The sequence below is a fragment of the Pseudopodoces humilis genome, chromosome 6, assembly GCF_049639895.1.
Source record: "Pseudopodoces humilis isolate 2021_Gansu_Grassland_sample_001 chromosome 6, ASM4963989v1, whole genome shotgun sequence".
In the NCBI taxonomy this organism is placed as follows: Eukaryota; Metazoa; Chordata; class Aves; order Passeriformes; family Paridae; genus Pseudopodoces; species Pseudopodoces humilis.
Window position 1 is genome coordinate 9,276,407 of NC_142205.1, and position 288,358 is coordinate 9,564,764.

At 39.1% G+C, this 288,358-nt stretch overlaps 5 protein-coding genes and 1 long non-coding RNA gene across 16 annotated transcripts in view; 5 read left to right on the forward strand and 1 right to left on the reverse strand.

Annotated features, from left to right (window-relative positions):
- Window positions 1-20,079, forward strand: part of HTT (huntingtin) — a 79,839-nt gene extending 59,760 nt beyond the window's left edge. For all 3 annotated transcript variants that reach the window (XM_088057012.1, XM_005517876.3, XM_088057013.1), the window contains 19 exons: window positions 126-271; window positions 729-906; window positions 1,198-1,293; window positions 1,709-1,896; window positions 2,544-2,670; window positions 3,526-3,626; window positions 5,464-5,618; window positions 5,961-6,100; window positions 6,265-6,347; window positions 6,622-6,752; window positions 6,936-7,065; window positions 7,831-7,986; window positions 10,385-10,575; window positions 11,015-11,129; window positions 11,368-11,581; window positions 11,725-11,830; window positions 13,175-13,337; window positions 13,974-14,134; window positions 15,092-20,079. In XM_088057012.1, the coding sequence (XP_087913138.1) occupies window positions 126-271; window positions 729-906; window positions 1,198-1,293; window positions 1,709-1,896; window positions 2,544-2,670; window positions 3,526-3,626; window positions 5,464-5,618; window positions 5,961-6,100; window positions 6,265-6,347; window positions 6,622-6,752; window positions 6,936-7,065; window positions 7,831-7,986; window positions 10,385-10,575; window positions 11,015-11,129; window positions 11,368-11,581; window positions 11,725-11,830; window positions 13,175-13,337; window positions 13,974-14,134; window positions 15,092-15,305 (2,795 nt within the window). In that variant the 3' untranslated portion in view covers window positions 15,306-20,079. The remainder of the gene's footprint in view (window positions 1-125; window positions 272-728; window positions 907-1,197; window positions 1,294-1,708; window positions 1,897-2,543; window positions 2,671-3,525; window positions 3,627-5,463; window positions 5,619-5,960; window positions 6,101-6,264; window positions 6,348-6,621; window positions 6,753-6,935; window positions 7,066-7,830; window positions 7,987-10,384; window positions 10,576-11,014; window positions 11,130-11,367; window positions 11,582-11,724; window positions 11,831-13,174; window positions 13,338-13,973; window positions 14,135-15,091) is intronic.
- Window positions 20,080-41,734: 21,655 nt separating this feature from the next.
- Window positions 41,735-76,541, forward strand: MSANTD1 (Myb/SANT DNA binding domain containing 1). 3 transcript variants are annotated; one of them, XM_088056703.1, is made up of 6 exons: window positions 52,849-53,003; window positions 54,457-54,578; window positions 55,940-56,032; window positions 56,452-56,716; window positions 66,580-66,864; window positions 75,734-76,541. In XM_088056703.1, the coding sequence occupies exons 4-6, from the start codon at window positions 56,463-56,465 to the stop codon at window positions 75,972-75,974; spliced, it is 780 nt and encodes a 259-aa protein (XP_087912829.1). In that variant the 5' UTR covers window positions 52,849-53,003; window positions 54,457-54,578; window positions 55,940-56,032; window positions 56,452-56,462; the 3' UTR covers window positions 75,975-76,541. The 3 variants fall into 3 exon arrangements, with proteins under 3 accessions (XP_087912828.1, XP_014115957.1, XP_087912829.1); XM_088056702.1 differs by lacking the exons at window positions 52,849-53,003; window positions 54,457-54,578; window positions 55,940-56,032 and adding exons at window positions 41,735-41,866; window positions 42,601-42,797; XM_014260482.2 differs by lacking the exons at window positions 52,849-53,003; window positions 54,457-54,578; window positions 55,940-56,032 and adding exons at window positions 41,735-41,866; window positions 42,705-42,797.
- On the reverse strand, window positions 73,918-77,726 carry LOC148184104 (uncharacterized). Its single transcript, XR_015772708.1, has 4 exons — window positions 77,689-77,726; window positions 77,357-77,444; window positions 76,777-77,075; window positions 73,918-74,043 (listed from the first exon to the last, which is right to left on the reverse strand). It is a non-coding gene; the product is annotated as an uncharacterized LOC148184104 (long non-coding RNA).
- Window positions 77,727-91,181: 13,455 nt separating this feature from the next.
- On the forward strand, window positions 91,182-176,055 carry RGS12 (regulator of G protein signaling 12). 5 transcript variants are annotated; one of them, XM_005517874.3, is made up of 18 exons: window positions 91,182-91,317; window positions 96,901-98,845; window positions 113,045-113,164; window positions 132,982-133,003; window positions 141,194-141,363; window positions 144,460-144,552; window positions 145,685-145,828; window positions 149,270-149,449; window positions 150,663-150,816; window positions 152,057-152,133; window positions 153,840-154,040; window positions 154,845-154,918; window positions 157,098-157,224; window positions 158,152-158,248; window positions 159,713-159,777; window positions 160,299-160,452; window positions 163,056-163,673; window positions 175,440-176,055. In XM_005517874.3, the coding sequence occupies exons 2-18, from the start codon at window positions 96,989-96,991 to the stop codon at window positions 175,799-175,801; spliced, it is 4,515 nt and encodes a 1,504-aa protein (XP_005517931.2). In that variant the 5' UTR covers window positions 91,182-91,317; window positions 96,901-96,988; the 3' UTR covers window positions 175,802-176,055. The 5 variants fall into 5 exon arrangements, with proteins under 5 accessions (XP_005517931.2, XP_087912493.1, XP_014118611.2 ...); XM_088056367.1 differs by having other exon boundaries at window positions 163,056-163,634; XM_014263136.2 differs by lacking the exons at window positions 91,182-91,317; window positions 96,901-98,845; window positions 113,045-113,164 and adding an exon at window positions 122,300-122,398.
- A 15,177-nt stretch (window positions 176,056-191,232) lies between these two features.
- Window positions 191,233-231,937, forward strand: HGFAC (HGF activator). Its single transcript, XM_005518055.3, has 14 exons — window positions 191,233-191,398; window positions 192,872-192,926; window positions 194,749-194,845; window positions 199,895-199,968; window positions 204,615-204,728; window positions 205,376-205,507; window positions 206,893-207,003; window positions 218,435-218,609; window positions 220,950-221,035; window positions 221,488-221,728; window positions 224,215-224,354; window positions 226,471-226,611; window positions 227,585-227,733; window positions 230,222-231,937. The coding sequence occupies exons 1-14, from the start codon at window positions 191,333-191,335 to the stop codon at window positions 230,390-230,392; spliced, it is 1,752 nt and encodes a 583-aa protein (XP_005518112.2). The 5' UTR covers window positions 191,233-191,332; the 3' UTR covers window positions 230,393-231,937.
- Window positions 231,938-234,079: 2,142 nt separating this feature from the next.
- DOK7 (docking protein 7) overlaps window positions 234,080-288,358 on the forward strand; it is a 58,758-nt gene continuing 4,479 nt past the window's right edge. The window contains exons 1-10 of one of the 3 annotated variants that reach the window (XM_005517873.3): window positions 234,080-234,194; window positions 234,321-234,366; window positions 236,482-236,712; window positions 240,558-240,758; window positions 247,175-247,294; window positions 254,828-254,935; window positions 256,249-257,123; window positions 275,966-276,008; window positions 284,853-284,918; window positions 285,988-286,059. In XM_005517873.3, the coding sequence (XP_005517930.1) occupies window positions 234,141-234,194; window positions 234,321-234,366; window positions 236,482-236,712; window positions 240,558-240,758; window positions 247,175-247,294; window positions 254,828-254,935; window positions 256,249-257,123; window positions 275,966-276,008; window positions 284,853-284,918; window positions 285,988-286,059 (1,816 nt within the window). In that variant the 5' untranslated portion in view covers window positions 234,080-234,140. Of the gene's footprint in view, window positions 234,367-236,481; window positions 236,713-239,755; window positions 239,791-240,557; window positions 240,759-247,174; window positions 247,295-254,827; window positions 254,936-256,248; window positions 257,124-275,965; window positions 276,009-284,852; window positions 284,919-285,987; window positions 286,060-288,358 lie in introns of those variants that run through there. The other 2 variants (XM_014263146.2, XM_088056859.1) reach the window with 2 other exon arrangements.

Sequence of the window (288,358 nt, forward strand, 5' to 3'; positions counted from 1 at the left end):
AACTTTCTATAAAAAAAAATATCAAGGTACCTGGCATAAAAGTGCTTATGAAATAGTTCTGAAAAACATTTAATTGAATGGAAAAAAATTCAAACTGCTAGATTTCATCCAGTCTTATTTTATAGGAGATGAGGTGATGTATCAGTCTGTGATGACACTTTGTCGTGCACTGGCTCAATATTTGTTGTTACTCTCAAAACTACCAGCTGGTCTCCGTGTTCCTCCTGACAAAGAGGATGATATCCTGAAATTCGTAGTGATGTCAGTAGAGGTAAGAAACTACACCATAATTAAAGATGTCATGAAATGTTGGGGGAGGGAACAGCCCTATCTTCATCTGATCACCACTAAGTAATTTTTGATTGGGGCAATTCTTTTGTCTTAACTGTAGAAATTTCTTCAGGTTTTTTTTGTGTTTGACCTGTGCTTGTAAATCAGATCTGGGTTGTGGGACAAGGACAGCTTTATACAAGGAGAGGTTGATTGACTGATGGAATGATGCTGGCATTTGGGAGAACAGGTCCTGTGCTGATTTTTGGGACCCTTAATAAAAAGTATATAAATGTCGTAATTTTCTTGTACTTAAAATAAATAGTGTTCTCTCAGGCAAAAGCCAGTACTGTTTGCTGCTAAACTTTACATTTTGCTGAGATACAAAGTCACCCTTGGTTAGAAGTTGTTCTGTTGTAAGAATTTGCTATTAATGGGAAACTTCTCTTTTCGTACAGGCACTGTCATGGCGTTTAGTGCATGACCAGGTTCCATTAAGTGTAGATCTTCAGGCTGCTCTGGACTGTTGCTGTCTCACACTACAGCAGCCTAGTCTCTGGAGTTTGTTGTCTTCTGCAACTCATGTGACATATGCTTGCTCCTTAATTAACTGCATTAGATTTATCATAGAAGCAGGTGAGTGCAGTTTGATCAGCAAGGAGAAAAATTTTGTTAATAGATTGCCAGTCATCACTGATCAAATGCTGCATGTCTGGAATATCTCATTTGAGTCTTTATTAATTATTTGTTTGACAAATTTAGTTTATACTACTTTAATTTTCCATTTAAAATTTAGTGTGTACTTTTGAACTTGGCAAGTGCCTCTGGTATGTCAAACATTTGACTACTATGTGGTGTTGATTAAAAAATTTTATATGAAATAGGTAATAAATAGCTGTATCATTCAAGTATTTTTCTGCAATTCAGTTGCTGTGGAACCTGGTAATCAACTTCTGAGTCCTGAAAGAAAGAAGAATACTTCAAAACCTTTAAGTGAGGGAGAAATAGATTCAAATGTACAGAGTAAGTAAACAGTAAATTTTGGTTCTGCCTTAAACTTTCACTGAAGAAATGTTTTTCCATTACTATTATTTTTAACAATGAAAGTTTATCTGAGACCTTATTTGTATTTGGTAAATGTCTATTAAAGTAGGTTGCCATATTTTTGACAGGTATAGTTGTTTTGTCTTGAAAATTACATGTTAATGCAAATTTTTCTCTTGGGAGATTCTGTTAGCTGTGCAGCATGCTACAGACAGAGCTTTATAAAGTGTGGGATTTTAAATTTTTAAAATTTCATTATATGTGTCCTTATTCTGGTTTTGTCCTTTTTAATGAACATACTATTTTGTTAAGAATTTTTTGTATTTCTGTCTTATTAAATTATTTGTCTTTTGAGTGGATTCATAAAGCTGAATTTCTTTCTCTCCCAACAAAGAAACAAAACACATTATTGCAGCATGTGAAATGATAGCTGAGATGGTGGAATGCTTACAGACTGTCTTGTCGCTGGGGCACAAAAGAAACAGCAGCATCCCTGCATTTCTCACTCCTGTCCTCAAGAACATCATCATCAGTTTAGCAAGGCTGCCTCTAGTGAATAGCTACACCAGAGTACCTCCTTTGGTATGTTTATTATGCTTTGCTTTCAGGACTTTAAAAGTTATTCAATAACTTTGAAAACCAAACATGATGAAACATGAAACATGATGAAGTTCTACAACAGTAGGATTTCAGCTTTAACCTGGTTTGATCAATCAGGTTTTTTTTGAACACTGAGTAACAACATGTGCAAGGCCATTCCTCTGTTTCTCAGTGTTGTGTTTTTGAGGGGATGTCAAAACATAACAATTTCTTTAGCTGAAACTTTTTTGCCCCCTCTCTTATGTATCAGTGTGCTTTTTCAGACATCGATAGCATGTGAACTGTCTTCCTTGAATTCCACTTCAGCATAATTTCTGCATGGTCTCTAAAATGAAATATGTGACAGGAACTTACTTGCTTCTGTATCTAAACTTGGACCATAAAACTGGATAATTAATTTACAGTGGGGAGTATGGAAAAGTAGATGTAAAAGATCCTGAAATATAAAACAGGGTGTACATTGTATGTAAGTTTTGTTAGATGTTCCATCTTCCTTTGGGTGTTTTTCTGTTTGGAGAACTACTTTTTTTTACTGATGTCTTGTTGCCTTTTAATGCCTGTATATTTAGAGCTGTAATATAAATACTGTATCTGGTTTGGATAATTAAACTTTCATTATATTTCTTTAGGTCTGGAAATTAGGCTGGTCACCAAAGCCTTTAGGTGACTTTGGCACAGTTTTTCCTGAAATTCCAGTAGAATTTCTTCAAGAAAAGGAAATTTTTAAGGAGTTCATCTATCGCATTAATACACTTGGTATGTGCAAATGTAAATGAATACATTTGGTTCTTATTGGGCATTTAACTGTGTTCTGAAACTACTGAATAACTGTATCTGAAACTGTTTGCTCACTTTTGTTGCTTATGTGGAAGACATAATATTTCAGAGCAGGTTAGTAATTTTGCTGCAGTAATTCTTACATTTTGTTCAATGAAGAGAATAAATTATAGAAATAAAGCCAAAAGTTATTCCAGCTCAGGGAGATTTCAGTGTGTTCTTGCAGAATGACCACTTGTTTTCTGGAGCATACGCTTGACAGCATGTTTGAGAATATTTTGCTTCCCTCACACTTTTTTCTATTAATGCATGGTATGCAGTCCTGTGATAAGATACCTTGGTAGCCTACCTTCAGCTCAGACATCAGATGTTTGGGCTGGTCTAGAAGATCTTGAAAGAATCCTTCCAACCCAAACCATTTTATGGGTGTCTTAGCACAATGTTTCCAGTTCTCTCAACCTTCTTGGAGCTGAAGGAAAGGAGCTGTGGTGTTGTTCTCTGCCATTCCATCCACCTAGTAGATCACAGAATCACAGAATGAGCTGAATTAGGGACCCACAAGGATGATTGAGTCCCTGCTCCTGACCCTGCACAGCACCATCCCCAAGAGTCACACCATGGGGCTGAGGGTACTGTCCAAACACTTGGTAAAGTCTGTCAGGCTTGGTACTGTGACCACTTCCCTGGTGAGCCTGTTTCATTGCAAAAAATGCCAAAATGAATGGGAAGTGGTACAAAACTAAATCTGTGAAAACAATGTACCTGTTTTTAAATGTTGTTCCTTGTTTAAATGTGTATTGAGACATAAATGGCTATCTCTGAGTGTTTCTGTAGGATGGATCAGCCGTACCCAGTTTGAAGAGACTTGGGCTACTCTGCTTGGTGTGCTCGTAACTCAACCCATTGTAATGGACCAAGAGGAAAACCAGCAAGAGGTAATGTCATTCATTGTATTTTTTAAATGAAATTTTACTTAAACCAAGAAAAGTGGTTTATTACAGTTTATTAATAAAACTGTAAAGCAGAAAATAAGTGACTAACACTAAGGGATTTTTTCTATTTCCTTTTTCTCATAACATGGTGAGTTCAGACACATCCATCTTCTGGCTTAGAGCCTCTGCAAGCATGCAAATAGGGAGGAAAAAAATTATTTAAGCTGTTTCAACTCTTTATTAGTACATCACTCAATACAGGTTGTGTTTGTTTTTTTTTGGTAAGATTTTTGACTAGAAATTAATTGACCTGAAGATGCATGTTCATGTGTCTTGCTCCTACTTGTAGACTGTATATTGGATATCTGGGCTTCTAGCTCAGATAAATGTTCAAAATTCAGTGGAGAGCATTTGGGGATCAGAGTTGAAGAAATTTATAGCACAATTTGTGTCCAATTTATATACCAAAATATATGTATTTATATATCAATTCCTGTAACAAATATTTCTGTCCAAGAGCAGCAACAAAACTGGGGCTGAGGGGGCTGGGGGTGTTTCGTCTCAGGAAGAAGAGGTTCAGGGGGATCCTCATCACTCTCCACCACTACCTGAAAGGAGGGTGTAGCCAGGTGGGGATTGGTCTTGTCTGCCACCTCTCAAGTGAACTCCTTAAGTTGCACCAGGGGAGGTTCAGATTGGATATTAGGAAAATAATTTTCACTGAAAGAGGGGTTAGGCATTGGAATAAGTTTCCCAGGGAAGTGGTGGAGTCACTTTTTGAAAGTGTTCAGCAGGGGTCTGGATGTGGCACTTAGGGACGTGGTCTAGGGGTGATTATGATGGTGCCGGATTAATGGTTGTACTGGATGGTCTCTGAAGGTCTCTTCCAACCTGGATGGTTCTGTGAAAAGTCAAGATGAGAATGAACTTGGCTGTCATGAAAGAGATTTTCCCTCTTCAGCTGTGTTAAACTGCTAGCAAACTTACTTTACTAGGTTCTAGTTCTTTGACCTGAAAGATTATTTTCCTGGCTGGTCCTGATGGTAGGTGCAGGGCCTAAAGCAGTTTGAAGAATTCAGAGGACAAAGTGTGGACCCTGAGTAGCAGACAGAGGGGTTTGCTTCCCTTGCTTCCTAGGTGTCAGACTGCAAAAAGGAACAGGGAATCATCATCCCTCTTCCCTGGGTTAGCATTTTCTATTAGTTATACAGGCTTGGATGTCTTGACTTAACTGTTTTCTGCATAATGGCCATGTTGGGTCAGACTTAGGGCAATCTAGCTATTGGTTGTTCCTTATTTGTCATGTAGAGAGTATTTGTGGAACAAGAATAACATTGCTCCCATGCTTTCCAAGGCACACCAGTATGTTCAAAATTGCAAATATTTTAAGTGCTGTTGTAAATTTCAGTATGTTAATATTTTCTGCAATAATTTTTTTTTTTGAAAGTTCAACATTGGTTACCATCTTATATCTTCTAAAAAGGATCAGATGCTTTTGTGGTCTGATGCTTTGTTTCAACAAGTAACTAATGCATAGCTGCAAAGAAAGAAGCTAAACATTTTTTTAAAAGTTCCAAAATGGACATCTTGAGGTTTTAATGCTGTTGGGACATGAGAGGATACATGCAGAGTGACTGATGAGAAGGAAGGGTGTGTTGCTGCTGCAGTCAATGCTTTGTGTGCATTGTTTATGTCACATAGATTTCTGGATGGGAAGAAGAGTAGGTGTCAGGCTTATTAATGATAATTTAGTGAAACCTGACAAACTGATATTCAGAGCTTTTGGGATTTTTGATTTTTTATTTTTAACAATTCAAATTACAGTGAGTTCATTTTACAGGAAGATACAGAGAGGACCCAAATCAATGTCCTTGCAGTGCAAGCCATAACCTCCCTGGTGCTGAGTGCAATGACCATACCCGTTGCAGGCAATCCAGCAGTTAGCTGTTTGGAGCAGCAGCCCCGTAACAAAGCTTTAAAAGCTCTGGACACAAGGTATTTGTTTTCACTTGTTTTCAAATTAAATGAAAACTTGTGGTTAAATGACAGTTACTTAGTCTAGTTATAGCAAAAATATGTGTAGAAGAATATATATATGGATCTGTTTACACAGAAGTTGCATGGACTTAGCATTGTGAACCTGCTGACTTAAAAGGTTATGTGAAAAAGATAATACCTTAAAATCTAGTAAACAGTAGTACAGAACGTATTTTTCAACATTTTCATTTCCCTAATACTGAAAATGAGCATAGACACATAACATTACAGAGTAAGCCAGACTTGCACAGAACTGTTAAAGGAAAAATCTGCTAAAATTGATTTCTCTTGGGTTTTTAGGTTTGGGAGGAAGCTAAGTGTTATCAGGGGGATTGTTGAACAGGAAATCCAGGCAATGGTGTCTAAGAGAGATAATATTGCTACTCATCACTTATACCAAGCCTGGGACCCTGTTCCATCACTTTCTCCTGCAACTACAGGTAAGTATTTGTGGGAGAGAAGGGGAGACTGAATTTCTTTTGCATTTAAAAAGTGGAAAAGGTACTCTCAGAAAAATTTTAAATCCAGTTTGCAGGAAATGAAGTCATTTTCATGTGTGCTTTGTTATGCACTTTTTAAAAATTCATCTTGTGTTTTGTTACAGGTGCTCTTATCAGCCATGAGAAACTCTTACTGCAGATCAATACTGAACGAGAAATAGGAGATATGGATTATAAATTGGGACAGGTTTGTTAAAAGCTCAACTTTAAATTTTATTTTTTTTACATTTCTTCCAGTTCTGAAAAATTAGTTAAGAAGCATTGCTTGACATCAAATAGAAACTGAAACTCTGAGTGATGCAGGGTAGATAATAACTGGATGTCTCTTCAACCAGAAGACTGTGTGTTCCTGTCATTTAAATGGAAAATATATTTGGTTTCTAAGATTTTCCTAGGCTGACTACTGGGGTGTTAAGTTCACTTCTTTACTACTTGTTTTTCTCTTTTGTGTGTGTTGCAAGGTCTCTATACATTCCATATGGTTAGGAAATAATATCACTCCCTTGAGAGAAGAAGAGTGGGGTGAGGATGAAGAAGATGAGAATGATGTACCCGCTCCTTCCTCACCACCAACCTCTCCTATCAACACTAGGTATCTTGGTTTTTTTCTCTTCTCTCTTTTGAGTGATAGATAAGGTTTTATTTCTTCATATTGAGTTCAAGAAGCTGGGTTTATAAATTGGATGCTGGTAAATAACTGTATTATTTCAAATCAAGCATTTTAGCAGGGCTTAAGAAAATTGCTATTTTAACACTTGTTTAATGTTCCTTGCAGGAAACACCGGGCTGGTGTAGATATCCATTCTTGTTCTCAGTTCTTGCTTGAACTGTACAGTCAGTGGATATTGCCATCCAACCCCAGCAAGAGAACACCAGTTATTTTGATCAGTGAAGTGGTGCGATCAGTAAGTCTGAATTATTATTCAGTATATGTTACCAAGTGTTCAGAGCTAAGCAGCATTTATAAAGCATCTTTTAATGCATGGAAGACACAGAATTTTCTTGGCAGTGTTACTCCGTGGTCAGAACAGAAACACAACTTGAGTAACTACAGCATTATACTGATTTAAGCTATGTAAGCAACTGGATAGCTATTCTGCTGCTGTATTATAAACACTTTATTGTTATTTAATGACAGTTGATATTTTACTACTGCTTGGTGAAGCAAGATTTGTTTATCCTATCCCTTTGTAAAAAATGAAGATGGAACAACAGTGTATTTGAGAATTAATTTGCTTATTAAGTGTAGAAGCAAAACTGAAGAACACAGGTGTGGAATGTATCTTGACAGCCATTTTTCACTAGCATTCTTATGACTTAAAATGAAACTGTCCTTGCAAGAGAAGTATGTGCTCTGTGTTTTGGGATGGTTTAGTACATTGTAAATAGCAATGTTTGTTCATGTCCCAGAGTTACTTACTATAGTGGCTTTGATTCTGTAAAACTTTCGGTAGAAAGGACCTCTTGGAGGTCATTATTATCTGAGATGAATGGTGGAATTAATTTTGGACAACAATAGTTAATAGTTATTTCAGACCCTTGAGTAAATGTTTACACATTTAATAGATCAACTGAGGAATCTTTTGCTCACAATTATTATAGAAGGGAGAGTCAATTTTTGGCTGTCTGCTAATGTGATTTTTTTATATTCAATTCTAATTTCCATACAGCTTTTGGCAGTGTCAGACTTATTTACAGAAAGGAATCAGTTTGAGATGATGTACACAACACTGACAGAGTTGCGAAAGGTGCATCCATCAGAAGATGAGATTCTTGTACAGTATTTGATACCAGCTACTTGTAAAGCTGCTGCTGTTCTTGGAATGGTAAGAAATTCTCAGAAAGTTCATTGCAAATTCATGAGTGTTTAGGCTAACTCAGCTTCTGCTGCAAAACCTGGTGTACTTGGTAAGGATGGTTTGTCTCTAAGAATATCCTTTAGCTGATCTGCATGGCTCTAAGAACTAACAGGATATGTATTCACATTTTGCAAACATTATCTCCAATTGCCATGTATTTAAACAGAAAGTGTTTGGTTTGATTTTTTTTTTGAGGTTTGAGAATAATTTAATATGCTTTTTGGTTTGTCTTATTCTGTTCAGTGTTGCCTTTGCCCTAGACTCCTCATTTGTTACATTTCAGGCCAAAAATGAGGACTTGTGGAACAGCTTTTGCTAGATTTGTATTACTGGTGAACGGCTGTAATCTCATGGGAGTCTGGGACAGTGCATGTGATGAATATATAGCCCCAGATAGTCTGGTATCCCTTTTCTTTCCCTCACTCTTCCCTCCACTGCATCATTCTGTCTCGAAATGTGTAGACCAGAAGTACTTTCCAGTGAACATTTCAGAGTAGAATTATTTAAGGAAAAAAAAATAAATTACAAATCATTTTGGAAGGAGTTAGCACTTCTAGGAACTCTCAGACTAGCATAAAGCTATATGGGTAATAGCAGTAAAAGAAATTCTGAAAGGCTTTTAGGGTGGGGCTTTCAGCAGCAGCAACTGTGTAAGGGAAGGCTGGGAAGATGATGGCAAACGTACAGAAACAGTTTTAGAGATCAGCTTCTTCTGACTAGGCTGTCATTTCCCACTCAGTGAGCTAATTACACCTTCTCACAAGCAAACAGCTGAATATAACAGCTTGGTTGACACTTAAAAAACAAGAAGTTGATTCCATCAAGAGTTGCTTGTTGTTCTATGCTCAGTTATATAGAAAATCTGCTTAGAAAGAGCAACTAGAGAGCAGACACTATCTCAAACTGGCCTGTGTCTTAGATACTTTGTGAGTAAAGCAACAAGGTAAAGCAAGTAATTACTACTAATTACTTAGATAGTAAGGAAAAGACTTTCCAAAATTAAAATTTGGAATAGATTTTGCATATTCAAGTAAGTTGTGGTGCTTGACAACAGGGAGTGGAGTATCTGATACTAGTTTGACTTGTGAATACTGAACATAAAATTGTGGAATCATTTAGGTTGGAAAAAACCCTTAAGATCATTGAGTCCAACTGTTGACCTAACTAAACCATTTCCCTAAGGATGGAGGGAGCCTAAGGAGGTTCAGGGAGGACCTTATGACTCTCCACAACTTTTTGAAAGTTAGTGGCAAAGCAAGGGTCAGTCTTTTCTCTCAGGTGACAGGACAAGAGGAAATGGCTTCAGGTTGTGCCATAGGAGATTTGGGATGGCTATTAGGAAGAATTTCTTCACTGAAAGGGTAGTTAAGCATTGGAACAGGCTGCCCAGGGAAGTGGTAGAATCCCTGGAGATGGTCAAGAAATGACTGGACATGGCACTCAGTGCTGTGGTTTAATTGATGGCGGTGCTTTGGACTCTGTGATCTTGGAGGTCTTTGTCAACCTTGATGGTTCTGTGAAGTACAAGATGACAGCCACTACCCTGGTCCTGCTGGACCCACTACTGCTGACCCAGGCCAGGAGCCATTGGCCTTCTTGGCCACCTGGGCACACCTGGCTCGTGTTCAGCCACTCTCAACCAGCACCCCCAGGTCCTTTTCCACCGGGCCCTTTCCAGCCACTGCCCCAGCCTGTAGTGCTGCAGGGGTTGTTGTGACCTGGGGGCAGGACCTGGCACTTGGCCTTGCTGAACCTCAGCCCCCTGGGCCCACTGATCCAGCCTGTCCAGATCCCTCTGCAGAGTCTTCCTCACCTCCAGGAGATCAACATTCCTGCCCAGCTGAGAGTACACTTGATTCCCTCATCCAGATCACAGGATTGGAGGAGGGAAAGATGTTTAGGTCTGAGTACCAGTGGTCTCAGAGAACAAATAAATGGAATGATGTGCTATGAGTTGAGTAGATAGATAGTGGATGGCAGAGTATAGTTGTCTTGTGCCAGTCTGTTTCAGAGGGAATCATCCTATGTACTTAGCTGGAAAGCCAGAAATTTCAATCATTCAAGTCCTGTATTAATAGCACGTACTATTTACTGAACTAATCCTTATTTCGTTTGGGTTTTTTTTTATTTTAAATTGTGATAACTTGATACAAATAAAACAAAGCAGCATTAGTTTCCTAGTTAATCTACAGCTCATGTCTTGTCTGTATTGGTCTTGTGATATTTATTCAGTCATTTAAACCAGGCTCTGGTTCGCTCACTATTTTCTGCTCTTCAGTTTGCTCCAAGTATTTCCAAATGACAGGACTTTCCAGTATTTAAACCAGTGTTGACTTCTAATGAATACTCTTGTTGGATATATTAGGATAAAGCTGTGGCTGAACCAGTAAGTCGGCTGCTGGAATCAACCCTAAGAAGCACCCATATGCCAAGTCGGATTGGAGCTCTGCATGGAATTCTTTATATCCTTGAGTGTGACTTGCTTGACGAGACAGCAAAGCAACTCATTCCAATTATCAGCGAGTATCTGCTCTCCAATTTGAGAGGAGTAGCACAGTAAGACTCTTCTCCCTTTCCCCTGGCTCCAAACTGTTGCATATTTATGTGTGAACAAAAGGGCTCTCTGTTGTTGGCGGTTGCCAGTACATTTTAGAGCAGGCTGTTGTATCAAGCAGGTTTTGGCATTTTCATTGAAAATATCATCCAATTTTAGGTTTAATTTACGGAGCGAAATGATATTTGAGGGTGAGAAAACTGTTTGATAGTACAGGCTTTTGTGTCTTTGGTAAATTGTGTTACTTAAATCTAATTTTTCTGTCATTTTCATGATAATCAACGTTCTCTTATGGCATCTCAGCAATACTTTCTGTGATTTTAAAAAGGTCTTACATTTCATGTTCAAAAATACTTTGTATTTCTAGAAATCGTTTATAGTGTCTCTGTTTGTGACCTAAACAACTTTGGTGTGACCACTATTGTTTTTGCTCATTTGCAGTTGTGTGAATATCCATAACCAAGAGCACATTTTGGTAATGTGTGCAGCTGCTTTCTATTTGATCGAGAATTACCCACTTGATGTAGGGCCTGAATTCTCTGCAGGAATTATACAGGTGTGTATGTTGTGATGCCTCTAGTTAGTTGTGTAACCTGAGATTGCCACATAGCTGTCTTACATATATGTCCATATGTATGGACGCCTCATACACCCAACACTCATACATAAACCCAAAAGCATACATATACATGTGTTAATACCTGATACTGTTCCATACTATTGTGGTATGGTGCTAGAAGATGACCTTAAGTACACCTCAAAACTAAGTAGTTGGCTTTTTTGCTTTATTTCAGATGTGTGGAGTCATGGTATCTGGAAATGATGAATCAACACCATCCATTATTTATCACTGTGTCCTGAGAGGGTTGGAACGACTCCTCCTTTCAGAGCAGCTTTCCAGGCTGGACAGTGAGTCGCTGGTTAAACTGAGTGTTGACAGGGTGAATGTGCAGAGCCCCCACAGAGCCATGGCAGCCCTGGGATTAATGCTGACTTGCATGTACACAGGTATTCACTTTTTTATGCTTCTGATGTGCTGGGAGACTGGCTTACTAACAGTGCTAATTTTCTTAATTTACTTTTGTTACTGAGAGTAGAAGTAGTGTATTTTAACGTCCACAGTGAACTTGTAACAAATTATTTTGCTTTAGGAAAGGAAAAAATCAGCCCCAGCCGTATCCCAGATGCAAATCCCGGTGCTCCTGACAGTGAATCTGTGATTGTCGCTATGGAACGAGTATCTGTCCTTTTTGATAGGTAAGAGGACAAAACGTGTAAATGGTGCTCTGGGAGGGAAATGATTTTTGTATCTGTGTGGTCACTTCCCTATTTGATGGTTCTTACAGTTATTAATTAACGATGTTTCTCTACTTACTATTGCTTAAAAGTTACACTCCTGGTATACACAGTAACACTGATGAAATTGCTGAAGGCAGCACAAATGTGCAGGAATGTAAATGAAAACCAGACATGTCCTAACTGATACTGTGTGTTGCACAAACCATAATACTTCATAAATGTATTTCCAGCTCCCTTCAGGTCAAACTCTTAAGTGCTTTTCGGGATGTCTCCTACATAATCAAGGATATAACTACAGTTTACAGGAAATAATCTTTCAAACCACCCTAAGAGTTTAAAAGTTTTCCCCCCTTCCCCCCTCACAAGAGTTGTTCTTTCTGAGGCTGTTAAGTAATTGCAGTGGAAGGATACAGTAAAACTTCTGTATTCACATGGAACTCATTAACGGTAACATTTCAAAACCACTGTTTTGATCTGACAATCTCAAGCTGTCTTATGTGAGTATAGCTTGTTAGATTTTGTGTACTAGTTTGTGGATAATGGTTTACATTTTTTAAAGTGTTCAGTGGTTTTTCCATAAAACTGGAGGAGGATTTCACTTCTGCACTTGGTGAGAACAGAACTAGAGCAGTACTTGAGTGTTTTTGAATGTATCACTTCGAAGAGCTAGCAAAACAAATGTGACTGCTACAAGCAAAAAATAACTTTCGCAGGGAAGAATCACATGATTGTAACTTGATCTTGACACATCAACAGATGCAGCTTTTCTTAGAAAGACTTTCCAATTGGTGTTATTTAAACAAAATTGTCTGTAGGTTGGAGTATCTTTCCCCACTTTACACAGCAACACAACTTGCTTTTCATGTTTGATATGTTGGTCATTCTGATCTTAAATAAAAAATGCCAAAATGTTATGAATGAAAACTAGTGTTCTGCTTATAAATGCAGATAACTAGAAGGAGTGATGTCCCTGTCCTTTTTTGTTCTTGTTTAGATTTTTGAGCATTCCAGTTGGTAAGTCTCATCTCTGATGCAATTCCAGACCTTCAAAAAATGTGACTATTTAAAAAAGTAAAAAGGAGTGTGTGGGGTAAGGACACACCTGTAACAGCTTCTGACAGCTTTGGGTCTATCTCTTTGGGTAGTCTGTTATTAAGATTACATGAAGATTTAGATTAATCGGAGACCTTGCCTACTCAGAGATGAAAGTAAAATGTTCTTTCCATTGCCAGTTAAATTGGAAAAGAACAATATATGTATTGGAATTCAATCATAAAATATTTATTTTTTTATTATTTTCAGGATCAGGAAGGGATTTCCTTTTGAAGCTCGAGTAGTGGCTCGGATTCTTCCACAGTTCCTTGATGATTTCTTCCCCCCGCAAGATGTAATGAACAAAGTCATTGGGGAATTTCTGTCCAATCAGCAGCCATACCCACAATTCATGGCAACAGTAGTTTATAAGGTAGTATTGATACATTTCTTTTTCTTAAATGTTTCAGAAAATTTCTAAATAATTGACAGCTCAGCCAAAGGACCATATACGACTTTTATTAGATCTAACAAACCATTTATGGCAATTGAGCTGTCCTGCTGTGAGCTCTGGCTTCCAGGCATCATCAAGGGCTAGAATTGCCATGTCACCTGGAGGCCAAAGCTCACAGCAGGACAGTTCAGTCACTGCTAATGAGAAAATAAAGAGAAAATTAATGGTTGTGATCCTGGTGCTCAAATTCTAGATCTGAGTGAGCCAACATCTTGTGAACCCAACAGGCAAACCCCTGTGGCCTCAGCTGGACTTCTGGGCTTTTGGCTCTCAGCACCTACTGGACTTGGCATCACTGGAGAGTGCATGTGCACAGCACATGTGATTTATGAAAAACAGAGACACCACACAAGTTATATATTTCTATGTGATTACTTCAGTTTGGCACATTTGTCATGAGTCCAGTTGAATAATTCATTAGACTCAGAGATGTCTTCAGGAATCCAGTTTGTGGCCCTCAGAGCTTTGTAGCCAGAGAGAACCTTTACAAGAGAAACTGAACATTTTCCCATATCTATCCACCATGTCTTTATTCTTGTGTACAATATTTTGCAGGTGTTCCAGACACTGCATAGCACTGGACAATCCTCAATGGTCCGTGACTGGGTGATGCTCTCTCTCTCTAATTTCACACAAAGAACACCCGTGGCAATGGCAATGTGGAGTCTTTCCTGTTTTTTTGTCAGTGCTTCCACCAGTCAATGGATTTCAGCAATGTATCCTAAAAAGATTGAATGTGTGCCATTTCTGGGTAATTATAGTATAAAGCCTTGAAGGATTAGAGTACAAGTGTAAGACACAAAAAAGTCAGTTTTACTGCAGATAGTAATGGTGTATATTGCTTCGTGCTCTTGGTACCTCGAGTTTGTGGGGAAAAAAGAGAACATCTAAACAGATTATGAGAACAAAGTTATCTCAAACTACTGCTTTAAGATCAGTTCCTTTTGACTATACAAGATGATTGGGAAAGTCCTTACTTTGAAGACTTCTTAAAAGCTTCACCAAGATAGTATTGCTGTGACCTTTAAAAGCTTTGCTCTGTATTCCTTCTGCAAGATAAAATATATTGAAAAAAATGAAAGAAGCCAACAAACTCAAAATCAAGAGAATTATCCTCTGCATGCATGATATATTTTGCAGCTATCCTCCTGGCTGTGCACTGTAGTAATAGTGATCTTTGGCAATGGAATGGCATCAGCCAAATAAATTGGAACAGACAAAAGATGTGTGTATATATATATATATATATATGTTGTATTAGTGCTGGGTTTATTTAAAAAACAAATAAACAAACCCCTGAAACAAACAGAAAAATAACTGCATTTTGTGACCAGACAAAAAAGTGGCCATTTGTTATGTTTGAAACATCCTAATGACTCTTAATCGCAGCAGTGCTCTTTGGCTCCCAGCCGTTGTGATTGCATTGTTTGCTCTGATGGATAAAGAAAACTACTGCTAGCTTGGAATTAATTTCTGAGGATAAGAAATTGTGTGATGTTAATGAAGAAATAGGATTTTTTTTAGTAGCAGTTAATTGCCAGATGACAGTATTTTGCACTTGAATGTCATTGGTGAACTTAAGAATAAGCTGTTTTAATGGAGAGCAGTGTTTAAACTGCTAAACCATAAGAGGAGCAACATCTGTCATTTCATGACCTTAACTTCTATTTCAGTCTTCCACATATTATCAGCAGAATGGGAAAATCAGAGCAAGTGGACGTTAACATCTTCTGTTTGGTTGCCATAGACTTCTACCGACACCAGATAGATGAAGAATTGGATCGGAGAGCCTTCCAGTCGGTGTTTGAGGTGGTAGCATCTCCAGGAACCCCATACCATCGCCTACTGGCTTGTTTGCAAAATGTCCACAAGGTCACAGCATGTTGAACATCCTGATGTGTAGTGGAACTGCATGACTAGTGTTGGAATATGAATTATGAGGAATGTGAGATCAAGAAAATAACTGGGGTTGCATTTGTGATAAAAACGGACCTGTCAGTTTTCCTTCCAGCATGCATGGACAAGTGCTCTGCAGCACTGGAAGTCACCTGAGAAGTATAGTTGCTGTTGACACCAAGCACCTCTAAGTGGAATGAAGTATGTCAGTGTTTTTCAAGCAGTGTTGGAGACTAATGTGAGCCACACATCCTTGCTGTAAAATAAGAGCTATTATACATACAGGGTAGCTGGGTCCTTTCTTCTACTGTGGTGCAGCCAGTAAGACACTGACAGACTGTTATTGCAACCTGCAGTCGTTAGCCAACTTCATAGTTTTATGTACCTGTATATACTGTTGTCTAGTACAGAATAGAATTTGTTTCCTAATGTCTCTTCTGAACAAGGAAAAGAGAAAATGGCTGTTATGATTTACACTTCCAGCATGTAATTTCTCTCTCTGGACTTTCTGATATCCAGTGGTGTATGTGTTGGTGATACCAGAGATATAGTGCACATACGTAACCACACGTTTTTCTTTTTTCTTCTCAGGATTTCAAATTTGAGTACAGTATATCAGTGAAAGAAATTTTAACTTAAATATTTCTATATTATGTACAGTATGTAAAATTGTAAGATGTGTGATGCATGAGCTGTGCTGTAATTGGAGATGAACAAAAGCCATGCTACTGAATGTCTTGACATCTGTATTGTCCTCCTTTTTTTTTTACCTTGTGCTTGAATTCATGTTCCTTTTGGAAATCCATCTTAATGTACAGATTACATCTTGTTTTGCATCTCACTTTTTCTTAAAGTGCTTTAAAACTGGAATATGTTGATTAAGTTGTCTTGAGAAACTGTACTAAGGAGGCATTCTTGTGATCCACTTTACTGTAGCTTCTTTTGAATTTCTTATTTTGAAACATAATGGTAAAAAAGAGGACTAGTCACTCTAGATCAAACTTTAAATACTTGAGATCTTATTTGCTGCACAGCATTTTAAGAGACAAAATGGTGCAAGCTCCCCAGTAGTCAACAACCATTTGACCTTTCCTAACTGAGACCATGGAGTCATCTGGACCACTCTCATGTAAACAAATATATGGTGGCAGTAAAGAATCAGAAGGCTGCTGTGGTCTACTTTGGGACTGGCTAAAGTGTTAGATTACACAACCTCTTTTATTACCTGTTGTATTCATAATGCTTTAGACACAAACACAAATATTCTTGAATTTCAGGACACTTCACAGGGCCAGATTTAGCTTTTACTCACCACCCAGGGAATGCCATTGATTCCTAAGCTTTACATGAGGAAATCTAGCACAGCATTTGTCTTTAGTTGTATTTAAGTCTTTCATTATAGAGAAGTGATACCTTGGTTCTCAGTCAGATCCTACATTTAACCTCTCTTCATTTTCTTATCACACCTTTTGGTGACACTTGGAAAAATGAGATAGTGTTGTCAGGAGGAGCATGTACTGTATGTATTTCTGTATATAATGTATATGTTGAAATTATACACATGTGACAACATTTAATGTATACAGATGTGTATATTTGTATTTATTAAATCCATGTATTTAAACTAATTCCAATCTAGACCAAAAATTGTTGCTTCTGCCCGTAAATTGATTACCAAGGAATTGTCCGCTGGTGTTGCTTCCTTTTAGAAACTGGTAGAGGAAATTGATAGTATGGGCAGTAGAAACAACTGTAGATGTTGCTGTATTTAGCTCTCTACAGGTCTTATTATCTAGAGCAATTATTTCTATCCTTAGTTGGGTTACTCTTCCTTGGGCCACAGCACTGTGGTGATTTTTAAAAGAAACTGAACAGGATTTCAGAAAAAGGTTTAATAAAATAGATACTGTTTGAAAGCTTTTGAGTTATATTGGAAATTATCTTAATTCTGATAAAAGTCTAGTTCCAGACAGTGAGATATAATGCCCTATATTTGCATTAAGGGGTAGTATAGATCACTCTTCCCTTTTGTAATCACCAGTAATCGTTTTGTACTGTAAACCCACACACCAGTCAGTTTTTGTATGATATATAGTTTAAGTGAAGATATTTTTGTAAGCTATTTTCCAGAATTTAAAATAGATTTTAATATATTTTTTAAACATCAGGTTAGTCAAATTTTCACCATATAACAGTATATGTTGTGTTATGAAACTGTTAAATTCTTCATAATTTTAAGCTCCTCATGATTAAGAGACCAGCTGGTTACTTTACCTTGGGATCATAGGAGCTGGACCCTTTATGAAACTTTACAGACCAGCTTGGTACTTGCTATAGAATCTTTCAAGCCAGTGAAGAAATACATTGAATTAAGCAGTCAGCACAGCTGGGTGAAAAGCATTAGATGTGACAGATTCCCATTCCTCAAATGCCTCTTGCCAGCCTTAGAGCATGTGGGAAATGGAAAACATTTGCATTACCTGTTTCAAGACAGGCTTTAGAGCTGATGCACTCAGTTCTAACCTCACACAGATTCACTGGTAGTAATAACTTCATCTGTTTTAACCTCTCTTGGAGATTTGTTGTAGTATGTATACCTCCTCTAATGTGTCCTAAGTGTCTAAAGAAGGGCACCTCCTCTTGGGAAGTTCTCTGTGACTTGAAGGAGTTGTAGCTTAAGCGTCTTCCTAATGTGGGAGCACACTGCAGCAGCGCTTCAGTTCAGACATTTCACTGCAGCACACTTTCCTGTCTTCTTCCTACACATTCTTTCCACACCCTCATTTTGGAATGAAATCATACTCAAAATCACTCCTGTCTGCTTTTGGTGACACAAGCCACCGAGGTGTGCCATTGGGGCAGTAACAGCAGAATAATGGCCATTAAGGGATTCTGATGTTGGATTTAAAGGAAATAAAAAGACTGCTTGTCCTTTGAGATTGCCTTTATGCAAGATTTTATTTCACAGAGTGTTTTTAATTTGCTGTAAACAGAAAGCTTAATTCTGAAAATCAGGCTGTTCATTTTTTCATTGAGATCTGGGTAGAAATGTATTTGGTCATAAGACATAAATTTGGTGTCTTGGCTAAACAAAGCAGACAGCACCTTTAATGTGCTTTTCAGTGAAAGTGGCTTCTTTGCAGCCTTGTAAGATGAGAGGTATGGCGTGACTGGGAGCATACTTGAGACAGATGAATGTTTAAAACTTCAGTTACAATTCAGTTGTCAAAGAAATTACATTTCTGAATCTATAACGTGGCCCTCCCCCAAGAATACTGTATGCCAGCCAACTTGTTACAAATAGCTTTTGGACCAGCTACCCACTGGACCATTAAATAAAGTTTGCTTTGTGTTTCATTTCAGCATGCCCCCTCCCTTGCACTGAGTGCAAGAGTGAGAAGTTGCAAACGACAACTTATTGTAAACCAATTCTTACTTGTGGGATTCAAAGCATTTTCTTTACTATTTATGTTGTTTTCCAGTTGCAAGTGAATGTGAGTTTATTTAAATCTCTCTATATACAAAGCGTATACTCAGATGTCATTTCTTGCGTAAAGCATCTAGTAAATGATTGTGTGTTACTTTTGCTTTGGTAGGAATGCCTTCTTAGCACCAAGACATTGCTTGTGAACCACCAGCAGCATTCCAAAAGCACTGAGTAATGAGTGAACAAATTTAGGTCAAATGAAGGGGGAAACAAGTGGAACCCTTGGGGTTAAAAGTAGTTTGTTGATATTTAGTAGATATGCCTTAAGAGCATTCTGTCTTGCCATTCTCCTTTTTCAATGGCTGTTAACTGTATAGCAGATAAGGAGGTTGTGTCAAAAACACTGCAAAGACAGTTCTTCAAGAGCAGCAGACCTGGTTTGTCTTAAGATTTTGTGGAGCTGTCAGAGCTGAGCATTTATGCTTCCATAATAAAATAAATTTTGGAGTATAATGAGCAATAAATAATAGCAATAAGCAGTTTAATTAAATTCAGTCATTCAGGATCTTACCCGGTGGTTGAAAGGGATGGGAGAAGACGGGGAACTAATTGAGTACATTCATTGTGTAAATCAGACTTTTTCCATGTACAATCCCAACTAAACTTTTTACTAAAGGTAGAAATCAACTGAGTGACAATGGTAGGTGCTTTGCTCTTTTAAAACAGTTTTGGTTATAAGGACACAATTGATGAAAGTTACAAGAGGGCAAAATACTTGGCTAGTTTTTAAGTAGTTTAAGTATTTTAAAGTGAAAACAAGCTGCTGTAAAAACTAGAGTAAGCAATGTAGCAAAATTTTGGGGAAATTAATTATGTTAATTTAACCTAATATAGAGATTATGGGTGAACTCTGTGCATGCTACCTAATTATCCATTTAAAAATCTTGAGAATCCCACAGTCATACCCAGGAGAGCTTCTACTGTATATCAAGTTTTTAGCTGCATTCGGGTAACTGGATATAAATGCTGCAGAGCATTTGTGAAGCATGTGCTGCTTTTGTCATGTGCATTTTGTGTTAGCTTATCATTCCCATCAGTCCGTGGACACACACCATCAAGTTGGATAAACTTGACAAGGATAAGACAACGCACCCTGTGGTGGGGTGTAGTCTGAGGGCTATGATGAGCAAAAGCTTGGAGCTCCAACGTGAAAAGCAATTGTACTCAAGGGAAAAGGATAGCATATAATTTTAGATGTATGTTTAAGTTTAAAAAAAAATGCTGAAAATACTGCACATTGAAACTAAAAGAGAAAATAAAATGCAACTATTACTGTAAGTGATTTTTCTCTGGTTATTTAAAAAAAAAGGGCTCGATGCATTCTTATTAGTTTTTCCCCAGTATTTCTTCTTTTCAGCAGCTGTCAAATACTGAGTATTATTAAGACATGCAAGAATACTTGAACTCTCTGCAAATGTAGCTACGCTGCACAATCACTGTGCTGTTTGCAATTAACCAAGAACTATCACAACTGAGCTTTTAATTGTATCTAATAGTCATGCTTGCCAAAACTTCTCTGGGATTCTAGATGAGATCAGAAAAGGCAAAATTTAAGTGTACAGCTGTATTTGTGAATGAGAGTGTATTTATCCACAGCAGTCCTGGGGAGGGATAATGTTACAGAGGAGAAGAAATGGTTTAACTTGCCGAAGCTTGGTTTCCCAGCTGTTGGGCTTGCATCTTAAAAGAAATTTCTGGGTGGTCCTGCTGCTGAACACTGGAGGATCTCTTGCAGTACTCAACGGCTCAGAGACATCTTGTTTTGATTAACTTCGCAGCACTTGGCTGTTCCCTGGAAACTCTGGCATAAAGTTTGAAGTAGTAGCTTAATGTAGAAAGCACGTGCTGGTTTTGTCCTTAGTCAAAGTAACTTCTTTTCCATCTTGTTTTTCCTTGTCGGAGTTGGTGGCGACTGATCCGCCCCTGTGTCACCTTTTAGTGTAGCCGTGGAGCTGAGGGACAGAACCATGCTGTGGTAAGTGCCTTTGTCTGCAGAGCTGGAGACTTGTTTTGAGTAATAAAGTCTTCATCTTTTTGTCACTCAGAGAAGAAAAAATTAATTTCTGGAAATACTACCCCTAAAGATGAATTGCCAGGCACAGGAAAATGAAGCATTGCACTTAGTAGGCTAGAACTTTTTAATTTACTACAATTTTTTTGCTTTCCCCACTCCTGTCCTGTATAGGTATTGTGATTTTTTTCCTACTTTTTAGGCAGTGCAGCTGTAAAGAGTATTGCAGCCATCGTTTGGGAATTGGCAGGGCTCCACCCCAGTTACAAGACAAAAAGCTTTGATTGCCTGTAGAATTAAACATAATTATACCATAAGTTTGCATAACTGTTTGAAGAGATGAAAAGACTTGTAACCTGTAGGTTTGTTAAAAAGTTGGAAGTAGGAACATGAAAAAGTTCATACAGTTTATATAGAATGTTATCTTCGGAGTGAGCCAAACCTTCTGCTTTTCTATTGCAGCCGTATTCCGCCTTAATTTTGTTTCTGATCTTTCCCATGGTGTACACATCCAAGTATGGCAGAGCAGTCCCTTACCCCAGGTGCTGTTTTCATATCCTTCAAGCTGCAAATATCATGGGTAGATTTTGATCAAGTGCAACCTGACTGTTTTACCTCATTATTTACATTTTGGACTTCTTTCAGCCAGGCTGCAGTGTTTGAGCTCCAAGCAAATTGCGTCCCTGAGGGCTGGGTTTGACCATGCATCAGATGCCCACAGAGTTATGAGCCAGATTAAGTCAGACCATTTAAATACAAGATTTTTGCTAATCTAGCTCATCTTGAATTACATGCACTGTAAAACTTCAAGTCAGTGTTGAAATAACAACTTTGAATTAGAATCTTAGTCTTTTCTACCCCTTTCTTCCCCTGAGGAAGAGGCACTGTGTTTTCATCCCTGTCTTGCTGTTAAATGGCTCTAGGATTCAAGCATCTGTCTTGTCCAATGGAAAGAGAAGTGTAAAGCTTGCTAACTTAACTTTTCTTGGTGTGTCTTGTTAATGTTGACATTTCAAATACCATCTTTGGCATTTGATTTAACATCTATGAAAATAACACAATTGTTTAACTTTTATTTCAGGCAAGTTTGGACAGATACTCTTAATTACACTTTGTTCATAGTAATTTTTCTTTGCTTTCTTAACTACTTCAAACTACCACTGTTTTAAAAGAACAGTGAATGCTGCAGATCTGGGAGGTATTTTTAAGTGCTTTTGAGGCTTCTGATCCTTCCATCTCTTGGTAATGTGGCTTAAGCTCATTCCTTCTCCTCCTGTCTTCTTTCCTCTGCCTTGGCTGCCAGAGTAAATATTTCACCTGTTGAATGCTTTAAAATAAAAGTTGTAGGTCATCAATAGATTGGTTCGTGACTGAGTAACAGAGGATAAGACTGATCCAAAGTACCTGGAGTTTATGAAGTTAATCTTTAGAAGGGGACAAAATAAACCTGCAACTTTTTTGCTAACTGATGTAGCAATTGAAGAATATTGTACAGATGTTTATCTTCATCAGTACCAAAATCAAATGCTTTCACAAATGATGTTTCAATCTGTACTTTTGCTGCTTTACTGCTTTTGTGATTGTCTTGGGAATGGTTCTATCTGTGCTCACTGAAGCAGCATATTTATATATGGCAGTTATTTAACTGTGAGCTTGTGGATAATACCTATTCCCATTGCAGTGTGATCTGATAATATTAAAAAGTGAGAAATGTGATCTGGCAGCTGGGAAACTTGCAGGCAGCACTAACAGTAATAGTGAAAGGACCTGCTGCATCAGAAAACATTAACTGGGACCAAGTCACGTTATCAGTGGTAAACTGAGGCCTGTATTATGCTGACAGGTTAATTTTCCAACTCTCCCACTAGCCTACTGTGGGGTTTGAGAGTATCCCTGGGAAAGATACAGCAAACTTGATCTGATTTGACTTGTCTCAGATGACAGGATTAAGCAAATCTATGTTTCTTAGGTCCAAAAAATCCAAGCTGCCTATTATACCTTTGAAAATAATGATGAATCCAGGGGTGAGGATGGAATGTTGTGAGAAGCCGTGGTGAGTTATTGTGTTACACTTGAAAAGATTGCTGCACCGTATGTACTGGTGAAAGTATGAGGTGCACGGTTTGTTGCAGTGAGACTTAGAGTGCCCAAAGTTCTTTTTTGTTTTTGCTGATGGGTTAAATATCCTCAAAGTGGTTATTAATTATTAACTTAGTGAGGTCTGGCTCTCCTTTGTCTGTGCTGCTTTTGTTCTCAGTTTGACTGCATTAACTCTAGATGAAATATAAATGCCAGTCCCAAACTAACAATGATTAAACTGTATTATTCTGTGTAGCTTAATTATATGAAAAAAAAATCAGGACAAGAGATCAAATTTATTATTTCATGTGTACTCAGTCATGTTTTATTGGCTATAAAATCTCATGTAGACAGGATGACTTTAGAAACCAAGTAGCATAAACAAGAATTTAGCCCTAAATTACGTATTTAGAAGAGATTTTCAAAGCCTGTCATGAGATGGGCATTCATTCAAAAGAAAATAATTAAAAGTTGACATTTTAGCAGGGCCCAAAAAGGGGTAGTGATGAGGGTTGTCTGACATATGTTTTTTCCCTTGTGCTTTTCTGCTCTAAAGCTCCAGGATGTGAAGCAGGAAGGAAGGATAGGATTTGTGCAGCAGCCTAGTGTGTGCTATATGTGAGTAAAGGACCTTTTGTCTGCTGAGGGTCAGTTATGGACAGGGAAAAGTATCCATGTTTGTTAAAAAAAAAAATAAAATTCACAACCACAAGCAGTTGGATGATTCATTGCTGCCTGTTGCAGGTCATTACATTTTCTCTGTGTAAATATATATGCGTGCAGTTATATGCTATATCATCACCTGGATATATCATATATAATACATCACCATCCAGGCAGTTTGTGGACCTTGAAGAGGTTTTGGAGACCAATCAGCTGTGGTGCACCCAAGGACAGAGAAGCATTTATGACACTTCTAAGGACATTGCAGGACAGAGCCAGGATGATTCCTCCTGGGAAAGGGAGGCTTCCTCACATGTAATGTGATGTGATGTGATCACATGTAATGTGATGGCAAGATACAGCCCAGGGACCAAGAAATGGCAGGAAACAGCATCTTCTCATTCTTCACCTTCAATGGCTTTGTCCACTTTGCCATATTACACCTGAAAATGTTGAATGTTCCTGTTACTAAAGGTGTGAGGGCATTTTTTAGGTTGCTCCCAGCTTTTTTGTTTAGTCTTCTCTTGCACTATGGGTATTTTAGAGCAGCAAGGAAAAGAAACCTATTTTCAGTAAGCTGTGATGGTAAGTTGAAGGAAGGTTGCAGAACTTCAAACTGCTTCTTACTAGTGTTCTTCATCCTTAGACTTAGACCTTGAGTGTTCCTTTATATTTGATCATGAAAAGAATAAATACTTTATTTTTTCTTTGAACTACAGTTTTCCCTGTAAATTACTATTCCAGAGTCAGCCAGAACTGTCTTTCTTCTTTTTATACAGGTGCCTTTCATCCACTTGAGGAAAGCAAATGTGCTTTTTTTTCCCTCTCCTGAAAAGCAAAAATACTAAAAGTTTTTCTCCTTTTTCTAGTTACAGTTGCATCTCCTCATGTTGCTACATTTTTCTCTAGAGAGAGTCTGATGTTTTGAATTTTCACAGGTAATATTCTTGCCTTATTTGGTTTCTTGATCACATTCCAGAAAGTTTCTTCTTTGAAAAGTAGTAACTTTTGTGTTACACGGTTTTGATGTACCAACATTGATTGCAACATTAAGGCTTATCAGACACTAGTTCCCCAGATCCTCCTCCTGGAGGACACAAGTGATGCTTGTTTCCAGTCCTCAGGAGCCTCCCCTGATGGCCACAGGCTTTGACATCAGCCAGATTCCTCATCCCCATGGATGCATCCCACATCATCCTGTGGACTTGTGTTTGTCCATCTCATGTAAATGTTCCCAATTTCAGTCTCTTCCACTGAGGGTGAGCCTTCGTGACTCCAGGCCTTCCCATGAGTGGAACTGGGATTCCTGGAATCCTCCACCTAATTTGGTGCTACTGAACATGAGCTTTGGTTTTCATTTTCCTTTCAAAAACATGCTTTTATTATGCTTTTAGTACTTGAGAAGAATGCTGAATCCAGACTTTTCTCCCAGCAACCCAGCAGAGTGCAGGCCCAGCCCCTGGTGCAGCCGTGGGCGCCCTGTCCTGATGCTCCCCACGGTGCCCCGCAGCCCCACGCACCTCCCATCCCGCGGCAGGTCTGCTCCACGCTGGGGCTGTGCCAGCTGCCTTTGAGGCGTGGGGAGGGAGAGCCTGTCGGGGACTAGTGGTGACAGATTAAACCTGAATTCACAGCCAGGTGCTGAAGTGGCCTCTTCCCGAGGTAAAGGCTTTTGTAGCTTTTCCAGTTAACTTTGAGCACTCCTGCCTCTCCCGCTCGCTCGGTTTAGCTTTGGCTTTCTTCTCCTTATCTGTCACTAGAGAGTAATTGCCCCTTTCATAAGGACCTTGCTTTAACCTTGAACAGCAGTTCCCCTGGCACCTGATGTGCATTATGAACTATATATACTGATGAAAGAGTGAGGTACAGTCCTAATGCCTTCCTTGATGTTTTCTTTTTAAATCTGTTTCAAGGAGCCCTTTCAGATGGGACATGAAAGCTCTCCCATTATTATAAAACTCCTTATGAAATAGTTTTGTTTTGAAAAAAGACATATTTAGAATAGTTGGGTAAAAACATAGTCTTATCAGGCTGAAGCTGCAATATCCAAGCTGTTTCCAGTTGCTCTTATCTGTCCTTTCATCTGGTTCTGAACATGAAATGGGCATTTCATTATTAAATGCATACAGAGCCTTTCATTCTGGGGGATACTCCTGCACACACTTCAATGGGGATTTTTGCAGTATGTGGTAACTTACAAGCAAAAGGTAGATGTTTTTATGACAATACTCTGACAGGGAGTGCTGCAGCAGGATTCTATACTGGAGAGGGAGAACTGTCAGGAAATGCTTGAGGAGACTCACCAAATCACAGTATGAGTGAGGTTGGAAGGGACTGCAGTGGGGCATCTGGTCCAACGCTGCTGAAGCAGGGTCAGCCCAGAGCACATGGTACAGGATTGTGTCCAGACGGTTCTTGAGTATCTCCAGTGAGGGAAACTCCACACTGTGTAGTCTGTTCCAGTGCTCAAAACTGTAAAGCTGTTCTTCCTCATGCTCAGGTGGGACTTCCCATGCATCATTTTCTGCCAATTGCCTCTTGTGCAATTGCTTGGCACCACTGAGCAGATTCTGATCCATCTTCTTGACATCTTCCCTGCAGACACTGCAGGGAATTGATGAGGTCCCCTCTCAGTTTGAGGCTGAGCAGGCTCAGCTCCCTCAGCCTTTCCTCAGAAGAGACTCTCCAGACCTTTAATAATCTTTGTCACACTCTGCTGGACCCACTCCAGGAGCTCTGTGTCTCTCTTGTCCTGAGGAGCCCAGAACTGGACAAACACTGCAGATGTGCCTCACCAGGGCTGAGCAGAGGGGCAGGATCACCTCCCTGACCTGCTGGCACTGCTCCTCCTAACACACCCCATGACTCCATTGACCTTCCCAGCCACAAGGACACACTGCTGGCCCATGGACACCTTGTGTCCACCAGGACCCCCAGGTCCTTCTCTGCAGAGCTGCCTTCCAGCAGGTCAGCCCCCAGCCTGTGCTGGGCCATGGGCTTGTTCCTCCCCAAGGTGCAGGACCCTGCATTTGCCCTTGCTGAATTTCAGAAGGCTCCTCTCTGCCCATCTCTCCAGCCTGCTGAGGTCCTTCTGAAGGGCTGCACGGCTCCCTGGGGCACTGCCCACTCTCCTAGATCTGTGTTGGCAGGGAACTTGCAGAGGAGGCATCTGTTCCTTCATCCAAGTCACTGATAAACAAGTTAACACAGGGCCCAGTACAGTACCCTGGGGGACACTACTGGGGATAAGTCTCCAATGGGACCCTGTGCCAGTGATCATGACCCTCTGGGATCTGGCACTCAGCCAGCTCTCAATCCACCCCACTGCCCACTCACCCAGCCCACAACTCCTGAGCTGGCCTACCAGGATGTCGTGAGACATGGTGTTGAAAGCCCTGCTGAAGTCAAGGTAGAGAAAATCCATTGCTTTCCCCTCAGCCATCCAGGTCGTTGTTCCTTTGTAGAAGGCAGTCAGGTGGTCAAGCTCAATTTACCTTTAGTGAATCTATGCTGGCTGCTGATCACCACCTTGTCTTCCATGTGGATATATGGCCTACAATCACAGGAATAAAACTCGGTTGTTGTTCTGGAGCAGGTACCTTTTTGTGCTTGTATCCAATGGCAGACGTGAGCTGGCTGTGGCAGCTGTTGTATCTATCTGTGGATAAAATCAGAAATTCAGAATTGCTTTGTGAGTAGAAGGCATGGTGAAGGCTCCTAGGCTTTCTGCCACAGCTGGACTTTTAGGAAAAGAAATGGGTGCAGAAACTGAGCTTTATTCGGCTTACAAGAGGAAAGCTGCAGAACTGCCAGACATGCAGAAAAAGGAAAAGCAAGAAAAAGAGTAGATGTGTTGTTAAGGGTGATGAGAAATGCACATTCTCTAGCAAGATTAGGATGGGAACAGGAGTAGATTTGCCAAGCTAAGGGAAAATCCTATTTTTGAAAAATTAAGGGAAAAAAATCCTTTAATGAGTTTTGATGGGAAAATCGACAAGTATTAACAAGAATCAGGAAAAGTAGCAGTTAAATGGCCAAGCTATGGAAGATGTTCATAAATCTTCAAGATGAACTCAGCAGTGATTAAGGGGAATAAAAGCTTGAGAAAAAATGCTGGAGAGTACTTGAACTTGTTTTTAGCTCACTAATGTCTGTGAACCTTGCTGATGGTGTTGGTACAAGTATAAACTGGGCAGATGTGAGCCCAGTGGTCACTGCCCTTCCTATAGAGTCAAGGCCAGGATGAGAAGTCCCAGTGAGGAGCAGGATGTGTTAGTTCTGCCCCAGCATTGCACTGATGCAGTTGTTTGATGGGGCATGGGTACAGTAAACTTTCTTCTGCCCAGGATATAACACATGGATTCTCCTGTCCATCTCCCACAGCCTGCACGACGTATGTAGAACTTCTGGGAAGGAAGGGAGTGTGCAAGCAAAGAAAATTGATGGGGTAGCTCAGAGACATAATGGGAAAGCACTTTGAGTAGTGCTCCTGTGTGCAAAGACAGAACACAAAGACATGAAGAAGAGGAAGTAAAATGCAATGAATAAAGTTAAAGAGAAATGCATTGAGACACAAGTGGTGGCTTGGAGAATCAGATTGTACAGATAGGAGTAGTGCAAAGCAACAGAAATTACTAGAGAAGCACAGAGCAGTGCCATGTGCTCAGGGAAAGCAGCACTGCTGCCATCACCACAGGGGGCAGGGGTGCAGAGATGGACATGTGGGGTCCAGGGACTTCCTCTGCCTGGTGTGAGAGAAGGGAAACTTGCAGGAAGCCAAGTGAAAATCGAATGACAGTGTGATTCTTGTGTGGTAAGAACAGAATAAGTGGCATACAGGGTGTTTTGGAATTCCAGCATACTGGGATTACAGGTCATAACAAAAATACAGCAGTGCTTAACACACATGAAAGTAGAAACCTACCTATATCAAACTGTGGCCAAATTGTTTTAGTAATACATAGCCTGATAAAACAGATACTAATAATTCATAGAACAATGAAAGCAGCATCCTTTCTGCAAATGTAGTGAATACTACTTTCTTTAGGCTGAAAGTTTCTTAAGGCTGAAAGTTCCTTTAGTCACCTCCCACGTGATGCAATAGCTGTACTTGATTAGCAAAAAGTAAATGTGGAGGGAAGGAAGCAGCACAGGAAAACAGATACAGCCCCTGCCTTCTGAGGGCACAGAGGTGAAGGCAGCAGCAGAGAATGGGGTTTTATGCAAGTTCTCCAGGGAACGGCAAGGCTTTCCCATGAAAAGCCTTCTTGACCTGAGGCCAAAGACTTTAACAAAGAAGAGACTTCTGCTCCTGATACTACCTTTTTTTCTTCTCTTTTCTTCCCTCAAGAAAAAGAGGGCTGGTGAGTGATCTAAGATTAAAGGTGCAGTGTTGCAATTTTGGGGCATTATGTCAGTTGTGAGAGATCAGACTGAGAAGTAGGAAAAAAAATTCAATTCAGAGGCATTACTAGAAACCCCGTTATTAGAAAACCCAGACATAATCTTTGATAAACCCACGAATATTTGCCAAGCAAAAGAAATTCCCCAGTGCATATGAAAGCTTAAGAGACAGCAGGCAGTGCTCTGAGCATGATAAAAAATTAAAACCATTACAAGAGAGAGACCTGGGGTAGTATGTCCTGCAGAGCTAAAACGCTGATCCCCAGGGAGCTGCAATGAGAGCCAAGCAGCAGCCCAGTTCTGGGGGAGAAAAAGGTAAAATCTGCCACAGACTGTGTAGTTTTGCTGCAGGTGTACAGCGTGGGCCAGGAGAGGAAGGCTGGCAGGGAGGGCTCCTTGGCAGGGGGAGCTGATGCTGCTGCAGCAGGAGATCATCAGCCTGAAAGGAAAATTGGGCTCTTGTGGAGTTGGATGCTGTGTGCAAGCCAGTCTGAAGTTAGCAATACTGAAAGGGATTCACAGTCAGGAGACAGTAAACAAAGATGAAATTCAGGGTTAGAGCTGTACATTTATCCCTGCAGATGGAACATGGCAACAAGCACACACAACAAATGGGGAAAGTTACAGTTTGCTTGCTAGGTTAAAAGACTGTGTGTCATCCTCCTGAATCCATTTGTGGGGGAAGATTATTGCTGTATTCAGGAAGTCTGAAGAGCAAGGAGATTGCTTAGCAAAGTGACATAAAGTATCCAGGGGACTCAGTTTTTAGCTCTGATTCTGAGAAAAGGATCAATCTTAGCTAAACTGACCTTTTAATGGTCAATTTACAGGTACATACTTTTTACTGTCAGCTCTGGTACTGGCATTGCTGCCCAGCACTCCTTGGAGATACACACCCTGTGGATGATGCTGTGTCCAATACCAGTGTCCCAACCTTCCACTCCAGGCACTGGGATAGTCACAAAGGGAAGACAGATGCAAACAAGTCTATGGCCAAATCCAAGTTCTGCCCAGCTGTTCCTACAGCTCTACCTGCTTGCTGTCAGAAATATAAGCCTCAGAAACACCCAAAGCCTTGCCCTGATTTGCTTCCAAGCTGGGCTGCAGCTCTGGGAAGGCTTCTTTCACAGTCTTTCTTACAGGGAAAATCTACCAGAAGCCCTAAGTGATGAGGGGTGGAGAGGACAGCAGCTGCCTTTCATTGTGGTGCTGTGCTGGCTGGATCGTGTCCAGGCAGTTTGTTAGCACTGCCTACAGGTACCACTATCCCTACCACTAGCAAATCTTCTCTGAAGATTAAGTAACTCATTAATATGAGTTACTTAAATCTCTTCTGCTTTTTTATTTAGCCTGGTTTGAGTTGCCAAGCAACTTATTACACTTTGCACTAAACCCAGAGCAGCTGTACAAGTGACCCCCAGCCCATGCATCCAGCTCTGGGATGGCAGGCACCAGCCACTGGTGAGTTTGGATTTTGAAATGGTTTGTGAAACCCCCCATCATGTCCTGGTCACCAGTGGACTGCTCCTGCTGAGCCCAGCTGTGTGGCTGTGGCTGGGATTATCTCCAGTGAGCTCTGCATGGTCAAGCCCAGAGCTACATCACTCTGGTGTGGGGGGAATTTTGCCTCTAGCTTCAGTCAGCATTTCCAAGTCCTGTTAAACCTGAATAACCACAATCCAGGACTCTTGTTTCAAATAAATTGAGGGAAAATGAGGGTTCCCAAAGCTTTAGTGAAGTAAATTTGTCTCCTCAGCATACTGCTTATGCACCAGGATTTTTTTTTCCTTTAAGAAAGAAATAGATGTATGGATTGCAGTTGACAATGTTAGTGTCTACTCTTAATTTTTATACTTTCACACACTTACCACTGCAGATACTAAAAGCTTGTGTGAAGGGTGCATTTACAGCTATTTGCTCCCAAGACTCTCACAGGGAGGTTTCAGTACGCAGAATTCCCAACCCTCCAGTATACCAACAGCCAGTGACTGGCAGGTCACATCTGCATAAAAGTCACATTTGTTTTAAGTTAAACTTTGAAATCTTTAGTTAAACTAAAGTTAAACTTTGAAATCTATTTAATTACACTGGTGTAAAATCATTTGTGGATGCTTCTCTGTGCTTTAATTGAAATCTGATTTGCAGTGTTTTTTCTTTAGGAAAGCTGAATCTGTTTAAGAGTATCCACATGGGTTTGCAATTGGTTTCAATAAATAGAATTAAAACCAGGTTTTGCTTAAATTGCTGCAAGTTTTAATGCAAACAGGGCCTCTGCAAAACTGAAAATCCCCCAATTATTCTGGAGCATTTCTCTTCCCTGTGAAACTGAACGTTTTCCATTAGTTTTCATGAGCGCAGTGTGGAGGTTCTCCAGTATCCAACCTTTTCCTGAAACAAGCAGCCTACTTTGAGTTTAGCAGCCTCTCCCCTGCCCCTGACTGGCTCTTGAGCTTCCAATCAGGCACAGAGGAAACATTTAAACACGCAGCCCCCTTGCTTAGCCTTCCGGGCTCTGCTCAGAGCAGGAATCAGCCATGCAACTCAGCCCAGGTAAGGCCACACTTCACCATCCCCATCGCAGCCATGTTACATTTAACAGGTTTTTCCCCTCTAAGTACCCTGATTTACTCTTTGCCCCCTCACTGCACAAAGAGAGGGGGAGAGTAAACCCCTCCCGTGCCCCAGGAAGGCAAAGGAATGGTGAGAGCAACTTGCACACAGCTGCAGCTTCACCTGGTACAGCTCCCAGCAGCAGCTTTCCTGGATGAGAGCTGAGGGCTGGGGTGGGAGAGGCTGGGGATGGGATATGAAAGCTGCCAGCTGCTGTTGAGCCAGCCCAGGTCCTTATCCCACCTCTGCACAAGGTTGGTGAGGATACTTTGGGCATGTGGCAGCTCCCCCGCTCACCCCGGGGTGCAGCTGGGTGCTTTTTCACCAGCACTGTGTAATGCAGGGCTGCCACCCACGGGTGAACAGATCCTTTGAAAATCCACGGGAGTGTGCACCTCCTAAAAACCTCCTCTCTTCCATTTCCACATGCTGTTAAATTGCCCTGATGCCTTAAGTGTAATCCTCTGGCTGTTCCCTGTGCCCGTGAATTACTCAACATGGCATGCTGGATCCTTAGCTGCAGGACAGTTTTTCCAGTTGTTTGTTTTGAAAGCTCTTAAGAGCAATATGCTATCAGCTGAGGTTTCTAATTAACTCTGAATAGCTAGTCTGCTGCCACTCAAGTATAATTCTCATTAGCATCTCAGCTAACAAGCTTCAGTGTTTGCCCTCCTAATTAGCTTCTAGTTAGAAGTCTTTCCCTATCCTAAGATGTGCTGTTGTTAATTGCAGCTCCAATTGCTTTTACAGCAGAGTCCTGAGAGATTGCTAAAACTCTGGTTTATATATTCTGGTAGAGATCAGTGTCTGGGATACTCACAGCTACAGGTCCTATATTCTCCTCTAGGTGTGTGTCTTTACCACAAGTTATGCAAAGAGAGGGGGGGACAGAGCCACCGCTTTTAAAATGAATGAGGAAGTATTTTGTCTTTCAAACAGCTGGTAGAACTCGAAATGAGTCTGCTTAAAGCCAAGTACAACTTTCACAGCTAATGCTGCATAAATGGCTTTCCAGGGTATTTTTCATACAATGGCTGCTTTTCTGTGCCGTGGGTTTCTGAGGGTTCCCGAGTGCCCCATTGCTGCTGTTCTCCAAAGCCGGTGTCTTTGCCTGTTGCCCGCACACAGAACTTGTCAGCTTGGCTGTTCCTTCTGGGCTGCTGGCTCAGGATGGTATTTCTGTGGAATGCTCAGTGTAATGTATGTCTGCGAGCTGCATTAACCCCTTAGTCCCCAGGGCTTGGGAGCACGGGGGTGTCAGTGGGCTCAGAGCCCCCGGGGGGACTGGGCTGAGGGGTCCCACTGGAGCAGGCAGAGGAGAAAGGTGTGCTGAGTTTCACTGAGCACCTGAAGCTGTCCTTGTTCCGTGGAGGTAAATCGGTTCTGTGCCTTTTCAAGTCACACATTTTCTTCTCAAAGAGAGGGAAAATATTGCTCAGCTTGTGAAGACTTACAATGGGCTGTTCACTCCAGACATGCCCAGGGCCCTCCTAAACTGAAGCCCATTTTTTGCTGGTTTAACACATCCCCTGCATCCTGCTGCTCGGTGTAGGATAAGAAGAGGCCTGTGCTGAAACCAAATACTGAATTTTATCATGGGGTGCCTGGATCCTTCTACATTGGTAACTCTTTCCTTCTCTTTTTTGAGATTGAGGGGAAAGATTTTGATGTTACCAAGACGAAGTTAAGAAGGTTAAGGTGAGTCTTTATTTGTCTTGACAGAATGACTGTAATCCTGTGAAGCTTTCTCATGCTTCAGGAGGTTCTAGAGGACCCTTGCACGCAAGCTGAGTCCCCCTGAAGCAACATGCAGGTGTAAGGATGTGCCCCATCAGCTCAATTATAGTATCCAATTATGTTCTAGAAAGAGAGAAATTCTGGTAATGAATATGCTTATGGTTCATAACTCATTAAAATTTTAATTTAAGTATGGACTACCCACACTAATAGCAATAGATTTAATTAGTCATAGGTCTTTCAAATCTGCTTTAGAAAAACATGTAAGAGCTTCAGATGGACCTGAGGTAGCTGGGCAAGTTGAAAGGGTGAGAGTGTATTTACACAATGTTGCATGTCTGGTGCCGGTCATATCGAGTCTAATATTTTGGTGCCAAATGATTCGTTATAATTTTTTTAGCTGTAAAAAGAAAATCAGAATTTAAAACACAGTCCTTGATGAGAATCTGACTTTCTTGATTTGACTTCCTATATCCAATTAATGTGTTTGAAAGTGGGAGTAATGATGGTGAACAAATCTCACTGTTTGAATCTATTTTAGTTATGTATCAAAGAGGCATATTTAAATGAGCTGCTTAACCTCTGTTATCTGCAAAACTGGATTCCGAATCACAAATATGTCATTTACTGTGCTGTACTTTAGTTACAGATGGCACCATACATTGAACCACATGATATGATAAAACTTTTTTTAGAAGCTTTAAAGTAAAATTTGAGTTTGCATTTAGGGAAAGAAAAGAAATATTTCCAAAGAGGGATCTGTAGAGTAAGTAATAAATACAGATTATGACAAGGGATTGATCAAAGGTAGCCAAAAGAAAAATTCAGAACAAAGGGTTATTTTGGTAAAGCAGAGAAAGGCATGAAGCACTTAAGTGAAAATTTATAGATATACAATCAATGTCCAGCTACGGAGGGGCTTTACTTTCAGGGGAAAAAAACTCCAAACCAATCAAAAGAACCCTTTCAGATCAAAATTGTGCAGATGCTACCACCATGTTAGTGTGAGCTGTCAGACATGAATTTGTATGTCCTGCATATTTTATCCATTTGCGATAATAAAGTAATTCCTTCTTCTAATGTCCACTTTGTGAGGAATTTGATGCTCTTAATTTCTGGGGGAAAAACCACCAAAGACCACCAGAGTCTGGGCTGCAACAGCTACTGCTCCTGCAAACTGCTGAACAGATAAAGCCAAGAGTGGAGGGCATCTCATGATCTCTATCCTCTTTTATATGGTCTGCCCTATTTTTGTTATCAAACCAGTTTATGCGATGCTGGCTTATTGCCAGATTTGTCACATAAAGTGTTTTTCTTGATGTGATTATAAGCTAAATTGGTGTCATGATCTTTTTTTCTTAAGGCAAGCAATAAATTAAATTGTGGGATAGAAAAAAGGTGACAAAGTCCCATTTATGCTGACAGCATAGAAAGAATAATGTTGAAACCACTCATAAACACGCTGATTGAGAATTCCTTCTACCTTGACTCCATTTGGTTCAGAAAATGTTCGTGAAGTTTTTTGAGTCTGGAAATGGAAAGGATCTTACAACCCCAATAGTTCTTTTTTCTAGCAGGGCTGTGATCCAGGCTGTTTCTTGCAGCAGAACAGCCTTTCTGCACAGATTGTTAGAGAGGGCATCCCCTTAATTATTTATACTACACATACCAGGTGTGCTGATTATGAAATTTCCCTTGAGGCTCCAGAAGGAAGTGAAATCCTAGTAAATGCATGAGATAGTGGAACAATGCTAGAATCTCCTGGATGAAAATCAGTCATCCATGTCAGTGATCCTCCTTACCGTGGTTTTTAGGAAGCATTACAAAAGCTAATCTTCTTAGGATAGTCATCCAAGCTATCCTGGAGGTGTGAAAAAACTGCCCTTCCAGGGAACTACAGCTCTCTTGTGGGTAACAAAGGAAAAAGAGGCTAGAGGAATACATTTCTTGTCTCAGGGAGGCATGGAGGTGGCAGTGTTGATGTTGACTGTGTTTGTAATTGGTATCATTGCACAATGATGACTGAAACATGGTCATGAAACTGTCTGGAAAAATCTGCATTGAAATTCTGGCTGAGAAAATATGAGGACTCTGTTTTGGAAATATGGGCTGCCCTTGCCTTGCCGAGTGGAGCAATTTAATTTGGAGGGGAGACTGGTATTTGTTTGAGACGCTTTTTATCCAGAGAGATCAGTGAAGTCCAAGGGAAGAATGGGATTTTCTGCAGAGGTAAATGGAGAAATACCAAAGATACTGAACTGAGAAAAGGAGAAAGACCTTGATGTGAGAGACAACAGGGAAAGCAACGCAGGGATGTGAAACAACATAAAATTGTTCTATGATTCTGTGATTTAATGTAATGGGGAAAAGACAATGCTGATTTTAACCCAGAGCAACGTGCAATGACCATGACAAACTCAGTTTTCTTGTCTCTGTGCCAACAATACAATTTTTAAAAGGTGGAATAGGTAAATATATGAATGATTATATGAATTTTGCTGTTCAAAGGAGCAGCTAAAAGGGTAAGATACTTGCAGAGAACAGGCAGCTGGTGAGAAGACTTTATAACATGAGCTCAAAGAAGCGTGTATCCTCTTCTATCAAAAGGTTTGAGGAGGACTCTGAAAAGCTGGTGTTGTTCAGTAGAAGAGCAGAATGATGTTAGGAGTGCAAGGACATCTTTCAGAAAGTGGAGGTTGTGTTTGAACAGAGAAAATAGAAAGGAGCATACAGGCAAGTTAAATAAGGCAAGTTAAACAAGGCAGGCAAATCAGTTTTAAGGAGCAACTTACAAAACTCATAGAAACAATGAGAAAACCCCTTCAAACACATGAAGGGTAGGGAGCCTGTCCATCAGCAGGCTTGATAGGCAATTGCAGTGCAATAGGAGCACTCAAAGTACAGAGGGCTGTTACAGCAAGGCTAAATAAATCTTTGCTTTGCTGTTCATTATAAAACATCTCATGGAGCTCTTTTTTCTGGAGAATTTTGGTATCTGAAAGCATCTGAAAGTGTGTTTTAAACTGAAGTGTCAGCAGAACAGGTTTAGAACAATTGGATAAATGCGTAATACTATTGATAAAAATAGGTGGTAGCCATGGTAGCCACCCAAGAGTCCCAAATGTGGAGTTTCTAAATTAATGGTTTCCTTTGTTATGAACCAAATAACACATGTGGCAAGTAAAGGTGGCAAATGCAACTGATGTTTAAAGGGCTGGGTACACTTGTAAATCAAGCTTGCCTTGGTCAAATTTATGGAAAATAAAATGAAGGCTTGTAAATATGATATTGGCTCAATGTAAAAATGAACTTTGTAGAAGGAAGCTGTCACATATCTGTGTACTTTGAAGCCCCGTAGCCCTTGTGCAGAGGTGATTCAGCCCATAAGGCATAGCTGGACTTCCAAGGTCCCTTATCAATAGTCATCAAATCCCCTAAACAGTCAAGAAATAAAAGGGGAATGTGTTCCTGTAGTTTTGAACTGGTAACGGTTCTAATTAGATAAAAGTAAAATAGAGGGTGGGATTGAGTCATCCTTTTTCAAATTGCAGGACAACACCAGGTGGCAAGAATCTCTGTTGGTTTCTCTATTGTTAAATTATTTACTAATGCTCTAGGAAAAAAAGGAGAATTGACAAACTCAGTAAGAAATTTTCAAGGTAGGTTAAAATTAATGTGAATACTCTCCATTTTCTCACCTAATCTAGACATCTGAAACGTAATGCAGAAAGGGAAAAGAACCGTACATGGGCATCCACAGAGATGTCACCATTCAGGAAAATATCTTGTTGTCATTGCGAGTAGCTCCTGGAAGGTATCAGCTCTATCCTTAGGAGTGATCAGGATGATAAATAGGATGTAAAACATGTTAAAGAAGACCTAAAATAAAACAAAAAAAAGGTTTGTGTGTAAATCCACAATATGCCCAAGTGTTGCACAGTGTAATAATTGTGTCTTGAATACAGGAGAAGGAGAAATAGGACATATGAAAGCTGCAAGGATGGTCATAGGCACAGAAGGGTTTCTCTGCCAAGAGATTTAAACACAGGTTGGAAAGGACCCCTGAGATCACCATGTCCAGACTCTACTCCTGCTGGCACCACAGCACACAGCTTTTTCATGTGTTTCATGTGTTTCTCAAATGCTGCCAGAGAACTGTCTGGTCCCTGAATGCATAAAGCTTGTTCAGCTCTGCCTACATGTCAGTAGACAGCTGTCCTACTCTTGTTACACCACCTATTGTGCATTCCCCCCTTGTTCAGCAGTGTCACTCATCCTGAAAACTGAGCTAGATTCTAAAACATTTTTTTTTGGGTTGCATCTGAATTATCTATCATACCCACTGAAAAGCTGACCAATTTTCCCTTCCCTGTCTCTTTTATATTTGTGAAAATCCTTTTTCATATTTATTTTGACATCAGGGAGGGGAAATTTTTTGAGTTTTGGCATCTGTGGGACATATGGGGAGAGGTAAGCATGTAAAGTGTCTGATGTCTCTGCTGTTTCCCATAGTCCTCATTAAAGGAAGGAAGGAAGGTACACAGGAATTTTTTGCTCATACTGTTCAGAGAGATGGTTGAGATAATCATTGGGAGAGAAGAGTTCATGGTTGTTTCTGCTGCAGAATAATTGGGCTGACAAAATCCCCCATACAGCCATAGTTAAAGGAATTCTTCCCTTTTGTTATATCAGTTTTCCTTACTTTATCTGAGAAATAATTCCATACCATTGAACCCCCTTTTTTCCCCATACTAAAAATCGCGTCTGTGCAATAATGACTCAGTCATAACAAAAGCAGTACCTCACTGTAGCCAGATACAATTTTAATTGAGGATGTCTGTTTTAAGTGGGCCAAAATTTATTCTATAGTCCATGTAAGAAAAAAATCCTTCATTTTCATTGCTTGATACATGTTATTTTCTTGCTGTTAAAGTTATTGAAACATCACAAATCAGTGGGAGATGCCATCAGTGATCCACATAACCATTTTACATCAATATTTCAATATTACAATATAATATATTACAATACATCCTAGAGACTGTTCTCTGGGAGTCAGGGGAACTGGGAAGGCTCTGGGCACTTTCTGACTGAGACTAGGACTGTCAGAAGAGAAAAGCTGAGGTGCTGCCCTGGTCTATGCAAAAGACATTTGCAAGTCTGATGCTGCTTCTTGTTTGAAGCACACAGGTTTATCTTGGTTAGTGCCCAGAAAAGGCATCCATTTGGATCAAATCAAATAATATTTAGAATTTGATGCATTTGTTTGAGAGGTCAGACCAGTCTCCTGATGAGCCACCCTTCTGTCAAGGGACATAGCTTAAATCTGAGTAGAAACTGTCTTTTTTTAGCATTCATTGGGAGTTTCTGTTTCTTAGGGCTACAGAGTGCTGTACCAGCAATCTCATGTGGAGCATCTTTGGTGACTGACCTAGACAGAGTGTGAACTAGAGGGGATATTTTTTCAGATTTTGGCTGTATTTTGCAACCACAGAAGGGACAGTGTGGTTGAAGCTCTGCAGTGAATGTCCATCTCGCTGGGATATCCGCCTGGCAGCTGGGCTGAGGGGTTTGAAGGTGGTGTAGGCTGGCATGAAGGATGGGCTGGTGAGTGCTGTGTGGGACTGTTGGATTCTCCTCATGTGATCTTTGCTTCCTTCCATGTTTTGGGAGAGTGGTGGAGGTTGGTCTGAGAAAACAAACGCTGCCAAATTGTGGGGAGTTAAATCAATGCTGAGCTCCAGTGCCAAGCAGGGAAATTCTCAACCGAGATGTGAAAGAGGAGGAAGGACACAACGAGAGCTTCCTTGGCTCTGAGTAAGGGGTGGAGGTGGTACCAGCCTTGAGTTTGGGTGGCAGCCCATGCTGGGGGAGGGACACAGTGGGCACAAAGGCTTTCCTCACAGCGGGTTCAGAGGAAAGTGATGGTGTGTGCAGCAGGGTTTTCTGCAGTCTGGATTCTCTTTCTTTGTGGTGCAGAACACACACTGACAGAAAATACAGCAACTGCTGTGGATATCAGGCAAGCTCTGATCTGCACCTTGGGGTGCTGTGGGGAAAAAAAGTCCTGAGCTCAGATATCCCCTGTGGGGTGTGGATCCATCCTGTGAAATGCACATGGGAAATCCCTCTCAACAGGCAGAGGGTACAGCTCATTCAAACTGAGCATATTTAGAGAGAGTTCTAGTTACAAAAGCACAACCTAACCCTGACTTAGGGCAAATAAAACTGCATTCTGTATTGGCATGTGGTATAATTAATTTTTGGATATTTGATTAAATAACGTGATAGTGCAAAGAGAATTGGCTGGCATTGCTCTCCAAAAGACAAAAGCAATATTAAACTTTGTAATGCTCCCACACCACTGCAAATGCTGAAAAAACAACTGCAGCAAGCCACTGGGGACACAACAGTGTGTTATTCTGTAGCCATCAGGTGCTTGGCTGGACGGACCATAAGCTATGTCTGTGTCCTTATGTTCAGACTTGGCAAAATGCAGAGTTCACTCTTCTTTTTCCTTAGCATGATTAAAGAAACAAAACAACAACACTTTAAAAAAGGAACTTAATCTCTGTGCAGCTGTGTACTTTTTCCTAACACAAGTCTCCCCAACACTTTGTGATGCTCTAGATGCAGGATATCAAATTCCAGCAGCAGGTGTGTTCAGAGCTGTGGGGGTCCAGTGAGGAGGTTGTGTTCCTTGGCAGAGATTTTTTAATTATCACCTTGCTAAGGTGAGTGGGAAATTCTGTCTAAAAATCATCAGGGTGGAATGACAGAGAATTTTACCTCTAGCTTTCTTAATCTGTGGGAGGAAGTTTAGGGCACTTGCTGTTCTTTTTTAATGCTGCTGGATAAACTAATGACTGTGTCACCGAGGTAAGTCTGAAACCTAAATCAAAGTTTTGTGTCAGATTTTATTTCTGAATGGGCCTGAAACAAATTCCAGAGATCTTGTACACATCTACTTACAAAAATATCTTCCTAAATATCTAAAATGAATTGCAAATATTTCCATTTACTCAGCCTATTCATCTATCCCTATTTAGAGGGACACCTCCTCTGTTTTATCAAAAAGTGCTACTTTTCTACCTCATACCTCCTATTTTTAGGGTTAGTCTGTTTCTGTGAGATTATTTTTTTTTTTTCTCAAAATACTTATTTGCAACTTCCAAATAGTGCTGCCTGCCCTTCTCTTCTTTCAAATACAGATCTAAAGAATTGGAAGAAACAACAAATTTGAAGAAAATCAGGCTCACAGTATTTAAAAACGCACATGTGGACTTGCTCTTTTAATTAAAGCCTTTTTCCTAACAATGAAATGTAGAGCTAGCTGATACTTTATTATGTTGGGTTGTGATAAAAACACACTGGCTAATAGCTACTCTGAGCTGTTAGCCAATGTGTTTTTAACAGCTACTCTAAAAATTTCTTTAAGAAATGCCTTTAGTTAAACTTTTGCAGCTAAGCTCTGAGGATGAAGAAGGAGCAAGAAGCTAACTAGGCACAAAATTGTTGGGAAAACTTAGAAACTTTCTATAGTGTATTGTATTGCAGAGCGTTTTATGATATGCTTAGCCAAGGAGCCCAGACTCTTTTTAACCTCAGCTTAAACAAACGTTTAAAAATTCAAGGTAAAAGCACTTTGGTGGTGATAAGAGAGATTTTAGTTTGATATTTTAACACTAAAGTAAGGTTGGCACTTCAAGTGGTGGGAACAGATGTTGTTTGCAGGATCTGATTCCCTCCACAGTCCTTCTCTTGGTGTCTGCTCAGACTCCTGGAGACCCTTTTTCCACCTGTGTCCCCATGCCAGCTCTCACGCTGCATCCCATGAGCAGCTCCCACACTCTGCAAGCTCCAAACCTGGCCAGGTGAGTCAAACCTGCCCCTGCTGCTCAGGTCTGAGCTCACAGCCTTGTACTTGCTGCTTAAGATACAAATGATTGGTGTGGTGGTTTTCATATAATAACTTAATTGTTTTAATACTCATCTCAGAAGTGGTCGAACTTGGGTTTGGGTCCTCCTTCTCCCAAGGGATATTCAAATCCACCTGTCCCTTCCCAGGCTGTAGGCAACCTCTCAGCCCTTCCTATTGAAGTTGTGCCACGGTGCAGGGAAGGATTCGCAGACCCGGAGAGGAGAAGCAAGTGAGGGCCTGACTGCTGCCTACCTAAAGGGAGGTGGGGAGCAGGTATCTGGCAGCGTTCCCAAGGCTGCTTACTATAAAATTTGCATTAAAACATCTCTGGATAAAAATCAAAACCAGCCCTGGAGGCAGAGTCCAAACCCAGTGCCTCTATCCATGGGGAGAGGTTGCAATCACCTTGCCCTGGCAGCTGGTGCTGTTTTGCTGCTACCCCAGCCACACCCTCTTCCCCCAGCCACATCTTTAAATGGAACTGGGAGTTACTGCTCCTCACACCGACACCAGAGCCAGCTGAGGAGGGCTGGCCGTACCCACGACTCCCCAGACCCGAGGGGGCTTCACGGGCATCAGTGCTGAGAGGTTCAGCTTGGCCACAATGTTTGGATTTCAGCACGGAGGAAGGAAAACTTGAGGTACCCAAATACCTTCTTTTGGTGAAAAAGTTGGTTCCTGTGGACTGTTAGGTTGGAGGAGGGGAGAAGTCATGGCTCATTTAGGTCTGCATTTTAGACTTGGAATTTCCTGTTGTGATACTCTTCAGGTCCCTTTGTGGCTTTGAGGGCCTTGCCTGACGTGAATTGAGGGTGTTTCATTGTGAGATGTGGCCGAAGGACATGCAAGGTTAACTTTAGCTCTGGAGTGTCCAATTCTCTTTTGAAAATTACTTTTCACAGTCTAAATTTCACAGTCATTTAGAAGCTTTAGAAATTTCCCCCTTTGCTTGTCTCTGCCTTCTCCTTGTGTAAAATAGAGATTACAGTGCCTTCAGGACCCACCATATGTTAAAGAAAGATTTGTGATCCTCTGAAGGACAGCAGGCTGAGCATTGAGTGTTAACTTGCTAATGGAAAAGTTGGGCAGATGAGAAAAGTTGGGAAAAATGAAACCTGCTGGTGCCCTGGGTGAAACTTGAATGACTTTTAAAGAGACATCTTTGGTTGGCAGTGGTGAGATGTGCAGATGAGAGTGTCTGTCATATCCTTTAGACTTCAAGTGAGCAGCTTCCAGCACACAGGAAAGAGTTTGTTGAAGGCTCGTGGGCTGATTCAGGTTAATTATGATGGGAATGGGGAAGGCCTTTGTTGGTGCAGTTTGAAAGGCTAGAGTTTGAAAACTAAACCAAACCCACCTCATGAGACCTTTTCAGGATACCCCTGGAAGAACATGGGTGATGCTTCTGGGCTGGTATGAGCTGTCTCCTCACTCACCTCCCCACGTGGTGCCTTGTCCTGCCAAACTCTCTCTCACCAGATGTGAAGTTCTGCTCTGGGTCAGTGATCTGCTGTGAGGAGTCCTGTGTTGACTTGAAGGCTCATGGAGGATCTTCTGTTCCGAGGACAGCAGGTACCGAAGCTTCTCTTTTGCACCATAAAGTTCTTAAAGTTGCAAAACTGTAAAAAAGTGTGGGTTTGTGTGTTGAGCCTGTGCTTTCCTCCTGCCCCTCTGAAAAGCTGGGGAAGGGAATGGTTCAGGGCTGGAACTTCTGAGTGTGTAGAAGTGCTGCGTTGTCTCCTCAGCCAGAGGAGGTCAAGCTGGGCACTGTTTCAGTCCCTTCACAGGCTGGAACCTCCTGGGCAGAGGAGCCCCTGATGTCACATCTGCTCTCTGTGATCACTGACCTGAGTTTTCACAGGGTTTAACTGGTCAGTGCTTTGTCCTTGAACCTTTTGATTCCTTCTGATGCACTGGCTCTGGGGGTGCTCTGTGGATGGTCCATTTCACAGATTTTAGCCAATACGCTGGAGAGGTGTATTTTAAAATGTGCTTTTTTCTTCATAGTTTTCAGAGTCCACCAACTTTTTGTGCCTCATGGGGGGACAAGTGTTCTTGCAGCTCCATATTGGACTTAATATTTCCCCAATCTTTTACCTGCAGAATTCCCTGATGAGAATACTGCTTTAAAGACAGGCAAAGTAATTTCATTTTTCGGTGATCCTTATGTAACACTACAGAACACAGAAAAACAACTTGTGGAGTCCAAGCATGGTTTTGATTTTTAGCAGTCTTGGTTTTGTCCTGAGATGGTGCAGTCTGTAAGGAAATGCAATGCATTTCTGAGTTTTTGGAGGGCAAATACGATGCTCTTCCACTTTGTGATGTTTAATGTGGCTGTAGAGACCTTTCCCTGGGCCTGGTCTTGCTTCAGCTGTTCTTCCTTCTCCTATTCCAAGACTTACACTGGAATAGTTACTGTTAGAAAGCAACCAGGTAAAACAATGTGAATGTGTGTGTATATATATATATAAGTATAAAGACTGTGTGTATTTATATGTGTGCATATAAATAAATAGCGACACAGATGCTGGCTCTGTCAAGTTCAAATGAAAACAAATTCACAAGATTTGCTTACAGTTTTACTGTGGTTTCATACTGAATTGAGCAATTGGGAATGAAAGAGGGTTGATTTTTTTACCATTTCTGAGTGCACTGCAATCATATTATGCTAATAATCTAAACCAAAGCTGATCTTGCTTTCTTGTATTGTAGGACATTGAAAGTATTGAGAGGCATCTAAATTATCTTAAAAGTGAGAGTGGTTCCAGAAACTTTGACTGATTCCAGAAACTCACACTGGCTGTAGTATTTTAAATGCTTAGATGGGAACTTGTATGTGATGCCTGCCTTAAGGAGTTCTCACTTGTAAGATAAAAACAACATAGGGAGGCAGAGTAGAATATAGCACAAAAATGTTTCTAAAACATTTACAGTGATGAGATGTATAAAATACTCTCAAAATAATCCTTATAGTTGTGGTAACCAATATTCAGGGCTCTCTTCTGCTTTTACAGTAGAAGAGGCTTGAAAATGTGTATTTTTTTCAAAGCAAACACTAGTAAGTGTAAGTGTGATCCTGCTTTTGGGACCATGAATTTTATTACTGAGTGAAGCGTCTGGTTCTGCCATTCCAGGGGGTGTTTTCAGTTGCTTCAAAACAAAAAAAAAGCTTTTTGGACCTTTCTTTCAGCTTTCATATCTGGATAAATGACTCCTTTAACCCTGCAAGGCACTGCAGAAAAAGTACATTAATTTTTTTCATCTGGGGGTCTGCCATGCCCCAGTGGCTGTGGCTTTTACCCTGAGGCTGGAGGAAGCCTGGATGTCAATTGTTGTTATCTGATAGCTGTGTACAATACCCAGAGAGGCTCTGGGTGGATCAGAGGTCAGGAATGAAGCTACAGATCAGTCGATGGAAGAATTTGGCTATTGTGGAAGCAGGTTAAAGCAGGGATCAACACAAGCTACAGTGGCCTGGTAATTGGTGGCTGCTTGTGGTATTCTCCAGATTTCAGGCAGAGAAGATCAGAGAATTCTGCAGGAATATTTTGTGTAACATCAAACAGCTCTTGTCAGACTTGCTCCTTTGTTTTCAGGAAGGCAGAATGTTATTTTGGAAAACACTTATCGCCATTTTGTTAAGCTGGTTTTTACAGCCAGAAGAAATGGATGAAGGTTGGTCTTGTCTCATTTATAGAGAATGTCTGAAGCCCTTGTTTCTCACATGTGTGTTGGATTGTCCAGTCACTCCAGCTTGTGTTCAGTGGTCCTGCCAGATCAGCACTTCACTTAAGTTCTCCTTAATGGATACGCAAAAAGTGATAAAACACTCCAGAAGAGGCCTCAAGGAATGATTAGTTTAATCTTCAATTAGTTCCTGCTGAGACTTGATGAGAAATCATTTGACAGAGTAGGCATGAGCTTTAATATAATCTGCCTGTCCAGTTACCATGAAGTGCAGTGTGCAGAGAGGAAAGAAGCTGCAAATGGAGAAAACCATGACACAAGCGTTGAATGTTTTAGACTGCTGCCTGTGATGCATTTTTGGTCTGCTTGAGTGGCTTCAGCCACTGGGATATTACTACCAGGCATTAAAGTCAGTGTGGGGAATATTTTCATCTGTATGGCTGGTGAGATGCTGACAAGAGGCAGATGTCTTTTTTTCTGCCCGTGCTTGGCAAGGTTTGTGGATCAGGCTGTTGAGCTCTTTTAAAACCACAGCAAAAGAGGAGCTAAATCCAGTCCAAGTAGTTTTTACAATAAGGGGAGTGAGGTGGGGGGAGAAGAAGGCTGACTTTTTAAGTCCTTTGGAGTTGGCCAATTGCCTCTAATAGGAGTTGCACAAGAGTGCCTCCCCTGAGAAACACTGTGTCCTGTTTGCACAGAGAATGGAAAACACTGGCCACTAAAAGAGAATGAGACACTGTGCTGTGAACTGGTTTGATTTGCTGTAAATTGTTTAGTCTTGTTTCTCTGCAATCAGATGGTGGTTCCTTGTTTCTTTGTTTAGGTCCCTTGTCCTACAGTCATGAAATCTGTGTTTTGTAACAAAAGAATCCAAACTTTCTGAGCACTTGAAGACTTGCTAAGAACATGGGGATCCTTCTGGCTATACAGAAATCTGTCAGCTGAATGATCAGGGATGAAATAAAATTAGAATTCCCTGGTGCTATTCACATCTGCCATGGACTCCCTTCAGACAACTTGTCTGTACTTGCATCTTCACGGTGAGTGTCTCCCGCGTCTGTGTGTTTTTAGGTTCTATGCACTTCAGGTCTGCACTTCCCCCTCAAACATCCCAGTTAGGTTTTCTTATTTAAGCTCTATATACCTGGTCCCCTATGAAGCTCAGCTGCAAATAGGTTCAGCTCTTCAGTACCAAAAATCTGTTCAGTTTTGTTACTCTTCAGAAAAATCTTTGCTGACTTACTGGAGGCAGCTTTTCTGCCAAAAAGAAGTAATTTGAGTGCTTGCTAATCTGCTACAGGTGAACTCAGGCCAGTTAATCCATAATTTAAATTAATCTTTTTGATTGCACTTGCATGATTGACTCAGCTGAGAAATGGATGATGGCAGATACACTCCTTTTGGTGTAGTCTTAGCTTTGCTTGCATCCAGATGTGCATCAGGGGAAGTTCAGATTGGACATTAGAAAAGGGATTCTTCACTGAGATGGTGGTCAGTCACTGAACAGGCTCCCAGAAAAGTGGTCATGGCACTAAGCCTGACTGAGTTCATAGAGTGTCTGGATGATGCTCTTGGCTATATGGCTCAATTTTTGCTAGTCCTCTGAATAGCAGGGAGTTGAAAATCCTGATGGGCCCTTCCCCAGTCGAGACAGTCTATAATTCTGTGAATAGCCACACTGCAGTGGGTATTTCTAGCCAAGCAAATGATGCTGTTTTCCCTGCACAGACCTATACTTGGGGCACATCCTCTGGGCTACAACACTGAATGCCACCTTGAAAGAAAAGCACCCAACAAGATTTTAAAACCACTGGTGGTACTGGACAGCTGGTCTTGAACCTGGAGAAGTTTGCATCCAAATGTAGTTTGTGGGTGTGCATTAGTTCAGGAGAATTTACCAAAGGAGGCAGATGGGCTCCTATGCCAGCTGGGAAATGTGTCCCTTGGGCTGATGGGTTTGCACTGCAGCCAAGAGAGGATGCAAGGACACACTCCTTGGTTTAGATTTAGTCAGAACAGTGGAAGATAATGCCTGGATCAGAGGGGCATGCTAAGGCTGGAATATAAACTGAACCCTGGTGGGTGGAAAGTGATTGGAGCAGAGGAGTGTGTGATAAATAGCATAGAGCCAATGTGAGGGGAAAACAGCTGGAGGAAGCCAGGAGTCAATGAGGAACATAACAGCACTTGCAGTCCAGGCTTACAGTGAAGGCAGCAAGGGGAGATGTTGGGTCCTGAGACAGAAGGCTGGCTGGAGGGGCACACTTGGATGTGAGAGGGGTAGATGACCCCTCCTGGCTGTCCCTGGGATGACCAGGGAACAAGACTATCTTTTAACCAAGAAGGATTGATGCTTTATGTTTTAGCTTTCATATTTTCCAGATTCTGTACTGTATTAGAATGGAACTCTGAACTTCATATAAAGTGTTAGCAAGTTCTCCTCACAGTTTATTTAGACAAAACAATCCTTTTCCAGCCCGAGAACCAAGGACACCATTGCAACTTCAGGCACAAAAAGTATAAACAACAGTGAATTGAGGAGAGCAGTCTGGGAGGATGGGACTTCATAACCTGAAGCTATAACTGGACAATTAACCCCTGTATGTAAATGGACCAAAACTTTTATAAAAGTGTGGAAGCGTGTGACCCATGGTCCATCTTGGGTGTAGCCTCGGCCAGGCTCTTGTACTGCCCAAGGTATATCCTTTGAGGGCTTTTTTAATAAATGCCCAATTTATTCCTTTAACACTGTCTAGCCTCTGTTCTAGGTAGACTCTCCAGGCATCAGGATCACAGGACCCCAAATACTGCAAAACTCTGTGTTAAAAGAGGCAAAGTTACACATGCATATTGCAATAAACCTTCCTACACTGAGATGGGTCCTGCCTATCCTCCTGTCTATCACAAGATCTGAGAGTTGATGCTTAAGTTCCCAATCCTGTGTTTGTCTGGAGATGCTGCCCAGTGTCGTAGTAGCTGAATTTGTGGATCATCTGCACAGTGGCAGAAGTCATCCTTTTGAGGCAAGGATTTGCAAACACAGACCACATAGGACTTCACGGGCCCCATCAGTACCTCTCAGGGGAACTTCACTCCCCTGAAACAGTTTGAGCATTGAGAATAAAGTGTAGTTCACCTGGGACATGGATATACTTCCAATGTAAGGACATGGATGCTGTGGGATGGGTGATGTTGTCAGCCCATCCCAGAAATGGTATATGCCTGTTTTTATGGTCTCAACTTCCACTAGCAGCCACTGAAGTAGATATGCTTATTTTCTGTCACAGCATGAGGGTGCTGGTGAATTTGGTTTTACTCACCTTTATGGCAGCTCTCAGATGAGGCAGGCTTTTAAGAATACTTTTAAGAGTACTGTCTGAACTTCATAGGTTGCAACACTTTTCTTGAATTCCCATTCCTGAGGCTGCCTTGCAGTAATACCCAAAACACCATTTACATTTTAGTATTTAAATCTTCTATGAACTGATATGAAAATCTCCATCGCCCTAAATATTTTATCTGAAATATTTTTTTTTAAATCTTTAAGTTTTCCTCTGAGGGGCTCCAGAGCTGACTGAACCCTTGTTATAGGGGAAAGGGCTGCAACTGGGGGTAGCCTTGGGTCCCTAAGCAGAGACGCAAGATAGGCAGGAGCTTTTCTGCCTTTCTCCATTTGGCAGACATCTTTGGATTTTAATGCATTTTATTTTGAAGACGTGTGGGTGATTAATGTGCAGAACAGCAGGAGCTAATCCCATGACTGTCCCCCCAGCCGGTGCGAGGTGCTGGCCTGCAGGGTGCCCTGGGCAGGGATGACAAGGGGCTGCTCCGGCCTTCCCACGTCCTCTGCCAGCCTTGGCGGGGAGGCAGGGGCAGGCGGTGCGGGGATGCAAACAGCTGTGCGGTGGATGCAGCAGGCTGCCAAGCCAGTAGCAGGCTGTGAGCAGCGAGGCCGGGCTTCTGGCAGCGAATTGCCAGCAACTTGCGCTGCAGTTCCTCTGAGGCTGCTGGAAAAGGGCCCACACCGCTGTTCCCTGTGGAGGAGCAGAGGGCTGGAAGGCGCTCGGCCAGCTCAGCTCGGGTGCCGGCTCCCGCAGCGCGGCACAGAGCCCCGGCAGCAGCCCCGCTCCGGGGCTGCCCCTCGCTCGGGATCCGCATGGATAACCCCTCTGGCCATGTTCTGAACGCCACCGCCTCTCCCTCTGCAGTCAGCGAGGGGTGACACAGCAGCGTTCGCTCTGCCGGGGCACAGGCGATGCGCACAGCGGTGCCCGAGCAGAGCCGCTCATGTGTCCTGCCGTGACACGGCTTCTCCCTCCTGCCCTGCTGAGTCACGGCACCGGCACACGGGGATTATTGCTCTTCTTTTGCCATACATCTCAAATCCAAACTGGATTAATTCACGGTTTATGTCTAAAGCGAAGCGTTTAGGACAGGTTCTCGGGGGAATTTGCTTCTGGAAGAGCAATGTTTGCACAGCGTTGTAGGAGCAGTTTTTGATGAATCAGACATTTTTCAGCATGTAACTTGCTCAAATGTGCTAAAAACCGAACAGGGCAGGGGGACTTATTGACTAACCCCTGTAAGTAAGCAGGGCCAAAATAATTTCTTTCAAGTGGGATTTGGGAAACCATTCAATGGGAACTGAGTGATTTTCATTGTAATATGATTTATTGCTTTCTTGCCAGAAAAAGGAGTATGTCTGATACTACATACTGCAGAGTTGTTCCATATGCTAAGGACCTTCAAATTATTTCTTAAGAGTAAGGAAATCCAGGAAATTCTCTGTTTGTTATAAACTGGGAGTATGACACATGTAGAATTGATGTGCTTTGCTTTAAATATTATATAACTAAATTTTTAATAATATGGCCTGTCTTTTCCTGTATGCTTGAAAATTTAGGAACATGTGTGACTCAAAGTCCATCTAGTTTGGCATCCTGCCTGCATAATATTGTAAGTGCCAGACGTTTGGGCAGTGATTACTTGTACCTTCTGGACATAAGGGAATTTTTTTTCCCTTTCCAATATGCTAAACTAAGGTCTGCAGCACAAGTGTCTGTGATTCTGCTAAACTTAAAATAATAAAGTAATTAAAAAAATATCTCAGTATTGTAATTTTTAATCTAATTACTATGAACATATCAATCTGTACCTGGTTTCTCCAAACTGTGAGTTCTCTGGGTTCCTTGCAGTCCATGAGCTCCTTCTTCTAAAGCCCCATGTAATTCCAGTTCTCCCCCTTGCCTGCTAATGCTTCCTGATCTGACCACAAAAACTGCTGAAGCCTCATTTCCCAGCTTGTCTGCATTCACCTCGCTGTCTCTTGCCATCCTCTCTCCAACTGAATGTCGGTGCAAAGCTGGCTTCCATGGTTACTACTAAAATAGGCAAAGGAGATATTTTTGGTCAGAATCTGCCAGTTCAGCAAGATCAAAATGCTTTTGGGAAATGTTCTGAATACAGTGAAATTTAAGCAGGACGCTTCTTGCAAAATAAAATAAAAAACATCTCCAGCTTCCTCTGGCTCACCTGCACCTTCCCAGAATACAGGGCTCCTCCTGGTCTGTCCAGTACCCTGCTCCACCATCAGGGAGACCTGTCACTCAGACAGCCCTGTGGCAGGGTGTTTGTGTGGAAACATTCATTTTTCTTGTCTTTGTTCTAAGTGTTTTGTCATACCAAAATCTTCTCTGCCCCATGTCAGCCAGGATGCCTTCCCTTCAGCCAGCCTCCTCCACAGCACTCATTTCTGTTGTCAGAATTCTGGGCAGGTGTTATATATTTTAGATGTACATAAAAGCTAACCATCCATGCAATGGCCTTTGCTCAGTGATGTGTTGCTGTCACTTGTCCCTTCTGGTCTCTCCTGTATATATCTCGAGACACCTACTGTTTTTCCTCAGCCTGAATAATTTTTTTTTGTTCTGTATTTGTAAAAGACCCTTCTGCAGTTTTGATAGCATTGGGCTTCCTTTGCAAATGCTGCTGTGATGTTAAAATTCCCTCACAGGCAGTAGGGTGGCATGAGCTGTGTCTGTGTGCAGCTCCACAACACTGACTTGATGCTCTGTGCTCACAGCCCTGTGGTTTCCTGTCGCTTCTGAGCCTTTACAAACCCCCATGACCCCATCACCCAAGGAGATTGGCAGTCTGAACAGTGCAAAGACCTCACTGGAGTTCCTAAGCCAGGCACCACTGCCTGCAAGGTGCTTCCCTACCTCTGCATGAGCTCCTTCTTTCCAGAACTCTTCTGAGCACAGCAGCTTCATTGTTGGTTTAATGGAGGAGAAAAAAGGGCATCTTCTCCTCCTGATCATCTGTCCCAGCCTATCTTCTCTGGCCAAGTTGTTCGGAAGTACTAGAAGAATATTTCCTCTCCCACAGAGTATTTCACAGAGTATTTCTTGTCTCACAGAGGATGAGGATGATAGTATCACCTGAGGACCATGAGTTGGAAGGGATCTACAAAGATCCACCCCAGTACATGGATGTCCTTCCTGTCTGCCAGGGCACTGCTGACTCATATTCAACCTTCCATTGACCAGGACACCCAAGTCCTTTTTCACAGTTGCTGCTCTCCAGTGTCTTGTTCCCCAGCCTGTCTGTACTGGCATTGCATTTAATCATCTTTGCAAATTGCAGTAGGCAGCAGTCAGAGATACTAAACGCATAATTCTCTATAAGACTTTAGCAAGTGGGCCTTCTAGCCCAGTGGATAGGAAAGTGTGGGGCAGGAGTATCCCCTCACAATCCAAACTCCAAATGATTTTAGACAAACACATACATGGCACTGCACCCTTTTAAGCAGAGTTATCAAGGTGTGTCTGCACTGAAATTCCCAGAGAATGAACACATGCTCTGCAGTCACTATCCAGTTCCAAGATTTGTTATTACCCACATGTATAAGCTCCTGGTGGGCTGGACCAGAGGATTGCAAGGAGCAGTGACCAGCCTGTGCTTTGGAAAATCTCACTTTTAACAGCTTGCCCCAAACACAAAGAGTCAAAGCAGTGTTGTTTGGTGTTTGGTTTTGTTTGTTTGTTTTTGTTTTTTGTTTTGTGTAATCAAGACATTACAAAATAGTTTACTGAGGTTCCCATGTGTTGTAGGGTTGGACCTGTGTCTTTGAGGGGTGATGCTCCTTCAGCAGGAAACCCTTCCTCCTGGTGTCACTGTTCCAAGTTGCTGCCTAAAAGGGTGTTTGCTGCCAATTCAAGATTCTCCTGAACCAAAGCTAATGTTCTTCCATTTCTAAGCATCCTTGTAGGCAGGGACCTGTGTGTCAGCATCCCTGTAGACAGCTCCCATGGGGATTTCAGACACAGAAGTATATTTAGCAGAAGTTGGAGAAATCTCTTGTATCCAAGTGGAATAAATTCTGATTTGCCCAGAAGTTTCTGCCTGACTTCTACCACAGTCCCCATCAGCAGGATTGGACATGCTCTTCTGTAATCACAATGTAAGGGCTCAGTTTGTGGGCTGGGCTCTGGTGCTTGAGTGACTGGAGCCGTTATTCCCCTGCAGGCACAGGGGAAAACACCATCTCCTAAAACCTGGCTAAAGGAAGTTTTATTTGGCATGCATGAGCCCACCCTTGCAAAGCTGAAGGCTATACACACAGTCAGTTAGCACAGATCACCTGAGGTTTAGTCAACAGATATGTAAGGATTAATGGAGTTACCTAAACTCTCTGAGAGAAGTATTTAGAGGGGAACTTCATTAGATCCACAGCTGCAAATTATAAACCCTTCTACCCTGTTTGAGGTTTGTTATCTTTAGAGATCACCATGAAAAGTGGAACAGCTGTGAGAGCTATTATTCAAGCTGATATATAATGATTGCAAAAAAGGTAGGGTGTTTAGACAAATGATACGAAGAACAGATTTGCAAGAGGATCATTAAATTCATGTTCCTCTGAGGTGGTGTGCATTGAGAGGAAAGGCACAAGTGAGATACTCAAGAACAGTGAAGTGTTCACAAGAGTATCTTCTGAACTTGTCACAGCAGTGCCCATAAGAGGAAGGACTGGGCTGAGCAGGAGAGTGGAGAACAACTTTCCCCTACAGATTGAAGTCACATACAAAGGTGTACCCATTATCTCTGCTATGTATATCACTGGTTTGTGAGACTTAATACCCTTATTGTATTGAGGAGAACAGTTGCAGTTTCAGCTGCTTGCATGGTCTGGAGGGAGCTGGTGCTGGAGGACTGTGCCATCAGTGTCAGAGGAGTGTGCAGGAGGGGTATCAGTGCCTTCAGGCAGGCAGAGCTGCAGCTTGTCATGTCAGCAGTTATTCTGGGCTCGGTGACCCGCCAGTCTTTGAGGTAGATGACAAATCTTGACTGGCCTCTAACTTGGGAAGGGCAAGAAGCAGCTGAATGCTAATAGAGCTTCTCCTCCCGGTGCCCCCATCCTGGGCAGGGACTGCTCTTGCTGACACAGAGCTGCTCTTCCCCTAAAAGGTTTGCTGGTCCTGTCCTAGCTGTTCATCCCAACTCAGGGACCAGGACAAGGGCTTAGTGATGCCTAGGAACTGCACAGGTCTGCTGAACATCAGCAGAGAGGCACAGCTTGGTGAGGTGTATTTTCCCTCCCCTGGCTTTGGCAAAGAGTGCAGGAATTATTTGGGGATAAAAAAACTTCTCTTGCTTTCAGACCCACGTAGGAAAACAGTCACTTCATCAAGCACTTGGCACATGTGCTTTGGTGAGGCATGTGGGGTCTCCATAATTATTATCAACGACTTTTTCAGAGGAGGGGGTAGGACCTGAGTCCTTGAAACTTAGATTCCCTTCAGGTGCTGAAGGAGGGGAATAAGAGAGGTATTATTAGAAAGCATTTCTTTTATATAACAGATGTTAAATAGCACTATACCACTATATCAGTCTGTCAAGTACACTAATAGGAAACAGCATATAGAAAAGTTGATATGTGAATTTCACAGGGAAACAACTGCCCCCCTCCTGCAGGATCCCGGGGTCTGGGGGCCAGCGTGGAGCACAAGGAGCAGCTGCACATATGCCAGGCACATGTGGATGGAGAGGGGAAGGAATAGTTGTGGACTAGGACAGGAAAAACTTGGTGCAGCTGGAAAGGTTTTCACCCACACTGTCCTGGTTGTTGTACTTGAAACCGGATTAAAAATATCCTTAAAGCAGAGACCACACATATCTTTGGGTTTTGACAAGTTGTGTGTATCATGCTATGGGTTTCAGTGGTGTTAATTGGCATTTTCACTATGTAGGTGCTTTAAAGTCTGAGGGAGAAAAACAAACCTCTAATGGATGATTAAAGGTTGAAAAGCAAGCCTGGCTTTATAGTAGCACATGTTAGTTCCAAGTTAGACCCAAGGCCATGGTATTTTCCTCTTGGACTCTGCGTTGCTTCCTAAAACTTGTCCTGGTGATCCCCAGCTGGCTGTGACCACAGGCAGCTGAGGTTGGTACGGTTTCATTAAAAGAGCTGCCTGAAGCCCAAGGTTAGGTGATGGGAATTTCAAAACAAAACAATAAATTAATAAAATGAATGTGTCATCAGCTGATCCTCTTCTGACCACCATCTGTCCCCTGATCATGTGACGTCTCCCAGCTGGCCACCCAAGAGACAAACCATGCAAGATCATCACCACAACATATGCTGCTATTTACACATTTTTAAAGGTAATAGTTGCTAGGCTGTCATATTAGTAGTTAAAAGCAGTTATTTGGAAGCTAGGGGATTTTTTCTTTATTTCTCTCCTTTTTATTTTTTTCCCTTAGGAAGGCAGTGACTCAGCACTCAGCAGGTATATTTCTGGCAGAGATGTTCAGGGTTGGATCAGTGGAAGTTCCTATGTAAAGTAGATGTAATTCTATCCCCCCCCCCCCCATACCCCCACCTTATTCTATGGTATGCTGTTGTGCCTTTTGTAATATACAGTAGAATAAATAAAATAGAAAGAAGGCAATGGTCCCACAAATGTCACTAGTGTACCTTTTAGGAACATTATGTGCTCTCTTTGCCATCTCCAGGATGCAAACCAAGCCGTGCATTTTTAAACTATTGTTAAGATCAAGGATGTGGTTATGAGAAGACTTACAATTTATAGGATACTTAAGCATTAAGGATTGAGGCACAGAACATTTCCTGGGGATTAACGACTGACTGGGTGAGCCTCAGGCCATTAACCCCTGCCTGTCATTAATCTTCAGGAAATGCCCTGCAGTGGGGTCGTTATTGCTGAAACAGAAAAATAATAATAAGAAAGGTCTGTGTATTATTTATTTATATTTTACATAACACGGTTCTATTGGGACTGTAGGAAATGAACATCTTTCTGTTTAGCTGGTCGTACTGCTGGAATTAATGCAGTTCCTGCATCTCACTCTTTTGTGGAAGATTATTGTCAGATTGCAGGAGTGTAAGTGGGGCAGGATTTGGCCCACCGCTTGTATTGCAGTGTTTAATACAATGAATAAGCCCTGCTTCTCTGATATAACTGCTGGCACAATTTAGCCCTATATAAAAACAAGCTCAAAATGCTTGTTTTACAGCAAAGCAATTTATTCACAGTTCTAAGCATCTCACAGCCTTTTTTTAACTCGTTGAATAATCCTTTTAGGTTGCCCATAAAGCAGGTGAAATGCTTCTGCTGCAGTCCTAAGGCAGAACACAGGCTGCATAAATAGCATCTAAATTACTAGGAATACAAAATACACATACAGTAATACATACCTACAAAGGCAAATTCATACTGACAGGACTGCAGTGTGTGCTTATCAGCAGCAAAACATCTCGGGGAAAAAAAAAAGTGTCTTTATATTGAAATTTTGTATATATTTCTCTCTATATAAACACTTAAATACTATTTTTTGCATGTTCTAAAGCCCAGATGCAGGATCCTTTTTAATGAGCCTGCCTGCTTAAACATTTATTAGCTTAGAGATGTATAGTTTTCATAAAGCTGGCTGATTCTTTTTGCAGAATATCTTTGCAAAAAAAAAAGCTTTTTTTTTTTTTTTTTTTGTGTACATGGCCTCAGTCCTTGCAACCTCCTAGAGAGTCTGTCAAGGCACAACTTAAAAGCTCGTTCAGGCGACCATGACCCCCTGCTAGCAGATTGTCTGCCTAAAAGGTAAGGGAAAGCTAAAAAAGAAGTAGAAACTTAAAAGTAGCTTCTCAAAGGCTGCATAGATCTTTTTTTTGTTAAACCTAAAGTGTTTAAAAGCTTTAATATTGATGGCCTGTCAACTTTGTCCTGATTCTTTGGCTTTCAGTTAAAAGGTTTTTGTTGTTGTAGCTTATGCAGTTGCTCTGTTGCTATGGAAACGTGACATCAAAATGACGTTTCTCTGTTTAAAAGCTTTTAACTAAATTCCTGCCTGTCAGATGTAGGCCCCATTTTGTGCACTCAAGCTTCAAGCTGTTGCAAAAAGGTTTCATATGTTCTGTTGTCATTCAAATTCTTTATCCACATATGCATGTCTTGCACTACAAAAAACCTAAACTAAAAACTCAATCTATATTAAGTGTCCTCTTTTAAAACCCTTTTAGGTCAGTCAGCAATGGCTGCAGCAGAAATTCCCAGTTACATTGTCTCTTCTCAGACTGAGAAACACAGGAGGGCCAGAAACTGGACTGATGCAGAAATGAGAGGTTTAATGCTGGTTTGGGAAGAATTTTTTGATGAGCTGAAACAAACTAAAAGGAATGCCAAAGTTTATGAGAAAATGGCTAACAAACTCTTTGAAATGACTGGAGAAATTCGCCACGGAGAGGAAATAAAGATAAAAATTACAAATATGACATTCCAGTACAGGTAAGCTTCAGTTAATTCTTTTTATTTTAAGAGATTTTAGCAGGGACGGCGCAGTGATTTTTGCCTTTCAGAAAGAAGTCTCCTAGAGGAAATCTGTCGATAAAAGATTAAAGATTGTTCATATCGCTTTTAAAATTCTCTCTTGCCAATGCTGTTACGTCATTGTTAATTTGTCCCCCCCATTTCATGTCAAACTCTGGGACAACTTTGTTTCTTTAAAATTAGCTGGCATTGTTATGATGCAGAGGGATGGAAATGTATTTAATGGGGAAAAGAGATTTATTTTTTTTTTTTTTCTCTTTGCTGAGGGGACTGATTGTGTTAGCTTGGCAGCCAATTCCTTGCAGCGAAACTCCTGCAGTTTCAAGTGGCCACTGAGGATCGGAATTGCAAGGCAAAGTTAAAAAAAAAAAAAAAAAAAGAAACTAGAACAGAATAATGTTTGGGGGGGGCTGATGCTCCTCGATTTTGGTCTCATGAGTTGAAGGGTTACACTTCACGGGGCCAAGAATAATTGAATGTCTTATTACTGAGTGACACACATTGCTATAATTATAAGCAGCAGCAGTGAAAGAACTATTATATCTGCAGAGAGAATCAATGTGCACCGTCAATACTGCTCCAAAGGAGTCGGGGGGAGGGCGGAGGTGTCTATGAGGGGATGATAAAGAACAGGCAAGCAGTCAGGAGGGGAAGTTGGCTTCAGAAAATGTGAGGCATTTGTGGATTTGTTGTTTGCAGGGATTTGTTGTTTGCAGGGAGAAAAATAATTAGAAATTAACAGAAATATTTTCTTTCTTTTTTTTTTTTTTTTTTTTAATTCTTATCTCTGTGAAGCACAAAATGCCTCATACTGGAAATTCTGAGTGGTGATTTGAGCTAGGTGCTTGTAATGCAAGAAAATCAAATATGTGACTCTTTTATTTAATCTCTCCTCAAAGCTCATATTAATAATAAAAAAGGTTATTACAGCAGGCAACCATGTTAAAACTGCTCGCTTTTCTGTAAGGCACCCTTATTGTATTTAATGCAGAGACTGCTCATCAAATAGAAAACTAGGGAAAATCCTGTAAACCCCTTAACTTTGAATGTCCTTCTACATTTCTATGATCCACAAGCATAATGTTTAGCATCATTTGCCATAATATTAAACCTGATGTTTTGTGGCAAATGCTAACGTCTCCAAAATGTTTTACCAACCCTGCTGTAATCCCTACAGTTTTCTTCACCCAGACTGGAGATGAAAAAGCTGAAAGTAAGATAAAATTTTGTCCAGCATCACCCAGCAATTCACACTCGGATGCAGATTTAGGAGTCGGGAGTTGCTGGCTACCAGGCTTTTGCTTAGTCTGCTAAATCTGCAGTCCTCCCTGCTGGGAATTGCATCTCACGGCACTGAGATTTTACAGGTGTCTGTAGCAGCAACACTGCACGATAGTTAAGTGCCGTAATTGCCAAGTGGAATAGGTTATTTCTGTCAGCCTTTGTTCTAAATTTACAGTGTTGTCATCAATCAGAGAGTCTCATTTTTTTTTTCTAATTAATGTTTTTACTTTAAAGTTGCACTGGGGGGAGGGAAGAAATAAAATCACTTGCATACACGCACTGTGTGTGTGTGAGAGAAACCGCACTTTTAAGAAATATCCTTCTATTTCTGTGAACTTCTAAGATTGCTTCTGTTGCATGTTGTCAATCTGCTTTTCTATTTTGCAGTGCATGGCAGCTCCCTGCTTATTGATTGAGATGCTAATTTAGGAGAGTTAAAAACTGCCTTGTGCTGTCACAGAGCTGTTTCATTTTGTGCTCTGGAATATAAAATGCATCTTCTTATTGTTTGCTCACACGCCTGTGTGCTTTGCTGTCAAGGTAAGGTGGTATGGAGAACAGGGACAAGCAGAAGCTGTTACTCACAATTTCTAGTTTTCTGGGTACTTTTTGGTGGTGTGTGAGGATAGGGAAGGTTGTGGTGAAACTGTAAATGACATGAGTGGCCACCGACTGCTGGCTTTGCTGTGAGGCAGCCGAGTTTTCACCTACATTTGGGTGCCTGCAGGACACTTGAGGAAGATGCTTTACATCAGTGTATTTCTGAGCATCATTGCTGCACTGTGGCACAAACTGGAGAAGAAGATCCTGAGAGTGGGAAAATGCTCTATTTTGGGACAATACTTTGTAATGACTACGCTGGGTTAATGTAACTCTAACACTAGAGTGTGACATGGGAGAACAAAGCACCAGTACCAGGACTGGGGGTGGGGGGTGTTCTGCACCTAGGAGCTTATTTCTTCCCCCACTTCAGGATCCTGTACTTCTTTAGGCAACTCTGAACAGTGCTGCAGAGGTACAGTGGCCTCTACTCTTCCTTTAACAGTCAGAAATAAACTGCATTAAAATAATTACTCAGATCATATTATTTAGCTATGTGTTACAATTTCCTAAAGGAACATAAAGCCCCTGTCCTACAAATTACTACACATATGTATATGGATGAATACATATATGTGTATTTTTTTCCATAAAAAGGAAAAGCAATACTTGACTATTTCTACTTGTCTTTTTAACCAAGTTCAGTTTTAAAAGTGCTGTCACTCCTGTGTCTTATCCCGGGACATCTGTTGAAACAGATATTGATGATCTGAAACATATAAGGTTCTGAAATACAAAGCAGTGAACATGTTTATAATGGTGCTCTCCAGTTTGAGGATCCCATGGCATCCTAAGAGGCAGTTCAGTAAATATTATTTTCTTTATTCTGCTTAGTGCAAGCCATTCATTATGAGCAGGAGGTGCCCAAGTCAGACAAACGTATATCAAGTAGGGAAGGAGTGTTTCTTGGCCAATAATTATCACAGTTGTTGCAGCAAGAGCAGCCTATATGGGTGTGTACAGTGGCAGGGGGCTCAAAAGGGGCTCCCACCCCAGGTATTCACCCTGGTTCTGGGTGTGTTTGGATCCCATGCTGGATCTTGTGCTGCCAGGTAAAGTTACTTCAGGTGTAGCTCAGTGTGCATGAGCATCTCTCACATAAGCAGTTTTAGGGTGATCATATTCCATTCCTCCATATCTGAGATGAAAATATTATTCAGGTGTTAAAATGCCAAAAAGAAATCTATTTTATCTCATTATTTCCTCCTCCTTGAATTCTTGTGTTTATTTCTGCCTGCCCTATATTTCAACAAGGTGACAAGAGAATGAGAAGATGTTCAGAGAACAGTTAGGCTGGGATGTAGAAAGCTTTCTTTATTAAGAGAGGTGGAAAAGTTTGTGAATGCTAAAGGAGTTTTAGAGGGGCATAAAAATATGCACTGTTTTTCAGACTGTAAAGCAGATTTTTTTTTCATTATACAAGAAGTTATTCATAAGAATTGCAAGGCAGAAATCGTAAAACTAGTTAAAGTCATATAAAACTAGTCATATAAAACTAGTTAAAGTCATATGGCACTGCATAATAAGCATGTGGAACTCATTGCCACTGAAAATCATTGACACCAAGAGAGCAGCAGGTTGTTTTAGTATTATTACTATTTTTACTAAAGATTAGATTTATTAAATAAAAAAACAGATGTTGTTTGTCTTCCAATTAGGTAGAGTTATGAAAAACAGCAGGTTTCAGGATATTACTGTCCATTGATGGAAAAATAACCATGTGTTTTTATGGGTGAATGTGCTCTCAAAAGCTGTCTGTCAAAATAATTCCTGAAGTATTCAGCACTGACCTTTGTCAGGAGAGAGTGAGATGATGGACTGATCTGGCAGTGGTTCCTGTGTTCCTCTGCACTACTACTGTAGTCTGAGTGCATTTGGAGGAAACTAATCAGGGAAAAATAAACCATGACCTGAAGTAATTCTTACTGGAGTCTCAGTATATTAAGGGACCATTTCATCCACCTTGGAAATTGACTGGGTGGAAAATTCTGCACAGCACCAAAGGTAGAAGGAAAATTCTTTCTTGCAGGTGTATTTAAGTAAAGTTCTGCTTTTAGGGATTGCTGTAAAATCTGAAATATCTGCAGTGGATAGATCAGCCACCAGGTTTTTAATGTTCCACTTCAAAGATACCTGTGTGGTGAGCTGCATGAACCTCCCCATTTATCCATCCTGGAAGAAGGAAGAGCTGAGTCAAGCTTCCTGGAATTCAAAGTCAAGCTTTCAGATGTGCTGGTCATCAAAAGTTTTCCTGAGATTAGGGTGCCAGCTATTGAGGTTTAGCATCCCTTAGAGTATGTGCCCAGTTCTCTGTGTTGTGCAGCCTACTGGGGCTATTAGCTCATGTGATCCTGTAATTATTCCTTAAAAGAAAGCACTGTCCTGTCACTGCTAATGTGCTGATCCCACTGTGCCACAGTGCTCTGTGACTGTTATAATATTGCCACTGACACAATACACAGTGACTTATAAAAAGGAAGCAGGGTTTGCACAGATTGCACAGTGGTCCACAGTTTTGACTGATTCCTTCTGATGTTTAAAAATAAGAACTGTGTGAATGCAAATTTATTATTTTCAAAAACATCACCCTCCGCAAAGCCTAGAAAACAGGATGCAGCTGTTGCTCTTTGATTTGAATTGCAGTCAATTAATGTTAATGATTGGTAAATTTGAATCAGTCTTATGATTTGAATGAAAGAGTAGTCTAATTTTTTATTTTCATGTGTACATGATAGCAATTAAACATTTTTGCTTGTGTAACCCATTGCTATACTCTATGACATTATGCAACTGGGAAATTTGACCTCTGTTACAGCAAATGATAAAATATGAGTGCAGCCAAATTACTGCAAAAAGTTGAATTTGAATATTTTACTATCTTTCCCTTTAATTTCAATAATTTATGGCAGATGCACAACTTAGTATTGTACTTTCATCATCCTTCTTTTCCTCACCGTTGATTGGTTCATAAATAGTTGCTATTTATTATTTATTTTGAAATATTTTCCTAGAAACCCCAGGAGATGGATCTTGTATCCATTCCTTAAGGCAAGTGGTAATATCAAATGCTGCAATAATAATAAAAAAGCAATACTGCTTTAAGCAAAGTCTAAAAAAAATGAAGCAAGTTATAGATTGCTTGCTTTTTGCTGACTAAATAATGATGATTTAAAAAAACCAAACCTCTTTAGAACATAATACTGTGATAGTTTTCTTTTAGAAGGTGAATTAATAGGCACAGTGAATAAAGTCTGAAAAAAGGTCAGTGGCAGAACAAATGACTCAACAGTTGTCTCAGTCTATTCAGTGGAGCATTTTGGCAGTGGGATCTCAAAGTCCATTAATTTATTCACGTCTCTGGAATAAGACAAGCAATCACCTTTCAAATTAACTGGGTTGGCATGCTTTGGGTAGTTGACCACCGGAAATCTGACTTTGATCCCTGAGTTTTTGGAGAGAGTTCTCGGTTGCCTCTGTTCCCAGCTGGATTTTAATAGAGCCTCATGAAACAGCAACAGGTCTAGATAAACTCAGTGAGAATTTACTTTGCAAGCTTTGCTGACTTTCTTGCTTACCTCTGTTTCTTACCTCATGTTTCCTGCCTGGCTTGCTCACTCAGGCAGTGATGTGCCCAGTTTCAAAGTGTTAATGTTTGGCTCATCTTGCTCTCTCATTTCTGGACTATTGCACTCCAGGCTTCATATGGTCCTGTTTCTTTTAACATCCTCATGTTTCATTAAAACAAACAAAGCCCCAACTCTGTCTCTTGAAAGCAACTAAGATTGCTGCGATGAATTACACTAATGACTGAGGGCAGTAAATTAATCTCTGCTTTAGACTCCAGTTTTTCCAAGGCTGCATGCACCTCAATGCAGGCAGAAGCTCTCAGCTGTGTCACTAGGTTTTCTGGACTCCTGGCAGGTGTGGAAAAAATATTTAAAAGTCAGTAAATCCTGGAACTTGATATTGGAACAAAGCTAGCTATTTGGTTTGTTTTTACCAGAAAGACAAACCATCAACACTATTGCACTGAATGGTCTCCCTATTTACCTCCACCTGCAGCATTTCTACTTCTCTTCCAAAGGACTGACACTCCCTTTCTCCTTCTCATCTCTTCCCCTGTTTCATCTTTTTTTCTGTGTTTGAGCCAGACTCCATACACGTAGATGTTTGCTGCTGGTGCTGCTTTTAAGCTAACACACTTCTCTTGTCCACATCCTGGTAGTGATCCCTTTTATTTAGCTCAGAGCTATGGTAAGCAGTCAGAAGTAGAACTAGTATCCATTCGATACATTGAGAGCCAGAGAAAAACCTGCATTTATATAACTGCAACTCTACAGCTCTGTGAGCAGACAATAAACACCAGCTCTTCCTTCCAAATTGTCATAGTTCTGTAGAAAAAGGGGATCTGAGTACACAGCTGAGCTCAAACAACAACAAAAAGGCACCAACTTACTCAGGCAAAACATCTGCTCCTGGAAACTCTCCATTGAATCACAGAATGGTTCAGGTTGGAATGGACCTTTAAAGACCATCTCTTTCCAACCCCCTCCCATGGGCAGGGACACCTTCACTAAACCAGATTGCTCAAAGCCCCATCCAAACTGGTCTTGGACACTGCCAGGATGCAGCATCCATCCCGGGGCAATTGGTTTCAGTGGCTCACCACTCTTATTAAAAATTTCTTCCTTATATCTAGTCTGAATCTACAATAAGGTCTTCCCAGAGCCTTCTTTTCTCCAGGCTGAACAATCCTGACTGTCTCAGCCTGTCCCTGTGGCAGAGCTGCTCCAGCCCTCTGAGTGTTTTTGAAGCCCTTGAGGTGGGGTCTCAGGAGAGCAGAGGGGCAGAATCCCCTCCCTCAAGCTGCTGGCCATGCTGCTTTTGCTGCAGCCCAGAATAATGGTTGGCTTTGTGGGCTACAAGCACACTGACAGCTCATGTCCAGCCTCTCATTGCCCAGCACCTCCAATTCCTGCCCTGTAGGACTGCCCTCAATCTCCCATCCCCCAGACTCTAGTTATACCTCTGATGCCCCAAGAATCACCGCAGGGGTGGGTGATTTAATGAAAGGAGATGCAAGTAATGAGGTTGAGGATACTTGGTATCTTTACTTCAGCCTTCACTGCCCAGCTGTCTCAGGCGGGTGTGCCTGCTTCAGGGTTATCAGAAATACCAGCAGTAGAAAAGGTCTGAGTCAGGAGTCATCTCTGTAAGTTTGTGAAGACTGAGGGAGGTCTCTAGGGACTGGAAGAAGGCTGTTAGATATTCAGAAAGGCAGGAACAGGAATTAAGAGTTCTTCCCTTCAACTCTCAGAAGATCATTGAGCAAGAAGTTTTGGAAGCAATTTCCAGTCACATAAAGGAAAAAGTGGTGACTGGGAATAGCCAGAATGGATTTACCAGCACTGAATCACATCTGACTGACCTGTTTGCTTTATTTTTTAAAAACTAGATCTATGGATGAGGGCGGAGCAAAATATTGTCTAGCTTGACAGTACAAACCCTTTTGACACAGTCTCCAAGAACATCCTTGTATCCAAGCTGGGATGTTTCACTGCAGATGGAAGGACTAAGAGCTGGCTAGAAAACTGTCTGGATCTCTGGGCACAGAGTGGTTGTTAATGGTTTGTATTCTGCCTAGAGGCTCATTCCCAGTGGAGGACTGCAGGTGTTTATTGGGACATGCCCTGTTGAATATCAACAATCCAAAGGCGAAGGTGGAGTGCATGTTCACTATTTTGCAGATGATACCAAGCTGGGGGCTGCAGTCTGCACCTACGAGGGCAGGACTGCCACTCAGAGGGACCTAGACAGGTTTGAGAAGTGGGCTGACAGGGTCCCCATCAACTTCGACAAGGACAAATGCAAAATCCTCCTTGTGGGATGGTCAAATGCCAGAACAGGCAGGCGACAGCCTGGTTGGGCAGCAACTCTGCTGATGGGGACTCGGGGCTCCTGGCAGATATTAGGCTGAACACAAGCCTGTTCCAGAGCAGTCAGCAATCAGCTCTAAGTTTGTCCTGCCTTTTTTGACACAAAGGCTCAAATCATGACCCATGAAACATCTGAATGCAGCTGCTGGGCTGGGCAGTGACTGATGAGATGTGGTCACCCCTGGTTTTTGCTCTCTCACCCATGGGGATGACTGACCACCGTGAATGCATTGCATAATTGAAGTTCAGTTTTAAACCCCATAGCTTGAACACATTGAGGGTTTCAACACAGGCAAACAAATGTGGCATGTAGTCTTGCTACTAGCTTATTGTGGCATAATTGATACATTTTTCATGCAAATAGCCTCAACAATTGAACTAAAAATAATCAATATTAATTGATGGTTGTTGTCAGGACTGTGTTTAGCTATTTTCTGTCTGTGTTGGATGGATATGCATGTATTTGTAGACTGTGTTCGATATTCTCTGACTATGAAATCACAGCAGTAGGTTGTGAAATATGTATGAAATTAAAATTTTGAATGCATAGAGGGCATAGAAGTATGGATGGCTGTGAGGCTTTGCTTTGCAGGACTATGATGTGCATTTCTAAATAGCTGGAAAAGCTCATCAGACCTTGCAAGGACAAGGAAAAAAGAATCCTTAAATGGCTTTAAAATCTAAGCAAATCTTACTGCCGTCCTTTCTCACTAGTGGATTTCCCCTTACTCTAGGCTGACAGAGCTTTAAAAGGAAGAACTTCAAGTTCTCACTTTTAAGTTTGGCACAATTTTTTTCATGTTTACATGTTATTTAATTCTACCACTTGCAGGACTGGTGTGGGCAGGATGGATTCTGAGAAGGAAAAACCTGAAAGGCGTCAAGAAAAAGAGGGTGGGCCAGGTGTCCAGGAATAGTTTTCATCCTTTTTTTTTTTTTTTCCCTGCAAATGCAAACCTCTAGCTGTGAGAATCAGATTTAGTTCAGCTTTTTGTTAATTTGAATTAAATCTGGTTTATGAAAATGGGGCATTTGTCATTGGTCTTGCCTTTCCTGTTGTGTTCCCTTCCTGCATTTTGATTTAGAGTAACAAGATCCAAACTGGGAGAGGAAAATGAATAGCAAATTTGGGTTCCTGGAATTTCTTTGAGATATATACTACATCTATATACCTAAGTTTTACATTTCTCAGTAAAAGAAAATAAATAACACTGTGTAACTACTGGGATAGCAGTGAACTTGTCTGAGGATTGAATAATAAATTTCATAATAAGATAAGCGTGAAGGACAAGGTGATGGTGGATAGTCCACTGTAATGTAATGTTTTTGTTCATGTTGTTTCTAATGCATTATTAAATGTTTTAGGTTTGGGGTTTTCTTCCTTTTTTTTTTTTTTTTTTGTATATTAATGAAACTGTACTTTTGCCTACCCCAATCTTTGTTCTGTAACAGATGAACAGACGTCTGTATCTCATGGTTGTTACAAGGATATTTGCCAAGGCATTTCAGGGCTTTTAGGCAATATTAGAAAAAGGATATGCATTATATTTATAGCCACTTGTATTCATTATAGAAAATAAATATTAATTCTTCAAAGCATGGAAGCACAGGGCTGCCCTCAGTTTAGTAAAGGCTGTGGTGTGTTGCCTAGTCCAGTTGTCAGGGACTGCTGTCCCGTTGGTTAGTTGGATATTCTTTAAAGGGAAGAAAATTATTCAACCATGAACACAGTCCTGTTTCCATTAGAAGTTGTAATGTTCTCTATTTGTATTGAATTTCATTTGGGTTTTACATGCAACCTTTTATAATAGGTCAAACCTAGGAAAAGAACCTGAAAGACTTCACTGGAAGTTAAAGAAGGAAAGTGTCTAATTTCAATCTCATTAAAAGCATTCAGTTTGACTCCTAAATGTGACCAGAACAAATGTTTTGAAATAGATCTGTATGAAGAGTACTCTTTGTAGGAAAACAAGCTTTAATGTTGTGTGCCTTTTCTTACAGGAAATTAAAATGCATGACTGACAGTGAAACTGTGGCACCTGACTGGCCTTACTACAAAACCATTGATAGGATCTTATCCAAAGTGACAGACCACAGCGATGTGAAAATGCATGAAAGTCAGCAGCCAGGTCCTTCTACATCACAGACAGAGGCCTCGCTGTCTCCATCAGCTAAGTCTACACCTCTGTTTTTGCCATATAACCAGTTTACATATGAAGGAAGGGAAGAATGCTTTGAAGATGAACATTCAGAGAGCTCATCAAGCTTGCTTTCTTACAAGCTGAGGTAGCATCTATTTTCCCCTCTTTTTAGTATTTTGCAGAATGAACCAAATTTGCTGTGTAAAAGGAACACCCTCACACATTTTCCTCTAACAGCTCTTGTATTTTTTCTGTAAATCACAAATGAGATCTGTTCCCCAATCTCAGCCACTTTGCTGAATTAGGGCATTTTCTTTATTCCTTTATGAAAGACTGGAAGGAGTAGGAGAACTGGGCAAAAAGTTGTATATTATTGCCAAAACTCAGCATGCATGTCACGGCTCACATCAGGGAGAGTGTTCATAAAAGGAGTACAGGCATGTTCAAGAGAGTCCTGCGGTGCAATCAGAGATATAACATACTGCTTAGATGATTTTTGGCTTGCTCTAGTTTTGCTTTTGATATGAGTATGAAATTTTTCTGGCTTCAGTTATTATTAAAATGGTGAAAAGATGCAAAATAATTATTTCTGTGGACACAGAAAAGCTGCTTATGCAGTTTGAAAGTACATTGAAACATTTTAAATACAATTGAGAATGTAATTTTTTTCAAAGTAAATGCTAGTTTGAAATGCAAACATGATTCCTTCTTTTTTTTAATTTTATTATTTTTTTTTTGTGATATGATTGGAGCTCCCTGGAATGCAGCATTTTAACAAAAGGCAGGGTTGTACTCTTGATACAAATTTTAGACTTTACTGGTCTCATTTTTCATCCAGAGTGGTGTGAAATAAGAGTTGATTACAGTTTTCTGGCAGTAAAAACGTTGATCCTAGAGATCCTTATCATAGGTCTGCGAGGCTTTAACTGTAACAGTAAAATTACCTGTCAGTCATGCAACTATAAAGATGTTGTGCTGGAAGAAGAACCAACTGAGCAAGTTTGAATTATTGTTTCTAGACCTATTCTTGGATGAATAAAACTAAGGTAAATTCATTCAATCATTCAAGCAAATAGTCCTTGAATAGCTGATTATTTTTAAAAACTTTTTATTTTTTTGGCAATGAATATTTCTTAGAGTGCATAACTTTTGAACTATAGCAACCTTTTTGTTCACAAGCAAAAAATTTTTTTTATCCTAGTTCATTGTAAGTGGTTGATATTCCTGATACACAAACTCACTTGACTTTAGAGTTTGCAAACTCCACAATCACATTTCAGATGCAATAACTTTATTCCCAATGGGATTTACAATAACATTATTTAATATTTAATTAGAAGGTCACATTTCCACAAACATTGTGGAGCTTATTCACTTGATTACTTGATAACATCAGGCTTTTTTAAAATGCTGGATGTTAAGTTTTTCAGCTTAGGGCTAACTCCAGGACGACATGGATTTTGTTCCATAAGAGAGGAAGGTCACCACACCAGGTTTCACTACAGAACATAGACAGCCCTCACAGAGATCAAGTTAATCAATCCCAAACCCACATCTGTTGTGCCCACAGTTTGCAGGTGGACCTCCACTCTCATGTAGATGCTTTCATTTACAGCTAAAATGGACTTAAATCACTCACTAAATTATAAGCTCTGGAAAATTTAGGTTATGATGCATTTTAGCCAGCTTCAGGTTCACTGGCTTGTTTATTTTTTTAAACTCTATCCATGGCAACAACTTAACCTGTTCTAGTAAAAAGTATTTTAACATTTTTAACATTAAGTAATTTAAATTTAGAAACTGCAACTCATTTAAATCTAGCCTCTAGTGGCACAGGCTGGCTTTCACCTGGCTGCAAGTCTGGGGCAGGTAATGCCACTCACCCCTTGCAGTGCTGCTCTTGCCTGCTTGGAGTGGCTGTTCTGGATGGCTCAGGAAGGTCTGGGGGCTGGAGGGAATGGCAGGGCAGCTCTCAAGATGGTAGGACCTCCATAACTTAGGAATTCAGCCATGCTCTTGCAGTCTCCACTATAAAAGAATTTTGTGCAATGGAATATTGTGAATATCATTTAACAGCAAGATAGTTACACAGGCACAAGTTAAAATACAGTTCTCCCGTTTTAAAAAAATGGAGAAGTTGAGCAGCAGATACCACATGAGAGATCAGTGTAGTATTACAGGTGAGCATTGTGATTGGATTAAAAATAAGAAACCACTTGTAATAATGGGACATGTATCTGGAAGGAGAAAAAGTGTTATTCCAATAGTCATAGGGGGTTTGAAAAGCTTGTCCAGCTTTGACCTGTTTAATTTAGGCTGATGAATGAGAGCAGAGTAGGGAACCCTTTCTTGGCCAGAAGAAAATACAGTGCTTGCTAATGATACCACATGGGTTAAAATCACTTAGAGCTGCCATGGTAAGACCAGGAAGTCAATTCTTTTAGAGTTACTAATGGAAAATTATGAACTGAAGGAAGCAGTTTTCAGCTTAAGCAATTAGTGTGTCATCCTGTATTTGAAAAACACTTTGAAATAGCCAAAAAGAGACAATAGAATTAGCATAAAAAATTTGGGTTCATCTTGGCTATTTAATCAATGTCCTTGCCTCTGAACACTAGACAATTGATCCAACAGATTCAAAAAAGGAACTAAAGACAATTCTGGGAGTTGAAATCAAAAGAATGCTTTAGGTCCTCAAGTTCCCTATTTTTAGGTCCTCAGGTTCCCTATTTTTCTACTTTATGGCTATGCAAAACAATTACTTTGAAACACATTTTGAAAAATACACACTCATACCTATATGTAAAATACAGATGTGTTTTGCAGCTGTATATTTTTCAGCTTACATTATGGAATTTTTTCATCAGTAATAAAAATCCTAATGTTATGGCAACCATTGATAGGGAAAAAATACTTTCAAACAGTAGATCTTTCTAAATAACTTAAACTTCTGAAAACTTTCCTGTTATTCCTTTAAACTCTCCAACGCAGCTTTAGAGTGTCAGCTTTGTGTTTTCTCAGTATCTTTGAACATAGCAAGAGGTTACTTGTCTATATAAATTATAGCTTAAGAAAAATTCAGTTGAATGTTTAGCTTTCATGACTGCGAAAAATGTCAAGTTTTATACTTCAGTCAGTACATACATATTGTCAGGCTAAAAATAGTTGAAACTGGTTTTCTTTGCATTCTGTTTGAAAAACTTTGAGGTTGGGACCTTCTTATAAAACCCAAATTTTGCTTGTTAGTGATAATACAATTAATGTGAGATAAAATTAATTTTAATTTTTGTTTCAAGTGTGTAGATGAGGAAAACATTTGGAATCCCTTTAAAGGGGCACCTGCTATTTGCTTAGTATTGTTCTAACACTGCTCTAAGACTGTAATACAGTACAAAACGTCTGACAATAATAGAATTATTCTATTATGGTCATAAAATATAATGCAATGTGGTGGAGTCTTGTTCTGCAGCTTAAATTTTTGAAATCCAAATTCCTGACACCACTATAAATGACTTTTTATCTAATTAAAACCAGTGTTTTTTCACCCTGGGGATTAATTTATGGTCTTTGTTTTCGCAGTAAAATAATGACAACATAATTATACAGGCTGTGAATGTAGTTCAGACTTCATATCTTCTGCCATTTCTATTGTCCTGAAAATGGGGGTGAAAGAGTTACTTTCATAGACTAAAAGACCATAATAAAACCACTGTGTTATCTAGTCTGACTTCTTGTTAGATACCATTTGAATTTGGTCATTCTGATGTGAAGCCTAGAAATATTATCCTTCCCTCAGCAGGGCATTTCTGCACTCAGGAGCCCTCTGTCTCTGCTGTCCTCCACTTCTTTGTTTCTATTATTTGTTTGACTCTGGGAAATATTAAATGTCTGGTCTAGACCTGATAAATTCAGAAGATGGAGAATTCACTCTTCCCTTCTCTCTAGTGATAAGCAAACCATTGTTTAAACCAGTCCCTTGTTTCTAATGTGAATTTAGTGAATGAAACTTTCAGCTGCTACTTCTACTTACTTTTGTTTTCAGTATATTGGAGAACCTTTCAGTATTTTTTGCTTTCTGGCAAGATGGTTGTGTGCCATGATCATATTGTCTTTAGTATTTTTTAATTTTTAAATGTAGATTAATGAATTTGGTACAGAAGGTTTACACTAGACGAAAAAGTAAGAATTTGCAACATGAATTAGCCATGATATGGATTAAAAGAAGTGCATTAAAACTTGTTGATGATGCTAATTTGGGAAACATCTTTGGCAAAGACTTTACTATTTCTAAAATTATGCTGCAGCTATTTAAATCTGAATGGGCATCATCTACAAAGAAGTTTGAGCTTTAGGCTATGTGCATTATGTAGTACATCTTAACTCATTATGCAGACTTGTTATCCTAGCAAGGTGCTTTGCCCAGCCTCCCAGCCATTTTTGTGGTTCTTTTCTGTGCTTCAAGATTGAGTCTCATTAATTCCTGAATGCATTTGAATGATTGAATGAGCCTAGTTTATCAGAAGATCCAGGTTGCCTCATCCTCAGTCCTTATGCTCTGAAGATCTTTATATAATCTCTAATATTAATATTGTTTATGTCCAAATAATTGTTAATTTTTTAAAAAAAGACATGGATTATGGAGGTCTGCTCGGATTTGTATGTAGCTAAAAAAACCCAAACCAGTGAGAAACAGCTTTTGGATGTTAAAAGCCATAAATTCCAAGAACTAATGGTGCTGGAGATCTGCTTGCCATGAAGTAATCAGAAATGAGGAAGTGTTGTTAGGGTTTTGTGAAGATAATACATTTTCATAAACAGAGAATTCTTTGTATTCAACTCCTGCTTCATTAATTATTCACACATGTCCCCGAAACAAGCCGTATTGGATGAGTGTAAGCAATCAATCAAGGAACTTTTAATTGAACACTGAATTAAATTGTTATTAGGTAGGCAGACAGCAAATACATTTGAGACTTGCCTAATACGTTGCCTGATTGTATCTGGAGGTTTTGCTTTGTTCCCCCTCATGCCCATTACACACAGTCATTTCTGCTCAGTCTCCTAGGTGAGATGGAATAATTTCTTTCACTTGGTTTGCTTCCTTGGAACCCTGTCTGTCTGTTTTAGAGCATAGCAGGGAAATAGCTTCGTGAGGTTCTGTTTAGAATACGGTCCCAATGCCAGAGCTCTTCCACACTTCATTCATGTGGTCAGAGGAATACCTGTGCCAATCTCTTGCAGGGACTCTGCTGTAGGCACTGGAAGCCCAGCAGAAATGTACTGGCAGATTGTGCAGAGGTCCTTACTTCCCTAGACCCCTTTTTCCTGAGATTTTCCTCAAAATGTACCTTCAGACACTAAACTTGGCAAAGAGGGAGGTGCTTCTTCAGCAGCTTTTTGGATGCTGTCAGGATCTGCTGCACCCCAGCTGTCACAGAGGCGTTGGCTGCAGAGAAATGCAACATGGAGAATGGGCAACAGGAACTGATTGCAATTGTCAGTCATTGCTTATTTTTGTGCCTATACATTGGCAAAGTAGACATGCTCCTAGCTGGAACTGTTTGAGGATACTGATGCTGCTTGGGTTACTTGGTGCTGAACACATATTCCTATCTCTGCTTTCCTCTTGAATTTGTTATAAAAAACTATTGACAGAGAGGAGTCTCTGACATGCTGCCCAGGACATCCAGAACCTCTCAATGAAGATTGCTCGGTATGTGAGGAAACACTTCAGTATTCAAATAACTCATTACTTGGGGCATCACTGGACATTTTACATTGTTTCATGTTGCAAGTGCTCTTTGCTCTTAAATTAGATTCTTTAGAGCCTTCTTTTGTAGGGCCCTTCTCAAGAGCTCCCTTTTGGCAGCTACTCTGCAAGAGGAGAGGTTTGTAAGTGCCAATTCCTTTCTGTGAACTTGTGAGTGACCACAGAACCCTTTCACTATCAGTCAGTGGAGAGAAAAAGAGAATGGTACCATCACCAGAGCTAGGACTTTCTGAACATTTTTGAAATAACTATTTCTTTTCAATGAAGGCTAATTACCAAGTTGTGTTTGTTATTGTAAACAAATGTAGAAAGTACTTGGGAGACCTTGAAGAATCCTTGTGTCATTGCTTTTGGGGGCACTTCTCTGTGCTGAAACACAGTTCTGAGCTAGTACTCTTCAGTAAGTACATTTTTAGTTATTAGCACAGTGCAGATACTGCTGGCACAGTAAAAATTTGCTGCTCTTTTCTCTCTGGAGCTGTGCAAGGCACTTACTGTCTTAGATCTACGGTTTCATGACTTACAGCTCTTTGATGGATTTAACTGAAAAACAGGTAAAATCCTTTACAGACTCTAGGCAAACACTTCAAAGATTCTTTTCTCTTAAAAATAAGGCTTATTTTTTAGATCTTTCAGTCTAGATCACTCCATCTTGGTTTTTTATGGGTTTTTGTTGTTGTTGTCTCAGTTGAAATTAAAACCCAAATGGTGGCTACTGTTAGCAAGAAAGACACACAATATTCAGTGCATCTCAGTACCATTGACAAGCCTCAGATTTTCTCTCTTATTCCTTATTAAGGACCATTCTCATCAGTGATTACCTTGGCAACACACAAGCCCTCTTGTGGAGTGAATTTGTACTGGTTGCAAGAAAAGAGGTCTTACCACAGCTACTTTCTAAAACTGTATAGGGAAGAGAATAGAGATTAATCAAGCTTCCATCATTTATATCCTCTGTGAAGACAAGTTTAAATTCAAAAGGTGACTTTGGCTAAAATAATATTACCACTTCAGAAAGTTTCTTGCTCTGCCTACCAGAAAGCACACATTCTTTGTGAATGTGACTACGGTGATGGGAGCCTTGGAATAACAGATGAAATGTTGTCTTACATTGCTGTAGATATTTTCCATGTGCTTGACCTCTTTGAGAACTGCATATGAAGTAATTCTGGCCCTTAGAGTTAAGGGAGACAAACAGAATTTAGTGTTAGCCAAGAACCATTCTTAGAAGATTGTGAGAGTGTGATAATTCCAGTGATCAGGAGTAAGCTTGACCCACAGTTTAAGCAGATTCACAGTTTGAGCAGAGCAGCATGTATTTATTTTATTCACATTTATTTGGTGCCACAAATCTGCTATACAGAACCTGCAAAGTTGAGTTTATTGTATACCTTCCAAAGTGTATAGTCTCTCACCCTTTTTGGGTCACTGCACTCTTAAATGTCAAGGGGCTTGTGTCTTTTTCATATATTTGCATTAAGCCTTTCAGGTGCTAAGGATTGTTTATCTCTCCTGCTGACAGATCTGAATGTCACAGTCGCTGCTGCACAAAGCCTGTCAAGTAGGATAAGAACATGAATCAAATTATGATACAAATCTGCCACAGCTGAGTGACCTCACCCCCACTACCTTTCTGCACATCAATAAAAACACATTCCTCAAGAGTTTAAGTTATCCTTATTCAAGGATGTCTTAAAATCTGCAGCATGTTGACATGGCATACTAGTCACAGCTGTACTATCTCATTATTGCATTTCACCTAGAAAGGATACTGCTTTTGGCAGAACACAACTTAGATTGCTGTTTGTGTCAAGGGACTTCAAGACACATCATCAGATATCTTTGATGCTGGGGACTCCAGTCTGGAGTTACAAAAAGTGTAAATGAAGACATGGTCTCTCACGTTAAGTTAGGAAAGGAGTTATCCAGCTCTAACTGCAGGTTCCTCAGATGTGTAGTACACTTACACATATGCCTTCTACTTGCCTTTCTTCCTCTTCACATTTTAGCATGATTCCTTCTTAGGCTGCAGGTTAAAGAGACACAGATCTCTGTGTGTGGTCTCACTTCTATGCCACATGGGCTGGTTTTGCCTGTGTTGCTCTGTCACCCCAAGCTAGAACAGCCATGTGACCTTTACACGTTCAGAGCACTGTCTTTATTACCATGTTTATCTCTCTTCCAAAACAGAAATTCAGCATGGTAAAACATAGAGGAAACTCTTAAAATATTCCCCAAATTCCAAAGGGCAGCTCTGCATATTTCAGATGAGGTTGTGCATTGCCTTTCTCTGGACATGCTCCAGCCCCTCAATGTTTTTCTTATCATGAGGGGCCCAAGAATGGACACCGGATTGGAGGTGAGGCTTAGCTAGTGCTGTGTGCAGGGTTCCTTGGTCCTGCTGGCCACATTATTGCTGGCCCAGGCCAGGTGCCATTGGCCTTCTTGGCCACCTGGGCCACACCTGGCTCATGCTCAGCCACTGTCAACCAGAACCCCCAGGTACTTTTCTGTTTTTTCAGGCTTTTATGTCATTTATAATGTTTTGTGATGGAATATAAAAAAAAGAGTGGTCAGTGACACTGTTGTGTCTTGGTAGAAGGGCAAATTCTGAGACTCGTATTCTGGAATGGGACCAGCCTTACTGATGCAATGCTTTAAAAAACAAGCTGTAAAATACCACCACATGTAGCCATGCAGCACTTTCTCTAGAATGGGATGGTTATTGCAACTTTAAAATTAGAGTTTCGATAGCCAGATAAGCCAAATGTCTCTCCCAGTACAGTGTATAAATTTGATGTGTAAGGCATGTCAAGATTTAAGAAAAAAAAAAAAAAAAAAGCCTGGTATTCTGCAGGGAAAATTCTTATTAAAACAATGAGATGTAAAACTAACTTCCTTCCTTCCTTCCTTCCTTCCTTCCTTCCTTCCTTCCTTCCTTCCTTCCTTCCTTCCTTCCTTCCTTCCTTCCTTCCTTCCTTCCTTCCTTCCTTCCTCCCTCCCTCCCTCCCTCCCTCCCTCCCTCCCTCCCTTCCTCCCTTCCTCCCTCCTTTTCTCTGTAACACTATGCAATAATACATTAAATACTTATGTTTTGGCACAAACTTGAGAGGGAATTTATTGGAGAATACAGGGGTTTAAAAATATGTCTAGGATGTAGCTTGGCCAAGAATATGTTATCGAATTTTGGGTTCTTTCTTTTTATAAATATGAGTTTAATTTCTAACAAATATTCACATTTCAGAGCTGAAGAAAGACCAGTTAAGAAAAGAAAAATGCAAAACTGCAGTTTCCAAAAGAAGAAGCTAAAATTAATGGAAGCCATGTTGGAAGAACAAAAGAAGTTGAGTAGAGCTATGGAAGAAACCTGTAGAGAAGTGCGCAGGATCCTGGACCAGCAGAACATCATTCAAGTTCAAAGCTTACAGTTACAGGAGAGAATGATGAATCTACTGGAGAAAATGATCTCCAAGTCTAATGTGTAGTTTCCTTTGTGAATGCCTCTGAGATTACTCTTGCTATTATAAACATTTATTGCACACCATATGTGTGTCTGTTGCCCTATTCCCACGTTTTCCATGGAAATTAAAACCCTAGTGTAATCCTAGTTCAGCAAAGAAAACATAATGCAGGGCGAGAGCTATCCAGTATGATAAAATTAGTGCAATATATACCTAAGCTGAATTATTTTTATACAGAAAGGTTAAGGGATAAATAGCTCGGGGAACTGAAGTACTATTTATGCCTAAGTCAGGTATTGTTTTGCAAACAGTGGTGTTGTATATTGCTTCACATCAAGGACTGCAGCATAATCTGTTTTAGGAGAATGAAATAATGCATTTCTAAACATGGTTATTGCACCTTGACTTTGCTGATGATTTAACCCTGTTTTGAAACATATGCCTGATTGTATAAGTGACCTATGGTTCTTGTGAAGAGCTAGTTGGGACCATGAGATACATAATTTTAAAGTCCATGCCTGATATGAATAGTACTCTAAAGTATGAGGGTAAAAATAGTCTATTAAAATACATTTTTTGATATAAAAAGAAATCCCCCAAACCACCTTACTATATACTCAATACTAAAATGTATAGAAAATACTTGAAGTTGCTTTTGATATTAAACGTTTGATTTTTTTCATTATTAACCGGAATCTTGACTTAACAAACAACCAGCAATGAAAACTTTTGTTTATTCTCTATCACAAAAGAAAAGTATTGTACCGTGTGTATATACATATATATAATGTCTATCAAATGAAATAAAGAAAAAGTAGAAACTTACTCCTTATTGCTGGGCAGATAGTATGCTTTGGGACAGCAAAGGATACTGGGAATGATAACCACAGTGAGAGGTTCACAGCTACTGATTGCAGGGTAAAGATGCGCTGTGCTGATGCCCAGATGGATAGGGATGCACCACACGAGGGAGCCGCAGGCACGGAGCATTGTATCCAGGGAACGGAGATGGAGCACCAGCTGGCGTTTGGCTCCTCCATGAAAGGTGACATTGAGGTAATCTTCCACTTAAATTCGATAATTGGCCGGCAGAATTTCCTATATGCCTTTTCCTTTTGTGCTCTCCTTAAAAAAACATATTTCTGCCTGTTTACTGTATAGGCAAGAGCAAAGGTTGGATTCCAGTATAGAAACTAAAGAATTAGTACACGGAACTCAGGCCATTTTTCATTCTCGCTATTGAATAATGTCCCCTCTTATAACTTTGTCTTTGAAGGTGTTTGCATTCTCCTATATAATTTAAAGTGTTGTTGCCTATGTACAGGTGAGCTAAAATATTTTGAATTCCTGACACAACAAATTAATCTCTAATTATGCTTGCTGAACAGGATAAAGGTTATACTCACCAAGCAAATTAATATGTGGAAATATTTCTTAGAGGATCCTCCAGGTATGAAGATTAAGAATTATTAAGTAGCTAAATGTAGCCCATTCCTATAGAGTTTAATTAATGATAACAGGATAAGGCAAAGATAGTAGAAGACTGAACTTGGAGAAAATGGTGGTTGCTGAAATTTAAACAAAGTAACTGTCCCTCACCCCACCTTTACTACAGTGATTGCATGATTGGAAAAATGCCAAGTTTCTTTTCTGATTCTCCCAAGAGTTTTACACAGTTCAAATGTAGATCTATCACAAATTCAGGTAGGCTACATGTTCAGTGCTTCCTGACACTAACCTGTTTACAGCAAGATATAAAGAAATTCTCTCCTGACACCACAGGAATGAATAGCATTTACTGTTACTATCTACTTGAATAATATAGCAACTGAATCCAATTAATGAGCAATAACAATGGCAGCACAGCTGAACCTTGTACTGTAGAGTAGGTAGCCCCCCTCCTTCCATGTCATTACAGCTCCAGATCTGTAGGAACATAAGAATGGAGAAAATCTTATTCCTTGCCTGCTACCACAAGGAACCATGTCATATAATCCCTTTTGTAAATGTGTGGACCTGTATCATAAAATGAGTTAGGTGTGTTGTCTCCAAATTTATATTAAGAGCTGCATTACAGACAGATAAATGCAGTTGATTAGATTGCTTCTAGGATTATTCCTGATTAATTTATACCAATTTCTTCTTGTATCAACACTGATTTTGCTGCTTTATTTAGCATTTACTCTTGAGAGCCAGAGGTCATGCCCCATGCAACCCTTTTTCTGATGGGTAATACTCTTTTATAAGGTAGGATTTTGATGACTGTTTTTGTTTTTTTTGTTCTTTTCAGTTCATCCATTCTAAAGGTGAGTGACCAGAATGATACACATCATTCCAGATGAGACTCCAAACATTCTCTTACATAACTGCTTTAAAGGAAATGGTGTTTTCTGGTAGTTGTGACTTTTCTTTTCTATGTAATATCACTTTTAGTAGTTACATTTAGAAGTTCAATTTTAAATAATCATCTCTTTAACAACAGGCTTTATTCTTATCCATGCAGATTACTTGTGTTCTAGCCCTGTTTTTGGCTAGAGAGTGAACACAGCAAAGCTGTAGACAAATACTACAAGTTTCATGTATGAGAGAGCTTTTCTAATGGTTTTTGGCAACAAACTGAAAATTCCCCACAGTTTATTTTTGCTGCTGTTTCTTTTGTTCCTGTAAAGACTGAACGCTTGCTTGAAAAAATAGGTTGAGTGTTTTTTTTTTTGGGGATTTCTTTTTTTGTTTAAGGTATTCACAGTCTTTTAATCTGTATGGGGCAGTTAGCTGCAAGTACAGATATTTGAGTATTTGTGATATTCAGACAAATTATAACTTGAAAGGCCTGACTAGAATTAAAATTCTTAGTAGAATTCCTGGTTTTGCAAAACAGATACTACTTCTGTGTCTGTATGAGTAGGGAGCTGAGTATAATAAGTATTCAAGGGGAGCACATGAGGCGTTACCCAAGTTTATCATTTTAACTATGACATTAAAGGAACTCCCTCATGGCTTCTAGAAGTGTGATCAACAAAGAAGCTGTAGCATAGGAAAAAAAAATTCTTATTTTCAGGGCAGTAACGGGGTCAACTCCATTTGATATCACTTCCACCAAATGAAGTGCTTGTATTACATATACACACGCAGATGGTGCAAATGGAAAAATTAAATAGTGGAGGAAATACACTGCCTGGAGGCAGGTGACTTTGTAATTGATGTAACTTTGTAAATCATGTGACACTAAAGGAAAAAGAACCTGAGGAGGCAGATGAGGAAATGACACTGAGAAATATGCAAGCCATTGAAAAACAGATTTTGATGGAGGATGGGGAAAAAATATGTTGGACAAAGGGGCAATGTAAATGCCTCCAAAAAAAAACCAAACCAGTAATGACAGGAATGAGGGAACACAACATTTTAGAAAGTGGGAATGAAAGAAAAAACATAAAACTGAAGGGGAAAACTTTGAGTGTGAAAAAACTAACGCTAGTAAAATTCTGTATATTTTGAGTAGAGAGCCCCTACAGATTACTTAAACAAGTTACAAACAGTATAGAGCAAGGAGTGACAGTTTTTCCCACCTGAGAAAAATAAGGCTCTGAACAAACATTTGGAATCAAGGATATTTTTCACAGAGGAGAGAGGTTATGAAATTTGTAGGAGGATCCTGTTATAATTAAGCAGCATTTTCTCATGCTGGTATTAAGAATTTGCTGGGTAAAAATGTTTCTAAAAGTTTTTTTCTTTTTACTCCTTGACTTCAAATTGGAGAAGCATTTTAAGACTTCAGCTTATTTCAGGCCCTGACAAGTTTAACAGTTATCCACCAGACCAGGAGATATATTTATGGATGGGGAATGATATTATTTTATCATATTCTCCATAAACTGCTCTCTTGAAAATAACAAAGCCAGAACAAAAACATATACACAGGATTTTATTTTTTTTCCCCCCAGACTTAGCCTACCCAATTCTGTGTAGGCAAATACTTTACAACTCTGTAGACTTACCCTAAGTTGACAGCCTGGTTCTGTGAACAGTTTCCTGTTCCAAAGTCAATGGGACAACCCAAATGAATAAATATATTGAAATCTTTATGTATATGTTTGCAAGATCAGTTCCTATGCTGATAATGTAATATGAAAGACAAATTTAAAAAAGAAATTTAGGAACATTTGGTGGTGTTATGTCAGCAAGTAAATACTAACCATCTGGTCTCTAGATTGCTAATCTATTTCCCCTGATTTTATGGTAGCAAGCTTCCTGTGTCTGCAAGCTTGAGACTGCATCATTAAACTTTTGTGTTGATCTTTTTTAGTGTTTTAACAGAAACACTTGAAATACTTTGCCATTTTGGGTGTGAAATTTTCTTCCTGTGCATATTTTTTTCTGGCTGGAAATTTTTCATTCTGTTACAACTTATTTTAAGGTGTTTATTGAACCACATTTCTAATAAGGATGAATAATTTCAGGTATGCTCTATAAAAAGCAGACCAGTCATCCACAGTGAATGGCATCCAGTTATATAGGGCTGACTAATTACTACCTGTAATTAGGTTATAAGATCTCAGTTTGATCTGACTACCACATAGTACCAGGTTGAAGGGACTCTGGTCCAGCCTTTCTTGGCTTTCTTTGCTGCAGCAGCAGCACCCTGGTCACTCATACCGAGCTTGCTGTCTACCAGGACCCTCGGGTCCCTTGCCACAGAGCTGGTCCCCAGCCAGCCAGATCCCCACCTGTGCTGCACTCCTGGATTGTATTTTCTCAGGTGCAAATTCTTGTCCTTGTGGAACTTCATAAAGTTCTTGGCAGCCCACTTCTTCCAGCCTATCCAGGTCTTCCTCCAGGGCGGCTCCCCCTCACAAATTGCCCACTTTCCCCCCCCAGCTTGGTATTTTCAGCAAACTTCATCAGGATACACTTGATCTCATCCTCCAGATCACTTATGAAGGTACTAAACAGATGTGGGCCCAGTATTGCTCCCTGGGGGACCCCACTTGTCACAGGCTGCCAGTATGAAAAGGAGTTATTTACCCCATCCTCTGGCTGTATCTGGGTAGCCAGTTCCCCATCCACTGCATGGACCACTTGTCTAGATCCTAATGCATCCATTACTTTAGGAGGAGTCTCTGGGAAAACATATAGAAAAGCCTTGGAGACAATGTCTGTTGCTCACCCCACATCAGCTGAGCAGGTCATTGTGTTGTCAGAAGGTGATCAGGTTTGTCAAGAATGACTTGCCTTTGGTGAATCCCTACTGGCTTTTCCCAATCATGTGCTTCATTTGACTTGTGATAGCCCCCAGGAGAATTTGTTCCCCAACTTTCCCAGGGAGTGGAGTAAAACTGACATGCCTGTAATTTCCTGGATCCTCCTTTAAGCCCTTGTAGATGGGGTGATATTAGCCTTCCTCCAGTCTTCTGGGACATCCCGTGGTACCCAACTTCTCCAAGATAATGGAGAGCATCCTTTTAATTACATCAGCCAGATATCTTAAAACCCTTGATGTGTAACATCAGGACCCATCAATTTGTAGGGGTCAGGCTCCTGTGATAGTTCACAGACAAGCTATTCTTTCACTGACAGTGTCTGTCAGTGTTTGTATAAACCTGGATTTTTGTTTCCATGATGTATGTCCCAAGGTGAAGACAGAGGTGAAGAATGTGCTGGGACTCTCTGCCTTTTCAGCATTATGGGTGACCAATTCACCTCTGCTGCTTAACAGTGGGCCAGTATTTCCTTCTGTTTGTTTTTTATATACCCAAAGAACCGTTTCTTGTGTTTTTTGACCTCTCTGACCAATTTCAATTTGAGCTGAGCTTTTGCTTTTGTAACTGCATCTGCCCACTCTGGCAATGCCCTTGTAGTTCTCCATGGGTTTTCCTTCTCTGGTATGGCTTGTTTGGTTTTGAGCAGACTCAAAAGCTCACATTTAAGCCAAGGGAATCTCTTATTCCACCTACTTTCCTTACTCTTAAAGAACATGAACCGGTTTTGTGCTTCCAGGAGAGTGTCCTAAAAAACTGACACCACTCAAAAGTTCCTTCACCCTCCATGGAAGCCTCACAGGGAATCTACCTTGGAGCAAGCTAAAACACTTAACTGTATGTTGTTACCTTAGGGGTAAGTTCTGGATTGCTCTGCATTGCGAGGAAAAAGATGAATTGGTGCATACCATTAAAGGCATAAAATTTCTAACAGACTGAAATGTTGAGAAGCACTTATCACAGCTTGAGGAAGGCTTGTTTCACTGAGGGAAGGTATAGGAATATCAATTTTCTATGAACTGCAAAGTAAATATATTTAGAAAATTAATTAAAACTACTTAAAAAACTCTCCATGATCCTCATTCTTCTCCCTAGAGGTTTAACTATAATTTATCTTTAATTCAATATAATCAGATCAAATGCAATCTCTTTTATGAATGCATAAAACCTTGCCCATGTGAACTTATGTTAACTATAAAGCCTATGCTTTCTTTAAACTAGCATGAATAAGGTTTTATATTTTTTCCTTTTCATTTAACTTGGAACTTTACTAAATGAAGATTAAATACCCCAGTGTTAAATCTTTAACAAAACTAACTGTCCACATAGGATTTAAATCTGCAGCTCATTTATTTAAAGATTTAAGCATATTTAGAGCTAGTTCACATTGGTTAACATTCAGTAAAAAAAGAGACTGAATTTCACCACAGTTGAAATGGCATAATACAGATTATACCAGAGATGATGCACTTGTTTTGTCTCTCCTTGCTGCCAAGAAGTACTTGTGATTTGGTTTGTGCATTCTCATGAGAATAATCCATGGCCTTATTTTAGGAAGCTGGTTAAAAAAGGCATACTGTACATTGAAGAACTTTATTTTTAAGCAGGCTTTCCTTCTGTAAGATTATCTGTATGTGTTCATTTGTGTGATGAACTCAATGCAACATCCCACATGCATTGTGGTTTGCTTGCAGAAGGGTACCAGCATCTTCAGCTGACAGCCCTGTGCTGAGATGCCAGGAACCAGCTACAGTTGTGCCTCTGAATCTCCTAGCTGGAGACACAGCAAAGTCTTGTGATCTTCTCTTGCCCACTCCAAATGAAAAAGAAGTACTTTTGATGTGTAAGGTATTTGGTTTAAATCCACTATTAAGAAAAATACATCTTATGAAAAAGATGAAATTAGGATGTTATGCTAGGCAATAACTTGGAGGATGCCAGTTATCAAGGAAAGAATGTGAAAATGCTTTTGGAAGACCAGCCATAATCACCAGGACTTCAGCAGGAATGCCTGGGTCACCTGGTTCATGCAAGTCACAACAGATGTTGTAGCCTTAAAAAAATGAAAGAGGAAATAGGCCACCACAGGCTGAAATAAATAATCCATCAACATTCAACTTTTACCACGGGACTGAAATCGTAATAGGAGGCAAGACCTTAACCTAGTTCTGAGAGGAACTTAAGACACAATGGTAAAGGTACTGAGAAGAACTCCACACATGTGATCAAGGCCAAAATGTCTCTTGACAAATCAACTTTCATTTCAGAAGGTAATTTAGAATAACTGAAAGACTATTCTTAGATGAAACCAAAGTTTTGGTGGACCACAAAAAAGTTTATCCTCTTCTGTGTATCTCAGTGCATTTTATATGAGTTTTAATTACTGAAGTTATACTAATAATCATGATGTTTTTTACCTGGGATGCACAAATATCTTCTAATTTATTTTAAAAAGCCATTTAGAATCTAGTGATGATGTGGGGGAAGATTAAGTCAGTCTGAGCTAAAGTAGATTTGAGAGCCAGGGCAGAATCCTATCATTCTGTGTTATTAAGAAAGGGTGCTGTTTGTACCAAAACCATCATTGCCAAGGTGGACCTAAATGTCACTGCAGTTATGCCATGCCTTGTCAGCCGAACTTCAGACAAGATAACCACAAGCAGAGCTGTGTGTCTGGCAGGTATCGTAAAGACAGACTGAACTTGGTCCAACAAGACTTTCTGTCCTTTCCAAAGTTCTGAGGTAAAAAGCTTGGATGAGAAAATGGAAAAATGCCTGGACTTGACTGCCACATACTGACTGGAGCAAGGTAAAATGTGTTCTCTGATTCCTGGGTTAACTGCTGAGAGTAGAAGATCCCTCCTCCTCACTTTAATGCTGCATAGTTTGTCCTGGAGCCGGGGTCTTTTATCAGAGGAATTACGTTAAATAGTAATGTGCAAAGTTGATTTCTCTATTACTCATGTCACCTCTTCAGTGCCTCAGGCTCTTATTTTCACTGTTTCTTTTCATGTAATCATATGAGGGGCATTTTTAGACTGGCATTTGTACCTCTTCACTTAGCAGATGTGCTTAGTGATAACTCAGCCAGCAGTGTACTCATGTGTCACCCTTGTACGGCGCATGAACCTGTGAGTCACACTGGAAATGGCTTCAAAGAGGAAAAATGAAGGAGACAGGAGCAGACCACTGGAGCATATCATGCATGATCCTAATTTAGCTTGCTGTTTAGATGCAAGGATAGAGCTTGCTTGCTCTCTTATCATTGCAGAATAAGACAATAATGACTTATTTGGCATGGTACTCAGAGCCACAAGGAGTAACTCCCTGAGATATCCGTTTTCCTTACAGCCCCAAAAATACATACTACTTCTTCAGAACATGTAAATTCAGCTGCTGGATGATACACATTTTTAAACCCAATGGAACTGAAGGCACTCTGCTTAAATGAGTCCAATGGGACAAGAGATATAGCTTCAATGGAGCCACAAAGCCACAGCAGGTTAATTAGTCAGGCAATTTTGAATTAGAAAATTAAAGCTTCAAGGCTTAAAGATAAAATAAACAAACAAGACCAACAATCTCTTTAAAGAAAAAAAAAAAAAAGAAAGAAGTACACTAGAAAGTTTTTTCATTTTGGTATACGTGTTTTAACAATACTAGAAGCTGTCCATGACACAATATGAAACAAAAAATTTACACTCATTTAGGGTCAGCAAGGTATTTATCAGGAACTGAGGAATTTTAGGTCTAAACTCTTTGCCCACAAGAAATAGTGTGTAGAAGTTTCTGTGCTTTCACTGATAACAAGTAAGGCCAAACTCAATTCTTGGGTTTCCAGTTCTTGACAGGGGTGTATTAATTATGCTTGTGTCCTTGAAGTAGATGTTTTAGTTCTATATATTAGGGTTCATCAGCGCTGAATGTTTAACATGACATGAGCTTTAACAACATGTAGCCATAGTTAAGGAAAGAAAAATTTACATCAGTGAGCACTAATTTGTGTTTTCAGTTTTTGACTGCAGCAAAATATTTCATGTGAACTCTGTTAGTGAATTTGGGAAAATGAATACAGCACATTCTTATCTTAGGCTGCAATGCAAGATGTAACCAAAAGTAGGTACTCTGTTACTATCTGTTGAAACCGGGGGGGGGGGGGGGGGGGGGGGCAGTGTTCTTTATCTCTTCCATGATCCATCCTCCCTCCAGGGGAATATTTTCTGTTAATGGGCCATTGAGTCTCACTGCATGACTGATAAAATTACATCATCCCATTGTGAGATGCTCCACCCAGGGGGAGGAGCCAAGCATTCCTACCTGGATATAATTTGAGACTTGGAACACCACAGGCAGCCTTTCTCCACTGGATCCCAGAGGAGAGACCAGACCCTTCTACACCACCACTGGACCTTCAGAGGAAAACTACACCCTTCTACAGGATCACTGCTTCAACAGAACCACATCTGTCCAGGAGGACTGCAGCCACCATTTAATTGGACTGCTACCAACACCCTGAACAACAGGGTGTCAGGTTGTATTCTGACTCTGTCAGTGGATTTTTTTGTACTACTGCATTTTTATTTTAATTTTCCTAATAAAGAACTGCTATTACTATTCCCATATCTTTGCCTGAGAGCCCCTTGATTTCAAAATCATAATTTGGGGAGGGGTGTGTGTGTGTGTGTGTGTGTGTGTGTGTGTGTGTGTGTGTGTGTGTGTGTGTGTGTGTGTTTACATTGTTTCCATTTCAAGGAGGCCTCCTGCCTTCCTCAGCCGACACCTATCTTTTCAAACCAAGACAATCCTATTGTAGGGGAAGTAATTTGCTTAGGATATTAAACTATTATATTTATATTGTAGTGCTTTCCTAAGGCACATTCAGGACCATGGCCTGGTTGTGCCAGTTTTCACACACAAAAATTGTTCCAGTTTACTATTTGAACCTTCAATTTTGCAAGTGGCACCATTCACATTTAAGAAGAAAACACAAAGGTTCACAAAAGAACCTTTTCACACAAAATCTATTTGAATATATTTTAATGTTTAATTAAATATCATAGTAGGTAAGGACACAATTACAAAGCCAAGTAGATGCAAAGGGATCAATCCTTTTAACCCTAAGTAGGATTTGAGAGGAAATGTCCTCCGTTGGCCAGTCAAGATTTAACAGGATCAGTATTCATCCCCATTTATTTCTACTACTTCACAGCTCCTTGTAAGAGTTTTTGTACATCAGCATGCATGGATAGAAAACACCATCATCCAAACCAAAATGCATTTATACACAAATATTTTCTTCTATTTCCCACTGCCAAGAGTGTCTCACACCAGATAGAAAACTATGTTTGAAACAAAGGGAAAAGTATTTCTAAATATTAGATGAACTAGTACACCAAGGTGGATCCTGATGGCTGTGTGTTCATGCAGTCCTCAATGTACAAAACATGATCTTGCTGACCCTTTGAACTGGCTGGTTACCAGAAGGAGGACAAGCTTTTGGAATTAAAAAATAAGTTCTATAATAATGATTTTGCTCCCAACTATGCATTAACTGGCCAACAGGAGCTAACTACAATGTATATGATACATAGTCTGCTGTTCAGAATAAAATCAACCTAGGAAAGTTGGAATCATGTTTGTAAACTTAACAAGCATTTGATGCTGACAATCATGAACAATTTTATTACTTTAAACAGGTTGAAAACATTAAATGATAAAAGTGATATTTATGTGAGGATTTTTCTGTATGTCTAAAAACCTTTTTGGAACAACCAATACTTCCATTCCTTTAACTAAGGTAATTAAAACCACAGACTTTGTGTCAGATGCTGGACTATGTTTATTTTCTGACTTCTCAGCTGGTACTTGTGGCAGCGATAATCACACTCCATTACAGGATGCATTGTAAACCTCTCCAGATGAAGCCTGACAAGCTGTTTTGTGACAGCCACCCTTGGTGTGATTGAGATGTCTGTATGCCCAACATTAAGCTACTTAGCCTTATAAGCCACAGCTTTTCCAGCCCCAAAGCCACAAATCCCTATCACTTTGTTTCACACCCTTTCTTCCTTTATTGTCTCCAACAGTGGTGAAAACAGCAAGTTACAGCTGAGACCTTGTGTGGATTTTTGAGGGACCATTAATCACCTTGCTCCAGATTATAACATGAAGTCTTAATCACCATTTCCAAAAGTACTGAAGCAAAGCACTAAATTTATTCTGGATGAGTTGGATTTTTCTGACTGTAAGAGTGAGCAAACCTGTTGGCATGGAAGCCTTCAGTTCTCACTTCTTCCTTCCTGAGTATGACTTAAATAGGAAATTCTGCTGTAGTACAAAACAGACTTCTGTGAAGTCAGACTAATTACATGCTCCTGGGCTATTACAAAAGTGCAAGCAATTCTGTTGGCTACCACAAATACAAAAGGTTCAGATTATTTGGAAGGGGCAATCTGACATTGTCATGGAGTAATTAGTTTATAGTTAGCAGATGCTGATGGCACTTTTCAACATTCCTCCTCTTCAAAGCAAAATAAAACATAATTTCTGTGTATTAACTCCATAAAGAAACAGTGGAACACCTACAGTTACCTCTGTGGGATACTTATAATTCCACTTTACTTGTCACTTTCCAAGAGATTTTCTTCATTTACAGCTGTTTACAAGGTCAGACTGAAACACATTGATAATTTTTCCATTCTATAGGCAAGGAGGTTGTGCAAATCAGTCCTAGATCTGTTGGGTAATGTCATGGAGTTACTTTAAGAAAGTTTAAGTTGCTGGGAACTGCCTGGAGTCTTTTCTCCTGACCAATTATCGGTCATTGCTGAGAACTGACAGCAGTTTAGGCCATTGAAAAGTGGGATCAACTTGTGAACCCTACCTTAAAGTGTAAAACCAGAGCTCTCTTGGTTCTCTTTGTTTCCTGGCTGGGAAGGGCGGCAGAGCTCCAGGCCTCCCGTTCCCTGCCCAGGCCATGCGGCCGGGCGGGGACTGGGCTGGGCCCAGCGTCTCCCGGCCGGGAGATGCGGGCCCTGTGGAGGGGGTTTTCTCCGGGCTCCGGCCGGGCCGGGCCGAGCCGATCTCTGGCTCGGCTGCAGGTTTTTTGCTGTGGCTGGATTCACTGGAGACTGCTGAGTGAAGAAAGAGAGGCTCTAGACCTGCAGCGGGCTGGGCGCGGCGACTACACTCTCCAGAGCAGCCATGAGGAACTTTCCATCGCAGACGGCTCCAGCTCCTGCACCGGCCGAGGCCACAGAACTACCTACAACAGCTTGGGCAAGATTTTAACTCTTTCATTACCCAGATGAGACTTGCGGATTAATCTTTTTATCCAGACAGAGAAAAAGAGAGTGATCAACATGAAAAGAGACTTTATAAACTACCAGTGACAGGAAAGAAAAGAAAAGGTAGAGAATTAAGAAGATGCTTTAATTAAGCTGAAATATCTTTCTGTTAAAACTGTGGAAATGGACAATAAGGTCTTGACAACACTCCTTTAATTCATTACAGTAAATAGGGAGGAATAGAGTGTTCAAAGTGTAAATTTTGAGTAAAAAAGTAGAGTAATTATGGTACAGTGAAGTGCTGGAAGATTTGAAGCCTTGAGAGGCAATGAGAAAACTGTTTTCTAGTGAAGCTCACAGAAACAGATGAAGAAGACTTTTTGCCTTTGAATAACTTATCCTTAAAAATCCCATCCCTAGACTCATGGCCCATATACACTTGAGAGTGATGTGAAAATGGGAGGAGTGGGCTCTAATAACAGCAGCTCTGGGCAGCTAACATTAGAGCAATGGAAAACTATAACAAAAATAGTTTTTCTTGTGAGAAACTCCATAAATTAACAGGAAGGAACTTCTGTTTCTCTATAAAGACTGGTGAAAAGACTGTAGCAAGAATTGGGACTGTTTTAATCATCAAAGTTCCAAAGTTTTTGTCTCTTTTGTCATGTGAACAAGGGAATAGTGGGTAGACAGGGGATGAAAAGGTTTTTCTGGAAGTTTATTCTGGTGTTCTTATTGTAGTTTGTCAATAAACTTTCTTTTTTTTTTTCCTTTTAAGTTTTATGCCTGTTTTGCTCTTGTTCTAATCCATATCTCACAGCAAGAAATAAGTAATTTTCTTAGTTATTGGTTTAAAACCACGACAGGTAACATGACAACAGAAGTAGCAGCAAAATATATAAAGTCTTGACAACCTCGTGTGGAAGCTGGAAATAATTGGGCTATTAAGGGATGGCAACCCCAACCAACCACTTTGATTTGTGGAACACAATTCTTTGCCTGTGACATCTTCCCAGTCAAAAGGATAAAGAATTACAGCTTCTTTGGGCAAACTTAAATCACTGGCCTATTTTTTAAAATTACTGTACCTAACTGGAAAGAATTAACTGTGAGGTTTAAAATCAACCACTCAATTTTCTTCCTTACATTTTGAATTTTTAGCCTCCCTAAGGACTTAATAATTACTTTTATGAGAAACAGTACGTCTGAAGAAATTCAGAAGTCTACTACACTGATCTGTGATGGTGTCTTCTGTGAGGATGAGAAAAAGACATAATGCTTATTTTATTTGGTTATTTTTAGTTTTCAGAAGGTTTTCCCATAAAATTGGATAAGAGAGGTAACAAAACTGGGATTTAGGTGAATCGGAAATGTCTCAGATCAGTAGAAATCTCCTTGGGATGGACTGACAAAGAAAAAAAACCAGCAGAATGAGAAGGCCAGAGTAGAGGAGCAGGATCCCTTTTTTCCAAAGAGCTTTTTCCTTTGCTCTGTGTTTTTGTTTTTCCTGAAGACTCTGGTATCCTATAAGCATTTCAGCTCAGGAAGGAATTATTAAGAAACAACTTCCAAAACTGGATAAGAATTAGACAAATTACTGAAGTTAAACCATTAAGCCACAGTAGTACAATTTAGACATTATCTTACAGACATAACAGCAACAATGAGTTGTGGGATGGATATCCTGCTCTGGAGACTGGGAAAAAAACCCAGCAAAACCCTAGAAAAAGGTAAGAGTTCTCCTTTAACTTGTGCCTGGTAGGTTCAATGTCAGGTTTCCTGCACACAGAGAAATAAAATTTAGTACCCCTCATACAAAGGATTTCTACAAATACATGTTAACAAAGATGACATTCTTCTGCTAAGACCACAAAATCCTTTCAGGTTCTGTAGGAAAGTCAAAGAGATTTAGTTAATTCTTCCCTTTTTCTAACTCTTATATTCCTTATACATTTCTTAACTGGTGTTAACATTTCCACCCCTCTTCCTATTTAAAATAAGGGCTATTAATGTTGCCCTTTTGAAGTCAAAAGGTGTCCCCGGTGTATTTTGAGCACTTGCTGCCTGTGCCTCGTTCCATCCGGGCGGCAAAATTCCCCTTTCGCACACACGCTTTGCCCTTTAGGTGCTTAATTATTACCAAGTGGCTCACCTGCCTCCTCAGCCTCCCCGGATAAAAGGCAGTGCCACGCTGCTCCCTCCCACCTGTCCCTTTACCTTGCGCGGGCTGTCTCATTTTATTCCCGGGCTTCAAAGGCGCGGCACACCTGTCTGAGGGAGCTCTGAGCGCCTCCCTGCCCCACTTGCGCTCCGAGCCGCGGCCCGTCAGTCCCTGCCCTCGCACCGTCCGGGGGTCCGGGCTGCGCTCTGGGGCCGTGCCCGAGGCGTGAGGCCGAGACCGAACCTGGTCCCGCTCCCGGCCCGGTCCGGTCCCGCCCGGGGCCGCAGCCAGCCCTGTTCGAACGGCCGCCGCTAGCTCCGCGCCTGCGCGCTGCGCACCCCTCCGGAGCCCAGGGCGAGGCGAGGCGGCTTGGGGAGAACAGCGAACTACGTGCCCCGTCATACTCCGCGCGGCCAGATCCCCACGGCCGGAGCGAGCTGGCCGCTCGCAGAGCACGCCGGGAGTTGTAGTCCTCATGCGCGGGGTATTGTCTCTCCCCTTTCTCTGTCCGGGAACCCGACCGCCACCCCGCCGGGCGAGCGCGGTGGCTGACAGCGCCGGGCAGCCAGTGGCCGCAGCGCCGTGCGGCCGAGCCCGGCGCCGTCTCCCCGGTGACCGGGGCAGCCGCTGCCTCGGCGGAGTAGCCGGAGTCCCGGGGGACAGAGGTGAGTGGGTCCGAGCGGGGCAGCGCCCACCGCAGCCCGCCCGGCTCTCCCATCCCCCTCGCCGCCGAGCGCCCGGCCCGAGACCCCGCTGGGATGCGGCGGGAGGAGCGGGGACGGCAGATGGACGGCGGGAGGGGGGCGAGGGGGGAGGGGAGCGTGGCGGCGGGGGCCGAGGGGAGGGAGGGGACAGACAGGAGCTCCTGGCCGCCCCTGTGCGCGCCCCTCGGGCTGCGGCGCTGCCCGCGACCCCCGGCGCGCAGCGCGGAGGGGGCGGCGGGTCCGCCCGCGGGGGGGGTCGCGGGAGCTCCGCGCCCTCCCGTCTTTTACCGCTTGATTTTTCAAATCGTCCCTGCGGGCTCAGGTGCCGCTTCTCCCCTCCCCGCAGCTCCACCCCCCGGGAAGCGGCTGCCCCGGGAGCCGGGCAGTTAATGGGTAACCCCGCGGGGCGCTGCTCCAGCCGCGGACCCGCCGCCCGCCCCTCCTCTCCGCCATCCCCGCGGGATGTCCCCGCACCCGCCGAGGGCAGCACCGGGAGCCTCCCCCAGAGCGGGGCTGTAGAGCGGGTGTGCAGAGCTGCAGCCGTGCCCCTCCCGCTGCGCCGCAGAGCGCCCCGAGCCCTCCCGCCTGTCCCTGAGCCCGTCCCGCTTGGCTGTCGCTGCTGCCGCCCCTCTGCAAGGCGTCCCAACAGATCTGGAACGAGTTTGCAAGAAAAGAAGGGGGGAAAAATGCATAACTGCCAACAAAACCTTTCCACCTTCTTAAATACAGCAAATAAATTAGTCTGAATTGTAGGCGCATGACTGTCTGTACAATAGCTTTAGAAAACTTTGTCTTTAGTCGCATGCGTCTTGTCAGACAAAACAGCAAATATCCTGTTTGTGTTCCTTACACTTCGTACGCTGTCTTCAGTGGGAGAAGAATTATTACTAACAGCTACTTTTTAGCCTGCTGTTACTAATTACAGTCAGTATTTTTGAATGATCATACTAGGTAGACCTGAAGGAAACATAATGGTCTGTCTTGCCAATTGTGAAATGCTGATGAGATTTTTTTTTTTTTTTGTTAAAACATTGTCATGCCCAAGTTCTCAAACAACTGGTAGTTGTCTTCTACAGGTTGTGCTGTTACATTTCTTGTGTAACTTGTCTATAAACATGTACCACATTTGAATAGTTAGTGGAATTCAAATCTTATAGCTTCATTTGAGCTTTGTAGGGACTTGGCATCAGTTCTGCCTCAACAACTGGCATCCCAGCAGAGTCTTTTGCATTACTTCAAGACCTGTGTGAGGGTTGAGGGAACAGTCTCCTCTGTGCACTTCCACTTTGCATACTTTATTCTCTTACAGTCCCACTATTGAAAAACAAAATGAAGCCAGACAGTGTCTCTGCACATAAACATGAATCCTGTGCTGCTGAGTACCAGCTCATTTCCAGGGGCTTTTTGGGAGGTAGTGGTGGTCAGTCGTGTACTCCTGACCTTCACGGGCTCCCTCGCTGCCCTCTGTAAATGTGAAGTTACAATTTAACACAGACTGTAGCGGGAGTGTACCTCCTGTTTCTGTTCTTTTTGTTGCTATGAGATAACAAGAGCAGAAGCAGGAAACAAGCTACCTCTCTCCCCTGAAAGTAAGCAAATGCATGTTGTTTTCTTTGGAGCAGAGGGTTTGAAAATGACATGAAAAGCTAGCATGGATATGTAAAAGAATTTCATACAGAAATGCAGTGTTTGTGGGACACAGTGCAACTCAACTGTAACTGGTATTTTTGATGGTTTATACCCCACAAATAATTGATTCAAATTGTAGACCAGAATGTATGCTGGCAGAAAACTTGTATGTTTTGTTTTGTTTTGAAGTTCTGTGTCAAAGCTGATGTGTATGGACAAATTATGTTATTTCACATATTTAGACATGTATACATATTGGTGTTTTCGCCTGAAATGTTCTGTGAAATATTTTGTAGTTATAAAGCTACAAAGCTTTATATCAGTGCAAGTGAATTGGCATTTTTGTTTCACTGGATATGCTGCACATTTTGTAATTTATTACAGGAAAAGGATATTCAGACATGATTACTCTGGAACTGTGGAAGTTTGTGACACTTCTGTTCCCTATCTTCTCAGCTCCAGGTTTCAAATCTACAAAGAAATTAGGGGAAAAGTTAGCAATTAGGTAACTTGATAATTTAGTTTTGAACTAGTCTGTTAACAGTTTGACAATCAACTAATACCTGCTTATGAGAAAGACTATTTTAATAATTTTTCTATTTGGCTACCATGCCATTACTGCTGTAAAACATATTTGGCTGCTGAGGGTTCTTGCAGAAGAGATACACTTGTCCTTTGTCTTGAGGTTTCCTAGATAATAAATAATAAATAATAAATAAATTTAATGATCTGTTTTTTGTCCTGGGTATAATTAGCATAAAAATTACACAGTAATATTCAGGTACTGAGGGAGGGAAGAAGTGATCTAGTGAAGTAATACAGTTTTTCTTTGGTTGTTTTTTTTTGTTTGTTTTGGGTTTTTTAGTGTATAGACACATTAATAGCAAAAACTCTTTAATGTTGAATTAGGTCCTAACTTTGCATCTACAAAATTTCACAAATATATTAATAGCTGAAGGTCTTCACACCTCTGGAACATCATTATTAGAGAGAAGTAACATTTTAGTAGCTTGCTGTTTTGTTTTTATATTGTCTGGTTTTTGAATGACATTTCATTATCAGTGGTTATCATTACAGTAAATGCTTGATGTGTAAGGGTCATGGGTTAGGAAGGCAAGTAGGTAAATTGACCTGTGAACAGACTTAAAAGGAAAACCACTCTTAGCAAATGCAGAATTGTGAGGTAAGACAGCATTGGGGTTTATCTCTTCCCAAGAGCAGCCTAACTGCATTTTCGTTGTGTGTTTTTTTTATAGTGGCATTTGGATATTGTTTTATAAATTAGAGAACTATCTGTGAAAAATCTGTTTTTTCTTATCATCTGCTTCAACATTACAATATTGAATCTTAAGTTTTTTAGTAATATCTGCTCTTTATTTTTAAAAGGAGATTATATATAATCTCATACTCTCTTAATTGTTTCCTCTTGCAAGCTAGTAGCACAATTTTAGGAGGGAGATGCTATTGGGCTTTATGGTGACCAGGTTAACAGCACAGATTCAGAGGATACCCAGGGATCACATTAGGCTATTCTCCAGACAACTGAGAACAGAGATATTCACTATAAGGCAAATTAGAACATGTATATATTCATGCTCCTAGATAGAAGCTTTTTATTTACTGTTGGGAATTTGTTGGTTCTATTTTTTTTTTTGAGAACTATATCTTGAAATATTTAATGATTATTCTCAAAAAGTACTAGACCTAATTAAGAGATAGCTGAATGCACAGTGACCTCTTGGTTCCCAAGTTTAGCCCTGTCAGGAAAGGGTCAAACTGCATTTAAAATATGAGACTGGATGCAAGTTGATGAGGCTTTCTTATAGCAGCGTAAGAGTTAAGTTTGGTTAAATGTTTGCAAAGCACTTCTTATGTTATGATTTCCATTTAAAGGTTAAGTGGGAAGTTTCATTACTTCTTAAAGCCAAGGTGTTTTGGTTTTTTTGTCTCAAATTATAGGAAAAGTATTGTTAATGAAGCTGGATAATTGCTATATTAAAACAATTTGCCAAAACCATACTACACTGAATAGTCACAGCTGCACCATGGAGACATAAAAAACCTGATGTCCCTTTGTTAAAAAAAACCAAACAACTAAACCCCCCAAAAGTAAAGCCAACTGGATGTCTTCTGGTATCTTGAAATCTGTCCGATTTTGGGTTTGGAATGGTCCTGTGGGGATTACAGCCTTCAGCTGAGTATTTAGCAGAAACTTTGAGAAACAGCAGTGTTTTCTTAAATTTGGTAATCAAGGAGCTTGTATGTAGATAAGTAGTTAAGACTATCATTCTAAATTGTATTTTAGTTTTGGTTTGATTTTTAATTGGTAAAACTTTTCAGGTAATTGCCTTGTTTGTTCTAACCCAGGGAGGAATATTGTGAAATTAGTGTGCTGTGGATTTTATCACATTCTGAGTGTGGGTTCTTTTGTTCTTTCTGTAGCTGAGAGCAATGTCAGTAGGATTTCTTGGTCATTTTTTGTCCATGCAAGTAGTGGGTGGGACACCATTATTTTAGCACTTTAGATACAATAAAAACATGTGTTGTCTCCGTGTGTATGTGTATTTATATCTTGATGTGAATGTATTTATCTAAAATGTTGCCTGCATTTTGCCCACATATGCAAGATACTCACTTTCAAGTACTTTATACTCTTTGAGTATGTTACAATGTGACTGAGTTAAGAATAAGCCTGCGGCCCAACTCAGAGCAATTATTGTCAGTTTAGTTCTCTCTTGCTCAAATAGAGTTCATTGCAATTTTGTGTAGCTCTAGTCCCATGGTTATTTCTGTCAGTCATGCTCCAGACCTGTGGAAGTGAGGGTTCATATTGTTTAACTTTTGAAACTATCTCCTTGCTGCACAAGTTGTAATTTCTTTTTTTCTTTTTTCTTTTTTGTGTTAGTCATTTGCATGCATTTTAACCTGCTTAGTGTAGGAAACCTCTGTAAAACAATGGAATTTGCCCAAGACATCCAGACTTCAGTGCTGACACCAAAATTTAGTGAAATATTCTACTTCTTGCTGTTCATACAAAGCTGCTATATGTTAATTGTAAAGTCATGACAAGATTAATTCTGGCAGCATGTGTCTTTTTCACTCCTTTTTGGGTTTTTTATGCTTTTTTTGAGTGTTTAAGCTAAACTAAAACACATGGATATTGGAATGATGTCTGAAATGCATTTTTACAGTGTTTGCTATCTGACAAATTGTTTTGAGTAGATTAATTGATGGGTTTAACAGTAAATGTGATCTTGGATCCCTCTGGTCTGATACATGACTGAATGTCCACTTGTCATTGCACATGTGAGTGAAATGTATGTAAGGAAGTTGAAGTCTGAGATACTTTAAGCTGCCTTTACAGTCAGTGGAGAGATACAGGCAACTCTAGGGGTAGTTAATGTCTTTTATGTGATACATGTGGTGCCTGTTTCTGTACAATAAGTATAAAGGGGGTGAGGTATAGCTGAGTAGATGAGCATGAGTGCTCATTTTTGTTTTGCTGGGAAAGGATGTATGAGCTTAAATAAAGATTTTCTCTATGCTGTAAAACACAGTGATGGTTAAGCCAGAAAGGCAACTGAATAGTAGGCAATGTGGGGAAGCTGGGGAAGACATGCTTAGTATAAAAAACACTGACTGTACATCAAAAGACTTGGATCCTGTTCTTTGCCATTCTGTCATGTTGTCCTTTTGGACAGCCACTTTATTTGCATTTGCAACTCCTTTCTCATCACTAAAATTAACACTCTGGTACCTGTTCTTTTCAAACTGTTTTGAGTGTTTCCTTAATTCTCTGGCAACAGTTTTTGGTAGAGTTCACTAGCAACTTTTTCTCAACAGTAAAGGGAATACTGGGTGCTAAACCACCTGAAATATGATGAGAATTAAGATGTCCTTTCTTTCTTTCTTTAGATCTTCATCAGATGGAATGATACTCTTGAAACATGACAAAAAAGTGGATTAAATAAAAGTTTTCCTATTTTAGGAAAAAAACTCCAAAATGTACAGAGCAGGAGAAACAGTCAAACGTCGACTCAACATGCATGCTCCTCCACGGATAAGAAGCGTGGAAGTTGCTCGAGGAAGAGCAGGATATGGGTTTACCCTTTCTGGACAAGCTCCTTGTGTTCTTAGTTGTGTGATGAAAGGAAGCCCTGCAGATTATGTTGGACTTAAAGCGGGAGATCAGATATTTGCGGTTAATGAAATCAATGTGAAAAAAGCCTCTCATGAAGATGTGGTGAAACTTATAGGGAAATGTTCTGGAGTCCTGCACATGGTTATTGCTGAAGGGATTAGTCATATGGATTCATGTTCAAGCGATGAAGAAGTTGGTTTTTATGATGGGAAGGGGTGGCTGAAACCCAAACCTGACTCTAAAGCTCTGGGTATAAACAGAGCAGAGAAAGTTGTTGAAGAAATGCAGTCTGGTGGCATTTTTAACATGATCTTTGAGAATCCTGCTCTTTGTGCTGGTAACTCAGATAATTCTGCACCAAAGCAAAGATCATTTTCAGTTTCTGCTGCTATGAAATTTGAAACTGCCAATGAAAGTGTAAGCAATCCAAACATACTGTCAAAGGAAGATATAGCCAAAGTTCTGAATGATGATTCAGTTTTTAGAATTGGACTGGAGAGTGCAGAAGACTTTGGATTAGATGCAAGCATTTTGAATGTTGCCATGATTGTAGGTTACTTAGGCTCCATTGAACTTCCTTCAACAACTGCAAATTTGGAAACTGAGAGTTTGCAGGCCATTCGTGGGTGCATGAGACGTCTGCGGGCAGAGCAAAAAATCCATTCCCTGGTGATGATGAAGATAATGCATGACTGTATTCAGCTCTGCAGTGACAAATCGGGTCTTGTGGCAGAATATCCTGCAGAGAAACTGGCATTCAGTGCTGTTTGCCCAGATGACAGAAGATTCTTTGGACTAGTTACAATGCAGACAAATGATGATGCAAGCTTGGCTCAGGAAGATGAAGGGGTACTGAGGACATCTTGCCATGTTTTTATGGTGGATCCTGAATTATTTCATCATAAAATTCACCAGGGTATAGCAAGACGTTTTGGACTGGAATGTACAGCGGATCCAGATACAAATGGCTGTCTGGAGTTTCCAACATCATCTCTACCTGTCCTGCAGTTTATTTCTGTCCTGTACAGGGATATGGGGGAATTGATTGAGGGAATGCGTGCGAGGGCTTTCCTTGATGGTGATGCAGATGCTCATCAGAATAACAGTACGAGCAGTAACAGCGATAGTGGAATTGGAAATTTCAATCAAGAAGAAAAGAATAATAGAGTTCTGGTGGTTGATTTAGGGACCAATCCAAGTAAACACATTCCCAGCAGCATATGGGAAAATCCAGTAGGAAGGGGACAAAATCAGCCTGCTTCCCATTGGAATGGCTTCTGTCATGAACAAGAGGGAAACATCCCTTTAGAAGTAATTCAGAATGATAAATCCCAAAACGTAAGCAAACACTTGAGCCCTTCTGCTCGTATTGAAGTTCCACTGGTTTCCTCCCGAAATTCAGTACCTCCATCAAAGAAAAACGCTGCAGGCATGGGCAATCAGAGGTGGCTGCCTGTGCACGTTTTACAGGAGTGGCAGCATGGAAATGCCAGTGACCAGGAGTCGTACACCGACTCCACGGATGGCTGGTCGAGTGTCAACTGTGGGACCCTTCCCCCACCAATGAGTAAGATTCCAGCGGACAGATACAGAGTCGATGGCAGCTTTGGTCAGCCTCAGCTAAAATCTCACAAAAGTGAATGGTCCAAGAAGATGTTCTGCATTCAGAACAAATTTGGACCTCCACACAGTATCAGGAAATCTAAAGAAGATAAGAAGGTAAGAATATGTTGGTGTTGGTTCTTAACAGTATCAAAAAACCCCACACCCAAACCCATCTGCCTATAGTACTTTTACACAGTAGTATTTGCATATTAAAATTTAAATGTGTACTATAATAATCTAATATATAATTAATAATATATAATAATACAATTAATGTGTATTATAATTATATATTATAAAATTTCAGATGAAGAAAATAATATGTTTCTCTCTCGTCTGCAGAGGCATTGCATATTCCTCTTTAATTGAGTTCAGCTCCGGAGTTGTACTTCTGCTGGAAGTGTTGTCTGTTACAGCTTTCTCACTTTTCTTCTTGTCTCTTCATTGTTTCCAAATGTTTCAGTGGCACAGAAATGAAAAGGAGGCATGGTATTTTAGCAACTTCAGTTTCTTCTGACCTTCAGCTGCAAAAGAATGGAAACAGTCTGCATCTTTAGTCTGGTTCCTTTTTGTAGAAGGCTGACTTGCAAATTTTGTTATTTTAGTGGCCTCTATTTTTATAGAGACGTAGTCTAATTATTAGTCAAAAACATGGATTATGCACTTTTAACTGAATAAGACTGTTTTATTACAAAACTTCAGCAAAACTCTCAATACAACTAGCATTAAAAACTGACATGAAAACCTGGTAGTGGTAGGTCACAAATCTAACATGTTGCCAGCAAGCCTGTAATTCAAATTTTATTCCAAACTACTGTTTCCTCTTGTTTTGTGTACTATTAGACAAAGTGAGGAGACCTAAAAAAACAAAAAAAGGTGTGGGAAGAGTATTCAGCATGATTACATACCCTTTGTGGCACACATATTTTGCTGTTGAAGGGACTAATCTCAGAGGAGTCTGTTGTTGATAACTGGAATTCTAGAAAGTGGAGGCCATCGTTCTGATACTGAAAGGATCAGGAGCAGTTTTGTATCTCAAATGTTTGCTGACTCCAGGGAAAGACAGACTCTTGTACTCCAAATTAGCCTTTGGGAAGTTTTGTTATTCCATGCTTCTATTAGTGTTCACCTTAACAATACACTAGTGTATAACTATTATATATACTGGCTTTTGTTTTTTTTTAAAAAATTCAGCACAAAAATCATACAAAAGGCTGTATGTGAAAGTTTTATTTATTACTTATATGATTGCTTCAGATGCCCATCACGCTCTCAAAATCTGTTTTGAAAAAATGTGTTTTTTTCTCAGCTGATTAAAAATGTGCAACCACTGATCAAGCAGACGACAGTAGAGGTTCTTTAGTTGTTTCACACTGTTAGAAACAAAACCTTTTTGGGGATTAGGTTGCAGAACTTCAGAACATTTTGGTTTTGCTATGGAAAGAGAAATTATTTTTATTGCTTTTCTTGCACTGCAAAGCAAGCAACTTTTGTGTAGGTTCTATTGTATGTTTTTTGTGCTGGAAATAAAAAGAAATAAACTAGTATATATAATAGTTATACACTATTGTATTGTTAAGTGTATTGTTACACTAGTGTATTGTTAAGGTGAACATTGCTACAGGCAACAATGTTTTCCAGATCCACAATAAAATTAAATTTCAAGTGTTCTTAAATACAAGGTAATTCACACTTTCAAAAGCCAAACAGAAACACTAAATTTGTAAACATTGACCACCCAAACCACTTCAGACTCAATTCTGTCTGCTGCCCTGAAGTCTGTGTGCTTCATGATCTCTTTGCTGATGGACCAAGGAAAAGGCCTCTTTATGTGCAGCACCTGGTGCAGGTGCATGGTGGATATTGGTCCCAAGTGCTGCACTGGATGCTGCTGAATTTCCTTCAGGGTCTCTGCAATAAGTTGGTGTTTGCAGTGTTATCCTTGATAGTAATATGGATTGGATATTTTTCAGAAACACTTATTCCATGGAAGTCAAGATTATACTAATTAAAATCTCATAGAAAATTTTACACTTTGAGATGAAAGATGCTCTATATGTGGGTAAAGAGTAATAATATTTCACCTACTGCATCACTCAATCAGCATAAACTAACACTAAGTACCTCAGTCTTCCATTTTAAATCTATCTGATAATAAAATAGGCATTCTGTTCTTTGATTAATAACAAATTTGTTTGCAAGACACATTTAAAATGTTCCTACATGGCTTTAGTATTTCATCTCTTCATTAAGACTACATATTCTTTTGCATTTTAATTTAATTTTTCAGTATTATTGAAGGCTGTTGAAACTGATGAGAAAAGCTCATAAAGATTATTTGGAGTAATTCACAGAGATGAAGTTGTACAATGTTATCATCTTAAATCTTTCATGAAAATAATCAGGGGATCTCCTTACTAATGATACCTCTGTACTTCAGATACTGCAGAAACAGGGAAAATCTGTATTTGCATCTTAGAGCCCTAGTTCATTTTCATAAAAATGGAATTTAGATTTTCTTTTTACTTTGTCTGAAGGGATGAGGTAAAACTGCCCATTCCAAACCATTATTCAGGTGGGTTAGCTCTTGTGTTCTAGAAAATTACATGTTCTCAGCTTCCTGTGACCTTTTTAAGTGGTAAGGACTTATTTTACACAGCTTGCTTAGACTCATTCCAGTCACAGAATGAAGTGTATAAAGTGTGCACATAGGATTACATTCATATTTTTACAACCTGGTGGCAACAAGAACAAGAACTTCTTGTTTTCTTTAAAATATTATAGTTATGTAATTATGAATTATCCCCAAATTACTAAACACATACTTTCACGATTGCTGTATATTTATTTTTTTTTTTCTAAAACCTTTTAAAAAGGTTTCTGTGCATGGCAAGAGGAGAACTAAATCAGGGAGATTTTGGTTCTAGTCTACCTCTTTTGGCAGAGACTTGCTAGAAGATATTTTTACAACCTGGTGGCTGAGTCCAAGTCTTCATTTGGCAGAACAGTACTTAAATTGCATTTAATGGTCTTTTACGTCAATACTGAAGGTAAAGCATCCTATGAGTGGGAATGTAGAAGCCACTAGAGGGAGAAAAGCTTACCAAAGCTCAAGATTCTTGTGATGGATTCTGTACTTCCATATTAAACACTGTCATCCTTGGAATTTTCCTTACACATGAGTTCCTGGATGCAATTCTGCACTAGTAGAGCTGCTGTGCAGATAAACAGTGATGATCACAGCATGCAATTCCAAAAAATATGCTGTACTGTACAATGCTAGTAGGGGGTAAGATGGGCATAAACTACTTCCAGATTTTATAGCTGCACTTATAAAACGTTTGTGAATTGTACAGCACGCAAGAGCAGATGTGAGAAAGTGTTGGTGAACATCTCTATTTAAAATTGCACTTTCAGAAGTGAGCCTGGGAAGTGTTTCTTGTGAATAGGAATAGATGTGGCATTTCAGACCTCAGGTTGCGAGCAAACAAATGCATTTTTTGAGCTTTGTTTTCCCTTTAGTGATGATATTTTCAGCTCACAGACTAGAACTGTGATTAATTTTGTGATAATTGGCAAACCCTCTTTTAAAATATTAATTTTCTTTGTACTGCTATAAAGCATTTTAAAATTCAATACAAGTGTGAATCATATAAAATAGTTAAAAATGCCTAATTTTGTTGTTAATGAGGTTTCTTGTTTTCTTTAAAATGTTATAATTATGTAATTATGAATTATCCCCAAATTACTAAGGACATACTTTCATGAATGCTGTATATATATATATATTTTTTTTTCTAAAACCTTTTAAAAGGTTTCTGTGCATTTCAAGAGGAGAACTAAATCAGGGAGATTTTGGTTCTAGTCTACCTCTTTTGACTGAGACTTGCTAGAAGATATCTCTGTCCCTGTGCACCTCTCATATTGTTCCCTGTACTGAACTTCACATTTCTGGTGTTTCTTAAAGTGTCACATCAACAGATTTCTATTGAAGAAATGAACCTAATGAGAATTTTTTTGGTTGTATCCATGTCTTCTGTAGGTCTTAGATGAAAACAAGCAGGGAGAGGCCTGATGTTGCTGAAATTTACTGAAAAGGCAGGTCATGGAAGGCAAGGTGCCTTTCAGTCTGAGAACAACTAAGGAAGGTTTCTAGCCACAAGAAGCTTTTAAATTTCTCTAAGATTGATGCTGGGTAGGTGAGATCTCTGAGACCAGCATGAGTAGCCTGGTTGTGCTGCCAGTGGGAATGGAATAACTCCTGCTTTTTTGTTTGTAATTCCAGTTGCACTGTCCTGCCTTTGCTGTTGCATTTCTCTTTCCACCTTCTTTAGCATCCCACTAAGTTCCAGTCACTTACCTACTCACTCCTGTGCATGATTTTTGGGTGACACAAATGAAAAGCACCATAAGCAATATGAAAACATCAGGGGATGTTAGAATTGGCAAGGGACTGAAGAAATTGCTGAACAGGGAAGCATTCCTTTCCCTCTAGACTAAATTAATATAAATACGTTTGATTTTGCCTAACCCTCACTCTCTGTTTTCAGGCTAGTGCCTGGCCAAAAATATGTCTACCCATTACTGTTTTAAATTAAGTTTTACTGGGAAAATACTCATTTTTCCACTGGAAAGCTTCATAGCAGTCAGTTTAGTCTTTGAGTTCTCTCTCCATAAAGACAGAATCCTAGGCATTGTCCTCTCACCATTCTCTTCTTACAAAAAGAAAGTATTTTTTAATAGTGTGGCAGTGAGTTCAAAATTGAAGATCAGAGGAGGTTTTATAACCTGAGTCTGATAACTGGCATTTGGGTCCTAGTTTTATTCTAACTGAATATGACAGATCTATTGAAATGTAATTAAAAAGTTTTTACAATTTTGGGTATCGGCTTTTAGAAATCCTTTACTGTTTCACACTTATTATACTTCTGTCTTGATCACATTATTGTTTATGTTGATGAAAAGTGTGAATTTGTAGTTGGATCCTATTTGTAGGTCTTAGAGGAAGACAAAATAGAAAATCTTGTTTTATGAGACTCACTGGACAATCGTATTGTAAATATGTATTTTTTTTAAACAATAAAATATATCAACTGCTTGGTAACCTTCATAATTTAAGCTCCTGAAAAAATTGTAAATATGTAGAAGAGAGAAGAAAGGTAAGCAGTACTATGGGGTTGACTAAAGCATCTTTCCTTGCTTACCTAGTTTATGGGCAACTATTATTGTTCCTCTGTTTTGATCAGAAGTTTAACTGTAACTATTGTTATCTGTTGACAACTATTGTTGTCTGTTTCCAAAGCAAGTGTTCCTGAAAAAGATATGCTGTCCAAGATAACAATGAGTTTTTAAATTTTAATTTTAATTTCTTTTGTGGTGAAAATCTGTAATTTGTTTCAGGTTCAAGAATTGCAGTATTTTACTGTTGGTAACTGGATGGTGAACTAACTGCAAAGCAGATATTTTAGCTGCAGAGACAATGTTGGCAAAGCTTTGTGGTTCCCATATTTGTTTTTTTGTTGTATAATTACATGTTTTTTTCCCTTTCCTTTAGAATTCTGTTTGCTCACTAGCTTAAATTGTTCCATCACAGCTGTTTTTAAAGCAGAATTAATGGCAGCTGGATTGCTATACTTATTCAGTATGATTTAATGTTAACTTTTGGATTTATAGGCTTTGATCTGATTTGAGATCTACCTATATACCTTAAAGAGAACTCAAGAAAAATCCCAAACACCAAGCTAGATCTGAGAATGTGCTTTTGTGAATTAATCTACAAAGAGGCAGATAGCCTACAAGAAATAGGTCCTCTTATTTTTGCATAGAGAAAATAAAAAGCAATTACATATTTAGTAATTCCATGCAGCCTTTTCATATGAATTGTAATCTCCTAAAATTATTTTTAAAATGGTTCTAGGATCTTTCAAAGTGCATAAAAAGCCCAAATAATGCTGGCTGTGTTTCTTTGAAAGAGAAATGAGATAAAATCTGGACAGTAAATGTCTGTAGAGTGAGGCTGATTTTTGTGAAATGTCTTCATTTCAAATTTGTGTACTAGAAAGAAAATGGCAGAATGACATAATAACACAGAATGAATTGAAATAATGAAAAATGGCTTAATATTTATGTTTTAAACATAAAAGCTTTGAGTTGGGAGATTATAAAGTTATTGTCTGTACTAAGAAAGATCTGAATTCCTTACAGTTGAGAAGACTTAGAGGACAAAAGGAGTTGTAAAATACCAGTTTTTCACTGGACAAGAAATAGAGCCCTGTGGAATAAAAATCTTTAATTAACAAAAATAAATATGGAATTGCTAAAACTTATGTGAACTTGTACTTTTGGCATTCCTGATATCACTTGACTTTTATATTCTGCAGTTTAATAGTGTAGAAAGGAAACACCACATTATTGTGCTTTCTGTAGAGTTTCATTTCATACCTGCTAGTATTTGTCCTGAGAAATACCAAGAATCTTTCTCTCTACTTTCTCGTAGTGATACTGTTTTTGTTTTAAACCTCAATCACCAATCACTTACTTTCCAATCAGAAGTCAGCTTAATCTTATCCTGTCCAAAAGTTTTTTCATAATTGAAATATAATTGGTTTCTATAATATTATTTTTGAGCTGGGTTAGCAGAGTTATAAGCAGTTTTAAAAATACATGAACAGACAATGTGTTCGTAAGTCTCATTTAGTCTCATTTCTTGGTTGTTTTTTTTTTTTTTTCTTTTATGATGATTTCTGGTCAGAGTTTTGATTGTTACTGATTATTTGGCTATACTAAATTAATGTTTCCAGCTAATGCCTATCTAATGTTCAAGATGATTTGAAAACAGTTATGTCATTTTTTTGTATTTTTCTTTACATTTTCCCCTAGTGTAGTAAGGTCTTTCTGTTCCTCTGCAATTTCCAGCTACCAGGCTTCCAACTTTTAGAAGATACTTTTATCTGGTTTTACTGAGAAAAGGATCTTACTTTTGCATAAATATGCATAAATAACATAAATAGCATCAATATTTATTGGTTTTTTTTTTTCCCTTTCTTTATAAGGGATTAGGATAGTTACTGAAGGTGTAGATGAGTCAGTGTTTTATGCCTAATTTCCTTAGTATAGGAGACAAGCATTAAATTTCATTTACTTGGATGTTCATGTCAGGACAGTCTCTTTTCTGTGTCTTCCTGGTGTCCATATAGATTTTACATGAATTTTGCAACATTCTTCATAGTGTCATGGGCCAAACTGGCATTTAAAATGGCATTGTAATGGTTAGAAGGGAGTGAAATGTGTCATTATCATCTGATCAGTAAAGTATTCTTAAAAGTCATCATCAAATCTGTTGATCAGCACTGGTGAATATAACATTTGAATTCTTTGTCATCCTGGTGTATCCCAACCAAAAAACCTCAAAAATTTACAGGAATTGCAGTGTAATTAAAGGCTGCAGAAAAGCTGACAGCAAAGTTTGAATTATGATAGACCTTTTTTAATTAACCCTCTGTCATCTAATTGGGTTTTGTGAGGTGCTGTCCCTCCGTGATGATGACACAAGTGCAGGGCAGCCTGAAGGGTGCCACTTCATTCTGGTTTTGTCTGTAGTACCTGGAGCCCCCTCTGTCAGCAGACACCTGTACCTCAGGGTTTACTGCTTCCTGGCATGGCACCACAGCCAGTTCTGCTCCCAGCTCCCCCCAGATTCCTTCATCTCTTTCAGAACACCAGAAGTCCTCACCCAACAAACCACATATTTCAATCTATCCTGTTCTCAGGCCCCACAGATCCTCCTTTTACAAGAAATGTAAGTTTCACTGGCAGTTTTGGGTGGGGAGCTGGTGATTCTGGCAGCTGGGATGAGGGGCAGAGAGGCTTCAGCTGGGTGGTCAGTCAGGTGAGTGGATGCTTGGGGTGGGAGTGGACAAGGCAGGAAGACAAAGCCACACAGTCCAAATCAGGATTTGAGACTAATATTGATGGCAGAATAATATTTGCATCAGCTGCTTTTTTTCTGTGATCCTTTCACTATTTTTTGAAATTTTGTGTGCTTTGTTGGCATTCCTGTGGCATCCCTGTTTCCCATCCCTTTTCAAAAAGGTCTAAATCAGCAGCTTTCTTTCTGAAGTCTTAAACCTGCATTCCTTTTAAAGATGAACTGCCAGTCTAGACTGACCCTTCTGCTGAGGGGCTCAACAGCCATCATTAAATTTGGCAAATTTTGAATATTCACAGAAGTTTCAAATTATATGGTCAGTGTATCTGGGTTCCAAACTGCTACGCATTTCACCATACAAAGTCACAGAATCAAACCTAAAAACAGTGGGAGGTTTTAAAAGCTTCAGTAGCTGGAAATAGAACAAATTAAAATTTGGTGATTTTATAGTTAGTATGGTTGAGTTCTGTGACACATAGAACGTAAAAAATTCTGTTGAGCTTCTTAATTAGTTGAGCTCCTTAAATTAAGTTGAGCAGTTCTGTGTGGCCATTCTAGCATGTATGTGGTCCTTTTGTATTCACTTAAATTGCCAGAACATAGGGTATTGTACTTGTTCCACCTGAACAGGAGGAAAAACATTTTCTATGAAAAGTAATGCAAGCTGGTGATGATATTTTTGTCTTGGAGCTCCTAGAACTTTGTTCATCACATTTAATTACTTTTTTATGCTTTTTTAAATCAAACGTTTAATCTTTTAAAACTATTGCACTCAAATCTTGTGAGATTAAGTTTCGTTGTGAAACAGTTTTGAAAGCATAGTTCTATAAATGTAGATGATCAGGCTTGTCAGTGCTTTTAAAACATTTTTAATTAGCTTCCCTTTTTATATTTTTCCTTTCTTTCTTGCTGCTCTTCCATAGAGCAGGCAAAATCTCTGTCCCATCACATTTAGTCCCGTTAGTTTCCTCTCAAGATCACAAACTGTAATGTGTTTTCCATGAAAAGTTGTAAATTTGCTGGAAGCTGGCCTAAAGCCTCACTGTTTTTCTTTCTCCTTTTCTCCCCTTTCTGCATTCCTGCTGCCAGCTCACAGTATTTTTTTGTTGTCAGGGATGCCTGAACTCCTAACAAAAATTTCCCCCTTCCTTAGTCTCTTGCGCTCCAATAGCTGCCTGTCTCCTTCCTTGCTAACCCCTGCACCTTCACCTTTAGTACTGGTACCAGAGAAAATTTATTGGTAACATCCAGACAATAACTGTAGAGAGGCACAAAGACTATTTAGCACAAAATGGAAAATTCAGGTTGTTGTATATGATAGTTTGTTACAAAGTTATAATACTATAAATATAGATATAACATATAGATATAAATATACATATATAAATATAAATAGTTATAAGTGCATTTCCTGGAATATGAAGGAGCATGATATTGTGTTATAGCTGGGAATTCCTTTAAGTTAATTGAAGATGTTTCCTGAAGGTGTTTGGTTTCTTTGTGTTCTGAATAATTGATCAGGTTTCATCGACTTCTGTGCACTCAGGCTCCAGGTTTCAGTCACATATTGGCTGTCATAGTTTCACGTTGCATTTCTTTGGTAGTTCTAGCTTAACAGAGTTCCTGTTGTGCTCAGGCTGGAGCTGGCAGTGAATATCATGAGTTGTGCTGGCATGACTGTCTGTGGATCTGCCTTAGAAACAGGATTACTTTGTTTTGTAAACTCTCATCTACTGTTAGTGGAGATGAGGGCACAGCCTGCTGCAATTTCTGAGTTTGCAGGAGTGGTCAGAGGTACATACAAAACCCTTGAGCTGCCACAGCTGCTGAAAATCTTGGAATTTGGAACTGCTGCCTAACTTGTTTATCAGTTAAAAATTCTTTTAAGAGCCCATCCTTTTTTGTTCTATCTTTAAGTAATTAGAGTTGTGAAAATCGTCTTGGAACCTTTTTGTTCTTTCAGTCTGCTTGCAGTCTGACATGAGTCACATCCTTCCTCACTCCCTCTGCCTTGTTAATACATGAAGTACAACGTTTTCCACTTTCTCATTTGTACTTTTCTTGTACACCATTCTTGTTCTCAGACAGAAGCCATTCTCACTTGGACGTGTTCACAAAATGCTGCTATATCAGTCCTCCCCTGGTGACCTGTTTTCAGTGCTCTCCTCATCATATTTGCACTTGCCATTTCCTGTTAGCCTAAAAAATAGGGTTGATCTAGTAATTTATTAAAAAAATAAAGGACACAGACCCCATTAATTGTCCTTTTTCTCTTACGATTATACATTTAACTGGTATTTCAATCCATTCTAATTTTTACTTTTTTGTAAGAGTTAAAAAAGGAATGGATTTTTTTTTAGAGCATCGATACTCTAATTCCTTTAATCCTTTGTTGTTTTTCCTCTCCATCTGCCAAATCATAACAGGATAAAGGCTTTTAGAGATATGTTCTTTTATATTTTCACTATGATGGATAGTAGTAGCAGGGTGGCAAGTATCTGCATTGCAAATAGGAGAGGATGTATTGCTGTAGCACATGCTTTTAATTGATCAACTTGTTTTCACAAATTTCTGAGCTCTTCTGTTGCTGTCTGCTTTCCTAAAATTTCTAAGGTACTTACTAAAACAACAGGTGGATTTTAGTTTCTAATTCTGTACTCTGATAGGATTTCTTAGACTTTCTTGACTATTTAGATATTTGTAGAGTTTCACAGATTTAGCAACACTGTTTTTGGAAGAGAATCTTTAAAGGTAGGATAATGAATAGCTCTAGGGCTTATAGGCAATCTGTATTTAAAAAAAACCCAAAAAACCCTACAGCCTAATTTTCATGCAGCAAATTTCAGTGTTTTAGCTTGGCAGCTAACAGAGAATGAAACAGCATATTTTTCATAGAGTGGTTTGAGTTGGAAGGGACCTTAAGGCCTCTGCCATGGGCAGGGACACCTTCCACTGGAGCAGATTGCTCCAACCTGGCCATTTTTTTGGTCATACAAGTATAGTTCTGAAATGTTTGGGGATAATTTAGTGGTTTTTAATATCTGTTTAATAGTGTAATAAAGGCTTTTGAAGTACCATGATTTCTTTATGTCTAACAGACTTGCACAAATGACATTAATATCAGTCATTGCACTAACAATCTCTCTGTGTTCAAATACTGTGGATTTCTTTAGCTGTGCTGATTAGTACATTCTAGTTTCAATGGCTGTTTTCTGTTCAAGTCATGGATGCTTTTATTTCCAGCTCTTCAGAGTCCCATGAAAAACATTTGCCAAAACAGTGCTGTTTGCTTAAGATATGTGATTCTTTCCTTATTTGTGTTCATGTGTTTATGCATAGCCAATTTTTTTAATTGATCTGGAGAAGGAGGTCTGCCTTCATAGTCTGAATGTCTGGAATAGAGTCAAGAAAAGATGAAAAGGGAGACTTCCCAGGAAATGAAATACTTGTGAATTGCAGTTTTTTTGGCTTTTTTAGTAATGCCCTCCTGAATTTCCTAAATTATTAATTTGATTTTTCACAGCAAGGAAGAGACTTTTGTCAGTTGAAAGTATTTTCTTAATTGCAATTATTATCCAGATAGGTTGGGGAAATTGTTAGCTCAGTTCATTTTTATATTTTGTAATCATTGCTTAAGCTTTGTTTTATTCCCAGAGTCTCCTTTTTCTTAACCTGTGTTTATCTTTACTGTTCCACCGAAGGCTCAGTAGTCAGTTTTGCATAACAGTGTCAAAAACCATAAATAAAAACTTTGGTTGGATACTAATTTACTTTCTCTTTTCTAATACCACACAATTTACTAGTGGTTTTTGTCCTCTTTCTCTTTGTTATACTTCTGACCACAAATAGGTAAGCAGTGTTTACTTCCAAAATGGGGCATGTGGAGCTAATGAATCTTATCTAGAATCTGCTTCTCAGTGGAATCTAATTAGATTTGTCATTAGGCAGTTGGTTCCTCTTCCTTCAATTTATAATGTTACTGTTTAAAAATTTTTTTGACTGCATGTTCTCTAGGCGCTTGTCCTAATCTCCCAGAATCATATATGGCAGTCTCTACTATTTACATAAGTGCTGGACAATTTATATTCTTTCTTGGGGATGAAATAGAATGGAAAGTGAAAATGTATTTGTTATTCTGAATAGATATGTGTGCTACTGATAGTTTTTTCTTTTTTTCCCTTTCACCCTTTTATTTTCAGGGAAAGATGGAGTTCTTTCAAGCATGCATCTACTTTTAAGAAACACATCAAAGACCATTAAGGATCCATATTGTGTAACTGTTTCATTGGTTTCAAAGCACCAACTGTACTCTCACTAATGATGCCATTAATTTGCTGAGTTCTTGGTAGTCTGAGAGTTTTATCACTAATTCTCGGGTTAAAAATGAAAAAAAATTAAAAATCAGAGAATTAGTGTGGTCATACTTGACTAGTGGTGAAATCAAATAGATATACACATATAGTCATGTTCTAACAGAAACACTCATGCAGGATGTTGATGTTTTGCTCAGCTGTGCAGCCACAGTAATGGATACTGCTGAATTGAGTCAGGGGTTGAGGTGAAGTTCACTGTGTGGCACAGATTACTGCATTAGGTGTAAACTTTCCATTCAGATGGGGAAGGCTGGTGTGGCTGTAAGGGATGAGACAGGTGTGAACCACCTCAGCAGTACCTGCCTGGATAAACAGATGATTTTAAAAGTTGCTCAAAAAGTTGCTCAAAAAGACAGGAACTGTCCTCATCCCACCGGGTATTGCTTGCCAACATTTACAGAGGGCAATTTACTTCTCTTCACATTTTGTTCATTTAGCTAAAGTCATCTTACCTTGTTTATACTGCACATTTAAATGCTCTCTTAAAACCTTGGAAGCTAATATCCACTTACTAGATTTCCAGGTTGCTTTGGCAGAATCTGCCCAATTTACTTCTCAGCCAATAAAAAAAAATAACAAATCCAAACCTTAGTAAATTGAAAATTGGAAGGGAAAGAGATTTCAGAGAAAAATGAACTACTTTTAATACTGAATGAAGCTGAACTCTCAAGCCTGTTGAGGGGATGAACCCTGCTGCAGACTTTGGATCCAGATTCCTGTTTTGTCTTGACAAATCTTTGAGCTTGTGAACAGAATCTGTTGAGAACACTGGTGCTGGCCAGAGCCCAGTTGCTATAGAACAGTGTTGTCTCCATGGGAATTAGCAAACAGGCAGACATCTCTGAGGCTGTACAATGTTCTAGCTGCTCTTCTCTGCTTTGTGTGAGTGGTTGTTGGCATGAGGCTATGAGGATGCAAAATTTGTTCTTTTGATTAACATGATGTGTATAGACTTTACAATGAGTGATCAAAGGGAGACCAAAATATTTCAGAACTTGGAGCACAGAAACTTGCCCAAAGGAAGAAAAGAAGACAAATAGAAAACTTAATAAATATTACAAATCCACCAAATGAGCAATTATAAAATTACTAATAAATATCTTTTTAAGCTTACTATAATGAAGAAAGATGCTGACATGAAACAGAAGGGAATTTGCTCTGATTTAAAGTCTTTTATTTTGTGAAGCAAAAAACCAGCAGTAGACTGGCAGGAATTTTCCCCACATTGAATATTATAGTGAAAGGAATCCAAAATTTCTGGCGCATAATCACAAGTTTTTGTAATGTAGTGAGTTTATGTACATCTGCTTAGCACCAGTCACCGACTGTGTGCCTAATTTTAGGTTCAAGCTTACACTTTTGCCATTTGGAATAAACTTGATATGTACATGCTGAGTAGCTTAACTGACATCTGGTGACTTTTTAGGGAGAAAGAGTATGATTATGGGGAAAAGAGAAAACGATTAGATTTAATTACTGCGGCACCAATTCTAGCAGTGGAACATCCAAGTGAGGGAGCTGCTTTCTACAGAACAAAAGTTCCTGCAATTTTGTACTGTGTGATTTGAAAAGCTGGACTTCACAGTAGCAAGAAAATAAGATTTTTAAAAATACGGAGAAATGTTCCAGGAGAAGCTGGATGAGATGATTTCCAGGACAGTAATTTCTTATAGAAAAAGCAAATATTTTGTAGTTAAATGGTTTCCAGTTAAGACAGGAAAGAGCCAGGATCATCTTGCTTTTATTACTGACATGTATTATGTGTACATTTTAGCAACCTAACTGATGAATCGTGTTAGTAAATTAAAGCTGAATGTTTAAGATATTTGACTTGAGACTGGAAAAGCAAACTTTAAAGAATTTTAGTATGTGATTTGCCAGGGGCATGGCAAATGACCAACTTGTTTTGAAATTGAGGTCCTGTTACATTTCCTTAAAATTCACATCTCACTATGATCAGTAATGTACTGAAATGAAAGAAGTAAATAAATATATATTTTCTCTTTTGTTTAGGGTGCAAAATTTGGACATTCAATGGGATTAAATCAGGCTCCTCCCCCACGTTCTTCTGCTCGAAGATCATTTGGAAGATCTAAGCGATTTAGTATTACTCGCTCTCTGGATGACCTTGAGGTAATTAACTTCCATGTAAAATGTAGAAGTGAGTCTTGGAGAACTTACAGTAGATAATGCTGATAATTGCTGAAAGAAAGTTAGTAAAGTATTAGTATAATAAAGTAACTTACTATCTTATGACATTTTTGTGAGGGGAATGCAGATTTCAGGTATCAACTGTCTTTTTCAGTATTTCTTTAATAGGTCACATTGGTGGGAGCAGTGGCCATTCTTTCTGTGGGGAATTCTGACTTTATTTTTCCTGTCACAGCTGATTCTGTGTAAATCCAAACAATATACTTTTGCTAATCAAAATGTTCATAATGTCTCAGAAATGAATGTATTGTGATACATAGAAAAATCAGATGTTTATCGTATTCTGCTTTTTGTTCAGCTGATGAATTTTGACAGCAGTTGAGAAAAGGGAATTCCTAATCAACTTGTTGATTTTGGGTCCTTTTAAGTGTAGTATTATGCTGTTTTACATCTGGTGTGAGAGAAGCTGATGTCTGGGTCTCAGTGGCTGAACCATATTGGTTTTGGTGAAAACAAGGAATGAAAAGCCATCCTCCTGTTCTGCTGCAGGAATATGGCTTCATTATATCTTCACTCCTAGCACACCTCCTCAGGAAAACCTGACCCACAGTGATGTGAGGGTGAATGGAGAGAGTCTGCCCTTACCCCTTTACCATGCTTACTTGGAGGAAGTCTGGTGACTGGGGAGAAGCAAAAATCTGTGTAGAGCTCTTGGCACAAGAGCCATGGAATACGTACTACAGCACTGTTCAGCACGGGAGGGAATGTGGCACACTGAGCCCTCTAAATGGGAAGGAGGTGTTTAAAAAGCATTTGAGATGGGAGGAGGAAAAAAGGAGACACTTGGAGTTTTCTGCTGTGGGAAAATGTAGGAAGAACGGAATTTCACTGACTCTGAGGTAAAGGAGAAGGGAGCTCAGTGCAGTGGATTTTTAGGGAGCAGAGTGTATGGAGGAGCTTCTGTCATGCTTAGGGAATGCAGGTAGGAACTGTAATTATTTCTCAGATGTTTTTCCATTTTTCTGTTTTTCATAGTGGTCTATGTTCTCTGAAGCTTTTAAGTGTCTTGCTTTTTTTTCTAGTTATGGAAAATACTTAGTTTTGTTGCACTCATAACTTTAACGTAGTAACTGCATAACTTAAGCACAGCAAGAACTTCTGGATAAAGGGGTTTGGGAACCATCTAGCTACATCTTTCTTAATCAGAAAATGGTGATTCTTGTAAATTGAAAAAGTTTGCTGTTATATATATCCAGTTTTGACAGAATTTCTGGTTGCAGTAAGAGCGAGTTCTCTCAGAATACCAAAAAGTCTAGTGCTAGTAATTCACATGCAACAGGAAAAACATGGTTCTTTCCACAGTCTTACAGACTGAAATTTCGTGCAGGTTTTTGCGCATCTCATGTTTTGAGTGTTTTAAAAATCAAAAATAAAATTTAATTTCTGTTTTTGGAGCTGTTTCACATTGTGTAAATATTCATTAAAATAGGCACTTGGAACTTCCCATTAATTTCAGAAGGATATGATAGTTACTGGCCTAAAAAAACCTTTTTTTCCCTCTCATTATGTCCTGGTTGGTATTGTCAGTGTATATAAACAGAGTAGCACCAACAGGAGGGATTAAGAGTCAATCTGTTCTCATTGTTACTGAGTTACTTTGGAAGGGGAAAGTTTCATTCTGGGTCACAATAGGACTGGACAAAGGAATGGTCTGTATTCAAATCTGTATTTGGATGAATGCCCTTACTACAGGTAGCTGTGTGGGTGCAGACTGTTCTCTGTCCAGCTACTTTTCACTTTGAAATCTTTTTTTCACTCTGTATGTTGTAAGAGAATGATATCCTAGATATCCCAGCAATCAGAGAACAATTTCAAAAGCTTTGTGTGTCAAAATAAAATAGTGATGAGGTGTTTTAATTTTGGTTCAAACTTCAACACTGCTGCTTCAGCTCTTGTCCCAAGTACTCTTACACTCTGTGTAGTAGAACACAATGTTGTCAGTACATGTTTAGTTTATTTCAGGCGGTCTATTTAGGGTTGGTGGAAGAGGAAATAACAATAGCAGGAAATTCTTAGAGACTCCACCTTTGGAATAATGACCATGTATTGTATAGGCTACTTGCTTGCTTTTGTGTTCTTTTCAGTTATCTTAGCAGAATGGATAAGGGAATAATCCAGACATGAAATTTGGAAGTTAGTACACTTCTCTGAGCTTGTGGGTTTGATTCCTGCTGGCATCCAAATTAATCTTCTAAATTGAGCAGTGTAAGTAGGTTCCATAGAGTTTCTTTTATAGGCATTTGCTGAAGACTATTCATAGTTTACAGGTCTAAAAGAGTTGCATTTTAATTTTTTGTTGAAGTATGAACACTGTGTGAAACACCAGCTGTCAGTGTTGCTGACTGCTGCCATAAGGTGGCGTGATTTCTTTGAAATTTGTTATTTATTTTTAGAAATATCTGTCCAAGAATACAGCATATTGATAGATATTTTAATAAATAAAAACATGATTTCATGAAAAAATGTCACTTTTTCTTTTAACTTGTTAGACTACATCTGGCTATATGCACACAGATTAGAATTAATGGCATAGTTGCCCCTCCTTAAGTATTTTCCTCTTATCTGCAGAAGCTCTGTTATACGTAGAAAAAACCAGACAAATTTGTAGGATTTATGTCTAGGTGCTGTTTTTACTAATAGAAAATATATACAAGGTTATTTTAAAAATGCAGGCATCAAAATAGGATGAGAGTGCAAAATTAATGTGTTGTGCTATAATATAAAATTAATGTTGTGTTATAATTGTGGTAGGGGAAATGTCTCATAAAACAGAAAATGCACAATTTAATTTCTGAACTGTGGAAATTGTGCTTGTTCAGGGCTGATTATGATTAATTATTCTTTAAATTGGAACTGATTTCAGAAAATGAGCATGTCTAGTATTTGCCCCAGTTACGTTGTTTTCAGAAGAAACGTATTTAGAAAATTTTCTTTATTAAATTACAAGAAATCTGGTTTTGTTAAGAACAGATTTATCTTTTACCTAGCAATAAATTTTCCTATGTGAATAATTTGTTGTTATGAAATAGTGTCCATTAACACCCATGTTAACATTCTGTGATTTGAACCAATTTTACTTTTTAGCATATATCTGGTTCATATTTTCAAGGTGTAACTCAAGCTAAAAGGACCTTATGATTATTTGATATTTGGCTTAATGAGAGGGCATGATCCTGTCTTTCTTCCCACTTTTCTTCCCTGCAGGTAAATGCCTCTTGCACAATTCTGTTCTGGAAAAGGTGTTTATAAACACATTAAAGGTGTCCCTGTGAGACTGCAGACAGTAGAATACTACCTCTATAAAAATTTACCTTGAACACAGTAATAGTAATTCTTCTATTCATTACGAGTTTTGGTAACACTTTCGACTGTAGCCCATTCCACTCATCTTTTAATTTTTCTTGATGTCTGTAAAAATAGGAGAACTTTGCAGTATTTTCTTGAAGTCAAAAGATTTAGGTTCCTCCTCATCAAGAAGAACATTCAAAGGTGTTTTTTTCCCTGAAAATTATTTTGGTACTTGTGCTTTTTTTGCATTTTTCTATGGTTAAAAATAGGGCAGAGTAGTGTAATGAGAGACTTAATCTCTTACGGAAACAAGTGTCAAATTCTTTAAGTATTGTTAAATAAGCATTTAATGCAGAGATATTTTTAAAATTAAAGATAATTTAATTATTTTAACTAAATATCAGGACAAGAAAAGATGGCTGTTGCAGCTTTTCTTCTTGCTCTCATCCTGTTTTGGAAACCTTAAAGCTATATTTTATATTATAAACAACATTTGTATCAAATTTCTAGAGTTTATTAATGTTTTCAATGTTGGAATGTATCATGAATTCTTTCTAAAAATCAGTGTGAGGACTTTTGTTGGAATGTTCCATCTTAATTATAACCATTAATAATGTAGTATTATTAGGTGTTATTTTAGATAAAAATGCTTGATTTTTTTTTTCTGTTTTGTTAGTTCTACTGAATCAACTTCTTTTTGCATTTCATCTGTTATTTGAAAGAATACAGCACATCTCTTTGGTATGAGGTTTTTATACTAATGGATGACATGTCTCTGCTGGATATTAACTTTGGAATCTGTGGGTGGCAAAACTCCCCCTAAATGCTCATTTGACTTAATAAGAAGTTTTTAAGTGGGTACCTGTTTTTGTTTGACTGATTTAAATAATCAGACAAAGCTTACACAGGGAGATAATAGCTATATTAGACCAACTAGTATACTCTGAAAATCAGACAAGAACATCTAAACATGCCCCAAACTTTTCCCAATCTCTTAAATGACCTAATAAAAAGTATTAACTCTCCCTGCAGAGGTTCCTTTATTGATATTCTTAGATCATCACCATGGCCACAATGCCACCACGATAGCGAGTATAAGTACATGATTTAAATCAAGAGGCCTCTTCATTCTCAGCTTGTAACAGTGAATTCAAAATTTGAAAACTTATGGTTTTGTCTTCGATTTCACCAATTAGTTTAAAGTATGTTCTACTGTGTATCCCCTTTAAGAACTGCATCTTTGGAAATATTTTGTCCAAGTTTTTATCTAAGACATAACCAACAAATTGGCAGTTTGGCTGTCAGCTTTCATGAAAGGGGGAGGAAAGGCCGATTGTGAAGTAACAGTGCATGTGTGAGAAAATCTCCATTTTTGTATGTAAAGGGCAGTACTGTATTTTTAGCATGCAGATAATGAGTTCCTAAAGGCTTAATCCAGTCTCATATACAGATATTCTGGAGTCTGAGTGCTAGTACTGAGCAGCCCCTGACACTGCTGTGCTGGATCTTCATGGATCTGTGCCCACAGATGAGGTTCTTGTTTCTCTTTTCCCTCTGCACCAGGGTCAGCCTCTGGAGCAGTGAGAGGTGTGCTTAGTGATTGATTTCAGACTCCCTGACTTTGCTGGGACCTCTTGCTGAACCATGGTGTCTAGCTGCAAATAGCGTCAGTCAGTCATGAAATTACACATTGATGTTTTTACCATAAATTACTGGTGTGGCCATGGAGCTGATCAGTAAGACTTTGAAAACATCCAGTGGTTTGTGCCAGCTGTTCTTCTGCCTTGCTCAGACCCTGGGCTGCTACAGTCCTGGCTGGAGTTGTTCTCCTGCTGGGCTGCACAGTGGGCACACGCTTGTCCTGGAAAGTGAAACGCTGCCAGGACACGAGGGCAAGCAGGGGATTGCACTGTCTGGACTGTCATTCTGTCCAGCATCATTTGGTTTCACACTTGATTCTCTAGACTACTCTATTAAGGATTTCAGACTCTCCAGCCTTCTCTAGAGGATCATGCTCAGGCTTTTCCTTTGGCATGTGGGATCTTACCAGGTAGTTTATTTATATCTCTGAAGAAGGAAACATCATGCTAGTAGTATACATTTTATTTTTCCTCACAGACTGCTCTAGCATTACTGTTAGGTTTTTGCTGGTATTTTATGCTATACCATGATTTTAAAAAGATTTTCACTATCTGCTCTTAAGTTTACTTGAACTCTTTCATGGAAAGTTCTTGCACTTCTCACACTGTTTTGTAAAGTATCTGACAAAGGTGGGTTGGTCAACAGATCAATACAGTAGTGTGCAATCTCTTTATTGTGAATTTGAGGTACTTATTTCTACATATAATCCAGAACATTAAACTGTGCTTTTTTTCACAGTCACTGAGAATAATGGGATTTATTTTCTGCTACTGCAATTGGTAAAATGTCTGTCCTTTAGTAATGTTATGGTTTTCTCCTGCTTTTGGGTTATTTTCTTATCTGCTTTACTGCAGATTCTGGAGAAATTTGCCATGTAAATTTACATGTAAAGAGCAGAGTAGTCAGAGAATGTGCTGAGAGCTGGATCTCATCTCTGCTTTTTTTGTGAGGTGCATATGGGCAACGCTCATCACGGCAGTGCTCACCCCATGCTGTGGTGCATGAGAAGAAACCCACAGTGTTGCCTAGGATGGATTCCTTAGGGAATTAGGTTCCCATATGTGCAAAGGCAGCTGGCACTGTATAGAGAAATTTCTTCTTGAGGAGGCAATCAGCAGATTGTCTAACCCTGGCACTCAAGTGCTGTCCAAGCCTTTATTGCCTCCAGGCTTGCTTCTCCAACACAAGCCCATTTTTGCCACAGAACCAGAGAACATGGCTTTCAGAGACTAGAGATAAACTTGTATTCTGTATAAATTAATTTTCTTGTAGTAGACAGTACTGCCATTCTTAAGATGTGTGATTAAAGGGACACAGGCGAATTCACAGGCTGTAAACACCTCTGCAGTTTGTGGAACTACAAGGATCAGACAGGGTGAGCAAGTTCAAGTAACCACCTGAAGCTACAGGGGAGTTGCATTCCTTTTTTCAGCAATGTAAGATACTGGGCTTTGGCATTGGCTCTGCTGTTTTGGTTCTGTTTTCCTTGAGCAGTGACAGAACTGTCAATACTCACACAAATGGAGCTCTTGTTAGGCTGGCAACCTCTCAGGGATGTCTTTCTCCCTAACCTTGCATTTTTCAAAAATTTGGCTAACTCTCTTTGAACTGAAGCTGTTCCCTCTTCTGTCTCTGAGGCATGTGACTTTAAGGTAGAATAATGCTACTATTTACTGCACTGATTCTGAAATGCAGAACTATTTGCTGCTTAAGGCTGATTCTTGCTGCAGTTTCTTACATTTGTTGATTCAAGGGCATCTTTTAAGGCTCCTCCCAATAAAGTGAGCAGTGAGGTGAAGTTACTCCAGGTAATAAGGGCAAGAGCAGTCTCTGAAGATGAGACCAGGCTGCTTTTATAAGACTGAATGACCGGGCAACAAAATGGCAGATGAAAATGTATGCAGATAAATGCAAAGTAATACAAATGAGGAAAAATAGCTCTAGCTTCATATAAAAAATGATATATATGTTTCTCAGTAGCCTGTTTCTTCTCAGAAGTGAGATCTTTGAGTTCTAAGGGAGAGTTGCATGTAAACAGCAGCTCAGTACAGTAGCAGTGAAGCAAAATCCTGTATTATGGATTATTACAGAAGGAATACATGATTCCATTGCATACAACTGTGGTTTCTTTTTCCATCCTGGTCTCTATTTTAAAATGTTCTACTATATTAGAAGAAAAACTTTAGAAAGGTGTAAGAAAGAGTGGAAAATCATGGGTGGCATAGGAAAAGTAGTTGGGGTTGACTGCTCACTCTCTCCTTCGGGACAAGAAGTCGACACCATTAATTAAAGATAGCTGGAGCCAGGAGCAAAACAAACAGGAGAGCACGATGGTTCATGTGGGAGGTGAGTTGGTCTGTGGGATGCCTCACCACTGAGTGCTGTGGATGCAAGAAATTTGCATGTCCTGGAGGGAAAGTGGACAAGTATTTGGAAAAGAGAGCCACTGGGGATTGTTAAGGAGACAAGCCACACCAGGTTCAGGAAATCTCTTGAACTAAAAATACCTGGAGTCTGGGAGAATGTAATCAGGGAATGTCTGATACGTTTCCCTGTGCTGCTCGTTGGTAGAATTCCATGCATGGCCACTGCTGGAAACATTACTGGGTTTGGTAAACCCATGTTCTGAACTTCTCCTGTGCAGAGATGTGAGGGTGGGCAGTGCTTTTCCCTGGCTTTGGGACTGTGGGTGTCCTCTTGGCACAGGGAGCTGTGTTACCTTTCCCTTGGTGTCAAGGGCTGCCTGGCTGTAGTATCTGCTGGTGCTGGGTGCCTGTCCTGGGCACTGGGAGCATTCCCTGGTGGCTCTGGCCACGCTCTGCTGAGAGCTGTCACTGCTGAGATTGTCCAGGCAGCTCCTGGAATGAGTGGGAATGAGGAACTACCTGACTGGTTTGGTGCCTTTCCGTCCCTGCCCTCCCTCGCTGCTCCTCCTGTTACCTGGTATGTCTTTTTGTCACATCACATGACAAAATAATAACTAAGGAGGGATTTTTGCTCTGTGATGAGACTGGTTGATGTTAGGGAATGAATAAGCTTTATTGAATGAACTGGATTGGTATTTCTAGAGCATAATCACAGGACACATACTGCACAAATTGATGGCATTTGCAAATAGTTTCTGATTCTCTCTCGTGCTTAAAGTGCTGGGATTTTGGGCAGGAGTTTGTACCACCTAATTTCACTGTCCTCATGCATTTTCCTGTCCAGTGAAACTTAAGAAAGTAAAAAGAGTCAATGAGAACTTTTGCTAGATGCTTTCTATTTATTTACTACTGTTTTGTATTCACCATTAAAACATTTCACTAGTACTTCTAAAACTTAAAAAAAAATTTAAAAAGCCCATCCGCAACTTCACTCTGGGCAAAGGAACTGCTGAGGGATGATATGTAAGGATTGTTTTTGGGCAGAAAGTGCATGCGTTTTTTTTCTGAAAATGCACAGATACTGTGGGTCTGTCTAGAGAGTAGGTGTGGTATTGAAAATTATGAGAGTAATGTTTCACTTGGAACATGATCCTCGTAAATGCCAATGCTTTGCTTACTCACAAGAACTCACAGGAGTTTTGGTAGGATGAGATAGGTTGCGCAATATGCATACATATGATTGTAATCACACCGAGACACGTACATACATGCCAGGAACTGCAAGAAAATTTCTGTGAGTCTTACGTGTTTTAACAATATTTTTTTTAAAAGTATTTTTAGATTATATTTTAATTATTTTTAGTAGAGATTGGTGACTTGGTTCATTCAGGTGACATGCTCATCAAAGGGGAAAAGATTAAAAAAGGGAATACTTTGTATGAGAAAGCAGTGTTGACTCAATGCTTAAACAAGTTTGGACAAACCTTTACGACAGAGTCCTGTAGGCCCTCAGCAAGTGTATTTTACATTAGCAGATTCCTCAGCAGGGCTGTTGTCTTTACAGAAGCTTTATTGTTACGCAGGACCTGCCTAAACACCATTTTGAAAGCTGCCTGTTCCTTTTGATGAGAAGATACAGAACCAGTACTGAGGGCGGGGAATGTGCTGGGGAGGGAGGAGAATGGGAGAGGTGTTGATAGGGCAGCAGACAGAGGAGGCTCATTTTTGTACTGGACTCTGGAAGAAGTAAATATGTGTTCAGCAAGAGCATAATAATAATAAAGTTGAAGGACTGGTTCTTAACAATGAGATATTAAACCATTTATACATGGAGAAAACTTTTACTGATAGTCAAGTGTCTGTAAGTATAAAGTTTTGTTTGTCTAAAGCGAGCAGAAAACAGGAATATGATTTAACGAGTAGTCTTCTGAGCTAAGAAATCTTGCAGTGAAATTTGATAAATTATGCTTCTAAGGATTCAATGAGGTTTTAAAGAGACAAAGTTCGTAAGTGTAAGTATTTAAGTTGACTTTCTATATAAGCTCTGCTATAAAATTAAGAATGCACCATTTTTATAGCCGTGTTTAAAATTCTTTAGCAGCATTGTATTGCTTTTAAAATGAGTGTAGTAGATACACAGATATTTCTCTAATTTTTAAAATAAAACTTTCACTTAATTTTTACTATACTTGCACGTGTTTCTGTAAAGAAAAATGTCGTTACAGATATGTTACCTTTTAATTGTTACAGTGCTTTTTAAAAAGTTGTGCAGCTAAAGGAATTTTTCTTCTTCCAGCTGGACTTTTATCCAATAAAACAGAATCCAGATGGTGTGAGTTATTAAAATAACTGAAAATAAATTAAAAGTATTTATAGAATGCAAAATTTGAGATATAGAGACTTAGATCAGTTTTGGCTTCTTGTTGCTCAGTAAACACTTTTTTTGCAAGTAAGCATCCTAGCTGTATTATCAAATTTTAACATTATAGTCTTATTCTTTCTGTGAGTATATCTCAGAATGAAGTTGTGTTAAATGCTGGTATGGTAAGTATGTAAGTAAGTATGGCATCAAAATTTTAATATTTTAAAATCAGGAGGGAAATAAATAATTGCAAAGCATGGGAAGATATTATATGCTTTATTTACTTAAAATATATTAGTTTTCATGCTCACTTTTACATTGATTTCCTTAAAATCTATTAATTTTTAGGGGCTACATCAGTAGTAGGAAATTCAGAAGTGACTAAATGTATTTCAGTGATCTGTCACTTAATCATATCCTCTTTTATATGCAGTTTAATTTTCGATTACTGTTGGACTGCAAGTTACCTTCCATCTGGATGTACAGGTTAAACTGTTGCTTAATAATGCTTTTATTAGTGGACAGAATTCAGTTGTCTTAATATGCTGATTGACAGAAGGGGAAAATAAAACCAAGAATTGTTCACAAACGTTTTTACAAAAGTACATTTTTTAAATTTTCATTTTGCAGTCCTGTAGAATTATTTTTCAAACCTTACAATATGGCTCATAGAACCAGATTTTTTTTTTTTTTCTTTTGAGTGGATTTCTGGATGGCAAATTTTGAACTTAGCACTAGAAAACGTGCACAGGAGTCTGAGCAGTGCTGCAGACAGCAGAGGGCACTCGGAACAGTCGTTTGCATCATTCCCTTTGCTTCGCGGGATTTACTCTAGGGGAAGTCTCAGCGTCTGACAAGGCAGCTTGTACTTCAGTTATTTATACACCAGCAAGTTCCAGCTAGTTTGGCTTCAAAATATTTTTGTTAATATTGCATTGGAATAGGAAGGACTCTTCAAAATTCACAGGGGGAATCCACAATGTTGTAAATGAGAGAATCTTTCCTCTTCTCGTCAGTAGCACATATTGGGGTCTGTTTATTGTTGATTAGCTGACAAATCATTGACAGAAATATATTTAGACAGATTTACAGAAAATTTGGAGAATTGGAGGAAAAACCATTTTATTTTGTGGCAGAGTTTTCTTAATTTATGTGTAGGCTTTTTGATGCTCTTGCTTTTTAGCTCAGTAACCGGAGTCAGTGAGCTAAATCGTATTCTTAACATGTGGCTGTCATACAAGTAGTTGTTACTTTAATATATCATTAAAAAAAACAGTACTTGATGAGATTTAAGATTTTTGGTGGTTCATTCTGCCAATGTCTCATTTAGTTTAGTACTCTGTGTGACGAGGAGCTGGTCCAGGGGATTGCCTTTTTCTGGTTGCCTGGTGGTTTTTGTGTGTGTTTTCTTCTTTAGGAGTCAGGGATATAATAAATCCTGTTAATCTTTTGGCAAGATAAAACTTACCCAAGCTCCTTGTCATTCTGTCTTTCTCTTCAGCTTCTTCTGCTCTGAAAACAAATGTACAAAAGCAAATATGAACAGGAAGTGGAGGGGAGGGTAGGAGAGAAAAACAGATCAACCCTATTTGGGGTCGCTACCCCTTCCCACAGTTTAGCTCCTAAGCAGATGGATGTGGGTTTACAAATGTCGTCTTTGGTGTATCTGAATAAGGCTTTTAAAGCTGTTGTACCATATTTTAACACTTTCCATTAATAGCTTTGCAAATTAGCATTCCTTCTGCTTTTGACCTTTGACCTCTGAGTTGCCTGCTCGATTTACAAATATGCTGCACAAAATCACAAGATTTTATATCTGTAGCTGCTGAAATAAGCTGTGAAAATGTAGAGGGATAGGAATTTTTTAAAGGGCTTTCGGTGCCACATGACACTTCATAGCCATGATCATTAACTGCTGCTGTCTAATTGCTAGAGCTTATTTTTCAGTCTTAGTAGAGTCGCTGTATGGAAAATGCATGGATGTGTAATGCTTAGTTCAGTGAAACAAAATCAACAGTTCTTAATGTCTGTTTAAATGAAGGGATTATTAACTTTACAATGCCGAGTGTGAGTGCCTAGAATGTGTAAAACATTGCCCACCCACAGTGTTCCCAACAACGTTCACTGCAGTTGCTCCAGCGAGCTGCTGGTCTTGCAGCTACACCCCACTGTTGCATGGGGGGTTATGTTTCTCTTATTCCTTCTTATGGCTAACATTCTCACCTGTTAAAATTGTGTGAGTACTTTTGGTCTTTCTAGGGTCATTCCTAGAGAATTTAGGTTGAGTGTTAAGTTATTGATAAAAGTCCTGTTTTGTGTTACCCCCAAGGGGTGTTCGCAGGAAAGTTCTTTCAAGCATTTCTGATCCATTTGTGATTTTTACTCATCCATTGTAAGGAATATTGTGCTCCTGATTATTTGTAATAGTGTTTCTAATTGGTTAAAGTATTGACAGTGAAAATACATTCTGCATCCCACTTGGTTTAGTGTCAAACAAGATGCAGTATTTAAACAGCTCTGGCATTTTCTTCTTTATAAAGTTCCACATTTTGAATACTTATCCACACACAGTAAAATTTTTCCTCTGTGCGAGTACTATAGGGCACTTGCTTCTGAAATCCTAGAATAATGGAGGGTGTCATTTGTAATTTTTAAAACACATTTCTTCCTCTCTACCCACCCATTTGTTTCCATTGCATTTTGTCATGGTGTTAAATGCTTGTAGGAGCATTAAGAACTGCAGTGGTGTGTCTATTCAAACAAGTAATCAATCAAAACACTAACTGTCCATCACAGCATTTGCCTTATGCCTCTAAAATTCTAGTTAGAATAGGCTTCATCTGCAAGTGAATTAAATTTCTTCCCTGATCACTCTAAATTAAATTGAGAAGATTGAGTTTTTCTGTTAACCAAGTCTCTTCATCGTAAATGCAAAATCGGAAGATGTGCAGGTTTTTACATACTGGCTGTAGCAAGTCAATCTCACCATGAAATTTGGAGTAAAGGCTCTTCTCCTTCCTCATTTTCTTTAAGTTCCAAGTAACATTAGCCTTCTTCACAGGGTTGTTTGTATATTAGGGGCTCAGTGTAGGAACTGTATGGATGTGGGGGTTCCACATGCACTGAAAAAGGGAGAAAGTTCCTCTTTCCTAAATGACTACTAGCACGTCCACCTAGGGCTTAAGGACATCCCACTACCATAAAAATGCCCAGTAATCACTCCTGGATTGCAATTCTGGTGTTTATTTTTAGCAGAAAATTGTGTTCTGATTCCTTTAAAAATAACAGCAGTGAATGATTTAGGTACTGTCACTGTTGTGGACAGCAGTAAACTTCCTGAAATGCTCTGCTTTCCATATAGAGTCTCTTGAAGACACCACTGTCACAGGCAAGTGAATTGCACTTCCCTCTTTCATTGCAAGGAGCCTATTTTGCTCTCTGTTCCTGAGGCTGTGTGCACAGAACTCTCTTGACATCAGCTGAGCATAGGTTCAGGTCGCGAGGGAGGAAGGGCAGAATAGCAGTTGGTTTCTGAAAGAAGAATTTTGTCTTTAGTGACAAGAGGCTACTTCTAGGTTTAGTGAAATGCTCCAAGTCTCCATGTATTGTGGATTTTTACGTGCAGTTTATAGTGTTAACCACTGAAAAGTTAAGCAGAATGGACTATTTGAGGTCCTATTTTGTTCTGGCTTGCATTATGTAAACCTCTGAAAATAGTGATTTACTATGTAAATGTTTCTCTAACTAATGTTAGGGTGATTAACTAGTGTTTTTTTGGAAACTGTCTTGGAAATCTGTTTTATTGAATACAGGACTACCATACTGTTCAGTGTCATTTTATTTTCCTGATTTGTTATAGGAAACGTTCTCAAATACAATCAGCATGATTTATATAAAATGATCGAGCTTTTCTGGTGAGAGATAATTGAGATCTAATCTGAATCCCTGACGAACCACAGCTTCCTGCATTGGCCTGTTGCTATTGGTAACATAAAAGGAGTAAAATAGAACTTCATACGAAATGCCTTTAAACTTTACTGGCATGTACAGGCATGGAACAGCATTGAATTTTTTAGTTTAATCTTTGAGAAGCCGACGTGTTAAGGAAATGCTTTTTCCGTATTAAGTGAAGATGAATTTAGGAAGAGTACTGCTAGGAAAAATAACTGCTGTTTCTTACGAGGAGCGGGTAAGTGATATGAATTATATTTAGCTAAAGCAAGGCATTGTTGCAGTGAGAAATTAGAATAGGCTATTGTTATTGGCAAGAAATTAGAGAAGCATGGTATCAGCTTCAGAATGCTTTTTGCTTAGCCTTTAAGCTCTTTTACTTTAAAGTATTTCAGTTAAAATTCCTTTGTAAATGCAAACGTTGGGTTATATTCTTAGAGAAAAGTAATATTGTTATACCAGCTAACACTGAGATTTTGATATGTATTTATGAACTATGCCCAGTGTGTATAAAGCTACAAAAACAGTATGTTTATAATTTGTGCCTATTATTTAATTATGTGCAATGTATTTTGTATATATTTTCTGTACCATTATATCAACATTACATCTTTAGGTAAGACTGTATATAGTTTGTATATATCTTTATAAAAATAATTTTAGGGATGATTTGGCACTTAAGGCATTGTGTTTATATGTGATAGGATTGGTTTTGTTTGGGGTAAAAAGTTGAACATTTATTTCTTACAGGAATTCCGAATGTCACATCATTTATTCTTCATATATTTTTTTTTATAGATTCAAATATTTGATAAAATTATACTGATTGTATTCAGTAAAGTTATTGTACAGTAGCTATACAGTATGCTTTTCTTCAGAACTCTTACTTATAGAATGCTTTTGTGTTAGCTGTTATAAATGCAGTTTGGTGGTAGAGAATTGAAAAGTGAAATTGTGTAATAGTCCTCCTTTAAGTGCCATTCTGGAGGGGCACTCTTCTCAAAGAATTCTAAATCATGAAATTAATTGCAATATTTTGAAATGGGGATAAGAAATCTGTAATGTTATGCTACTTTTTAGGTGATAAGTACATTTCAGATTATTTATTAGAAGGAAAAGCTAGCAATAATTGACAAGTAATATGGCTTTATTTTTTCTTTAAAAATGTTAGAACTGTGTATACCATATTTTGAAGTATGATCTCCCTCTCCTCCCTGAGACCACTGGAGTTCATGGCATGAGCTATGTTGATGCTGTAATATATTTAAAAATACATATGCATCATGTAAATCCTGCAGTAATGTGACTGAAGACCTTGGGATCTGCTCATAATTCCTACCTTGGCAAAAGGAGAAGTTGCTTCAGGTGATTTAAGAAGTAGTTTGAGCAAAACTAGATGCAAGCAGGCTGAGTGATAGGCTTTCCCTGAGATAAGTGACAGAATGTTTGAAAGTTGCCTCTTTGTATTCAGCCTGTAAATATTCAGAACACAGCAGATTTCCGAGCATTATCCTCAATACTGAAATCATAGGAGAAAATTGATTTAGAAGGTGGTGGAGCTAGGTGTGCTATTTGAACCTGAAAGGCTTATTTACAGGGACTTCATAAAAAAGTGTGTGAAGTGATGTTGTACTGGGTGAGTAACAGACTCTGGCAGCACTCAGAATTCTTTGGATGCAGCAAGAAGTCAGTGCCTGTATTGCAAGAAAGTGTGCTTTGGAAAGCCAACAGAGAGGTCATTTTTAATCCCTTTTATTCTCAATCTTTCTGGATGCCTGGGAAAAGAATAGACATTTCTATTTATAAAGTCTGTGATTCTGTCATTGTTAGAATAGGAGAGAGAAATACATCTTCACTCTCCTTACAAATTTTACCCTCTGTGTCTCAGGAGGAGTGGGAAACAGAGATGTCTTTTTTGACTCAGGAAAGCACTCACCCCCACTGTAATACACGGATGATTTCATGTTGCTCCATTTTATTTCTAAGGCCTGGCATTTCCCAGTATGTGTCACCCCTGCCAGTATCCCCCTCTTTCCCTTTGTTCTCCTCCAGAATTTGAGCATGACTTTGACTTGAGTGACAAACCTTGAGGTGGAGAAAAAGGACATTTTTGTATTGTGTTACCTGGGTAGTTGTGTACATGAGTTTATTTGCTCAATATAATATCTGGGCTATAGTTAGGGTATTTTTTGGTTTTCTGCATGATGTTGTTATGCCAGAATTGGACAGCACCTAGTAGTGACTAGGGACCTGATCCATGTAAAATGGAGCATGAAAGATGGAACTAAGTGGATAAGAGTTTGTCACTTGAAAGATGTCATCAGACAAGCTTCATGCAGAGGTGCACACATCCAGCAGGCTATAGTCCATGAAAGCTAAAAGATACAGCCTGTTTCAAACTTGTCAACTTTCAGCCTTATGAATTATTCTTCTCTATGCCCTCTCTCCATTTGTACCTTGTTGTTGGTGCAAGGTACTGTGTTGTCTACTTCTGTTCTGGAAAATAAGTTAGGTACTCACAAAGTAGTTTTATCCCTGATAATTATTGTAAGCTTAAACTATTTTAGATTTATTGGTAGCAGATCCTGAACACAGCATCAAAAGCTCATGGGCCCTTCTGGTTCAAAGAGAGATGATGCAAAGGGAACGTGAACATGTTTACTCTTATTCAGAACTTTATGCTATCAAATACGTGCTGAAGCGTTTGCTACTTTACGGAGACCTAGAACATCTTTTATGCTGTTTGGTAACTGGGAAGCCACTTTTCAGCTTGCTGGCCCTGGCACTGAGCATCTCTCTCAAATCACAAAGATCAAGATCCTGCCCTGAGGTCCCTGGAGCAGGGTTGCATCCCCCAACGTTGCAGGATGTGTGTGAGTGTTTGTAACTCAGCTGCTAGTCCAGGTAGGTGAGCAAGCAGAGTTCCCATGAAGAGATATACTGGAAGGCATTTTATCTTTCCTAAATTAGATTTATTTTTTGAATTTTAGTAATTTGTTACCATCAGACTCCTGGCATATACCATGGGCTTTTTCCTAAACCAATTTGGTAACTGGGGTAATTTGAAGAACCAATTTCAGTTCTTATCTGGTTGTGAAAGATTTGATGGTTTCATACAATTAGATTTTATCTCTGGATGACAGCTCATGTGTACATTCACAACATACATGTTCTGTTGTTTGGAACTGAACACTTAAATACTTTTAAAAAAATCATCACATTAGCTCTAACTGGTACAGAGTCATGCCCTGACTTTCCTCCTCTTTCAGAAATGGCTGCCTACAGGAGCTGTTCAATTTTATAGCTTTCTGATACATATGTTTTTCAATAGGTGGTTCTTAATATGTGTGTAGTGTTAAATTTCATCAAATAATCAAACTTTTTATGTGTAGTAGATCAAATTTTGTCCTGAAGAGCCTCCACTGATGGGAAACATGAGTGCTGAAAAAACAGCCCCCAACATAAAGTGAATTTTTAAAATGAGATCATCATAGTATTTAAAAAAATCTGGTCTTGCAACTTATACCTTTCAAAGACAAATCTAGACAAGTTTCAGCTGAACAGTTTAGAAGAGAAACTTCTTTGTCTGAATGTGGACTGCATGCAATTTCTGACAGGTTTATACTGAGATTTCTAAGTATTCAGAAACGTAGTTTGAACATATTACTGTGTAAGAATTCACAGTAATACTGTGAATTCTTACACAGTAATTACAAGCTTTAGTTTCTCTGTTTTATTGAATTAGGTGGATTTAGTTACACAAGTGAATTGAAAGAAATGTCCTTAAAATAGATTTTATTCTGTGATCTGTAGAAATAAACAGAAAATGTTTGGAACATGATAAGTATATTTAGTGACTCTGTAATGTAAAATATATTCCTCCTATAGGTGCTTTTCTAAAATCTTCTAACACATAAATTACTAAGGCCTTGCTTTGAGAGATTTTAAGATGCTGGTACATGTAATGTAGCATGCAGTAGACAAAGCATTTAAAATAAACATGCAAAACCAACTCATGGTGTGTTCACTGCGTTAACTTATGCTAAATGGATTGAGATAAAACTTTGTGTCCACTAATGACTGAACTTTTCTATGAAATTGCACCATTTTCACTTTAAAATTATATTTTTTGATTGTTAACTTACCAGTTTTTGACAGAAGTAGTATGAATATTCTTCCTGCTGTCATGAAAATCCTATTAATTTTGCTTCATACCTTTCAAAACCATGAAGAATTGTACTTGGTGTTTGAATCTAGGTTAATGAAAGCTGACAGTAAATGACCATTCCTAAAATACAGATATTTTGAAAGTACTTAGTTTTTTTTTTTGTCTAATTTGTAAACTGATACTGTTACTTTACTTTGAGTCATCCTTTACTTCATTCTTTGGAAATGACATTGAAATTGTTTATTCATTAATACTGTACAGCAATGTGACTAAGAAATTCTAAGCAATCACATTTATTAACCACATTTCAGTAATGCAAATTAAATTTTCTAAATTACAAACTGAATTAAGTTATGGCTTCTGGATGCATAAGATGATCACTAGGCTTGTGAAAAATAGAAATAGAAGAGATGTCCTAAGCCCCAGTGAAGGACTGTAACCAGAACTATGTTTTGGAAGCCTGAAACAAAAATTATTAAAGGGAGATGCTTGGATATACTTTTCATTACATTATTATGCTTTACAGATCCAGAAGCATTTATGTAGTTAAGCAAGAAGTGTCACCATTTTTTCATTTCTAAAATCTTTTCTATGAGAGGTGTATTTGTGTTTATCTGAGCCAGCACCAGGGAAATGATATTGATAGAGGTTAGTTGAGACTTTGAAAGTCCCAGAATACTTGTGGCAAAGACTAGATCAGGTCCTCTCCTGGTGATGGGAATGGTGAGGCCACAGCAGTTTGTAACAAGTTCTTCAGAGAGTGTTAACAGCAGTGTGAGAGCCTGCAGTGAGAGAGAGGAAGAAAGGAGAAGGTATTACCAAACGTTTTTGTGAATTTTGAAGAAGAGTGGGAGTGTTTGTTGCCAAGACTGAAAAATACAGACTATGAAGAGGTAGCTGTTAGCTTGAATTGTGTATGTATTTGTGCTTTTCTTCTTCTGTTTCTGACCGTGAAAAAGTTGTAGATACTGTAGGGCATTCTTTCCTAGGTTTTCAATGAGCAGTACAAATGAGGACAGTATTTTTTTTAACTATTCAGAAAGTTCCCTAAATGTTCAAGGACACTTTCAATGATCAAGGAAAGATTGGCCAAACTGAAGTAAAAATACTTTCTATTAGTCATTAAAAAATCTATGCAAACTTATATATAAAAATCACTCTTCTTCCAGACTTCCCTTAGCTGAGTGTCAAGGTTCAAACATTGGAGTACCTATTTGGGAAATGGTCAGTACTTGGATTTAATGAGGTGTTAGATGCCTTGAGGTATTTTATGATCAGAGTTGAGAAGTTTAGGGTAGATAAGCACATAAACTTTGACATTTCACTGGAATACTAATTGTCCTTGAGAATCTGATGTACAATATAGGTAGAGGTGGTGAGGAGTTCTTACTTGTTGGAAGTTAAGTTCTAGTTTATTGCAGGCACTCTGAACTTCCTGTTGTTTCTGTGACAGTCAGAAGTGACCGACAGGGAAAGTTTTTAGAATCACCTAATTGGCAAAACAGAAAAATGAGTTTCCATTTTAATGCCATGTATCTCCAAATACTACAGCAAATTAAAGTGCATGAGGTATTGTTTTAATTCATGTTGTTTTCCAGTCCTTGTGGGTCAGTTTTAGGTATCTGTGTTGTCACAAATACCAACTGATTGTCTCTGCCCATCTAATAAGGACTTTTGAGAGAAGTGTAGTTACCACAGCAGGAAATACTTCTTCCAGTAAATATTAATGGTATCAAATTCCTGGACAGTAGTGGTTGAGAGGCCTGGGGCGAATTTCATACTGGGGAGAAAAAAAACCTGTGAGAAATAACAGCTGGCTTCTGTAGGTTTTCCTCTCTAATATTATCTGTTATTAATTAGACGATACAAGTAGCTACCACTGCAAATACTAAGTGAAGCTCAGAGATTTCTGATACTTGCTATGAAACTTCAGTAACCCTTCTTTTTTTCTTTTTTATTGCAGTCAGCAACTGTTTCTGATGGAGGTAAGCTGAAGTTTGTTTTTACTTTTATAATAAAAAGTAATCAATTTTCCACATTAAGCAACATGGTATGTGGTAAATTATGTGATATATTACAAGATGTACGTCCAAGGTGGTGCAGAACTCTGGCTGCTTTAGGAACTGTGCCAGTGAAAATATTGAAGGATTGTGTTCGCATACTTTCCCTGGTTTATTTGCATAATATTTTTTTTATGGTACATTTATATATGCACATTTTTTATTATTACTAGGCTTCCTCATTCATAATAATAGAGGCAGAGCTAGTAGAGTTCTGTGTAATTGGATGGTAGATAAAATCTCATTCTCTGTTTCATTGTCCTTTACATACCTCGTTTGCTTTTAAAGAGATGCTCTAGCTTCTAAGTTGTAAGCTATGTTGATACATTTGTTGAGGTTGAACTTTTTAAAATGTGATCCTTTTTGAGAAGGAGGTAAGTAATTTCATATTTCCAAAATCCCAGCATGGAGCTTTTGTGCTTCTGGAGTACTTCTAAGTAAACTCCTCTTTATTGCACATAAGCTGGCTTGTTTTGATTTTAACATGCCTTTAATGTTTTAAAGGATGTCCACTCTTTGTTAAACATTAGAAGATGATTTCTCTGAAGTTTTGAAGTTAATTGAAACAGTTTAAAAAGGCTTCCTTAATGGAATAAAGGAATTTGTATAGGGTAGGGTATACAGGAGATGGCTTTTCTCCTTGTCTTCCCTGGTAGGAGTTGGTTCACTTGATCCAGCAGAGAAACTCACGTATTTTTGCATTTGCTGTTTTTTGATAACATTACAAGACAAATTTATTAAATAGAAAGGGCAGAAGGGAACAAGCTGTGTTGCCATAATCAGTGCAGTGAAATTGGAAAAAAAATATTTGGAATTGTAAGGATAATTTTTTTATACTTCATGCAAATGTAAATGCAAATTAGCAATACTACTTACAAAACTTCTTCATATCTTAATTTCTGATTCCTTGTAAGACTAAAACTGCACTCGAGAAAAACATTACTGTTTTGGTCCTTTTGCTGGAGCCGCTTTCCAGTGGCTGACTTTGTCAGGTATTTTCCTTCTCTACTGCTGACACGGTGTAATACTTTACTGTACTTCTGTCTGGATGAGAAGGTAGACTCTGTGTTGTCTGCAAAGTGGCAAAACAACAAAACAGAAAATAGTAGTGTTTATTCTGCTTTCTATTTCTAAAACATAGCATGTATTTTTCTGGGAAAAATACGCATTTTTTCCTCCCAACATGTTACCAGCTTGATATAAAAATCAAAGCAGACCACAGACTTTCTGATTGTGCATGTAGTTGTTGAGGACCAAAAATTTGATTGATTTTTTTTTTTTTTTAAAGTAAAATGCAATGTACTTGCGTCTTGTCTCTACGAGGGTTCCGGTTCTATATTAATGAAAGTTATTTTGTTGTTTATCCAGACTTGGAAACCCCTGTGATAGTACTCATACAATAATTATTTCAAGATTTATATCCTTTCAGCTGAAAATTAATTTTAAAAGTTCCACTTATTTTTGGTTCTTCTAATATGACTTGTGTCTTATTCCAAATCTGTAGGTAACTGTTTTCACAATTAATTCTATACAATATTTTGAACTTATGAAATCTATGGGCCATGTAAGTTTACTGAAGTGAAAGAACAACCAAGAGGTTATGTGCAATTTTCTGCTGAGTTGTATTCCCTATTTTTTCAGCTAGTTCAGAATTTAACATGAACTCTCTCTTCATTGTTAAATGCTACTTAAGAAGGGGTATAATTTGTGTAAAAAGTAGTAGTTGGCTATATTGAATAATATTGAATCAATGCTTAAATACCCAGATAGTGAATTGGAAAAATAGGAGCCAGAGAGACTGTAACCAGAAAAAGTGAGATTAAATAAATTTCTAATTCAGTTTGAGCTAAATTGAAGTTCTGATTCATGAGTGAATTATATTTTCTAGCATTTACTTTCATTGAGTATGGCACAGCACTGAAATTTTTTCAGTTATCCTTAATCTCACTAACATGCAAATAGATCCACAGACTTTTTGAGAGTATGTCTAGTTTGGAGAAAATTTTACCAGTGAAACCATTAGTACAGCACTGCATACTTCTCTTCCTAGACTAAACCTTTATCATCACAGAATGATTTAGGTTCCCAAAACCCCCCTGCCATCCAAGCTGGCCTTGGCACTTCCAGGGATGGGACATCTCCAGCTTCTCTGGGGAGCCTGTTCCAGTGCTATCATCACTGTCAGAGTGAAAAATTTCTTATATCTAATCTAAATCTTCTCTCCTTCAGTTTAAAGCTATTACCCTTTGTCTGCTCTTGTCAGAAGTCCCTCTCCAGCTCTCTTGTAGCCCTCTTTAGGTACTGGAAGGTGCTCTAAGGTCTCTCCAGGACCTTCTCTTCAACTTGGTATTATTAGTTAGTATTAGTATTTCTACGTATAACTAGATACTATAAATACTGCTGTTAAGCTTTAGTTTGGGAAGGAAATTCATGTGTAAAAAGAAATTATGTGTTTATATACATCTCTTCAGTGTGGTGGAAGGCACAACAGTTCTTTGTACATTTTCTTTCCAAAGCTGATGAAGATTTATGTCACATGGCTTTTATTATGTTGGAGCCCAGCCCTGGAAACCATCTACCCCTTGTTGTGTTTATTTTATATTTTACACCCTAACTTGTGCAAGGCTGGGATGTTCTTATGAGCCAAAACTCTGCACTTGGGCATTGCAAGAGAGCTAAAGTGTAAATTAATGTTGTTTCCAGACACGCTGACCAGTGGCAGCTCTTAACTGTAATTGATTTGTGTAATGAATTGCAGACAATCAGAATGCAAACTGTAATAATGCTTAGATGTAAGATTACTGCTGTAGATCAACTAATCTGCAGCACCTCTGCTCTAGGAGTAGCAGGAACCATTTTATGTTACTACAGCGACCTGTAATTAGCAGGTTTCTCTTACTTCCCACCTGAGAAACTGTCCTTTGCTGCTGACTGTGGGAGCAGTGGGAGTGTGTACACAGCACGTATGTTTTGAGCACTGTGCCATCTGAATTGTCACAGGGATGATCAATAGTCCCCAGCTAATGTCTGACTTGGCTATTTATACCCAGAAGGCACTTTAGAAAGGGAAAACCTTAAGGTCAAAGGATCTATAACAGAAGTACCATCATCATTCGTCTCCCAGACAGAGGTGGTGAGGTATCTGAGCTAGTGAGAATGTCTGAGTCAGTTCTCACTTGCTATTCCCTGCAGAGATCAGTTCCACAAAGCTGAAGTCTGTTATTTCCAAATACTTCAGCCTAGCAGGTACTATATGCACATATTTTTTCCTAAGATACTACTTCGCTGTAGTTTCTGCTGATTTTTGCTTTTAGTGTCCATCACTTAGAAAGAATTTTCATAAGGAAAAGTGTTTGTAAAGATGTTTCTGAAAGGAATCTGATGTTTGCAGTAATAAATAATGTAATACTGTGTTTTAAAAAGTAACTGAGGAAGGTAAGGCAAAAAATTCGCAATGAAGTGCAAAACAAAGCAAAACACTGTTTATGCTTTTTACACTATAAATACAGATGGATTATTTCCTCTAACAGGTATATGACTTATTTGACAGTTCTGCTGGTGGAGCATGCTCACTGTAGCTGTGTTCCACTGTAGCATAAATAATTCAAGTTCCTTTAGCAGCAGTGGCAAAAGGTCTTCTCTTTAAATTATTTATGTAGCATTTTATAATGCTTCGTGTTAAGTATACTATTGCTTCCCTCTGCTTGGAGCCACGAGGGTAAGGAATCAATTTGTTTAGAATGGTGTTAGAGGCTCCCAGGAATTGCTGTGGGGAAATGTGTTAGCTTCCCTCATCCCAAAATTGCAGAGGAACAATGTGCTGTACAGTCAGAGTAATCTACACCCAATGGGTTCCGGGACGTTTCAGCTGAACTTGGTATGGATTCAGAAGGATGGCTTTCAGTGAAGGGCTTGAAGTATTTGATTAAGTGGCACCACAGTGGTTCTTATCAGCTTTATCCAGGTAATGTGTTTAGTGATTAACTAGAATATCTTAATTATATGACTGTATGTGTTCCGATGATTACGAGGAATATGCTTAGCTTCTCACAACAATAAGAAGTATTTGTAGGCTGAAAAATGTATACAAAATGCATACAAAAGAGCCTTTCTTTATTTTATTCAGGCTTATGGCTTTATATTATCTAAACCAAAAGCTCTGAATCTGTCTTGTCCTGAATACTTTCAAGATTTAGTTTGTTAAATGCCTGTATTTCCTTACATAATACATAAATGTTTTTGTAAAATAAATAAAACCAAGACCCTCTATGGAATGTGTAAACATAAAAAGTGGAAAATATTGGGTTTTGGGATTTTTTAGGTCCCATTCTGTATCAGTTCTGTATTTCCAAAAGATAATAAGGGAAACTGAATGTGTTTGCACTCAAAGTAGTTTTTCCTCACTAGGCATGGTTGCTATCAAGCAGAACAAAAATAAAGTTAGGTCCCTGGGATTTGAAATGTTTGAGCAAGGAGCCTCCTTTCACAGGTGATACAAGATAAGTCGGTGCTTCCAACAGCGATGACAAAGGAAGGCAGGCATTTGGAAACGTCCCAGCATGGCTGGACTCCATGTTGTCCAGGCAAAGCTGGGATTTTTCTCATTAAACTCTGGCATCCTGAGATTCCCAATTGCTCCTTTTCTTTTTAAAAATACTTTATGAGGGATCGGAGGAGTCGGAGGAGTCCACTTTGCACACCAGCCCTGTGGTGAGAACATTTGAGGGAAGGAGTCAGGGCTCTCTGTTTCCTCTGATGATCATCACAGAGGGCTCATTAGATGAAATATGTGACCCAGTTGGAAAGTTTCTCCATTCCTGCTTTCCAAGGTGGGCTGTGTGTACCTAGGAATGCATGAGCTGTGAGAGTCAGGAAACCTGATGCTGGAGTCTTACATTGGAAACATTCCTCTGCAAGAGCAGTGGAGCAGGCATTATGCCTTATGCAGTCTTCATTTAAGTGTGATTTGGATGAATTGGGTACTAATGTTAGTGTTGGGGGGTGTTTTTCCTTCCATCTGACTTTCTTTTTCTCCAGTTCCACATGGTGTATCTGCGCTAGGCTGTAACTGTTTTAATTGCAACTGATGATCTGGGTGGTAAAAGAAAGCAGAATAATGAAGCCTTTTCTGGCGAACAATATTTTCTGTATTGTTTTCAGCTTGACAGGTACCAGAGCAGAAAGCTTTACAGATTTTAAAAGCAAACCAACTGCATTTTTTAATTAAGGGAAACCAAGGCTGTGCCAGGGTTAAGTATAAATTAAAATAGTTATTTTTGAAAAAATCTGAATTACTTAAATTAAATCTACCAGAACAGAGACAGTTTACTGGGAATGAGTAATCCCTTAATGTTGTGTTAACACATTGGAGGACCCGTGCCAGTAGCACCTTGGTTGTTGGAAATAGTCTTATTTTGGTTCATTTGTTTTCATGGGATCTCCAGAGTCGGGAGTGTATCAGAGGAGGGAGAAGCCAGTGCAGTTTAGAGGAGTGTGACTCTGAGGAGCTGGAGAGAGCAGGCAGCTGGTAGCAATTAAAGGTAGTTAGCAGTTACCCACCGGTGTAAACACTGGGGGCTGTAATTGCAGTTTGGTTTCCTTGCTGCCACTGGGAGGGAGGTGATGCTGACTGGCTGATGATTGCTGTGCCTGCCACTTCCCAATCCCTCCTGAGTCCTAAGGCACTGGGACTCCAGGATCCAGAGTTGAGCACTTGGTGTGGCTCCTCCCTAATTTCTGTCAGCCAAGTAGGTTTCAGGGATTTGGCATGTGGGATGAGTTTGCCTTTCTGACTTTGCCTGAAAGGAACAAGGAAATTTTCATCATTCATCACTGGAGAACGCTGGGGATTGAACCCTCCAGGAATGAGGCAGTATCTGAAACTGTTCCAGATCTATCAAGAAGTGGGTGTCTATTTATATCCTGGACTGTAAAATAGAACATATCCACCTGCAGAGTAAAAGCAAAATACTTCAGATAATAAATTTAGATATCATTCTCTTCAGATTCACATTAACTTCTTTCACAATAGTTTCACTGTGGTGACAGGTATTCTCTAAAGAAGTTGACTTGCTTATGCTCTTTCATATGTTTTAAAGGAAAAAGTGAATAAATATTTGTATAAGAAAACTTGGCATTATTTGCTGAGTGGCTGTAATTAGCTTTGATTAATATGATGATTAGGTGAAGAAAATTATTTGTATTCTGAATTGCTACTAGTGCCCTTAAATATTATCATTGTTGAAAATACAAAGTTACATTTTGTCCTTCCCTCATCTAATTCTGTATCTTTGTCTCACTTATTTTTGTCTTAAAAAATAGCTTTGCTTACAGAAACTCAGAGTAGTTAACTGTTACATCTTAGTGAATATTTCTGAGAAAAGAAGATGTTTTAAAATGAAGTTTCAGGACTCTTAAATTTTTTTACCTTATCTTTACAAATATATTTATTACTTTTTCCAATGCTTGTAGCTGTTTTTAAATGGTGTATTTTTTCAAAGCTCTTACTTCTAGGGAGGAACAGTAATGTTTTGTAACATGAAGTTTGTGAATGCAAAGTGCTTTCAAATACTTCCAACATGAAAGGAGACCTTGGGAGATTGTATAAAGTAGGGTTTTTTTTGTGAAATTACTGACTGCTTTAGTTAGTCTAAGTGATTAACTGAGGAAAATAATAAAAATGTCCCTGTGAAGTGTAGTCCATTTCTGACTGGTTGTGAATTCAGTTTTCTCAAACAGATTGTCACATCTTAAAGCATACTTGCTTTTCCATTTGGCATAAAATTGCTGAATATGCCATCTATTTAATTTGAGGGTATTACTTTCTCACATCTGTTACTGCAAATTTTTCAAATAATTGAATGTCTGTGATTTTTTTCATCCCTTCATCAAAGAATCTCATTCAGTTTGACATCTCTCTATGAGCATGCAACTTGTCCTGCTTAAAGTAGGGAGATCAGACCAGGTAGCTCAGGCTTTAGTTGTGTCTCCACAATGAATTAAGCCTTACATCGCCTCCGTGAAGTGTGAGTGGTGAGTGCAGCATTACCAGTTTTACATTTGTACACAAATTTGTGTACATTTGGGAGGTGGAGGAACTGTCCTGTAAAAGGGCGTGTGAGAAGTAAATGACAAATCTGTGAATGGAGCCCTGTTGTAAGCAGTTCCCTCTCTTAGAGAAGCCATTTCTTTCCCCTTTCTACTTCTGTGAACAAATGGTCACGTTGACATTTTTTGTGTGCTTATTTTGTTTACTGACATGACCTGGGGTTTTTACTTGAAATTGTTAGGCTGCTACACAGGGATTTTTTGTGTTTCCCTGAATTCTCCATGGGTTCTTGTTAAATTGTTTCTCAGAATAAAAGATCACTTCTGTTTTTTCAAGATCTAAATAATTTGGTAATTTCTCATCTTGGAGTCTCCAGATTACTCCAGTATGGCTGGAGTCTGGAAGGGATCCCATAATAAACCATAATAAATTGAGAATCTATGGTTTGATGTCTTTTACTTCCTGTGGATGAGGAAGGCATCCCTTACTAGCTCACTTTCCTAATGTTCTTTTCCACGATTGACACCTCTCCTAAATTTTCAATATTAATGGGAATCTTGTATTTCCATGTAAAATTTCACAGATTGCCTGTCTACCAATTGAAGCATATATGAAATTTTGCTGTCTCTTATCACCTAATAGGTTTTTGTCCACATTCTGGTGAACAGTGGATTCTTGAAGGTCAGTTTGCCTTGGATAATCTTATGAAGGAGTGCAGTCCTTAGTGTGAGGAAATATAAAGAGGAAAATGTATTTTATTTTGTGAAACAAGAAAAAAGATTTTGTTTTGGGTCTGCTCCTTTTATTTGTGCCAGGGGACTGCTGTTAAGACACTCATTTAATTTTCTTTGCAGTGGAACACGAGAAACTTGAGAGGTGTTTGGGACGTTTTTTTCTATGCAGGTGCTCTTAATAAAAATGGGAGAGGGATATTTAGAAGTCTGCACCACTGTGAACAGGATAAATCAAATAGTGATAAGTGAAAGCAGTGACAAATCAAATAAACAATACTGACGAGTAAAAGTGAATAGTACTTTATTGACAGATTTAATTTCCTTTATTAACAGAGCTGAATAGCACTGAATTGAAAGACTGCATCAGTGAAAACAGCCTCAGTAGCAATGCCAGCCTTCCCAGCGTGCAGAGCTGCCGGCGACTGCGAGAAAGGAGAGTTGCAAGCTGGGCTGTTTCCTTTGAGCGTCTTCTTCAGGATTCTGTCGGTGTTAAATATTTTTCGGTGAGTTTTGAGGGACAATAAGAGGCTTTCCAAAATACCTGATACTGCTACAGTAATTTTCCTGTATTTTCTTTTTTTTTTTTGTCTTCTTGATACTGTCCTTGCACAGGACAAGAGACAGAAATTCATCCATGCTCTGTTGTTGTCTGAGCATCTTTCTGAGTCTACACAAGTTCACAGTTGAGTAAGAGCTCATAGTAATATTCAGTTGCCATGCATTTCTGCATAGCGAAGTTTCAGGTGAAAATGGAAGCTATATTTGGCTTTGTCTGGGAACTTTTAGAATGCTTCCCTATTTTGTAAATTTTTTTTTTTGTATCTGTAGCCTTTGTACAAAAAGAAGGAAGTACTTTTGGTAGTTCCCTAAGAGTGGGGCGTTATTCACATCTATCTCCTGAAACACTGGAAGCCACAGAAAGGAGTTTTTCAGTGATAAAGTGGCTTATTTTCCTGCAAAAGGTTTTTAGAAATACTTTTTGGAAGTAGTTATGGTAGTTAAGAGCACTGGTTAAAACCGCAGCTTGAAGGAGTAATTCTGAGTATTTGCAAAGCATAAATACTTTGCCGTACATAAATGCTGTTCTGCACAGCACATTTATGAAGTTGTAAATAATATCTCTATTTTGCATGCAAGAAAACTGAGGGTATATACTTTTGCTTTGTTGCACCCTGAATGGAGTATGCTGCTGATTCTAAATGTGTTACACAGGGACAGTTTGTGCTGCCCAAGTAATTTTCACAATGAGAATACAAGAAAACCTGTGGTATAGGAGAGGTAGATTATTGGTAACTGCAGTAACTCAGAAAGACTCTTTTGCTTCATACAAAAGTGTTAAGAGATCACAATGGTTAATAAACAGACTTCCATGTTAACTGGTGGGGGAACCCAAAACCCACATTAACAGAGAACATCTGTTTGCGGAAACAGAGAAGAGGAAAGCAAAATAATACATCGTGGATATTATGTTCCTTGGTTTAGCAGAGTAGTCTGAGAGTTAATAGCATTTCTGTTTTCATACTGAGGCTTCTTGTCAGGCTGGAGGAAAATTACAATTCTAATCTGATGTTAGTGTCCACATGACAAATGATGCAGTTCATGGGGCTGCTACTGGAAGTTCAGTAGCTGACTTAGTTCTAATTACTTGTAAACCTTCAGTGAACTTGTGTACACTTAGGAAATTGCTGCATTAAATTTTTAGCTTCTATGACACTTCAAAACTTATGTTATAAGCATAAAACCTAGTTCATATAATTTAAATGAATTTCCAGATAAAAGGTTAAAGGTACACTTCATTTCAGCAAAAGCCAACCTTAGATATTCTGGAAGTTTTACTTTTCCCTCCATTTTATTCTAATTAGAACTGCTTTTTATAAACACAGCAAAATTCTGTGCATGTCTGAAAGAAATACCCACTTTAAAAAACAATTAGGGAATGTTAAATTTTATGGTGTGCACCACCATTTTTTGAGGCCCAGGAAATGCCCAGAGCCATCGCTTAGGTTTATTAACCTGGCTGCCATAAGCCTGCGCAGTTACAGATTGCTGCCAGTATGCAGGAACATTGAGGCACCAGCATTCAATTCATGGTTGCATAGCAAGTGTCTTGGTGCATTTGGGATCCAGCATCTGCCTTTCCTGAGGACAGCTTTGTCACAGAGCAGGAATTACTCTCTAAGAGGGAGAGACTTTGCATGTTTTGCAAATAACTCACGCTTTGCATAATAGCTGCTGCTTAGAGCAGTCAGCCAGGAGGTGAGGGAGCTGTTTGCAGGTTCCCCCTCCAGGGGTTCAGACCAACCTCTGCAGCTTTCCAGCTGTGGGTGAAGCTGCTTGGCTGCCTGATGTTCCAGCTGGGGCACTGCTCAGCCCTTCTGGGGAAGCTGAGTTGTTGCTGTGCCCAAATCCTGTGGCACTTGGAAGCAAGTGGGAGATGGACTCTAGGTTCACAGGGAATGTGCCAAGGGGGAAGTAGGCAGCAGTGTTCTGGTTCTTGCTCACTAATTTGATTCTCTTTTAATATATAATTACATGTAAAGTGCAGAAATGTTCCCCTGACTGATCTCTGGATTGTCTTTTTTGCGTTTGGTGTCTCAGCTTATGTATCTGAAGAACTTTAAAATCAGAGCTTGCTTGGGCATTTAGATTCCCTGTATTGTGGTTTATCTCAATTGCTTTCTTGCAGCTGGACTCCCTAAATTCTATGTAAGTCTGAAAAACACAAATAAACTTAAGGTTGTTTCTGTGGAGATTCGTCTTGCACAGCTTTCTGAGGCTGCTTTGTATGATAAAGAAGCTTCACTGATACCCTTGTGACAGCTGAATGAAGGTTGTGGTGGATCAAGTGTTTTTGTTTTTATAGCTTTATTTTCCCCCAAAGGTTAAAATGCTTTTAAAATGCTGAGAGAATATTGAATTATGCAGATTTGAATACGAGACAATTTGTGCTTGTAGAGTTTTCCAGCTGAATCAGTCCCAGTGTTCATTTGGACCTTAGGTTGCTGTAATATAAATATCCTGATTATTGCATGTTGTACTGGGAGATATTTTTTTTTCCTCTCAGTGAGTATTTTCCAAAGAGAAACCATGTAACCACAGCTAACACATCGAACAGTGATAAAAGATTTTCCTTTTATAGTTGCCATGTGATACAAAAAGACATTGTAATGAATCCAGAACTGATTATGGGCACTTCTTGATAAACATCTACTCTGTTATATCAGCAGAACTACAATTAAAGACAGCTTACTGTGTCACTTTTAAATCTAGTTTACAAACTATTTAAATTTTTATTAGAAGTTTATTCATCAGTTTATACAGTACTTAGAATGAAATTTCAAACTTTTGCTTGCAAAAGATTTGATTGTAACTTGATGCATTCTTCTCAGTTATATACATTTAAAAAGACACAAGAGGGAGGGGGAGCACCAGGTATGTATTGGACATACATTGATTTTTACTTTAGAAGAAAACTGGACTGTGAGACAGATTGAAAACTCACCTTTGTGAAAACTTTCCAAGCGTTAGAAATATGTTGTTTAAGCTGGCAAGTAACTTTTCTTTGAGACATTTATTTATTTGCTTCTTTTTCCCCCTAGGAATTTCTACGGAAAGAATTTAGTGAAGAAAATATTTTATTTTGGCAGGCCTGTGAATATTTTAACCATGTACCTGCACATGATAAAAAAGAAGTAAGTCGATGTTGTATTTCAGTACCATGTGTTGCTTCTTCAGAAATTATTACTCCTTCAAGATTATTGAAACTAATGGAGCAGTGCTTGGTCTGTGTACTGTGACATCACCAAAATAGGGTTGGATGACTTAAATTTAAGATGCTGGATATGTTTAAACTACAGCAAAGTGCAGAGTCTGTAACTTGCAGTGTCTGTAAGAGCGATGTAAGCTATCCTGGATGTTGGAAATGGCCAGCAGTGGTAGCCCAGTGTATGGAAGTGCAGAGCAAGTAAATTGAACATGTCAAGGAGAGGCCCCCCTGCATTCTTTCAGCTGCCTCCACCAGCCAAGGTTGTATTTCTAAATAACTTAGATTATCTGCTGCTCAAAGGGTAGGGCTCTCATGTTTGTTTACAAATTATGAGAATCTCTATCTCATCCTTTTGAGGGAATCCTACATTGGTCAGGCAGTTTGGGTGAATTTTGAACTTTGTACAGGTTGGCAAAACTTCTGTCTACACCACAGCCAAATCTAGTCAGATTTATGTGGTGGAAACAGCTTAATCTTCCAAGTCTCTCTTAATTCTTTTGTCTACTAATGAGGTTTTTTTCCTTCTACTTTTGTCTTCAAACAGTGTATTTTCTGAACACCACCCTTAAGGGCTGTGGGCTCAGCTTGGTGGGTCTTTCATTATTTTCGTGATGTGGGTATTTCAAAGTAAACAAGTTAAAAATCAGTGGTTTTGACTGTAAATATTCATATATATACTTACCTTTTTCTCACTTCTAGAAATTGAATCTTAGAGGATGTATTTAAATTGTTACATATGTTATGTAAAAGGTCTAAAATTTAAAAAAATCTACTCTCTTTTTCAAAAAATACTTGCTGTGCTTCACTGCTTGATTATTTAAACTTTTATTTGGAGGAAAACTTTTATTGTTTAAGGAATATTTGATGAATATTTGTAATCTTAAAGGAAAAACCCTATTTATGGGCCTAAAACTGGCAAAACCTGATATATGAAAAATACATATATGAAAGATTCAGGAATGGCTATCTGTTTTTGGGTGGAATATATCAGTGTAAGAAATGCCTAGCTAAAAATACATTTTTAAAACCAACATACATTTAGCATTTCTTTTCTGTAGCTTTCTTACAGGGCTCGGGAGATCTTCAGTAAATTCTTGTGTAGCAAAGCTACAACCCCAGTTAATATTGACAGCCAGGCACAGCTGGCAGATGATATTCTCAATTCTCCCCATCCAGATATGTTCAAGGAACAGCAACTTCAGGTAACCATAGTAACCATGAATGCTCTATATTTATGTCTGTTATCTTTTCCTTTATGATCTATAAAAATAGTTTTACATGCTGTATATTTTAGACTCTGTTGGAAGAATAGAAAAAAGGCTACTTGACTGTTTTTCTGTTATGTGTGGAGAAAATTGTCATTTAACTAAAAAATAATCTGAAAAGTACTATTATTGAAATGAGGGTTTAGTGCAAGTAAATAATTCCATATGTTGCAGCACCATTGCATGGAGTGTTTGCATATGGCTGTTTTTCTTTGGTGGATATTGGGTACACAAATAGTGTCTAATTTTGGTTTTTAAAATGTCAGTTATATTAAAGGAGTTCTTTTATGCTTTAATACTGCTGTCAGGCAAAGAGATTTTAAAACTGTTGGAGTCTGAAGACCTCTGAAGTGGATGTATTTTATATAATTATTGATAATCAGAACAGTCATGCAACAGGATACACTTTACATTTCCTGTAGAATTTAAGTTTCTAGCTTTTTTTCTTAAGTTATCTCTTTTGTAACTCTTCCACCCTACCAGTTTATTAGTAGAAGTGATTTTGATGCCATCATTTTGAAATCAAGGCCATAGCTTTAATGAACCAGGTCGCAATCTCAGTGGGCAATCTGAGCAGCTGGGTATAGTGTCATCCTCCCGCAAAGTGGAGATAGAAAGGTATGTCTGACTGCTGGTCTGGTAGCTTCCAGCATTATAGCTACTGCTTAGACACCTCCCAAGCCTGAGCCTTCTGTGGGAATTACCAATCACCACCTTCCCAGACATTTTTTCATACATTTGTCATCCTGGTGTTGTGGAGACTATGCCTGAATTCCTCCTTATCCTCTCCAATTTATTTGGTGGAGAACAAGGTGTCCTGATGAGTCAGGTGACAGGGCTGATGCAGGTTTTGCCCCTTTGAAAATGCTCTATCCTTAGCTGGAGGGCTCATAATGTGGGAGAAGATGCTCATAAGAAGTCCTGCTGTGGGTCCAGTCCCAGCCACAAGGCCTGTCTGTACCTGACCTGCTTATCTCAAATTGTCAGTGCCTCACTCAGATCCCTCAGTCAGTTCCTTCCACTGAAAAGTTAAGCAGGATGAAAGTTACTTCTGCTGAGGGACATGGCCTTGGAGCTTGTCTGAGATGCTGGTAGTGTATTGCCTGGCTGAGGTCAGTGCTGGGAAATCAGCTGCTTGGTGACCCTTAATTTCTTGGTATCAGTGAGTGTCTCTGCAGGTCAGTTTGTGGGTCTTGGTGGATGGCACCACCTTGAGATCACACAGCTGTGGGTTGTGCAGTTACTGCAACACACCCACAGACTCTCAAAGTTCAGCTTATGGTGGTGACACAACCTTAATAAAGCGAAAGCACAATATTTTTTAGATTTGAGCACTGACCACATAGTGCAAGGGTGTTGCTCTGTGGTGGTTGTTGGATGAGTGTGGTGCTGGGCAATAGGGAATGTTGCTGTAAGGCTGCAGAGGAGCTGCAGAATTGTGTGGGAAAGTGCCTTGGAAACACTTTCAGGCCGTTTTTTCCCAAGCACTGCCTGTTGGGAATACCTCTGGATGTTGCCCTGTGTCCATGTCCTGACAAATTTGTCTGTGATCTTGTTCTTAGAGGTTGTAATAGCAGTGTGGATGCAGCCAAAGTACCTAGTTAGGATATTGTTCTTTTTTGTAAATTAAGAACAAGCATTTTCAGTGTTTCTGGATGGAGGACAGTGTAGAGTAACATAGCATGTACTTTGTGTAGAGTTGATATGGGTATACGTTTTTCTACTCTTGTTTATCTGAAAACTTCAAATTATGCTTTTAAAATATATGTTTCTTATTTGTAAGAATAAACATTTGCTAGCCGTTTCCAAATAAGCAGAAATCATTAAGATATGCAAATATGATAATAATGCTAAATATAGGAAATCATGGATGTAGACTAGAAACATAGGGCAGATGATAGTCAGCTCAAGGTAAATTAGTTACACTCTCATAACTCTGTCCAGCAAAGTTAAAAGGTTGTAATTTTTTTGCTGTGTTTTTATGTATGTTTAATTTGCAGACTGTTAAATCTAGCATATACAGAAGTATTTTTCCAGAGCTTACCATGTGAAAAACAGTGCATTAGAAGGCCCAACAAAGATGACAGGCAGCATCTAAGTAGGAATGGGAATATACAGAGGGGAAAGTCAAAAACATGGAAGTTGGCATTCAGTTTGAGTCAGGTTCCTGTGACTCTGCAGGATCAAATTCTCTCTGCTCTATCTTGCTGTTTGCAAGATAAGTTTTGGGCTAAAGCCTGTTGAGAAGGATGTGTCTGCACAATGTGAAGCGTGGTTTCCATCTGCAAATGGTCCACTCTATCTCAGTGATGGACTTTCCTGTATACTCTTGGGAATGTCATAACCTGCTGGGTGGTGCATACCTTTCTTTGCCTGTGGGGAATTTGTCATGTCCAAAGAAGTAGCCATTCATACTGTTTTTTCAGATAAACTGAATCACCAGAGAAGATATAGAGCTGAAAGTATGGATTCACTTAAAGCAGCAGATTTGCAAAAATGGAACAAAGAATGTAAACGTTATCTAGCATTTAAGAAAAAGCTCTTTTTCACTTTCAGAAATTTAGCTTTGGTTAAATCAGCCTCAGATATTTGCTCCAGGCCTGGTACAGAGCTGCTTTCTTCCTTTGTGGTTAAAGATAAATGTTGATCATTTAATGTAAACTATTCTCTTTCAAGATCTACAGCACCTTGATTATTGAATTGTCCAGAGATACCGATGTGCCTTTTCCTTATCATTGGGCACATGGCCCTAGTTTACTGTAAACACTTGTCAGTTGTTCTGGGTTAATGGCTGGACATGATGATTTTAGAGGTCTTTTCCAGCCTAAATGATTCTGTGATTCTGTGAACATTATAGATGTTGTAAAGGACTCTCAGCTTCTCCTCACATCAGCAAATCACTTTGTGTATCTTGTATCATTGTGTACTGCATATTGTGATTGTATCATATTTGTGTATTTTAACTTTTCTTGTTCACAGCTGCCTTAAAACACACTTTATAGCTTAATCTTTTCACATACAGTACTAGTGTAATAACCTGTAAAATGTTTTAAATGGCCAGCTTGCTACATGCTCCTCATAGAATGGCATCAATGCAGTAAAAGAGGATGGTGTCAAGACTCTACAGCATCTCAGCTTGCACTTGGCACAAATCATAACTTTTTTCTTGAACCTAATAAGGGAATAGATCAAATTATGTTTCACTTTAAAATGGGTGCAGTATATTTAGCCAATGTTTAAATCTAAACAGAAATACCTATGCTGTTTACAACATGGATGTCCTGAATTTTGTGGGAGTTTCCTGTTGCAAAGTAGCATCATTTTGTTGATGTGTTACTCGAATGTATGTAACCATTATCCATTGTGGTTTAATTTCAGATATTTAACTTGATGAAGTTTGATAGCTATACTCGCTTCCTCAAATCCCCCCTTTACCAAGAATGCATCTTAGCTGAAGTGGAGGGACGTCCTCTTCCTGATCCTCAGCGTGTTCCCAGCAGCCCCACTTCTAAACACAGCGTCAGTTCAGAGAAGTCCAACATGTCAACACCAAAAAAGGTGACCTTTGCATTGCTGTTATCTCAAAACCATGTTTTTAAATAATGTTTTTCAAGTTCTTTAGAAAATCAAAGATAACATATAAAATAAAATTATAATGTGTGGTTAGAGATGCTGGTAAATATAATTACAAAATTTTTATGTACCCAGGAATATACTTATTTTTTTATCCTTGCCTTTGAATCAGTTTTCTAGATATTGAATTTCTGAATGTCATTTTAAAACTTCATTATTATTTAACTATATATGTGCAAATAAAAAGTAAGGATTAAGAAGCATATTTTAGTTGAATATGGGAATTAAGACATGATAATTTAACCTTTGATGAGAGGAGACATTTTATCCTAGAAGTTTTGGAGAAAGCTTAACTTTAACTAATTTTTGCAGAGGGTAGTTTTTAATTTCTTAGTGCCTGCTAAACTAAGATAATTCTGTGTTAAATAAGTACAGTTGCTTAAAAATTAGACCAGTAGTCATACTGACTGATCCCCTGACATTATTTAGGGTTTATTTTTTCTTCTTGTAGATAATACCACCATAGCATTACATAACTGTATGGGTAAATTATAACTTTTCATTTTTCATGTCAATCACTACAGATTACCCCATTTGCCATTATGTATTCTTATGACTAGGAACCTTTAAAAAGTAGCATTTCAAGGAATATTCTTATAATCTAACAAGAATACTAGCTTGTTAAAAGCAAGTTTAGTTTAATATCAAACATTCCTGACATTTGTATTCTTCAACTCTAATAAATACTAGATTATACTTGTAAATGTTAAACAGTACTTTGTCATTGTCCTTGAAAGCTGCTCACGTTCAAGCCTAGCCTAGGAAAAGCACCAAAGTAAAATTCAGTCTTTTAAAAGGCCTTTCCACATAAACTTAGGCATTACTGGTGAACTGGGGACAGTTCTTTTATATTTGCTGGAGCTCTTGATGGCTCATTTCCAGCTACTGTTTTGTACTCCGTACCAAGTAGCACATTTCCATCTCTGTATTTCTTTTTGTTGCCACTGGTGAGGTTTTTTTGGGTTTTTTTGATTGCTGCTGAGAGGGATGCTGGCACAGACATTTGTGCGTGGGGTAAAGAAGGCAGCTAACCTGGCCATCACACTCTTGTTTTAGGAAGAAGTGTGGGAACGTTTATTTTAGACAATATACTCACAACTGTGATCCAACCAGTGATTTAATTGTGTTTTGGTGATAGCTAAGTGGTAAGTCAAAGTCAGGAAGATCTTTAAATGAAGAGTCAGGAGAGGAAGACACTGAGAAGAAAAAAAGGGGAACATTCTTCTCATGGTCAAGAAGTAAGAGTTTGGGAAAATCACAGAAGAGGAGAGAAAATGGTGATTATCCAAACGGTGAGTATCACATTCCACTTTGTTTCAAGGGTGTTTCAGCAACAGATGTGACTAATCTCACCATGGTTAGTTGCTATCCAAGTGCATTCTTGGGAATGGCAGAGGAAAACGACTGTCAAGTCAGAAGGCTGTAGTGAGGCTAATATTGCTGCAGCTTTGTGGAAGAAGATGTACAAGTAAATAGATGAAAATATGACAATATTTAAATTTGTTTTTACTGACTTCCACAAGACTTTTTTTTTCCGCTTTTTGGCACATGCTGCCTTTTTGTGTGGTGGTAATTGCTTTTTCAAGCAGAGAGCTACTATTTTTATAGAAAGATCATTTCAATTCTTTACAGAAAAGTCCAGGAGCAGTACAGCGAATAGTGCTATAGTTACAGCTATTTAAAAATTCCTCCATCTGCGTTATCCTACGTTTCTTTCTTTTATCAGTAACACACAGGTATGTTCACTTTTGAGCAGTCACCATCTGTTTTCACCTTCCCTGACTAAAATAGGAGAGTCAGAGGTGTGAAAGCCCTTGTGACCTGCTGTTTTGTTATTTGTGTTTGAGAGTTTAGGGAAGAGTTCCCTTAGGAAAGCACCTGTACATGGCCTCTAGAGGACATGAAAGTTTTGCAGTAAATTATTCTGTTGAGTTAAAAATAATGAAGAAATTCCAGAGAAGCACCAAATTTGGTCTGTATTTGATACTGTAGTTTTTACTTCTGCCCAGACCCACAAGGTACCTTTGATCACATGGATAATTTGAGTGTTCCTAGTATAGTCATATGTGAAAAGACATCAAAGGCATTTGCTGAGATCATAGACATAACCTTCTGAGAGTGACTAGTAATTGTCATAGATTTTAGTGTTCTAACACCATACTTGGACTTTTAAAAATATTTATCTCCCTTGAGAATATCTGAAGAGACAGAATAATTTGTAAGATGAAATATTGAAATCTTGTTAAATCTAATTAGCTAAAGTAATAGTATTTTTTTAGAATTTTTTTTTTCTTTTTTAATATAAAAACAAACGGGTTTATTCAGGGGTTACATAACCAAGAAACACTTGACCAAAAGTTGCTTTGGCTTCCATGCTTCTGTGCATGGTATGATGATATGGTGGTTTCTTTCCTTTTAATGAAAAAAGAAAAAATTGTGACCCAACAAGCTAATATTTGAAATATTTTTTTGTATTATGATAAATAATAAAATAAGCCTCTTTTACTGATTGCTGATTCTTTGCACAAACAGATTCTTTTCAGTCCAATGGATTGTCATACAGACGGGAATCACAAGGCTCCATGTCATCCACTGCTAGTCTTGACTTGGTAATGGCTGCTTCTTACTAATGAACCAGTGGGCAAGCAGATAAAACAGTGAATTACTGATTTTCTAAGTAGTGTGATGCAGCTTGTTTGACGTAATACCTTGGGAAAGGTTTTTTAAGTGATGCGGCTGGAGCACAGAATGTAGTATTAATCAATTTTAAAGTGTTAGAAATGCAATAGAGGTTGTATTCATATATTACTTCTTATTCTGTCCTTGGATATGCTTTGCATCTTGTCTGTCTTAGCATCAGGCACCAGTGAACTACCAGAATAAAATTTCCCTTTTAAAGACTGTAGCTCTTGAAAAATAGTTTGTTCTACCTGCAAAAGAGAGAATCTGTTTTGAACAACCACAGGTTAAAGCTTTCCCTCTTCTTGGTCTATGCAGTAAGGGAGATGCAAGTTGCATTAGGTTGATTTTTGTTGTGCCAGTGTCTGTTGTGTTTCTTCTCTGTGTCTTTTAAAGCTGTGTGTTCTTGTCATTATGACTAAATCCTAAAAACCTGAGAAGTTTGTTGCAAACATTTTGTCACACTAAGAAATTAAAAAGTGGAGACACTGATTTCTAACCATGAAGTTCTACCTTCACAGTGTAAAACTAATGAGGTGCAAAATTAAAACAGTATTAATAAAACATAGATGTAATATTTTATCGGTGTTGACATGGAGGAGGAATCTAAAAAAAGGAAATTTTAGAGTTTTTTTTTGCTTTTGATATCCCTCTAATAGACTAGATTCTGTGTAATTAACCATGAACTAATAACTGTAATTTTACCTGTGCTAAAAATATTGATCAGGAAAACAAGCATGCTGAGGTCATGTTTATTTCTGTTGCAGAAAAGTCTTGTCTTAAAAAATAGAAAATGCAAAGCCTGCCTAAAGCAACAACCCCTCATTTCTCTCCCACTCCCACCTGATTTAAGTCAGAAAGTTATGGTGATTTAAATGAGAAGCACCAAGTTAAAGGAAAGAGAAAAAGAATGATAAGTACCCTAAAAGGCTGTAAAACCAATATTTTTTAGTGTCCTTTTAAGTTTTAAGCGAGCTTTTTGTTCCATTTTCAAAGATACTTTTGTTATTTAGTAGTAGTGGTACTATTCTGCTGTTACTCTAGAATAAAGGTTAGTGCCTAGCCCATAACATTGTAGTTCTAATTCCCTTTAATAAAAACAATTAATGGTCTTGAAGCAAAGAATTTTAAAATTTTAATTTCTCTGTGTTGTATTTGTGCATAGAATTCACATTATGTTGAAAGAAGAGGAAATTTTGAGAGGAAAAATTGAGGGAGCTGATGTTTAAAGGCATTCCTCTTCACTTAAATGTTGATTCATAGGGTGCCAATGGTAATTTTTACATCAGCAGGACATTATTGAGCACAGACATTTAACTATTTGGATGCTTAATAAGATTTTATTTAGTTTTTTATGTTTTACTTAGGAGTTCTTTAGTGAATTCTGTAACTGTTTTACACACTTGCTGTGTAAAACTCATCTGTTCTAGAAATAAATTTAGATTTGTGCAGTATTGTGATCTTTATCTAATTTTTTTCCCCAGGATTTAAATTTATCTGATATTTGTGGTGTTTGGAAGGATTTCTAAAGCATGGTAGAAAGGTTCTTGGCTTGGTTTTATCTGTGCAGAATCTAAAAGTTTATACCCAGTCCTAATTTTCTTATTGGACGCTGACCTTTCTTTTTCCTTTCAAGTCTGAGACCTCAAGATTGCCTGCATTTGTACCAGATAAAGACAAATCCCCCAAATACTGCTGTGTAAACCTTCCTGATGGTTCATCAAGCAAAATGGCTGTGAAATCGGGGTTCTCCATCAAAGAGGTGCTCTCTGGGGTCTGTGAGAAACATGGCATCAACATAGCTGCAGTGGACCTGTTTCTAGTTGGAGGTGATAAGGTACTGCATTTTCCTGGGGTTTTCTGGAAGCATTTTAGTGCCCATTTTGCAAATAAGGGATTCTGTTCTCTCCATACTCTCACGTATCCCCTGGTTCTGCCCATAGCTTTACATTGGCAGTGCTGGTTAATTGAAGGAGAATTGAATTATCCACAAGGAAAACAAATGTCTGGTAGTAGATGCTACAGCATGAAAGCCCAAAAACTTAGTGACATTCAGTTCAAAGATGAATGGGGTGCATTAATGCTAGAAATGAGGTGCAGGTTTTAAAATTGAGGAAAATTTCCAAGACAACAATCTGTGTGGATGGTGCAGTGTGTGTGTGTGATGGCGTAGTCCAAAAGAGCTATCTCCAATTCAAAGAGAAGCTGTGGGCCTGAAGTATTTATTCTCTTAAATTCATGCTTTTGATCCATCTAGATGACTATGGTGACAAAAATCAATGAATGTTCATAGTTATGGGCTTTTTCTTTTAAAGCTTTTAAAGACTATTAGCTGGCTGTATTCATCATTCTATATAATTTATGTAAGTTGAAGAACCTAGTTTTGTTTTAAAAAACCAAGTTCCTGAATACCTGCTGACTCCAGTGGAAATTGAATTTTCGTCATTGTTTCACACCTAGCCAAAGGAAAACACTCTTTAATCGTGTTCCATATTGTAAAGGAACAGTCACTATAATGTGTGCAACCTATATTAATAATATTCTGAGTAACCTTAAGAAAATTTAACAACAAAGCTGCTCTTTTTTACACAGTTTAAAATTAATTTGCTCTCTCTTCTTTTATCCCTGACGTGCTCTGTAGCCCCTGGTATTGCACCAAGACAGCAGTATCCTGGAGTCTCGGGACCTGCGCTTAGAAAAACGCACTTTATTTCGGTAAGAGTCAAAAATAATGTCGTCCTCTGGCCTTTTCCACTTCCCCATTTTCCATTTTACTTTTTGTAAGTGCAATAAGGGATATGTTGCCAGTTACCTGTGCAGTGAAACAGGAGGATGTACAGCTGCAGGGGGGAGCTTTCTGGGTTGCTCTTGGGATACCAGCGGGGTTTTGATGCCAGTGTTCCAGTTTAGGGACATTTCAATATTATTATGATGTCAAAAAGCACAAGCTGAAACAGCTGTGAAAACATTGGACAAATCTCTGGGTCCAGAGGGACCCTCCACATCAGAAAGAGACATATTTAGTAGGTTGGAGTAGCACAAGAAAGACATGGAAACTGAACTGTGAGTCTCCTAGTCTTAAAATTAAATGATCTGTTTATTGATGACATGTTCCCATTCAGTTATATCTGTAGCTATGTGCCCACCTGAAAAATTATAGTAAGACTAATTGTATAAATAAAATTCATCTCATGAACCCTGAATCTTAAGCAAGTCAATGTTATATTATTAGTATGGATATAATATAATGCAGTACGTGATACATTTAGTTTTATGTAATATATTTGATAACGTGTGTTTTTTTGAAAATAACATTTGTGTTTTTTTCCAAAATGAATCCAATAATTATTTCAGGAAAAAACATTGAAGTAAAATGTATTACATTACTGACCTCGACTTTTGAAGTGAATAAAGTTTATTTTGTCAGGCATTCCTTATTTTGGCTCTATATTACTTTTCCTTAGGAAGCTGGGCTAATTTTTATTTAAAGGTACATGAGGTTAATAAATACTCCATAGCATATTCAATTTTGAAATTGAGATTGAGCAGTCTTTTTATTAGGTGTGAGCTTGTTGAGTCTCCAAGTTAAAAAGGAACTTTAAGTAGGCAGTACCATATGTTATTTGTGTGTTAATTAAAATATAGAAATGCTCTACATTTTTCCCTTCTCTGGGTAGATGCTATGTAAGCAAATACAGCCAAATATTTGGAACATTTTCAGACAAAGGAGAAATAATACTCTGTGGCTATACTTAGTTACCTCAATGTTTGCCACTTCTGTATAAATTACCAGAGAAAGATTAAAATGGATCATTTTAATTTAGTAACTTTTGAATTCAAAGAAAATATGAAAGACAAAGTTTCAGTTATTCTGGCTTCTTGTGGAAAAGTCAACATGACTAAACATATTGTCATTTAAGTAATTTTTATGAGCTAAAACATGAGTTTTATATTTGTGACTGACAAGATTACTGACAATAGTAATATGATGTAAATGTCTTCTGATTGTTTTGTTAGTAATCAGCTTGTCCTTGATTTCATACTATAGTACCATTACAATCAAATGCAGCTTATGGAGGATTCAGGGCACAGATAAAGAGTGTTAAAAAAAAATCAAACCAAAGCCAGGCACACCTCCATGCAGGAAAATAAATGCTAATGAATTAGTAGTTTGGGTTTAAATTTTTTTTAAAATTTTTGTATTTCATTATTCTTTTACTGTCTTAATAATGCAAAATTGTAAAATAGGCTCTGAAGAGAGCTGTCTTTAGCCTGTAAATTCTATGTTTATTACATTTTCAGATTTGGTATATAAGTTTCTCTTACAGCAATATTTCATCATACAGTGGCACCAACCCTAAAGAAGTAGCATCATCTGGAATTTCACTGTGTTTGTTAGTCTGCTCAAAAACGAAAATACTTTCTAAATCCATCTTATATAATTGGATAAGAAGTTGTAAGTCTGTCTTGTGGAAATGAGAAGAAATATTTTTCTTGCAACCAAGTCTATAGCTCAGGCATGGAGTTACTTTGGAAGGACTCCTGGACCAAACTGGTCACAGTAATCTCCCTGTAAATATGGAAGTGCTGTGGAATGCTTTTCCTTGGTCTGAAATAGCCTGGCTCAGGCCTTCACTCAGCTCTGGAGAGTGAAACAGTACAATTTTTGTTTGTGTTAAATATAAGTAATAATAAATTAAATATAACAATAAAGAAATAGCAATAAAATAAATTTTTTGTTGCTTCAATTTAGCGCAGATTCATGCTACTGCAGTTCCAGCTAGTTACTAGCTGTAAATTGGTATAACTTTGCTGTCGATTGGATTTTACATATTTCTGTTCGCTTTGTTTACTGGAATATTTCACATTTAATGTTACAATTGCTGTGTTTCAGGCTGGATCTTGTTCCTATCAATCGGTCAGTTGGTCTGAAGGCGAAACCCACCAAACCAGTAACAGAGGTCTTAAGGCCTGTTGTTGCAAAATATGGTTTAAATCTTAATGAACTTGTGGCAAGACTAGTAAGTATTCTTTGATGTAATTCAAGCAGCAATATTTTCTGTCTGGAGAAGATCATATGATAGTCCCCGAAATGATTTCTCTCCTGAGAATTAGTCATTTAAATGTCTATAGCTACATTTTGAGATAAAATGCACTGTAGTTATAACCATTATGCGTAAGTGTCTATATCTGTTTTATATTCTCTTCAGAATAATTCCTACACCCTAAATAAGCAACCTTGAACTTTGCTTCTTCCAGAGCTCAACTTCCATTATTGGCCAGGGAGAGTTGGCTGGATTAAAGCTTTTGTTCCATTATCCTGGGAATCATGAAATTTTCCACAAATCCCCTTGCAGAAATTTTTTGTGAAAAAATTCACAAAACATAGAGGTTCAACATCTCTACTACTGAAGTCTTGGCTGTTCTCTTCTCTATTATGCTGTAACACCTAAGAATGTAAAGTTAATTTTGTGGTATTTCTAGTATGTGTGCTGTCTTAGCTGAACCAGTCCAAGCTTTTAAGATAACTAAAAAGCATGTTGGTATAAAGGTAACTTCATTTAATGAAATTACAAAATTAATGAAATACAGTCAATTTAGAATAAAAAATAATCTTAAATGTCCTCTGAAAAACATGATTTGCTGAACATACACACTAATGGTGCTAGAGTATTTGAGCACACTTGAAAATGGGATTTTTTTTTTTCTCCATATATCTCTTTTTTCCCCAAATACCATTCTTCTCACAGAATAGGGTTACACTTATTGAAATCAAGATAGTTTTACACCACTGGAATAAACATTTTTAGAATGGTAAAACAACATATTGAAGCTACTCTGAAGCATAAAAATGCTTTGCTCGTTTTCTTTCAACAATGTCAGACTGCATGAATTTGTTCTGAAAACAGCTTTTTCTCTATTACATACAAACTGTCATCCGACTTTAGAGCGGTGAGCAGGAACCACTTGATCTTGGTGTCCCTATATCTAATCTGGATGGTCAACGGGTTGTTCTAGAGGAAAAAGAACCATCAAAGGGTAGACGTAAGTTTGTATAAAAGCTTTTGTTTATGGTTCCAAGTCAGTTTCATAAACCCTGACTATGGTTAGTTTTTCCTGTTGATGTGAAGGTGAGGTAAATGTGATTTAGATATATCACATGTGGCATGTATTCTTTTTAACTAAAATGCAGTGCAATTTCTGAAGACTGAAGATTAGTTTAATCTCTGATAGCATGTACTTTTACTGTTGCTGGAAGAAATTTTGCAGTAGTAATATTTGAATTTTTTGCTTGTGCTCAGCCACAGATCCACACACAGACTTAGGAACATAGTGCACAGTAATAATAATAGGAATGAAGTGTCAAATATCTTCTGTGCATTTGGCAATCATTCAGTAAGGAACATTCTGTATGAGGAAAACATATGCAGTTTGTACAGCAGCTATGTATGCTGCTATCATAGTATCCTTCTTAAACCTGAGAAAGTAGTAGAGCCTACCTCTCCAGCTTAAAGCATCTGAAAATAACACCAAAAAGGATAGAACTCATGATTACCCTAGGAAACATAATTGGAAAAATAAAAATTTATCAGCTAAACAGTTGACAATCTCTTTGCCAATTAACACTCTAGATTAATGTAAGGAGCCTTGAGAGTAAAGGTTTGATTAGGAGACCTTTTTAGAGATACCGAACACTTATTTTCAAAAACTAAATTAGATATGGTTGAATTAAACAGAGCAGAGATCCTCTTTGAGGAATAACTGGGATTATAAAGATGGGGGTATTTATTAAGGAGAATCAGATTTGTCATTTTTCTAACCAAGAGAACCAATTGTTATTTTGAAAAAAGTTTTCCATCTAAATACTCTCACAGATAATTAGTTTAAGGATTACAAGTAAAGCCTAAATCCAGTGTGCTGCCAGCTGCTGTAAAAGCCTAAATCATAGGGGATCATTCTGGCAGTGGGTTGGTTCTGTGGCATTGTACCAGTGAAAGAGGGCTAAGATTCTGTTACTGTATTTTCTGTAGGCAGATTTAATTTGATGGAGCCTTTTGGTAACTTAGAAGATGGCAAAGAGAATACAGCAGTGTCTACAAAATAATTGATGCATGAAACAGGATGGAAAAGATTCAGCATGGCCTTTCAATGGTCTTTTCTGCTGATTTTCTTTTTTAAATTATAATTTTGAGAATCGCAACCTGAATTACCAGATTTTATGATTATTTGCTCTAAAGTAAATGAAAATTTAGTATGTCAATGAAACTTCAGCACCTTTTAACTTTAAAAGTAATGCCAGTGTGAGGAAAATCTGAAGATGGGAGGGAGATTCTGGTAGGTTTTTACTGAAAAGTATCAGGGTTATCAACCATGCTCACTCTTTATTTTCTGAGTGTATATTAGAGCAATTTTAAGGCAAAAAGCTGTTGTGTCCACCGTTGTCCTTAAATCTTGCTTCTTTGGGGGATTATAAATTGGTAGTTACAGAAGGTATATTTATGTTTACAGAGAAACAAAGAGGCGTATTAGTAAAACAGACTGCAACTGTATCTTCAAGAAGTCAAGGATCTACTGTAAGTCTTCTGCAACGATTTTTCTCCATTAGATCATCTTCTGTTTCCTTCTAGAGTTCTATATCAAAGGCTGCATTCACACATGATTTTGAATTGGCCAAATTATGTAACTAGATTGAATATAGCTGTAATCTGTTTGATATTTTTCCACTGTCAACAGCGTTTATTTGTGAAGAACTTTGTCTTCATGATGAATCAGTTAGTTCTTTCACTGTATTGTGTTTGTTGTTTTGTGTCTCATTGGCTTATCTATGTTTGAAAATTATTGAACTACTTTGTAGTTCAAAGGCCCTTTCTGTTACGTGAATTCTTCAGAGTAAACAGTATTATATTTATTTCTACATTTTTGAGATCTGCTATGGAAAATGTTCTTTGCCATAATCAAGACTAAACTATAGCATTTGTTGTGGTGTTAGAGAAATATGTTTCCAAAATAACTTTCCTCATTCCTTTAGGCCATAATATGTATACAATGATAGAGCCTGAATGTAAGTAGTACCTTAACTTTCCTTCTAATGCAGGGAGAGGGAAGAACTCTAGGAAAGTCTAATTCTATCAAAATGAAAGGCGAAAATGGAAAAAATGCTAGGGAAGTCCGGCTGTCAAAGAGAGAAGACTCTATTGCAAAGATTGGGAAAAAAAAATGTCAGAAAATAAATTTGGATGAAGCAGAGGGTATGTGAACTTTATAGCTTACATATTAACATAAGTAGTCTTAGAAAAAATTTGTGTCTGTGTAGCTACCATGTGTTTAATACTGTGTTGTGAAAATCATAGTCATGACCATTAAATTTTTGTTCCGTGTGTTTGAATTGTCAAGTTTTCTTAAGTTGAAGGTAAAATTTTAAGAATACCTATACACCAATGTAGGTGGCCAGTGGGATTTTCAAAAGTGAGGGGTACCTAGTTCCTGTAAAATAAAAAGGAATTAGTTACTCAACTGCAGTTGAACATCCCGTTTGATACTCTTTGTAAGCTGTGTAGGAGCTTGGCTTTCTGTTCACCTCATATAAGCGTTCGACAGGCACTGCACGGTAGTATAGACCCAAATGTACTCAGGTAAGAATTTTTGTAAGTTTTCTGCTGAACTCTGTAACAGCCAGGGCAGTGCAGTCTGGCTGCAGAGGAGGCGTGATGGGCAACAGGGAAACTTGCATTCAGCAAATGCACTGAAAAGGTGTTCAGAAGTAGAAATAAGCAGAGGTAATCTTGCATTTCCTGAGTCCTATTTTTAATTTCATTACATCTTAATAGTTCTGGTGATATCATCAGAAAAAATCTCCTAAGAGAATTTGCTTTCTTATAGAAAGATGTCCATGGGCAAAAGAGAAATAAAAATGATGTAGCACTAGAAATTTTGGCGTAACACCCCATGCCCTAGGACATGAACTGAAGTGATTACCTGTCTGTCAGCCCTACACGCTCCTCCCTGTTTTCCCATGTAGAAAAAAAAAAGCCTCAAAGGACATATTTGACCCACAGATTAAAATTTACTGCTGAAGTTACCCCATATGCATATCCAAAACTTGCTTATGCACATTTATACAGCAAATGAATGTTTACCTGTGACTGTTCATCAGTGAGTAAATGTCCACTGACTAGAACTGAAAAAAAAATGCAACGGCTAAAACTTCTACTGCAAAATAGATGTTTTTTAATATAAGTGTTACAACAAAATATTAGTGCATTTTAAATTATTTTCTGTTGCTTACTCTTTTGTTAACTTGTTTTCCACATTTTAATACTTTCATTTTTTTTCCTAGGACTGAGTAAAACATTAACATAATTTGAAAACTTCAGAATTCGAGGCTTTCACATTTTATTTTGAGTTTTGTGAAATTTGTCAAAGTTTGGAAAATGCGTACCAAATGTTGTAGACTGTTTTTTAATGCGAAGCCAAACAACTGTTCTATGAGCTTTGAAATTTCAGAAACATTTTTGTATGACACATCATAGAAATGTTGCATGTTTTAATATGCCTACTGCCATTTTGCAAAACTTTGGCAATAAGAAGCATTTTGAAGCTTCCATCTTGGCTACATTCAAATTTTATGGCATTTGAAAAAGCATGTTAAAAAGTGATTTTTACGATTACATTGCAAAGCCTGCCAAGTATGAGTAGAGGATTTAAGAATAAGGTCATACAAGTGCAAGTGTATGACTTCGTATTATGCTAAGTTAAAACTGATACTAATGTACTGTTGCTTTATTTCTTAATGGCTTTTGCTTCAAACAGTATTTATAAGCTGGGTTGGAACTGTTGATTTTAATTAATCTGTTGGAGATGGCCTTTTTAAGCATCTTTTAATATTCTGTAGTTAAAGTGCTTTCTTCTTGAAAAATTAGGACATGCAGAGACCCTATATTAAGAATTACATATTTTTATATGTCTATGTTTTGTACCAAAGAGTTTGTTTATTGTTGCAATGCTTCTTTTTTGAGGAGTGGTATAATTCTTGGCTTACAATTGATAAGTTTCTTGTTGCCAAGTTTTGAAACTTTTTAGAACAGTGTTGATCTACTATGAGTATTATTTATATATAGAAACATATTAAACCATTGGATATCATTAGGGACATGATCAGAAAATCACTTTTAATTGTGTTAAAGCCTCTTTAAAAAGCTGGCCCATCGCTTTTGGTAATGGCTCCTTGGATGGTTACTGACTAGCTGTAAGCTACTGATTCATTGCAGCTCCAAGTAAAATGGGGTTACTTAAATCATCATCTGATCATACCCTGAGATGATAATATCCTGGTTTAAAACTACACCATGAATTGAATTTAAACTGTGATAAAATATAATTACTCTGAGAGAAAATCAATATAACGAGGAAGTTTGCAACATTCTGAATCTTTGAATGTTCAAATGGCATGCTATTTTTGAGTTAAGATGGGTAAAACCCATCCAGAATATAAAAACGTGCACCCATTGTCTGTAAGACTAGAGCCTTGTTTTGTATAAAGAATTAAAAAATCCTGCGTGTGTGTACAGATTTATTAACTGCGTAAAATAGAAGACGTGTTCAAGGCTCAGTGAATTGCAGCTGTTCTAAACTGCAAAACTCTTACAATAGCAATGCTGATGGTCTTAATTATAGTGATGCTAGTGAACATTGCTGCAATTGAAAAAGTTCCTAATTAACATGGGATCTTATTTCAAGGCAGCATTGAAAGAATTGAAGATCTTCATGGAAAATAAATGTGCTGAAAATGTACGTTTTAATGGCATTGCACTTTCTGACAAAAACTTGTCAATTTTGGGTTTTTCCCCAATAGAATTTTTTGAACTCATATCCAAAGCACAAAGTAACAGAGCAGATGACCAACGTGGACTGCTAAGGAAAGAAGACCTTATTCTTCCTGACTTTCTTCGTTTACCACCCACTGGACCAGAACCAACCTCATCTACTCCTGCAGGTCCTAAAGGCCTCAGCAAGCGAGTTTCAAAAAGTGATAGCAGTGATGGATGTACATCACCCAGTGGAAAACAGGAGTCCGTGCAAAACTTTAATGAAAATTCAGTAAAGAAAATGGGTCCCTCAGAAAACAAACATAAATCTGCTTTGGCAGCACTCCACAGCCAGAAGACTTTCAGTGTTCCTTTTAGCCCTCCATTGTCTCCAATTCCACACGCACAGGAGAGCAATGCCACGGTGTGGAAAAGGCAGTCGAGAGAGTTGCAGGCCGAAGGCATTCAGATGGTAGATGATGAAAATGTGGCAGACTTGACTCTTGTGGCTGAAGGAGATATTAGTAGCCCTAACAGCACTTTGCTACCACCGCCACCACCAACGCCACTGTCAGACATCAGTAAGCTCACGGAAGCCAACTATCCACCCCCAACTCCTTTTGCAGGTAATCAGGAAAAATCTGGATATCAAAGATCCAATTCAGGTATTTCTAGATTTTAATAGTGTTTCCTTTTGTGTAAAACTACTTTTCCTTGGCACTGTTAATCAGTATTTGGCACCCATTAAAACAGCAAAGAAATTTCTCTCTGCACCTTAATTTTATTTTTTTTTAACCAAAAAAAAGAAGGGAAAAAGGTTTTAATTGCCTTAGTCTGTTCTAACTGTAATACTTCTGGTTGCCTTTAACAATGTACTTTTGTTTGGATTTGGCATGTAACCAAAAATGGCCACATGCAGACAAACCTTTGAAATACATCCATGTGCTATAATTATCTCATTCACCCTCAGAGTACAAAACAGGGTATCAGCATTTTGAGCTCCATAGCACTGTTGTGTTCCAGATTTTCTGATCCATTTCTCATAATGAGATACATGATTAGGGTTTGGAAGTTTGAGTACTTTAACAAAAACCCTAATTATGTGTTGAAAATTGCAGTATTGTTTATGATTAAAATTTTAAATGGATAAGCCTCAACTTAAAATATATTTCGCTAATGAATTTGTTATTTGTGACTCAAAATAAAAATGTTATCTTTTTTAACCCGTACTTTGCTACACAGAGAAATAGATTGCATTTATCACAGTTTCTCCCAGAATATTCACATATCAAGTAGCTTTCTATTAGATAACTTTAAAGAAAATATGTAACTTTTTTAGGATGTAAGTTTCATGGTCTAGCAATATCCCAGAGCAATATTAGCCCAAGGCTGAAGTATGGAATTTCTTTATAAACATGGACTCTAATAATAATTGCTATTACCAGAAACAGGAATTTGAAGACAATGGGTGTCGTGACATTGACATTTTACAGTCATTGTACTGTGCATTTTAATGTAAAATATAAGAGGTATCTATGTGCTACATTTATTTTTGATGTTTCACAAACATATGGTGCCATATTTGTATGATCACATTTCTTTGTGATGTGGGAATATACATTTTAATTATTTATCTTTTTACACAGAGTATTTGATACTGTTCTTTATCTGTATGGTTGATGATTTGTAAATACTTCTTTGGTTGTTGGATGCTTATAAATGGCAATGCAAATTATTTCATCCTCTTGGTATTTTAAAAGCCAATTCCTTTATTAGTAGTATCTGAGAAATGTTCTATAAGCGCTACCACTTAATTTCTGAAACTGAGTATTGGACGGACTTGTAACCAGTGCCTATGAATAACAGAACCACAAAATGTACTTTAGACATATTGATGTATATATGCATAGATATGTGTTGGTGTCTTTCTGATAATATGTCAAGTGTACAACATAGGTATCAATTTGCATATTTTTCAGTGAAGAACTGTTAAAAAAACCATTTGCACTTAAAAAAAAACTTCATGAATTTACAATATTTTAATGCATGCCATAAGTTTCTGTGTAACCACTGAGCTGTAGCTTTCCCTTTTCCCACTTTCTACTTTTTACTTTGTAGAAATCTTTGTGTAGTTTTCACATGTGTTTTGTATCCTTGTTCTCTCAGGAGTAATAAATTCTAGCTCTAGTTACGCAAACTGGTTTTAAGCTTTCATTTTCTTCATTACTTTAAAAATACTTTCAGTCCTGGATTAAGAATTCTGATTGAAATTACCTTCTTATAACAAACAAATAGATATGAAGTAGCAATTACCATGAGACAAAGCTGACAAATGTTAGATTTTTTAATAATTTTGACATCAAAGGGAAAATGCTGTCTTGAGATGCTGATGGGTCACATGTGAAATCCACAGGATTGGCATGTTCTCCAGAAGCCAGATAAGACAGGAGATTCATTTTCAATTAGTCATAACAGGAACTCCTGAAAGGAGAATTTCTTCTGTCTTTGGGTTCTTGGGCTAAACTTTATATTCATTACTTTCCTTCTTATTTTAAACTAAAGCAACTCTTGCCTGGTCTTTAAGGAGTGAGCTGGTGATCTCAGCTCATTTGATGTGGAGTAACCAAAGTAACCACCTCTTTATTTGGTAGTCTTGGGTAAGCATTGAGGGGTTGGTTGTTGAGTGCTGGGGATCACACTACTCTTTTCACTCTTTGAGATGGGTCCTACATAACAGCACTGTGAAGCCTAATTAAAAAAAAAAATTCTGCAGAGAGGCTTGTTGTGCTGTTAACTAGGTCTCATTGTGTTCTGGGGGATGAAAATCCAGTTTTTCCAAAAGTCACTGTGTTCCCACATATTTGGGGGCCTCCATGAAAGAAAATAAAGCAGTTGAAAGTCCTTTAGCAGTTCCCATTCTAAAATTATTCAGACTTTTTCACAATAAATGGCTAATATTTTATTATAAGTTCCATATTGAACTTAATTTTTTAAAAATTGATTTTAATTAGCATGTATTCCAACCAGTGTTCTCCACTTTCAGTGGTGAGTGGTGATTGTGTCTTACCATTTTGTCAGTCACTCATGACAGTAAGTAATCAAACTAATTTTGCAAAACTAAAGATCTAAATTTCTTTTAGCTTTCTGACAAATCAGATTTTTTTTTAGGAATAACAAAAATTGAAAAAAACCCAAAAACATTCCTTTTTTGCTACAATCTTATTGCATATATTAGCTGTATTCTGTGCTCCTCTCACAACACGCTATTGTTTAATGGGAAATGTATTCTATAAAAGAACGGTGATTTTGTGGAAAAAAACACAGGCTAAACCAAAAATTTTCTCTTTTCGTGATTGGAGTTTGCATGGAAAGGCTGTTTGATGACGTACATCATTTTATAATAAAGACTTCTGGAAACTCTCCAGTCAAAAATTGAAATCTCAGAGGACTAAATCATTAATAATGGTTGCTTTTTTAAGTGCTTTAATGGTTCTTCATTCATAGCCCCTATCAATGGAAATTGCATTTCTGATTGGTTTATTCAATTAAAATGTTGGGATATAAAGAAAAATAATGATTACATAATTTGAAGAGGTCTCTATTCTTGGTTCCAAATTGGCCTAAGGACAAATCGTGCGTGCTTACCCTGAACATGTTGGGCTTATAAATGCTGGGAAAAGGAATGGGAGGAATGAAGGGGTCCCTCAAGTTCTGCAGGGGGCAGTTTGCTGATGTTGTAAATCCAGGCCAGTGTCCATCCCTCTAATGGGTAACACTTGAGGTTTTTTTCACTTGATGATCTAGAAAGCAAAATATGAACAATGGAAGGCAGTAAAATATGGTTTGCATTGCTCTGATGCACTCTGAGCTTTTGAGAACACATTTTCAAACTCAGTTCTTAACTTTCTGAAATAAGTGAAATGTTTTTATACTGTATTAATACTTAGCTATGAAGTAAATAGCAAATCAGTTAGCAACACAGGAATCATTACTGATTCTAGTTGCGTTACTCATCAAGAGAAAATGTCTTTATTTTGAATAAGCCTGCTAGTTTTGGCAAATTTCCCACTTTAAAAATCAGAGGTTTCTGGGATTTGAAGACATTCTTTCATGTCTGCATATAATGGTGGTCCCATCTGTGGAAGAAATAATTATTGTGTGATGTAATTGGCTTGAAATGATGCATTCATTTTTTTAAGTGTTAAAATGCTGATTTAATCTCCTTGGCTTTTTTTTTTTTTTTAATTTGTTATAGTCTGGGTACTTTGAATTTTGTCCAGTTTTTCCCAAGTGCTTGGGAACGTGTGTTACCCAAGTGCAAAATAGCTGCCATGGGGAAAGGCAGCCTCCCAAACCTTTAGTCTCCTCAAGAGCTGTGAGTATTAAGCCACAGGCCTTGCATTGGGTTGTTTATTCAGCAATATTCCACTGGTCTGAGTTGTTCTTGATGGTTTTTGCCACTACTACAAATTAGGTGGGCATTTAGTCATGATAGCAACTGGGCTTTTCATGGAATCCCACTTCATCCTGAAGTAAGACAATTTGCAGCAATCCACACTGAAGTGCACAGACTGTAGATTTGAGACCATCAAATTATTCTTCCTTCTCTTAATGAAATCCCTGTTGTTTTGGGGGCTTTTTTTTTTTTCAGCTAGGATGAGAATTATTCTCAAAATGACACTACAGTTAGAGTCAGTGGAATTGTCTACCAAGTATGAAGGTCCTTTTTTTAAGGAGATGTATAGACTGGATCCAGCAATGTGATTGAAAAGTGTATTCAAAACTACCTTTTAACAAGCATACAATGTCATTGGTTAAGATAGAGAAAATAAAAGCATGGTGAACTCTATATAATTACGCTTTCGTAAAATGTCTATGAAAGCTAAAGAATTAATTTAAGCAGTCTAAAGTTATATAGCTTTTTTTTTTAAGAAACAGCTTTGTTTCTGAAATAGATATGCAATTGTAGCCTCAAAATAAACTTGCTTCCTTTCTTATTGTAAAGAAATCTTTCAGAAATGGAATAGTTAGTACCAGCTCTAGGGTTTGTTGTGAAAGATAAATTATGTGGAAATAAAATGCAGGGTAGCCTTCAGAGTCTGGGACTGGCTATTGTTCCCAAAGCCAAAAAAATTTAAAAACTATAAAAATCAAAAAATCCCCAACTGCTCTTTTAAAATTATTCACAGAGAGGATGCAGTACTCTACAGCTGAAGAATAGAGATCAGATAATTAGACTAGAGATGAGTGGTATTTCTGTGACTTTCACTTTTTTGGCCACTAAATTTTTCAGTTCTAATGTTAATGAATTCCAAGTGCAAAAAAGCTTTTATGACAGTTAAGGAGATTAAGAGCAACATGTCTGTCTTCAAAATTTGAAAATAAACCTTTGTTTTTATAATAAATTATATAATATTTTACAGGACTGATATTTTATATAATCTCTTAATTCATGTGGCATATTTTAGAGACAGTTCAGCGGTGTTCCCTGTGTAAATCAAGATAACCACATGAATGAAACATAAATAAAAAATTAAGAAAATTAGGTGATTATGACTTAAAAGATGTAAGAATAATGTAAAGCATTGTTTTTAACAAAGGCTGTTTTCTTGCAGTAACTTACATCCGTTACTGTTTCTGTGTAAATTTACAGAAGATAATTGGATTCTGGATCAATATAAATAAATAAGTACTCATAAGAATCCAGAAATACTAAGGTTGGGATGTGTTAATCTTCTTTTAATCAGGGTATCATTAAATGTGAGAATTACATGTAGTACATGTTGTGATCAACAACAAACAGGGGAGAAGGAGAATTTAGAGTAGACAAATGGGAAGCAAGGAGGACCTTGGGGGATGATTATTTGAGATATAAATTTACTCTGATCAAGCAACAAGATTAACAGTTCAGAAAGAATTGCAGGTTTTATCACCAACTGGATGAAATGTTAGAAAAATGACAGCTGCCCTTTGAACCAAATGCACAGGAGCTAAACCCAGATCTAGGCCAACCCATGGCAGCATTTTGATGATGAAATGAACTTTGCTGAATTATTGGTTGAAATGTAACTGGTAGTCCAGCAAAACCACATTTTAGACTTTCATAATTGAAAAATAACCTAATGAATGGCAGATTAAATTAAATTAAAATGGATTCAAGTAATTCAATCCACTGTTTCCCAACAAAGGGCTCTCTGCAACAATTACACCTGCAGTTACTCACCACTGATGGAAAACCAGAACAAAGTTTAACAATAAATGCTGGAAGATCACACTGAGGGCTGAATATGTGTAGGCTGCTGCAGAGTTGTTTTATCATGTCTACTGCTTGGAAAGTAATCAAAAACTATTTCAGTTTTAGCAGTGGAGAAATGGAAAGTTTGAGCAAATTGGACAGTGTTATTGAGGATGTACATGTCTGATGTCTGCCTGGATCAAAATTCAGAACTTTTAATTTAATTTATTCTTGGACTGCCCCTGGCTTTTGAATTACATTGTGTACAGTTCCCTTCAGCCGTGGACATGAAGGGGTCCTGCCTTGAGCAAACACAGGTTGAAGTGTTCCCTCTTTGGCATCTGTATGCCTCTGGTGAGCTCCCTCTTTGTGATATTCCAAATTTGTCTTTCTGAATAATGTTTGGTGCTTTGTTCTTCTCTTGAATCCTTTGGAGATGAGTGCAGTGAAAGGATTTCCATTTGGTGGTTTCTAAACTTAATGCTGCAAATGTATTCCCAGAATTCCCAGGAAAAAGGTAAATAAACTGGTAATGTAGAATATTGATGCTTTGTAGAACAACCCATTTCCTGGCTCAATGCCTTCATTTTACTGAGTCAGATTTCAAGGCACTGAGCATATGCTGTACTTGCAGTTTCATCATGCAAGTGAAATTCAGCATATAAATTAAAATTTCCTTTGAAAAGACTCAGCATAAACTGTAGATAGGAATCTTTTATTAAATCTGCTTTCTTCTTGGTGCTGGATCAATTAGGAGATAAAAAGAAGGAAACTGCCAAAGAAAATTTAACCTGTGGTATTCTAAAACTAAAATGTGAAGTATCCTTTTCCCTTCAGAAGCATAAATCACTTTACTAACTTTAAAAAAGAAAAAAAAATACGAAGATACTTGCAGTAGTAACAGTATGTCAGCCAGTGTGGAAGTCATTCATCCACCACTTAAAAGAATCTGTGTGTGGGAGGGCTAAAATGTAGAAGTAACATTTCCTAACAGTTTAGGACAGGATAAGTTTCTTTCCCAGACTGAAGCTGCCAGACTGCATCCATGTTAAGAAGTTATACTGACATATTTCAGGACCCTAAAATGAACACCCACTATAGAAGTGACCATCACAGGGCTCTTTTCTTCAGCCTCATGTAAGAAAATGCTCTCCCAGGCAGTGTGATATCACCTTGGGACAGGCTCCATGGAGTCAGAGACTGGAACAGTGTCTGCCCAGACTTCCATGTTCACTGCACATGTCCCCAGAGCCTTTCTGCTTTGGAGACTGAGAATGACTGATGACATTTTGGGGGTGGTATATGTCTGTAAATCACCAGTTCCAGGAGCTGCCCCTGAAAACTTCAGGCTTCTTTTCACAAGAGTTATATTCTAAGTTTTATGGACTACCTTCAAACAGATTTTTATCTGCTGTAAGTCAGTACAAAATCATTAATCAAAATTCCATTTAACTGAGATCAGATCCTCTCTGACATTACAAGTCAAATGCCTGGGGTCAATGATATGAAAATCAGTAGGATATTCTTGTTATCTTTCAGTAGAGCTGAGAACTATCTAAATAGTTAATGATTTTGGCAAGAACAGTAGGATTTTAGCAAAGGTAGAATGATGAGTGAAACACTCAATTTACACAAAAGAGACTTTATTAAAAATCATGACAAAAATTTAGCACATTGAAAATAAATTAATTCATGCTATAGAAACAATATAATTGCAAGGTGTTGTGAGAAGACCTTTAAATCCCCAAACATCTGCATTAGACTTAGGGTTATATGATCCTATCATCTACATTTTTGGCAGTTAATGCTGCTCCTGAAATTTCCAGGTTTTTTGTGACCTCATCCCTGTGTGGAATTTGGCCAAATGCTCCCTTATTCCTAAACTACTTGGAAGACAATGTCTTGTAATTCTTGCTTAGATATTAAAGTTTGAGGAATATTTTGTACAGAAGAAGATTTCCCTTTGTCTTTCTTTATAAAGGTAGTTCTCCATAATAATAATGTTAAATTTAAAGTGCTCGAGTAATACACAAAATCCAAATATCACAAAAAGAGAAACGTTGGTAACAAAAATCAGGAGATGAACCAAAACAGTGCCTGATTGTAGTCACCTTTGGAAAAATGCAGATGGATGCAGCTAAACCTTCTAAGCAGTCATTTGCCTGTGAGTCTGTAAGACAGCAGATCTCTGGTTTAAGGACAAAAGATGACTTCCCATCTTTAAATCAGCTGGAACATATTAACGAGATCAGACTGCAAGAAAATTCCCTGAGAGCTGTGTGGAATGCTTAGCAAGTGAGGAGATTACCAATAGGTGTGAATGTGGTATTCCAGCCTGGAAACGCACCTGCGTGACTGCTGCTATAAGCAGTGTCTTCCTTTCTCTACTGAAGTTAGGTAGGACATCTGAGAGATTAGATCTGGGAAAATGTAATGACATTCCTGACACGCTTCATATATGGCAAAGCATCTACAGAGCTCTCCATGGAGGTATTCATCACTTCAGTCAAGAATATATAAAGAGAAATTTTACCTGTGAATGCCCTCTGCACTTTAGAGGGTCCCTGCACAGCTAAGGGTCTTCAGGTATTTGTTACTCAAAAAGAAAATGTGAGAAGGAGACCAGTGTAAAAGTGTTGCAAACTTCTTTGAAACCTCATCATAAAGCTCCACTGAGTACATGCAAACCTTGAGTCTACTTAAAAACATGTGGGATACATTTATACATAAGCTGGTTTGGCAAATCTTGCCTATTATTAAATAGTCTTGCTCCATAAAAGCTTTTTCTTAAAAAAATGAGGAAAAAAATTATATTGAAATAATTTTTCTGTGTAGTGCTACTCTTGAAAACATCTTCCTGTTTGGTGAAGATGAGTGAAGATCTTTTCTACCCTAACAGGAAAAATGAAATCATCTTCACAATATCATCCCTTAGTAATTCCATATTCTTTTGAACTGGTATTTTAGACAGGATATTCTCTAATACTGCCCTGCCTCTAGCAGTAATTTATTTGATGCTACAGAGAGATTGCTCCCGAAAAGGACATTAATAGAAAAATATGTTTATAATGTGGATGTTCTTGTTCAGATGAGCTTATGTCTTGTGAAGCCTGAGAGCAAACATTGACCTTATTTTTGCAGTGTTCCTATTAGACAACTTGCACACCCAGTTGCTTTGTGTGATGATTCAGTGACACCGTAATTCCAAGACTTAATGGCATTTCTTATATTTAACTGCAGAAGGGCTTAGCACCTAAATAAATACAGCAATACTTGCACCATCTGTAGTGTTCCTCAGCAGGAGTTTCCAGCCCCTTCATCTCTTGTGCCCTGTTAATGCAGGCTGCGTTTTATGACTGTGGAAAATGTTTCAACCTAGGTCAGCAGATACGAGACCTTCCACCCCAATCAAGGATGTGCCTTTACATGACACTTTATAGGAGGATGCATTCTCAGTGCTAGGACAGCTGGATGACTCATACTCTGTCAATGCCATGTATTTGTGATAATTTGTCATTAGGAGGCATTTCCTCCTAATTTGTCATTAGGAGGCAATTTGTAGCTCTTTTAAAGCAACTTGAAAGGAGAGTCACAGGTCTTCCTCAAAGGGCGTAGAATAGTAGATTAAAGAGATCAAGAGAAAAATTTAGTACACTCATGTTAAGATAAACATTCCAGAACAGAAGAACAGCATTTTGTAGCACAGCCATGCAAGCAGCAGTTAAATTTTAGCCAATATTCGGTTTCAGTAGGGAGATTTAAACACAAAGTGTAATATAGTCCCATTAAATGTTAGCTGCTATTTAGTAGGCTGGAGTCGTGCTGGGCTAACAGGGTTGGGAGCTTTCTGCCTCTCTCTGCTCAGCTGATTTGTTTGGAGTTTGATCTAATTCCTCTGAAAAAACAGCAAGCATTACTGAGTGAAATAACCACATTATTCATGTGGAGCTTCATTGTAGCTAAAGCACTAAACATTGCACTACTTAGGATTTTAACTTATTTTTTTTAAATAGAAAGCTTTAAGCATCAAGAAGACCCTGGAGTGATTTGATTGAAACTGTATGAAAGTGCTTTTTTTGTCTTTTTCATTTGCATTTCCTCCATTCTCCATATCAAAAAGTTCTTGATTACGGTGATTATACATGGAAATTTCTTTTCCTTGCATAAAACTGCACCAATCACTTTGTGGAATAAGCACAAATAAAAGATTTGAAAGACAGGTATGGGATTTAACCACACCAGTCTCATGGGATTTGTGTGGCTAAACATGCTGGTCATGCACTTGCATGTACTGTGGCACAACATTTGAGAATGCTTTGTGTAAAGCCTGTCAGATAAGATGGTGTCTTTTGAAGGATGGATAAGAAGATATATGGAAAAAAGAAATGATATATGAAATGGAAGCCCCCTACTCAGATCTGCTTTTGTGGCTTGAAAGTTTCTCTTTTTTTCTCTTGGCTCTCAGTCTGATCTTATAAAAGCAGTTCTCTGTCTCTGAAAATGTTGCCCCTCTTTATAGCAGTTTAGGGGGAGCCTCAGCTATGGAAACCATGTTGTTAACTATAGTACGAATCCTGAAATCAACTACTTCATCCTTCCTTTCTTGCTGCTTTTGACACAGGTACATCAGATTCTGTGCATTTGCTTTAAGAAGCTCCTTGTCCTTTGCAGGGTCACATCTAACACAAAATTGGCTTTTGGCAGCGCAAGGGTTTAAACTACAGCTGTCTTGGGATAGTGATGACTTTGTGTGTGTAGTCTAGAGAACAGGCCTGAATCCTGGCAACTGTGATTTTAGATGTAACTCAGGTGTTTCTTGAGTGTTTAAAGCCCTCAGACCTCTGAGGGTTGTGCAGCCCTTCAGGGACCTCAGTAGGCTGGAGAGATGGGCAGAGAGGAACCTTCTGAAATTCAGCAAGGGCAAATGCAGGGTCCTGCACCCTGGGGAGGAACAAGCCCATGGCCCAGCACAGGCTGGGGGCTGACCTGCTGGAAGGCAGCTCTGCAGAGAAGGACCTGGGGGTCCTGGTGGACACAAGGTGTCCATGGGCCAGCAGTGTGTCCTTGTGGCTGGGAAGGTCAATGGAGTCATGGGGTGTGTTAGGAGGAGCAGTGCCAGCAGGTCAGGGAGGTGATCCTGCCCCTCTGCTCAGCCCTGGTGAGGCACATCTGCAGTGTTTGTCCAGTTCTGGGCTCCTCAGGACAATGAGCTCCTACAGCGGTTCCAGCAAAGAACTACTAAGCTGGTCAAGGGTCTGGAGAATCTCTCTTAGGAGGAAAGAATCAGGGAACTGGACCTGTTCAGCCTCAAGAAGAATCGACTTGGAGGAGACCTTGGCCGTGTTTATAAATATCTAAGGGGAGGGTGCCAGAGGATGGAACCAGGCTCTGCTCAGTGGTGCTGAGCAATGGAACACGAGGAAATGGGCAGAAATCAATGCACAGGAAGTTCCAGTTGGATATGAGGAAGAACTTCACTGTTCTGAGCACTGGAACAGACTCAGGCTGTGGAGTCTCCCTCACTGGAGATATTCAAGAACCATCTGGACACAATCCTGTGCCGTGTGCTCGGGGATGACCTTGCCTGATAGGGAGGTGGGACCAGATGTTCCATGGGGTCCCTTCCAACCTGACCCATCCTGTGATTTGGTGATTCTGCCAAGTTGTTTCCTTTATTCTTGTCTTGTAAATTGTGGCCATAATTGTTCTGTTGCAGTTCAGGACAGTGAACTGGAACTTCAAGTAATCCCTTACTAGTCTGCTAGGGAATTAAGTCCTAGCCAAGTAAAAATACTATCTCAGCAGGGTCTTAAAGACCAGTTCAGCTGAGGGAACATCTCCCATTCTGCCCCAGTGGAAAGTCTGTATTCTCCTCTTTCATCTTTGGGTTTGCTGGTGTGAGAATTTTTTTGTTCTAGAGGTGTACAAAATTATACTAAGTAGTTACTTTTAATGGAGTTTTTAAAAAAACTCTGAAAAATGCTACATTAAGAAGATACAAATTAGTATTTCACGTTTATCTTTGAGCTCTAGTGTTTAGTTACCTACATGGTACATCAATAAGTCTCTTTGATGGGTGAATATCCAGCTGACTACCATTAGGGCCTCAAGAAGGTTGCAATATTGAAAACTGCTAAAACCAGAAGGTACGTAACTCTCCTGTTTTGTGTTTTTTTGTTTTTAATTCTTCTGTTAGGTGCAAACAGAAAGAAAAATTATTCACAAGGGACTTCAGGAAACTCCTGTGAGCAGACCTCTCACAAAGCAAAGCCCAGCAGAAGCTTTAATCCTCCTGGTGTGAGAGGGAACCCTGGAACGGAGCTCCCTGTAAACAGGATAATCGATGTGGATGGGGTCAAACTGGAGGACTCTGGCACACGCTCCTGTGATGATTCTGAAGGCAACCTCAGCTTTGAAGGTTACATCTCTGAACTGAAATCTTGCCAAGGGAGGATGAGGACTGGAGTTTACAGGACATCAGATCTTCCATCTCTGATAGCTGTCAAGAGCGAAAAGAATAAGGCCACTGAGAATCAGTATAAAGCTACTTTTGTTTAAATCTCTGCTTTTAATTAAATTTTCTGGTACTTTGCTTGGCATCAGCAGCAATGGAGATATGTCTTAGAGACTTGTTTCTGCAAGATATAAGTGGTTTTCAATATCCACTTGCCTTCAAAGAGCCTGCTAGAGACCATCACTTCTGATATGAGTTGGAAGCCCTAGAATGAAAAAGTAGTATTCCAATGAAAATACTGAGCTATTTGGTTTTGCTTTTTTTCCATTTCTGTAGTATTTTCCCTGAGATGATTCCTTTGAACAGTGCAATTAAAATTATGATTTCGACCTCTACTCTTCTTGTCTTTATTACAGACAAACTTTTTATTTAAGATAATTTCAGTTTAATCTTCTAATGGTTTTCCCTTGTCTTTAGGCTTCCCTGTGTTTTAGTAGATTTTTGAAGTGTAAGTAAAATTAGTTACTGGTCTAAAAAAGATTAGGAATATCTTCTTAATATTTTCCTGTTTCATAACATTTGGGAAGAGGTCCAAGTGGAATTCAGTCTTGTCTAATGCATTGCCTAGATATCTGCAATAAGACCATAGTTATACCAGCAGCAAGAAGCAAAAAACCCAACAACAACAACAACAAACCAACAAAAAAAACCAAAACCAAACAAATTAACAAACACACCACCACCCAACAACAACAAAAAAAACCAAACCAAAATTGTGAATTTCTTGTGCTGGGAATAGTAGCTGCTTTTGTAGCCAGCACTGGTGATATTTCCATACCAGAGACAAATATCTAATTACACAGTGGTGTGATGGTCATTGGGTCCCTCCTCATCATTGTTCTCAGTGCCTTTTCACTTTGGGGAAAGGTCATTTGGTTATTGCTCCTTTGATAAGGGTTCAGTTCCTCTCATACTTGTTGTTCACTTTATTTTATATTTTATATTCATTTTATCAGTTGATTTTCTAGCCTTAGGTGGAGTTTTACGAAGGAAAAGATATTTAAGACTGCTGAACATGTTGGTTTTGCCACCTGCTCCTTTTCCTCCATAACCATTTCTTTAGGAGAAGTTATAAGCCTGGACATGCAAAAGGGTATGCGAAGAACTGAGAGTGTTGGAAATCTGCTCATCACATTGAGTGAATATAGAGAGTTCTGGGGGTTCACTGCTTTGAAATTATTGTGAGATTGAAAAAGTCATTCTGCATATCTCCTGGACTGCAGATCCACACAGGCAGGAGGTGCAAAGCATCAAGGTAAATATTGATTAATTCCTCTTTCTCTGCTCCTAAAGCATATGAAGAATCATGAATTTTCTGAATAGCTGAGAGTACTGGATGCTGTAATTCAGTTTCTTAAAGTCAAAGGTCATACAGCTCATACAAAAGTATGATTTTGTAATCAAAAATTAAGATTCCAAAAGCTTAATCTTAATGCTTAAGTGTTACATCAAATTCTCCAGTGAGATTAAGGGATACCCATTGGCTTTCATATTTTATTATTTTTCTGCTGGTAGTTGATTTTGCTTTTGATATTGTGGAAAAATCCTTGTTGATATTAGACTCAACTCAGTGTGGGCCTGAATGAAGGTATATGCTGTGAAAATAGCTGTACTTTTTAAAACTTTCAAGCTTTAAACTAATTTTAGAGTCATGATAAAATCGTGGTGGTGTAATGATTACTAGAGATTTGGGAAATGCAGCTGGCAGAACACAGCTCAGTGATCTGAAAAGACTTAAATATTTAAATATTTATGTATTTTTAAAGAGGATTTTTTTTGTTGTTGTTGTTTTTTTTGTGTGTGTGTTTTGGTTTTATTTGGTAGTATTTTGCTAATACTTGCCCTTGAGCATATATTTTTTTCAGAGATAAATGGATAAATGGCCATAATTTTTTCCCATCTTCTGGAAAATTAATAGGTTTGTTCTAATCAAAATTAAAATTACAGCAGTCAAGAGAGGGCTTTTTGACCTGGGATACACTTTGATGTTTTTATGTGTTATCTGACAGATAAAAACTTGAAATTCAAATACAATCATTACAGTCTTTTATTAACCTCTGATCAATATTTTAGATGAAACAAGGTTGCTTATCTTAAGTTGTGCAAGGGCACTCAAGTGACTGGGAGAGAGCAATACAGAATTCTTCATCTGGAAAAAGAGACAGCTGAGGGGAGATGCAAGAACAGCTCAAAAGCCTTGGGTGCCATGGAGGGGGGACTGACTTTCACACTCCTTTCTAATGCAAGGGTTAGGGGCCAACAGATGAAGCTAAGAGAAGCCAGGTGTAAGTCAAAAAGCTTCTCCTCCACCCTTTTCTGTTTTCTGTCCTCAAGCTGCTGTGATCAGAAAAACAAGCAAATGGAAGTGCTGTTCATAAAATCTGGGTGCAACAAAATGGATTTGACTGTATCAAGGATTCAAAGGGAATTTGACAACATGGGAGTCAAGCTGTGTGCAGGAAAATGAAGTATGTGAAAGAATGGAGTTTTCTTTAACCTAGAGAAAACTCTTGGCATAATGCCTGGAAATCCTGTAAACAAAGGGACATGGGAAAATCTGTTTCTCCCCATGCCACACTGTCATGCCAGTTAATGGCAGATTGTTTAAAAGAGTAACTTCTTAGCTAGAACTAATATAAATTAATTCCTTAGAAATTAATAATATTAGCTTTCCTTTCAATATCTGGCGGAATATAAAAGCTAAACCAGCTGGAATCAGGAGTTAATAAAAAGGAATGTGGGCAGCCTGTCTCTGGCTGATGGCTTCCAATATTTTACTAGGGATGTGGTCTAGTTTTAATTACTGTGTAATTTCAACATTATAATATGATTTTAAGTTGCCTCCTCATACTGTGATTTACACTGCTAATCAAACCTACTTATAGTTAAAAATCAGCCTAATCGAAGCTCTGCTTCATAACTTGATCCTTTATCTTGCCAGTTGTTCCTAAAGATAATTGAATTCTAGCTGGCTTTATTTTTCTTTTATTTTTCCCAGTTTTTCCATGTGGAAACTCCACTTGTGCAGAGTTAGTCTTTTGTCTTCATAATCCCATGATTATAAATAAAATGAGTCTTTCCATCCTTTTAGGTGGAAGGGGAAATCTACTGACCTGTGTCAGTACTGAAACCTGAAACTGTAACAACCAGTGGTATAAAAAAACTCCAATCCCAACACTCAGAAAATCCTGCAGCATTCCAAATTTTATTTAATGTAGCAGTTGTCTTATATTTCACTTGTTGTCATGGTATCTGATTTTCAATTGTAGTGGTTTCAGCCTCATTGGTTCCACAAGTCACAGTTTTGTTGTGGTTTAATTTTAAAGGCTTAGTGAAGAATAGAAAATATACATACAAGCAAACTTGCAATGAGACTTCCCCCATAGGATTACTGTAGTTTTGTGCCTTGTCAACAAGTTTGTGATATAACACACAAGCAAAATGAATCACTGCAGAGTTTAGCTCTGAGGGACTGTGTGACAGAACTAAGGGGTTATGAAGACACATAAATAGGCTTTGCAGAGAGACTGCAAGAACTTTACTGCTTTGTGGGAAAGAGACAATACCTGGCTCTATTGCCCTTTCTCATGCCTCTAGAAGTCTTCTGGGGGTTATTTAATGTCCTTCAAAGATGTTGTGTCCTTCTGGCACTGCTTCTCTGCCTGCAAGTTTTGGTTTCTTTGTGCCTTTGCTGTAGCCTGAATTACATTATTACTGCTTCTCTTCTGGTGCTGAAATTTAATGTTCTTAACAGAAAACTTCCAGAAGATGTGGCTCAGCTGGCCGTCTCCTTGTCTCATTGTAGCAGAGATAACCAGGACTTATGAGCATAGTTTTATTTTTTTGGAAGGAGCTTGATTTTTGCCACAAAACTGAAATCCTTGCCAATAGCTGTGTCTCAGCAGTGGCGCTGCTGCTCACCCCAGCCCTCTCCAACACATATTCGACAGCAAATACTGTTATTTAAAATGATTTCTCCTGAGGTACTTGGTAGCTGGGAGACAGGGAGAGTGTGTGTGGTAATATGATGCAAACACCTGGAGGCATCTTTTCACAATTTCTCAAAGATTTTGAAACGTTTCCAAAGGCTCAGTTAGACAGCAGCAGGTCCTTATTGAGGGGTGTGGGAAGCCAAAACAGGTCTGAGGCACCTCCCAACTCCCAGCCACAACTCAGTGACTTGGGTTTAGAAATGACCCTGTTTTCTGCATGAACAGGCAGATTTCCAAGCTTTGTGGGATTGTATCAAACCTGTGTGACAACAGAGTTGCTCTGTGGATAGTGTGGGTGTTTACCCTGCAGCAAAACAAGTGGCACATCCAAGTGGTTCTCTCAGTGCTTTTGGAATAGCATCCCAAATTCAACATGGTGAGGTGATGAAGAGCTGTGAGATTTGTGGCCCCTAATCCAATGTCATTTAAAATGCAGGAAAAGTTTTCATTGATCTTACTGAAATATTTCCTTTCTCTGGACTAACTGTGATGTAAGCCAGTTACTCTTGATTTTTTCCAGAAAAAAAACCTGTCAAGAAGTGCTGGATGATCACGTCTGCAAATCTTGCCTGCATTACTCAAAATATTAGCAAATCCAAGATGTTGCCCATGAACCAGCATACTTTCTGAACTATTTGTGTGAAAGATATGAAAATTGTTTATATTTTTTGTCCCAACTGATAAATCTGTTGTGCAGTTTAAAATGCTGCTGTACAGAATTTGGTTTGTATCCTTATTTGTGGTTTTGTCTTTAAATATCTACATGATCCATTTCTAATATGAAACCACACATTGGTTTTCTTTCTCATCCCTTGTCTCCCCAAAGTATTAAGAAATCATGTACTGCACAATAATGTTTATAGAATCTTAAGTGTGTCAAACTCATTAAAATGTTAATTGTGTATGTAGTAAGTAAATAATTTATATCACTAGAGCTGATAATGTTTAATTGAAATTTACTTTCAACGTAGGGAAAAGATGGGAAAAATACTTTTTCAGTTATTCTGGGACCTGCTGCCATTTAGACATTGCAGTTTAAATGGAAGTATGAGACAACATAAAACTCACATGCATTTTATTAGATTATGCAAAGATATCTTCTTAAACCTAGCCTACATAAAGAAATTCCATTAAAAGAGGATTGTTAAGAATTCTTGCCAAATATTTATATACCTTAAAAATAGCTCATCCTCTGGAATTTAATAATAGTAGGGTATGGTTTTAGCCTTTAATTATTTCCTTTTGCTTTATTCTAGCAACACAAAGGGATTGCAAGCCTGAATAGCCGAATGTTTCCAGGTACAGTGTAATCCTCCTCTGGCTTCTCCTCTGCACAGTATTGGTGTGTTGTCTAGCTCTGTGTGGTGATCTGAGGGGACCAGTGTGCCAGAACTGCTCTGCCCTTGCTGCTAGCACTACTAAAATATACAGATACTCTGTCTACCAGAGAGATAGAGAGAGAGAGAAAGAGAAAAAGAAAGAGAAAGAGAAAGAGAAAAAGAAAGAGAGAGAGAGAGAGAGAGAGAAAGAAAAGAAAGAGAGAAAGAGAGAAAGAAAGAGAGAAAGAAAGAAAGAGAAAGAGAGAAAGAAAGAGAGAGAGAGAGAGAGAGAGAAAGAAAAGAAAGAGAGAAAGAGAGAAAGAAAGAAAGAGAAAGAGAGAAAGAGAGAGAAAGAAAGAGAGAGAGAGAAAGAAAGAAAGAAAGAAAGAAAGAAAGAAAGAAAGAAAGAAAGAAAGAAAGAAAGAAAGAAAGAAAGAAAAGAGGTTAGAGGCATTCAATGCCTGTGTAAACTAAGCTGTATCAGTGACACAATGGTGCTTCAATCCTTCAGTAGTTCCCCTCTCATCCACATCCCTCTCTGTGCTTGGAACAATCTGTGCCAGGGCAAGAGGAATACGGGAATATGTACCAGTAGTGGTGTAAGAGAAATATGTACCAGTAGTGGAAAACGATGACTGATGGGAGTGGGATGAAACCTATCTTCCAAGTCCATGTATTGCTGTCTGTGATAATATCTTCCCAGTTTCCAGTGATAAATGTGTATCCCACCCCTGCAGGTACACAGAGCTGCAAAGCCACTGGAGCATTTCCATAGATGCCTGTAGCCTGTAGCAAGTGTCAGTGTGGGTGCTGTAAGGGCGTTCATCCCCCTCCCTGGAGAAGGTCCTGGAGTCCAAGTTTGGGAAGTGTATTTGTAAATACCTTGTGTCTGCCTTGCCAGGGAGCACCAACCTGTTCCTCATTTGCATTCTTTGCCTGCAAAGATCTGCTCACAGTCTATCTATTTTGATAGTCTAGAATTCAGTTATTGTGCAGATTCACACCTCGAATCCAGAGCACTCTCATAAACAAATGAAAGGCCAGCTAGAAGTTGATCTGAGTAAAACTAATCCCTCTTGGAGTGGCACATTCTTAGGATAGGGCACAAAAATGAAATTAATGCTTCTCCCCATTCCTGAAAGAGGTAGCTGGATTATTTCTTAATGTTTTGAGTCTTTTCTAGAAAGATGAAACCATGTGATGAGGAGAAATTTAATTAGTATTACTTTAATTACTATTCTCCCTCATTTATAGACTTGCACATGCATCCTTTTCAGGATTTTAATCCTTAATTTGCCATTATTTACCAGTATACCAACAGCATGAGCTCCCTCACCACCTGTGTAACCACCTATGTAACCTCAACCTCTTCCATGATTAAAAAAATTCCAGAGCCAGTGCTCTGGCCAGGATGAAGCAATGCCTGGCTGAGATCAGCCCTCTGTCTGCAGAGCAGTTAGCTGAAACTTGTTTGCAAGCAGGAGATAATTCGTGGTGGTGGGAGCATATCTCTGATCTTGCCCTTGCTCATTGACTAAAGTTTGTGTGTTAGAAAATCCAGAGCAACACATGCTGCAACTTCATTCCCTGGAGAGATTGTGAAGGGAGGCAGATGTTCCTCTCCTGTGGGAAGGTGCTGGATGGTGAGGCTTTGCTGGTCTTGCACCGCCTCCATCTCCTGGAAAAAGCTGATTTTCCCATTGCATCTTGCCTGTTTGTTTTATGCTCTTGTGAGAAAAGACTAATGCAGATGTATGAGATTCTGCTGCCATTCATTGCAGTGACATCAGCTTGTACCATTAAAACACCCACTCTGTGATGTCATAAGAGGTAATTTTGCTCACTAAACATTCTGTAGTCAACAGGATTCGGCCTCCTGTTTGCAAAAGAAGGTCCAGTTTAGTTCAAAGTACACTTAGCAGAGCTGATATGAGAGACATGATTTCTCTTTTAGGAGAACCCAGTTGGGATCTTGCCTAACCTTAGGTGTCCAAAGCTACCTTTGTATCTGAAACAGGGATGTTACTTCATGTATTTGTTAGGGATGTAATTAATACTGTCTGTGGATATAAAGAATTGTTTAATACCTTCCATGTATATAAAGAATGATTTGTTTCATCCTTGAGCTGAAACACACTTTTGTACAGGTGACTCATACCTTAAATTTAACACTTCTATATTTTTGAGGTCTCCACTGCCTAATCTGTGAGCCTTGATACCTACCTCAGATGTAAATACATATGCAATCTATGTAGCTAGGTGGGGTGACTCTCATCTGCCAGTTCCTCCTGATCTGTGAACAATGTAAGTCAATGACAGCTCACATTGTTTCAGCAGCAATTACACAGAGCAGCAATTACATTTCTGCAGCAATTACAAGGAGTGGCACTGGAAGTACGGGAAAATGAGGGGGAAAAAAGAGAGAGAAGGAAATACAGCAGGAATATTGACCATGTTGTGAAATCTTTAGCCTAAGCCTGTTCTTGAGGATGTGAGTTGTACACAGTCACTTCTGAAGTCAGGATTTGTGCAGTGGGGAGAGGGCTGCTCACCAGAAGGGAACCCAGGTTCTTCCTGGGGTGCATCTCTGCCTGCCTTACCTTTCGGAGTGCAGGAAAAATGGCCCTTGAGTTTTGCCAGGGACAGAATCCCTATTGATTTGGTGAGAAAAATGTGCATCAGTGTCCAGCAGGATGAGACCATGGACTGGCAAGAGCAGAGGGAGATAACAGAGGCATCAGTAGTGGGGTTTTTGTATGCAGTGAGAGAGCAGCCCTGCTAAAGGACATTATGTGATAAGGCAGCCTTATCTCTCTGCCTACCTGATATATCACCAGCTCTCCCAAATATACCCTAGGGCATGGGACTGAGATCCAAGGGTCCTTTCCCTGCATGGGAACAAGATCTTGGCATCAGGGACACTGAAGGGAGAAGCTTGAAGAGTCCCTTACAGATTTGCCACTAGATCTGGGATGCAAAAACTCCAGCAAACATCATGCTAGATCAACAAATGGACAAATCTAGGGTGAGTATCCTTATGATGATATTGAAAAATGCAGTGCCCAAGCAGCCCTGCTGGCCCTGGGGAGCTGCCTCAGTGACCCTGAGGGATGGGAGCACTCCCTGCACAGGGCACAGGTTTAGCAGAGACCACCTCTTTGTCTGGCCTCCCCTGGCCACCATGGCCAAAAGGCTGATCAGCTGGTGTCAGCTGGCTCCTCAGCCCTTGGCATAGCAGTTCTTTTCAGAGCAGAAAAAACATCTGGTTTATCTGGTTTATACACACACACACACACACACACACACACATTATCAAAAACATATAGAAAATGTAGATATATACACACACATATATATATACACACACATACACACACACACAGAGGTTTCCATACAGGATACTATTAGGCCTGCAATCAGAATAATTGGATCATTATTTGTGAACTCTGCTCTCCATCCTACCATAGGAAATCACCCCAAAGTCAAGGCAGGCTGTGGGGCTGGCATCCTTCCCATGAGGTTGTCCCTTCCTTGTTAGTGCTCTTTCCCCTTCAAAAGGGAAGACTTCAGCTGCCTTCAGCTGCAGAAGTGGAGCCACATCCCTCACACATGCCTGACTTATAGACCATTTTAAAGTATGCCATGGGGGCGTCTAATATGCTAATGAAGATAGTGGGTGGAATTGCAGGAATTTGAGCACAGCTAAAAATGTACGTGCCTAACAATTGCAAATCAGCCTGTGCTCAAGTTACCTAAATGTGTTGGCATCGGTGGAAGGTGGGTGCCTCCACACCTCTTCTTGTCAGTTTTCAGTGAGTACACAGCTAAAAAAAACCTCACACGCCTCTGTATATGGGCCTACTGTTTCAGCCAGGGTTATCAGCAAAGGTTTATACCAAAGTCCTTGAAAAATACAGTTACCTATTTTCCACTCCTATTCATGCAGTAGGAGGAAGAGTCTCTTCATGCAAACACACCCTAGACTGGTTGCAGGCATAGTATTCTAGATATATCATGACATCTGGGTGTAACAGAGCTAGGTGTTATCCTGAAATGGACTTCTAAAAGCTTGGTTAGATCTGGGTCTGGGATGTATAAGTTAAGATTCTGCATATTGTGGATCATAGTAGAGCTTTAAATCACTCACAGATTTGTGTGATTAGGAGTGTATAAGCACAGCTTGGTTTTGTTTCTGCAGCTGAAGCCCAGCTCTTCCATTGCTATAGTTATATGGTTTGTTTCTTCATAGCAGAATTAAAGCTTTTTTTGGATGCACCAAAAAATCCATAAGAACAGCTGCAGGTAAAGGCATTAAAAAGATGTACCTGCAATATATGGATACAACTGCAGTGGCTGAATCTGGCCAAATTTCACAGAGAGCTACACCATGAATGAAGCCATTACAAAAATGGCCCAGGGTGCTGGGCTGTGGAGAGTCCTGTGCCTGCTCCTGTGGGATGCAGGCAGTGAGAACAGGCTTGCAGCTCTGGGCTGGGGAGGGAGGTGAATACAACACTCTCTGACTGGACAGGAACTCTTAAGTTCTGATACTTTCATCTGAGGGGTGGTACAGCCCTGAGTGCAGGCCCAGAAGTGTGGGAAGAGAAGATGCTTGTGCAGAGCAAGATCAAAGAGGTCATGTCTGAGGGGCAGCAGTGAGATAAGAGCACAGGAGGGTCAGATAAACACCAGGGTGTGGGGTTTGCTGATGCTTGATGTTTAACAGAAACATGCCAAAGCCAACTGGAGGAACCACGTGGAGAAAATCCAGGAGCAGATCCGTCTCCATGCAGAGATGTGATGGAAAGGTGAAGGCCTGCAGAGCTGCCAGCGGGGGTCCCAAGCCCTGCAGAAGGCAGTGGCAGGAGGAATACTCAAAACCACCCTGAGACCATCTTGTGCACAGACGGGTGACATTCCCTCTGCTGCTGTGCTCTCTGAGGCCTTGGAGGCTGCTGGCAAAGGTCACGGGCCAGGATGGGACATCCACAGCCAACATGTCAGAGGGGATGAGAGTGAGGAGTGAGTGAGACGAAAGAAATAACATGATAGATCTGAGAAATGCTTCAGTCCCTGGAGAGAAAAGAAAGGAAATCGATGCAGAAAATCCCAGAGCTGAGAGCTTGTGCGTGAGGGAAGCCAGGAGAGCTGCTAGAGATTCTGGGTGAGTGTGGGAGGTGAGAGGAGTGAGGAGGAGTAAACATTTGGCTGAAGGCATATCTTTCTGTCCCAGGATTATCTGCTAAGTGCTGCAGCACCCATTCCATGTTTGCTGAATCCCAGCTGCTCAGCAGCCAGACTCTGGCAGCTGTGCTTTTCGCAGCCTTGCTGCCTCAAGGAGTGGGGAGGGGCATTTGTAAAAGAGTTTGTTTGGCAGAGATTATCCCCAGTTTGGGGACAGCAAAGTCTGGTGCAGGAGAGGACAGACTTCGGTTCCAGTTCTTTCTGAGAGCCAAAACCATGTAATTTTTTTCCCCTGGGATTTCTGAAGCTCCCAGGTAAACAAGAGGGATGACACACAGAGATGTTCATGGTTGCAATGTAGCTGTTTAAGGCCCATATAAATAACTCAACTGCCCAGTTTGATCTGAGCCAAAACCTTTCTTTTTTCTTGTTGAAATAAGCAAACAAGGAAAATGACATTGGCTTTTTGTCTTTGCTTTAGCAAAACACTATGGCTTTTCTCAAGGCACCCCTCCAGAAGACATAAGAGAAGGTGGAGACTCACTTGTCACCCAGTGTGAAGATGCTGGTTTTGGGTGTGGGTGACAAGATTGAGGTTGCACCATCTGCTGAGACAGGTGTGACCTGTGCCCTGCTGTGCTGGGATGACTGAGGAGTTAGAAGGAGAGAAGAGGAAGGGTTCCTCATGCACTCAGAGTGCTGCTGTGCTGCCTTATTAAAAAAAAGTCACTATGCTTTTAGCCCATGAGTGTTGACCTCAGTTATGATGATTTGAATATTCACTAATTATTAGACTCTCAGACTCAGTTATTATGAGTTTTGGTAATGGCTCCCAGGATGATGAGAATATCAAGCAGCAGAGATTAAAAAAATCCCATCTGACAGAGACAACAAGGTCTCTAGTGTGGCTTGCAGGTCCCCCAGAGAAAAAAGAAGGGAATTGGTTGGATTTGTACATCAGTCTCGTGTTAGCACCTCATCCCTTGCTGGTGTTCCAGGAGCAGAATTGCCACATGTGATTGCTTGCATCCTACACATTCCAGAAAGATAAGTCAAAAGTTGTATTTTTAATGCCAGAAATAGTTCTAATTACTTCCTGTTCACAAGTACTCATCAGGTTGCACAAAGGTCTTGGACCGAGCACACTTAGAGAGGCTTTAGATCCTGCACTAGCTCCTCATGCCAACAATGCTCCTGCAACTGCCTCCTTATCCAGGAATCTGGGTCTGGGCTTTGTAGCAATAATGTCAGCTAAAGCCATGAAACCAGATCATCTCAGGGGGCAGCACTACCTCATTAGCTGGGGTTATTTTATCACTAGGAAAAAGCTTAAAAATTTGCAAAAAAAACAGAGGAGAATCAGTCATTAGAAAAATTTATAGTTTTTCTTCAGTTTTGCAGTAGCTGAGTGGAAGTTTCCTCAGAAGCATTTGCAATGGTCAGAAAATAATGTAAAAATGGAGAACATAAGAACATGCAGCCACCAGACAGCCCTCTCACTACCTTGGTAGCTGGTACAGAGGAATGAATACAAATGGATATCTGTGTGTGTATGTGTGTGTGTCTAGACTTGTCTTTTCCACTTTTGTCTAGTCAACTAATTGATGAAAAAAACCCTCTGCAATTTTATTATTTCATATTGATGGCTGACTCAGTTAATTTGCATTTTGGTAATATTTAGTGATTTAGGGTAGTTGTTAATATTGTTTCATTATTACTAAGTAGTTCAAAGGCTGGCCTCAGTCTGAGCTTTTATTAATTATTTTTAAATTTACAGTAATAAAAAGCATTGCAGTATGGGAAATGAGGAAAAGGCAAATGTATGAGGCAGCATTATCAGTATCTGTTATACAGCCACAGCAAGACTTCTGTCTCTTTGTCCTCATTTACTGTGTGTTTATGTGCCTTTTCTTTTTCCCATGATGTCAGTAGAAAGAGGAAAAAGACTGCTGAAACAAATGTATTTTAGCCTTTGATACAGGAGGATTACAGTCTCCAAACATGAAAAAGAATTCCTAATCTTATTTTGAAATTTCATTGTCTTTAGTAGTAGCAGAACATGGTTTCAAATACATTTGAGTTTTGTGTTCTGCAGGAAATGTTCAATATTATATGCAGAAAAATTAAGAATCAGAATGTGCCTTTCTTTAAAAGGCAAATGGAATTTTCCTTGAAAACAAGAACTGGACTCTAGCTGGAGTTTTACTGGTGGGATGAGTTGCAATGCTCCAAGCTTTAGAGCTGCCAAATATTCTATCACTCCAAAGCCAGCTTTTTCTCCAGCTCTTTTTTCCAAATATTCTCTCTCTTTATATTTTATGTACATGTATATACACATATATTTAAATCCATTTAGTATTATACAGAGCCTCATTTGAAATGAGGACCAGGTTTAAAACCTAATGTTAGGAAATTTATCTTGAATTCCATATGGATTGTTTCCTTATCTTTGTTATTTTTCTTGTTATTGTTATTAGCTCCATGGACACTTGATTCTTATTTCTCTACACAAAGTTTCCATCACTAGGCTGGAAATAGTGAGTCACAGATGAGTAGACTTGAGAAGGTGGTGGAGAGCAGCTCTGCAGGCTCATCTGCATGACCTGTGGGACAATGGTTTTGGCACAGATCATACTCTTTGCACCTACGAACTCCCAAATTCCCAAAGACCTGTGTTTATAAGAAGTTTATAAGAATTCTGTATTAAAACAAAGTCTGTAGTTTTCTGACTAGTTTCCTGCCAATGAGATTAAATGGTTCTCAAAAAAACCCCCATTTTAACAGTTCTATGAAATTCTTGAAGGAGGCAGACAAAGTTTCTTCTGTTTATAAATAGCTGAAAGATCCACTGATCATTCAACATAATTTACCAAAAAACCACACCTCAAGTGTTGCCTTTTTGCTGTGGCCATAAGACCTGTTCAGACACCTCTCTGCTGAACAAAGGCAGGCACTGTACAGGGAGCACTTGGGGTTTTTAGTGATTCGGATCCATCTGAACCCTGAAATCACTGTTCAGACATTACTCAGGTGTAATTCCCATTTTATGGTGGGGTTTCTCTGGCAGCTGTTGCAACTCCCAGCTTTGATGTCTTTTCCTTTTACTTTGTGCCAGTACTGTCCTACCAGCTGAAGTGACTCCTGATGTTGGTGTTTATTCCTTTTTCTCCTGTTAAGGAATCAGTTGGAGCTAAAAGCTTGGAGTTGTGACTCCCCAGAAGGACACACTGCAGCTCTTGTGGAGATCTACAGCATGAACTGCAACAACTGGGAGTAGACACACTGACAATAGATTGCATCCTTGCTTTTCTTCTCCATTACTTTTAGGCATGGAAAAATGTTTCCCTACAGCATGCATTGGTCACCATAGAAACACAGTGTTTTTGGTCCTGGAAATGGATGATTTTTATTCTGGAAATGGGTGGAAGAGGTATTTACACAACTTTAAAGAAGTATCTTCCTCCTCCCCTTACTCCCCTACTCTTCCCTTTCTACAAAACCTTTGGGAACTCTTGAGTGGAATAGCAGGTAATGACTATTGTTCCCCCTTTCTTTGCAAAATTTTAGTATGGTATGGTAAGTAGATGTTTACATGGCATTGAATAGGCATTATTGATTTGAAACCTGATGGCCAGACTGATGAATGAGGAGAGGAATTGGAAATCTATATTTCAGCTTTGCTAGGTGTTCTCAGGCAGATCAGACTGTCTGTACATCCTATTTCCAGGTTTAAAATGAGTGAAAATAAGACAAATCTATTCCACAAGTCTATTCTGAAGCTTTATTTACTTCAAGTCTTCTGACAACAAGCAATGCATAGAGGCAAAGATTTTTCTTCTGCCTCTTTGCTAGATTTTGAGAAGGAAATTCCAACTTTGACTGCTTCTTGCTGTTCCAAGCCTTGCTCAGAGTAGCAAAGTTTAATCCATAAACCTTTATAGGCCTATTTGAACTAACAGGAGTTATTACTGTGATGAAAGATACAGCAGTGTGCAAATTCCCTGCACCATGATAAACTATCATGTCAAAATTGTGCAGGGATAGCTCTGCTTCACCGCTGGGCCCTACTGCCATGGCTTTGTTGTGTTAAAAAAATTGAAAAGAATCATATCCCTTCCATAGCTGTGCTGGTGAAACTTCAAAGGGCAGCACACAACTTAAGCAAGAGCTATGGTATTCTTTCTGCTGTTCAGGCTCTGGGGATTTTGGGTGTGAAGAGGTGTGGTCCCTGATTGACAGGACATGGCAAAAGCCTCAAGCACAGACACAGTTGTACCAGCCAAACCTGTGGATTTTGGTTGTGGGGCAAGGCGAAGCTGAAATAGAGTGCTCTGGTGAAATCTCAGTTTTAGCAATACCCTCTGCATCTGTATTCGAAATGATTCTGCAGTGCAGCTATCTCAGACAGGCACTTATCAGACAGAGATGGCTTTGCTCAGGTGGTTGTAGAAGGGAGCTTTTTGGTACACAAAATGTATTATCAGAGTAAAGTGTATTTTCTTTCTTTTTAACTTTCCCAGTCTGCTGCTGGAAGGCCGCTGCTGCAAGTCAAGGCTGGGCAGGTAACCATCTGTTAATGAGTAATCCTTGGTATTGGCATTGATCTGGTCCATATTTTTGCAGTGTAATGCCATCTCCTGAGTGGGCTTGCTTGGAGCTCCCTGTTGTTTCTATACCATGCTTTTAATTAGCTCCTGAAGAGAAAGAGAAGGGAAACATCCAAATGATAAACCAGCTCTAGTTCAGGCAACACTGGAACAACTTCTCTGGAGTTGCCCTTCAGTGTTTGCTGATTACACCAGCAATCTTGGGACCATCTCCAAGGGTCAGGCACTTTGTATACTCTTCACTCCTGGAGGTTTAGGGAGAGTCTCTCCCTATGGGGCATTCCCTTCTACCCACAGAGACATTAATGATTAACAACGATAACAGCTCTGCTTACTTAGAAAACTAAAATATCCTAAAGTTGAGTAAATCACAGTCCCTCAGGGAAAGCTTCTTCCTGATTCACCCTCCTGCTTCAGTCCAGCCCTGGAAGTTTTCCTCTGCCAGGCAAAACCTTCATGAGAGGAGAGCAAAGATGAAAGTCTGTGCTCCTCTCACTGTTGTCTTGGCGCTGAGTCTGAGCAGTGACTGTGCAAGGATGGTAAGTGATTCTTCTTTTTCAGAGTAGTAGATCAGCTGCATGATGCCTGGCAGGGATCCTGGCAGGATGAGTGAAGCCTCTGAACTGACCCAGAAAAAGAGATTTGAAGGGAACACAAAAGGGATTAGACAGATAAAGGCTGGCAACAGTGCTCACTAAGTGGGGGGACTATGGGATAGCTGGTACTATACCTTTCTCTATTTAAAGCAATTATTTACATCCTTGCCTTGCTATGGAGGAGGAATGGGAGGGGAGGAAGGACCACAAAAACTGAAATCCTTAAAAAATATATCTCAGAAATGTGTTGACACAAGCAGGTACCTGCAGTAGCATGGAGGGAGAGTGCTCCACTGCCAGACATTACTGCTGTCTGGTAAGTGAACAGGCCAGCTTAGGTGGCTATCTTCTTTTCAGACTTCTCCCTGTTTCCATGCCAAACCCTTCAGTGTTTTTGCAGTACATATCTTGTGTCTTTTTTGGGGCTATGTCTGTCAAGCACATGATCCCCACTACAGCCTGGCATCTACCATGGACTAGCAGGACAATAGTCCACTGCTGCCTTATGGTGAGCATTGTAGCCTTAAGATCAACCTTATTTCTCTAGCTGGGTTAAAACTAGATCAAATATGCTTAGATTATGTTATAATCCTATCTCAGCTAATTACATATGTGTCCTCAGATATTACATGTGGGAATAGAGAGGAATGCTCATGTTCAAGGTGAAGATCATTCTTGGCTGAAGCCCTTGCTCGGTGGTGGCAGAGTCTGTATAGAGTGCAAAAATTGTTCTTTCCTCAGAAGTCTCTAAATATCTCAGCAGCAGCTTTTTCTTAACCCTCACTTTTTATGCCCCCTGTCCAGTTCTATGTTAATGATGTGTGCTTCTTTGACTGCTTTTGTGATATATTTTTTGCTATAGTTCAGTTGCCACCGCCTTTGGTGGCAGCAGCATTTTATGTGTATTATCCTTTTTTCTGTTATTTCCTGTGGCTTAAAATCAGCTCAGCCTAGTGCTCTTTGCTTGCTGATTTGCAAACCCAAATACAGTTAGAAGTTGCTTTTGTAACTAATGCCCTGGGGGATACAGCTAAATAACAGAAAAAGGCAAATGTTGGGATATTATTTGTAACTGTGAACTGGCCCCAGAATGCATCGATACTTCCTGCTGAGAGGAATAGGAGATGTGTCCCTTGGCTATAGAAAGAGATATAGATATAGATATAGAAAGATAAATTGGCCTTTGTTGTGTTGTGCTGGGTTTTCCTGGTTTAGTTGTCACCTTCAAAAGTCAATGTTGTTCAAAAGTCTTTCACCAGACTGTGCCCCACCAAAAATTACAAGCAAATAAAATTTTCTCAGAAACACTGGGAGAAACACAATTTCAGGTCACTCTGGAAAGCAGGTTTTTACCAGTAGTGTGGTTCCCATAGTGAATTTGTGTCTCCAATCCACATTCTCTTTTTCTCTTTATAGCAAAACAAATCTGGGGCAGGAAGAGGCTCAAAGCATGGGTTCACTCGCCCACAAGGTACCAAGTCAAATCCAGTAGGTTTCATGACAGTAAGAATGGTCTGCCTGTCTGTATCCGTGCTGTGCAAGTCGGTAGGAAGCCTGTCTTTGTTTCAACATGAATAAGGATTATAGAATGGTTATGCCAATATTAATTTCTGTTTAAAGGGGAATTTGAGATTAGCTCAGGAGTCTCAGGTAATTTTCCTTCAGGTGCAGATTAATGGGAAGGTGCTGATGGGATTTTAGTTTGTCTGAGCTGGCATGGCTTTATATTATTTCACAAGGTGGTGTGGCTGAAGATGTGCAACAACCTTTAATCAGAGCTGCAGCTGCCCTGTAACTTTCGAGCACATGAACTCTTTGTACATACAGGCTCAGTTTCTACCCTGGCCCTTGATCTCTCTGTGGGAGAAGGGTTTGAGTTGCATGCAGCTTTCTTGATTGCATTTGTTCTGATGGAACTCCAATAATCAGACATCCTGGCTGTGGGAGAACATTGCAGTTTCCATTTTTAAAGCTGTTATTGTCCTGTGCTTTTGCTGTTAAAAATTATATGCATTGGGCAATCAATAGTGGCTTTATAGGTTATAACAGTCTTCAGTGGCCTTTGGGATGCAATATGTCTTCTGAATGGGGATGTATTTTCACAAGTCTCCTGCCTGCTTATACTGGGAGCTGTCAGACAGAGAAAGCTGATAATGGAACATTTGTGTAATTCAGAGAATGAAAACTGGGATTGACAAGGGGATGGCAGAGGGGATGGCAGTGGCTATTTCACATTGATAGAGAAGGAGGCAGTTAGGGCAGATGGAGTGACCATAATTCCAACAGATTAAGAAGGGGTTGGACCACAAGGATAGGTTATTTTTTCCATAATGCCAATAATTGACCTCAGCAGCTCTTTGAGATCTCTGGGCTTATGTGTAGAGTGTTGCAGAAGCCTCAGCCATCATGGGAGGGGTAAGCTCAGGACAAGGAGCAATCGTACATTGTCTCTGAGAAATGGAAATGTGCTGTGCTGCTGGTTTGGTTGAATGCCCCATTTTTCTCTTACAGCAGTGGCTGGTTTCCCATTCAGACTTTGGGATTTCAAAACAGATTACTTTTAGTTTAATGGTTAAATAAGCTCTGACAGTTTTTCATTGTCTTTTTTGTCTTCAGCCTCTCTCATTCTCAAGACTAATCTTGAAGGATTTTTTCTGATAGACTCCCACTAGCCTTCCTTGAACTCCCACCACCCTTCCTTAGACTGCCATCACTGATGTGGCAAATATAAAACTTGCCCTTTCTAGACACTGGTCCCATCAGTTTCTCCCCATTTGTTAGCAACCTGCTTATCCCCAAGGGAAGGTGGTATGATTAAAATTCTCTCTCTACTCCCAACCTTTAAAACCTTCTTTCTCCTGACTGTTTCTATTTCAGTTTGTACTGTCTGGTTCCTTAATTATTTTAAACAGATATTACAATGTGATATAGAGCCTGAAAGGATATAACTTCAGAAATTCTTTTAATATGCAATTACAATACTACATAATTAGAAATTATAATTGCAATTAATGGGTATAATTGGCATTTGCTCTACCAGAAATGGCAGTATATTTTGAACTGAAATGATCTGAGATATTTGTTCCACTGCAGAGTCCATTAATCTTTGTTGATTCAGTCATTATGTAGGATTTTAAGCTGCTTCTTATGCACTAGACATGGCAGAGACAGAGTCCTGAGTACAGCTGAAAAACTTGCAGATATCTATCTTTTTAATTTCATATAATAGTACATAATATAATTTGTGGGTTGGTTTTCAGCTGCATTATGAGTTTTTTATATTTGTATTTCAGTGTTTACAGAGGATGGACATTTATGCAAATTTCCTTTCCGGTTTGGTGGAAGGTTTTATCACACTTGTTTATCAAATTCATTTTCCAGAAAGAAATGGTAAGTTGACATTGTTCATAAATGAAAAGAGCATTCAAATGAAACACCATTTTTTAGTTCTTTAATCTTGCTTTTGGTATAATTAACATGAGCTTGATGCTGAGCCCAGGGAGACTGGTGCAGTTCTGCTGCTGATAGTCATGGCCCTCGGGTCAAGATGTGCTTGGAGGAAGACAGCCCTGGCACTGGGTTTCCACAACCACAGGAGGCTCAGGAACTGCAGAAATGTTTCCTTGCTGCCCTTCCTCTTGGAAGTGCAACTTACATGAGTGACAAGAGCTTGTACAGAAAAAGCAGGACCTATAGAATGACCTGGTAGAAAGCCTCTGCTGAGGGAGAGAGACACAGACACCTGCAAGAGAGGATACTTGGTTAAGGCACTGTTTGATTTGTTCAGGCTGTACTTGTACTGCAGTAGAGACTATCTGATTTTTGAGGAAAGCTCTTTTCTCCCGGCCCCCATGTCTCTAATTTCTATCCAGATTGGCACCAGAACCCCTTTGGACAGTGCAGTACTAAGAAGTGAGGTATTACTCGTGTTTGTTGGTTAATGATTTATTCTACTAGCGTGTTTAAGGCCAGGTCTCCTTTTGGGCAAAGGTTACTCTTTTACTTTTGCAGAAGCTGTTAGAAGTATTCATGGTCCATTTTTGGGGTAGGGGCATTCAGGTGGGAACCATACTGAATTAAAGCACTGAATGAAAAAGATAAACTTTGTAGACAAATTCATATGATAGGCATATGTTAACTGAAATCAAAGGCAACAAAGCAGACAATATGTGGGTGCCAGTAATGTGAAAATTATGCCCAGATGAGCCATGTGAAAGGAAAACACTTGCCTGTTTTCAGGGTGGAGGTAATATTTTAGAGTTTATTTTACTCACCCAGGCAGGGCAAAACTCTCATTTTTTATACTGGACTGTCTAACTTTTTCATGATCTGTTGGTGTCTTTCTGATGACACATCTGTTTCAAGTGTAAGTGCTGCTGCAATGTAAACACCCCACAAACCTGCTAACACAAACAGACAGCGAGCTTCAGGCTAGGAAAACGCTTCAGAATTTCCCCAATATCCACCGATACAACTCAGCTAATAAAAGCCTCCAGGAAACAAGAATTTGAGACTATCTTAACTAAAGAAAGGGAACTGGAATAATTTACCAGTTTGAATCCTGTCTTTGATGAACTGTAGCCACAAAGAGATTGACCTTAGTACCCACTTAATTTCATGCAGTGCTTAAGAGAGATCCTGTTAATATATGACACTGTGTGTTTGTTTTTAGCCAGTTAGGCTGCAGAAATGGAAAAACCTGTGAATGGATGGGGTCCAAGGTTAGAGCACACTTTAGAGCTGACCTTGAACAACTTGCTCTTATGCTTCTGACTTTTTAAAAGCCATTTATAAGCAGGGAGACGAGGAGGAGGACAGCTGGAGTTATTTGGATTTGACAGATCATTTCACCCTATGGGTGACCTTCTGACCAGTGTTTGCTCATCACTCATAAGCTAAAAGCAACTTAATGTGTGACTTCAGGCACAGAGATGCCGGGAAAAGAGCCCCGAACAGCAGTTGGGAAACCTGCTCTGTGCATTTTTTGTGTGACTTGGCACTAACCCAGGCTGGCCTTACACTCAATAACTGATCCCAGGGCACCTGGTGGGCAGCAGGTGAGGGCAAGGCTTGTGCCCTTACTGCTCCTGCCTGCTGCAAGCTGCTAGTAATGGATGATGGGAGGCTGGGTCCAAACTGCTTCTTTGGGGGTGAATTCCAGGAAACCTGACCAGGAGAGAGCTGACTTGGGCGTTTAAGTTCATGTCCTCAGTCCTCAAGTTATACTTTGGGTCAGGACTACAGGCAGGACTTTACAGTGCAGGCCAAACCCCACTCAAATGTGCTTTAGATTTATGTTTTCTCATACTACATATGACACTATGACACAGATACTCTGGTTCAACATAAATCTGCTCCTGACTGCAGAAAGCTCTCCCTACCCTCTTGGAGAGCAACAAACAAGTTGTATCTTTATAAATATTTATTGAAAATACAGGAAAGAAGACAAAATAATTGCACTATTTAAATAAAAAATTCCTTTAACAGCATCCTGTATTGCTTTTCCCCCTTTATCTGTTTTCACAGATAAATTTCAATTTAGTGGCCTATTACCTATTACTACATGATATCTTGTTAAAGATGTAGTGTAAATTTTCCTTTTGTGCTGAGGAAAAAGAATTGCCACTGAGTTTCATTGGTACCTCCAGAAAGACGGAGCAGTGTAGGGACAGACAAAATGGGAGTGCAGTGGACACTTGTGAGAGCAAAAGGAGAGGGTGGCCTGAACAGGAACAAGCTGTGGCTGCAGGGAAGCTGCCAGCACCCTGTCCCTGTGTCCCAGGGTGGGATGGATTCCTCAGATTCTGCTCAAGGGGAATGGCAGGAGCAGGCCCTGGCTGAGATTTTGGCTATACTTTGGAAGATGTTGACTCATACCCTGCAGAAGCCTCATCCTGTGCTTGAGTCCTGAATGGGTGGAGCCCCTGTGCAAGGGTGAGCTTAGGTCTGTGTAGGAAGGATATGATCTTGTCATCTTCCTTGGAAACAAGAAGAGTTTTGATATGTCGGCCACAGACTAAAAGCTGTGCAGGGGACAGCTTTTTGGCCAGCTGGATTACAAGATGGGGAGTCTGTGACAGTCCTGGAAAGAAGTACCTGTGGGCTGAGCTGGGAGATGTCAAACATCAGGCTGTGAATTTTCCTGGAGCTGGTAGTGGTTGGTCTGGTGTTGTCAGGCAAAGCATGGCTGTGTCTCATGGTCAGGACAACACCTAAAAAGGTCTCAAGCAACCTCCAAGTCTCAGACATAGTGACAACTCCAGGTATCTTGGCAAAGCTCTTTCCTTACACCTGGCCTGGGGCTTTGCTTGTTCTCCAAAACATCCTATTTTTAAGGCTCCCTATACTCCTGGTGGGAAAAATGGCCTGCTTTCCATTTATCCTGCCTGCCAGTTAGACCTCTTCTGTGACACACCCTTTTGTTAGTCCATTCCCATGTTGTTTACCATTTATGGGTTGAAAATGTTATTTAAATAAATCCCTTGTAGTGGACTTTTCTGATATAATGAGTTCAGTATTTCTGTCTTTATGTTTTCACTTTTATGTTAATCATTTTATATGACAAGCTTATGTAAAGATATTTGCTATCCCATAAATTTTGAGTGTGGGTGCGTTTGCAAATAGCGTAAAGAAATAATAAGGCCATTGGGTTGGTTTGGCTGCTGAAGGTAACATTCCTCAAGACTGAAATGTCACCACATTTTTGGTAAGCCTCCAGTCAGACAAAACATTTTTAAAAGAAAAGGAGGGAGACAAGTGAAATAGCTTTGAGGATGAGCTGAGATTCTCACAGAGAGTGAGATCTGTAGTGGAAAATATAAAAGGATTATGTCACTGTGCAAGAAGCTTGGCACCAAGGAGGCAGCTTGGCATCACAAGGGAGGACCAACCTCATTGTAGCCACTGCAAGGCAATGGAGAAGGCCTGGCTGCGGAGAGCATCGAGTGGGAGGATCAATGCTTTGTGGACAGCTGGTGGAAGAAGCCTCTGTTGGGGTCTCTGACAACAAGAAATCTTTTAAGATGGAAACGTTTGTGATTCCTCTGATTAGAACTTGGCTGCTGCTGGACAGTGACACAAGCAGTGCTGAGGACACTTTAATTAATTTCTCATCTTCCTTCTTGTGCATACTAGACCACCCTTTAAAGAAAGCACAGTCCACTTCCCACAAAAGGATCTTTGAGAAATTCCCATCAACTCCCAGCAGTTGCATCAGCCTTAATTCCTGTGAGAGAGCTGCCTCTTTAAGTATGTGCCATGTTAATCTGCACCAGACTACCAAGCACCTCTTTTAGATCACCTTATATAATTGAGGTCGCCAAACTTAATATATGTGGCCTATTCAGATGCTCCATAGGAATTAAGCATTTTAAATACCACATAGCATCTAATTAAGAAGAAAAATAGGGCAGTTAAAATGTAGACATGAGCTACAATAAAATTTCAATCTAACTTGTAACATCCTAGGGTGAAAAATTTGACCACACAACTGCTCAAGGAATGATAAAACCATGCATAATGAAAATAAATCATCCATCACATTAAAAAAACTCCAGTGTTTTCTAATGTCCTGTAGCTGGTCTCTATTATTCTGCATTATAACTGGCTAGGGAGGATGTTTTAGTGGATGGTGCACTGGGACAGGACATGGACCTCCAAGGTTCAGCCTCAGTTCAGTCACGTGCTCTCAGTGTGTCCTCGAGGTAAACTCCAAATCTACTCCTGCAAAAGAAGAACAGCAGCTCAGTGCTCCTTGGAGTGCTCTGAGCCTGAGATGGCAGTCTGAGAGAACACAACACCACTGAGAGTGTGCAGGACTTAGTCCCCTGCCCTGAAAATTGGAGAAGTTTTATCTGCGCCTTTGGAAATCACCATGGTGTCAGTTATTTCCTCATTTCATCTTGCAAGTTCCAAAATAAGAATGCTTTAAAGGAACTGAGTGCAAAAAGGGTGAAATATGCTTGTCACTGAAAGTCAGGGAAAAGTCCCTTTTTGTGGACAGTCTCCTGCCTCCACAGATTATTACAGTAACTGTCAGGCATTAAAAATGGGCTGGGTCCTGTTTTGCTTGTTTTGTAAAAAGTAAAGAAGAGATAATTTATTTGCTTTGGTTGTGTTTTTATTTCTGCCTTTCATTTTCTAATCCCAGAAATAGAAAGAATGTTGGGTTTGTCTAAATGATTAATTGAAAATTCCAGGTCCTGCATTTACATTTTATTTTTAATCTGCTTTTAATTTGAGAGAAGTGGAGCAGAGCAACTTTAACAAAAGAAAGCATATTTTTTACTCTACTCTAAATGAGTTTGAATTAAACTGATGCTAATTAGAAAAAAACAAGCATGAATTTCCAGGATGCCAGAGTGTGAAGGCCCTGTAGTTTCAGTGTAAACATCCAGGTTGTTTAAAGATGCACTAAGCTGTACCTTTGATTCTTTTCAGGTGTTCAACAACACATAACTTTGACCGGGACAGGAGCTGGGGACACTGTGCTTTGCTGCCCAGAGACCATTCAGGTAAGGCAAGCCATTGCTGAGTTGCTCCAGATACCTGGCTCCTACTTTGCCACCTGCAGGAAGGAGGGACAGTGCCTTCAGCACAATTTTTATTGTGTATTTATTTTGAAGCAAGCCTTCACATCAGCTGTTTCCATAATCTCTCTGTGACGTTGCACAACCATAGCATTAGACTGCGAATATCAGAGTCTTTAATTCACTGTCTGTTGACTAACTCAAAGCCATGGAGAGAAATTATGGTAATGCCAGCATGGAAATCCAAACTCCTGCTGGAGCCAAACACAGAGGTAATCATCTCCTCCCTCATGGCTTGGATGTTACTTTTAGCTTTCCCTTCATTTACAGAGCTGCATTTTCTGTCTGTTTGACCAATTAACTTTTTAGAAGGTACAGAAACATTTGAAGCAAAACACAGCCAGCACTTCCAGCTTTGCTTTTGTGAGATCTCATGGGAAAGAGCAGATCTCAAGCCCAGACTTCCCTGAGCTTTGGGCTGTCAGAGAAGACAAGAGGCCAGACATGTTCATTGCAGTAGTCCTGAGGGATAATGAAAGGATTACTTAGCTGAACAGCTCTGTGGCTTCATGTGGTCACCACACTCCAGGGCTACAATTACCTCATTGCGAAAGTCTGTCTAAAAGGGAAGTCAAGGTCTGTGGCAAGGTCACCTTTATATATAAAAAATCACTTTAATTGACACACTGGGTGAAAGTTCATCTTGGAATATGCATCCCTGTTCTCAGCAGTCCCTTAGTGACTGGCCTTTGCTTATCTCTGTATCCCTGGCTCCATGTTTCATGAACTGGATGCTGGGGAATCCCATTTTATAAGGAATATATATATATATAAATATAAATTCTCATTTCATACAGCCACAGACCAGCTTACAAAATCAGGTGTTGCACTGGTCAAACTTCATGCCCCTGAGGCTTTTTTTGGATCTGTGTTAAAATTCTGATCATATTCCTATTTTTGCCATCTCACTATTTTCAAATGAGACACATCTTATTTAGCCTGCAGGATATAACCAATAGCCTAAGATATTCACTTCCCACTTTCAAATGAAGAGCTTTTTTCACCAACCCCTTTCAGAGAGTTCTCCTACAGTGTCAGGAGTCTTATTGCCAAGCTGATTGCAATCTACCAGAGCACTTGAAAAGCCAAGTTAGCTGAATCACGCTGACAGTCTAAAATTAAGCAGTGCACAGCATCACCTTTTTAAATGTAACTACTTTAAATTATTTTCCAGCCCGGCTTTAAAACAGATTAACAGTAGATTATAGGCCAGTGACCTAGCCCCAAAAACAAGCAGCAATATACACAACTTTGTAATGCAAGTGTGGCAGACATGAACATAGACTTTATGGGCAGTTCATGCTTACAAGAATCAGGTTATGAAGGCTGCACTTTGTTATTCATCAGTGACTTCCCAGAGCTTAAAATGTTGTTGGTAGTTGTGACTTGTGACTGCTTTAATCCTCCAGTGAAGCACTCACTGTGATGGTGACAGCTGGCTGACTCGAGGAGACACTTCCAGGAGCTGAAAGAGCTTTCCAAGCCCAGTGTCACACATCTGGGGGTACTTTGTTCCACCTTTGTCCCTCTGTCTGCCCATTACCATTATTCTGCCAGACATCTGGCTGCCTGCAGGCCTTTTTGGGTTTCCTGGCTCATTTTTGCCTGTTACCCACAACAGTGTTGGATGGGTGTGTTGGAGCAAGAAAGCTGTCCTGTCTGCCTGCCAGGTTATCTCTGTGGATATACCCTAACATCATTGAGGGCTTTTCCTGGCTACTGGTTTTCCTCCAGAAAAAAAAAAAAAATATGTGAGAGGAAAGGAAAGAGAAAAAAGGATGGGGTAGTGGAGTAGCTGGAAGAGATCACTGCTGGCTGTTGCAAAATAAAATATAGCCCCTTTATTTCTGGAAGCATTTAAAATTTAAAAAAAATAAATAAAAGGTTTTTGGTTGTTATTTTATTCATAAATGTAAGTCTACTTAGCTGATTTTTTTTTAAGCAGCAAGCACTGTATTTGGACTTGGGAAATGTTTAACAGATCACTAACTATAGCTTCAAGAGAACAGGTTTATGAAAATGTTGAAAGGAAAAGCAACATAATGGATGAAGGGAATTTGAAGCAAAATACGGAAATTTTGCCTGCTGTGGAAAAAATAAGCAGTCAAACTGAATAGTGCTGGTCTTTAAAATGTGCAAAATAATACTTTTTTTTCTGAAAAATCCACTAAAGTTTTAAATCTTTGGGTGGATTTTTCATGAAAAACAAGAAAAAAAATGGAATTTCAGGGAAAGAGTATCCTTTGGCAATAAGACGTTGGTGAGCAGTGGCATAGAGAAGGAGCTTCTTTAGAGCAAAGGTTGAAGCACAAACTCTCTCCAGGCCAAGAATACCACATGTATGTGACAAGTCAACTTCAAAATGCTGGAGGTGCTTACAAATCAATGTTAAGCAAGTGCTGGAGGCTTTGATCCAGAAAAATACATCTGCCAAATTCAAGGGAAAGTTTAACCAAGAAAGCTTTGGCTTTAGGATGAAGTGAAGCTTGGGTGGGAAGTTTCTGCTGGAGGGAGGTGTTAATACTGCATACACGTGGGCCAGCTGGGTTGTGCATGCACAGCTCACATATATGTACAAATATCCATAAATGTGAAATGCCCCTACAGGTGTGACTTCCAGATTTTGGGAAGTCTGGTAGGACCACTTCTCTGAATGTCTGGAAATCTTGGACAAATGGCCAAAACACCAGGGAGACCCAAATATGGGGGAGAAAATTTCCAGACAGTATTTTTAAGATCCCTCTGATTGATACAGAAAGAAGTAATACAGTGGTGTGGGCTGTGCAGGCAAGAGGAAGAGGCATCAACCCAGGAGGAGCTCTGAGGAAGGTGGGTGGCAGAAACAGAAAGTTTTTATTGGGAAATAAGGGCAGAAAGGTGAGAAAAGGCCACTGCTCAGTCAGCAGAGACTGGGAGAGGTGAAGCTGCAGTCAAGATGAGAGCTGGCAGGCATGGAGTGTTTTACCCATGAGGGTGCTTTAGGCAGTCTGAGAAAGCATGGACTTGGCACTGCCCAGTCACTGGATAGTTAATAGTGGGCAGGATTCTCCACTGGGAAGTGAGATGCGTCCATCTGCTTATGAACAGAAGTTGTTCTTGGACTCCAGGAAAGATGTGGAGCAACACAGAACATGCCTGGAAGGTCAGACTGGAGTGGTGGGTGGGATGTAGTGAGGGACAGATTGAAAAAGAAATGAGTGGAAGTGCTATTTGCAGATTTAACAAGGGTACAAAAATTTATTGAGCATTTGTTACAGCAGAAGATGACTTGGAGATCAGGTCATGATTTGGATGTAGTGGTAATAGGAAATACACGATTTTCCTTTGAGGAAATATTACAACATTAGAAGTTTCATAACTATCAACAGCAGGAAGGGTAGGAATGTCACTGACTTTACTTGCTTTCCCTTGATGTTATCCTGGATTGAAACTACCAGTGAATACACCCAGACCTGCTATCTGATAGGAATTACATCACTCTCTCTTGAAGTAAATATTTTGATCCCTGCAGGGGAATCTCAGATTTACAGTGCTGGAGCAAATTTAAGGATACACATTTTGTGCATCACTTCAGCCCTGTTCATGTGTGCCTGTGCCTCTACATGTTGCATCCCATGCTCAGGACACAGTGTCTAGCTGAAGAAGCACCTGGACTGAGTAACCCTGCAGATGGCTTAGCAGTGTTTGACTAGCACTAGAAGGAAGGTTTGAGTGCAGACAAGATGTTGGGCCAGCTCTGGAACAGATGTAAACATGCTGTTGGTTAGCTTCAGGGGAGATACATCCCCTGGCACTGCCTGAAATCAGAAACACTGCCTGACCAGCAAGACTCTTACTACTTTTGCATTGCACATTGCCAAGTGAAGCTTCTATTGCAGGAGTTGTCCTGGCACCTACTTCCTCTCCCACCACATTTTCCCATCATTCAGAAAATTCCCTAGTAAATGGAGATATGCTAGACTGGTCCAGTTTTCATCTTTCTTGGCGTGATTTACTTGGATGTGCTTTGTGATTTGCTTCATCATTTTTCCTTTGGTGCCAGCTGTCCATTAGTTTTAGACATAATCCAAAATCCCATAGCAAATTCTTCTGCCGAGGGCTGTCCTTTGTGCAGTTTGAAAGAGATGTGTGATCCCGGTGGTGGATGTCGCAGTGCGAAGGCTGCAGGGCAGGGGCAGGGCAGAGGCAGCACGGCAGCCTTCCTCCCTCCCCAGTGTAAAGGCACAGCTCCATCTTGTGGGCACCTGTCCCGCCGTCTTCCCCACCACAGTGCCAGCTCTGGTGACTTCAGGTGTGCCTGGACCTGCCTCCTTCAGACAGCTTAGTCTGGGGGGTGAAGGGTCAGTTCAGTGATTTACCATATGGTTTTAAAAGCTGGGTAAATAAATACAGCTGTTTTACAGCTGGAAACAAACCCACTGTCAACTGGTTGGACCAATTTTGTTTTACATTAATAGATGATATTAAACCCACTGAGCATTGAACCAAAATGGCTCATGGAGCCAAAAGAACAAAGCAGGACTTATGCCATACTTATTAACAACGTACAACTTCTTCTGTGGCCTCTCTAGATCACTGTGCAGACAACCCATGCCACAATGGAGGGACCTGTTCTCTCACTCACAGCCACAGGATGTACCACTGTACCTGTCCTGAGGAATTCACAGGCGAGGACTGCCAGTTGAGTAAGTGCCTTCTACCACCAGTGTTACAACATGAAATATGAATAGTAAGTAGGGCTCATTAATGTCTGCTTAATGAAAAGGTAGTGCTGTTGTGATGGGAAAGACCACTGCAGCATGAATGTTTGTGTAGGTGGATTCCCAAATGGTTATGACAGACGATCCATTCCTGACAGGACAACTGAAAATAGCTTGACTGTACAATTATAAATCCGAATATGCTCTGAGCATGGGAAACACAAAAAACCTCTTCCCCTTCCTTTGCTGTTTTTAAGATTTAAATACCCCTCACATGTTTGGAAATTACTAATATCTAGTAGGCAATGCACAGAGACATGAAAAAGCAGCACAATTGCAGGTGATGCCTTATCCCTTACAGACATGCATGTACTGGGTACAGTGATGCTGTCCTGCTCTCTGGGCTTTAGGAGAAAGTCACCTCTGTCCCGAGGTTCCTGGAGCTGCTGCTCCACTGGCTCAGTGCCTCCACACTACGGAGGCTGGCTAGCTTGAGAAGGACTGTCAACAAACATGGATCTGCTCAACATGAAAAAAAGGGGTGAGCAGGGAACGATAAAAGAGATTGTGGCGCCATTTCTTGCAAGAAATAATATCTGAAAGCTTGTGTTGTTTGTAAAACTTTGTTTCAGAGAAATGTTTTGACAACAGTCTCTATGAATTCTTTGATGTGGGTGCAAGCTGGTCAAGAGTCCAACAAGGAGTAGTGGAGCAGTGCATGTGTGTGGACGGCCACATCGAGTGCAGGCGTGTGGAACACAAAAGTAAGGCACTATTTTGTACCACAGCTGTAGGTCTGCATGGAGTGGGATAAAGGACAGTGAGTGTGTCAAAGCCTGAGCAGGGCTGCACACCCTAATGCTGCCCTTGCAGCTTGTATACCCTCTCTAAAACACAATATTTTAGCTTTCCTTTCCAAGAGTGAGTGGTTATACTGACTCAGGAAATCCCTTCAATGTGTCCATACTTATTTCAGGAAGCAGCTATATGCCTTATGATGAATTTTAGGGACACACTTCAGTGTTTTCTTTGAAAGGGACGAAACCCTGGTTTGCAGCACGTAAGAATATACAACAGGTTGTATAGTAGAAGTGGTAAAATTTTTATCCAAAACTATAACCTGCCTGAGAGGCACACCCTGCACACCAACAATCACTTCATACTGCTCTTTCACCTCTGTGTTTCTTCCCAAGCCCATCCCACTTTTAAACTGCCAGCGTGTACATTTCACCTGCCTCCAAGATCCCACAAGGCTTGCAATGGCCCCAGAGTCCCCATGATTTTTGGCCCATTCCTGGCAGGGGTGATGAAGCCTCCTCCAGGAACCCAACACCCTGGCCAGCCAGCACAGGATATGCACTTTGAATTGTCACCCATCAGAAGAAGCAAGCACAGCACCTTTCATTTGGAGAAGAGATATTTGGAGGGAGGCAAACCATGTGCCTCACCCATGTATGTGCTCTGGTATGGCTATTCTGTTACTCAGTCTGGCTAACTTTTACCCTGCCCAGATTCTCAAATACGTTACAGTACAAATAAGTTTCATAAAAGCCCTTGGAAATATGAAGGTGCTTTTATTCCCACTTTATGTGACTGGAAACTGAAGTATGGAGAGTCAGTGGCTTTCTAGGACATTGAGAGTCTATGTGAGAGTTGGGAAATTTGGTAGCATACAATATATCCTCACAGATTTTAAATATTTAACTGAGCTCCCTCCTAGATATGTTATTATAAATTCTAATAAAGCTCAGTGGCAAGCCTGGCAGAGCCCTCTGTAGAGAAAGAAGTGTTAATACCATCACCACTAGTAATAATAATCACCACCCCCATTTTTTCTATTGTTCATTGATAGTATCTTTCAATAGCTGACATTATCCAATAGCAGTGAAAACAATGAGACAGACCTTAGTGGGCAGAAATCAGTCGAGTTTCCTTTTCTTTCATTTATCACAATTATCACAATTTATCACAATTATCACAATTTATCACAATTATCACAATATCACAAAAGGGTCTGGGATAAGCAAAAAAGAAAAACTTCCTCCAAATGCATATGCATGGAGGAGATGTACTAGAGTAAGTTAAAATGGACCAATTCCCTTGAATTATTTGTACCTTTGGTTTGATCTTTGGTTGTGTTTTCTTGTAGGTTGTGTTCATGATCCTTGTATGAACGGTGGAGAGTGCAAGATGGTTACCTCCACTGGGAAAATAGTATGTGATTGCAAAGAAAATTATGCAGGGAAGTATTGCAATATTGGTAAGTATAGCAACCTACAGGCAGACAGAATTAGGAGTTTTCATCCGGGTATAAGACTGGTGGGTTTGGCTCTGTTGTATTCTGCATTTAAGGACATTTCTTGTAACAACTAAAGAGTCACACAGAACAAGGACTTAATGTATTTCTCCAGTGTAAAAACAACACACATTTCACCACTGAGACTCTGGCTCTAAAAATATTTTTTTTGTGCCCTTTACTTTATAGAAAGTCAAACACAGAAATTCTAACCCAATTTCACATGCCTATAAAATAAGTGCATGTCTCCATTTTGCAGAATGAGTCACAGAGTTGTACTCTAGAGCTACTGCCTCACTACAGATCCACTCATTCCCTCATAAAACAGGGAATGTAGCAGCCATTCTTTGGTAGCACTAAATGACTGTGGGACGAGGAAAATGCTCACCCTTTGGGTTATCTTACACTTTAAGTTAATAGCATGTTTAGCCCAGCACAGCTTATACAAAACCCCTTCCTTTCTCTGGTGGGTCAGGGCACAGAAATCTGCTTTTTGGTATCTATGTGCTAGTCCTGCTTTGCATTTTAGATGCTGCATAGTTTTGATACAACTTTCCTCCAGAAGACATAACATTTGTCCCTGTAGGGGTTAAATCTGCTGGCAAAGCTTGTTTGCATGCTATATCTGCAAGTTATGCCAGTGGCTACTTTTTAAATAAATGCACATTTTAGGCATAAATTTTAATAGACCTTCTGTCACACCATTCTGTGACCCCATCAATTCACTGGCTTTGTCTTTCTGAGTGCATAAATATCATGGCTCATCAAAACTGAGGACGTGACTCCCAGTAGCTTTGGTGAGCACTTTCTTAATCCGAATGGCGAGTGGGGTAAAAAGCCTGTTAATGAATGCTGCAATTTTTATCTGGCATTCTTTTTGTTCCTCTGATAGTTAACAAATGGTGTAGCCATCTATTCTAGCTATGGGAAAAAAATATCCATTTGGTAGACCAGCAGTAAAGCTGAAATAGCGAATAGCAGGAGTGAATGGGTAAACTGGACAGTGTATGAGCTGGTCCTGAATGTTTGCTCACAGTATGAATCATGCAAAATGGGTTTGTGACTCTTTCAAGTCCTTCATAACGAGTGCTATTTTAGCTCAGTTATTTTGTCCTTTAGTCACCACTGGGAGATACCCCAGGCTTTGGGAATGCTGCTGCAGGGGTCTGGGTGAGGGGCTGCACAGCACATGTGTGACCTGGATTTAGAGGCAGGGCTGCACTCTGCTCATTTTCACATTAAACTGCTTTTCCAATTCCTCTTTTATTATCAGCTTCCCCTGCCTGAAGCACAATGGTGCACACAGGCATCCACCCAGTAGGGCCTGGATAATAAATATCAGGATGGCAGTTCTGTAGTTGTCATACCAGTTTCTGTCTGACTAGCTTAGAACAAGAAGTAAGCAGGTGTGCTTTGATTACTTGAAAACAATAAAGCAAATATTTGTTTTGCTAAACAAGTGGCTTTGGAGTCTTACAATCCATCTGTGTTCAGCTGCCTAACACCCCTACATGGAGCAGGAGCTGAAGGATTGTGTTTATGTGTCGGGGCCTTGCAAAGAATCTTAAAAAAGAAAAAAAGACCCTTCGTCAGGATTCAGTAATTCTAAATGAATGCTTCAGGTCTATAGACCTGGTAGTATCACCACAGTAGGGCAATGGCATTCTGGTGGAAGTGCTACAGGCTTGTATTCTTTGAGCACTCAGAAATTATTTTTAAATATTTGTTGGATTAATTTTTTCTTTGACACTTCAGTTTGATGCAGTGAACAGAAATGGCTTTTTTCTTTGTTTCCTTTTTACTGTCTTGTATAGTTTCCCTTGTCTAACAGGATGTACTTATGAGGTTACCTTTTAGTCAGAATAGCTGGTGGCTATAATGCTTGATTCAGAGAAAGTGTTGAAGTATTTCCTCTCCAAAGTGTACTTATTCTGAATTATCAGTTAAAGAGGCAACCTTAAAGACAAGGTGTGATGCAAAAATGTCCTTTTTTATTTCCTTTTTTTGTTTTTAAAGCAGAAATCAATAAATTTAATAAACAGGAAGTCTCCAAGCTGTAAGGTGTTTGAGGTATCTCTGATATCCTCTGCCTCTGACTTACACATAGAATAACCAGCCTTCTTATGTGTCTAATGGAAAACCAGCAAATTTATTTTAACATTATACTCAACAAATATTAATAAATGAAAGACCATCCTTCATCTATCAGATCACAAACCTAAGTACCACTGTGACCCAAGCATTGGTACAGTAGACTGAGGAGCAAAACCAGCAGGAAAATACTGAGAAACACTTGTCATGGTTGAGGACTCAGCAGATGCTTGGACCATCATATCTGTCAGACCTTTACCTGTTTTCCATTAATTTGTCTAAACTCTTTATTACTCCTTTATGCTTTTCCCTTTCACAGCATTCCGTGTCAAGAAGTTCCAGAATTTAAATAGATGTGATGAAAAGAAGTATTTTCTATTGTTAACAAAAAACCTACTGCCTGGTAATTTTATTCTTCCCCTTTGAACAGTGAGTAACAGAATAATCATAACTTTTGTGATTTTAAAGATACTTATTTATCTGTCCATTACTTTTTGGACTACTGTGTCCCTGTCAGTACTCAAAACTCATCTTTGATGTTAAAATTCTCTTGCAAACAGTGGTATATAGGTGTGTCTCTGTATATATATGTGTGTATATATATATAGGTTTCTAGGGAATTATCATAAATGACCATATAGCAACTGGAAAATTATGAGTTGACTTCAAAAAAAAAGGAGAGGTGATAATAGTAAGAGAGAAGATATCCGTAATAAAGGAAATTGATATACAAAAGACAGTTTCTAATATAGATTTCTATTCTTTGTGGCAATATATTTTTTTTCTTAAAGAAGAAACTTTCAGTCCTAAAGAAAGAACTGCCATTTAAAAAAGTGTTCTGAGACAGTTTATATGCACAGGATTTCAGTTAAGTTTAATTTTGAAGGAAATTAAATACATCACCAACAAATCTCTCCCAAGACAGATGCTGTTTAAAATTGTTCAAAGAGCCATGTTTAATCAAGTTCAATCTATAACAATTGCCCCCAAATATGCACCTATTTTCAGAAATAAGGATTTTGTGCTAGAAGAGTAGCTGCATTCTCTTTGGAAAACACTCTTGCTGAGACAGCTCTGAATCCGGGCTCTAGGTGAAGATTCAGAATCCATTGTCCAATCAAGAGTATCAATGGTTGTCTCACTGAACACAGAAGATTATCAAAAGGGCCTAAATCCAACCACTTTTGCAGTGGTAAAGGGGGGCAAGAAGTGAAACCTGAGAAAGGTGTGAGTGGAATAATTTACCTCTAGCCCAGGCTGGCATAGGGAATGGACAGTGAATTTATTTGGTAAATAATTAACTTCAGAAATATTTAGTTTCACTGGAGGTAATTACTGATGACAAACAGTATGTAATTGTAAATTTACTTTGACATTTTATGTTTCTTTGATCAGATAGGAGCCATGGTGGGGATGCTGGATAAAAGCAAAGAGATACACAGCTGAAGACAGAGGAGGAGTTATCTGGCCAGAGGACAGCTAATTCATTATAATATGCATTTATGGAGAAGTTACAGGGGGTTAAAGGATAAAGGAAGGAGATGTAGAATTTTTTTTCCTGGAGTTAGTGCCTTTAGGTTTCTGTGGTTGAAACCCCACCATTGCATTCACACTTTTTTCTTTACTTGATAATATGTGAATGGAAATGAATACATATTTTGCCAGATTTCCATGTAAAATAACTTCTTTTTTCTTACCGCTGCTTTGTTACTGTTGGTTGTTTGTAAATTTGGGGTACTTATTTCTATTTTAAACTTATTTTTGATTTATTCTTATTTATTCTTTATTTATATACTGATATGTTAGTGGGGGTTTTGTATCATGTTTACTTAGTCACCAAGCCTTCTCCTGAAGCATTTGCCCACTATGGTTGTGGGTTGCAGTAAGTGTGAGCATACTGGGAACACTGCACAGAGGATTATATATTTTGAGTTTTCTTTGGATTAAGGCTTAGGTAGCCATAATGGTTTTGATAATATTTTGGTCATGACGAAATGTGAAGTTGGTGAAGGGATTTTTGAAAACTCTGCTTTGTAGTGTTTGGAGTATTTTCCTCATTAGGCTATGGATAATGGAATTAGAGGGGTACCATATCTTTAAAGGAAGCATGAGTTGGAGTGCTAATTGTGGAAGGCTTCTGGTTATGTAAGGAGATTTGGTGTATGTCAGAAGTAGGTTGAGGATTTTCAGAAAAGGAAGATGATAGAATAGCTGAATATGTAATTGCATACAGGAAAAAAACCTTCTTGGCCACATCTTTGGGGGTTAAACTGGGGGAGTTTGAGGTAATAGAATTAGCAAAAATGACAGCAAACCCACCTTTTTAGTTGTTCTTTTACTGAAATAGTGTGTTGGCAGTTTTCTACTAAAAAAGTAAAGGAAATTCAGCTCTGGAGGCTGGAAGGAAAGTTTTAAATATTTTTTTTTTTTTCCTGAAGAAGACAGAAAATAATGAATTTTAACTTTCTGGTTTATATTTACCCTGTACTAGAATACTTTTGGATTAGTGTTTAATTTTTTTACTTTCTAGAAGTGCAGAGGGAAATAGGGTGAAGTATAACAATAGGGTCAGTTGACTGATGATGATAAATGAGCATTTAACTGGTCAGTCAGTCCCCCACTGAACTTGGACAAGTAGGTCTGTAAGTAAGACTTGAAAAGGATTTCTAAGTGGGGCTGAGAAGATGCTTGTTGCTTGCATGTATGCAGTGCTGGGCTTAGTACTGAAACTAGGTTGAAAAAGAATAAAGTCATTATTTCTCCACAGTTGTGGAAAAATAGATGGAAGAGCAGATTAAAAAAAACAACATTATGTATAAATATGGCTTGGAGAGGTGATTATGTTATTTGCACAGGACAAGTTTTATAGGTCACCATGGAATTTGAATGAGTGGAAGGCATGGGTTAATAATGCAAAGATAATGAAGAGAAAGCCTAGATCACCACTGCAGAAATAGTAATGGTGGGTTGGATTTTTATCAGATTTTGAATTATTAAAAAAAATTCTGCAGTGGTGGAGTTACATGGCTAAAAACCCTGCACAGTAGACTGTTGCCTGCGATGATTAATGGTAGGAGGCATTGGAAGATGAAGAAATGGGTGAGGATGGCATTATCCACTAAGTCCACACCTCTGATTCATTGCACTGAGACAGTGCCACTCTAGGGGGTGGTGAACAGGAGACCAGAGCCAGATGTGGCTTTGCAAAACAACCATTCCATGTCATTTATGGAGGTGGGAGATGTGAGCAGTCATAGACAGGCTCTTCCTATCTCCCAGCCTTCTTTATAATTTTAGGACCATAATAAAGCTTTTTGCTAAATAGAGAAAAACAAAAATAAAGAAGGAAGTACTGTTTGCATGGAGGTTATGGATTAATAATTTATGTTTGACACCTTGGCAAGTGTGGGCTAGGGAGGAGAGCTAGTGAGCTATGCTGGTAGCAGCATGGCATACAGTAAGGACTACCTTTAGCTTTCTGTGTTTTGCTCTGTATTCCTACAGTGTTGCTTTTTTAGGTGACAAGTCTTTGTTGTAATCCTAGTATAAACTAATATGATTAATATTTGCAGCTGCTAATATGAAGCAGCTGCTTTGTCCTTACTTTTGTGAGAGTGCCTGACTTGGCAGCAGTGTTATTGGGTACTGGTTAATTGAAAGCAAATAGGGTGTTTTTAAACCTATTTTTGATTTATTTGAGACGTGACAGTGGTTTCCGTTCATTGTGTTTTTTAGAGGGCACATCTTCTCTTGAAGTGTGAGGGGACCGACATCTCTTAATCCATGTAATCTGTCCTGGATAATTGTCAGTTAGGAAGGTGGTTGAAGGGAAGATGTGGAAGATGTGATGCAGCTCATCCTCGAATTACTCTATTGTTTGTTTCTCCCATCTTCTCAGCCCTCTCTGGATGCTTCAGGGGCTCAAGAGACCCCACCTCTCATTACAGTCTCTCTAGAGAGCAGCTGCTCATCTGCTGACCATCAGCAACTGCTACACAGTCTGCTCCTTTTCCTGCCCAGAGAGTTATTTTGGCTCATGCTCTAAGCACATCAGGACCTACAGGTATATTCAAAAGAATGAAAGCTTTGACTATGAATTAGGCACTCAGATATTCTTGAAAATCCCGTATGGCAGCCTGTGCAACTGTCAAAGTAATATAGCACTGATCTTGGCTTGCTGTTGCTGGAATTTCTTTCCCCTAGCTCTTGACAACCTATTTCCTAAATACATTGCTTCTATTAGCTTTATATACCTACCTATTTGATTGCATTTATGAGACTGTAAATCATAACTCTTGTACTAGAATTGAAGATAATAAATAGAAAAATGAAATGGAAAAAGAGCCAGTCCTTTCTCTTATCTAGGATATTACTTTTCTAAGCTGTAAGAAAATACTGGCAGAGTATATAGATTTCTGTATTTAAACTTTTATATTAAAGAATTCAACTTATTCAGAAGGTAGCTTTGTACACTAGCTTTTATAACAGATATAAATCTTTTCAATTTTAACTCAAATGATCTAAGCATTGGCAAGTATAAAGGTACAAAGACACTTTGAAAAAGAAACATATTAAAAAATAAGCGTAGTTTCAGTAATGCAGTGTGCCATCCTTATGTCAGGATGCAACTTAAAGAGATTTTTTATGCATGTAAATCACTTTTTTTTCACAATCTTAAATTCATCCTTGTTTTGCAGGGTAATTTTGTGTTAGATTTATTTATTACAAAAAGATGCCAATTTTTCTACCTTTCTGCCTATTTTTTAGCTCAGACAGATTGTTTGTGTCATAATCAGGCTGCAGTTTCAGTGGAGATTCATTCCAGTGATAGCTGCTGTCAGTCCAGAGGTTTTACTGCTATTCAACAAACCAGAAAGTGGCACAATTATTTGAATCAATTATTTTTTATATATAAGTGCAGTCTGCTGTTCATGACCCTAAACAGAAATACTGAAATCTAGGTAAATATTATAACAGTATGATTGAACGATGTTGAAATAATAGGTCCCCTTATATTTCACTTGTGGTATGTGTTCATTAATTTTTTAAACTCTGAAAGCTACAGTGGGTGCTGTTACTCCTCACATTCACAGACAGGTAGGAAAATGTGAAGCAATTTGCTTCAAGTCAGGAACAGCCCAGTCCTGGTGTTGCTGCCATGCAATCCTCTGCCCCATGTCATCAGACTTCATATTCTTATCATTAAAGAGTGAAAAATATGGCAACTGATTTCTTCAGTGGAGTCTGGTGCTCACTTGGGCACTTCCTAGATATTTACAGAGATTTTCAATGGCATAGGGACACAGTGGAAGATAAGCCAAATCTTCCTTTGAAAGCAGTACTAGGTTCATGTGGATGTCTTTCAAAGCTCTCTTCATGGTATTTGTTTCATTTAGCACAGAAATATTTGCTTTCAGAACACCTGGCAGGGTGTGTGTGTGTCTGTGTTTCAGTGCATAATGTGATGAAACGAGGTGCCTGTAAGAGCAATCTCCATGAGTACTGGAGACTCTTTTCTCTCACACATTTATTGCCAGCCCAGAGTAGTGGTTGGCTGCCTGTGCAGCAGGGGAGGTGCAGCTCCTTAAAATCAAAGGCTTTCACACCTTTCGTCTCTGAGGACATCTCACAGCTACCCAGGAAAGGAGATCAGGGAACTTCTAGCTGAATGAAGAAAAGACAAACCCTTCTGCAGGCATCTGATGAGCCTGAGCTCCTGTAGCAAGGAAATTTGGCTTGTAATATCCTTGTAAAAGATGGCTTGAAGAGCAACGTGTCCTGTGATGCTGAGGCCATGAAAGCAACAAATTTATGCAGAAGCATAAAACGTCATTGTTCCTTGCTATTTATCTCAAGGAAACAGCACAAAGCTGAGTCAGGGGAGGTTTATGTTGGATATGCCCTTTTCCTCTTCCCCCCTCTCTGTTCCTGCCACCAGCTTATACAGAGCAATACAAAAAATTAATCTAACAGTGTATTTAATAAAAGCATTACATGTTGGTCAGGGATAAATCAAAGCACTGCTGAATGAAAGGGTTACTTTAAACCATCCTGTCCCAGAATCAGAGCCATTGGTGGAAAACCATATTTTTATAAATAGAATGAGACAGCCCATGTGTATCTGGAAACAAAATACATTCCAAGCTCAAAAACATCAGGAAAATTGATGGTGAGGTGTTTTGGGGAAAAGAAAATGTGAAAGATTCATTGTTTTCTGCAGAGAGACTTTCAAAACAAACTCCTTAAAAAATTTCAGGTATGTAACTACAGGACTTAAAATAAGATCTGGAGACAAAAAGTCTTGTGAAATGCTTTCAGGAAGTTAGCAATTAGAACTGGTTGGATAACTGCTATTTCAGGTTCCTGTTAATTTTAAGAGCCAAAACTGTTTTATTGGAAAAGGCAAATATTTGTTGTGACTTGTTTATAAAATATAAAATCTTAACACATGTGGAATATTTTACACGATCTATTGGAATGCCTTGGATTTAAAAAAGAAAATACAACAAGAAATTATTTCTAATTTTAAATTTTAATAATATTTTTTCTGAAAAGAAGTGAACAAGGGTGATAGTGGCATAGGGCTGCAGAGTAAGTTGAATCTGCATTTGCATCAAAACTTTCATAATCTGAAAGTTTAGGCCATTTTTGCTCTTAGCAGTGATTGGGTGGTAGTACAGGGAAGTCAATGAATAAGAACCACACATTACATCCTCCATGACTTTCTTCCACATAAGAAAATAAATACGTTTCAGAGTTATGAGACATTGTGGAAACTATATGGATTTGGGACTGAACAATTCCCAGTCATAGCAATCCAGTAAGAGCTGCTGAAAGCAGACCACCTACACACTGTTTCTGACAAAGAGGGATAAAGAGAGTTTTTCAGTGCTCTAACAGTTCCAAAAAAGAGAATTAGAGGCAAAAGATCTATATGACTGCAATAATTGCAGAGGTATGTTTTAAAACTGTTTTTCCTTAATTATAGGTGATAAAATGTATAAAGCTTTACAGATACTTCTCATGGCCTTAGTGGGTACCATGGTGCTGCTGCCAACCACTCAGATAAAGGTTTCTGGAGTGGAGCACAGACCAATGGAAAGCTGTGAAATGGAATGAAACAACTGTTTCACCTCAGGAGCTTCTCCACAAAATAGCAGATTAACTAAAGTTATGCCTGTGTCCGAAACACTTCTTATAAAACCAAAAAAAGCCAAAAAGCTTCTTGAGTGATATTACTGTTCCCCTCAACAAGTGCAAGATGTAATCTAAACTTCTTAGCTACAGAAGGAGAATGTGAGAAATGATTAGAAAGAAGCCAAATTCCTACAGTTAAAATATGCTGGCAGCTTTAGCAATGACTGGCAGATCTGATGAAACAGAGATACATTGGATTTTAAGCCTGACAAGGATAAGCACAACTTGTAAACACCATCTGCAAGATGTCCAAATCATTGGTATTACAGAATATGGCCCTGGGTCTATACTGAAATACAATCTCTTCTTTCATTCTCATGGAAGTATTCACTCTAAATTGTTTCTGAATGCAATAAATACAGTACAAGTAAATACAATACCTGGCACTTCCCTGTATAAATGAAAAAAATTAGCATACAGCATGATTGTGGTATTTTCATGACCGTTTCAGGCAAACAAAGCAGTGTAACTTGCAACTTGCTTAGAAAATAAATGACAGGTTTGCCAAGACATGGTTACTCTTGCTAACAATACAAATGATAGACAAATTATTTTCCGTGAGATCCTAGATCATGGCTGTTAAAATATGAGTTTGATTTAATGTTATATTCATAGCCATTGAATAAAGGGAATTTGATTCAAGATGCGGGTGGGAGAAAATGTGGTCTCAGCATGTCAGAAGTGCCTGCCAGGCCAAGCTAGAAAGTGGATTTAGCTGTTTGTATGCTAACTAATGTTCTTCCACCAAACTTCTTGACCTTCGTCTCCCAGATTTATGCCATATGCTTGCTTGTGGTTTAGAGGTCTGTCACTACACTGATGACTTGGCAGGGTAATTAACAGCAGCAGTTCAGTGGTTCATTATTTCAGTCCTGGTTATGTGCCCTGGTTCATGTGTCACCTTATTCTGTCAAAATAAACAGATCTTTGGCAATTGCTGTCTGCACTCTGTGGTGTGATGGATCATCCTCAGAGGGTGTTTTTCAACAGTTGGTCAATGATGTTATATCTTTAAGTATGTCTATAAGTTCAGAAGAAGATTCCACCCATCTTGTGACATGTCAAGGACATGTCACGTTGACATGGCTGGGACAAGGAACCCTCTGAAGCTCGGTCACAATTAATCCTCTTTGTGCATTAGATGGTTTTGTGTTTCCTTTGGGATACTCTTAGCTGTGTTTTGAGGTGTAGGCTTTCTGCTCAGTGTAGCTATCTGTATACAAGTGCATCCCCATATGTTTTTCAGCCATAATGCTGGTATGTGCTGTTGATAGATCTTGGCAGCTGAGTATACAGGTCATAGAATATGTATGTGTCAGACCTATCTGAAGAAATAGCCATATGCAGGTGACACAGATGTGGGTTTCAAATAAGAAAATTCAACCTACTAGTTAGAATTTTACAAAATTGATGTATCTGCCACATGTAGCTACATATTTGTAATATATGTGAGTATAGTGTGTATGTATATATATATGGGTACATATGAGGCCATTAAAAGAAGTATTTTCAAAAATGAGGCCTTTAGAGCTCTTGCAGGGCAGGATTATTTTTAGTACTATATCTCTACTTGAGCTGGTTGCCTTAAGCACCCTATATTTTCATTGGAGATTCAGTCAATGTGAACAGGACTGTATGGGGTCCACCTTAAAAACATTACCTCAAACAGGCTGGATCAGTTTGGAACTAGAAATCTCTCTTTCTCTTAATTAACTAAAAAGGGAGCCTCCAGAGATGAGCTCAGTTGTGTCTAAAATTAGACCAGAGGAATCCCAGCCATATTGCTGACTCTGATGCAGATTGCTGACTGAAATCTTCCATACACAGTACAAATTTTAGGTCTAATTTTCTGCCATTCTGTCTCTTGAATAGTTACTTGCTCCTGTGTAAAATGAGGTTAACTTACTACTATTTTTAAGCAGATGTTTTAACTTCTTTGGTTCCTTTTTTTCTTTATTAAAAAAATCCTTGTTTGGGTCATTCAGGTCCTGTGCAAGGTGAAAAGCACTACGGAGTTGGGCCCTCTGGCTCTGATTTGGGACCTCAGCTGTGAAGTGAGTATTTAACATGCAATTAGCATTGATTGACCAGTCTCTTCCTCTGCCAGTCCCGAGCCAACGGTGCTACATGGGCAATGGCACAGATTACAGAGGTACAGCCAAGACAACCATTTCTGGACACAGCTGCTTGCCCTGGAATTCAGACCTGCTTTACCAAGAGCTTCATGTTGACAGCATTGGGAAAGCAGTGCAGCTTGGCCTGGGGCCATTCCCTTACTGCAGGTGAGGAAAGTTCTTGCTTGGCTTGTGCTTGAACATCAAGAGATGGATGTGTTGTGGGAATAAGGGCCAGGGATCTCAAAGCAGGGGTTACCACGTCTCAGAAAAGCTAAACTGACTTTAGTAATCAGCCAGCCTGACAGGAGTGATTGTGCAGAAGACAAGATCTGGTAGGTAGGCTCAATCAATAGCTGGGTCTGCTGAGAGAAGCTCAGACACAAAATAATGTTGGAAATTCCAGGTCCTTTTTTTTCCCCTAGGTAACAGATTTTTTTTTCCAAATGAGACCATAATGCAAAACTTTGGACATTGTTCATTAATGCTATCCAAAAGGAAAAATCAATGCAGCAGCTAAATTAAAATGTCTAAAATTAATTTCTTATTCTTTGCTTGTGAAAGACATACCATAAAGAAATATTTTCAAAAGAGAAAAGTTATTTGAAAATGAAAAATCAAAGCACTTTATTTAAATAAGGTTGAAATGGGATGTCAGATTTCTTTTTTGGATTTATTGCAAAGGAAAACTATTGCCAAACAAGATTTCACAGTGTTTGAATTTTGATTGCACCACATAGTGATAAACTACATTTCTGCTGAAGTTTTCTGTTAAGCTATAATGAAAATAGATTGTGCTATGTAGGTTAGTGCCTTCTCCTCAGTCACCTTATGTTCCCCCTATTTCTGAGGTCTCCATGAGCTCAATGGATATCCACAAATAAAGGAAATGTTTATATTTAGAGAGAACATTTCTCATCCTTGAGATGAGAAAATCCTAAACCTGCCAAACAGGAGATGATTCTCCATAAATTACTGGCTGATGCCTAAGATTTTGTTTGTTTGCTTGATTGCTTATTTGTGTGTGTGTGTGTGTGGTTTTGTTGTTTTTTTTTTTTTTTTAATGGAACTTAGACCAGAAGTTCAGGAAAATCAGAACCTACTGGAGTTCTTAATTTGTTTGGTGATAAAAAACATGCACACATGCTGAAAGTAGCTCTTCCCCATCTAACAGAAACTAACAATAAACAATTCCTATCTCCTCCTTTAAACCCTCCCATCTTGCTTTCCAGGGCTTGGTTGTCATGCAAACACTTCAGTATTTGATTTATGGTGTCCCAGTACAGTATGGCAATTTATCTGGCACATATTTCTTGCTTTGATAAAACTTGAGCCCTTGGATTTACATCATTTATGCCCAATATTCACTTTCAGATTTGAAATGCAGAGAACAAAATGGTGTAGGAGCTGATGTGTTCATGTTCTGTAGAGCTGAGAAAAAATCTTTTCACTTTTTTGTCAGCTTGTTACAATTTCTGGGGATATCTCTGCTGTACTATATAATCCTGCAGATATCTTCTTCTTCAAATAGTCTAATTTAGAAACATTGTTGGCGGAAGATGACTCAACCTGTGTTGCTTCTTCAGTTCTGAGAATTTGAAAGTGCTCTAATCTTTTTCTGAAGAGCAGTCAGATTGAAAAAGTAAAAAATAATTGAATAACCTTACAGTAACAGATAGTGCTTGTGATAAATCCAACTGAAATTAGAATTACTGCTTATCTGGAGCTCTGGATTACCTTGTCTATTTTTCTTGGTCTAATAAAGATCTTTCTGGGTCTTCAAAGTCTCCCTATATTCTTGGAGGTGTAAACTGGGCAGGTTTCTGGTTACTTATAATGCACTGATAAAGACAGGCTGTACCACAGAGAAACCCTAATGGAATCATCCCAAATCTGTTTAACACCAAGGTAACAAAGGGCTAAACTATTTCCATTACTCCTCTTTTTTTTTTTTTTTCCCCAATCTTTTTGAGGAATACAATATTTTCTTGAAATAGTCTTTCATTTCCTCAGACTCTCCAGGGAATATGAACCTGAGATTTGCAAATTCATTTTGCTAGCTATTCTTGTTATGGATTTTCTATGATTCTACCTGTGTTGGAATCTCCTTGCCTAAAAAATAACCTAAAACAGGAATCTCTCCCATGGGATTTAGTTCTGAAAATAGCTGAGCTGATACCTGTGAAAGCACTTCAGTGTGGGCTGTAGTTAAACGCTGTGAACGTGCTCACGCATCCAAATACTTGTAGGCAAGTTTTACAGGTGTTCAGTCGTGTCTGTATTTCAGGTCCTAGAGAGCCTTAGTCTTGGATAGTTTTAAGATGAAGAATTATATTGAAAGGCTGCTCACCCTTGTAGGTGAGTGCTTTGTCAGCTCTTTTTCAGCAGGCTCAAAATCTGAGAGTCCAGTCAGTGCTCTGCAGGGTGCAGGAGGAAAAAGCAGAAAACCTTTGGAAAGCTTGGAACATCATTAATGCTTGTAATTCCCTCTTCCCCTGAATTAACCAGAAATCCAGATGATGATGATAAGCCCTGGTGTTACATCATGAAGGACAACAGTTTGTCTTGGGCATATTGTGACCTTCCAACTTGTGGTATGTAAAGGCTTTCTTAAAATCCATTTTATGAATGAATGAAAATTTATTGATACTACAACAAGGTTTCACTGTATAATTTTGAATGTTCTACTGTTCCCAGGAGTGCTGAATATTTTACCATTTCCCATAAACAACGGGCATCTTTTGCATTTTTTAGAGTTGTGATAAAAATCTGTGATCCTTGTCCTGAAATAGCAGCAGTGTTATACTACTGTTTTGGTCACAATCATGCCAATATCCCCAGATTTTCTGCTACCATGTGCAAAGTGCAAGAAATGACTGATGCATTGGTAAAAATTGTCATCACCCTGGGAATTACAGGCCCAGAAAAGGGAGTGGGCCTCTGTGAGCAATGAGAGGTCGACATCCTGAAGATGTATGAGCCATTGTGTTTAATTCCAAAACATAAAGATTCTGGTAGTCTGATGTCATATCCCTTTTTATCTCAGCAAGCAGGGAAAGGAGGCCACCAGTTCCAGACAAAGTATATACTTCTGCAAATACCAAAAAACCATGTGGAAGAAGACATAAAAAAAGAAGTTTTGTGAGACCTAGGATTGTTGGGGGATCTTCATCTCTGCCTGGATCTCACCCCTGGACAGCAGCTATATATATTGGAGAGAGTTTCTGTGGGGGAAGCCTGGTTCAGACCTGCTGGGTGGTGTCAGCAGCACACTGCTTTGCTAACAGGTAAACTCACCCCTTAGTGTGACAGTGGGTCTTCATAGCAAACCTGAACTCAAACAAGAAAGAAGATGAGATTATAAAAGACCAATGTGTCCAAAGGAATTTCTGGCGATTTGAATACCCTCCATCATCTAAAAAATGGCATGGACTATTTTAATCTCATAAACCCTTATCTTGCTCCTTAAGGAGTCTCAAAGAATCTAAACACCCTGACTAAAGGAATAAGGTAGGGTGAAGCAGCACACAGAATGGGGCATCACATGTGAAAGAATCTGCAGGGGAATAGAAGTATTTCTCTTCTTCTTGGTTACCTTTCTGAATGTTTATGCCAGTTTTGAGATATAACAGAGATGACTATGCTCACTGCTGTGTCTTGTTCAGAAAGGCTGAGACAGCCAAGCAATGATTTATTGGAGACGATAAATTACTCTTGTTTGACACAAATAGAGTGGGCTGAGCTTTACAAAAAGCCACATGGAAGAACTAAACTGTCAAACTTCTGAAGCTTTTTTTTCTTGAAAAAAGAAAAGAAAAAAAAAGTGTCTCCTGTGGGACACTGGAGAAAATATCGATTATAGGATGCTCTTTATTCTAAATACTTAATTTTCTACAAATGTTCAACATTTTCCCTGATTTCAGTTTGATCACATTAAAGGGAAAAATATTACATCATTTGATACCCATTGTTCCTTTGCACAGTAAAGAAGCCAAGAGAAACAGAAAACCTTTTGCCAGAATATAGACACTGATAGCTTGTAGAGCTAATAATACCACTGTGAATGCTGTACTGAAGCATTTGGAGCTCAATCCACAATGCATTTGTTTTTCAAATGTTGTGAAATAGCTACTAACTTTGGCAGCTGTTCAGGACATTTCCACCCACTTCCAGCTGGTCGTTTGGTACTTACAGATTTTCCATAATTACTGCATTGTAATTTGTGCTCTTCTGATTGTTTAGTACCTCTGGTAGTCACAATTCCAACTGTTTTCCACTAGGAGACAATCGATACCTGTGCAGCTCAATAATATATTTTTTCTTTTCTGTAACCCCTCCTATTTTATTTCTTTTCCTGAATGAACCATCTATAAGTCATAGTAGAACCATTCAGTGCTTCTAAAATTATTCCAAATACTGTTCCAGAAAGTGAACTTCCACTGTTTTACAGGCCCAAAATTTGATTTTCAAGGAGGTTGATTTACTACTGCAAAAATACTGAGAAAATCATGGCCTTGCATATTGATTGAAGAACATTTTATTGTCTTCTTGTTTTCCAGTAATACAGAATACACTTTACCCTTGCCTTTGTTAACCTTAAGCACAGTTCTTGTAGCTGTCTCTCTGCACTGCAATTGTCCAGAATCTCTTTCCTCTGAGTCCCTGGCTGCTGTTCCTTGCTGTGTACTCAGTACTGGGGAGGTTCTGTGGTGCTTTTGTACCTGAAGGGCACAGAAATGCAACCAGGGAAACTGCAATGATGCAAACCACTCTGCATCTGTGCATGATGTGTGACACCAGATATTTTCTTCTCCTGCACTGGATAACAAAACATAGAAGTGCTCCAGTGTTGAAGACACTTCCTAACTAAATTCATTGCAGACTCATGCAGATTGAATTGGTTTTAGGACAAGAGAAATGTGAATACTGTTGCTTTCAAAGCTAGAGAATATATTGACTTTCCTAAATACTTCCTGATTATTCTCAAATGTCCCTTACCTCCCAGTTGTACTCATCAGTTTTCTTTCCTAGGACACTGGATATCAGAGGACTGTGGTCTTCTTAAAGTAAAAAACTGATAGCTGGAAAAGATGGTGTGAATTGCAAATACTGTGTTGTCCTCTGGCTGTGAAGTTTCCCATTAAATCCATGTGCTTTCGGGACTTCACCAGATTGCTTTTGATTCTGGACAACAGATTTAACATAGCTAAGGAAATCTCAGAACTGGTGATATATTTTAGGTGGAAGCTTCCCAGATGTTCCTGAATTGTCAACATGCCAGCACCTTTAAATCTTGGCCCATGCCTGTAATGTTTTTCAGGAGACTGGTTGCCCAGAGAAATGAGATATCCACCACTGACTCATCTTTTGATCCTTCATTTCTTTCTGAGCAGTTTTTGTAATCGTTGTCTAAGTCGAGTTTAAGTTGACTCAGTTAAGCTTCTAGAAGAGGTTTACACCCCCTAAAGATGCTTCTTAGCCAAACAGTGGCTGGGCAGCAGTGCCTGTGCTGGCCTTTTCCTTCTTTCAAGAAGCAGCAGCCATTAATTAGGCTAATCAGGACCCACAGAACCTGGGTCTCACTGTAACATCTTTTTCATTGCCCTCTGTAGGCGGGAAGCCTGGGAAACAGGTAAAGGCATTATGAGAGGGTAAACAATGGACATGGTGGGAGGCTGAGGTTATAATGGTTCATAGGGTACCCAGCCACTGGAAAATCAGCTGCATTTGTCCTGCTAATCACAGAACTGCTTGTCTCTCTTTTGTATTACAGTCCACTAAAATCCACTATTAGAGTAGTTCTGGGTCAACAAATATTTAATAAAACGACTGATGTAACACAGACATTTGAAATAGAGAAATACATCTTGCATCCTCAGTATTCCGTATTCAGTCCTACTGAACATGATATTGGTGAGTAGTTTTGTTTTAGACAGCTTTATTTTCCATTTGCTCGACCTAGTTTTAAGTTTAGATGGTCTGTTAGAAACTGCCTGTAGAGTGGAAAAATCATAGATACTAGGAGAGGCTTTTGAATGCAGAGGGTTCTTAGTTCTACCAGAGTTATAACAACATCTGAAAGCTAGACAAATTCAGATGAAAAATAAATTGCAAATTTTAAATAATTATGATAATTAGCCTTTGGAGCAATTTACCTAGATGTGTGGCAGATTCATCATCACTTCAAGTCTTTGTGAGATTAGGCATTTTTTCAACTGAACCAGAAGCTGTGGGCTTGATGCAGGAATTACTTGGTAAAATTCTATTGTCTGTATTGTATAAAGGATCTGACTAGATGAGTGTAATAACCCCATCTGCTCTGAAAATCTGTGGTACTAAGAATCATTTTTTACACTGAGAAAGATTTAAAAATCAGCTGTCTTATCAGTCAGAAGTTAAATGCCCTTCTGATTGACCTTATAATATTACTCAGAATGACAATGGAGCAGCAACTTATTTTCTGATCCACTCTTGTGAAAGTTGTTGTGTCACCCCTGGGCATCAAGCTGGGTGAGCATTTGTCTGTGAGATTATTTAATAGCCTGACATTGGGAATATTTTACGTCAGGCATGTACTGGCTTTTTTGCTCCCAGATGGTGAGTATTTTCTACTCCATAGCAAAAAGCATTCAAGTTCTGTGTTGGTGGGAGCTCTGTCACAGCATACAAGGAGACACTAGATTTGAGGCGTTACTCTGCTCTGAAATATTCTGGTGAAGATCACCCATGGCTCTTTGAGATCTCATAGCTTTTTTAATTACTCTGAAATTTGGTAGGTATGCCTCACCAGTGTGCTATGTCCAAATCCAGGGAGAGCTGAACATGGAGTGCCTAAGGCAAGCCAAATAGCGAAAATAAATGAGAAGGCAGAAACTGTTTCTGCCACACTTCTGTGTGGGGGAAGATGCAGGCGCTTGTTCTGTCCAGTCAGTGATTTCTACTGATGCAACAAAAGAGTTATGTCCCGCTGAAAATTTTCAAAAGGGAACAACTATCACACTGATTGTTTGCTGGGAAATTTGAGGGATTCAGAAACAGGCAGAGTTAGTGGGGAAGAGGAGCAAGGTGAGGAAGAGCAAGATGCTGAGTGTGGGAGCAAGGTTTGTGTGGGCTTCTCAGGCTGTGAGATGCTACTTCTATGTTTCACTAAGACAAAAAACTGTAGCTGATAGAGAAATAAGACTATCCAGTGAGGTAATTTGATTCCCACACAGATGTGCTCACAAAACTTTGAGCTTCCAAAAGGCCTGATGAGAAGGTTTAATAGGTGTGTCCACATCACCTCATCTCTGCTCTCTTTGTGTGGCCAAACCAACATGCTGCCCTAGTTCCACCCAGTACAAAGCCCCCTTTACAGCCAAATGAAAGAGATTTTCTACAGGGGAACCAATTTTTGAAATCTTTCAGTATCAATCCCATGATGCTGCACAGCTACATATTTACACTCTTTTCAGCCCCATGACTGGTTAGTAAAGATTGGGTAGTTTATGTAATACTTTGTAGCTTCAAGACACTTGGTTTTGAAGTGTCCTGATGTTTTATTCCTTAAAGATCTTGAATTTTGCTGAACTCAGTGATAACAAGACACAAAATACACCAGCTCTTGGAGCTTTTTTTAATGGAATTGGAATTAGGCCAGTGTCCAAGCTTTCAGAAGCAGTGAGTATTTGCACATCCCACTTATTTCAGCTGAAAGTTGGGGATCTGTCACTGTTATTTAACTATAAAGTGGGAGGAGACACATGTATTTTCAATCTTCCCCCTTCTCTACAGAGGCAGTGAAGCAAAATCTGCTCAGTGAGCATAGCATAAAATAAATATTCCCACAAGGGGAGTAGCTGAATGTTTCAGCCTTCAATTTGCTGTGAAATCAGGTGCTGTTGAGATGAGTCTGTCTGTCTTTGATTGAAATATCTTAATTAAGAGAGGCTTAGGGGATAATTAAATTTGTATCTGAGACCCATTACTGCCAATCCCATTAAAGAAAGGGAACAATCACTTTCTTCCTTCTGTATTTTCTGTTCTGCAGCATTGATTAAACTGAAGAAGAATGGCCAACGTTGTGCTGTCAAGTCCCAGTTTGTTCAGCCCATTTGCCTGCCAGAAAGTAACACTGTTTTCCCTGACCAGTTGAAATGTCAGATTTCTGGATGGGGACACAAGCATGAGAGTGAGTAAAATGAGAGCTGGTGTCTGTAGAAAGAAACGATGATAATAAAAACATAACACTCAAGTATATGTCATACAACAGAGAGTTTGGTAAAATGTTTTGCAGGGGACTTCTGGTGGGATTACTTTTACTTACCTTTGGAGCTTACAGCATTTACATCTGAAATACTCATCCTGAACTTCCTTTATAGGCCTTGGAATTTGGAGTGTGGTTCCCTTGACCAAATGTTTGCACCAATTTCGGGATGGAATGAGCTAGCTAGATCTCAGTGGACAGGGAAGGGAGAAAGTAGCTCGTTGGAGTGCCAACACCTGGAATTTTAGTAAAGTGAATCCTTCCCCTGATTTCTTCAGGCAGAGAAATTTCAAGAAACTTTGAAAAAATCAATAGGAGAAGGTCAGATAGACTTTGGGCTAAGAAGTGCTTACATCCAGCTTGAGAAAGGTGGAAAACATGACTCCATCCTTTCAGAGGAGGAATTTCAGGATTATGAGTCTGGACCATTCAATGTTGGGATAGCAAAGACCTATGTAGGCAGATGAGGAGGACTGAGGAGCTGGCTGCCACATTTTGGTGACAGATATATTATGAGCAAATATCCCAGTCTAAATGTGTGATCTAAAGACAAAAAGAAGTAATGGAGCCTTTGAAAATAGATAATTTATTATCACGTCTGAAAAGAGGTGAGGACAGGAGTGCTGGGCTACTGTTCCCAAGTGTCTAGAAAAAGAGAAGTGGATTAATGGCTGGACATTGCAATACTGTTATTTTATGGAGTCTGACTGGAGGATCAGAAAGTGATCACTATAAAAATTATTTTATTTTAAAGATATCCATAACATGAATATTACTGAGAGGTGTTAAATGTGTTTATTATGTGTTAAACGTGTTGTATTCTGTCTTGTGCTTTCCTGTTATGCTCTTGACATTCTATAAAAGTGACTTTCTTTTCCTCTCTGGGAATTTTTTAAAGATATATCTGGTTATTCAGATGTCCTTCAAGAAACACTGGTTCCACTTATTCCAGAGGAGAAGTGCAGAAGTCCTGAAATTTATGGAACAGAACTCACAGAAAATATGTTCTGTGCTGGCTACTTTGATAGCAAATCTGATGCTTGTCAGGTAATGCTGGGTGTCATCTCCAGGCAGGTGATAGAAATGTATTTTAGTCAGAAATGTTGCAGTTTTACAATTCTTACTTTTGATTTTATAGTGTTCCTAAAGAAAAGAACGTTATGTGACTGCTTCCACCTTCATTTTTCATCATGTTCAATGTCAATTAAGCTCTACAGAAGGGCTCCAGGGTATTACATTCTCCTGTGGCTGTGCACTGGAGGGTGTGTTGCTCTAGCTCCTGGCTGAGCCTGCAGGTGGTGGCAATGGATTGCTGCCCAGCTGGCAGGGATGTGCTGGCAGGAAAACCTGCATGAACCTGTGTGGGGACAAATCCCAGAGCTGCTGCCTCTTGCCTGAGGGAAAATAAGGACACCTGGGTAGGATGTGAGCAGCAGTGGTGAGGCTTGGAGGAAGGAGCTGAGGTTTCTACAGTGGATGTGACTGGATGGTGTAGAATGTCAGTCAATTGGAAACTGTGTTATGTAACCTCAGTCTTTCACGGAATGACCTCATGCTCTTACTCCTTTCAGTTATGTCACACCTCGGCTCCGAATAAAGATGCAGAATTGTTGTGGTGATAGATGAGACTTCTTAAAATGAAGGCTCAGATTATTAGATTTCATCTACACCTCATTTTGAAGGAGGAGGGTTTTTCTCTGTTAACATAAATTTGTGAAAAGGCAGCGCATAGCTAATAGCTGGCATGTAAGTGCAGGAAAGAGTATCATGTATACTGTGTGCTGGAAGCCCCACAGGGGTCATAAACATACCCAAAGAAAGGTGTCAAGAGTGAAATGGCAGCAGCCAGCAGTGGCTCAAGGCCAAGGCTCAGACTGAGGCTGCAAGGGTTCACACAAGGCAGAGATGGAAACTGCCCTGCCTGCCCAGCTCCCCTTGCCTTTCCCAGGAAGTGGAAATACAAGAGACAGCATTACAGCTGACTCTCCCTGCCCTGGAAAAACAGAAATCAGGATGAGAAGGAGAAAAGAAAGTGGAGGGAAGGAGAAAGAAGTTGCACAAAACAGGTGGTCTAGAGAGAGTTACAAAGTCTGAGGAACAGCGATTTAGAGTCCCAGATGCTGCTGAAGAACAGTGCTCTTGACATGAAATCATTATTAGTGAATCAATAACTTGTAGTGTGGTCTGAGGAGAAATAATGCAGACCTCTTAATGTATCCACAGATGTAGCTGACCTCTGGGTTTTCTTAATGTACACTTAGGATATTAACCTGTAAACCATCTGCTGTGTATGAAAATATTCCAAGACCAAGAAACTTCAAACAGACAATGTGTTTTCCTTGATTATTTTAAAAATATTTTCTTGAGAACATTTTTTCATTTGATCAGGGCATTGATGCCACAGTTGCAATCAATTAGACTAATTGTGAAAAATACTCAAACAGATGAGACTTCATCTGATGTGCCTCACTTATCACAGAAATCTTCAGTATAAAGGAAACACAATTTTCCTATGTATTTTGCTCTCAAGGAATTTTCTTTTGCAATAGGAAATGATAGATTTCTCCTTGGTCTCAAATAACTAGAGTGATGGCTGCTTTCACCAGTGCCTTTTACTAAATCACATTTTTAATTTCTAACATTTTAATTTCTCTAGAAAGTCAATCTAAGAGTAATAATAATATTAATAATAACAGTAATAATAATTATTATCACTATCACTATCACTAATAATAATTATTAATATGTATTAACAATAATATTAATTTTAATATAGTAGTAGTTTATCAACACATTTTATTAATATATTAATATTTTATATTAGTATTTATATTCCTGACCTGAATGTTTTCAAGGTTTAGAATAAGTAGAAATGGTCAAAATTAACCCTTGCTGTAGTGTAATTTTGGCTGCTTTTTGGTTTATGGTTTAATGACAAGGTAAATAGTGAGTAGCAAATTCAAACACATGCACAATCCCATGTGCTACATAGAATTACAGCATCCCACAATCACAAAGTGTGGCTGTAAGCAACACCTTTCTTTGAAAACTCACACATTCTCTGAAAGTTGCAATAAACTGCATTGAGAAACCCTCCAAATGCACCCATGTAACCCCTCCATGCAGTGCTGATATTACAACACAGTGCCAAGCCTCAAAGGCTTGTTCACTTCCATTGGAAATTATCTAAATCAGCCATGCTTTTCAGTAGGTGTCTGGATCCAAAAAATTCATGTTTTTAAACAAAATCTAATTTTTTTATACTTTTGTTTAATGCATAATTTAAAAAATCCACCATTATATTTGAACGTGACTAAAAATGCTTTCTACAATCAAACTTCAGTAAAATGCTTGGCTTTTTTCTTTTATTTTTTTCTTTTTATTTGTAGTTTAAATGTCATATGCAAGCATTCTTATTTTAGGATTTTTCCAAACTGATCTTCTGACTGCTTTCTGTCTTTCTATCTATGAGGATATTATTAGATAACTAAATTAGATAACTAAATTAGATAACCTTTGCTTACTTTTGATGCAGGGAGATTCTGGTGGACCTCTGGCTTGTGAGAAAAATGACATCTCTTACCTCTATGGAATTATCAGCTGGGGAGATGGCTGTGGCAGAGTCAACAAACCTGGAGTATATACAAGAGTGACAAACTATGTAAAGTGGATTAATGAGAAAATAGCCCCCAGAAAAACTCGTTGAGCAGTTAAATACACTAACATTTTGTCCCAGTCCACATTTGAAGCAGGGTTCACGAGTCTTTTGGTTTTAATAAAGTGACATAAATATTTTATTATAAGCTGGTATGAAAACTGTTATGGTAATTCTTAGCAGGTCCAAGCCAGACCACAAAAAGCAGGCCTGCTCCATCTGATGCCAGCAGCCTTGATCTAGCATTCTAGGGCTGTGGATTGTTCAAAACACACCTCTGCCTTTATTTGTATTAATAAAAAATCCCAGGCATATCAAGACAGTGCACAAAAATCAACAACTCTGTCTGCTTAGTGGATTACATAAAAAGTGATTTGATGTGTTTTGCAGTTTCTGGTGGAGCTGTCATCCCTTAAACCAATCTGCAACAATATTGTCCTTTTATTCTTGGTTGAAATAAAAAAAATCAGGAGAATCAAAAATGAAATTCCCTCTCCCTGAGAAATGATCTCTTGAAGCTCAGGGTGAGAGACACCAAGAGAACAAAGTAGGTAAAGCTGCCCCTCAGCTAACTGCAACAACAGTTCTGGGGAAAGAAACCAGAGGGTTTAGGTTTTGTTTCAACCAAAGACGTAAGCATATTTTTGTATAAATATATTTCTATGTTCCACTGACGTAGAATCAGGAACATCCCTCAGAGCTCTGCTGAGTCTGGTGTGCAATTTTCCAGCAAGGTTAACACCGCCTCCTGAGAGCTCAAAGTCTTTTGCTGAAAAATGTTGGAAGTTGGAGCAGCTGATTTAGGTTGATACAGCCAGGACCTTTTGCAGACTGTGACCTGCTCCTTGCCCTGAGGATAGCAATGGAAATACTTCACCTTGATGATAAATCCCCAAACATTTCTTTAATTTGACAGTGTTTTGAAGATGTCTTAGGTTTTGTATTAACAAGTTTTTCAACTATTTAGATAATTCAGAAAGGAGGTTTCTTGTAGCAGATCTTTCACCTGGATGCCTGGAGTGCAGCTTGACATTTTTCTTAGGGATTTGGTGATATCATAAACCACAGGCTTTACTGTCATGGTCTATGGAATTGTTATGGGAACAATCAAAGCAATTATTACAATACACAGCTGTTTAGAGGCAGAGGACTCAGCTGTATCAGCAGAAACAGGCAGAAAATGATTCAACAGAAAAAGTCTGACAAAGAATGGAAAATTCTTTTTTTTCCTGTTACAGGGAACCTTTAGCCCTGTCAGATGTGTACGTTTAAGTGTTGATGGGAAATATATTTCTTCACTGAACATTTATGAACTCTCTTAAGTCTCTTATTAACTCTCTTAATGAGCCAAGTTGTGCTTTAGAGTAATAGAATTTTAAAGTGGTGCCTAGATATTCAGATGTGTGTTTTGTTTTATGGTACTTGCAGGGTCCTCATGGGTTTCTTAGTAGTGGTGAATGTTATCTGCAGTTAAAAGAGATTTTTTGAGGAAAAATAGACAAAACTTGCATGTGTGTAAGTACAAATGTACAACAATGCTAATCTAGAAAAATCTGTAAACTGTTTAATAAAAACATTTGCCCTCTGTTTCTTGAACTTAGTCTGTTATGTGTAAAGTTACAGTAAGATCTTTAAATCCCTCTGTAGGTTGTTCTGCAGGTTGAGAGCTGGTAGAAAGATGCAATAACATTTAGTGCTGGAAGGCATTGGAAAATCTCTCTGTAAGGGTCAATTTCAGCTGGTGATGCTCCTAGTTTAGTGCAAGTGTCATACGCATTTCCAGGGGGCAGATGTAAGCACCTGGATGTTTTTCAGCTATTGATATACTTAAACAGTAGCTTGAAAGACTGATATCCACCTCTGGGATCTTGATTTCGAAACAAGCTGTAGACTCTTGTGTGGCTCTGCCTCTCAGGCCATTTCCAGTATGAGTCTGGCTTGCTTAATGCCCTAAAATGAATGTGAGTGTGTGACAGGACTGACTCTACCTGCTGCTGAGACAAGTGCTGCATCAGCAGGAAGGAGCTATTTGCTCTTCTTTGGAAGGGATTCATCAGGAACAGGTTTGCACTTTAAGATGAAGCCATTCTGAATTTCTGTATCTGTTCTGTGACTTCAGTTTCGCTTTGAAATTAGTATCTGTCCACACTGTGCACAATATGATCTTGCAGTTTTGTGTTTACATACTCTCTTGGTCTTCTCTTGTGGTACAAAAGGTGGCTATTTGATAGGAACAGTGTTAGACTGGTGTTTCTGACAATTTCTGTAGAGTTTTTTAGCTGTCCTGTTTTCAAAAATCTATGCTGCTTGTATCAGTACACAGCAACACCAGTACAAACAATAACACACTTAAAAAAAATATATTGAATGGTCTGTTTTCTGCCCTCAAGGGTCTAAATGACAAATCTCCAGCTGGTACTAGTTTGAATACTTTGAATGCATTAAAATGAATTTGTGGCTTTCAAAGCAGCCAGTTTATCCACTGTGACTGCATGGACTTGGTGGAACTAAGTGAAAATCATTTGAGCATCAGCTGTGAGGTGATTAGCACTGTATTACAAGTGCAGACTAGGGTTGGCAAGGAGATGTCCAGGTTATGTGGGATGTCCTGACCTCTCACACCCTGACATCAGTCATGTTCCTATGGGGTGCTCCAGCATCTTCCTCCTGCCTTTCTGTTGAGCATTACCCCATGGAAACTCATTCCCCATATCTTTCACCCCCTTTAAGCGATTATTGCTTTCATTAAAATGAAAACCAAACTCAAATGTACTAGTGAAATTTTTATCGGACATTTTTCCTAACTCTATATTGAAATTAATTACAATGCAAAGCCAGTTGAACAAATACTTCCCTAATTCATTATGAAACACACTTACAAGATGATTTTATTAAATTCTATGTTATTCCGCGCAAACTGACCGATTTAAAAGGAAGAAATAAATGCAAACATCTAAAAACCCCCCTTCTATTATGCTACTGAAAGAAAAATGTGCTGTAGAGCTGTTTAAAAAAAGCGGAAGAACTAATTACCATCAAATAAGATGCAGCAGGAGTATTTTTGGAATAATGGACTCTAATTAGTCCATTGCTCGTGGAAATAAATCTGAGGACATTATTAACACATTTTTTTCTATTAATTGTAGCTGTTTCGGGTTTGGTGTAAGCGGGTTGTTATCTTGTGACAGTTGCATTGCAAAGAGGAAAAAAAAAGTGAGAAGAGTATTTTTATCTGGGGTAGTTGGCAGTGCCTTCTGGGAGCCAAGGAGAGTTGTAATTATATTTTTGAAAAGTGAAAATTGGGCATTATAAGGAAGGTGAGGGAAGCGGGCATTTTGGCCGGCCAGAGGAGGGCCCCGCTCCACGCAGTAAATCCGGTGCGGGCTTTGCGGCCGCCCGGGCGCAGGGCAGCCCCGCGGTCAGCGGTAAAGTCCGGAGCCGGATCGCGGCGGGGGTCGCGCCCGGAGCGGGTCCGCGGCGCACCGGGTGCCCCGGCCCGCGCCTCGCGATCTGAAACCCTGCGGAAAGAAAAAATAATAAAAATAGTAATAATAATAAAAAAAATAAAAAAAAATCAAAGACCCCCGCCCGAACGCAGAAGTAAAACACGTGAACAAAGAATCCCTGGGACGGTCCGCAGACCCCCTTGCCCGGGGGCCGGTCGGGGCCGGGCCGTGCCGCTCTGGCCGCCCGCCCGCGCGGGGCCCTAATGGAGCTATTTTGGAAGTGACCCCTCGGGCGGCCGGAGCGCGGGGCGGGCGCAGAGAGCCGGCGCAGCTGTCCGGAATCATGACTGAAGATGACGGATTCCGTGGTGGTGGAGGGTCACGTCAAGTTGAGAGACGGAAAAAAGGTCCCCGCTCCCGGCGCCCCTTCGGCCCGCGGGGGTCCCCGACCGCCGCCCCCTTCTCCTGAGGGGAGAGAGCCCGCTCTCCCCTCCCGGCCCCGGCTAACCCTGTCCCTTTGCCTCTCGTTGCAGTGGAAGAGCAGGTGGCTGGTGCTGCGCAAGCCCTCCCCGGTGGCAGGTAAGGGGGGCCCGGCGGTGGGGATGGGGCTCGGGGTCCCGGAGCTTGCCCGGCTCCCCGGGGCGAGCAGAGCCCTCGTCGGGGCCACCCCTGAGCTGCGCTGCCCGGGAGCCGCGTCCCGCCTCGGGGCGAGCTCCTGCTCTCACTGGAAACAACGGGAAAAGTGACTTTCCCAGGCACAGCCATTGGGTTTGGTGCCCCTTCAAAATGCACCTTTTTTTTTTTCTTCTTTCTTTTTCTATTTTTTTTTTTAAATTTTTCTTGGAGGGGGAGCTTATTTCTTCAGGGTGATTGCTGGCTGTAAAAAAGAAAAAAAAAAAAGCTGACATTGTAAGCTCAGTAGTTATTTTTGATCAGTGTTTTGACAGAAAATATCACTTCAATTTAAAAATAAAATGACATTTTGAATTAAGAAAGAAAAAAAAAAAAAAATAAGATCGTTTCCATGCTTCTGAAGGGGAAATTGAAAATGTTACACAGAGCTGATGTTTTACTGCTGCAGAGAGAAAAGTAGGCTTCAGGTTTCCCCATCTGTTCCCAACAGGGAAAACATTTGGGCCCAAAAGTATATCTTTCCAGGGCTAAATGTTTCTACACTTAGAAAATGTGAATCCACATTGCTGCAGAATGGATTATGGCAGCCTTTCTTGGATCTTGCTAGAAAGACAGAAGGCTTCTTAGTAATTCTTTGTTACCTGAGTTGTTACAGTAATAGTTTAGTGTTTAAAATACCTGGATCTCATCTAAATCTGTGAAACCTCCCTGTGTAAAAGGGCATGTGTTGGTCGTAGAGCTAGTATATAGACCTGTGAACATGGGCCTGAGTTTCTAATGTGAGTAAGCCAGCTTTGAAGGGAGTAGATGGTGGAGCCTGACTGGTAATGTAGCTTATTCCTCAAAAGTACTATTTTTATTCTAGCTAAATTAGCCAGGTTTACTTAAAAAGCCCCTGGTGATTTGCTTTTCTTGGTATGTAAACCATAGCCGTTCTCTAGACACGTAACTGTATTGCAGAATGTTCAAATACCGTGGCTGCAGCTGTTTTTGCTAACAGGTGCACAAAGGCAATTGGGCATCCATGCAAAGCTTTGCATTAGTTAGCAGACAGTTCAGTCATTTTTCATCTCTGGATGGAGATTTTGCCAGTCTCTTGCCCAGCTGAGAGCTGCAGGGCACCTCAGTGGGGCTGGGATCACCATCCCCAGTATTTATAAACTGGTGCATGGGGGTTTTGTCTTCTGTGGTTTGTAGCTCAGCTCAAGATGTGGATGTTGCAGCTTTGATATTGACCATTAATTTCATCTTTGTCTGAGTGCTGTGTGATAAGAAATGAACATGGGGGAAAGAGGGCTGCTTTTGTCATTAATACAAAAGGTGGGAGAGGTTTCTCCCCTTTTCTTTTGGGTATACTTGTGAAATGCTTGCTTTCCCCATAGGGCCATGGCACTTGAACTGGTTTCTTCCATTGCATGCTTGCTGTGCAATAAACACCTCTGGGAAGGGATTATAACAACTGGTGACACAAGCAAACATGAAAAAATAAATAAATAAAAGAAGGTGTGGCACATAATGGTTTTTAGCAGTGGCTGCTGGGTAGCATTTAACTGGGAAACCTGAGCCGGCAGGAACAGTCTCGCAGTGCACTCTGCTTGCCATTTAGTGGTTGGGTAATCTGTGAGCTACTGTGAGATTTTCATTTGTGGTTCAGTATGTTCTAATGAAAATACAGACAACAATAACCTCTCGGTCGGTAATGTGAACAGCTATCCTAGCACAGTTCCTAATGCTCAGAATTAATGAGTCAGCCCCTGCCAGACTCAGGAGAGGATCTGAAATGCCTCTGGGCTTTGAGTAAAATAGGGAAGATTTATTACTGGCCTCCTTATTTCTGAGCCTGCAGATTACCCTTGAAACATGCCTTCAGTGTTTGTTTCCTGAAAACAAGGACTACAAACTACCTGGGGGTGGGCTGGGAAAAGAAGTGGAGTTTTACATTGACTTGATCGAGCTGATCCTGCAGTTGTCTAAAGCTGCTTTGTATTGCAGCAGAGTGCTGAGAAATTTGTTATGGTCTGTGCTCTGCATCATCATCTCTGACAGTTTTGCTCCTTTTAGACTGTTTGCTCATGCTGGTGTACAAGGATAAATCTGAACGAGCAAAAGGGCATAAGGAGAGGAGCAGCATGACCTTAGAAGACATCTGTGGCTTGGATCCTGGGCTCTCCTATGAGGGCCTGAATCACACCCTTGCAATCATCTGTCTCTCCCAAGTTGTGATGCTGGGATTTGAGAACAAGGAAACAATGTATGCCTGGGATGTACGAATACGCTACAGTTTGGGGGAAGGTAACCTTTCTCTTCTCACATTGTTTGGTTTTTTTTTTAACATTTTTTCCCCCCACAGAGTAAAAAAAAACAAAGAAAAGTGAAGCAAAAATGCAAATAGAACATTTGCAGTTCAGGACAAGATTGTCACTCATTTGAGAGTGGAGATACTGTTCTCCCCTTGAGATGTTAAAGCAGGTATCCCTTACGATAGGTTTCGACTACAGTACCACCCAGTACTGGTGGATAACTATGACACCTCTTAACTTGGGCTTTTGATTTTGACACTGATCGTGTGCAGCTCTGAAACAAAGTGATCAAACTTCTACTTCTGGTCCTACAACTGACTCAGGGATCCTGGCAAAAGGACTCAGAGGGAGCCTGAATTAAGAGATAATTCCTGAGTAGAACTTTGCCAGTTCATGCCCAATTTGCTAAGCTGCCTACTGGGTGTTGCATTGAAAATTCTCATTGCTGCTACTGTGCCATTGCAGAAAGAGACTTTTTGCAATAAGGAGTGTCATCAGACACATTCTTTCCAGCTAACTTCACCTTTCTCCATCCTCCTATTTTATTTACTTGGTTAGCAGCTCTAAAATGTACCGTGGTGAACAAAGAGTGATAATGTTGGTAATCCATAGTATCTGTCTTATGTTTGTTTAGTCATAACGAGGGAAGGAGGGTAGGTGTGTGGGAGACACACATTAGCGATCTTTATCATTTGTTACATATGCTCTGCCATCTGTTGGGTTTGTGGGCTCGTTCCTTTGCAGTGCATATGTAGAGAGACGGCCTGGGAATTTTACAGTAAAAATATGTAGAACTAGCAGAAGTGAGATGTGTGGCTGTACCTCTCAGGGCTATCAAATATGAAGCCTTGCGTAACAGGAAAGGTTAGAGGGGTTACTGAACAATGCAAGCTTGAGTAGCTGGAGTGGTTGGAGCCCTTTGGTGATACAGTTCTATAGTCTTCCAGTGCTAGTTTTTTTTTTTGTTTGTTTTTTTTTTTTTTTTTTACTAGGTTTGGGATCTATATATATCATAGACTTGTCCTAAAAGCTGAAGGAGTATTTGAATATGACAGAGTAGGTCTGTTTTTTATGATCCTGCACTGATGTAGTGTTGGAGTAATCTCAGTCTGGGTGTGAGGGTTATGGTTGGGATTGGAGGACATGCAAAAGCAGCAGAGTTTTTTTCAAGGAAAACTGTGAATGAGGTAGGAATAAAGCCTACTGGATTATGACATGTGCAGCCATGGAGTAAAGCTGAAGTGGGAGAGATTGTGTGTGTGGAAGTGAAGAAATGCAGAAGTAAGAAAACAAGTGTAATTGGTTGAACTGGCAACAATTTATATAAAGTTAATTGTAAAAAAGCTTCAGGGCAGGAGAATAAACCAAAGCATTGAAATTTTTTTCAGAATTTTATCTTTCAGTGCATGTTCAATTAGGAGAATGAAGTCAAAGTGAGTCTAGTTTGAGTAGACAGAAATAGAAAAAAGAGAAGATGTAGATGAAGAGAGGATGGTGACTGGTGTTTTTTCTTGAAGTGTAGTAAGGGTGCCTTTGTGTGCCTTGAAAATAAGGTGGCTGGATGATAAAAATAGGCTAGGGAGAGATGACCTCAGAGTCTGGGAAGCAAAAAAAAAAAAGTGAAAGGAGCTGACACTGTTCTTGAATGAGGACCACAGAATGGAGGTGTTCACACTGGAGTTCCCAGTGTTTTCTCTCAGTTTTTAGCAGATGAGGTAGATGTGATTCCTGGAATGTGCTTGGGCTCACAGCTCATTTTGAGAAGTTAGCATATTGCAGGTCAGTGCATAACTGTGAAAAGATGGGCTGAAGAAAATGATGGATTTTAGTAGTACCTTTTATTCTATATTGGGGATATACTCAGCTCTGTGTCTTCACAATGATTTTTTATTTTTTTTAATAGAGTAGGAGAAGTCAATGGGGAGAGTTTTGAAAAAAATTCCAATTTACCAAGAAAACCATGTATGGAAAAAGCTTCATTTTCAAATATGCTTTTCCTTTTACTTTGGCTTTGTTCAAATTTGGGTAGGCTGTGTTTTGACAGTGGTCTACAATTTGGGCTGGAGCTCTTTGTTTTCAGCAGCTGTTGTAACTTGCAACTGATTGTGTGAAGAGTGGGCTTCATTCCTCGATTATGAAGCAGAAAGAATCCTGATGCTGCTTCTCCCATGGTTTAATTGCCAGGAAAATACTGGGCAGAGTTAACTGAGCAGAGGAGTGCAAATAACATTAAATATTCTTTTCTGAGCGTTATTGATCACGATGGTTTTGCTGCTTTTTTCACAGCTGATGTTTAAGCAGGTTGCGTAACAACCGCGTGCCCAAAAGGGGACGTGGTGTGACTATTGATTTGCTCCCTAGCAGTGCTACTGGCAGAGCTGTAAGCAGAGCTGTGGTTAGTTAGATCTATCTCTGTCTCCTTGCACATTTCACTCAGATGACTTTGTGGCTAATTCTGCTGGAGCCTTAGGGAACTTAGCAAATGCATGTCATAGATGAGGAGTTGGCTTACAGCTCAGATCGTGACTAAGAATACAGCAAGCAGTTAGATGAGAAGCAGGACTCAGACCCAGATGAAATTTGTGATGCTTGAGGAAGCATGGACAAGAAATGGGGAAGAGTGGATGTAAGAACTGAGAGTACCTGGAGTTACCCTGTAGATTTCGTAGTCAGGGAGCTGTTTTTGTAATCTTTGACACATAACCAAAAGCTAAATTTATGTACTTCTTGATAAACACCACCAAAAACCTCCTCCTGGAACTTTAAGAGTCTTGATGCTTCTCTCTACCAAGACAAGTGTTTGTTTTTTTAAAATCTGTTGTGGGTTTTTTGTTTTTATTTTGTTTGTTGGGTTTGAGGGGTTTTTTTTGTGTCTAATCACAATATGAAAGAAACTAGAACTGTAGTGGAGTTCAAAACAATTGTTTGAGAATTATATGCTTGCTCACTTAAATTGTTCCCTTTGAAACACTGAGATCTGAGCCCTTGAAGTGATCCCAATAATTTATTATTCAGAATGCAATAGCCCTGGAAGAGGAAATGGGAGACCAGCCTAGAATAACTACTTTAGGTAAGGATACTGCAATACAGATGATACTGGAATTAAGATTTGAACCTCGATTTTGTAAACTTGAATGAGATAGGTGTTTCTTTTTATTTCTCCACCCTTTTAAAATTCAGGATGTGAAATATGAAAAATTAACTGACATCCAAAAGTTTTTGTTACTTATAAATCACATAGTTTCCTAGTAATTTTAAATGTCTCGGCATCTACCGTCACCAAATCATGAAAGAATTGCAAAGGCAGAATAATGTAATTTTCCTCATTTTACTGCTAGGGAGGAAGTGAAGCAGTTTATTAAAGGTTGCAGATGAGTCAGTGATAGAGAGATTTGTTTAGTTCTTTGAGCCTTGGCTTTGGGGCTCCTTGAGCACCATTTTATTTTTGTGCATGGATGTGGGAGAGACACAGGTTAGAGGAGGAGACGGAAAGCATGTAATGATGCAAGGATGGAAGAGGTAAGTGAAGTCTGGGCTGGATAATTGACGAGTCAGAGATAGGGATTAGCCTGGAAATTTAGGATAAATTAATGTAGCATTGCAATTTTAATAATTTGTAGCGTTAGGCTAAGATATGGTGAATTTTTCCAATCCTAAACAGGCATAATAGGGAGTAATGGTCTTACAGCCACTTACATGTGACTGTCTGGGCTCCACATAGATCTTTATGCCAGAGTCTCATGGTGTGGGCAGGGTTTGGTCCAAGTACCGCAGCTTAACAGAATGACTTACACAACACTTGTATATTCTGTAGTAATTTTTTTTCCTTTTTGGTAGTTCATAGATTTCAAGTCTTTGTAGCCCCTGGCACAAAACTAGAGAGTGGGCCTGCTACCCTGCATTTCTGCAATGACATCCTTGTCCTTGTGAAGGACCTTCCTCCCAGTGTCATGGGGCAGTGGAAACTCTCAGATCTGCGTCGCTATGGAGCTGTCCCAAACGGATTCATCTTTGAAGGGGGAACCAGGTGCGGCTTCTGTAAGTACAAATGGAACCTCTCTTCTAAACACTGCTTGATGCCTTTTGCAGAAATGTAAATGCGCTCTCATTCCAAGTGGAGACTGCAGAACCAGCTGTGCTACTTTGTCAGACAGGCAGCCTCTTTTCAGAGGGTCTGTTCTGAGTAGGTTTCTGCAGGCTTCAACCCTGGTGTTCGGGAGAAATGTGACTGTGTGCAGTCCTGGCTGAAAATTGCCCTGTGGCTCTCCAGAAGACGTTTAGTCAAAAGATGCTATTGAACACAGAGCAAAAATAAGGTAATGGAGTTTTATGGCTTGTGTTATGCAGGAGATAAGGTAAAATAGCTTAATGTTCAGGTTATTAAATTGTGATTAATTATTTTGTCATTTGGTGAGGGGAAAGTGATATGGAGTTTTGAGGTTACAGGCAGCATCAATGTGTAAATGCTAATTTCTAAATCCCATAGAGGACTTTTTGCTCCTAAAAGTTAGAACAACTCTCTGGCCCCTTCGCTATTAGCAGCTTTGTAACTACAGGGTGGAGCCATGTCATTTATGGGGTCAAAATGAAAGCAAACAAGCTGAAGCTAGTTTCTATAGCCTAGTAGCTAAGGTACATCTTTATATGGAGATAAAGCTCTTGTTTCAATGGCCAAATTAGAACTTCTCAAATTCTCACTTCAGACAAAATGTGTGCAAGATCTGAAAAAGATAATTAATGCACAGGTACAGTAACATATCATTAGATTTATCTTAATAAGGTTTTAATTTAATAAGCAGAGTTTGAAGCCATGCTGAATTGATGATCTGTGAGCACAGGTGGATATGCAGATTGCCAGTTTGGATGTGAAGTTGATTGACTTGCATACTTTCTTCAATAAACTGAAAAATTAGAAGATTTCAGAGTTGATCCAAATCCAAATATTGTCTTCCTGGGACTTGCATACTGTTGCTCTGCTTGTGAATTCTGGTTGCTATACTTCTATGGAGTGGAAACCCAAGTTCCTGACCTCTTTCTGACCTGACAGGAGGGTGTGGCCAGGTGGGGATTGGTCTCTTCTCCCAGGAAACAGGAGACATGATGAGAGGAAGTGTCCTCAAGCTGTGCCAGAGGAGACTGAGGATGGGATTTGAGTGGAATTTCTACACTGGAAGGGTTGTCAAACATTGAAATGAGATGCCTGGAGAGGTGGTGAAATCAGCATCCCTGAAGGTGTTTAAGAAATGACTGGACATGGCACTTAGTTGACATGGTGGTGTCCAGTCAAAGGCTGGACTCAGTTATGTCAGGATCTTTTCCAGCCTCAATGATTCTGTGAAATGAGAAGGTTTGGATGATGGAACCTGAATTATCTGTGGTGGTTTTTGTGGTTTTTTCCGTCCCTTAAACTTACACTAGTTTCTGGTAAGAAACAGGAGGTTATCAGTAGCTATCCAGTGTGCATGCTTTTAAAAATATGAAATTATTATTTTTGTAAGGTTACAAGTGAACAGAATTAGAAAAGTGCTTTGGAAAAGGTCCCACTACCTTGTGGATCTTTCTTAAGAAATGTGTCTGTTGGTAGCTGAGACCTTTTAGTTGCCATGAAAGGGTATTTTTGCCTTTCCCCTGCATGTGTGCATTCAAAGAGAACAGCATAGTCAATTTGGTACAAAACAGCCTGCCACAGTTGGAAACTCTTTACGAGTTCAAGCTGATCTCGTTAAAGGAGTTGTTGCCCTTAACTAAGCAGTCAAACATATCCGCAGGCATAACAACATTTAAATATGTGTTTAGTCTAAACACTTGATTTAATATTGCCACTATAAGAAATGGCTTTTTGAAAATAGAACCTAAAGAAAAATACAGTTCTGGTTATTCGTTACAGAAGTGTGTTGGTAAAGAGAAAGACCATCTTTCTCCAGATATCTTTTACCTCAGTCCTCTGCAATTCTTGAGGTAAACAAGTAGTGCTCAGGAAAAAAATTGATATGTTATTACAGAAGTTGTTTAATTCCAAGACAAAAGCACTATCCATTACCTTGTCATGTAAGTGTAGTATAATATTATGCAGACTCTGTTATTAACGTTACTTTCCTACAGGTTAAACTGTATCTTTGCTCACATTCATCCTGTGAAGCTCTGAATGCAGAGGATTAGTGAATTTAAGGTTTAAATATCACTGTAATAAATACCTAATTAAAAGGAACTAATAATTTTGTGGTTCGTTGCCTCTCCTCTCCATAATAAAACACATGAAGCCTCATACTGAAGCAGAGCTTTTTTGGGTATATCTGTGGTAGAACTGAGGTCTAAAAGGATATGAATTTGTTTTAGCTTTCTGTTTCTTGCTTCCTCATGAAAGTTTTTATAAATATGAAATACTTCATTATGTTCTGTTGGTTAGTACAGGTTTAATTCAACTCCAAAGGCTTTGGTGCTCAATCCAGGAAGAGGGAAACCATCTAATTTAAATGGTGCATTTTCAAGATGGTTCACACAAGTTTATTCATAAATAGGAAGAAGAGCATTTACATTCTGAACTCCTCTTGCTCTTAACATCATCATTGTACCACTAGAGATTAAAAAAAATAATTTCTTCTACTTCTGAAAGCTGCAAATAAGTTATTTCCTGGTCAAAAATTTTGTTGTCTCTGTAGCTGAAGCTTAGTCACACACAGTTTTCAAACAAGCAGGTGCTTTGTCCTAGCAGTCAGTTGAGAGGTTTACATGGAGGAACAGGCTGGAAAAAAGGAGCCTCTCACTTTCCCAAGTTCCCAGCTCAATTAATGTGCACCAGTTAAGATGACCAGTTGCCAGGAGAATCTTCACTTGGAGGTCAGTGTGAAAAAATTCAAGAAGGGTAATAAAAGGGCACATTAACACCATGAGAATTCAGGCTCACCAATATTCAAGGATTAGCTTCCAGAGCCTGGTTTAAAGCTGCCTCGTATTTTCAGCATCTCCTTGGAGAAAGGAACTTGTAGGACCCTTAGTGCCCTTTGAAAGAATAAATGCTAATTATAGGATAAGCAGGAGTATTTCTGTGATAGTTTTGGTGTTTTGATAGATTTTGGTACTTCCTTCCTTCTTTCCTTTCTTGTTTCTTCTCCTTCATTTATTTAAAATTTAGAAGTAGTAGGGGTGCTTGAACTGGGGAAAGACCTGGACTTTTTTGAAAAATTCTGGGTTGCATAGATTAAAACTTCTGTTTATATGCAGATATTCTGTGCTGTCTCCTACTTAGGCCTACTGCAGATAACCAACATTTATCTATTTGTCTATTTTTAGTTGTCATGTCCATATCTTATTTGGCAATAATAGGAATAGTCCTTGTCATTTTTCCCAGAGAGAAGAGCAGTGGGATATATCTTCTGAATGGAGCTGCTCAAGGCCAGGCTTGGGATGCACATGCTGATTGCCATGGAATGAGCTGCTGCAGTTCCTACCTGTCCAGCAGCTAAAAGGCTTCAGGCTCTAGGATTGTCTGGCACCCTTTAGGAGTAGTAATTAATGGGGAAGAACTGACTCTTCCTCCCTGCTTTCACACACACCACAGAGATAGAAGTAACTTTTGGCTACTGTCCATGTTGAAAGTATGTTTGCCCATAGGCGTGCTAGACAAAATTTAACAATGCTAAATTGTTTGCTAAACAATTTTAACAATGTTAAAATCAACATTGGCAAGATTAAGAAGTACTTAGAAGATGTATGAAATCGGCAGCTTGTCCTGAATGTTTGAGAGATTGTACAATGCTTTACTGCTGACTGCCACCGAAGACTGGCTGAGTGTTTCAGTCTTGTGCAAGTGGTTGGAGGCTGCTTTCCACCAAGTCTCACAGCCCATGGAGAGAGCTGAGTGAGCCTTTCAGTCTGGTGAACAGCTGCATGATATTACAGTGATGCATACCACACATTCTTTGACTTCTAAATGCCTGTGCACCAAAACTGTTCCAACACATGACTGAGGTATGCAATTTCCAGTAGTGAATTTCTCAGTTGTCTCAAGAAAGTAGAAAAGAAGTGTAATAATTTGCTTTTATGTTTGCTTTAGTTAAGCCCTACCTACTCATTCATCTCACTTGATGTTTTTTGCAAGGATCCTCAGACTTCTTCCTTCCCTTGCAAAACTAGAAATAAAAGTTTCCTGTGAGAGTCAGTCAGCAATTAAGGTGCTTATATGAATAATAGACTCTATAAAAAATTATTGTATTTTTATGTTGAATTTGTATCCACATGCACATGGACATACACTCTTTGCACTGGTTATATAAAGGTCATTTGGTTTTGGGATTTCCAAATTACTGACAGTTATTTGCAGAAAAAATCCTTTGAGTTAAGCAGCCAGCTCACACACACACATTTACTTTCTTTGTTTCCATTAAAGTCAAAGGTTTGTAAAGCCTCTTAGGAGTTTAAGTAACTCTTGAAAAAGGTTATAAAAGAACAAAGCGGTCCAGATGTACTCTTTATGTCCAGAAATATTTGAGAAATCTTTTTTTGAGACCTGAGTAGCAACAGGGAGGTGTAGAATTCTGCTGAATTATCAGCCCATGTAGTATATCATTGTACTTGAGACCTGAATGTCCTCTGCTATGTTGTGTCTATATCCTACTTGCTTATGATGCATGGAATGCAAAGGTCGTGTTCCTGTAGATTCTCTGTACTCTGTTCAGGGAGGAAAAGTCAGCTCAAAGAAAAAGCTGAATTTCAAATAATTCCCGAATACATTGCACTCGGAATTTTTTTATCCTAATACAATGTTCTCTGACTTTGGCATCTCCTGGAGAGGGGAAATAGGGCAAGACTACAAGTCAGCAGCAGAAAACTTCATATCTGTCAGGCTGTGTGATTAGTGTTGTAGTCTCCTAGATGGCCTCTGATCCTGAAGCCAGGCTGTGTTCATGTTTCTTTGGCTGAAGAATTCTTGATAGGTAAGATCTGAAGAGATGCAAATGTGGTAGAGTGACAAATCAAGTTATGAAATGCCTCTAACAGCGTTGTCTTGAATAGATTTAAGCAGAACTGGCAGAGACCTAGATGTGACATAAATCGAGAATGACAAAAGTGTACGGACCAGAATATGTTTTTCCTAGAGAGGTTAGTTTACAGCTTGCTGGTTATACCTAATTTACTCAAATAGGTATTGTGGTTTGTGGTTCCTTTTTTTTTTATCCTTTTTGTTTGAATCCCACATCCCTTTGTCAAGTTGTCAAAAGTGTATACATTGCTTAAGTGAAATGTGAGTATGCTGTTGGATATGACAGGGTATATGTTTGGAAAGTAATGGGGATGTAATCATTCTGGTCAAGATCAGCTCTGCTTCTTCGAGTAAAATTGAAAAAAATACATATGCAACTCAGAATTGGCTAGAGACATACAGAAGCCAAACGTGTCTAGATTAGGGGCCTGAGTCACAAGGAAAGTAATGTACAAAACCCTGCTGTAGGTTTAAGGTTTGATATTGGAGTTTTCTAGTATGCTTGGTTCTGGAGTGGCAGCTCTTTCTCAAGATCTATATACTAATTTAATTCCTCTTTTTGTCTGGTATTGAAGTTTTATTTCCCTGAAATTGCTGGTTACTTGGGTGGTCTTTCGTCTGATGTTTTAAGATTTTTTTTTTCCCGATGTGATTTATATTTGGACTGACAATTTATAAAATGTTCTGTGGAGCCCTTCTAGTCTTTTGTGTTGTTCGTGCAGCCATGTGTCGTGGAGCTCATAACTTGTTTGTTTATTTAGTGATTCTCATTCTAATTTCGCTTGGGGCTATTCTTAATGAATGGAAAGCAAATATCAGAATAGAGCAAAGGGTAAAGATCTGATGACAACCTGTGGAGTTGTGTTACGTTCTGTTAATTATAGACACATAGGACTTAGTCTCGGAAAATTTATACTATAATCCAGCAATAAAACCAAATTCTAATTTGTTGATGTATAAAAAGCTCACTTGCTTAAAACTTAAAAAATTCTAAAAGTAGAATTAACTTAGTTCATTCTTTTGTAGACACTTTAAGTATCCCTTATACTTCCTGCATAGTGAAGTTTGACCTGTAAAATTTTAGGTGTCCATAAGAATAAAAGTCCTAGGCAGCTGTTGAGAATAAGGTGTCTGTTTTGACATTCAGGGGGGATTGTGACTGGATGATCCTTAAGGTCCCTTCCCACCCAAGCCATTCTATGATTCTAGGATACTGCTCTAACTGCCTGAATGTCATAAAATTAACATAAACTATTAGACAGCTATTGAATTTATACGTATGTTTGTGGTATAGTGCGTGTGTGTGCTGACATGAATTTTTTCTTTCTCTTCCCAGGAGAATATCTTGTTGACTTCTTTTCATGGCTTGCACTTAAAACTCTTTTGATTGCTATGCTATAAATATCTTCAGCTAAATATATTTCTAGTATTTCCAGGTGAAAACCATGCATATTTATGTTGTGCTTTCTTGCAGGGGCTGGTGTTTTTTTCCTCTCTTGCACTGAAGGGGAGCAGATCAGCTTCCTGTTCGACTGCATCGTCCGTGGCATCTCCCCGACCAAAGGCCCTTTTGGTTTGCGTCCAGTGCTCCCAGGTTAATACAGGAAGTATAGAGTAACCAAGTGAAGTGGGAACTTGTCATGTCTCGCACCCACTGCTGCTGCTGTAAGAGCAGCTTGCAGACACTCAGGGTGTGTGGAGTGCAAAGTGGTTTTCATTCTGAAATGTCACCCTACAGATTTATAAGCTGGATGTACCCAGTTTCCCCCTGCTGCTCTGGCTCATTCATATTTCTGGTGATATTGCTAACTCCAGCCGTCTCTTATTTAACAGTACTAAAAATGGCAATTTGAATTGAAAGGAACACTAACTTTTAGTTTTAAACTTACACATTTAACTTGGATCCATGTCTGCATTGCTATTTTGATAGTTTAATGGAAACTATCTGTAGCATTTTGAGTTTATCCAAAACACAATGTTCCAAGTCTTTTCAGCCTTAGAAAACTTTGTCAAGCCTCCACATCACATTTATGTTTTTCAGCTTGAGCTTTTTTCCTGATTCATGAGGATTAAATTCCTTCTCCTATTTTATGATAAATGCTGCATGTACTGCAATGTTCAAAGAGGAGTTTGGATGGCATCATAATAAAGACTATTGTCTTTTGATTTCAGCAGATGAAATACAGTATTGAGTCAGAATGACTCTGTCAGACAGGACAAAAGTGTAGAAATGAGATTGCAGAAAATTGTCTATGGTTTGGTGGTGGAATACAGTAGGAATAGGTTGCAAGAATGGTGAAGGATGAGCTGGGATTTGTGGAATACTTTGAGTTTGTGTAAGTGTTAGGCAGTTAACAAGTGTTCGACAGGATTTTATTGCTGTAATAATATTAAGATAATTGCAGGAAAGAAATGCGATGGAAAAGATTAGATCTTTAGATTATTAGATTGTTAGATTATGTGAAGCTTGTGTAAGTAAATTATGAAAAATTAGTTATTAGTTAAAAAATAGTAAATGCAGTAAACACAAAGCTCAGTTCATGTTGTCTTTCTCATAGTTGTAAGGCAGAAGTAAATTAAATAATCTAGCAGAATATTAGACAGAAAAGTCATTCTTGTGATGATATATGTTTACATTCAATTAACTGGAGTGTTAAAGAAGCAAACAAAAAACCCAACAACAGTAACAAAAAAATCAGTGTTTATACTTAAAGCTTTGGTATTGGACACCTTTTTCTGCATATCTAAAACTATATGTGTGTGTATATATATATACAATCTCTATATCGCTCATATAACAAGAATTTCTGTCTGGAAAAATTAAGCCTACAAACAACTATTCTGTTGTCTTTTTAAAAAAATATTATTTTAAATTTTAATTTTAGCACAATCTTTGAAGATTCATTTTTCAGAAGCATGTAAGAGTAAATCTGCTTTCACATGTTAGTTATCACTTCTGGTGTTTGTGGATTGTTGTGCCACATACCACAATCTCTTCCCTCCTTCAGGAGCTCTGTCCTTACTGAGGTGCATGAAGTAGATGTGGAGTGTCCTAGGGAGTATTTGGTTTTTTGTAAGAGAAGATCTTTTTCCTGAGGTCTTTTCATTTCTCTTCTGTGCTTAAGGTACTTGCCATTAAAACCTCATCCACTTGACTTCAACTCGTTTCCCTGGACAGGAGAAGTGTTTTGTCAAGAGTTGTGCTCTTGTACTTGCAGAATCCTCTGCCTTTATTTGTCCAAGCTACCTTGAGCCCTCTGACATTCATCCTGTATATTTCTACCTTTGTTTCTCCCAGTTTCTTGTCCCTTCTTATGTACGCATTCCTTGGAAAAAAAAATATAAATTTATGTTCTCCTTTATTTATTACTCCATGTGGAAGCTTGTACAGATCTGTTTAAGGCACATGCACATGTACAGTTCTCGTGATTCATCCATAAACTAATTTTCCTTATCAGGTATGTTGTTACCCAGAATGTACTGTATTTCTTGAAAAGGTCAAGTCTACCAGGTGCACACCATGTGTCAAGTACTGAAATTGACTCAACCTTTGAAAGCATCAGCTTGTAAACAGATTAATTATCTGTACACTTCAGGTAACTAGATCAAAACTAGATCAAAGCTTGGGGATTCTACCAAGAAACTTCTTGTCTATGTAATTCATATTTACTTCAATACAGAATGCTACACAGCCTCAACTGCACTTTATGTATGCAATATTCTTCTTTTGTGCAATTTAAAAGCTTTTAGAGAAACATTGTCTTCACAGTTTGCTACTTGAATTCGGCATCTTGCCTTTGCCTGTACCTTTCCAACTTAAACATGAAATATGCTTGAAGCAGTGTGGTATTTTCAAGCAAGGAAAATACACAAAGGGCTGATATACAGAGAAAGAATGTAATATGGTAAAAACAGTGACAGTGACACCAACACCCACAGCACAAATATAATCTACAGATGTTATGCAATCAATATAGTCTGTCTTTGTAGAAAATATGAATGAATGAAGCCAGTCGCTTTATGTACAAACAGCTCAACAATATGGTTAAAAGGGTTGCTGAAATATTTATGTGTTAGCATGAAATTAGTAGGAGATGGTAGAGAATGGTTTGAAGCGGACTGAGAAATGACCAGTTTTCTTGCTTGCCATAGTGATTCTTCAATAAATGTAAAATAGCCAGTATCCAAATGGAATTTGTAAGCTGGATGTGAAAGGGGTGTTTGCTCAAGGACAATATTCACATCTTCATTTCAGGACTGCAGTTTTAAAAGCTGTACCTTATTTCCTAAAAAACCTGATGTTCTTATCACATGGCTATGTGATTGCTGCACGTATTTTGTGATGTCAGCTATAAAATATGCAGTGAAAATCCAGGGCAGTGGAACTCATAATCTTGATTTACCTTTGCAAAGTATCAAAATCTGGTCTAATCTCTCAGTAGACCAGCTTTGAGTAGCAGATAAGACTAGAGAACTCCTGAGATCTCCTCCAACCTGAATTATTCTGTAATGTTTTGGAAATCAATCAAATTACTATTCTCACAATAAAAAATAATATTATGTGTACATTCAAAATAAATTGGAAAGTGAAAAGAACATTAGTTTTATGGTTTGTTACTTGTCATACTTATTTTGGAAGTCCATTAATTTTTTGAAATTGTACCAAAATATTCCTATTGATGACTCAAATAGCAGATTGGAGATTTTGATTTGTTAAAAGCTGCATGATCAGGCCTAATAAAACCCACCCAAAAGACATAGAAGATGGGAATGTGAAGGTCATGTAGGTATGGGTGCCTGAAGGTATTTTTAGGAAGAGTAATATTTTAAATAAAGGACACTAATGAGTAATGGCTTTGGATGGTTTGTTTTCCCCTGTTGGAAGAGACCTGCTCTAACTGGCTACTAGCATGATCTCTTTTTTTCTCTCTAAGAGAAATTTAGAAAACAGTTCAGAGAATTTTACTTTCTGTCTTGACAGAAGTCTAGAGATGGACTTAGTAATGAATCACTGATTGCATGGTTTGTAACCTATACTATATTGCATGCTTAATATTTGATAAATGTTTGTGTTGAACTCCTTTTATTCACTAGCAAAATTTATGTTGAATGCCAAATCTGAGCACAGCAAAGGCCCAAGAGCCCATCAGTGATATCTTTGTTCAGTGGGCAGACCAGTACTCTCTATATCTGATTATGTGACAGATTAGTCCTGCAGTCTGGAAGGACCCCAGGTGTAATGTTAATAGTCTGGATGCTCACTTTTAAATTTGGAAGCTTTTTCAGGCTGCTTTGTGACTGACTGGAGAGTGTGTAGTGCTGCTTGCTGAGGATCCATCTGATGCTCTTTCTTTTTGTTGAAGCTTGATACACCTTTGGCCATTGCAAGACAGCTCTATGGCTGCCTTCTGCAGTACCCAGTGGATCCTCCTCAAACTTTTAGGACATCTTTTCATTCCTCCAGACATCTTACAAGGTGTGGAAATGTTAGCAAGAAGGTGAGGGTCCAGGTCTGATTTACAAATGTGCCTACAGTTACACAGGAAGAAGAAAAAGAGAGATTTCAGCCTATTTAGTTTTGTTTAACGAAGTAATTAACCAATGTTGCATTTTAAAGATGCATGAAGCCAATTAGGTAGCTGCTGACTGAACTGGATACAATACATTTTTTCCTGACAGGTGCTTATTGAACAGCCGTGGAGCTTTGAATTACTGTGACACTTTATTCGTATGTTACCAAAGTATTCAAAATCTCCCACGATGAACAGCTGATGTGGCTTTAATGAATACCCACCAACGTAATGTAAAAATAAAATCTCCAGCAGAGGCATTTTTAGTCCAGCTAAATTTGATGTAATCCTTCCCCTTTGCCCCAAAGCAGTGTTTAAGATGATTCCAATGACTGCCTCACATAAAAGATTATTTTCCTCATAGCAAGGGATCCATATTTGATTGAAAAATGATAAAAAAATTTATTAATTGAAGGGCCTGAGTGAATCACAGGACAGGATACATTTGCTAAGGGTTTGGGAAATTAAAGTACTAATACTAAAGAGCTGCTTTCAGATGTTGTGTGGGCAGAAGCTGTCGGAACTTCCTTGGACAGCTGTCTTGGTACCGGTCATGCTGCTTCTGTCCCCCTGAGTTACTAATGTGGCAAATTGCCACAAAGTTATTAGATGTTTTGTGTTGGGCATGCAAAAGGCAGAAGATGATGCCAACAAATCCAACTTTATAGCATTATGGCCTAAAAAGCTTATTAAAAAAAGGGTTATTACAACAGCACTCATGGGAGGTCTTAGGTTATGCACCTCAGTAAGATCCCTAAAGAGTGGCTGCCAGTGACTTCAGTCCACAGTCTGATCCTGTGGGATAACCTCCCGATTAGAGCTTGGTCATCTATAACCAAAAATACTGGTATAAGAATCTGTTACTTCTGGGGAATAGTCTTGTGTGTGTTTTCCATAGATGTCTGGCTTACTAGCAGAGAAGACTAAAGGTGAAATGAAGACTTAGGTAAGCCTCATAGATAATTACCTAAAACTTAGACTCTTTATATGTTTGTCAGGTTTTGAAGTTATTTCTCTAGGTATTTCTTAGAACTTGATGAGGAAGGTTCTTCTGCTCAATCTTCCACAAAACTGGGCAATGAGAGATCGCAGCACGTAACTATGAACATAATTTTATACATGTTTTTATCCATAGGCAATCCTTAAGGGGAAGTTTAACCAAAAAATTATTAGTTCTATTGGGCAGACTCTATGTCTAGAGGTTTCATGTTGTTGGGTGAAACCTGGTGTGTTCTGTAGCTATGAAGCTGATAAGGAATTTGGCTCCTGGGAGCAATTGAATGTGTGAAGTCCAAACTGTCTGACTTCAACGTCCCTCCTACCTCATGTATTTTATTATAAGCCAATTTTACTAGATCAGTTGTTTGACCAGTTTTTTGTTGTTTTTTTTTTTTTAATTATATCTTTTGCTGTCTGCGAGAGGGACACCATTAACTTAAAAATCTAGTTGTGTAGATGCCCTAGTAATGTTCTGAAAATCTGCATTTGTCAAGTAATCATATTCTGAGGAAAGTGAAAGGACCTTTCCTACTCACAGTTCTTTGGTGTGGGAAGGATTAGTGTCTGTTTGCATCTTGTTTTGACCAAATTTGCTGATCTGGTACAACAACTTTATACTCAAAGTGCTCGTAGAACATCTTCCTTGGACCTTTTTTGGACACAAGGCATTTAACTAGATAGAGCAGAGTAACTGCAGCAGAGGACATTAAAAAATAGCAACTTGTAATGCTGTATGCTACTGAGCAGATCCTTGCATGGACCTGTCTGGGTTGCACCATAGGTGCTAGTGGCCAAATGTTGTGTTTTCCTTTGGCAGAGGTCCGTATGGAAACCTTGGGGGTTTGTTTGAGTAAGCAGTTGTGCAGGTTTGCACTAGTCAATGGCTAATGCAAGCTGTCTTGCTGTGTAAATAGGAATGGACACGAAGAAAATTATCCACATCAAACAGTCCTATTTTCTTTTCTTAACTCTGAAGTGTGTCAAGCACTGTCTGAGCTGGGAGACACAGAGGTCACAGATCCTGTTTGTCGTGGGCGTTGTTGCCTTGTCCCTGTTAGAATGCCCAGTGTATGTTGTAGATGGACTGTGCATATCTTAGTTTTGATGCTCATCTTACCCAGATTGCAGACTGCCAAAGATGGAAACCTCCTTGACATGAGAAAGAAAGTTAGAAAGTTCAGCACTGTCATTTCTTTTCCTACCTAGAGCAGGTCAGAAAGTGAATATGGTTAGGGAGGAGAGATGTGGCAGTTTGTTTCTTGGGACAGTTGATAACATAGGGAGCTCCCATGGAGCTTTGGCTGACCTGGCAGTGCTCCTTCCCCTGATTCTGAGCTTGCTTTGACTGCTGTGTTGACAATATCAAAACCAAATCTTTTAAAACTAAAAGACCTGGGGTGAAAATGAAGCTTTTCTTTCATCTTTCCAACTGTTTTTTGTCCTACTAACTCAATCACAAGAATGTATAGTCTTTTTCATCTGTTTCTCCCCTCTTATTAAATGATTCAGTGTTTTTGTGGTGTGCTTCTACTGCCCAGTTGATCAGATACACAAGAGCAGCAGTTGTGAGGAAGGTAATCTGTTTTCACCGTCATTGATTACTTTCCCTGTGTATTAATGAGAATTACTGAAGTTTCTGATGATGAACAAGCTAGCAGACCATATCTCCCGCAACCACTGAACATGACACGCTCATCAGTGCTATTTGAAGGAATCCATAAGGTTTCTGTTTGGATAAGGCTTATGATTACTTCCAACGTCTGGTTTTATTGTTGTGCCTGCTGGAAAAAAAATTATTTAGAGGAAACTGGCCTGTTTCCCTGATGAGACTTCTTCCACATTCTGTTTAACTTTTGGTCTTTCTACTGTTTTTTGGAATATAATGAGCCACCACCAGTGAAATAATCTCAGCTGGAATGGCAAACTCACTAAAATGTAAAAATCCATGACAGTACATTTTAGAAGTGGTTTTTATAATCCTAACTTATCTTGTATTAAACACGAAGACAGAGCCACCAGATTGGTTATTTTTATCTCTGACATCTGAACTTTATGACCTTCTTAACATCCAACTTGAAAGCAAAGCCTTTGTAAATAGATGATCTGGATTGTAAGATGTCAGTTTAATTGCTGTGATTCTGGCTTTATGATGTAGATTTGGAAATTTCTTGGATGACAAATTTGATCTTTCTGGACGTTAAAATTCCCAGTGAATCCAGTGAATTCAGGACAGATTTTTTGTGGGGGTCAAATTAGCTTTCAAGTTCTTTAGACTTGTTGGATGCTAATTATTTCTGTAGCTATTGACTTTGGTGCTGTTCTCTTCAATGTTCTGCCCCTGGTGGTAACTATTTCAGACATTGGGTAAAATCTCTGAAAATCTGTGACACTTTTAATTTTAAATTACTATGTCCAGGATGTGCTTGAAGTCAGGTTGTCCCATACATTTTTCCAATCAACGTTTCAAGCATAAGAATGTCTTTTTCTCTTTCCTTCTTTTTAAATTTATTTTTCATGTTACCTCTATTGATTTATTTATTTTCTGTTTCTTTTTAAAGATCCAAGTACAAACCCAGCCTATTCAGAAGAAAGACTGTCTCATGAAGCTTTGCAATTAGAAAAGCGCTTGAGCTTGCTGTCCCATACAAGTCGCCAAGGTAGTGGAGGTAAGTACCTCTAATTAAATAAAAATATGTTTTGTTCCTTCCTGCCCAGGCTTTAAAAGTTATATGGCCTGTCTTATAAGATGTGGAGCTTACAAGAAAAATAATAGAGAAATGGTCAAGACGTTAGGTTTGTTATGTTTCTTATGAGGCAGTTCTTTAACAGCATTGTCTGAAGTCCTTTGATGTAGATTGGAGGTTTTAAACTCAGCAGACTGAGTTTTGAATCAAACTCTATTAATCCAGGAGGACCATTTAGGTTGCTGAGTCCTACTGAATTTTTGCATGTAAAACTCAAAAAGAGCTGTCTACATCAAATCTGATATCTGCTAAAGTACCTTTGTTAGTGCAGCCCGTGCAATGCACTCGTATGGCTCACACATCAGGCTTACAGCAGACTTTTGCAGTAAAACGTAGAACTCCTGTGCTTTGCTCTGCTCTCTGTACATGCCTTCTCTGGAGTTGGTAGTGTATCAAAGTGGAATTGGTGTCTAGCACTGGATTTGTAAAAGGGCCTGTGCCCTGAACTGCCATTTGAACTGTTTAATAGCTGAAGTTAGATCATCCAAACACCTGCTTTGCTCCTGATTCTAAAGCCTTCAAGCCTAAAAAATGTCCCTGTGAAGATCCTCAGGAGCTTAATTATGTGTTTATATACATGTCCATGGCTGCTTTGGCCTAGACACTGCTGGGTAATGTGTTTTGTGACTGTACTCCAGTGAGACTTCCTGAGGTTTTTCTTAATTAGCACATAACTACTAGACTTAACTGAAAGGACAGAAAATGAGACTTGATAGATAAGCATGCTGATTTTTTTTTTTTAATTCAGTTACGCTGCTCAGAAATCATGGTCCAACTTCATATACAGTTTCTGCTTTTTTTTTTTTTTACATTGGTTTTATTAAGAAAGAAGAAAATAACATTGTGGACTCTGTGTGTGCTACAAGAAAATGGTTTTGTATTTGTTTGATTTTGTATTTGTTTGTTTGTATGATGTTTGTGTTTTGTCCTGGTGCCCTTTCATGCCAATGTTTAATTTTTTAAAAATTCATATTCTGTCTTTGAAGGCAGTAATTACCTGTTAAAATGCCTTTCTTGCAACTGTAATTTAGGAAAACAATCTTGCAATATAGGCATAAATGAATCACAGATAGATATACAAAGATATCTTTGTATATAGATATGTAAACATTTTTATAACAGTATTATTTTTATTTGTACAGTGATGTACCACTGTATTTTGGTACAGCAACCCAATTAACTGTATGAAAGTAAAATATGTTTTAAACAGGTTGATGCATTTCCTTCTTTTCTAGGAGATGATAGGAGTATTTCAAGCTCATCTTCAGATACCAGCCACTCGGATGTCAGTGTTGGGAGCAGGTTGACAGTGTGGCCTGAACAATCTTCAGCCAGCACCTCTCAGGAGAGCCATGGGCTGGCAGCTGCAAAGGGCATTCACCTGGGAGAGGAAAAGACCCTTCCAGAAGGGGCACGTGGCACTGCTAAACCCCCTCCGAAGCTGCTCCGATCCAGACAGCTGCAGGAAATAGGTCGTCAGAGTTCTTCTGACAGTGGAATAGCTACTGGTAGTCACTCTTCCTACTCTGGGAGCTTCTCTTCCTATGCTGGGAGCTTAGACATTTGCCACGGTGATGAGTTTGGATCACTGCTAAGCTTGCCATTGAACTTTCCTTCGGATCAGAGTCTATGTACTTGTCCTCACAGTGAGTCCCAGAGAGCTGTGGGATCAGAGTATCAGGTTCCCAGCTCTCTCAGACACGTTTATGATATACCCAGGAGTGTGTTACAGGCAGCTTCTAAAGAAGTGCAACTGAAGAGTGCAGATTCCACATTAGCCAAGGACCAGGCCCTGCCTGCTCAAGGTGCCAGTGACCCAAAACTGCTACTTCCACACTTGGAAGCACGGAGGGGACCTGAGCATGGCCAGCACAGAGGGAGGCCTTCATCCTTACTCACAGAAAGCAGCAAGGACTCAAGTGATGAGACATATGTGGATTTTGTTTCAAGGTGGTCAGACACAAAACCACAAGGACAGGTGTCAGACTCCAAAAGTAGTGAGCTGTCACCACCTGGTGGGGCCTCAGCTGACCCCTGTGACACATGTAGCCCCCACCCTGGGATGACAAGAGCTCTTTTTTCATCTTGTCCAATCTGTGGTGGACTAAAGGTAAATACCTAACGCTGAGCGGATGCTAACGAACCTTAATTAATATAGCATGATTAATTTAAATTTATGTAAGTTGTAGGTCGTGAGTAAAATTGTTTCCTTTATACTCTGAACGGGTAATAACTTTTTCTGTTGTTTATGCTGAAATGGAGAGGCTTAGCACATGGTTTCCTCAAAATCTGTGCCTAGTCAAGAAAACACTGAACAATATAGACCACAATCATTACTTTTAAATCAGCCAATTTTGGCTTTGGGTACATGTAAGTGAAAGACAAAAGTTTTGCAGGCACTGGATTTGTCATATAATGGCAAGCAAGCATGGAAGACACTGACCTGTCTTGCTGCTGGTATTTACAAAGAAAGAAGTCAAATGGTGTGTGCTGCTCTTAAGGAGATCTGAGTGCATGCTTTTATGCTATTGATGTTTTCTTTTCCTTGTCAGTGTAGTTTGAACACGCCTTGCACAAGAAGCCAGGTTAGACCCATTTCTCACTGGGGAAGTACAAGATATTCAAGTCAGCATGGCAGTGCAGTAATGTGACTGGCCAATGACAGAGCAGGTACACAAAAACTCACTAGCAGTCTACAAACAGGACAGTTTATTTGCAGGAAAATTTATTTTTGATCACCAGTCAAATAATGCCTTAATACCTGTGGAGGTTCACTTGTTTTTCCAAACACATTTGCTAGTATCTGTTGCTAAGACTTTGATGTTTTTATAAATTCTTTTTGGACCTGCTACATTCTTGTCTTTTTATGGCAGTAAACTTTATACATTAATTATACATTGCATGAAAATGCATCTGATTTTATCCATGCTGGAGAAGATTTTTTTGAATGTGTTTGCCAAACTAGAAGAAGGTAAAGCTGCTTGTATTAGTGAGCTGTTGAAAGGCTGGGAAGGTTAGAGGGAGTGCTTAATTTAGGGAATGTGTGAAGCAAGGATTCAGCAAGAGAGACTTCTTCATGAGGAATTAAACACTGCCATTGAAGTGTGTGCATTTAATTAAATGTGAGATTAAAAAAAGCACTGCTATGAAAAGGCCTTGAATGCCTAGTAGGTGATGAAAGAAAAATTAAAAGGTTATAAATGTGGATTGTTTTCTTCCCATGAGGTGTTTCATGCATTTCTGTCATTGAGTGCCTTTGCATATTTGCAAACTGGAAAGCTCTGTCTGCCTGGGACACTTGCACAGCCCCATCACAGCACCTTGGATGTTCCTGTGTCATGTTCCTGTAGCACTTGGCAGGTAGGCAGGCCCTTGTGGGACACATTTTCTAAGGCTGTGGTCAGTAGGATCAGTGATCTTCCAAGGCCATCCTTGGCAACCACTGGCACCACAGATCCTCACGAGCCCTCCAGCCCAATTCTGGAAGTGTGGCTGTGGGCAGTGGGGTGCACAGCCGTGTATCTGCTGTTGGTTTCTTGTGGCTGCTCCCAGTAGGTAGGGAGAATTTGGGAAAAATGACCAAGACTGATTTCTGGAAGGGCTCTGCTTTGGGATTAGAAAGCTCAAAGGTGGCTTTTTTATAGGCAGGAAGGAAAGAAAGTAATTCAGGTACAATCAGCTCACATGGTCTAAATCTTGTGATCTGAATTGTTGGTTAAGATGTGAATATATGAGATCTTACCCTGGATATCTGTGGAAAATGGGAAGATGAAAGTGAGTATTGGGTATCTTCAAAATCATTAAAAGCTAAATTATGTCACTAGAACTGTCTGTTGACCCCAATTACATAAATACCCACCTCTTTTATTGCAAAGTGCTGTCAGTTTTAATGGTGTTTCTAGCTGCCCTAATAAGATAACTTGGCAAGAATTTCAGATATTGTCTATATGTAAACAAATTCAGTGATAAACACTGGTGCAACCTTCTTACTAACTTTTGTTTTAACATGAGATATGCGTATCTGCTATTTTTTTTAAGAACCCATTTATAAGCAGTCACGAAAGAGGTCTCATTAAATTGGATGATTCATGGGTTTGTTTTTACTTTTGAAAGAAAAAAATAACCCTTTGATGCACTCTCTTGAACTGTCAAGAACGAGTTATTTTAGCAGTATTTAATGGACTCTGTCTTTGGCGTTTCTCCTGATGAGTACAGTGAAAGCCCAAATCCATAGACTGTAACTAAAAAATAGTTATTGCTCCTTTTACTTGGAACAGAATATATATGTTAGGGTCAGGAAGAGTTGATTTATGGGTTGATGAAAACACCAGGTTATTGTGTGTATTCAAATTCATGTTCAAAAAGCTTTAGTGTGCCGGTGTTTGGAGTTCCTGTGCAATTTTGAGTTAAGCTGTTAATTAAATTGTGTTAATGGCTTTTAAATGCCTACTATTTAAAGTGACCCAAGTAGAGGAAAGCCTGCAGCAGTAATTAAGGCTATAAGCATTAGTTTGTTTTGTGCCCCATCTGTAACCTTTGGCAAATGGAGGTTAGGTTTGGGCATGTTGTGCGTGCATGTTGGAGTTCAGCATGTGAAGAGTTGGAGAGAGGTTGCAGGATGAAGATGTGCATATGCAGGGGCCATGGTAGGGGTCCTGCCTGGGACTGACTTGTTAAGAACCACCTGCTCCTCTAATGACAAGGATGATGATGAAAACAGGGAGGACAGGCCCTGGGAAAGTGCCAAGGCTCAAACAGAAAACAGGGAAAGGAAGCCTTTCTGTCACTCTGCATGAAAAATAGAACCAGCATGAAAAGAGTTACTAAATATTGCTTCTGTTATTTGTATATTGTATTTCGTATTAGACACTGGGGACTAAGAAACAAGCATGCAGGGTGATTTGCTTTCTGCTGTATGTAATTGTGCTGTGCTCAAGGTGTCCTTTACAGACTTCCCAAGGTGTGCCTTTGCTATGTAATTTGACCTAGTTGATTTCAGTGCTGTAGATGATTGCAGAGGTGAATTCATTGTCTATTGTAAGTATAATTTAAGCTCAGAATTGATTGTTACAATTTCTGAGTAAGCTGTAGAGATTTATTATTAGACTTTACTTATTAAATTTTTAACTACTTAACTAATACTAATTTGATGAATAGAATTTCATTGTACGCTTGTTGCTCTGTAACTTCCTTTGATGCTATAGTTTGAGAAATGTCAACTTTTTTTATAGGGTGTTCCTTTTTTTTTTTTTACACCACCATTGTTTGTAAATTTTCTTAGAAGTCTGAAAAATAAAATTATTTTCCAACTGGTTTTGTCCTTTTCCATCTGACAAGTTCTGGATTTCATTTTGCTTTGCTTTTTGTCCCCTGACCTTCTTCTTCTTGCAAGCTGAATTAATATGGAGTGTTTATTGCTGTCCCTTCATGCTACTTAGTGTTATACTCAAATCACTGTTGACAGCTCCAAATGTGCCTATTAGTAGGAATTACATTTATATACGGCTAGCTCATGCTAAACTCATATTTATGTCAGTGGGAGTTCTTATTTATGTAGAAATATAGTCACGAGTACTGCTTTGGTAGTTAACTTGCCATGATAGAGGGGAAAAGAAGTTGTCACTTTGTGTGTGGCTGTTGTCATCAATCTCTATTGATATTCAGCCACCTACTTAAGCTGATGATTTTAAAACACTGAGGCCTCTTTGGGGACAATATGGTCCCAAATTATGAGCTGATCTACCCAAATTATGAGGTGTACAATTCCTGCTACCACAGTGGTTCCGTGCCTCAAACTTTGAACCTCCCAGCCTATCTGTAGTAAGTGAAAATATAGAAATGTTGTGGTCTTGCTGGATAAAAGAGGTTTTGTCAGGCAGAGGGTTGCACAGCGCTGAGGGGCTGAGAACACTACACAACATGGGGAGAGCTGCCACCTGCCTTGGGGGCACGTGGGTCTCAGTTTAAGTGAGGAGTTGGTTTGGCTAGGTGATAGGATGTTTAACTCTTTTAGTCTGTCCTGTAGAAATTGCTTTATTTTGCATTACAACTGCACAGGAAGGCATGTGCATGCCTTACTGTCATCCTTGAGCAGGTTCTGTACTACCGTGTTTGACCATGCAGCTCCACATCTCCCTTTCAGAGCTGGTTAATCACCTGCAGCCTTGGGTGAGTGCAGAGTCTCTGTGTTCCAGAGAAGGTGTGAATATCTGTGTGTCCCTTGTGCACTCTAGACCAGGGAGAGAGACTAAGCCTAGGGAGAAGCACAACTGATATGACTTCAGGCAGAGAAGAGGCTTGAACTCTAGAGCACCTACACTGAGGTCTCTTGCTGTCTTGCCTGGACTAATTTCACCAGGGTCATGAGCAGCCTGTCACTGGGTTGGGAATATAGCCTTAGTCTTCCAAATCCTGTACAAACCCCTCAACCCCAGAGTTAGCTGGTGTTTCTCCTTTCGTTGTAGATGTTGCTTTTGAAAGTGGTGAAAGAGAAGGCCTGTAAGGTGTTAACTTGCGTAGTGAAATCTGAGAAATGGCAGCTGCATGACTACATGGCCATATCTGTGTAACTGAGAATGTTTTAATTTTTCTTGGCTTTTAATCAAGTACTTTTCCTAATGTAGTACTAAAACAGATACTAAAGAAATCACAATGTACTGTTAGCTACAACCTTAATTTGGCTATTTTTTTTTTCTGTTGGGAGTCATTACCTCTTCCCAGGAGACTGAAAACCTTATGTGTTTATCTTGTACTGTGTTTATTTCCATGCTTTCTCTGAGAGTGTAGGAACATGATTATTTGTAATTGCACATCTTTTACATCTCTTTTCAAAGATTTTTTTTTTTACGGTATTGATGTGTGGTGCTGTAACATTTTATGCTTCCTCCCACCTTTAAGAAATCTACAAGCTGTCTAAATTCTCAGCTGAGAAGGATGCATTCGTCATCTTCTACAGCATTGTTGCTGCTTGTATTTCTGCTCTAATCTCAGAGCTCTGGGCAGTTGGGCAACAAATACCCAGTCAGAACTATAACAGGAACAGTTTGCACCTCAGAGGAACCTGGAAGTCAGTTGTCATTATTGACCCAAATGATTTGTTTGTGAGGTTTCTGTATCTGGGTCTTGCTGACTTGTTGCATGAATTAGAAAACTTGCTTTTGTGCTCTTTTCTTTCAAGATTTAGTACCAGTTGTTTTTCTATGACTCCTGACTGTGATACATGAACCAGCAGTGAATGCATCTCTCAGCATGTGTCACCCCTAAATGAAGTGTCTGCACTGGACAATGATTTGGCTATCTGGCCTTTTACTTACATTTACCATTATTGTAAAAGGTTCTGAAAGCTCTGAAATTTTTCAGTAAAATAGTCTTGTTCTTCAGACTTTTCAGAGATTCAAAAACATCTTAAAGCCCACCAATTTCCACACGGCATCTTTCTGAAATAGAAAAAAAACCCCCATGATCACTGCTGCTCTTGACAATGAAATGCAGTCATTTCTGGAGCTGGTTATGCTGACAAAAGCTCCCAGTGCTGTGCAGATCAAAGATAAGCAAAAGTATGTTCTCCAGTTGAAGGTGACAGAGAAAAGGGGCATAAAACAGGTGGATTTAGTGTCAGGCTTAAAGCTACATTTGTTTTGTTTTCCTCTTTGCAGTTTTGGCCAAGAGCCCAAGTCTATTGTAGAGATGGTCTCCATCCTCTTGGTCTCATCTCCCATCCAGGTCTGCTTTTGCACTGTGCAGAGATATTGCTTAATGTCAGCTTCCAGGAAAGGAAGGACTTTTTTTCCTTCCCAGTTCCTCAGTGAACTCGTACAGTATTGTAATGTTTCTTAGCGGCAGGCTTCACTCCCAGGTGATCAAGAAGAGACCCACCCTCCTTTTCCATTGCTGTTGCTGGGAAGAGCTCATGTAAGTGACCCAGCTCTTCCAAAGGTGTGCATGGAGGAAGTGAAGGGGTAAGAATTTGTATTTGAGATGTCACAGTAACACAGGAGACATGCCAACCCTACCAGGGCAGTAGATCTGACTTGCTTTCAGCCCTGTAGGAGGTTACCTAAAAAACTGTACTCAAGGTACTCTCCATCTATCATGAAACAATCCTCACAACTTTTGTGCAAAGAATAAGGGTTTTAATCTAAATTTGGAATAATAAGAGTTGGCACTTATTGGGATCTGCCACTAAGGGGAATAGACAGCCTGTGGTCTGTAATGGGAAAAGAAGTGCCTGCCACAGAAGCACTGGTAAGTGAAATAACAATGTCAAGAGAAGAAAGCATCTTTCCTTACACGAGGGAATGTGTGAGACAATGTAAGTCAGCAGAATTTATTCTTCTGTACCAAACACAAGTGCTGCTGGATTGCTTTTCTGTCAGAGAGCCTTGGAGATATTGATAAACCACAGTATGGACCTTCTATCCCCATCACAATGAACAAACGGGAAAACTGGCTTCCTCCCCTAAATACAATCAAGCTGGGTAATAGCTTTTATTATTACTAATACCAATGGCTACTTCTTACTCTGTTGGGAGATTTTCTGAAGATAGAGAAGGAAATGTTTTGAAGGAGGAGTCATCTGACAATAAAAGCTGGAAAAGATTATTCCCTTTGGAATGTAGGGTTTGTGGGGTTTCTGGTTTTGATCCAGATGTAAAGGAGACTCTTCAGATTGCTTGGAATGTGGCCAAAATGAGAAAATGGAAGACTTTTTTTTTTCTCTTTCTTTCTTTTCCCCACCTCCCTCCTTAAATAGAAATCCATTTATGTAGGGAAAAATTCAAAAGAATCCTACAAAGTGTTAGCAGACACTTTCTAACTTCATTTTCTAAAAGGGAGAAAGTAAAATTCACCTGCAGAGGAAGGAAACACAAAAAAGATGTAAGGAAAGCATAGATTACATGGAGCTGATTGCAGGGGAAGTGAATAACTTCAGTAGCAGCCCTGGATTAAGATTTCCAAGTTTGATTCCCATATGGTTTGTCTCCTTCTGGAAGATCATAAACAAAGCTACTTTCAAAAAACCTCAGTTCCTTGATTTGCATTTCTGAAAATGTTTGCAATGCCTGCCAACATTCTGTTTTTAAGGTTGTGCATTAAAAAGACTATGCAGGAAATATTTTGTTTTGATTAAGAGTCAGTGATATCAAAGTAATTGCATGGCTCAGAAGGAATTGGCGAGTGTCAGTAGGATAGCAATCATTTAGATGGGATGTCTGGAGGGCTGACAGCAGCTCACTGTGAGTAGATGAGAGGACTGAAAATAAATGCTCAGCAGGGGTGTGACCTTTCCTACTTTTTCAACCTTTTTTGACAAAGCCACATAAAACTGGAAGCATGCAAATTAGAAGGGTGAAACGTATTCCAACATTATACAAACTGTGCTTAAGCTTGTCCACAACTCAGGACAAGACATAGGAGTGGAATTAGTTTTGGTAATTCAAGATTCCCAAAATACTTATTACTTCAAGATATCCACGGAAATACTTTCAGTCTGGCCAATAATATGTCAGCAGAATTAGAATGAGTTATAATTAGTTGTAATGAGATTATATCTGAAGGTATTGGTTGTGTTGGGGTGTAGGCAAATCCTTACTGTTTGTCATATTTGACCCTATTCCAACCTGTATCACTTTAGTCAGAAAGAGCAAATAATTTTTCCAACTATTACATTTATGAAATTAAATAATATGGTACCAATATCTTCATATGGGTAATACAATTTTGGCATTTGTTAGCATGAAAATATGTGGCAACAAATCTACTGAATAGAAAATGGTTTATTACCTGCTCTATTGAACCTGCTCCATGGTTTCATTATGCTGAAACCAATTTGAGGAATGAATCACTGAAATACATTTATATATTCAGAACTGAATGAATGCTTCCCATAGGCAAAGAAGGTAGCATATGTGCATAAGCCATTCTGATACAAAAATGCCTACCAGTTTTCAGACTGGACTGTTTTTAAAGTACCTTGAAATTTTATGTATTGCTTTATTATGTAAAGTTCTGAATGCTTCTGCTGAAAATGCCAAGGAACTCGTCTAGAGGCGAAAGGAGAAGGAATTCTTTAAAAGCCCATAAGGAAGATAAGACTGTCAAATATACCTGTCATGCAATTGTGCAGTTCTGACCAAAATGTCCCTCTGAGTTCAGCAGAAGCCTTGTCCAGACTTCATCTCCTTTCCTCTGACACTCCTAGAAGCAAGGCCACTGAAATCAGTGAAGCTAAAATGTTCACCTCATTAGTGATTGGGGCTGCATGCAAGTCAAAATAAATAAGATGGTTCTTTGATATTTAAAATAGGCAGATTTTGAACCCTGTCCCATAGTAGAAGAGTACAATTGACTGCTGTGGACCTCAGGTAATACAGAAAGAATCCATACTGAAATCTGGTGTTCTTGCTCTGCCTGGCTTAGTGTTGAATGCATTTGACAAACCTGCCCACTGTGCTATAGAGCTGCTTGCTTATAGCAGATAGACCCCTGGCAGGAGTTTGTGATGGCAAAGTGCTGTTTTGGACACTGTTTATTAAAGGAGGTTAGAAACTTGAGATTTAGACTAATGCAGGGATTTTGTGTTAGGCTTTTCTTGTGACCAGCTTACCTCACTCTATTTGTGGTATCTGTATTTGTTTCCCAAGGCTGTTGTCTGATGGGATAGTGTTTCTACAGGACTTTGGATCTTGAAAATTCTGTCCAATTGCTAAAGATTATATTAAATGCAATGTTGTCCACATGGCAGTGAGAGAGACAGAAACTTTGCCTTTTAAGACAACTATGGACAGAAAAGGAAGTCATTAATGAGAGTTGCTAAAGGAAAAAAATCAGCCTGCCAGGATGAGGAAGCTGCTCCAGAATTTTTGTTTCAAAATAGTGGCAAGTCTATCACTAATTTTTGTAATTTCAACAAATTGTTGAAAGTGGTTTTCTATTTAATGAAAGACCACAAAGCAGTGGCACTGAATAAGCTTTTTCAAGAGAATTTTTTTGTGTGTGAAATTGAGCTTGAAGTATGGTGTCTTTCAAGAACTGCAGTTACCGGAAAGGAGTTATGAATGTGGGAGCCCTTACACTCAGTTGATTCAGAAAATCTGAGACTGAGGACACGGCAGTTGAAGATCAGTTCTTTCTAAGAATGGGATTAGCCTGAGGGCTGAGCGATTTTTTAGCATTTAGAGGGGAGCAGGGTATCAAGAACATGCTTGAGGATATGCCTGAACTTCAAGCCAATTTGTAACAACAGATTGAGGAAAATCCTATACTGGTATTATGTTTTCTTAATGTATTCTTTTCTAAAATCCTTATGGAGAGTCATATTGCGTAAAATAAAATGTTGCCAATTTTTTTTTTGGATGCAACGACCTTTTTCCCCCCCCACTTTCTCTATTAGATCAAAAGTTATTTTGCCCAAACAGGGATCAGGTAAAACTGAACTCTTCCCCCGTAAGAAGTGTGAGAGCAGATGACTGCAAGGAACTTCTGGAGCAGTATTTTTGGTAGCAAATTGACCCAATTGAGTTCCCTTGGTTCTGGCTAAACTTTGAAATGTAGGAACTCCAGGTAAGAACCAAGTTGACACAGTGAAACCTCAGTTACTTTACTTGACCAGCTGAGTAAAGCTTTTTTAAAGTGTGAAAAAAGCTCTTTTTACAGTTGTACACAAGCTTTTCTATTCCATTCCTAAATGACACTGCAGAGGGAAGTGCGTCCTTGCACTCTGGCCATCCCTGCTAGTGTAAAAAAATTTTGTGCCTTGAAAAACTATCTTACTTCAGCCAGTAATTCAACCCCTGAGTTCAGGACAGAAGTGCAGGGGAAAAATGTTATACGGACCTACTGCTGTTTTTCTCTCCACTCTGGTTCAGCTCCAGGGAATTTTGAAGCATCGATATAACAACGCAAAAATTGTGTGTGTATGTCAAAGTTAGACTGAACTTCCTTGGGTGGGATGAGGATGTTAAGGTCAAAATAAGTGTGATTAATATGATAAATGAAAGCCAGGATGGGGTGAGTGAATACCACTCATATATAGGGCTTCTAGGCTGCAGTAAAATGCCTTTGCTGCGTGCAAGCTCTGCTTGTGTGTCTTCCTTGGAGTTATCTTTTATGTCATTCCATGTTTTTTCCTGAAAACAGAGTAGATGAAAGAAAGCAGACCTTGGGACTTTCTCTGCAGAAGTTCAATCCCACAGAAGTCCAAAGTGTAGATGGAAAAGAGGCTTTAAAGTTGACTTTGTGCTCCTAAGTCCTGTCACATGAGGATATCAGGCTATTCGCAGGATGAAGTGCAGCAGCCAGCTGTCAGTCAACTAAAATGACTGTTTCAACAGCTGGGAATCAGTGGGACATGAACTCTGGCTGTGTTCCCTCTCCCCTAGCCACATCCTCTGCAGTAGTCTGGATTCTGTGGAATCCTCTGCTAATTCAATGCTGATTGGAAGCAATTTTGGATGTACTAGTAATTTGAGCCTGGAAAATATTAAGGAAATATAAACCTTTTCCAGATCTGGTTTATTAGAAGGACAGAGAAGTGCTAAGTGGGCTATATCAGGGCTAGTAACTGTATACTTGAATCCTCTGTAGCACAAGGAAAATATTTCCAGATGAAGTTTGCCGATTCATCTCATTCCTGGAGACACAAAGTCAAGCAGAACACACGTGCTATAGAGATAACTACTGCAGGAGGCTTTGGAAAAAAAACTATGAATATAATTGTGCCTAATAATTTATTGCACTACTCTCTGATATAGAAGCCTGGGAGCAGCCCCCCATGCATAGTTAAGTATCTGTATCCTTTGAAGCTGTGCAGCTTAATTATAGTTTCATTACTTTTGACAAACCATAATTTCAGTGATGGGCTGGGAATAAAAAAAACACTTGTCTTAATTTTACTGTTTTGAGCTTTTCCTCCCTTATTTGTCCCTCTACTTCCATCCATTTCTTTCTACTGATGATCACTGATTATCTTGTTAATATTTTTTTTCTGTAAGAAGTTGACTAACTTTAGCTCTAAATGTGAGGTTGAAAAAGGAGGAAAATGAATGTGAAGATCATATAGCAAGGCTTTCATTTTTATTCTTCACAGGCCCATAATTAAGCCCACTCTAGTTCTCTCTGTGTGGAACAGGATGCACAGGTTATAACAAGGATTCTTTTCTCTGTGTCTTTATGTGGAATGGGCTGGAAGGAAGGAATCAAGTAACTAGTCTAATGTAAATTGGCATAGCTCCATCAGCTACAAGACAGGCACAAGTGTATTTTTAGTGCCAGCAGAAGCTAAGCTCCCACTGTGGAACAACAGTCATTGGGGAAATAGAGGAAGAAAAAGACTTTTCTTAGGGCTTTCCCCAGGTGAATGTTTCAAAATGGTAATTAAAGTTTAACATAAACTTTCTCTATCTCTAAGAACCCACAGGGGCAGGTTTAATTTGTCTCTAAAATCTGAGATTTCACTTCTCCAGCTTTTGAAATGTTTTCATTTGAGTCCTTCTCTATTTGCTGTCTGTCACTGCAGCTGTAGAGTTGTAGCTGAACTCTTTATTTGCTAAAAGAGATCCCTTTTCTTCCTGAATAGCTGACTTGGAATTTAAATCTTGTTGCAAGCAGAAAACTTGGGTAAAGGGGATTAAGGCACTTTTGTGTGTAAATTTTCCATAAATTGCTGCTTTGCTAACCACAAGAGCAAAGCCACCTGAATCCCTTTGTGAGCATGTGTGTCCATAGGCCCATATGATAATAATGATGGTCCTTCTTTATTTTCAGCCTCTCCAAGCTTCCTGCTCCACAGTACTTTTGTGCTGACTGTGACTATCTTGAAATGGGTTAATGTTCTGACTGAGAACTCTGTGGTTTCTATTGGGCTGTGCTGTTCTGAGAAAATGTACAGCAGTACTTCCCATTGGTCAGGTTTTCACAGGTGTTTCTGCAGAACTGAGGTGCTCAGTGGGGGCACAGTCAGTCTTGTGAACTTTAAAATGCAAAGGGAGCTGTTGCATCCCATCTGTGAGCACCTTGCCTCTCCTGTTTGTGCCATGTGCTGAGCAAGAAGCATGAGCTGAGAACCACACGCTGATGATTTGTACAGTAATCAAATCTGCTGCTTTTCATACCTGTTTGGGCCCATCTGAGCCTCAATTTCAGTGTTAGGGGAGTTTTGCTGGAGCCTCTGCCTTATGTGGTTTCCTTGGGTGCAGAATGAGTGGAAATTAACAGATCTGTTGTACAAGAAAACTCAGAATATCAAATGTGGGGAAACAGTGTATTCTAAATAACAAATGTTCTTGCAGAAGTGTAATGCTACCCCCTGTTGGAATCTGGATTATATGAAACAATCCAGAATACATGGAGTTGAAGCCTCTTACTTTCTGCGCATTACTTTGTTTCCGTTGCATTTTACAAGATTTTAGAAGTGCTAGTCTCTCTAAAAAAAAGTATTTTTTAACATAAATAGGAAAGTTATTTTCCTTCCAGTTTTCTACACTGAATTAAATTTAAAATATTCTTTCATGGTAAAATGCAGCTGCAGGCAGAGATGCCTGTCATTTTACTGTCTTTCTATAAGAATACAAATGTATAACGTGTTAATGTTGATTTTTATTCTTCACAAACGTCTCTTCATAAGGGCCTTGCAACTTCTAAAAGAGAAATGCAGACTCTGTTTGCATGGCTAAAGCTATAGTGTTTTCTGTGATTCAGATGCAAGCTGAGGAAGCGCACTTGTGTTCACCTGTGGAAATGGGACTGGCTGAAGCAGTGCTGTGGGTGCACTGCTGGACCCACATCTGGAAAAGTGTGTTTGAACTCTTGAGCATGAGCATTGCAGCAGGAGTTTCTGTCTGTGCCTTAGGAGAGGTGGCTTAACAGGAGCTGAGGTGAACAAGGCTCTGGAAAGGGGAAAAGGGAATTTAATGTTTCTGTGAAAACATCTCTAAAAAGCTGACAACACTGTTTTGAATTGGAAAATCTGCAGTGTATCTTAATGCTTAAATTAAAAATTGTTCCTTTCCATAAAACTGCAGATCATCCACTACTGTAAATCAGGACAGCTCAGCTGAGGAGTTGGGGGGAACAATGTAGATGATTCCAATTACCTGGAACAATTGGTTGTCTTTATTTTGGCCCTAAGAATTTATGACATACTGAACTTCAGATTATATTGGGTTATTTCCCTTCATTCTTAGATCTCACAATTGGAGAGAAAGCATTTATCATTTCTGAGCTGAGTGTGGCTTATTTTAATGGCAATTGTGTAAGGAGCCTTTAATGCCCTGAATGGTAGAAGGATTATTATGAGATACCTGGTGAAAGATGAGGCAGTGAAGGCTGATGTTAATGCATTGTATTATGTACCTAGCATCAATTCACAGGTGTATTTGCTTAGGGCTCTGTGCTCTGAAATCAGGAGATGCTATGACCCCACTGTTAAGTTTGAGGAATATATCTTGTGACATTTGCATATGGTGTTTTTATTTTTCATGAATAATCGTTTTTAGTTCCTGTCTTCTAACTCTTCCACCATTCTGGCTGTGTTTATCAAATATACTGGATTAAAATTGGTTTCAGAGGCATTTTGCCATGTCTGGTGTAGCCATTTCCTCTGGTTGGTGGAATTCTTCAGCCTAGTCCTGGCTCCTACTGTGAAAAATCCTCCTGTATCATGAACCACGAGTGAAGTGTTCTCTGACTGTACTTCAGTGTCTTTATCCTGTGAGGTCTCTTCAGAATCTTAGATGAGCTCATCTCTTCAGCAATATTCATAACCACTGGTGTCCATCTTTCAGTTTGAGTTTCTTATACAGCTCTCCCTAGAGGGTTTTCTACTGCAGCCTCTCTCTGCAGATTGTCACTATATGTATCCCTACAAATTCTCTATGAAATAATGAAATGCTGTATAGAAACCAGTGCTTCTGAATTTTACCCGTGGTTAAAGAGGAGAGACCCTCAAATTCACAGAAGTATTAAATAATTTTTTTTGATCTAGAGCCCATAGTACCAGTTTGAGGAACCACAAGAAACTCAAACCTTATGAAATTAGTAAGAAATGGTAAGACAAACCCAAACCCTCAGTTTGACGGAGGTGTCAGAGTGTTTTTATTTTGTTTATGTACTTGCAGTTTTGGGCATGTCTCTGTAATCACAAGCTGTCTGGCTGATATTGGTATTAGGACAGTTTAAGAGGGTTTGGTGTTGTGTGCCTTCAGACTTTGATATCCCGACTTGGAGTGAGGGTTTCTGCTTTGGGCAGCTGTACATTCTCCAGAATTATATTTTTGTCTAGCAAGTATGCAAGCTTGGCTTGTAGCAATGCCTGGAGACAGACACAAACAGACACAAAAGACTGATGTGTTTACACCAGGTATTTTATATGCCTGGGATGGTATTGCATAGCTGCTTCCTCTAGAATTCTGTCTGAATACTTCTGTGCATAATGAGATGTGTGTATGATGTTAAAAGGATGTTGTTTAGGTTGAAAAGTTAAGCTCCTCACTGCTGAATTGACAGATTTATTGTTGCTCATGCCATCTTGATTGTACCCACAGGTGTCTCTCGTGCAGTGAATGAGACACATGTCCCCTGGAAAAACTGGTATGTGACTGTGTAATTGCATTGCAGTCCAGTTGTTCAGCACACTCCTAGTGTGATGTCCAGTGTGTTGTAACTCTAGGTCTGGTTTTGAAAAGCAAAGGACAAGAGCAAATCATGTGCCCTGTTGCTGCATCAGTTTCCCTGTGAGCTGATAGATTATCAGTAGCAGGGTTTGAAATTTGACCCCTCAGTGTTGCAACTGAGACTCCACCATCAGAATTTCTGCTGCCTGGCAGATGGACCCAACTTTTGTGGTAGGGAACTCAGCCCAGCTGTTCTTTCTCTCCCATGAGTGTGCTGCAGGCAGGTTGTGTCATTTTTGGAGGTAATGGTCACGTTCTGCTGTTGATGGTTGTGTTCTGGGCTGTGTGACCTGTGGCTCCTGGCTGCAGGCAGCTGGGAAGCCCAGAGCAAGGAGCAGGAGATGCCCCTCAGCAGAAGCATATATGAATCACAACTCTGTCAAAAATGTGTGAGAGAGAAGACAGCGACAAATCTGGACTAGAATTAAACAATACTTTGGTTGTTTCTCGCCTCTTGCTTTTTGAATAAGACCTGTAACTTGTAGATGAGCAGAGCTTGATTATCCCACAGGGGTGTATTTTAAGGGGTATATTTTAATGTGGCACAGCCCATGGCTTTCCAGTGCCACTGAAATTGCCAGTTTCATGCCTCATAAAATAGCTGATGTTTGGGCTTGGCTGAGCAAGTGGAGATGCTTCTGAACTGACTTCAGCAATCTTTCTGTAGGGCGGCACTTGGCTTGCGAGAGATGAAGCTGAGTAATCAGGAGTTTGTGGCTGAAATTGGAGCCCTGCACCTGAAACATGCTATGGGCAGGAGTTTCTTTCATTTGGAGTTATTAGGAAGGATCATAGAGTTTAAAACTTTTTTATCTTTTGCTATGAACCTGATCAACTGCTGGGTGAAACAGCCCATCAAGGCAGATGACATTTAAAGGCCATGTGCCTGTATTTATTGACCTTTCCTGGGAACTTTGTTTTTCTTGTGGCAGCCTAAGCATTCAAGCTTTAAACTTTACTGTGATTTAGAATAATAGAATAAGTCATAATCTTTAATCCTTACAAGAAAAGTACTTTAACTGTATTTCAATTTCACTAGGGACTGGTTCATTTTGCTGAAACATTTGAGCTTTGCAGAACTTAGGACATACTTTTGCTCTTCCATTTTCTAAAAGCACTTTAAACTTTTCTTTGTGATGCTGATTTCAAAATCTTCTTACAGGATCTCTCATTTAGCCCTTTGCTCCTTTGAGAAGTTTCTGATAGTTCAAGTTTATTGTAATACACTATATTATGTGACTGTAATCTGCTGCCTCCCTCTAAACACAAACTATGTGAAGCAGTCAGAGGCTTGTGCCACCAGCTACACACAGCAGGCAGGAGAGTGCTCGCTGTTGCTTCACAGCTCCTCCTTTTCAGGGACTCAGGGATTTTGAGTCAAGATTTTCATGGTTTTCTCTTGAAAAACTGGATATTTTGCGTAGCTTTAAAATAAAGGAAGGGAGAGGAGAAAAAGCAATCTAGATCATCTCCTCTGTGAAAATTAAGCATTTGACCAATGTTGCAATCAAGCCTCTGTTTATGAGTGCATTTTTGGTATGTGCAGAATAAAAATCTCACAATGCAAATATTTGCTTCTATTACCGTCAAGTACAAAGTCCTGTTTCATAACAAGAAGAATCTGGGAGACTCTCATTTATGTTGAACTCTTCTTCTTCCAGTCTTGAGAACTCAGACTGGGACAAAACTTCATATATGTGCTTAGACTAAAGCAAAAGAGACCTGAAAAGCACAGAATATTTTGAGCTGGAAGGGACCTTTAGAGGTCACCTGGTTTAACCCTCTGTGACTCCCTACCAGTGAGTAGGGACACTTTCACTATGTCATGTTCCTCAGAGTCCCATACAGCCTAATCTTGAATGTTTTCAGGGATGAGGCATCCACAATTTCTCTAGGTGACCTGTGCCAGTGTTTCACCACCCTTATAGTAAAAAATTTATTCCTTATATCCAGTCTAAATCTATACTCTTTTATTTTAAAACCATTACCCTTTGACCTATCACAACATAGTCTGCCAAAATATCTGTTCCCATCTTTCTTATAATGCCTTGTAAGTACTGAAGGGCTCCAAGGCCACCCTGGAGCCTTCTCTCCAGGCTGGACAAGCCCAGCTCTCTCAGCCTTTCCTCAAAGGAGTGGTGCTCCAGCCCTCCCATCATTTTCTGTCCATCCTCTGGACCTGCTCCAAGAGGTTCATCTTTCCTGTGCCGAGAACTCTAACTCACAGTAGGCACAGAAAAATGGAGCTATAAAAAGCTGCCAAACTTAGATGAGCTGAAAGAAAAGCTTTATTTCTAAAGATACACAAAGGGAATTACATAAGCTGTGGCTGATGAGGTGTGTCTGAAATGTTGACACAGTTATCAGGTGACTGGCATTTCTTTCCTCTTCCAGTGATGATGGAGCCCTGCTCTGCATTCAAACCTACAGAAGCTAATCTGCTTTTTCTTAGAAGTGCAGGTTACTCTTTTTGGGAGGCAAAATAGGAAACAAAAATATTTTGACTCGGTGAAAATGCTTGGTTAATATTGATCAGCTATCCATCATAGCCAATAATGGGAAGAATTAGTTTTAAGATGATATTTTCCTTCTTTTGTTTCTGTCCACCTAACTTGCAGGTTTCTGGCACCTTTTTATGCCACAGAGGTGAGATTGCAAAGCTGTTCTGGTGCTTTTTGTCACTATGAATCTGGCAAAACTTCTATAGCCAGGAAACTGTGCAGTACAGTATCTTTGCTCCTTGCTGTGGAGCTTATATTAGATGATCTGGACTTTTTGGGTTGATCTTGGACCCAAGGATTAAAACTCCCATAAGCAGCACCAGAGCAGGATTAGGTATGTAATCATTGAAAAGTTGTAGAGACTGGTAGGCCTGCTCCTCTTTGTATGGGACAATATTTTTAACTTCTGATTTTTAATTTTTTTTTAAATGCGAACAGGTGTGATCAATCACATATTTTTTGAAATTTAAAGTGAGTGAATGTTTGAATATAAAAAAATGAAACCTTAATAGGAAAAAAAAAAGGTCAGAGGATGTTAAAAATATTCCAAATATACACAGAAGGAGGAAAAGAAAATCCCATTTTGATTGTAAAAAGGTTTATGTGCCATGGTGGTTATTTGTACACACAGAAAGAAATGCCAGGCTTAAATTTTATTTAGCTTTTTAGGCCAACTGAGCTAATGTATGAATAATGATTCAGCATATCAAACCAGTGGCTTCTCCAAACACCTATCATTGAACTCTACCCGAGATATTTGGAAGCAGAACATAAAAAGTGAATGTCATCTGAGAGCAGCCAGATCAGTACCAGAGCTAAAATAGGTCTGGCCATGCAGCTCCTGGTGTGTGATGCACGGATGGTGAATATCTGCTTACGGTGCGTGTCGTGCTGGAGCCAGTGCCATGCATCACAGACCCCAGCACTCAGCTCCTGGGCCACAGATGAAAGTTTGTATGTTAGAAGGATATTTCACCTATATTTATGAGTTATACTATGAAGCCTTAGGTAATCGTGTTAGTTTTTGTCTGGGTATCATAGCAGGCGTGACAAAAGCATATGATTTGAGTGAGGTCACTTACCCCTTTTCTCCTTTGATGTAATCAGAGGGTGGGTTGAGATCTGCTTGGTGCTCTGCATTTGAAAACCATTCACTTACATTTCTACATGGTGACATAATAGTTTTAAAAAGTTCTACAGGAAAAAGCATGTTTTGCTGTATTTTGTAGAATTATAAAAGGTAGCTTTTACATGTCTCTATTGTTCTTTCTGCTGAGTTGCCTCTGCAGTTGCCACTGTTAGAGAAGTCTCTGCTTTACAGAGGATTGCAGCAGGAGGCCTCAGAGTTGCAGAAACAATAAAACATGATATATTGAAAAGGGAAATGAAGACAATCTTAAAGACTGAAAAGACCATTTAATAATAAAACACTGCTTTTGTTTTTTTTATTATCTCAGGCTCATTTCTTTATCCAATCAAAGCTGATTCTTGTAGTTACTTGTTGTCTTTCCTATAATTTAAATGATCTTTAACTGTGTCCCAGATCTGATGTAATTTCACACATCAAGCTTCTGTTGGTATTTTTGCATCTTTGTCAAGTATAAGCTAATGTTTTCTGAAATGCTTTGGGATGTTTTTTTCTCTTTTCTCTTTCAAAAATGAAATTTTGGCCACATTTCTGATTTCCTCCTCTTCCTTCAGCTTTTGTATTTTTCCTGCATTTTGTCAACTTTTTACTTATTGTAAAGATTTTTCATTCTAAAATTTTCTGTTTTCTTTAGGGAACAGCAGTATTACAGTCTGGAGTCTTACCAGCTATATCAGGTAGGAGCCTTTTAGTTATTTGCTTTATTTAAAAATGATGTTAAGTCTCAAATTGTGATAAGAAGAACAGAATATTTGTGGAAACAGAACTAAATACTATATTGAGAGTTGTCCTGTTCGTGGTTGGTTTTGCTGCTGCAATTCATGTATGGCTGAAATACATTGTTATCTGCAATAACCTTGGTTGAAAAGATTAATATATTTATTTTTATCTTTCTTTTGTTAATTTGAAGAGATTCAAAGTTGTCAGTTTCTTTAAAATGCTGTTTAGTGTCTTTTCTACTTACTTATTCAAAAACACCAAGAACTTTTCTTTTTAGGCAATATTAGCACCAAAGGCAAACTTGATTATGTGCTCAGTGTGTATAGACAGTTTCCTAAATAACACAAAATCAGAGGAATGAATCTTTACTAGAAGCAACTTGGAAATGCTTCTCTCATGTCAGTCAAATTATTTGTTGATTGACCAACAAAATCACTAATGAGAGGACACTGAGTATCTGGCCTGGAAAGATTATTTTGGCAAAGGCACTGACCATCCTTGCATTGTAAACTTCTCTATCAGTAGAATGTGTTGGTCACTGAGTTCGCTGTCAAACTGGTCTGGCACCTTTGAATTATCATTTTACTTCAAAGAAAACATTTCATAAGCATTTGGTTTTGCGTAGTTTCTCTCCATCTTAGACCTTAGAGAGAATCTGTGCAAAGAATTTGGTTAGTATCTTAAATGCCTTTCATTCCTTAAATAGTTTACCTGATAATTCATCAGAATTAAATTTCACAGGATACCCACCTCCAATAGGCATGGAACAGCTCTTTGTGGCTGGGTTTCTTTACTCCATTAAAAACCTTGGCAAATACATAAAGCAGAATAGCTGATGGGTACTTGTGTGAACAAATCCAGTAAGATACTCAGGATCAGAAGGTGTCTCTGGGGAAGGTTAAAAGTAACTCACTTCCTTTGTCTGTCTTAGCAGGAGAAAATCCAGAAGCATTTAGCAGATCTTGTTGCTAGTTATTCCACTCAAGTCAGTGGAATTATGCTTGATTTATAGAGGTGTAAGTAGAAGCCCAAATTGGATCATTAATTTTATCTTTCCCTCTCGTACTCAAGTTTGTAGTCCTCCACTCAAACCAAGGAAAGCAGAACACTTATGATTAAAGTGTGTGTAAATATAGGGAAACTTCTGCTGCATGTGGTGGGCAGAATGTTATTTCTGTATTAATTTCAGTGTCAAGTTAATTTTGGATGCAAACAACATCTGACAAAAAACTTAATCTCAGACTATTCATGCATATGAGGGAGTTAGCTGTTTTGATAAAACCTATCATGAAGCAAATTGGAATTGCAGAAATACAGAGCAGATTTTTGTATCAACCGAAAGAGAAGCTGCAAGATTGAAGAAGTTTGAGCAGGTGCATTTTATTGTCTGGTACACTGGGAAAATATAGTTTATAGAAAGAACTCTTGCAGGAATAAGTGTAAATGCTTAAGACAAATGCAGCATCTAAAGCCAGTGACTGAAGCTTTCTTTGTGGGGTTCACCTCTCAAATACTCCAATATACCAGTAAAATTTTATTCTTCAATATTAGAACTATTTTTCAGAATACAAAAGGAGATGAAGTTTTCTGTGTCATTGCATTTTTATTGTTTTTAGATATTTCATTTAAATATTATTATTAATATTATTATTTCTTCATATTAAAGTTTTGTCTTTCATATGTATGAAATTTTAAGTATAATTGGACTTGTCATTTCAAAGCTTTCGTAATATTCTGTAGCGTTTGAATATTTAATCCAAGCTGAAGGTCCCAGGGTGCTGAGCTGTCACTCACACTGTTCTGCTGGACTAGAGCAACTGCATTAGGACTTGTCTGTGGTTCTCTGTTATGAGAGATTATTATCAATTGTTGAGAATAAAATAAAGGCGCACTGATTTGAGGTAACTACTTTCAAAGCCTGTATTGTGCACCTCCATGGCAAGGTGCCTCTGCTAACATGGATGATCGTACAATGACACAATACCCACATATAAAATTTCCTAATGTAGCAGTTCACTTACAAACATATTTCTTTTTAATCGTATTTTCATTCAAATGCACTGTAGAATGCAAACCAATTCCTTCCTGGGCTACAGGTGTCCACAGGTTCTATGCAATGTTTTTGCTCTTGAATGTCTCAACTCTGTAGCAAGATACAGAATTAAACAGTCGCGGATCAATTGTTTGTGTATTTTTCAGTTTGTTGGAAGGGAAATTGGGTATTCTCTTTCTCCTCTTAGTTAGATATGCTCAGCAACAGACTCAGCAACTTTAGAAAATTGTGTTTCATTCTAATGGCAAACAGAAAAGTGTTCTAAATATGGCAACAATTCTAAGTTGTATTACTAGATGGAAAAAACCAAGTTGGGGTGAATCATTTAATTCTGGTTTAAATAATTTGGTTGCCTTTGTTATAAATAACTTTGTAAATATTGATTAGAAAGAGAGACTGAATTAAATTACTTGAGTTTGTAGGAGGAAAATGTTCCCATTTTTATCATAGTTTTGTATTACAGATAAAGGTAAGGGATTCTTTGGAGTTGTATGATGTGTGGATGTGTGCTCTCAAGTATAATAGACCACATTCATAGTTATGATGGACCTCAAAATACCATGACAAGATAGAGGTTCAAAAGTATGATTCAGATTTCCTGAGACTGCTAGATTCTGGGGACACCTCAGTTTAGTACATTTTGTGTGAGCAGTTCTCATGGGACCCATAGAGAGACTCTCATGACTGTTTAAAAAATCCTGTAGCTTGATCTGGTGGTTGCAATTTCAGAGATGTAGGTCTTTCTCAGGAACTGCTTATGTGCTTTGAGTTAAGGGATCATGAATAAGATCCACATTCAGTGCTGAGAGGTGAAATAATAGACTGCTCATTCCTTCACAGAATGGTGAGCTGAAGAGCTTGTCATTATCTTCATTGTCTTTGTGGCACTATAAACCAAAGTGTTGTTGGAAAAATAGGAATGAAGCAGTTCTCTAGCAAGAGTCTCTGCCCTGAGGTTTGGATGCTCTTCTGTGTATGTCTGAGAGATATTTGTTTAGTTCTGCAGTGAGAATCCTTAATTCACCTTGAATCATCCAAAATCCTCTGCTATTCTTACATTTACAATATATTTCCTAGCAGTTGTTTCTCATTGTAATTTAAGCCTCTTACTTAAATTCTGTTCTCCTTTCTATTCCATTACAACACCTTAGGTAAGGAACCTGCAGCTCTTACTCATTAGGGTGAATGATTTCCTTGAAAATATTTGTATTTTCTCATTTGAGTAGAACTCTGTCACAGCAATCTTCTTTTATGAATGATGTTTAAGTCATGAGGCTGTTTTGTGTGGAGGGGAAATGCCACTATTTTTGTCCTTAGGGAAATGCCACTATTTCTGTCCTTAGCTGCCAATCCCTTCCAAATGAGCTGAGCAGCCTGAATCCCAAGACTCCTATTTAGAGAAGGGAAGCTGGTAGCTGGAATAGCTTTCAGAAGTGCTTAGGGACACTGCAGTCCCTGGAGAAGGCATTTCACGCCAGCTCTCTGCACCATATTTCAGAAACTTTCATCCTTTCCACATTCCCACAGGGGAATTGGTTGCCTGGGCATTCCCATGAGCCATTCCCAGCCCTGAGTATTTCAACACTCAAATTAAACTTTCCTGGGGGGAGGTCTGATCTCCCTGTGCCTCTGTGCCATGGGCTCTGGCTTTGCAAAAGACAGAATTGAATGTTGTATTGGACAAGTAACAAATATGCTCCCAGGGAAGCAGTGCACTTTCCATATTGCTTTTTGACTTATAAATTGTCTCTCTTCTTTTCCATTTCCCCCTTTATTCCATAGGAGGAAATCCTTCAGCGTTGCAACAGACACTCTTGCTCTCTGACAGCCTCTTAGCTTGCAATACAAAACCTACACAATGCTTGTTGGGAAATGTTCTGAGGGGATGAATTAAGGAATAAACATAAAGCAATACCGTGGATTGGAATTCAGCTAAAATATCACCTGAATGTTGACTATGAACTATGTATCTCTATTAAATTTTTCTTAGGTAGGGAGGGACTCCAGGCAGGCAGACAAGAAGAAAGAATAAAATTAAATATATAACAGGTGCTGAAAATGAAGTCAGCTGTCTGACAGCTTAGCTTTTCTGATGGAAAACTAGGTGCTTTTTTGTGCATTTTAAAATATTTTTATTGCATACCTATGCAGCATGATACTTTTATTCCAAGCTTAGGAGTCAGCTTTTAAGGAATTAATTCAGAGCAATGAGAAGGAGGAATCTGGGCCATACTGTGGTGGTTATTATTGCTTAGGTTGAAAACAATTTACAATTCTCACTTTTTTCAGGATTTATGCTGTCAGCTCTTCAGATGTAGGAAGATCAAGTGCACTCTGATATTTTTATTGAGCCAGTAAAGGACTGTGTTGAACAGTGTCCACAATAGGTATGTGATGTCATACCTTATAGGGCTAAACTCTGTAATAGAAAAGCATCATTCTAATGAAAAACTGATTAATTAAACCCTGCCATAATATGACATGCTCTTTCTTGGTCCTGCTTTATTCTACAAGTGCACTCAAAATATTTCTATAAGGGAAGAAAAATAGGAGCTCAGGAAAAGTAAGCTGATTAAAATGCATATTGCATTTACAAGCTATAAGTTTGCTTTGGTGTCTGTCTGAAGTAAGGGGGGCCATTTTCCAGGGGGGAAAGAAAACTGTGGGGAAACCATGCCAGTGAATGATCCAGTTCTGCTGCTTCATCCTCTGGGCTGAGCAGAGTTCCAGCAGGTTCCTGTTCTCTGCATAGGGGGTGACAGAAATTGATGAGAAAGTGACACAGTGACCCTCTAGTCCTGTCCTTTATTTATTCATGATTTGCTTCCCCATGTCTTCTCTGACACTGAAATCTGGGGAAATTACATATCCCAACCTCCTAGAACACAAAGATGAGGACCTTATTTGCACATATAGTGATTATCTCAATTTAAAAAAAAAAAAATAAATTGGTTTTGTGTGTGACCTTCATCCCTGGCCATTGTAGGTCCTGACCTTCACGTGTATCAAGATTTTTGAATTAAATGTATTCAAAGAATCTTTGAAGGTGTATTTAAAAAAAACCCAAAACAACAAAACCAAAAAAAAAACCCAGGAAACTGAATTTCCTGGCAGAGGAAAATGATAATAATTCTAGTTTAATGCTTTTGCATTTTTAAGGATAGGAGGCTGGACTGGAATTGCCCACAGCATGGGAAGATGAATAATAGCTAGAGGTAGTTAGATCCTCTGTTATTTTTTTACACAGACTAAATAGACATTTTTGAGGAGCAATATTTGAACAGAGTGCTTGAATGCATTTCTAATTTTGAGAGATTCTACCACTTTTAAAGTTGTCTGTTAGAGAGAGAAGACATTGCTTAATATGGAGAAATCTGTAGATCAAGTAAGCATTGTTAAGAATCCCCTTCAGCTTTTATGTCTTGCAGATAATGCCATTTGTATAGCAGAAAATATATGAAATTGCTTTGAAAATCGAAGAGAACAAACAGGGAAGTTTTGTAGGGCAAATATACAGCAGCAGGAAGTCTCCTATTACATTTACATGAAACAACCTCCTGGTGTACTTGCAGGGTTTCTCCTGTCAGTCAGCCTCTTTGGCCTTTGGATGCTCTTTTAAGCAAGGTATCTGTTTTCAAAGGAGATGGGAATGTTGCTTGAGTGAGTGGGTCAAAGTTCTTCAAAATAAAGCAAGTTTTAATTCAGCAAGAAACAGGGTTTTATCACAGAATGTGGTGTTTTCTTCTGTCCTGACTCCTTGTCAGGAAGTTTTATAGACCTGAAGAGTTTGTGACCTGAAGTGGGCAGTGAGAAGTGATCGCTTGGTAAATGCAGTGCAGGGCTGTGTGTGTCTCCTCAGTGGTCATGCAATGATAGGCCAGAAGATTTGAAAATGTAAACTGTCTGAGCTCAGTTTATAGTTTATATTCCATCTTCCCTCTGGTTTTTTTTTTGGTTGGTTTCTTTTTTTTTCATGGCTCTTTCTTGTAGCACATGTGCTGTAAACTGTCCTTATTTTTGAAGAATGGGCATAAAGCAATAACTATAAAGTTAGAAAAATATTTCAAATAGTTGTTGTCTTCACTGAGCTACATTAAACTTTTGAGTCTAATCAAATGTCAGAATTCAAAATATCCTGCAGATTATTTTAATTTTGTCACATGTTGAATATCTTCTTCCTCTTACACACTGAGGAGAGTAGAACAGAAGTAACTCTCTTGATGAGATACTCAGATCTGACAAAGACTTGAGCGAGTCAGCCACACAGAACTGGATGGCAGGGGAAACTGAAAAAAAAAATAAATTCTTAACAATCCCTTGTAAAATGAAAAGAATAATGGGAGTGTCTGTCTCCTGCTGGATACTTTATTTGCTAAGAAATGTATCTTTCTAACTTGCTTTTTCCATTCCTGCAAGTGTTATCCTAGAATTAATGAATAAGAAACAAACCAGTTTATACAGTTATAGAGCTGAAAAGAAGAAGGAAGTAAATATCTAGGTTGATCTCTGTTGATATGTGTTTATACGATGAAGTTCAAAGCTTCAAAAAAGATTCCCTGAGAGATTTGACTATGTAAATATTTGTTAGTTGCCAGATTTGAAAATAAGGAAAATGTAACAGGTCAAATCCTGAAACATTAACATGGTTCTTTTAAATAAGCTCTGAATGGGAAAATTTAATCTTGACCATAAATGGATTGGAATTTCTTATTATTTTAAATCTCCTTTCAAGTCCCACGTGTTCTTCACAAATCCTAAAAATGTTGGTTAAAAATCCACAATGCCTCTGGAATAATTTCTGCTGAATTGCCATAAGTTTTTGAGGGGAAAAATACCCTCAACCCCACACGAGTTTTGTGATGAAGCTGGAATTAGCATGACTGTAATCTTTCTCCAAAGGAAGGTGAGGCTTTTGGCTTCATAAACCATATTCTGATGTTTTTAATGCAGAGAGAGGATGCACTGATGAGAGAAAAAGGAAGATGAGTTAAAGTAAAAATATAAGTAAATCAGCTAGCCTGGGGCTGTCCTATTTTTGCATTTATTTTTATCAGCAGTCTTGTTAAAAACAAAATTCCAAGTAACATTTTTAGGTGTTAAGTCCTCACCAGAGTTCCACAATCTGTAAAGGTTCTACAGTCTGATCTCATTTGTTAAAATACAAAATCAGATTCTCAGTTTGGCATACTTTAAAATGGAACTTTGTAGCCTTGGATTACCCTGTATATGCTTTCATGTACATAAAGAGAACAAACTAAAGGCTTTAGTTCAGTTGTGCCCTTTTGAAATAATTTTTTATTATTTTAATCGATTGTCCTTATTAAGTGAAATAATGAGTGGTTTTTTTCAATTCATTTTATAAAACTGTAGGATTAATTTTACAAGCTTGGAAACTCTTAGATTTAGAATTAAAATTCTAAATCTAGAAGGTATGTATACTTTATACAGGAGGAAAAAAAAAAAAAAAAGAAATTGCCATTTTCTTTAGATTCCCAGGCCGTGCAGTTTTCTAAGATATTTCAGAATATTTATCTTACAGAATTTCTTCATGTTGCATAAGAGCTGTGGTAATTTTTGGACGCTATTTTAAAAACAATGTGCAGAGCGGTGTCTCACCTGCTCAGAGCCTATTGAGCAGCTTAGAGGAGTGTTAATTTTATCTGTTTAGCGCAGCACATGGCAGAGCCGCCCTGTCACCCGTGGCAGGGCTCCTCACACCCCCAGCCGCCCACCCGGCCCCTGCGCAGCTCCAGCTCCGCACCAGAACTTCCCTCACCATTATTCCTGCCAGGAAGTAAATTCCACTCGGCTCTGCTCAGGTGTCCACAGTGGCAGCAGCAGAGAGCAGAGATTCAGGGCTGGATGGGGTGATTGTCGTGCTTTAGGGCAGATCTGGGAGAGAGACCCCAGGGCAGTGATGCTCACAGGCAGCAGGAGGGGATGATGCTGCTGGGTTTGCCGGTGAAAGGAGGAATGTGTGTGCGCAACAAGCCGCAGTGCTGGGCACCACCCTGCAGGTTTCTGAGCTGATAGCTCTTGTTTCCTCAAATTTCCATACGGCAGCTTCCTGCTGGCCAGAATCAGGCTGGGGAAGGGAGGTTGGCTGTGCCATCTGGCCCATGGAAAAGCTTTCCTGGCTGGAACACTGGGAGGTTGTTTCACAAGAACGTGCTGTGGCCTGGATTCAATCCCCACAAACCAGATCCCTTGTGTTCCCTTGCCCCTGGCCTGGTGTGTCCACGTCTAAACATGGGTGGGGGACCCCTGAAGTGTGGAAGTTTTCTCATTCTCTTAGGTTTTGGATCCAGTCTGACCAGATTTTAATGAACACTTTAACTTTTGTTGCTAAAGCTGCATTATGGATTGCAAAGGATCTCCTAATTCAGTTCTTGTTGTCATTTTACTTCTTAGCTCAAGACAGCTTTCCCTGTGAGGAAGGTAGTACCCACCACAAGCAGGGATGGACAGCATCCTTGGGGTTAATAGAAGCCTTCCTTTCTCTCTAAAGAAAGAAAACAACTAAATTAGATTCTAATGCCACAAACTCAGGATAAAGAATTTAGCAAAAAACTAAAAAAATAAAAAAAACCACAAAAAAAACCCTAAAAAAAAAAAATTGCCTGAATGAAGAACAATGACCTGTAATTCTTTGTGTTTTGTTGTATTTTTTTTTTCTAGCTATTTCAGAAACACCTGCTAAAAATGAAACAGGTATTTCAATTTAATGAATCTCTTTGTTTGAAAACAGGTGGTGCTTCTGTCTTGGCAGCTTCTGGGTCTTTGAAAGTGCATAGAGGGCACAGTCTCCAAGCTGGTAAGTAAAAGTAATTATGAGGTATGTGTGTGCATGTAAATTGAAACTAATTTAAACTTTAATAATTTCTGAAGTTTAAAATAATTTAGGGTAATGCATGATTTGATTCCCTTTGTAAGGCTTACGTATTTCTTTGGGTTTTTTGCTTTGAGGAGTTTTTGTCAGAAAGGCATTGACAGATGGGATAAGTTTAGAAGAGGCAGTGACAGATGAGATAAGTGACTGAGTATAAGCAGTAATCTTATTCACAGCAGTAAAATGCTGCCATCACTTTAACAAAGGGCACCCACCAAAAAAAATTCACCTCAGACCATAAGAAATCCTGTACTCTAACAATGATATGCTGGGAAAAAACACCCACTACATTTAAATATACTTCTTTATAATAATGGAGGAAAAAAACACTGCCAGCAGATAGAATTATGTGTGTTTGTCATTCAAAATTAATTGCAATATGTTCATTCTATGGACACAGCATTTTTGTTTGCCTGGTTTTATCTGGGATGGAGTCTGTAATAGTGAAGAACTATAGGCATCTCTTTTCAGCTTCATGCTCAGGAAAGACCAATGATGTTGTGCAGCCTGACTTCTATGTAAACATGGTGATTTGAGCTTGGAAAGCAAAGTTCTCTTTGTAAAGGCTAGCTTAAGCATTATTGATGTTTTTTCAGAAATCAAGAAGTTATCCATCATGCTGGAGGTGGAATTTTAACAAGAGTCTTACAGGTGCTCCCAAGATCACCCACGCATTTCTCCCTGAATCATGCATGCAAGATAGCTCTGCTCCCACACTGATGTACAGCAAAATGCACTGCTGTTGACTTCAGTGGCCTTCAGTGTGAATAGTTGTAAAAGTGTCCTAAATTTTGTTTCCTTGGTGTTACACTCATGAGGAAATGCTGACTTCACCATTACAGAAAAGTCAGCACTAGCCACTGTTTGTGCTTTCTGAGATTATTCTGTCTGATTTAGTTTAAAAGGTTACAAGTCAAAACCAGAAAAGAATAGGCTTTGACTATATTGTAAAATTCTTAAATCCAAAGCCATTAACAGTATTCCTGTTTTCTAGGTCCTAAAGGTGGATATGAGATACTAACACTTCCTTCAGAACCTGGAACTCCAACTAGTTCTGAGGAACCTGGTGAGTACAGATTTTTGTGTCAGAGGTCACTAACAACTCCTGTTTCTTTTTAATTTTCCCTTTTTTTTATTGTTGAGGTCTCTTCTAAGTGTGATTTTTGAATTGTTGCCCTTTGAACATCTCAGCTTTACATGCATGCTCGCACATACACTTATCTTTGGGCTGCATTTATAGTGCTGGTTTTCTTTCTGTGTAGTTTATTGTTCATTTCTGAGAATGGTGTCTATATTGGGTAGAAAATATAAATAACACTTGATGAAAGAAAGACTGCAACACCAGTTTCAAATATAACTTTCTTCTTCCCTCCCCAATTATAGTCCTTTTATTTCTTTTCCTCTCAGTTGAGGGCCACTGAATTTTCATTTTTACTTTTCTCCTGTTACTTGCTTGACTATCTCTTTTGATTCCTACAGTTTCCCCCTTTCTCTTCAAGCAATCTTGATATTCTACCAGTTCTTTCAGAATGGTGTAACCATGCATTGTGGTCTGTTTTCCTCTCAAATCCTCTTTTCACAATGTTCTCAAATACTGGCCCTCTGACCCCTCTTGGAAGCACCTCCTGTCCCTGTCCACCCAGGAGGGGCTGCTGAAAGCACTGCCCATGACTCGCTCTGTGCACCATGTTTGCATTAGTAGGAACATTTGACTGTTTTGTGCTTTTTAAATAAACCCTTCTCTTCCAGCAAATAAAAGCCAGTTTTCAGTGCCTAAAAAGGTTTGTTTTGTTTGGTTTTATTTTTAAGGAAAAATGAAAACCAAGTATTCCTGTGCATACAAAGAAAGCAGTTTCTACTAAGACAGCACTGACTGAAAAACAGAAGGCTTTTCCCTTCCTTCCATTCCAGTTTGCCCAACTGTTTTTTTCTTTTTTTTCCTTCTACTTCCTCCTTTGAGAAGAATATTTGACTGTTGCCAGCTTTTAGGTTGTTGGTTTTTTTTGTTTTGTTTTTTTTTTTTTTGTTTTTTTTTTCTGTGTGTTTCTTCTGCTTTTCTTGCACAAAGCCCTACCAATTCTCCATGTGTAGCTTTTTAGCTCTCAGGAAAATCACTTGGTTTGTTTGCATCAGGTATAATGTTCAACTTCCTTAAACCCATTAACTATTTAGTTCTATAGGGGATCTTGCTAGTTTTCATGCTAGCTAACTTTGAGAGTGCTTCACTTAACACTTCTGTTACATCACTCTAACAGCAGACAGAAAGACTTCAAAAATTATCTTTTCCTTCATGACTGTTCGTGACTGTACTTAAGATTGTCACTTGCCTGCAACTTCTAACCTTTTGTGATGCAAGTTGTCAATGCAATGATTTTTCTCTCTTCTTGCTCAATCAGGCCAAATTCCTTTGCAATACTTTGGACACAATAATTGAAAATAATTTCTGAGAATGATGTTTGATGAAAATATAAAAATTCCTTCTGCATTCATTTCTGTATTGATTTTGTCATTTTGTTCCTAATCTTGCTTTGCAACAACATCTTGAAGTCTGACTGACAGAGAAATATTTGTATAGTTTTTGGATTTTCCTGTTTTTTAAATGAAAATCTGTGAGAAAATTGGCCAAATTTCCAGTCTTTTCAGCTTTTGGACTGTATAGTAGACTCCTTTGATTTAAACAGTTTAAGCCTGGGGAGATTCAATTATCCTGGAACATACCCATACTGTTGCCTAACATTGTATAAGTTATCTCTGCTACTCATAATACTTCCAAGAAGGTGAAGTTTCCCTCAATGGTTATTCACAACTGCTGTTGTCTGGATACAAGAAGTCATTTTCCCCTATGCTCTAAAATGCTTTGATACCTTACTACCTCTCCATTCACATTTCAGTAGTGTCTAAATGGGCAAAATGGAAAAGCAGAAGTTTGGACAAAAAAAGATTTGATATGAGTTCTTTGTGGGGACAAGGAAGAGCTTAAGAGGAGAACTTCATGAAAAAGGCAAACCTCAAAGTGATGATGTTTTCCCTCTGCACTCCTCTGTCTTAAACTGACTTAAAGGTAGAAAGTCTTTAAGGCTAAGGACTCCAACTGGACTGAACAGGCAGACAAAATTAAAATAATTGAAAGCAAGGCTAGATGAGGTCTTGAGAATCAAACCAAAAAAAGACAAAAAAGTTTGTTTTTAAGTAAAAATTGTTTTATAGGAACTGTTTCCTAGTAGGTGTTAGTCTGTGTGTTTTTTAGAAACTTCTACAAAACTCTGTGGGCTTTCCTCTAAACTTCTTGTAATCTTTACTATTTAAAAGGGTTTTTCCACAATTTTTTTCCTGCAATACTTTCATTCAAAGTCCTTCAATACTTT

Excerpts from the sequence above, each read along its gene's own strand:
- MSANTD1 (XM_088056702.1), top strand. The coding sequence starts at position 42,641 with ATGAGCTGTCTCCTCACTCACCTCCCCACGTGGTGCCTTGTCCTGCCA. Across the intron at positions 42,798-56,451 it reads TTCTGTTCCGAGGACAGCAG|GTCAGTCAGCAATGGCTGCA; the intron begins GTACCGAAGCTT and ends AAACCCTTTTAG. Across the intron at positions 66,865-75,733 it reads TTGCTTTCTTACAAGCTGAG|AGCTGAAGAAAGACCAGTTA; the intron begins GTAGCATCTATT and ends TTCACATTTCAG.
- RGS12 (XM_005517874.3), top strand. The coding sequence starts at position 96,989 with ATGTACAGAGCAGGAGAAACAGTCAAACGTCGACTCAACATGCATGCT. Across the intron at positions 141,364-144,459 it reads TCGGTGTTAAATATTTTTCG|GAATTTCTACGGAAAGAATT; the intron begins GTGAGTTTTGAG and ends TTTTCCCCCTAG. Across the intron at positions 158,249-159,712 it reads AGAACCATCAAAGGGTAGAC|AGAAACAAAGAGGCGTATTA; the intron begins GTAAGTTTGTAT and ends TTATGTTTACAG.
- HGFAC (XM_005518055.3), top strand. The coding sequence starts at position 191,333 with ATGAAAGTCTGTGCTCCTCTCACTGTTGTCTTGGCGCTGAGTCTGAGC. Across the intron at positions 204,729-205,375 it reads AGGCGAGGACTGCCAGTTGA|AGAAATGTTTTGACAACAGT; the intron begins GTAAGTGCCTTC and ends ACTTTGTTTCAG. Across the intron at positions 221,036-221,487 it reads TTGTGACCTTCCAACTTGTG|CAAGCAGGGAAAGGAGGCCA; the intron begins GTATGTAAAGGC and ends TTTTTATCTCAG.